The 288,358-nt window shown below is 38.4% G+C and overlaps 6 protein-coding genes and 1 non-coding gene across 14 annotated transcripts; all 7 read right to left on the reverse strand.

Moving 5' to 3' along the window:
* Positions 1 to 30,928: 30,928 nt before the first annotated feature.
* On the reverse strand, positions 30,929 to 44,236 carry Bcas2 (BCAS2 pre-mRNA processing factor). Of its 2 annotated transcripts, XR_011708911.1 has the most exons (8): positions 44,081 to 44,236; positions 43,887 to 43,979; positions 38,433 to 38,503; positions 37,236 to 37,397; positions 33,947 to 33,997; positions 33,425 to 33,528; positions 32,815 to 32,895; positions 31,171 to 31,261 (listed from the first exon to the last, which is right to left on the reverse strand). XR_011708911.1 is itself a non-coding variant. In XM_027940287.2 (7 exons), the coding sequence occupies exons 1-7, from the start codon at positions 44,171 to 44,173 to the stop codon at positions 31,135 to 31,137; spliced, it is 678 nt and encodes a 225-aa protein (XP_027796088.1). In that variant the 5' UTR covers positions 44,174 to 44,230; the 3' UTR covers positions 30,929 to 31,134. The 2 variants fall into 2 exon arrangements, 1 of the variants encoding a protein (XP_027796088.1); XM_027940287.2 differs by lacking the exon at positions 33,425 to 33,528 and having other exon boundaries at positions 30,929 to 31,261; positions 44,081 to 44,230.
* A 1,013-nt stretch (positions 44,237 to 45,249) lies between these two features.
* On the reverse strand, positions 45,250 to 124,879 carry Dennd2c (DENN domain containing 2C). Of its 3 annotated transcripts, XM_071618220.1 has the most exons (20): positions 124,797 to 124,879; positions 96,814 to 96,930; positions 84,340 to 85,353; positions 83,404 to 83,540; positions 82,260 to 82,372; positions 81,264 to 81,431; positions 77,147 to 77,243; positions 71,481 to 71,525; positions 69,151 to 69,338; positions 65,005 to 65,114; positions 62,716 to 62,785; positions 61,808 to 61,885; positions 61,151 to 61,291; positions 60,531 to 60,679; positions 59,659 to 59,836; positions 57,785 to 57,826; positions 56,438 to 56,543; positions 49,096 to 49,335; positions 48,778 to 48,864; positions 45,250 to 47,137 (listed from the first exon to the last, which is right to left on the reverse strand). In XM_071618220.1, the coding sequence occupies exons 3-20, from the start codon at positions 85,164 to 85,166 to the stop codon at positions 47,106 to 47,108; spliced, it is 2,808 nt and encodes a 935-aa protein (XP_071474321.1). In that variant the 5' UTR covers positions 85,167 to 85,353; positions 96,814 to 96,930; positions 124,797 to 124,879; the 3' UTR covers positions 45,250 to 47,105. The 3 variants fall into 3 exon arrangements, with proteins under 3 accessions (XP_071474321.1, XP_027796124.1, XP_027796123.1); XM_027940323.2 differs by lacking the exon at positions 96,814 to 96,930 and having other exon boundaries at positions 49,096 to 49,332; XM_027940322.2 differs by lacking the exon at positions 96,814 to 96,930.
* Trnaa-ugc (transfer RNA alanine (anticodon UGC)) lies at positions 72,506 to 72,578 on the reverse strand. The gene has a single exon. It is a non-coding gene; the product is annotated as a tRNA-Ala (tRNA).
* A 3,140-nt stretch (positions 124,880 to 128,019) lies between the features above and the next one.
* Ampd1 (adenosine monophosphate deaminase 1) lies at positions 128,020 to 151,202 on the reverse strand. Of its 2 annotated transcripts, XM_027940268.2 has the most exons (16): positions 151,166 to 151,202; positions 149,641 to 149,652; positions 145,642 to 145,822; positions 144,080 to 144,245; positions 141,417 to 141,582; positions 137,153 to 137,372; positions 136,116 to 136,245; positions 134,522 to 134,716; positions 134,129 to 134,260; positions 133,219 to 133,382; positions 131,202 to 131,328; positions 130,856 to 131,019; positions 129,879 to 129,999; positions 129,043 to 129,216; positions 128,750 to 128,860; positions 128,020 to 128,178 (listed from the first exon to the last, which is right to left on the reverse strand). In XM_027940268.2, exons 1-16 carry the CDS (start codon positions 151,185 to 151,187, stop codon positions 128,020 to 128,022), a joined length of 2,244 nt encoding a protein of 747 aa, XP_027796069.1. In that variant the 5' UTR covers positions 151,188 to 151,202. The 2 variants fall into 2 exon arrangements, with proteins under 2 accessions (XP_027796069.1, XP_027796070.1); XM_027940269.2 differs by lacking the exon at positions 149,641 to 149,652 and having other exon boundaries at positions 151,166 to 151,187.
* A 14,337-nt stretch (positions 151,203 to 165,539) lies between these two features.
* Positions 165,540 to 176,652, reverse strand: Nras (NRAS proto-oncogene, GTPase). Of its 2 annotated transcripts, XM_027940256.2 has the most exons (7): positions 176,540 to 176,652; positions 175,925 to 176,052; positions 173,660 to 173,838; positions 170,619 to 170,778; positions 169,816 to 169,939; positions 169,187 to 169,229; positions 165,540 to 169,085 (listed from the first exon to the last, which is right to left on the reverse strand). In XM_027940256.2, exons 2-5 carry the CDS (start codon positions 176,033 to 176,035, stop codon positions 169,820 to 169,822), a joined length of 570 nt encoding a protein of 189 aa, XP_027796057.1. In that variant the 5' UTR covers positions 176,036 to 176,052; positions 176,540 to 176,652; the 3' UTR covers positions 165,540 to 169,085; positions 169,187 to 169,229; positions 169,816 to 169,819. The 2 variants fall into 2 exon arrangements, with proteins under 2 accessions (XP_027796057.1, XP_027796058.1); XM_027940257.2 differs by lacking the exon at positions 169,187 to 169,229.
* Positions 176,653 to 176,803: 151 nt separating this feature from the next.
* Positions 176,804 to 217,247, reverse strand: Csde1 (cold shock domain containing E1). 2 transcript variants are annotated; one of them, XM_027940254.2, is made up of 20 exons: positions 217,140 to 217,247; positions 207,603 to 207,989; positions 198,934 to 199,132; positions 198,008 to 198,117; positions 197,515 to 197,607; positions 196,800 to 196,897; positions 193,692 to 193,773; positions 193,247 to 193,375; positions 193,002 to 193,127; positions 192,174 to 192,386; positions 189,816 to 189,956; positions 189,564 to 189,728; positions 186,637 to 186,744; positions 185,765 to 185,937; positions 185,081 to 185,193; positions 183,748 to 183,867; positions 180,489 to 180,667; positions 179,359 to 179,522; positions 178,459 to 178,591; positions 176,804 to 178,104 (listed from the first exon to the last, which is right to left on the reverse strand). In XM_027940254.2, exons 3-20 carry the CDS (start codon positions 199,130 to 199,132, stop codon positions 178,057 to 178,059), a joined length of 2,394 nt encoding a protein of 797 aa, XP_027796055.1. In that variant the 5' UTR covers positions 207,603 to 207,989; positions 217,140 to 217,247; the 3' UTR covers positions 176,804 to 178,056. The 2 variants fall into 2 exon arrangements, with proteins under 2 accessions (XP_027796055.1, XP_027796056.1); XM_027940255.2 differs by lacking the exon at positions 197,515 to 197,607.
* Positions 217,248 to 228,332: 11,085 nt separating this feature from the next.
* On the reverse strand, positions 228,333 to 239,742 carry Sike1 (suppressor of IKBKE 1). Of its 2 annotated transcripts, XR_011708912.1 has the most exons (6): positions 239,483 to 239,742; positions 239,150 to 239,255; positions 237,973 to 238,115; positions 236,444 to 236,557; positions 232,790 to 234,741; positions 228,333 to 230,176 (listed from the first exon to the last, which is right to left on the reverse strand). XR_011708912.1 is itself a non-coding variant. In XM_027940264.2 (5 exons), exons 1-5 carry the CDS (start codon positions 239,639 to 239,641, stop codon positions 234,640 to 234,642), a joined length of 624 nt encoding a protein of 207 aa, XP_027796065.1. In that variant the 5' UTR covers positions 239,642 to 239,742; the 3' UTR covers positions 228,333 to 234,639. The 2 variants fall into 2 exon arrangements, 1 of the variants encoding a protein (XP_027796065.1); XM_027940264.2 differs by having other exon boundaries at positions 228,333 to 234,741.
* Positions 239,743 to 288,358: the final 48,616 nt, after the last annotated feature.

Raw genomic sequence — 288,358 nt, forward strand, 5'->3', positions numbered from 1 at the left:
AGAAGAGAAAAGAAACACCAAATTTCCTTCAAAGAAAAACTGCAGAATACACACCACAGAACCGCCTAGCATCTCAGCTACCGTCTTCCAAATGCCACCACACCCGGTACAACCTCTGTCTTTAATTCAATTGTTATATTTAAATCATTGAGAAGTGAAAGAATTATTGATGTAGTAGGGTTTGTATCTACCATGTCATTACCGCTTTCTATTCATTGCTTGGGTTATTTGTTCCTATTTTTTTTCCACTCTTTTTTTTTTTTTTTACTTTTTGTTGTTTTAATTGAGTCTTTTATGCGATTCCATTTTCTCCCCCCCTTTTTTTAGCATATCAATTATATCACTTGCTTTCTGTTTTTTTTTTTTTTTTTTTTTTTGTACTGGGGCTTGATCCCAGGAGCACTTAGCTATATCCCCAGTCCTTTGTGTTTTGTTTTTTTTTTTTTTTTATTTTGAGACAGGGTCTCTCCAATTTGCTTAGGGTCTAGTTAAGTTGTGAGGCCAGCCTCCAATTTGTGATCCTTCTGCCTCAGCCTCCTGATTTGTTGGTATTACAGCCCTGAGCTACTTGCCCAGTTTCTTTTTCTTTTTTCTTTACTTTTATTTTTAGTGTATTTATTTAGTTTGTGGGGTTAGGGGTTATTAGAATAGGGCTTTGTTTAAGCTATGCAAACATTGTAGTACTGAGCTACACCTCTAGCCCCTAGAATTTTGTTGGTATTGAGTCTTCTGCTTTTCGTCAGTTTCGTCTAGTTTCCCTAAACGAATACTTTTTCTCATGGAGATTTGAGCTCTAGTTGATTGTGATTCTCTGTATCCACCTGTCTGTCCAGTTTGGGGGACAGTTATTTGCCCTGTATCTTCAATTCTCTGACAGACCTAAGAAGGTGTTGGTGCCAGGGGCGGTGGCCCACGCCTGCAATCCCAGTGCCTGGAGAGCCTGAGGCAGAGGAGGATCGGAAGTTCCAAGCCAACCTCAGCAATTTAGCAAGGCCCTAAGCGACTTAGTGTGACCCCGTCTCAAAATAAAAAAGGACTGGGGATGTGGCTCAGTGTTTAAGCAATCCCCAGTAACAAAAAAAAAAAAAAAGTTGATATTCTGGGTTTTTCCCCCAGCTGTTTCCTTGTTAAAAAAGATAACTTGTGGCTCATTACACGCCATACTCTAAACCAGAAAGTGCAAAGCCATTGTTTTTTAACCTTCTCTCTTTCTTTCTATTTGTTTATGCTGTGGAGATCGAGCCCCATGCTAAAGTGAGCATGCTAAACACACACCCTTTACCATGGAGCATACCCCCAACCCCCCTGCAAAGACATTTTAAAGAAACTTTTTAAGTTGCAGATGGACACAACACCTTTGTTTTATTCATTTACTTCCATGTGGTGCTCAGAATCCAACCCAGGGCCTCACACATGCTGGGCCAGCGCTCTACCACTGAGCCACACCCCAGCCCCCAAACCCAGTTTTGATATAAGTTGGTGCCCTCTTCCTGCACGTTCTTAGAACCACCGTTTTACTGGTACCTGGGAGTGTAGCTTTGTTCCCATGAGATTTCAAAAGATTTTTCTCTATATGCCCCTAATGGTTTCTTTTAACAAAGGTTGGGACTGTGTTGGGCTGGTTCCAAGAGCTTTCTACACCAGCCCCAACACAAAGCTACTTTTCTTTTCTTTCCATTTTTGCAGTGCTGGAGTTCCTACTTAGGGTCTTAAGCATCCTCTGCAGGCGCACTACCAAAGCAACATTCCCAGTTCACAAAGCTTCCTTCTTTCCTTTTTTTTTTTTTTTTTGTGCATGTGTGTTTGAGATAGGGTTTCATTATGTTGCTTAGCCTGGCCTCAAACTCTGGACTGAAAAGATCCTCCTGCCTCAGCCTCCCACTTAGATAGGACTGCAGATGTATACCAGCATGCCTGTTTCCTTGCTTTCTTTTTAAATTTGTTTTTGCAGTGCTGGGGACTGAACCTAGGACCTTGCACATGCCAGGCAAGCACTCTACCATTGAGCCACATCCTAGCCCCTTGCTTTTTTATATAAACACATGAAGTAAAGAATTCAAAGGGGTCAGGGCTGTGGCTCAGTGATAGAGTACTTGCCTGGCATGTGTAAGGCCCTGGGTTCCATCCTCTGCACCACATAAAAATAAATAAAATAAAGGAATTGTGTCCATCTACAACTATAAATAAATAAATACAAGAATTTAAGCCAGACCAGGCACAGTGGCACACACCTGAGATCCCAGCTACTTAGGAGGCTAAGGAAGGAGGATCTTAAGTTCCAGGCCAGGTCAAGCAACTTAGTAAGACCCTGACTCAAAAAAGAAAAAGGCTTAGTGGTAGAGGCTTACCTACCATGTTTGAGGTTCAATCTCCAATACTACCAAAAAAAAAAAAAAAAAAAGAATTTGCCCAAAGAGAAGTTCTGGCCCTTGCCTTAGGCTTTGTGAAGATTCTCCTATCAAGCATTTGGAATGTTGCGCCTGATGGGAGAATCATTGTCTGGGGGCCTGTGTCTTACTGGATACTCTAACAGTGTGACTTAGGGCCCTAGACAATGTTACTTCACCACTAGTGGGGGCTTTGGGTGGTATCAGGTGACCTGGAGACTGAGATCAACCCATCAACAACTCCTCTTATCTATGTAATTAAGTCCCAATAAAATCTGAACACTGGGCCCTGAGTGAGCTCTCTGCCAATACTCCCTGTATACTATCACACACCAGTGCTAAGGGGAATGTGTCCTGGCTCATGAAGAGAGGACCAGAAAAATAGAAAGGAAAACCTTCAACAAAGGAAACCATCAACAGAGAAAACAGATAACTTGAGAAATGGAATGACATATTTTGAAACTAAACATCCAACAGGGATTAATTTCCAGAATATATTTAAGGAATTCGAGTAACTCAGCAGCAAAAAAAAAAAAAAAAAAAAAATCTGATTAAAAAATAGACAGGTGTGATCGTGCATACCTGTAATCCCAGCAACTTGGGAGGCTGAGGTAGGAGGATGGAAAGCTCGAGGCCAGCCTCAAAAATTCAGTGAGGCCCTAAGCAACTGAGAGCCTGTCTCAAAATAAAAAATAAAAGGTGGGGGAAAGGGCTGGAATTGTGGCTCAAGGGGTAGAGCCTTGCCTAGCACATGCAAGGCCCTGGGCTCGATCCTCAGCACCACATAAAAATAAATAAATAAAATAAAGGTATTGTGTCCAAATACAACTAAAACACTAAATACTGAGAGGAAAAAAAAAGGGAGGGGAAGGCTGGGGATGTGGCTCTGTGGTTAAGTGTCCCTGTGTTCAATCTCCAGTACCAAAAAAAAAAAGGTAGATAAATAAACATTTTAGAAAAAAAAAACCAAAACAAAACATAACTCAGTGGCAGAAGGTATGGTTAGCATGCTAGAGGCCCTGGGCTCAATCCTCAGCACCAAAAAACAAAAAGATAACTACACACAAAACAAGAGCATATGATAAATGCTCAACATCACTAATCATTAGGGAAATGTGAATCAAAACCACAGTGAGATATCATCTTATCCCAGACAGAAAAATGACTACATTAAAAAAAAAAACAAAAAGTAAATAAATGCTGGTGAGGAAGCAGAGAAAGGAGAAATCTGAATACACTGATGGTGAGAATGTAAATTAGTACAGCTATTATGAAAAACAGTATGGAGATTCCTCAAAATAGCTGGGTATGGTGGCACGCACCTGTACTCCCCACGACTGGGGAGGCTGAGGAGGGAGGATCACCTGAGCCCAGGAGTTGGAGACCAGCTTGGGAAACATAAACAAGACTGTCTCAAAAACAGAAAAGATATACGGTGGTGCAGGCCTGTAATCCCAGCTACTTAATGATATTCTGTCCCCAAAATAAAAAAAATAAAAAGGACTGGGGGATGGGGCTCAGTAGTAGAACTCCTCAGCCCCACAAAACAACAACAAAGGGAAAATAAAATCCCCAAACAACCAAAAATAGAACTACCATAGGATTTGAGCTATCCCACCACTAGGTCTAAGTCCCCAAAACTGAAATAATGTCCAAGAGACACCTGCACGCCCATGTTTACTACAGCACTATTTATTTATTTATTTTAATATTTATTTTTTAGTTTTTTTAGGTGGGCACATATCTTTATTTTGTTTTTATGTGGTGCTGAGAATCGAACCCAGTGCCTCACGCATGCCAGGTGAGCATGCTACCACTTGAGCCACATCCCCAGCCCTGCAGCACTATTTAGAATAGCTAAGGTATGGAATCGATCAAGGCGTCCATCAGCAGATGAGTGGAAATGTGGTCCCTACACATCACGGAATACTCTTAGCCATAGAAATGAATGAAATCCTGTTATTTATGGCAACATGGATTGAACAGGACATCCTGTTAAGCGAAGTAAGTCAGGCACAGAACGACAGATACTCATGTTCTCACTTGTTTGTGAAAGCTTAAAAAGTTGACCTCATGGAAGTAGAGAGTAGAGGCTAGGAAGGGGCCAGGGGAGAGGGCTTAGGGAGAGGTTAATTCTTTCGAGTGTTCTCCAGCACAGTAGGTTGGCTGTAACTTACAGTTCATTGTGTATTTCAAATAACTAAAAGGGAAAAGTCCAAAGCTCCCCAATACATAGGAACAATTAGTGCTTGAAGAGGCAGAAATGCTAATCACCCTGATTTGATCATTACACACTTCGTGTACAAATATTGAATTATCAAACTATACCCCACAAATATGCACAAATATTATGTGTCAATTAAAAAAAACAGTATGCATCTGTGAAGAACATAAACCAGAGGGGGCGAAGTGTTGGGGAGCTGATATTAACCAAATTACATTGTTTTGTTGTGCACAGGTATGAATATGTAATAACAAATCCCATTCACCATCAGGTGCAGCTAGGATGAACCAACAAAAAAAATGTGGGGGAAAAAAAGATAATGTGATAATGTGGTAATAAACCCCATTACCCTTACCTGGTCTACATAATCAAACATTGATACGATAATATTTATGTGACTCTATAGCCCCCGAGTGTTCTAAAGGGTCCTATTACTGTTCTCATTTAACATTTTTCACTTCTCTATAATTTGCCTCACTTTCCTTCTTCCTTTGTCTTCTCCACCATGTCATTGAAAGCCCCACCAATGACAGTTAAAGCACACACTTCAGCCACCCTCGTCCTCTCTCAATTCTACCACCTCAGCAGTTCACGGGGTCTGCTTGGGAAGTTGCTCAGGGTAGTGGTGGCATGGTTTGAATGGATCCTCAATTCTTCCGCTGACACCAGTATCTAACCCAGCTATGTGTCCCAGACCTTAGGGTTCACTGGTTTAAATTTCTCCCATTGACAAGCCCAGTTAACTTGTCAAGGAGACATTAGGGACCTCAGGAACCCAGGCTCCTCTGGCAAGAGCTGATTTAAAACACCCAGACTAAACCAGGTTTGGAGGTGCACATCTGTAATCCCAGTGACTGAGAAGGTTGAGGCTGGGGGATCACAAATTCAAGGCAGCCTCAGCAACTTAGAGGGACCCTGTCTCAAAAAAAAAAAAATATATAGAAAGGGCTGAAAGTGTTGCTCGGTGGTAGAGCTCCCCAGGTTCAATTTTTTAGTACCATAATAAAATGAAATTTTAAAATCAACTGAAATGTCCAGGAGAGAGTGTTTTGGACCTCGTTCAATGTGACCATTTTTCCAAACTATGGTGCCAAACCACCTGAAGTCAAGGTCTGAGGGACACTAGCATTGAATTGGTACCTTTGCACTTTAAGCTACAATATTCTTGTGATCTTCCTCTGAGGGTGTTCTGGGCACCTAAGAATCTTGCACTATCTCTCTGCTCGAATTTTAGAAAAACTTCTTCCAAATTACTTCAGAAGCCAGGAGCTTCCAGCCAATTTCACTTCTTTTTTTATTAAAATTTGTTAACTTAATTTTTTCATCTTATATATAAAAACATGAAAATCATATATCATTTATGGGGTACTATGTGATACTTTGATACCTGAATACCTTGTGCAATGTTTAACTCAGGTTAATCTTACAAACATCAATACTTTATGATGAAAAACCTTCCAACTCCTTTCTTGTCGCTTTTTGAAATGCATTTCTGTTATCTAAGGCCATCTTGCTATGCAATAACAGAACTGTAATTCTTGCTCCAGTCTACCTATAACTTAGTACCCACTGACCAACCTGGCCCCATCTCTGCCTCTCCACAGTTTCTCTTCTCATACCAGTCTGTGTAGTTATAAAAGGGTGATGAGGTTGTAATTAATCCAAAGACACCAACAGCCCAACACGGTGGCGCACACCTATAATCCCAGAGGCTCAGGAGACTGAAGCAGGAGGATCACAAGTTCAAAGTTAACCTCAGCAACATAGTGAGGCCCTGACTCAAAAAGTAAAAAGGGCTGGGGATGTGACTCCGTGGTTAAGCACCCCTGGGTTAAATCCCTAGAACCCAAAATTAAAATAAAAAATAAAAGGCACCAACAAAGTCAAGCAAGTAACACGAGTCCCTTTAATGCAGGTAGATACACAAGAATTTTAATGACTTGAAGAAAGTTGCCCGGAGCTGAGGACAGGATGCGGCAGCATACACAGGTACAGGGGACAGCTTCCCTGCCTCCGGGTTCCCCCCTGAGGACATCTGGCTTTTGCTGGATTTACCTGATTAGAGTAGATACCATCAGATCTTTCAAGAAGCTCTCTTGCCATTCTCTTAGGGTTATAAAAATTTCTGGTCCCTTCCTGCTCTAGACGTTGCAGCTATGTGCAAGTAATTGGCCATGACTCCAGCCTCTTCCTCAGTGTTCAATGTGAGTTAAGAAAGGAAGGTTGGTTTTTTTCAGGCATAACATCCTTCTTAAAAGCCCAAGCTTCAAGTTGACCTGAGGATTGTTTTTGCCATGGAGATAATGGAATTTGTGCAAAGAGGGCAAATAGCATCTTTTAAAAATTATCTTTTTTTTTTTGAGACAGGGTCTCGCTATGTTGCCCAGGCTGGTCTCAAACTCTTGGGCTCAAATGTCTCCCCTCAGCCTCCTGAGTACTGGGGATACAGGGGCATGTCTCCATGTCCAGCCGCATCTTTTTTTTTTTCCTTTTCTGTGTTGGAGATTGAACTGAGGGCTTTGCACATGGTAAGCAAGCATTCCACCACTGAGCCACTCACACCCTGTTCTTCTGTGTGTGTGTGTGATGGGGGTGAGGGGTGGGTTACTGGGGATTGAACCCAGGGATGCTTTACCACTGAGCTACATTCCCAGAACTTTTAAATTTTCACTTTAAGACAGGGTCTTGCTAAGTTGCTTAAAGCCCTGCTAAGTTGCCCAGGCTGGCTTCGAACTTGTGATCCTCCTGCCTTAGCTCTTGAGTGGCTGGGATTACGGCGGGTATGCCTTCATGCATGGCATGTGCTCATTTTTCAAACAAGGGAAAACAGACACAGAGAAGTAAATAAATTTGCCTGAGGTCACATACCACTCACATAACACTCAAAATTTACCTCCTGGTAGTTAGTATAACTTAACCACTGGCTTCACTATTGGCCTTTCTCTTACAAGCTTTGCATGCCAGACTAAGAAATACGTTTATTTTGTGGTACTGGGGATAAAATCCAGGGCCTCACACAAGCGAGGCAAGCACTCTACAATTGAACTACACCTCTAGCCTCAGAAGTTTCAGATTTTATTGTAGGTGTCAAAGGGCCTTATTAATTTTTCAGGGAAATAACTTAGGTAGCACCTCTGAGGGTGAATTAACAGGAAAAGAAAGATTATAAGGAGAAGGTAAGAAGCTCTTCCTTCCATTAAGGGATGAGGAGGACTGAACTCATGGCAAATGGCAGTGAATACAGGGATCAGAGTTAATGTAGCATTTCCATAGTAAATGAATAGAATTTGGCCATCTGCTGGATACAAGGATTAGGGAGGAGTACATTCCCACAGAGCTGACACTTGAGATACTGTTGGACTAAAGATGAATGCATCATCCACTTTATTGGGGGTCACTGAAGTCTATGGGGATGGATGGCTCAGATTAGCTGACCCAAGACAGAGCCGTAGGGAAGACCAGCCAGCATTCAAGCAAAGGGCAAATGAGTAGTAGCTCATAAAAGTACAGAGAAAGACCGGTACAACAGGTAGAAAGATAATTAAAACACAAACAGAAAGCAATAAATACCATAAAAGAGGTACAAACGGAGTAATGTGGGAGTTCAGAGGAAGATTACAACTTATTCTTTCTGAGCCTCTGTTAACTCATCTGTAAAATGAAATTGAAGTCCCTTTTGTTTCTAAATCTCCGAATCTATTCTAAGCCCACCATGTGCCCATTAACGGGGCAGATGCTAAGGGAAGGTTCAAGGTACAATCTCTGCTCTAGAGGAGCTTCCCATCTACTGAGGATCAGCGTCTGTACTCGAAGGACCCTGGAGAGATGGAGATAATGTGTAACTAAGAGGCGAGTTTTGTGGCACAGCCTGTGGTCTGCAGATCCAGAGAAGGCAGAGAGTAGAATCATATGTTTACAGACGTCTCCTGGAGGAGGAGAATAGAGAGGGGCCAATTTAAGTAGAAGGCTAGTATGGGCAGAAATGAGGGTCTGAGTTTATTTACCTGGTTGAAATTGAAAATCTTAGATGGGAATTCATGGGAAGTAAGGTTCTACTAATTTTTTTAAAGCCAAATTTATTTTATTTTTTTAAAATATTTATTTTTTAGGGATAGATGGACACAACACAATGCCTTTATTTTTATGTGATGCTGAGGATCGAACCCCGGTCTCACCCGTGCTAGGCAAGTGCTCTACTGCTGAGTCACAATCCCAGCCCAGGTTCTACTATTTTTAAAAAAATTTTGTGTTACTAGGGATTGAACCCAGGGGTGTTCTATCAATAAGTTACATCCCCATTACTTTTATTCTTTTTTTTTTTTTTTTTTTTGGTATGGGTGATTGAACCCAGGAATCCTTAACCATTGAGTTACATCCCCAGTCCTTTTTGGATTTTATTCTTTAATTTATTTATTTTGTGGTGCTGGGGATTGAACCCAGGTCCTCCTACATGTGAGGCAAGCACTCTACCGACTGAGGTATATCCCCAGCCCCTTGCCCCTTGTTTTTTATTTTGAAACAGGGTCTCACTAAATTTCCCAGGCTGGACTTGAACTTGTGATTCTCCTGTCTCTTTGGGATTATAGGTGTGCACCACCAGTAGGGTATAAGGACTAGTTTAGTAACCAACTCAAACCTATCTTCTTTTTCTTTTCTTCTGTATTGGGGATCAAACCCAGGGCCTTATCCATGCTAGGCAAGTACTCTATACTGAGCTGTATCCCAAGCCCATATCCATCTTATAAACCAGAGAAATAAGGTATAGAATTGGCATAGACACAGTTGAGAGCTATTGTAGAATCTTCTTTTTTTTAAGTTGTTGATGACCTTTATTTTACTTATTTATTTATATGTGGTGCTGAGAATCGAACCCAGTGCCTCACATATGCCAGCAAGCACTCTACCGCTGAACCACATCCCAGCCCACAACTGTAGATTGTGATATATTTATGGAACAATATATAGTTTTTTATTATGATTTTGGGGGTGATGCTGGGAATTGAACCTAGCGGCACTTAACCGTTGAGCCACATTCCTAGTCTTTTTTATTTTCTATTTTGAGATAGCATCTTGCTAAGTTGTTTAGGGCCTCACTAAGTTGCTGAGGCTGACCTTGAACTTCTGATCTTCCTGCCTCAGCCTCCCAAACTGCTGGGATTGTAAGTGTGCACCACTATACCTGGTTTATTATGTACTGGGGATTGAATAGGGCTTCACACATGGTAAACATGACCTCTACCATGGAGCTACATCCCCAGCAAAGAATACAGTATTTTATTTTTGTGCTTAAACAAGGGTTTTTTTTTTTTTTTAAATAGGGACAGTTATTCAATTTTTATACAAAATGACAGATACTGTCCCCAACATATTTATCAGCATTTATTTGTATTCTCAATGGCTGCAATTCTAACTAAAGATGTTGAACACACACACACACACACACACACACACACACAAGCGTGCACGTTTTCCTTTGATAAGTGTCTGTTTAGTTCATTTGTCCATTTATTGATTTGAGTTATTTCTTCTTTTTTGGTGTTAAGTTTTTTGAGTTCCAAATATGTTCTTTTTGTTGTTGTTCTAATTAGTTATACATGATACTATTCTATTTTGACACATCACACATAAATGGAGTATAACTTCTCATTCTTCTGGTTGTGCTTGATGTAGGTCACACTGGTCATGTATTCACATATGCACATAGGGTAATAAGGTCTGATTGATTTTACTATCCTTCCTCCCTCCTATCCCCTTCCTGAGTTCCTTGTATGTTCTTGATATTGATCCACTGTCAGAGGAGGAGTAGCTGGCAAAGATTTTTTTCCCATTCCTTAGGCTCTGTGGTTTCCTTCACTGTGCAGAAGCTCTCCAATGCAATGCCATCCCATTTATTAATTTTTGGTATTATTCTCTGAGCTGTAGGAGTCCTATCGAGGAAGTTGCTGTTTGAACCTATATTTTTTTTTCTTTTCTTTTTTTTTAAAGAGAGAGAGAGAATTTTTTAATATTTATTTTTTTAGTTTTCGGCGGACACAACATCTTTGTTTGTATGTGGTGCTGAGGATCGAACCCCGGGCCGCACGCATGCCAGGCGAGCGCGCTACCGCTTGAGCCACATCCCCAGCCCCTGAACCTATATTTTGGAATGTTGGCCCTATGTTTTCTTCTAGCAGTTGCAAAGTTTCTGATACATTTTTGTGTGTTTTCAATAGATTTAGCTTTATTATTATTATTATTACTGTTGTTATTGTGCTGGATCTGGAATCCAGGACCTGGTACATGCCAAGCAAGCTCTTGACCACTGAGCTATATCCCCAGCCATGGCTATTTTTTTATATAACTTTATTTTATTTAATTTTATGTGGTGCTGAGGATCGAGCCCAGGACCTTGCAGATGTGAGGTAAGCACTGTACTGCTGAGCCTAACCCCCACCCCCATGGCTATTTTTAATGTACAAAATGTCTACTATTTTAATTTCTTTTCCATTGCCAATTTCACACTGTAATGGCTGTGGTAGGTGCTGCCCAGATCACTCACCTGAACGTCCAAAACATTTATGTCCTCAGCTTCTGGGAAGGTAGCCAGCTGGCACCTCTCAGCCAAGTCCCTCTCTGGGATTTGCCCTCAGCTGAGGAGAACCACTTTGCCCATCATCCAGCCTCAGTACTAGAAGCAGCCCACATTCAATGATTGATTGATGGGTTTTACAATGGCCCTGGTTTCCCACCCCAGTTCAAACTTTAAAGTGCCACTCCAGCTCTAAGGCTAGCTATAGGCTTGGCGGAGGCCTCTCTTGCAAAAGTGGCACAGTTCAACATCTCCTGGTCAATCATGCTTCCTTGGTTCTCCCACAAGTATTCATTCCAACGTGCTCCCTAATAAACTTCTTTAAAAAAATCTATATGTGTGTGTGTTCACACATATATATGTTAGAGGTCAGGTTGGGAAATTTAATGAGATCCTTTCTCAAAATAATAATACATATATAATATAAATATAATATGTATATTAAATATATATACATATATATATGTGTATATATATATGCACTTTACCAACCGAGCTATATCCCCAGCCCATATATATGTATATATGCACACACATACATATAGATTTTTTTTTTAGTTGTAGGTAGACACAATACTTTTATTTTTATGTGGTGCTGAGGATTGAACCTAGTGCTTCATGCATGCTAGGCAAGTGCCCTAACACTGAGCCACAGACCCAGCCTCCTAATAAACTTCTTGAATGCCAATTTCCATCTCAGAGTTTGTTTCTTGGGGAACCAAATGCAACCAAAATTTGTTGAGTCCTAGTTTTTGGTTTGAGCAATGTTCTTCAACAATTTTGACATCTGTAATTTAGGACACCAAGATCTACCTTCTTCTTCTGTTTGTTTTGTAGTACTGGGGATAAAACCCAGGGCCTTATGCATGCTAGGCAAATGTTCTACCAGTAGGTCTACCTTTTATAACACCTGTAATGTCTAAGATTACCCCTTTTTGGCAAGATGCATCATTAAATTTGTTTGAAGAAAGTAGTAGCATAGCATTCATAATGAATACTAATCAAAAGGAAATAACTCGTTGGTAGAAACTATATCTTAGCAGGATATACCCTTGGCTAATGGAGCGCATTGCTGAGTACCTTGTATAGAATCGCTTGAAGACTACAGTTACTTACTCTACAGAGGTTGTTCATAGCTGGAAATTTTACTGAGTGCTGCTTGGGGTCACAAAGAATTTGTGACACCATTTCATTTTTTTTTTTGCATTTTCCCAAAATATCTTAATTATATATGCTTTGCATCTAGTGCCACTTAAAAAAAATTACATATTGGGCTGGGGGAGTGGCTCAGCAGTAGAGTGCTCACCTAGTACATGCGAGGCCCTGGGTTCGATCCTCAACACCACATAAAAGTAAATAAAATAAAGGTATTGTGTCCAACCACAACTAAAAAATAAATATTTTTTTAAAAAATCACATACTATTTTTTAAAATCACATATTATAATAACACTATAATACTCTCACCTAAGTCCCTTACTTTTAGTTTCAAAGTTCAGAAATTAAAACTTCAAATAAAAATGGACAACAAAACATTGTCATTCTGAATTTGGTGGTAGTAATGTGATCAGCAGTGTTGAAATGGGTACCTTCAAGTGTCTGTAGTATCATCAGTTTCTATGCAAAATATCTTAATAATACCATTGTCTGGTGTCTTTTCAGAGGGAAAGAAGTAGAGATTGAAAGGAGAAATAGGCCATCAACTGGGTGTGGTGGCTCATGCCTATAATCCCAGGGACTCAGGAGGTTGAGGCAGGAGGATCACAAGTTTGAGGCCAGTCTCAGCAACTTAGTGAGGCCCCAAGAAATGAGTGAGACCTTTTCTCAAAATAAAAAATAAAGTGGACTGGGGATGTGGCTTAGTAGTTAAGTGCTCCTGGGTTCAATCCTGTTACCAAAAATAAATAAATAAAAGAAAAGAAAAAAAGAAAAAGAAAGAAAGAAAGAAAAGCCATCTATATTGCCAGTGGCCTATGTCACTTCCTTCTGCCTTATTTTTTAAAAATGTCCTTTCCTCAACAAGATGAGCAGATGCAACTGTAGAGACAAACAGCCTTCAGCCTTCACTAAAATTATCAAGTTTATAACATCGAAGAGATGGGTTTACATCGCATTCTTTATATTACATACAAATTCTATAAAGGGAAACATGTATTGAAAATGTTGGGTCTATAATTGACATATTGCCAAAGAATAAATTATATCCTGTGCTGTAATTATGTATTCAGCAATAATGAATACTAGGAGAAAATGGCAAAGTAGTAATTATACCAATTACAATTGATTAGTTGGTATTAACATAAAAAGATGTGCTTAATATATTTTGCTGGATGATACCACAGGAAGGCTCTGATGGATTAAGATATTTGATTCCTCTTTAAAAGTTCTTTTGTGTTTGTGTCGGGCACGGTGTACACACCTGTTTTCCTGGTTACTTGGGAAACTGAGGCAGGAGGATCACAAGTTCGAGGTCAGGTTGGGAAATTTCGTGAGATCTTTTCTCAACGTAAAATTTTAAAAAGGGCTGGGGATGTAGCTCAATGCTCGCCCATCATGTGCAAGGCCTAGGTTCAGCCCCAGTACTGAAAAAAAGAAAGAAAGAAAGAAAAGAAATCCCTTTATGTAATTTATTAAATTCAGTGAGTTTGGAAGGCTACCAGGAATTTGTATAATTATGCATGATAAAGTTTTATTTAATTATGCTACAGTTTTCTTTTTAAAATTATTTTTTTCAGCACTAGAGATGGAAATCGGGTGTACTCTACCACTGAGCTACATTCCCAGCCTTTTATTTTATTTTATTTTCTGGTACTAGGGATTGAACCCATGTTCCTTTTACCACTGGGCTACATTCCCAGCCATTTTTATTTTTTATTTTGAGACAGGGTCTCACTAAGTTGCTTAGGGCCTCACTAAGTTGCTGAGGCTGACCTTCAACTTGTAATCTTCATACCTCAGCCTCAGAGTTCCTGGAATTACTGGAATGTGCTACCATGCTCCATTTATGCTGTTTTCTTTGTTTAAAGCTACTGTCATTTCTAATTTTCTAATCTATTTTCTCTAAATATTGAAATATTACCACTACATTTAAAAAACAGAACAAAGTAACCCAGATGAACTATAGTAACTAGAGGATATCAATATCCAATGTTGTTTACTTTTTGTTAGAAATTTAAACGTAATTTAATTCAAGGTAATTGGCATTCAATATAAAGCAGAGTTCTGTTTCTCTGCAGATCTTCAAAGTGTGAATTTGATAATTTAATACAAGAAGTTGATAATCTTAGACTTTTTTTTTTCTTTTGGTACTGGGGATCTAACCCATTGATGCTTTACCATTGAGTTACATCCCCAGTCTTTTTTTTTTTTTTTTTATCCTGAGATAGCGTCTCACTAAATTGCTGAGGCTGGTCTCAAACTTATGATCCTCCTGTCTTAACCTCCCAATTCACTGAGATTATAGGAGCATGCCATGGTACCCAGCTTAATCTTGGATTCTTCTGGTGAGTTGGACCCTCTTTAATACTTTTGGGGGTACCAGGGATTGAACTCAGGGGCACTCAGCCACTGAGCCACATCCCCAGTCCTATTTTGTATTTTATTTAGAGACAGGGTCTCACTGAGTTGCTTAGCTCCTCGCAGTTGCTGAGGCTGGCTTTGAACTCTCTATCCTCCTGTCTCAACCTCCAGAGCTGCTGGGATTACAGGCATGTGCCACAGCACCTAGCTCCTCTTTATATTTTTAATAGAAAATGTAGTTCATGTGAGATTAAGTTTAAACTGAAAAAAAAGTTGAATCCTCTAATATGTAAACAACAGAGTAAATTTAATTATTTCCATTTCCTCAAGTCATGAAATGGAGAGCAGATGGGTCTTATGAATTGCTGCCAAAGTAATTTAATTTTTTTCCCCTCTGTTCTGGGGATTGAACCCAGGGCCTTGCACATGTTTAGCGAGTGTTGTACCACGGAGCTATATCCTCAAGACCCAGTTTTATTTTGTTTTTAATTTTAATTTTTTAATGAGTTCTTTGTTATGTTGCTGAGGCAGTCCCCAAATTCCTGGGCTCCTAGAGTCTTCTTATCTCAGCCTCCCAAGTAGCTGGGACACAGGTGCACCACCGTGTTGGCTATTTAACTTTTTTAATGACCTTCTGCCCTCTAGGGTCAAACAAGAATACTACAAGAAATAAGCAGTCCTCTTAAAAATTAGAGCCTAACAATGTAGATCTGGAAGGGAGACCTTCAAATGTAAAAAGTACAGGATATAAAATAAGCCAAAGAGACAGGTATGGGGTACATGTCTGTAATTCCAGCTACTTGGGAGACTGAGGCAGGAGGATCTCAAGTTTGAGGCCAGCTTCTGCAATTTAGTGAGGCCCTCCCTCCCCAATCTACAAATGAAAAATGAAAGAACTGGAAATGTAGTCCTGAGATCAATCCCCAGCACCATAACAAAATAAAAAAAGCCAAAGGACTTTGAAGTGTGACTAAGTAGATGCTCTTTGGACCAGTTTTAGTGAGTGGTTATGATTCAATCATAATTATAAGAAGAAACCTCTCATTTATGGTCATGAACTGAAATCGGTCTAAGACTAAGCATTAGGTACATCAACAGTGTATTCCTTTGAAAGAATGTGCTTGTATGATGTGGTGAAAGAAGGGAACACTAAGGTAAAAAGAAGCCGAGCTTTTTACTGCCTGAATTATGTCCAATTAAAGCCAATAATCAAATTATGTAACCAATTTTTTTTTGATCCATGTTAGGGTACTATGTTAATATTTCTCCTTCTCCTATTATACTTAAAGGATTTCTTTTCACTTGTTGAAATACAGTGAGACTTTTAGGGTGCCTTCCATTTCACTTCTAAGTTCTGCAAAGTGAAATTATGCATCCATGGGAACAAAATTCGATTATAACAAAATGTTGCTCTCCCTTTTAAAGGTATTCCTATTTCTTTTTTTTTTTTTAAAGAGAGAGAGAGAGAGAATTTTAATATTTATTTATTTATTTTAGTTTTCTGCGGACACAACATCTTTGTTTGTATGTGGTGCTGAGGATCGAACCCGGGACGCACGCATGCCAGGCGAGTGTGCTACCACTTGAGCCACATCCCCAGCCCGGTATTCCTATTTCTAATAAATTGCATATAAATTAATACCACTAGTGTATTTTTTTCTATTTTCTTCAACTGATTAGACATCCTCTTATAATAAATTATTTTGTTTAAGCTAGTGCAAAATCAGCTTTGAGAAAATCAAAGTTTAACTGCAGGTAACTCAAAATGTTAGTGTAAGCCAGGTATGGAGGTGAGCCTGTAGTCCCAGCTACTTAAGAGGCTGAGGCAAAAGGATCCCCTGAGCTCAGGGGTTCAAAATCAGCCTGGACAACATAGCAAGACCACATCTCTTTTAAAAAAAAATGCTGGCTAAATTAGTGGATTTTGCAGTACAGTAAAATCTCATTTTAATAAATTTGGCTTTTTATTTTCATGTTTGCTTTGCAGTACTGGGGATTGACTCCAGGGGAGCTGTACCACTGAGCGATATCCCCTGCCCTTTTTTGGTTTGTTTTGCTTTGTTTTGTTTTGTTTTGTCTTGTTTTGAGACAGAGTCTTGCTAAATTGCTGAGGCTGGCCTCTAACTTGTTATCCTTGTGTCTCAGCCTCCCTAATCATTGAGATTACAGGTATGAATCTCCATGCTTGGTTCACTGTAATGATTTTGAAATGCCGTGCAAATTCAGTATCGAAATCTCACCAAAATGGAAATTTGCTGCTCTTGTGCATAGATAGAATATTTTATCTTTTGAGTAAAACAATATAAGCACAATGTTCCATCACTATCAGCACCGTATTCCTCCTTTTTTTCTTATCTGTACTCTTTCTTCTAATGTTGACTTGGTGGTAATTTGTAGATGACATGGGTAAGTCATCACTACCCAGGCATAAAAGATTCATGGTTAGGGCTGGAGTTGTGGCTCAGTGGCAGAGTGCTTGCCTAGCATGTGTGAAGCACTGGTTCGCGTCTCTGCACCGCATATAAATAAATAAAATAAAGGTCCATCAACAGCAAATAAAAATATTTTAAAAAAAAAGATTCATGGTTGATAAAATGTGGAAATTAAGGGTATAACCTCTGCTTCCTAGCTCACTGGACACAACCTAGTCACATGCCATAAGTAAGTAGTTAGATAGGAAACTGGAAAATTCATTTTTAGCTGTTTATTTATGATCCCAATTAAAACTTCCATTATAGAAGGAAATAACAGCAGGCCATAGTGGGGTGGGCTTGTTATCCAGTCACTTGGGAGGCTGAAGCAGGAGGATTCAAAGTTTGAGACTAGCCTTGGCAATTTAGACCCTGTGTTAAAATAAAAGAAATTTTTAAGAAGAGGTGGAGATGTAACTCAGTGGTAAAACCCTTGCCTAGCATGCAGGAGGCCCTGGGTTCAATCTCCAGTACGGGCGGAACACAAAACAAACAGAAAGAGATAATGTATTAGATCATAACCAAGTAAGATAGACATTATAGGAATAACCTTGAACCTATGTATTTTTAAAAATAAAGTTATTAAAAACTGCAGATTTGGGGCTGTAGCTTAATGGTAGAACATTTTCTTGGCATGTGTGAGGGCCTGGGTTTGATCCCCAGTACTGGGGGATGGGCAGAGAGGTGTAAGACCCCAACTGCAGATCTCAACTAACTCCAGTGAATTACTTAGCCAGGTATGGCGGTGCATGCCTATAATCCCAGCAGCTCAGGAGGTGGAAGCAGGAAGATAGCAATCTTGAGGCCAGCCTCAGCAATTTAGTGAGGCTCTAAGCAACTTGGTGAGACTCTGTCTCAAAATAAAAAAATTAAAGGACTGGGAATGTGGCTCAGTGAATCCAGTGCCCTGGATTCAATCCCTAGTACCAAAAAAAAAAAAAAAAAGGTGGGGTGGTGGAGAATTATTTAACTCATTTTTTTTTCAACATATCATGACAACAAAATTTAGAGTTTTTGACTTTTATGGTTGTTTTCCAGGGTAAACCACATAATAGACAAGTAAATGATTCCAACTCTTCACCATTATAATTAGACCATAATAAATAAAACACGTCTATTAAATTTTCCCCCAAACAAAACAAAATATAGGGAATAGATGGGCAAACTGCTTATCTTACTGGGCCAACTAAGTGAAAGGTCCAGGGTAGCCAGTAATGGTGGCTCACACCTGTAATCCCAGTGCCTCGGGAGGCTGAGGCAACAGGATTGCGAGTTCAAAGCCAGACTCAGCAAAAGCAAGGTGCTTAGCAACTCAGTGAGACTCTGTCTCTAAATAAAATACAAAAGCGGGCTGGGGATAGGCTCAGTTGTTAAGCAACTGATGTTTAACATGTTTAACAACTCTGATGTTGCTCAATCCCAGGTAGCAAAAAAGTAAAAGAAAAGAAAAAGAAATGTCACCAGGGACTGAACTCGGGAGTACTCGACCACTGAGTCATCCCTAGCGGTTTTTTGTATTTTATTTAGAGACAGGGTCTCACTGAGTTGCTTAGCGCCTTGCTTTTTGCTGAGACTGGCTTTGAACTCACGATCAAGGACATATTATCTTTATCTGCCTAACTTCTTTTCCACCTGCTTCTTATAGAAGCACAATCTCCATCTTACTCTGGAGAAATAGAACTCCCATTCAATCAACTACCAACTGTAGTACTCTACCTCAAAGACCTAAAAATCTTCTGAACAAAAAATTTCTTAGATATTAATGGATTTTTATGTTATTCATTTACTTATATGTGATGCTGAGAATCGCATCCAGTGCCTCACACATGTTAGGCAAGCACTCTACCACCGAGCCACAACTCCAGCCCAAATTTTCTGAAATTTCACAAATCATATGTTTTGGAGTTGGTCTTCTTTCATTCATTGTGTTGGGACGTTTTGAATCTGCAAATTCTTGTTCTTGAGTTCTGGAGAATTCTGAACTATTTTGTTCACAGGTAGGTGTGTGACGCATACATAGAATCCAGACCAGGTCAATCAGAACCATTCTCTGGAAATATGTATACTGGTAACACTTGCCTTCCTCTAAAATTGCTAACCTGGGATGGTGTAAGCCTGGAACCAGCTGTGATTTGGCTCTTATTGTATACAGAAAACCTACAAGTGGGTGGAGGAAAAAAGGCCAGAAAAGGAGAAACAGAGGAAGAGGAAGATAAAAAACAGGATGCCAGAACCCCTGAATTTATTTTATCCTGCAGGCAGTCTCACCTTTGTTATCACCAGTTAAATAAACCAATAAATCACATTTTTTTTTGTTTAAGGTAATTTAATAATTTTTCTGTCTCTGCAAATAGGAATTTTTAAAAATTTGTTCTTTTTAGTGCAAACAGAAGTTCTACCAGCAGAATTACATTCTAAGGATAGAGGGGATAAAGAGGATATAATGTAATAAATGCTTTCACTTAAAATACAAAGCAAGGAAAACAAATATAAACTTTCATACATAAATAAGGGTACGGAGTGTCCCATTAGTCCATCTTATTTATTTTTGCAGTACTGGGATTAAATGGAGGACCTTGTACATGCTAGGCAAGTCTCTACATTGAGCCACGCCCTAGTCCTTTTTTAAATTTTAAGATACTGCCTCACCAAAATGCTGAGGCTGGCCTTGAATTTGTGATCCTCTTGCCTCCAGCTCCAGAGTAGCTGGATTACAGGTGTGCAATACCATTCTTGACTAAAACTGTCTTTATTCTACCCTCATGCTTGGCAAATAATTGGTCACATATAGAACCCTAGGTTGGAAATAAATTTTCCTAAGAATTCTGAAGGCACCTCTCCATTGTCTTCTTTCTAGTTTTCGGAGTTGCTGTTGAGACATCTGAGGACATTTTTTCTTTCCACATTATTATCATTTTAAAAAAAAATTATTTATTTATTTTTTAGTTGACACAACACCTTTATTTCACTTGTTTATTTTTGTATGTGGTGCTGAGAATCGAACCCAGGGTCTCGCACGTGCGAGGCAAGCGCTCTACCGCTGAGCCACAACCTCAGCCCTCCATATTATTTTTTAATTGGTGCATTATAATTGTACATAGTGATGGAATTTGTTACATGTTCATGTATGCACACAGTGTAACAATATGTTTGGCCAATATTACTCCCCAGCACTTCCCCCCCCTTCCTTCAACATTCTGATTCTTGATCCTTTATATGCAACAGGCTTCCCATTCCCTGGAAGCCTACAGAATCTTCTTTTTGTTTGGTTTTCTGAAATTTCACAAATAATATGTTTTGGAGTTGGTCTTCTTTCATTCATTGTGTTGGAACATTTTGAATCTGAAAATTCTTATTCTTGAGTTCTGAAAAATTTTAAACTCTTTGTTAATGATTTCCTCCCTTCTGTTTTCACTATTCTCTTTTTATGGATCTCAAATTACATTTGGATATTGACATACCAGGCTGATCTTTTTTTTTTTTTTACTATACATTTTTATTTTTATTTTTTTTTAGTCATACATGACAGCAGAATGTATTTTGACATATAATACATACATGGAATGTACATACATCAATCATATTGTCTATTCTATTCTACTGCCCTTCCTATCCTCCCTACTCCTCCCCTCCTCTCCCATCCTTTCTCTCTATCCAATCTAATGTGACACACTTCTCTTTTTTTTTTCTTTTTCTCATCACAACATCATATATGTCTTCTGTATAAAAATGAGGTTCTCCTTCCATCTTCCGTGCAACTCCCCTTCTCCCTCTTTTTCCCTCCCACCTCTATTCCCTATTTAGTGGTAATCTTCTTCTCATGCTCTTCCTCCCTATCCCATTTTGAGTCACCCCCCCTTATATCAGAGAAGACATTCGGCATTTGTTTTTTAGGGATTGGCTAACTTCACTTAGCATAATCTGCTCTAATGCCATCCATTTGCCTGCAAATGCCATGATCTTGTTATTTTTTTAGTGCTGAGTAATATTCCATAGTGTATAAATGCCACATTTTTTTAATTCATTCATTTATTGAAGGGCATCTAGGTTGGTTCCACATTCTAGCTATTGTGAATTGTGCTGCTATAAACATTGATGTGGCTGTGCAGGCTGATCTTATTTTCCTATCTTTTCTCTGTTTTCCATATTTGTCTTTACTTTCTGGGAGAGCTTGTTTTGAACCTTTGTTTTATTTATTTATACGTGATGCTAAGGATCGAACCCAGTGCCTCACACATGCTAGGCAAGTGCTCTACCACTGAGCTACAGCCCTAGCCCTTCTGAGAGATTTTTTTGTTTGCCATTTTATTTTTATGCTTTATTTTTTTCTTCAAGTGAGGAAAAAAGAAAGGCCCATAGGTAATTAGCCAGCTGAGGCTATTTATAAAATGTGCACATTGACCTGAGTAGGGAGAGATCCTTTCTCAAAAAACAAAAACAAATACACAAACACACGTACATATATATACGCACACACATACACACATATTATCTGGGCTGGCTTTCAACTTCTGTTCTCAAGCAATTCTTCTGCCTCAGCCTCTTCAATAGCTGGTATTACAGGCATGTACCGCCATGCCTAGTTGTCAACTTTAATTCCAACTCTTCTATTACATTTTGGTAAATGCCTGTAATCCCAGCTACTCAGGAGGCTGAGGCTGGAGGACCTCAAGTTTGAGACTAGTCTGACCCTGTCTCAAAATTTAAATTAAAAAATAAAATTAAAAAAAAAAAAACAGGCTAGAGATATAGCTCAGTGACAGGTCATTGGTGCATGATAATTGTACATAATGAGTTCAATCCCCAGTATTAGAAAAAAAAAAGTTTCTTTCTCTTGCACCATCTGCTGTTTTCTCTATGGCTCCTCCTGGCCCCGACACCCCCGTTGTTTGTTTTGTTTTGTTTTGTCTTTCAGGATGGAGGCTTGTCTCAGCTATCTATCTGGCAATCCTCAATCTTCTGTTAAGATTTAAAAATGGAGAACTAAAATGAAGCTTTTTGTGTGTGTAGGTGGAATCTGTTGAGCCTCATCGCTGGGTCATTTTTGGAAGACTCTCAATTTCAACAACTCTAGACCTTTTCTCTCAGGCTAGTCGGGTTGGCCAAAGGACTCTGACAAGTTTCCATCTGAGAGCGGGCAGAGGGTGGAGGATGAAAAAAGGGATCACAATATACCTTCACTGACATAATCCCGATTTCAATTCTGAAACATGGCTCTCCCTAATGTACCTGTTAGTTTTAAGGGCTGCTGTAACAAAATACCACGAACTAGGTATGCTAGTCAGCTTTGCATTCTTGTGACAAATACTAGAGTAAAACAACTTTAATGAAGGAAAGATTCATTTTACTGTTTCAGAGTTTTCAGTCCATGGTCCCCTGGCTCAAGGGAGACACATCCTGGTAGAAGGGCATGGTGGAGGAAAGCTGTTCAGCTCACAGCAGCTAGGAAGCAGAGAGAGCGAGGAAGGGCCAGGGACAAGATAATCCCGCCCAGGGCTTCCCCATGACCTACTTCCTCCAACCTCCCAATAATCCATTCAGATTAGTAATCCATCAAATGGATTAATTCATTCATTAATGAGGTTAGAGCCCACATGATCCAGTCACTTCCAAAAGACTTACCTCAGGACATTGCTGCATTGGGGACCAAGCCTTTAATTGCAAGAGCCTTCCAGGGACACTACAGATTCAAACCATAATCCTAGGTGACTTAAAACAATCAAATTTATTGTCTCACAGTTTGGTAGGCTCGGAGTCTGAAGTCAAGGTGTCTGCAGGGCCACGCTCTCTCTGAAGGTCATAGGAAGAATCTTCTATGCCTCTCTTCCAGGTGCTGGTGGTTGCCAACAATTCCTTTTTTTTTTTTTTTTAAATAAATATTTTAGTTGTAGATGGACACAATACCTCTATTTTACTTGTTTATTTTTATGTGGTGCCGGGGATCGAACCCAGTGCCTCACGCATGCTAGGCTAGTGCTCCACCACTGAGCCACAACCCTGGCCTGCCAACTATTCTTGGCATTCCTTGGCCTAGACTCACCACTCCACTGTGTCTCCATGAGGTGTTCTTTCCCTGGTGTGTGTCTTCACATTGTCTTCCCTCTGGTGTGTGCCTACCCCACCTAAGAACTTTAGGATTCATCATTGGAAAGGGAGTAGGAGGGGTATTAAAATATGAACAAGTTAAACAAAAATAAAAAATAAATCTACAGATTCTTCCTATATAAGGTGGAGTCTAATTCATTTCCCTTTGTATATGGGCTGGCCTTACCACCTTGTTTCTAAAAAATATAATGGAGAATTTAGCCATGTGCTCCCCAGGCCAAGACATAGAAGGTGGCATATCCTCTGCTGGACTCTTGACCTGTGCCTCTGAAACCTTGAGCTGTCATGTAAGTCTGACTACCCTGAAGTCACCATGCCAGAGAGAGCATGCAGTCAGAAGTGTCCCAGCATTCCTAACTGTTTCAGCCCCATTTTTATTCCCAGCTCAGGGGCAGATGAGTGGGGGATCTTTCAAGGATTCAAATCCCAAACACCACCTGATCACACTACAGGAGAAACCTTGAGTGAGTGCTGTCCTCCTGAGCCCAGCAAGCCCCAGATCTGTGAAAGATAATAACAAATCATTTACTTTTCTATACCACTAAGTTTGAAATGGCAATAACAGATGTTAGGGACAGAAGAGTAGGAGAAGTGGAGACAGAAGGGAAACGGGGCAGGTGAGGAGAAAGGCAAATGCTTTGTGTGTGTGTGCTGGGTGTCAGGGCCCCACACATATTGGGAAGTACGTGTCTTTGATAAAAATTAAAAACCAATTTAAGCTTGGCGTGGTAGGTAGACAGAGGCAGGAGGATCTCAAGTTCGAGGCCAGTCTGGAAAAGTTAGTGAGACCCTGTCTCAAAATGAAAAATGAAAAGGGCTGGGGATGTGGCTCAGTGGTAAAGCCTGAGTTCAATCCCCAGTACAAAAATAAATAAACAAACAAACAAATAAATAAATTTAAAATATTTAAGACAAATTACAAAACAATCCAGTGAATGTGGTTCTTTTCATGAGGGCGGGACAGCTTCATTTCTCTTGAAGTTGACAGATAAGGGTGACCACTTCACTCTTATCTCTTCCCAATATTTTCTCTTATGGATGTTCAGATCAAAGACCCCAAACTTGGGCTTGGTTGTAGCTCAGTGTTACAGTAGTTATCTAATGTGACTGAGGCCCTGAGTTCGATCCCTGACACTGCAAAAAGAAAGCGATGAAAAAAAAAAAAAAAAGATACCCACAAATGTATCTTCTGTGCGAAACACCTGGGTGTTTTATCTTGAGAATGTTAGAATGGTTTATGTTGCAAGTGAGAGAACATCCAACTTCAAAGTGACTTAAACAGAACTGGCAATTTATTGGCCACATATTGAAGATCCAATGGTCGGGCTGGCTAACCTGTGGCAACAAACCATCCAATGTCACTGGATATGGTGACACACAAATAAAATTCCAGCTACTTGGGAGGCTGAGGCAGGAGGATTGCAAGTTGAGGCCAGTCTCTGCAATTTAGTGAGACCCTGTCTCAAAATAAAAAATAAAAAGGGCTGGCGATGTACCTCAGTGGTAGAGCACCCTGGTTTCAATCCGAAGTACTGCAAAAACAAACAAACAAAAGAACAAAATTCCACAAACTGTACAATTTTGCATAGGCTTATTTTTCTAAAGGCTTGTTGGGTTCACGTGCAAATCCATGTAGTTATTATGAACAAGAGAGACATCTTGATCAATATGACAAAATTTACAAACATGATCTGTTTAAAGAAACTGAACTACTGGCTTTAGTGATATCATTTACTGGAACTTCCTGTGGAAAGCCTGAACTTAGTATACAAAAGTCTCCTAGGCTAAGAAAATATGCAGCTTTGCAAAGTTCTTATATTATGCTACACTAGACTGGAGCTTACTGGCAAAACGGTATAACAGAGTCAGGAGTACTTGAAGGAATCTTGTCGAGAAACAGAGGGATTTGGTAAGAGATGAGGACTACTTAAGTTCAGTCCCTCAGGAGGGGAAGAGCTGGTAGAGAAATATCTTGGGTTGAGCAGAAAGAGGGGACAATTGGACTAGATAATAATGAAATGAATCTTCCCATGGAGCAATAACATAACTTAAGAAATAAAAATCAAAAGAAAAAGAAAGAAGAGAGAAGAAAAAGAAAATAATCAAAAGATTGCAACAGGTCCTTGTGGCAGGTCACTTCAGGTTAGGGTTATGATCCTAAACCAGCAACTCTCTATTCACAAGGCAGTATTCTCCCCTCCATTAAAAACTTGAGAGCTGGGGCTGGGCATGTGGCTCAAGAGGTAGCGTGCTCCCCTGGCATGGGTGCGGCCCGGGTTCGATCCTCAGCACCACATACAAACAAAGATGTTGTGTCCGCCGAAAACTAAAATGTAAATAAAATATTTAAAAAAAAAAGATTACAGCTCAGGGATGAGAATATAGCCTAGTCAGTAGGGTGCTTATTTTTAAAACAAAAAACAAACAAAAAAAACAACTTGAGAGCTTGGTGTGGTGGTCAATCCTGTAATCCCAGTGGCTCGGGAGGCTGAGGCAGGAGGATTTCGAGTTCAAAGCCAGCCTCAGCAACAGCAAGGCGCTAAGCAACTCAATGAGACCCTGTCTCTAAATAAAATACAAAATAGGGTCAGGGATATGGCTCAGTGCCTGAGTGTCCCTGAGTTGAATCCCTGATACAAAAAAAAAATTGAGAAGCATTATTTTAATTCCATCTTATTTCCTCTTCCAAGAATGAGTTTTTAATCAAGAAAGACAGGGTTCAGTTAAGGCTGAATCTGGTGGAGGAAAAGAACAAGGGGTCACATGGTAGAACCTGATATGATGGAAGTCTGATCTATAAAGGGAGGGACATTCTTAGATTATACTATTTTGAGAACCTGATAAAAATAATATTTTGTTAAAAATGCACACACAGACATTTTTATACACTTCTCAAAATAGTTCACATTCAAGCCAATTAGGAATATTTAGTGTAAAAGCTTCCAGGTACAGTCCATGAGGGAAAGTTACTTCCTTCTTTAAGTAAATCCCTAAATAAGCTTAGAGGGCTGGGGATGTGGCTCAGTGGTGGATTGCTCACCTACTTGGGTGAGATGCTGGGTCTGATCACCAGCATTAAAAACAAACAAAAGAACACCTAAACAAATTCAGAAGAGTCAGAAGGAAAAATGTGGAGACAAGGATGGTTCTTTCTAGAAAGCTAGAACTTAAACAATCCTAAATTATAACCTTTTCCCCCCCACGGTTGAAGATTGAATCCAGAGCATTGCTAGGTAAGTGCTCTACCACTGAGCTACACCTCCAGCCCCTGTAATTTTTCCCTCTGTTATATATTCATTTCCTAGTCATTTGTATTTAAAAAGGGAAATACACAAAAATATTCAATATATATTTTTGTACAAAAGATGGGCAAAACTGAACTCCTGGGTATGAACCCCACTTTATATCATGTGAGGTATTTGACAGCTCAAGAATAAAACTCCATACTAAATGTGTACAGAAGGTATGGGAATATAAGTATGCAATGCTTAAAAAAGATGACTTTAAAAAAAAATCCTAAATGGGGGTCACATTATACAAATTGCTTTGCAATTGAAATGTAACTTAAAAAGCACTGGCTGTTATCAATACCACAGGTCAAAAAGTCCTAGATTTATTTTGTAATATGAATGCTAAACATCTTTTTTGATTTTCTGATAGGGTGTTCATCTCTCAGTACCAGGCCTTTGTACATCGATAGCCTTTGGCTGGGCATGGTGATGCACACCAGCTACTCAGGAGGCTTAGGCAGGAGGATGACAAGTTCAAGCTCCACCAGGGTACATTAGCAAGACCCTGTCTCAAAATAAAATTTAAGGCTGGGCGTGGTGGCACATGCCTGTAATCCTAGCGGTTTGGGAGGCTAAGATAGGAGGATAGTGAGTTCAAAGCCAGCCTCAGCAATTTAGAGAGGTGCTAAGCAACTCAGTGAGACCCTGTCTCCAAAGAAAAATACAAAATAGGGCTGAGGATATAGTTTGGTGGTAGAGTGCTTGCCTAGTATGCATGAAGCCCTGGTTAAAACACACACACACACCTAGGTCTTTGCTATGCTGCAAATATTTTTTCTGTATTGGATAAAAAGAAGTAAAAACACCAATCAATTTTGGAGATGCACTACTGGATAAAAAAACATGGCTGACATGTTTTTCTTTTCTTTTGAAGTGCTGGGGATTGAACCCAGGGTCTTGTGTGTGATAGGTTGAGAGCTAAATCCCCAGCCCCAGCCCCCTGATACTTTCTAGTCATAAAATAATTGAGGGAAATTACTTAACTGGTGTCTATTAAACATCTGTATATGGGAACAACAATACCAACCTCTTGAGGTTTTTATGAGGATCAAATGATTTTCTTTCTTTCTTTTTTTTTTTTGAGATGGGTCTTGTTATGCTGCCCAGGCTGAGTGAACTTATCCTGTCCTCCTGCCTCAGCCTCCCAAGCGCTGGGACCATAGGCACATGTCACAATGCCCAGCTCAAATAATTTTTTTTTTTTTTGTACCAGGGATTGAACTCAGGGGCACTTGATCATTGAGCCAAATCCCCAGCCCTTTTTTGTATTTATTTAGAGACAGGGTCTCACTGAATAGCTTAGCACCTTGCTAAATTGCCGGGGCTGGCTTTGAACTCATCCTCCTGCCTCAGTCTCCTGAGCTGCTGGGATTATGGACATGTGCCACTGCACTCAGGTTTGTTTTAGTTGTAGATGGACAAATAACTTTATTTTTAGGTGGTGCTGAGGATCAAACCCAAGGCCCCGCACATGCTAGGCAAGCACTCTACTGCTGAGTCACAACCTCAGCACTCTGTATTATTATTTGGGGTAGGTAATGGGGATTGAACCCAGGGGCCCTCAACCACTGAGTCACATCTCCAGCCCCTTTTATATTTTATTTAGAGACAGAATCTGAGTCGCTTAGTGCCTCACTTATGCTGAGGCTGGCTTTGAACTCGCAATTCTCCTGTCTCAGCCTCCAATCCAGCTCATCTCCCTAACAAGTTCAGAACAATGTTCAGCACATATGAAGCCTGATGTAACTGTTACCTTTAATGACAATATCATATATGCATTCACTTATTTCTGGTCATAGTCAGCTTTTGGTGTTAGTCAGCTTTCTGTTGCTGTGGCAAATACGAGGTAAACTACCTATCAACAAGAAGAGAAAGGCTTATTTTGGCTCACAGTTTCCAAGGCTTCAGTACATGGCTGGCCCGGTTTTCTTTGGGCCTGTGGTGAGACACTTCATCATGACAGTGGGAGTGTGTGGTGGAAGAGGCTACCCACATCATGGTGCCCAGGAAGCAAGAGAGAGGGGTCAGCTGAGGTGCCAGGATCTCCTTTAAGGGCATACCTCCAGTGACCTCACTTTCTTACAGTAGGCTCCACCTCCTTAAGATTCTGTTACCTCTCAACAGCATCACAGGTTGGGGACCAATTTGTCAATATGTGGGCCTTTGAGGGAGGGTGTTGAAGGTCCATATTATAGAGTTCTGTACCTGGCCCCCAAAAGTTCAGGTCAATTTCACAATGCAAAAAAAGTCTCCAAAGTCTTAATTATTCCAACCTTGCTCAATAATCCAAAGTCTCCTCTGAGACTCAAAGCAAACTCTTAGCTTTGAACCTTTAAAACAAAAATCCTTTGCTTTAATTTTTTTTTTTTTTTTTTTAGTCATAGAGAAACACAAGACCTTTATTTATTTTTATGTGGTGCTGGGGATTGAACACATGTGCTAGGTAAGTGCTCTGCCACTAAGCACAACCCCAGCTCTTAAAAAAAAAAAAAAAAAAAAAATCCTAAAAACAAGTTACATACTCCCAAGATACAATGACATAGAGTAAACATTCCCATTCCCAAGAGAAGGAGTAAGGGCATGGACAGCATCAGACCAAGACTGAAACTTAGCACTGAGCAAACATTAAGTGCTATAGCTTCGTGCCCAGCATCCAGGGCACATGGTGGTGATGTGACTACCGAAGGGCTTGGAGAGTACCACCCCTACAACTTGCTGGCTGCAGCCACCACGGCCACTCTCTTCAGTTAGTTCTGCTTGCTGCTTCTGGATTTCCTCAGCAGGCATTCCTCATTCTGGCATCTTCGGCTTCCTGGGGTATCCACTGTAGCTTCGGCTTCACTCTGTGTTCTGCAGTAGGGGCTGCTTGCAGAAACTGACCCTGCCACACACTGCCTAGCCTCCCATGCTCTCCTTTGAAATCTCAGTGGAAGCTTCCAAGACCCCATGAGTCTTGCATTCTAGATGCCTGTAAAACCAGCATCCTGTGGATTATGTCAAGGCCTGCTTCCAGCATGAGCTACACCAGGGCCCACTTCAACCAGGCTGCAGGGCCTTGAGGGTTCAACACAGGCAAATCCCAGGGAAACCATTCCCTAAATTGTTCTGTGCACCCTGGGCTCTCCTCAAAAGAACATAAGATTATACTCTGTAACTTTTGAAAAGCCTGTGATAGGTGGAGTCTTGGAAGATTCTGAGATGCTCTCAAGGCATCTTTTTTATTGTTCTGGTGCAAAGAATCTGCTTTTAAAAAAAACAGCCCTACCTGGCAACACCTTTAAACATGTTCCTTTTCTAAGGGGAATCGCAATTTTTTGGGGGGTGGGTGTGTACCAGGGATTGAACTCAGGAGCACTTGACCACTGAGCTACCTCCCCAGCCCTATTTTATTTAGAGACAGTGTCTCCCTGAGTTGCTTAGCACCTCACTTTTGCTGAAGCTGGCTTTGAACTTGCAATCCTTCTGTCTCAGCCTCCTGAGTCACTTGGATTTTAGGCATGTGCCACCATGCCTGGTGAATCACAAGTTTTTTTTAAAAAAATTCTAACTGTAACTCTGGCTAAAAGCTGCCAGAAATATCCTGAATGTTCTGCTGCCTTAAAATTTACTGTCATGTTAGTCAGTTGGTTACCTTTAAACTCAGCCTTTCACAAAGCCTCAGGCATGGACAAAATGCATTCAAATCCCTTGCCACAGTGTAAAGTGAGTGGGTGGCCTTTAGTCCCAATATTGCTTATTTCCATCTAAAACCTGAGCTTAACCTTTAGTATTCACATTTCTATCTATCAGCATTCTGATCTTCTAAGCCCTCACCAGAATCACCCATTAAGATCTGCTTACAACATTCTAAGCTTTAGGTAGTGTGCTTCTACAAACTTTTCCAAATTCCGACTGCAAACCAATTTTGAAAGCTTCTGAACTATATCATTAGTACAGTCACAGCAATGACCTCACTTCTTGGCACCAATTTTCTAGGAATTTCTCAATGTAATCAAGCTGACAACCAAGATTAACCACATTTGGTAGTAAAAATTGAGTTTAGTACTACCCCCCACCCCCACCCCGTACTGGGGATCAGACCCCAGAGGAACTCTATCACTGTGCTACATCCCAGCCTTTTTTATTTTGAGACAGGGTCTAAGTTATCCAGGTTAGCCTTCAATTTGCAATCCTCCTACCTTGGCCTCTTGTGTAACTACTTCTTTATTGACAAAATCATACCCCCCAAAAGCTCCCAGCTTCTTGTACCAGTTGAAAGCCTTGGTTACAAACATGGTCCAAGTAGCTCAAAATTAGTTCTATGAAACAATACTATTCTAAGGCCATACTTATTTTGAAAGCCTGAAGTTTTTTCCCACAACTATAAAAGTACTACCAAGTTGAAAATCTTTATTTCATTAAGATATACAAATAGAGTTAATACAAAAGTCCACATCTTTTGTGGTTTCTAAACATTTGACCATCAATGGTTTCCACGAGAGGCTGTTCTTCATATTTCAGAGAAAGTTCAGATGTCTGACATTCTGTGAAAGCCCAACTTTTCTTCCTTTCTACCCATCAAATTAGTCTTTTCAGAAATCTTGCCGGATGTTTTCTTTGTTTGCCTCTCCATTTTGCTGCTTAATTTGAAAGATTTCATTTTCTAGTTGCACAATAGTCCGTTCAATTTCATAATTCTTACTGACCAGGGATACCCAACTAAAAAATGAAAGAAAAGAAAATGAAAATATTACTCAATATAAGATTTCTCTTAGAAGATTTAATTTTAAATGTATGTACAATTTCATTGAGGGTTGTAACACTTAACTTTTCATTTAAAAAAACGGAGACACAATTGTAAAAAAAATAGGTGAAAGGTACAGAGACTTTCTCTGTATTATTTATTTTTTTGCAGTACTGGGGCCAAACCCAGAGTTCTGCATATGCCAGCCAAGCACTCCACCACTGGCCAGATCCTTAGGCCTTTTTATTTTGAGACAGCGTCTCACCTCATCCAGGCTGCCTTTGAACTTCCAATCCTCCTGCTTCAACCTCCTGAGTACCTCTGTATTATTTTTTTAAATTGGCACTTTATAATAGTGAAATTCATTATGCCGTATTTGTATATGCACATAATTTGATCAATCTCATTTCCCCATCCTGCTTGCTATACTCTACTGATCTCCCTTCTATTACTACTACTACTATTGTTTTAATTAGCATGTTATATTTGTAAGTGGGATTCACTGTGGTATATTCATACATGGACATAACATATTTGGTTGATTTCATTCCTCATTTATTATTACTTACAATTTCAAGTGAATCTACAATTATTTCAAATTAAGAAGTATAATTAATAAAAAAGTAAGTAGAAACAAATAGCAAATCAATAAGACAGAAAAGACAAGAAAGAGTATTGAAAGACAGTATTGGGTTAGTAGAAGAGAAAATAGGGCAGAAGCAACAATTATAGAAAAATGGTGGAAACAATTCTAGAACTGATAAAAAATAAACTGCAGATTTAAGGAAGGCTCCCTTTCCCCTAAAACAATCTCAAGGAGGCTATAATCTCAGCTACTTGGGAAGCTGAGGCAGGAGGATCACAAGTTTGAGGCCAGTGTGTGCAACTCAGCAAGACCTTGTCTCAAAATAAAATATAAGGTCTGGGAGTGTAGCACTTGTCTAGAATGTGCAAGGGCCTGGATTTAACCCCCAGTACCACACACACACACACAAAGGGGGGTGGGGTGGGGCTAGTCATGGTACAGAGTGCCAGATTAGTATATGGGAGGCCTAGGGTTTAATTCTCAATGCTGACAAAAAGTAAACAATAAAACAATTAGAATACAAGTAGGTCTTATAAAGAGCCAGAAATACTAGACTAAAAACATGACAGGTACTCTAAGACCAGATCATTAGCTGTGGTCCAATTCTTATCTATTTATTTATTAATTATTTTTAGGTGGACACAATATCTTTATTTTGTTTTTATGTGATACTGAGAATCCAACCCAGTGCTTCATGCATGCTAGGCGAGTGCGGTACCATTTGAACCACATCCCCAGCCCCATGTGGTCCAATTCTTGTTTGTAACTCTTTTTTGCTTTCTACACTCAGAAAGGTGCAGATTTTGAAATAGTGAAGGGCAGATTTAGAAAACAGCATCTGACACCCGTGGAATTCCATGTGAATACTGTTTGATTCTTACTGAATCCTGATCACAGAAAGGGATAAGCAGTTTGAAACATGATGGAATTATTGACACTCACTTTGACTCCATTTCTCTTAATTTAGATCCAGCTGTAAGTTGCATGTTCTTTCGCTGCCAGTTTAAGTCCTGAATATGTTTCCTGCAAAAAGTTATTTACACAACCCAACTACATTTTAACGTTAAGAGTAAAATAAACAGAAAAAGTAACAGTCAATGTGAAAATGTCTTTAATCTCTTTAAAATAGACACATACACAAATAGTCAACATGAGAATACCTTTAATGTCCTGAGAACAGATACATACACAATCATGGACTAGTTTTAGAAGTGAGCTTTCTTCTAGTTAAAATAAAAAGTACACCCAAACATGTACACATAAATTACAAATCAGAAGTCCCTCCTCCCCTGCATTTCTCCCACTTCCTAGTGAATGCTGTTGAGTTTTTGGTGGGGGCAATAATTTAAATATGGACTGTCCCCTCCAAAATTCATGTTGAAGTTTAACCTCCACTGTGCATTATCAACAGTCAAAAGTTAATTGAACTATGGTGGTTGGGGTGGGCCTTTGCAATGTGAGAGATGATTAGGATTAGACAGTAACAGTGTGGAGCCCCAAATACTGAATACACCAGGTTTTTTAACAGTGAGAAAGGGACCTGAACACACACCTGCGCCACTTCCCCGTCTCTTGCCATGTGATGTCCTGCACCACGCTGGGACTCTGCCAGCAAGGTTATAACCAGATGTACCCCTTGACCTTGGATTTCCAGAACTGTAAGCCAAAATAAACCTCTTTTGTTTAAAACTTACCCAGTGTGAGGTATTATGCTGTTTGCAACAGGAAACAAAAAGACAGTGGGTGTCCTAGATTCTTTCCTCTGTGCACACATATGCAAAGACCGGTTTTTATATAAATCAGGTTACACATGTTATTCTACAATGTTCCCCCTCTTTTAAAGTCCCTTTTCTATGCTTGCAGACTTGCAAGTTGTATGACCTGGTAGAAATGTTTTCAGATTTTAAGCCTATTTCCCTTCCTCTCAGGAAGGACAAATCCAGTGCTAGATGCTGGACAGACTGTCCAGTGTTTACTGTCATATGGCTATAGTCTTATTGCTTTCTTTTTTCTTCCACTGTCTATTAAGGGTTTGCTTAAACTTTATTCTAAAACAACAGGAAGAACAATTTACCTTAACTTCTGAAGCTCTTTCTGTGCGTGTTCAATCATATGGACTAGATTTCTAAAGAAGGAGAAAAGGAAAATCAGATTAAGGAACATTAAGACCTCATGATACCAGCTAAACTACCTAGGTTCACACAAAGTTACATTTTCCTACTAAAAAAATAAACAATGAGATCTCTGTGCTCAATACATTAGATACTCCATTAACATTAACTAATTTTATTCTCACAGGAATTGAGATAGGGTATGATTTATTATTCCAGTTACACATGTGAATAAAACAGGCTTACAAGGATCAAGTAACTTGATCAAGATAATACAGGTGTTAGACATTTCAGGTTGGTTATTTTATTTTTTTCATAATAGGGACTGAGCCTAGGGGCATTTCACTGAATTAAATCCCAGCCAGCCTTTTCTGTTTTATGTTGAGACAGGGTCTCATTAAGTTGCAGAGGCTAGCCTTGAACTTGTAATCCTCCTGTCTCAGCCTCCCAAGTTGCTGGGATTATAGGCGTGCACTACCGTGCCTGGTTGGATTTCAGGTCTTTTACATTCTAGAGCTAAGCAGCTTACAGATACTTTCATTTTGAGTACCTATGTCATTTCTTAAACTGTTATATGACTTTTTTTTCTTGGAGACAGGTCGACTATGCTTTCCAGGCTGGCCTTGAACTCCAGGGCTCAAATAATCCTCGTGTCTTCAGCCTCCTTGGACTACAGGCACTTAACACTCCTGGCTTATCATAACTTTTTTTCATCAATCAAGAAGATGAAAAATATCTGATAGACCTATTTTTTAATATGGAGCTTCTTGAGGATGGGAATCATGTTGTTCTCCTTGTGAAACAAGTTTTCTTAACTGACCTGTCTCTTAAATTTCTTCATCATCCAGATCTCATTCTCAATATTCTTTTATATCTCGATTTTCATATCTACATTAATCTTGTCTTATTCAACTCTGGTTTTTACTAAAAACTGAAAAAGAAGCTGTAGTAGGAGGCTAGAGATTCAGGTATCAGTCTAAATCACTTCTAACTAACATAGGGGAAAAGTTCAATAGAGAGTACCATGTGATCATTATCACTGGAAGTGATTTGATGGTAGACTTCAATAAACTTAAACAACAGCTTTACTGAGACATAATTCACAAGCCACTTGAACAACTCTGGCCTGACGGTACTGTTGCTTCAGACTAATACTGTTTCCTAGTTGTGCTGCAGGGCTGGGCTTCTCACATGTGTTTCCTGATTTTCTAACTCAAATTTTCTGCTGTTGCCCTGAGTCAACTTCCTACCTCTACCGACTGGTTTTCTTGCACTAAATGCAATTCTCTAATGATTTGGTCTTCAAACATCCTCTCCCTGAAAGGTTATTTGTTGTCTTCTTCCTGTTCCATCCTCCTTCTTAAATTTATTTTGACAATATATACTATTTTTGCATAGTATTCTTCCTCCGGAAAAGCTTCTATTGAGTTTGGAGGAGACAAAAAAAAAAAAGCTTAGGACAATGTTCAACAGTGAAGAATACTATGTGATTAAAGGAAAAGCAAGTAACGTCCACCATAGTTACCAAGAAGAGGCACAGAGTACGATAGGCAGAATTTCAATCAGGGAAGACAGGCAGACCGGAATCAATGTTCTCTTGAATTTAATGGTTCCTCCCCGTACCTATGTTCTTCATTTTTGGACACCCAAATCGCCGATTACTGGTTCCTTGGCCTAGAATTTGTTTCCTTAACAATATGTAGAGCTTCTTGAGGATAGGAATCATGCTGTTCTCCTTGTGAAACAAGTTTTCTTAACTGATCTCTCTCTTAAATTTCTTCATCATCCAGATCCTATTCTTTCTTTTGACCCTTCCTTTCTTTTGTATATTCATAAAAGAAGCTGAAATGTTTGTCTTGTAGTTTCCCAAATTCTGGGTTTTGTCCGTTGGATCACGATTTGGCAATAGAAACTTATAATTCTGAAGATCATACAAAAGCTATCTATTGTGGTTTTATTTTATACAATTGTTTAAGGAAACAGTCTAACAGAGTTTTACATATACTCATGAGGCTCAAAGGAACCACAGAGATAATTTTTTTTTTCTTGTAGTATTGGGGATCAAACCTAGGACCGTATGCTTACGAGGCAAGCACTCTACCAGCTGAGTTATATCCTCAGCCCCTCACAGAGATAATCTAACTACTGAATTTTACAGACAAGAAAACTGAAGTCTAGATAGAGAATAAATACTAAAGCTAAAGCTTTGGAACAGAAATGAGAGCTCAATGGGTTGTTTTGCCAGCAAAATCCTTTCTGATATTAGTTCTCTATTTATAGTTTGATTGTTATTATTCACAAACTCCATATTTTGAGAGTCTGTGTACCTACTTTATTTATATCCCCCAAATTACTATTTGCAATGTTTTGTAGTCATTCATGAATATCTGTACACCAGTGAAAACTCTTGAGATCCTAGGTATGCACATTCCCAGTTGAGGCTAAGCAAGGAGACGCTCTGACTTTTTATTTTTGCTCGCATAAAGAGAAGCCCAGAGGACAGAGTTTAAGTTTCAAGTTTGGCATCTATTAGCAAAGTGTCTTAAGTGTGATACTTTATACTTCTTAAGTTCATTTTCTCTCTTTTTTTTGGATACTGGGGAATAAACTCAGGGGCCTCAACCACTGAACCACATCCCCAGCCCAATTTTTGTATTTTATTTAGAGATAGGGCCTGAGTTGCTAAGTGCCTCGCCATTGCTGAGGCTGGCTTTGAACTCATGATACACCTGCTAGGTGTGCACCACTGTGCCCAGTTTGTTTTTTCTTTTTCTTTTTTTAAATTTGTTTTAATTAGTTACAATTAATTAATTAGTTTTTTATTAAAAAAACCTACTAGAATTAGTTGTTTCTAAAATAACTTATGTGAGATGTATGTGTGTATACATATACATACTTCTAGAGATATGGTATGGTATTTAATTCAGTGTTTACTGGGACTAATGAGAATCAACTAATGAGAATCCCTAACATTAAGGATTACAGTCTATCAGGTGATTTGTATACTGGCCCTCACAACCCATTTTCTTACATCATTCTACAGTAAATGTGGTAGTTTAAAGTCAGGCCTCATTAGCACTCTTAAATTTTGAGATGGGTCTCAAAGTACTGGCTTTTCATAGGGGTTAGATCTAGGACACGATCCCAAGTCAAATCTAGCTTTATTATTTTTTATCCCTTGTCTGTTACCCAGTCTCCCATATTTTTAAAAAATATTAAAGCTTTGGGTAGGATGGGTGAAAAGCAGCTTACTCATTATATACTTTCCAGGCATTACATCCATGCTGAGACATTAGTTCCAGATTCTCAATTCGAACTGCCTGATGCTCTAACTGGGCCATAGAATTGTTTACACATTCTTGCCATGCGGTAATGTCATTTTTCTGACCAGAGGAAGGGGCTGGAAGTTCATATCTGAAATTAAACAACAAAATAAAATAAACCCACATATACTGCCAAGTTTTTATGCTTCTTCCCAATAAAATGCCCCATGCATTTATGCACGCTATATAAAACTACAGAAGACTGAAGATGCAGACCTTACAAAAAAAGAAACCTATTAATCTTAAGACACAATCAATTTACAAATGAGATTTATTTAAAAAATATATATTTTATGTGATGCTGAGGATCGAACCCAGGGCCTCGCACATGCCAGGTGAGTGCTCTACCACTGAGCCACAATCTCAGCTCCTACAAATGAGATTTAGCACCATTGTATATAGTAACAAACAAACAAAAAGAGTTTACATCAATGTAAATCAGTTAAGTAAACTATATCATATTCACATAAAGAACTACCATATTAGCTATTAAATGTGACTGGAAGTTCAGTCCAATCTCTCTTCATACTTGCAAGACCCTGTGCAGTAGTAGCTCAGGGGCACTGGACCACTGAGGCACATACCCAGCCCTATTTTGCATTTTATTTATTTAGATAGGGTCTCATTGAGTTGCTTAGTGCCTAGCTGTTACTGAGGCTGGCTTTGAACTTGTGATCCTTCTGCCTCAGCCTCCTGAGCTGCTGGGATTACAAGCATGAGCCACCATACCTAGCTTCTGCCTTATCATTATCACCTTTTCTTTTTAAATTTTGTGGTGCTGGGGATTGAACCCAGGGCCTTGTGCATGCAAGGCAAGCACTGTACCAACTGAGCTACCTCCCCATGCCTTATCATCTTTAAAAAGAAAAATGTTTCTGAAAAAATCTTAATATATAAAAGAAAAACCTAGGCTCCAAAAAAATTTGCTACCAGTTTTTGTAAATGATATCTGTTCTAGAGAAAAAAATTGGTAAGGAACATAATACTTGTTTGCCTTTAGAGCCTACTCTGTTCTCAGTATCTTTACACTGTCAATACAGCCAGCAAATACACTCTTCATAAATTTCAACTCATTATTAATGAGTTACTACAAATAACTTCTAAATTTCCATTTTAACATTCTTACCGTTTCATACTGAGCAATTCAATTGGTTGTCGGGCAGCCAGTCTTTCAAATTCATTTCTCATTATGTCAGTCTAATATATAAATCAGAGAAAAAATTATTTCCAAGTTCATACTGAAATTAATAATCAAACTGAAATTAATAATCACCAAATAATGAATTTAATCTACTCAGGTATTTATATTACCCATTATAATGGATCATTTTCCTTCTCCCAATTCTTCTTTTAGGTGCTGGGGACTGAACCCAGGGCCTAGCGCATGCTGAGTACATGCTCTCCCACTAAGTTACACCCCAGCCATCCCTAAATCCTTCTCTGGATTAAATGCTTTCCAGGCTGGGCATGGTGGCACACACCTATAGTTCCAGTGACCTGGAGGCTGAGGTAGGAAGATTTCAAGTTTGGTTTGACAGCAGCCTGGGCAACTTAAGGAGATCCTGCCTCAAATAAAAAAAATAAATAAAAAAGGCTGGGGGTACAGCTCAGTGGTAGAGCACCCCTGGATTCAATCCCCAGTACTGGGGAGAAATTCTTTTTAGGATCTGAACATACACATGCTTTAATTCATACTCAGGCAGGAAAGGTGGTATATATAAAGAAGCCCACAAAAGAAAGGAATAATTCTTCTTCTTTTTTTTTTTTTTTTTTTTTAAATAATTAAAGCTTTATCATTGTACATAGTAGCTGGGTTCATCCTGACAAACTCATAATAACATGCATGGAAATTAATTTCAGTTCACGATCCCCCCTTTTTCCCTCCCAACCTCCCTCATCTCTCCCATTCTTTTTCCTCTACTCTACTAGACTTCCCAAGAAAGGATTAATTTTAAAAAAATAGTGTTTCTGGGACTCTGCAAATAATTTTAATCCCATTAATATCTCACCCCTGGACTGGGGATATAGCTCAGTAGGTACAGTGCTTGCCTCGCATGTACGAGGCCCTGGGTTCAATCCTCAGCACCACAAAACAAAAACAAAAAACCCCCAAACTCACCCCTCTCTCTCTTATTCCCATTTAATTGGTGTCAGGTGGAGCCTAGACATGATCCTACTTTTTTTTGGTTCAGTACAGGGGACTGAACCCAGGGCCTTGTGCATGCTAGGCAAATGCTCTACTACTGAGCTACATCCCAGATCTTTCTTAAGTTTTGAGAGAGGGTCTTGCTAAATTGCTGAGGCTGGCCTCAAACTTGGAATCTCCTGCCTCAGCATCCCAAGTAGCTGGGATTAAAGGCGTGCACCACTGAGCTCAGTTGTATTATTTTTGGGGGGGTACTGGGGATTAAATTCAGGCACACTTGACCACTGAGCCACATCCCCAGCCCTATTTTGTATTTTATTTAGAGACTGGGTCTCTCTGAGTTGCTTAGTGCTTCATGTTTGCTGAAGCTGGTTTTGAACTCACAATCCCCCTGCCTCAGCCTCCTGAGCCACTGGGATGACAGGTGTGTGCCACCAGGCCTGGTCTTATTTTTGTTTTTAACATTAGTTGATTGTCAAGTGAAGCTGGGTTAAGAACTATCAACCTGAGCACTTTTTGACAGTGGACGAAGAAGGGAGAGGACTTCAGGCATAAAATACTTTGCTTTAAGATTATGAGCCCAACTCTATACTTTCTTCCTTTTTTTAAAGAAATATATTTTTTAGTTGTAGGTGGACACAATACCTTTATTTGTTTAATGTGGTGCTAAAGATCAAACCCAGTACCTCATGCCTACTAGGTGAGCGCTCTACTACTGAGCCACAACCCCAGCCCCCAACTCTATACTTTCTATTTTGTCCTGGTTGCTATTTTCACACCTAATTCTTTGCAAAGAATGGAGGAAAAAGGAGGAAGGAGAAAATGTAATTTATTCTGCAATCTGCTTTAGCAATTTCACTATGGTAAAGATGTGCTATGGCCATGCCTCTTGTAAGTCCAACGTTCTGCTCAATATATCCTAATCCCATTTCTTTTTTTTTTTTTTTTAAATTTTTTATTGTTGGCTGTTCAAAACATTACATAGTTCTTGATATATCATATTTCACAATTTGATTCAAGTGGGTTATGAGCTCCCATTTTTACCCCATATACAGATTGCAGAATCACATCAGTTACACATCCATTGATTTACATATTGCCATATTAGTGTCTGTTGTATTCTGCTGCCTTTCCTATCCTCTACTATCACCCCTCCCCTCCCTCAATCCCATTTCTATTCTGCATATTTTCTACCCTGAGTGTAAAGAACTGCTTAAATAAAATACTTATTTATAGTAATACTTAGGTCACTTCACACAATTTCAGTTGTCTGAGGGCTTCAACTATCCCAACAATCTCAGTAGAACAAGTTAAAGAAGGCCTTCCAGAAACCCACATTTCTTTTGACAAATTTTACATTTAGCATTTCTTGTTGGAGAAAGCTGTTTTGGGGTTTGCTGAACTATACACAATTCTTAAGAAAAAAACATACGGTTATCTTGTTTTTTGCACAAAACTAGGGCTTTTTAGCTACAAGATTATACACAACGACAAAGAATAACAACTAACAATTAGCTAAGAGAGAACCTACAAAAATGCAGGCAAGTTACAAAGGAGCCCTTTTCTAACTTACATGGACAGTAAGCAAAAGATTTAGAAATTTAGCTCAATGCTCCAAAGACTGAGCCAGGTTCATGAAGCTAAGTTATCAAAACACAGAACAAAACAAAGCAGAAAACTCTAGGCATGTTGAACACATGGTAAGCATTCATGATATAAAACTGCCTTGGAAGCTGTTTACACATCCACTGATCATCATCTGGACCTACTGTGTGCCAGGCAATGAAGATGACAAAAAGGTTCTTGTTCAGGGAGTTGTCACATTGCAGCTTAAAATTAAGGCCTCCCTCAACCACCCAATCTAGAGTAGTCAATCAGTCACTATCACATTACTATTTTAATTTTCTGTATAGCATTTATCAAGAATCTGGTATTTTCTGATTTGTCTGTCTCAATACTCTAGAATACAAGCTCTGTGAGGGTATGGGCCTTGCCTATTCTGTTCCCTAATACTCAGCACAGATATTAAAAAATAATTGTGAAATTAATTAAAGGGAGAGTAGTTTTCAAAGGCAGTTTGAAAAGCAATCAATGTCTTGGTGAATTAAGTTAGTTTTTCTAAACTTCAGTTTTACTATCTAAAAAATGGGATATAAATAGCTATCAGCCTGGAAGAGTAGTTTGTGCCTCTAGTCTAGCTATGTGAGAGGATGAATCAGGAGGAATCTGAGCCTAGGGGTTTGCAGCCAACCTGGGCAACAGAGCAAGACCCTGTTTCACTGAAAATGGTAAATAAAGAGTTATATAGTTCACAGGGCCATTCTGTAGACTAAGTGAGATAGTGAGTCCAGTATACTATTACCAAGTATAATTGAGAAAGGGTTAAATAATCATTATGCTAGTTACAAACGCAGGAAGTATGTTATATTTAAGAGAGGGAGAGAAAATGATTAAACAAATTAAAGTATTAAAAAGTTTGTGATTGAGGGCTGGGGTTGTGGCTCAGTGGCAGACCGCTTGCCCAGCATGTGTGAGGCCCTGGGTTTGATCCTCAGCATCACATAAAAAATAAACAGACAAAGGTATTGTGTCCAACTACAACTAAAAAATAAATATTAAAAAAAGATTGTGATTGAATGTTATTATCTGAAACCTCCAGAAATCAGAACAATAAGGAAGCAATGGTGGTATGATGGGGCATGATTGTACATGGCTACAATCACAGCTACACAGGAGAATGAGGCAGGAGGATCAAAAGTTCAAGTCTAGACAGGTGCAGTGGTGCATGTCTGTAATCCCAGCAGCTAAGGAGGCTCAGGCAGGAGGATTGAAATTCAAAGCCAGCCTCAGCATGTTCGTGAGGAACTAAGCAACTCAAGAGGATGCTGTTTCTAAATAAAATATCAGAAAAGGGCTAGGGATGTGGCTCAGTGGTTAAATAGCCCTGGGAGAAAAGGAAGGAAGGAAGGAAGGAAGGCCGGCCTTGGAAGTTGCCCAGGGGTAGAGCACTTCACTACCATGCATGAGGACTTGGGTTTGATCCTTGGTACCACCAAAACAAACAACAACAAGTAATAATAATAATAGACAACTTAAAGAAAGCATGGGAAAATAGCAATGATGGGCCACATATTTGAAGGTGACACCAAACGATTACAATGGAGCTGAAAAATATCTATGTCTAGTGTCATATTAATGTCATAGTGCAATACATGTGTTTGTGGAGATGCTGTGCAAACCTATGACACTGTCAGTCATTATTTAAGAATGACAGTATACAACTATGTTACTAGTTGAATGTATTTACTATGCTTTTTTTTTTTTTAAATGGTACTGGGGATTTAACCCAGGGCCTCCCACATGCTAGGTAAGCATTCTACTACTGAGCTGCACCCCTAACTTCTTTAACTTTTTATTTTAAGACAGAGTCTTGCTCATTTATTGCCCAGGCTGGCCTTAAACTTGTTATTCTTAGCCTCTGGAATAGCTGGGACTACAGGCATGTGCCACCATGCCAAGGTATACTATGCTATTGTGTGTACTCCTATTTACTAAAGACTTTATACCCCCTTATGCCAGCAGCACCCTCATATATATGTTTCCTTCTCTACTGACTGCATCACCAGGTCATCTGAAGTGACTGACCTGTATGGTATCTAGGATAGGATACTTGGTGCAACACGAAACAGACCAGCAAATAACTGGTACCTTGGGTGTTTGTGTGCTTGTGTGTGGTGATGGCCATTGGACCCCCCAACTTTGCCGTGTTCCACAAGTGCTCTGTTATTAAGCTACAGCCCTAGCTCTGTACTACCTTTTAATAACACAATCCTTTCATAAATAAATGGTCACATATTTGGGGAAAATAAAACCTCTAAATATGTTGAAATGTTATCCAATAGTCCAGAAATGACATTTTACATTTTGGCTAGCTGATTAGATCCTAACTAGTATCTTGGGTGCACTTCTAGGTTAAACATTTAAAATGGTATATACTTAGACGTGGTTTGTCCACTCATTCACACACATTTGGTAAATATCTAGGCTTTGATAAAAATGTCGCCCTCCAGTGGTTCTAAAGAGCATTGGTAATTAAGCCTACATATATTAAAAACCCTAGATTACTTGCTGCACAGTGGATCTGGAGGGTAGAGGATCCCTTTGAGAATTTATCCACACAGACTTTTGCAATAGGAGCGTTCAAGGAGAGTTTCTGCATTAGGAGAGTTCCTTCTCCGGTTCTCAGAGTAAGAATCTCGGACAAGGATCTGCTGTTTTCAGATAAACATAACTAAACGACATGTAAGTAGCAGCTAAGAAAACAACAATTAAGCTGGAATTTAAAATTCACATTTACGTAGCTAAAACTCTCAATCCAAAATAAAGATCCACGGGAATCCTCGTTCGTACGCAGGGCTGAAGCCTCACACTTACTTCAAATGCAGAATAATCCGGGGCTGTGAGGTAGCTCAAGTAGTTCTTGGTAGGTCGGTATCTGCGAGTTTCCTCCTCCACCAACGCTGCAGCCTAAAAAAAGCAGGGGCCAGGTTACAAGCGACAAATTATAACGCGCCTCCTCAGCCACCGGCCAGTGAGCGCTGTCAGCCACACGGGCAGCCCGCACTCACCGCTTCTCGCACGCCAGGCGCTTCATAACCTTGATCAAAATACGGAAGCGCGTCCACCACAACCTCGCCGGCCACTAGCCCCGTGCCCGCCATTCCAGAGACTTCAGGTTCTCCTGTGTTTTCTGAGTCTGCGCAGGCTCAGTCCCGTTTGATTACGCCTGCGCCCTGCGCTGATGTAATCCACGTCGCCCGCGCAACGACTTTTAGCGCATGCCCAATTGCTAAATCTGAAGGCAAGCTAGCTCTGCAGCTAGAAATCGCAGGGCTCTGACGTTTGGGTCGGAAGTGACGTCACGCGCCGTCGTCTCCGCGGAAGGACTCAATGTTCAGTCTTCGGTTTGCTGCGTTTTTTTGTGTGTGAATGGCAGCAGTCTAGTGGAGTTAGGACTTTTGTTACCTCCAGGAGGTCGATTCCTGGCAGGAGAGCCCCTTCAGATTTCTGGAGGAACTGGTTGCAGGATTTGGCAGGAAATGAGAAAGTGGTTTCCCAGCTCAGCTCGATTTACTCTAACCTCCACCTTCTCCCAAGCTTTTCACTCGTGTGCTGGGATTTTCGTGCACTTTGTTGCCCACTTTTAAAAGCCCTGCTATTTTGCCTTTAGAGCACACAAAAAACCCAGTCATTTTGCCTTTAAGACTGGGCGCAGTGCAGCATCCCTGTAATTCCAGTTACTCAGGAGGGAGGCTGAGGCAGAAGGATCACAATTTCCAGGCCAGCCTCAACAAATTAGCTAGACCTGTCTCAAAAAGTAAAAAAAGCTGAGGATGTAGCTCTGTGGTAAAGGGCCCCCTGGGTTCAATCCCCAATACCAACTGGGAAGGAAGACCTAGGGTAATAGAAAAGCACTCATTGCCTCCTAACCATTCAAGCTGCTGCCAAAGCCATATTCTTTGCTACTGGCCCCCCAGACTAAGCTGCCTCCCTTTAACTAAGCAGGTAAAGGCCAACGAAGATTCTTCGACTACATACCCTATCCATTGTGTAATCGACCCAGTCTTGTTTGCGAAGATCTTTGTAAATGTTGGCCACGGTATTTAAGCCTGGTTAGTCTATGGTGGATTCGGATTATTTTTCTAATTTACCATTAAGTAAATGTGCTACCTGTAGATTTAAGTGAAGTAAAAACATCTTTACATCTTAAAACAATTTTGTTTAAAATTCTTCGAGATTTGTGCGTTTTTTAAATGTTTTTATTCATTAAAAGAACATTTTATACAAATCTTGAGCAATTCTTTTACAAACGTATCCAGAATTCACAATACATTACGAAAACAAAATGCAACAGACCAAGGAAAGGAAGTGACTTTCAGATTGCAAGGATAACATAAGACTCATCCCTGAAGGAGAGTAAGACTCTCATCCCTGAAGCAAAGTCTCCCTGCAGAGGGATAACCAGGATCCACCACAGTAAACCTTTCTACCCCCATGGCATAAACACTCAATGACTAATTGTTCCCTCAGGCTTAAGAGTATAAGAAGAGATTAAATGGGGAGGAGTATGGTAAGTGAAAGCTGCTTAATCAAGATTTTAGAAGACACAGGCTAAGTTCTATTCCTGGACCCACATCTGTAGGAACTATACACAGCACCAGCCTTAAATGGCATCTACTCCAGATTCATTCAAGCACACCTGAATGGGTTATAATGACAATACTGTACAAGGATTTTAAAAGTATGAATAAATATTTTCTATGGCAGTTAAAACCATGAGCAAAAGTTAAAAAAAAAAAAAACCTGATATTTTCTATAATATTATCAATGAAAATTGCACCATCACTGACAAATTCCTCTTTCCAATCACTTCTACTTTTGATATTAAAGATCTGGGTGACTAAGTGGTTATGCTCAGGAAATGTTCATATTCAGAGTCAAATTTAATTAGAGTTAAAAGCCCAATGATGTTAAGAGAATCAAAGAAGAGTCTTATGGTGGGGGTGTAGCCCAATGGTAGAGCCGCTGTGAGGGGCCCTGAGTTCTATCCCCAGCACCACAAAAACAAACCCTCTCTTGGCCCATGTAATTTAAAATCCCTTATCCTCAGAGCTGAAAGTTCACTCTAGTATGTTTAATGGAAAACTGTTTAAATAGCTATAATCCTAGAGAGTTCAAATTTCCATCTGTAGGACTAACAAATTTCTCTGTGTTCATAAAATAAAAGTTCTAGCATCAGCTCTGAATTGCATAACTTTGGCCAAATTATTATGCCTCTTTGAATTCCAGTTTCTTCATTAGCAAAATGGAGACACAAAATCAAAAATTTAAGACTTGCATAAGATGACATACATACATATACTACAATGCATGGCAAATGGTGAACACACAAATATGTCCTTGCAAGGACATTTCCATATTAGCTATAATTCCTCAAAATTTAATGCTGACACGTGAGGGATAAGTTATTCAAGTGTCACACATTGTGGAGGAGAAGCTGCAAAATATTTACTTTTATAAAGAACTCAATTAACAGTACTGAAAAAGTAGGGTTTCCACATAAAGTGAGGTTACCCTCGGAAGGCATTAAACAAAAAAGCCTGGAGACAAATGATGAGTATATTCCAGTTTGTAAGCTCCAACATCCCATGGGTTTCAAGCTGCCATGATATTTCAGAGATGAGAATTACATGTATAAAGCTAATGTTTTCCATTTCAATCAGGCCTCTCTAGTACTTAAAACTCACCCTTTCTCTCATTACACTCATCTTTGAGCTATTGGATAAATGCAATACCAACAAGCCTTTCCCTTGCCTTCACAGACTAAGCACAAAACACAGAGAATGAGCCCATAAAAGGCCACAATAGAAAAGCTGGAGGCAGAGTAACGAGCATCAGTTCCAGATCACTCCCAACAGTTCTCCAGTAATTACTCAGCAGCAACAGGAGAGTCTTCTTCAGAGCCTGACTTGCTCCTTAACCTTTTAAAATTTCAAGGATTTCGTAGAATATTTCAATGCATCCTGCCCTTAGAAAAAATATTTTTTTGGCACTTTCTGTTCTATTTAGGATGGAGACATTCAAGTAAAGATTTCATTTCTTCTGTAGAAATTTCATTTTGCTTCCTAAAAGTCAAAAAAAAAAAAAAAAGTGAACTCTCAATTTATTTTCACTTAAAGTAAATTATTTGAGGCACGGGATTAATAATTCAACTATTCAAAACATCCCAAAAATTGAGCTTTCATCTCAAGTCCTATGGTTTGAATAAGCGTACCCCAAGGCTGAAGTAGTAAAGGTTTGTTCCCCAGCTTGTGGCACTATTGGGAAGTGGCAGAACTTTTAAGAAGAAAGCCAGTCATGGGGGGGCATGTCCTTGAGGGGATATTAGGACCCTGGCCCCTTTCTGTCTCTCTTTGCTTCTTCCATGAAGTAAGCGGCTTCCTCTGCCCTGCATTCCCACCATGCCCCAGGCCCCAAAGGAGTGGAGCCAACTGACCATGGATTGGAGCCAACCTCTAAATCTATGAGTCAAAATTAACCTTTCCTTTTTTTTTTTTAATTTATTTTTTAGTTTTCGGTGGACACAACATCTTTATTTTATTTTTATGTGGTGCTGAGGATCGAACCCAGCACCTCGCGCATGACAGGCGAGTGCACTACCGCTTGAGCCACATCCCCAGCCCAACCTTTCCTTTTTTAAAGTTGATTTTTTTAGGTATTTTGTTATGATAATGAAAAGCTGACACACCAAGATATCAGCTGATGTGTTTAACCATCAGAACATCCCTGTTTCTAATTGCAGAGAGAGAAAAAAACTCAGACATAATCCAATTCAGTGATTTAGATTTAAAATCACCTAGCATACTCCCCAGAGATTTCATAGACCCTGAGGAAATTTCTTAGGCTCTCTGGAGATTAGTCTTTAGTGCATCTGAGAACCATTGATCTAATCTAATCCCATGGTATAAAGATGAAACAACAGCCCAAGGCATTATTTGTCTATGGTCTCTCAGCTAGTTAGGTACAAGATTAAATGAGGGACATACATTTTAAAGACCAGTATAAATATTATGCAATACAGGTTCTTCACTGTTTTAGGGTAGCCCACCAATGTTCTTATACCATACTGGGTAACTATTTGAAAAATCATAAATGTTTCTTTATGAAGTGCATAATCTTTTGCCTCAGAGTTCCTCTAAATCAGGTGTTTTTATTTTATTTTATTTTATTTTAAATATTTATTTATTTTTTTTAGTTTTCGGCGGACACAACATCTTTGTTTGTATGTGGTGCTGAGGATCGAACCCGGGCCGCACGCATGCCAGGCGAGCGCGCTACCGTTTGAGCCACATCCCCAGCCCCAAATCAGGTGTTTTTAATCTGAAGTCTATGGATAGGCTTGGGGGGGTCCACAAACACCCTAAAATTATATGCACAATTTATTTGCACGGGAAAAGGGGCCACAGTTTTTATAAGATTATCCAAGAGACACAGCCTAAAAATAATTAATAATCATGGTATGGAAACTTATATCATAAAGGGACAGTTCAGGGAGCTTCATCAGAACAGGCTACTCTGATGAGGGTTCCAACCTCTGAGAGTTTTTCTCCCAAACACTTTGGAACTAGGGTCATGCATTTTGCTCAAGTCTACTTGAGGTTACACTAATCTGATTATAAAGTCTTTGGGATGAGCTTTGCTTACTGGAGAGCATTTTTCCCCCCCTTCAGCAACATTTCTCTTACAGTAAATCACGGCAACTCACCAAGACTCCGCAAAATTCTATTCACCCCACTGGGCTCAGACTCAGGAATTGTTTCCAAGTACTGGAGCGCCCGGACCTCAAACAAACCTATAAAGAAAACTCATGTTGGTAAACCTGTTCAATGCTCTGGAAATTAGTTAAATAAAAATTTATTCTTATTACCAGTATATTATTTCAATATTACAAAATAAATAATTCTCAAACTGAACAATTCCAAGTTTGAGCCCTTATAGCTTTACATTGTTTTTGGATTAAATTATTATATTCATGCTATTTAAGCCATCACTAAATAAAGAGAACTCTAGGATTAAAACTGACCTTTAACTCCACTTTTCCGAAGCTCTCGGTCCTGGATGAATCCTGCAAACATCTGAGTCTCCATGAAAAGATCAAGAAAGTGGCGTACACTTCGGGATGTGTGAGATTTACGGAATGGTTCCCTTTGGAATACTCGCTCCCCACGCTCAGTGACAGTCATGTTCAAAGAATAATGTCCAACCAACTCCACAAAAAACCTGACAAATGCTTCAGACACCAGAGAATTGAGTGTCACATCTGCTGCAAAATGAAAGAAAAAAAGAAAAGAGAAAAATCTCCTAAATGTTGAGTATCTGGGAACACGGGCTCTCAGGATGGAAGTCATACATTAAGAGATGGAGAATAAATTGAGGAATGCTCATTCTTAGCTTTCTTGCGTGGTCCATGACCAGCAAAAAGCAAATAGCTCATATTCTGACTTCATTTTCCTCCCACACATACTCTTATTACATTTTTTTTTCCGCGGGGTAGGGGGGGGTAGGGGATAACCCGGGATTGAACCCAGGGGTACTCGGCCACATCCCCAGCCCTATTTGTATTATTTTGAGACAGAGTCTTGGTCTTGATGAGTTGCTTAGCACCTTGCCATTGCTGAGGCTGGCTCTGAACTCATGATCCTCCTGTCTCAGCCTCCTGAGCTGCTGGGATTACAGGCATGTGCCACCATGCCCAGCTCTTATTACATCTTGCTTTGGACATCTATGATTTCATGGGTAACTGCTCTTTCAAAGGTTACCAGCGAGAACCAACCAAATCTAATCGACTTTTCTATTTTTACCCTTCTTTAAACTCTGTGCTTCATTCCTGCCCAGCACCATGTTTCTCTTCTCTCAACTTTATACTCTTCTGATTCCCTGATTCTTGTCTTGCCTTTAAGACCAAACATTTATTTTTCTTTACCTCTTCATCTTCTAAGTATGATCCTCAGAACACTTCTCTTCAACATTCCCTTTCTTAAAAAGCAAATTGGCACACAGAAAGAACTGGTTATTTTGGTGATACTCAGTCTTAAATCTCCAGCCTGTTTGTTTTTTTTTTTAAATGTTTTTATTTTTTGATTTTTATTATTATTTTTTTTATTGGTTGTTCAAAACATTACAAAGCTCATGATATATCATCTTTCATACATTTGACTCAATTGGGTTATGAACTCCCATTTTTACCCCAAATACAAATTGCAGAATCACATCGGTTACATAATGGCATATTAGTGACTGTTGTATTCTGCTACCTTTCCTATCCCCTACTATCCCCCCTCCCCTCCCCTCCCGTCTTCGCTCTCTACCTCATCTGCTGTTGTTCAGTTCTCTCCCTTGTTCCCCCCCCCCCTTTCCCCTCACAACCTCTTATACGTAATTTTGTGTAACATTGAGGGTCTCCTACCATTTCCATATGCTTTCCCTTCTCTCTCCCTTTCTCTCCCCCCACTCGTCTTTGTTTAATGTTAATCTTTTCCTCATGCTCTTCCTCCCTGTTCTGTTCTTAGTTGCTCTCTTTATATCAAAGAAGACATTTGGCATTTGTTTTTTAAGGATTGGCTAGCTTCACTTAGCATAATCTGCTCTAATGCCATCCATTTCCCTGCAAATTCTATGATTTTGTCATTTTTTAGTGCTGCGTAATACTCCATTGTGTATAGATGCCACATTTTTTTTTATCCATTCATCTATTGAAGGGCATCTAGGTTGGTTCCACAGTCTAGCTATTGTGAATTGTGCCGCTATGATCATTGATGTGGCAGTATCCCTATAGTGAGCTCTTTAAGATCCTCAGGGAATAGTCCGAGAAGGGCGATAGCTGGGTCAAATGGTGGATCCATTCCCAGCTTTCCCAGGAATCTCCATACTGCTTTCCAAATTGGCCTCACCAATTTGCAGGCCCACCAGTAGTGTACAAGTGTACCCTTTTCCCCACATCCTCGCCAACACTTATTGTTGTTTGACTTCATAATGGCTGCCAATCTTACTGGAGTGAGATGGTACCTTCCAGCCTGGTTTTCAACCTGTGCATTTTCTGGCTATCTATGGGTGATCATTGTTTGGATGTCCCATTAGCACACATAAATTCCATTTATTTAAAAATCACCATATCAGGTTCCTTTTGGAAACTGGCAGATTATGAATCAATTAAATAAAACACATTTAAACAAATAAAACACATTTAAAGCCAAATTTACTATATTTCCCACCAAATGTTTCCCTTTCAACTTTTCACCTCATATTTCACCATGATTATTCCATAAAAATAATTTACTGATGCTAACACACAATAAAGGGCAGGGCTGAGGGAAAACTAGAAGTTTATTGCATTAGACAAAGAACAATGAAGGGAAGGGAGGGTGAATAGGAATAGGAAAGACAGTAGGATGAATTGGACATAACTTTCCTGTGTTTATTTATGAATACACCACCAGTGAAACTCCACATCATGTATAACTGCAAGAATGATATCCTAATTAGAATAAGTTATACTCCATGTATGTATAATATGTCAAAATACACTCTACTGTCCAGTATATCTAAAATGAGCAAACAAAAAAGTAAAAAAAATAATTTGTTAAGAGCTTAAGAAACACCAGGCATTATATTAAATGCTTTTAACAAACACAATAATGAGGTAGGTATTACTATATATCTTTCATAGTTGAGGAAAATAAAGCTCCAATGGTCAAAGGAATTCTTCAGGGTCATGCTATCCAGGTAAGCAAAGATACTGGACTCTCAAGTACCATGATTTTTTTTTTTTTGTATTGAAGATTAAACCTAGGGTACTCTACCCCCACTGAGCCACACCCCAGCTCTTTTTATTTTGAGACAGGGTCTCAGTTGCTGAGGCTGGCCTTGAACTTGTGATCCTCCTGCCTCAACCTCCTGAGTAGCTAGGATTACAGGTATGCGTCACTGTGCCTGGCCAAATCAGGCGATTCTTTTAATTTTTTTTAGTTGTAGATGGACACAATACCCTTATTTTGCTTATTTATTTTTTTTAATGTGGTGCTGAGGATCGGACCCAGTGCCTCACACATGCAAGGCAAACGCTCTACCACTGAGCCACAACCCCAGCCCCTGATTCTTTACTATAATATACAGTTGCAATCTGTAGTATACTCTGCCTCCAGATCCCAGGCTGAGATTCCATATTCATCTTAGACTCCTCACTTTTCTTCCATCTGAATAGTCCTCCCACCCCCACCTTCATAATGTCTCCTTTATCTGGGTTTCACCCTGGACTGGGAATCAGGAACCTATGTATAGTCAGTTCTATCATATCATAGCTGTAAAATAGTGGGTACCCTCACTTTATCTCTCATGGCCTGCCCATACCTGTATAGTGACAGGGTGCTGATTAGGTGACTTCATTTGTTCTTTCTTCCTTCCTTTCTTTTTGCAATACTGGAATTTGAACCCAGGGTCTCATGCATTCTAGGCAAGTGCTCTATCACTGAGATATACCCCAGTCCTTTAAATTACATTAATTAATTGATTTTTGAGGGGCAGTGCTAGGAAATGAACCGAAGGCCTCAATCACACTAGGCAAGTGCACCACCAGTGAGCTGCATCTCCAGCCCCTTTTATTTTATTTTGAGACAGGACTCCCTAAGTTGCCAAGGCTGGCCACAACCTTGCTATCCTCCTCCCTTAGCATACTGAGTTGCTTGGATTACAGGCATGTGCCACCATGCCTGGCTAGGTGATTTCTAATGTCTCTTTCTGCATTACACAGTTTGATTCTAATCTAGGTTTTTATTTTGTCCAATAGACTTTCTTCTTATATCTCTTCTTCTGTGGTTGAGAATCCACGGGCCATTATTGCATTTATTGTCAACGTTTTGCCCCACTTTCCCATTCCTTCCAGTGACTGCCCCATTTCTCTTCCACTTCACAACAATGTTTCTTAGAAGAGTTGTCTGTACATGTTGCTTCTGCCTTCTTATATCCAATTCCTTTTTTAAAATCTTATGTTGTTCTTTCTATAACTTTTATTCCATTCCCTTCTACTCTTTAAAAAAATCTATTAGTGTATTATAGTTAGATTTAATATTAAGGTTGATTTTTACATAATTATATAAGCATAAACCATAATTTGTTCCAATTTAGTCCACAGTACTTTGTTTATATTTTAAGGTATCTACTTTATACATTTTTTGCATGTATGAATATTTCATAAGATCAGCAGTGGAATGAACACTCAAGAACTTACTACAAAGCTTAGAAAAAAAGACATAACATGTCTCCAAAGCTCCCGGGGTGACTCCCCTACTCTAATAGAGGATGACCATCATTTGTAATTTTGTATTTGTTATTCTCTTGCTTAACATGAGAGTTTCATTCCACATGTATACACTTCAACAACATGCTGTTAGGTTTTTTTTAACGTCTTTGAACACTATATAAGACTATGTTCCTCTTCAACTTACTGTTTTATTCAATGTGTGTTTTAAACATTCATTTTTAATATTATATTTTTCTGTCAATGTGCATTTAGATTGTTTTTAGTTTTTACTATCACATACAGTTTCACTATAAACAATTATTGTATTTGTTTCCTAGAGATCACATGTAATAGGTTCTCTAGGGTATGTATCTAAAAACTAATTTGTTAGCTTGTGGAATATGTATACCTTTAATTTTACTTTTAACTGTATTAAGTTAGGCCAATTTGTTTTTCCAAAGTGATTGAACTAGTTTACACAATCTCACCAATACTTGAGATTGTCAGACTTTAACATTTTTGCCACTGTAGTGAGTATAAATATGGTATTGCATTGCATTTGTTTTATTTTTTGGTACTGAGGATTGAACTCAGGAACACTCTACCACTGAGCTATATGCTCAGCCATTTTATTTTTTACTTTGAGACAGGGGCTCACTAAATTTCGAAGGCCGGCCTTGAACTTGAGATATTCCTGCCTCCCAAATTGCTGGGATTACAGGCAAGTTGCTGGAATGGCAATCAAGTGCCACCATGCCTGGGTGCACTGTGGTTTTAATTTATATTTTCCTGATCTTGATGAAGCTGCACACCTTTCCACATGTTTTTGGACCTTTCATATTTCCTTCTTTTCTTCTCTCTCTCTCTCTCTTTTTTTTTGGTGCTGGGGATTGAACTCAGGATTTCACATATGCTAAGCATGTGCTCTTCCACTGAGCCACATCCCTAGCCCATGTTTCCTCTTCTACAAATGTTAGTTGGTACATTTCCCTCATTTTAACATAGGATTGTTTATCCTTTTTTTTTAATATTTATTTTTTAGTTTTCGGTGGACACAACATCTTTATTTTATTTTTATGTGGTGCTGAGGATCAAACCCAGTTCCGCGTGCATGCCAGGCGAGCGCGTTACCGCTTGAGCCACATCCCCAGCCCTGTTTATCCTTTTCTTGCGGACTTATGGGAGTTTTTTTAAAAAATAAATTCTAGACACACAATTCTTTTGTTAAACTTGTTGAAAATGTCTTCAGCTTTTTTTTTTAATTTCTTTTTCATGGTGTCCCTTGATGTTATTTCTGCGCCAAAACCAAACCATCTGAATTTCTATAACTTTATAATAGATTCTGATGCCTATTAGTACAAGCCCTTCAATTATGATCTTTTTCAAGAGTGTCTTAACTATTTCTGGCTTAAGAATGATTGTACTTTCATTTTACATTTTTTTTTTTTTTTTTTTTTTGTGGAGCTGGAGATTGAACCCAGGGCCTTGTGCATGTGAGGCAAGCACTCTACCAACTGAGCTATAGCCTCAGCCCTTCATTTTAAATTTACATATACTTCATATATGTATAACATGTTAGAATACACTCTGTCATATATATCTAAAAAGAACAAATAAAAATAAATTTAAAAAAATGTCTTTTCCCTACACGTGGTTTTTTACACGTATATGCTCCTAGTTTTTCTATAGTTGCTCCTCTAAGTTTCCTTTGCTGGATCTTCCTCTTCTTTCCAACCTCCAAATATCAGAACTCTAACATTATTGTCCATCAACCCAGGGCTCAAATCTTAAACCTCATCTGGTGCCATAGCTTTAAAATAACAATTTATTTTTTAAAAAATATATATTTATAGTTATCAATGGACCTTTATTTTATTTATTTATATGTGGTGCTGAGAAATGAACCCAGGGCCTCACATATGCTAGTCAAGCACTCTACCACTGAGTCACAACCCCAACCCCTAAAATAGCAATTTCTTTCTTTCTTTTTTTGGTACCAGGGACTGAACTCAGGGGCACTCAACCACTGAGTCACATCCCCGGCCCTATTTTGTATTTTACTTAGAGACAGGGTCTCACTGAGTTGCTTAGCACCTTGCTGCTGCTGAGGCTGGCTTTGAATTTGAGATCCTCCTGCCTCAGCCTCCTGAGCTGCTGGGATTACAGGTGTGCACCACTGCCCCAGGCTAAAACAGCATTTTTTTTCCTTTTTTAATTGTAGATGACACAATACCTTTTATCTATCTATCTATCTATCTATTTATATGTGGTGCTGAGGCTTGAACCCAGTTCCTCATACTTTCGAGGCAAGTGCTCTGATGCTGAGCTACAGCCCAAGCCCCATAAAATAGCAATTTCTTAATGCATGTCTCTAGCCCAAATTTTTTTCCTCTGAATCCCAAATTCACATATATGTGCATATATATATATAAATGCCTACCTAACATATATAAATGCCTATGTAATATCTCTAGTTGGATATCTGCAAGGTATTAGATGTCCAAATTAATACCTAAAACTTAAAAAAAAACCTAGATTTTTTACTCCTCTAAATCTGTTTCTTCCTTAGTGTTCTCCATCAGTAAATAGCCTTAGCTTTCTCATCTGTGAAATAGGGATTACATGATGATACTTGCTTCTTAAGTGTATTAAAAAAATGAAATAAAATATATGCTAAATGCTTAGTATAATGCCTGGTACAGAGTAAGCACCCAGTAAATACTATTTGCCCATTTATTCAACAAGTACTTATTAGATGGTGAAAAGAACCAATGGGGGGAAAAAGAGGCAAGGAAAAGGCTAATGAGCTCTAGGAAAGTGGGTGAGAATTTTAAGCAGGATGTTCAGGAAGAACTCAGAGAGATAATGACATGAGCATGGACCTACAAGAAGAAACGGTAGGGGTCAGGTAGACATCTGGGGGAATAGCATTCTATAAATATAATGGAGCAAGTGCAAAGGCCCTGCAGTAGAAGGAGGCCTGGCATACACAGAATTAGCAAGGAAACTGATAAGAAGGCTTTCAAGGTTCAGGGAATCTAACAGAACTTTTGTACAACCTTTAATAAGAGTGTTGAACTTTAGTATTTACTGCCTTAACTTTTAAGACTTTGGCCCATATATCTCCTACCTTGTGAAAAATTCTTCTCCTGAGCCAAGATTTCATTTCGATCTTCCAAAATCTGCATCAAGGCAGCTTGAAGTTTAGATGGTAGAATTTCATCCTCATCAGATACCTGAGGGGAAAAAAATGGAATTTCGTATGAGCTTTAAGGGAGGTCTCAAACAAGCACTAGTTAAGTCCCCAAAATTCCACAAGTGATTTTGTATAATCTTAGCTGAAGAATCAGCCTGAAGTTTCCTTCCTTCTATGGTGTAGAATCCATGATGTTCATGGTATATATATTTAAATTTTATTTTTAAAAAGCAAATAAATCTTATAAATTTTTCTGGCATGTTTCCATCAAATATCGTTCACATACTAGTCTTATCTTATATCTCTAAGACTGTCCCCAGTTGAGTGTAGTAGTGCATGCCTGTAATCCCAGTGATTTGGGAGATTGAGACATCAATCACAAGTTTGAGGTCAGCCTCAACAACTTAATGAGATCTTGTCTCAAACAACAGCAACAACAACAACAAAAAACCAAAAAGATTTAAAATAATTCTCAGATAAGTGATGTTTCAAATGTGATGAGCTAATTTTTTTTTGGCGGGGGGTGGGGGGGGGTGGGGGCAGTTACTAGGGATTGAACCCAGGGGCACGCTACCATTGAGCTACATCCCAAACCCTTTCTATTTTTTATTTTAACACAGGATCTAACTATGTTGCCCAGGCTGGTCTTGAACTTGTGATCCTCCTGCCTCAGCCTCCCAAACAATCGGGGTTATTGGTGTGTGCCACTACACCCAGCTGGAATTTTTATTTACATTTCTAAAACTTTACATATATGTATCCCCGCTTAGTCTATAAGACCTGAGGACTCAAACTTGTCTTAGATATCTTTATATTCAAACTGCTTAACAGAGTATCTAGAAATAATCAGTGCTTAACAAAGGCTCTCTCTCTCTCTCTTTCATTTTTTGTGGTGCTGTTGAACCCAGGCCTCATGAATATTAGTCAAGCACTCTAACGCCAAACTACATTCCCAGCCTAAAAGGTGCTTTTTAAATTTAATTAAATTAGAGCTTTTTGTCAACTCATCTGGAGTTGAAGGATGATTACTTCTTTTGAGAATGGCATTTATTATTTATTCTGTTTCCTCCTTCCTTCTTTGGGATAGATAGCTATAAACCTACGCCAAAAATTTTCAGGTCAATCTTGTCTGAGTGGCCACAATGTCAATTCAAGTGTGGGTAGGAACTAAAACTTTTGGCTGAGTCATGTTCTCTAAGTACTTTCACATATTTTCTGTCTAATTATCTACAGAGAATTCTATATCCCAAACATGTATGTAATCACCTCCTTGTCACTCACCTCCTGTAAGAACTTGTCTGCACAGAGATCAACTATCAGCACCTATGGAATAAAGGAGTCAGGCAAGTTTAACCAGAGACACATTCACAGGCAAATACATTAGGCACTGCTAGATCAGGAGGGGTGAGAACAATTTCAAACAGAATTGTCTTGAAGTTGTAGCCCATTTAAATTAATCCATCAAAACAACAGATTGCAAAACTACTAATAATAATGGCATGCATATTTATAGACTAAAAGAGACTTAAAAAGGGTTAAGGCAACAGATTAGTAGGGTAAGAATAGTCTTTTCAATAAATGGTACTGGCACAGGTGGTTATCCATACCAAGAGGGGGAAAAATGAAATGACCCTACCTTACATTGTATACAAAAAAGTAAAGATACCCGGTGGATTAGATGGGCACAGTGGCACACACCTGTAATCCCAGCAACTCAGAGGCCAAGGTAGGAGGATCACCAAGTTTGAGGCCAACCTCAGCAATTTAGCAGGACCCTAAGCAAATTAGCAAGACCCTGTCTCAAAATGAAAACTAAAAAGGGCTGGGGATGTAGCTCAGTGGTAAAGCATTCCTGGGTTCAATCCCCAGTATGGGAACAGGGGCGAGGGATAAAAACAAAACAAAAAAGAAAACAAACAAAAAAGACACATCATTTTGGAAAGTGAAAAGGCAAGCCTCAAAGATACTGGTTTCCAGAATATAAAAACGCATCAAGGCTGGGGGTGTAGCTCACTGGTGGAGTGCCACTTAGTGTGTGTGTGGCCCTGGGTTCCATCCCCAGCACCACACATACAGACACCTTACAAAGCAGTAAGAAGATAAGTAATCCAGTGGAAAGACAGACAATACGTTTTATAAAAGTTGATATTCAGATAGCCAGTAAACATATCCCGACAATAATCAAGGAATGTAAATTGAACTAAAATGAGAAGAATATTACCCACCTACCAGATAACATTAAATTACACAAACTGATGATAGTGTTGACAAGGACATGGAGCAATAGGAACTCTCATACACTATTGGAGGGAGTTTAAATTGGCACATCTATTTTGGTAAACAGTTTTACTTTATTTATTGAAGCTGAAGATATGCTTACCATATCTTCAATTTCCAAGTAATTGAATTTACAAGCATATACCCATATGACTGAATGCATGTGTGTGCCAAGGGTCGTGTGTAAAAATGTCTATAGTAGGATTATTCATAATAATGTCAAGTTGAAAACAATTCAAATGTTCATCAACTATAGAATGGATAAGAAAATTGTGGTCAATTCACACAATAGAATACTATACACAATCTGAATGACCCAACTAATGTTAAACTCATTAATATGAATGAATGTGATACATAAAATATTGAGCAAAAGAAGCCAGACAAAAACTATACTATATGAATCCATTTATATCAAGATTAAAAATAAGCAAAGCTGTATTATACTGTTTAAGGATGCATGCCTATGAAAAAATCCAAGTAAATGAATACTATAAAAGTCAAGATCGTGGTGACCTTTTGTGTGGAATGGGGAAGGGATCAGAGATTAGAAGAAGGCATGCTGGAGACTTCTAGGGTGCTGACACTAACTCCATTACTATAATGTGACATTCCATTCCAATGCCATGTTATGGAAGTGTTCATTCACTCTGTGACAATTCACTGTGCTGTTTATTTTGTTTAGGGCACTTATAGATACATATATAATCAATCTTATTATATTTGAAACAATTTTTAAAGTTAACCAAGGGTAGTTTTTGAATTTGACTTAAATATGACAGCATAATATATTAATAATTCTACCATTCTTCAAGAGCACTTAGTTTCATTTGTCAGTGCTCTCAGATTTTTCACAGGTGCCACTTATTCCATCTTACCTCTTCAATGGGTAGATCCTGGAGCTGTGGTAAGGAGCAAGACAAGATTCCAATGAGGAATGGAGTGGGCGAGCATACAATGTCAATCATAGATGCTGGCAGGACCGGGATGTAGGTGTGCTGCCAGGTGAATGGATACAGTGTAGCAACCACAGCATGGCCACATTTCGACAGGGTGCTAGACAGAGGAGAAAGCAAATGTTGTTACACTCAGAGCAACCCAGGGAAGGTGTTCCAGACATTATGTTCAAGAATTACAAACAGAGGCTGGTTACAACTTGGTGAATACTCATTAATTTTTGCCATTCTATTTAAAATTTTAATTTACTGAAAATATTTAATATCAACCTATTATGTTGATATTATATATATATTGATATTTTATTATATAAATGTTCCCCCCAAATTATCAAGCTAAAAATTAGTGTGCAAATAGAAAAGCAATACTAATTTTTTAAAATTTTTGTAGTTGGTGTTTGAGAGTTGAGTCTTGCTATGTTGTTGTCAAGGCTGGCCTTGAAGTCCTGGGCTCAAGTGATCCTCCTGCCTTACTTTCTCAAATAGATAACCACAGGCAAGAACCAGACTAGTAATACAAATCTTTAACGACAGTTTAAGCAAAAATTCATTTTGAAAGGAAATCTATTAACCCCAAAATATCATTGTTATAGACTAATGTAAATGGCTATCTAGTTAGCATTTGGAATTATTCATGTCTCTACAGCATTAGGTAACTGAGAGGCTTATTTTAGATTTTTTTAAATATGCCCAAGTTTTAAAATAGAAAGAACAACAACAGCAAAAAATGAAGAAATGTAAAAAACAAAAGAACAAGCACCAAGGTAAACTAACATTTTTCATTTATTTCTTACCTTAGGCTGTTAGCGACAAATATTACCCTCCGCTCTAAGAGGAGAGAAGCACAGACCCGGATGAGATGACACACGCTCAGGCACTTAAAAAGGCATTCAAAGTCCACATGTTCCAATCTTGAATCTAGTGGTCGGCAGAGTTCAATTGACTGAAATGCAAGAATTTGAATCAGGAAAGCTGATGTTGGAAAACAACCCATAATGGCAACACTAATAGATACTCTCATTCTTTTACAAGTTAAGTTCCAGAAAGAGGGTCTGCTACAAAGTGTTTGTGAAATTGTCTACACTAATCCTAAGATCCTATAGCTTTTTTTTTTTTGCTATAAATTTCTGGTCAAAACTTTATTCCATCTGAAAATAACATGGATAATCATCATTATCGCACTGAAATTGTCACTACAGAGGGATCTAATCTAATCTAGGATTACTTTGGGTCTTGGGTTGAGGTTCAACTATTTCAGAACAATGGATATTTTCCAGTGCTTTATGGGAATAAAAATATCATTTACAGTTTATGAAAAAGGGAAACTATTTCTTTAAGTTCCCGGAAATTCTCCCTATAGTACAAGGCCTGCTCTCTGGTAGCTATGAAATCTTTTCAAAATGAGCTAACTTACCCCATCTCCAGCCCCAGGGAGGTAGCTCTTAACTGTGATGGTACGTCCAGGAGCTGGGAAAGGAGCTTCCATGACACTTCGCATGAATGGATAAACAAGGGCAGGAGACATTTCTCTTCTCTTCTCTACTTCATCCAGAATCTACACACGCAATGTATGTTATTTTATTTTGAGCTCAGTTCAAAGATAAAAGAATCCTTCCTATTGTCGGAACTGTCAAACTTGGTGTATATATCTGAATTTACGATAGATAAGCTTCTGAAAGCAATAAAATTTCATTATAGCATCATGTCTGTTGAGGGTTTCTTTACAATCCTAAGAAAAGTTACTAACAAATCAGATTATTTTTAGAAGATGAGTCCCTTTTCATTTCACTAAGGAAAGGGCAAAGAAGGTAACACTGAAAATGATATCCTGCAATTTGGGGTCTAGGAAAAACATGAGAGAAGAAAGGAGATGCTTCAGGCCACAGTCTTTAAAAATTGAGTTTTAGCAAACCAAAATGAGAATAATACAGCTACACCCACAGCCCCTGTGGGGAACCTTTCTAAAATAATTTGTCAAAGTCTTAGTGTTTCTCAATGAAGTCATCAGCAACAAAACTTTCTTGGAGAGAAGAAAGGATATCAATTTTCAGAGAGTCCATTCTTCACTCACCTTTGAAAAAAGATTGAAGCAGCCTAGGCGACTAACCATGCAGTAGACCTCCGGGAGTCGCTTTCCTTTGCCTTCTGGCTAAAAGAAAAAGCAACAAAGACAACAAAAATCAAGCAGCACAAGTCTTTACTAATTCTGACTATTAATATTCTTTTAATATTCTTTTTGTGACATGAGTCTTACTATGTCACCTAGGCTGGCCTCAAACTTCTAGGCTCAAGCATGCTCCTGCCTCGGCCTCTCAAGCAGCTAGCCTACAGGCATGCACCACTGTGTCCAGCTTCTTTTAACATAAGTTCATACAGAGAAGGATCTAAGGGTCTTATCTTTAGTGAACACTGAAAGATAGGAAAAATGCCAAAAATGATAGCTTGATGTATTCTAAAAATGACAGCATAATTTACTCTAAGTTAAGTGTAAGCACTTACAAGAAGAAAGCCCTCAAATGGCTGGTGAGTAACTCAAAGCTCCATTGATTGGCTCCTTGTACTCCATTCCTCAAATATATCCACACTGATATTCAGCCACTATGTTAGAAGTTACTTTATTATAAACAAATAAATTTTTTTAATATCTTTATTTCTATTTATTTATTTTATGCTGAGGATCGAACCCAGGGCCTCATGTGTGCAAGGCAAGCACTCTACCACTGAGCTACAACCCCAGCCCAACAAATAAATTTTTAAAAAAATCCATACCCTTTCTATTCTATTCTTTCTATTCTAGAACTAACTAAACACATAAATTTTATTCATGGCTAATCTCCATCTTGCTGTTGTTATGTAAACTTAATATAATTTCTTTTAAATACAGATCACTGAGTAGTCCTCAGACGCATCTAGAGATAGTGTTTCTGAAGTCTATCTATGATTCCTTGACCAACTCACTAACACAAATCTGGTACTTACCAACAGCTTCTTACAGTAACCAAACCACCGACTTCCATCTTCACCAGTCAAGACAAAGGAAAATGTTTCACTGAAAAAATAGCCAATAGTTATTCTGAGATAAAAACAACTGCTTATGACATTCCTCATGGAACAAACAATTGAAAATTAGGGTTCAACAGCAGTCATTTGTGATATTAAAGGAAGCATTAATATTACATTTATTTCAAGTCACACTCCTCCTGAGGAATGTCCAGGCCTTGAGAATATCTTGCCTTGTACTGGAGTAAGCAAACAGGTGTAGGATATGCTATTGGTGCTGTTGTCCCTTCTAATTTTTTATTTATGCAATCTAGCTATGAATCAATCCATTTTTATTTTATTAAATGTCCAATTTAGTCAAATATACAGGTAAGTGATAAAGGATTTCAATATGCCATTTCTCTCTTGCAAATTCTTCTATTTAGCTGTGAGAGGCTACATGGAACAGTAATAGAAGAAAAAAATCCTTAATCCGTACAAATTAATAGGAGAGTCTGGGGCTATAGCTCAGTGGCAGAGAGCTTGCCTAGCATATGTGAGGCACTGGGTTTGATCCTTAACACCACATAAAAATAAAAAAACACATAAATAAAATAATTATTAAAAAATTAATAGGAAAAATATCAATTCCTCATTAGAAACATGGGCAAAAGACATACATAGATAATTTACAAAAAAAAAGGACCCAAAGATGCCTAAGAAAGAAACTCAGTAATAATAAAGAGGTCCACATTTAAATAATGAATATAGATTTACATATGGCCCAAAATAAAGATTAGAAAAGAATATGCCAAAGTATTATAGTGATTATTTCTCAGTAACCAGATTGACAGTGATTTCTAATTTCTTCTTTTTATTTACTCTTCCATATTTTCCAAACATTCTGGAATAAACATCTTAACCTAGGGGGAAAAGCCAGACCAATTTGAAAGAAGCTGCTGTGTGGCTAGTGCTGCCACGGACAGCACTAGAGTACCGCAGCTTATGGCTGAGATAGAGAGCATAATCAGGCTAAACTGGCTATGACAGCCCTGCCAAGTCTGGAGGCAGGGCAGGGCCACTTAGGTAACAGCTGAGACTATCATATAGAAGGCCACTGGCATGTGACATGGCTCACTTAAGTATTTTCAACCTAAAAAGCACTGTTAATAGTTACAGGGTTCTTTTGTGTGTTTTGGGTTTTTTTGATATGAGGTATCACTACATTGCCCAGGCCAGTCTCAAAATCCAGGGTTCAAGCAATTCTGCCTCAGCCTCCCAAGTATCTGGGACTATAGTTGCAGTTCCACCTGGCTTAATAATTAAAATTCTGAATAAGGCAGTTATATCTATTTATAAGCAGAATTCAGAAATGATAATGGTTTATTAATTAAAAATGATAATTTCTACCAGGCACAGTGCACATGCCAATCCTAGTGATGATGCAGGAGGCTGAGGCAGGAGAATAGGAAGTTCAAGGCCAGTCTTGGCTGTCTAGTGAGACCCTATCTCAAATAATAATAATAATAATAATAATAATAATAATTGGGATGTAGCTCAGTGATAACAGCACACCTGAGTTCAACCCCAGTACCACCAAACAAACCAACAAAAACATGCAATTTCCTCTTTAATTCTTCCCTTCTCAAATACACCCACACCTCACAAACTGTAGCCTCCCTCAATACAAGTTCCACAGGGGGAATGGTATAATCTAGGCTGTGGCTTTTTTATCCACTTGAAAAAGAAACAAGATGAGAACACTGTTCTTTTTTATTTTTGTTTCTAGGACTAGAGTCCCAAAGACCAAGTCTTTTTTCATTTCCTGTGCTCTCTGGGCCATTCCTTATTGTATGTAAGGTAGAACTATTTTCTTCATCAAAACCAACAAACCAAAGAGACCTTCAAACTTGTTTTCTCTTTGACCCTGAAATTACTGTCTTCTTTTTTTTTTTTTAAACTTCTTTTTAAAAATATTTTCAGTTGTATAAGAACACAATACCTTTATTTTATTTATTTATTTTGATGTACTGCAGAGGATCAAACCCAGTGCCTCACATGTGCTGGGCAAGCACTCTACCACTGGGCTACACACCCAGCTCCTTTTTTTTCCTTTTCAAGTCCCATATAGGAAATGTTCTGATTCTGTTTCTTCCTTTCCTCCCACTGTATCCTTGGTCTGCCACAATGTTCACAAAGCTTTATCCCTAGTTCTACCCATTTCTCAAATACTCTGGTTCTGTTTTGGCAGTCCCAACAAATAGAAATCAGATAAAGTAGCCCATTCACCTCTTTAGTTCTGAGGTTGGTGCCCAGTCCTTCGAATCAGGAAAACAAAATTTTGGGATAACTTTGAGCCTCTCTTCAGTGTCTTTGGATTGCTTAAAGCCATGATCACCCTGAAAAAGATAACAACATAGGTGACATTATTCTATGAAAGTAGAGACTAGAAATAAAAACTCAGCCTGGTCTCAGGAAAAGAGATGTCTGATAAGCCTGAGCAAATGTCTCAGTGTGGTTTTGTGCTTAACAAAACAGGAAGGCCAAGACCGAGAATCACGGAAGATGCACTGAGAACAGTTACTAAGAATAAAGAATCCTATTTTTACACAGAAATGGTGCTTGTGGAGATCCTATAATCTAGTGTAAAAAAGGTAGTTACAAATAGTTTCTTATCTAGAGGCAGACTCTTAATTCAGGATTCACACACTAGTAGAAACCCAGTATTTTTATGAGTCAGAGACTCATTCTATAATATTACTAATAGCAAAAACCTAGTCATCTCAAGACATCCTCTAATCAATCATCAAGGGTGCTTTGAGAAGGCAGATGAATGTTATTTAGAAAAATGCTATTTTTAGAATTCATCCCATATATAATCATTTCTCTTAGCATATAATCTTTGTTACCTAATTACTGGTTTGCAACTTCCTGTAAAATTTTACCAAGGAAGAATCTTGTGTAAAAGTGGCATTGCATTTTAAAAGACAGTCTAAATTTAGTTAAACCAAAAGACATTTAGAAACTACTACTACCTGTCCTCTATAAAAATAAGCACATTAAGTCCAATTATCACATTACTTTTAGATTATTAATATCAAGCTCTTAAAAAAAGAAAAACATCAGGGCTGGGGATGGAGTTCAGTGAGACAGCACTTGCCCAGTTTGTTCAAGACCCTGAGTTCTATTCCCAGCACCACAAAAAGGAAGGAAGGAAAGAAGGAACTAATAAAAATATAGTTGTATCATAACCTTTAATTTTTACATTGTTAAAATATAAAAATACCTTCCACAGTCATTATCATCCAAGGTTTCCACAACAAAATCCAAAAGGATCAGGTCTTATAACTGGGAATGCCTACAGCACAAAGATGGTAAGTGACTTACTTAGAGATGTTCCTGAATCACTGCCAGAATTAACTGTGTCCTTATCTGGTTGAGTCTCTTAATTCAGACTTAGCTTTCCCTTTCCAATTGTAAGACTAACTGAAACCAGGAAAAATAATTAAGCTCCTCTTAGTGGCAAACTTGATATCAAGCTATCTAGATAACCTTATTTTAGCCTATGTATTATAGTGCATTTTACTAAACAATGCTATGACTTTGTGCTTTCAGGCTAAGTGAAGGAATTTTATGAGAAATTAAACTTATGAGAAATTATGGATTTATTCACTGTAGGGATATTGTTGAGGCATTTAAAAAATAAGAATCCATGTAGAAAAATAGTTCTTAGATTCCAGTACAGTTGTGTTTCACTAATTTTTTTAGTGAAACACGTAACTCAGGGTTATAAATCCAAAGTCTCAAAGAGGATCAGCAGATAAATGAGAAGTGGTGCAAGTAATAAGCTAGAAAGTCAGTAAATGTCCTTTTTAAAAGGATAACTTATTCTTTTTTTTTTTTGGTACTGGGAATTTAACCCATGGTTGCTTAACCACTGAGCCACATCCCCAACCCTTTCCTGCTTTTTATTTTGAGACCCTCTGCTGGGTTTCCTCCTTCGCCAGCAGCAGACCATGGGGCCACCATTTTAACCAAAAGCAGTTGGGCAACCCCCAGGGGTTACAGTCTCCATACTGGGATGTGCTTGGTACTTGGATACTTGGTACTTTCCACACTTGGAAAAGGCTTGCTTCCACTGAAGACATGTGGCGCTACCAGCCCACGGCAAGGCAGGAAAAACTGCCCCCATGCTTTGCATAGAGATGCTGCAGAGGAATGCTTGCCTGAGCCCACCCTCCCCCATGCCTATGCTCAAGTCCCTGCCAGGGACAGAAGAGGGCAGCAGTCACTCTACTGGGATGTAAAGGAAGTCAGACAGGATCCAGTAAACCAGGACAATCAGTAAACTCACCCCAGGAGGGCAACAGGAGGTGAGACCAAAGAACTGAAGCTTTGAGACCCTGGTACAAGCTGGGAACAGTGGCACACACCAGTAATTGAGGCTACTCAGGAGGCTGAGGTAAGCGGATCACAAGTTTGAGGCCAGCCTGGGATTCTTAGTAAAAAACTATCTCAAAAAATAAATAAATATATATATATATGTAAAGAGCTGAAGATGTAACTCAGTGGTAAAGGGACCTTGGGTTCAATCCCCAGTAACTCAAAACAACAACAACAACAACAACAACAAAAACAAAACAAAATGTCCTTGGCACAAGTCCAACTGTCCTATCGGACTTCAATTAATAATAAACACAAATTCAAAGATAAAATTATTAAGCAATTCAAGATGGTGACTACAGAGCACTAAATCCCCCTCAGAGGGCCCTCCTGAGTGAGGGGCCTTATAGACTACACTGGCCCATGAAGTCTTGCTCTTTACTCGGTTTCAGTCAATTCCTGCCACTTTGGAATGCAGGCTTAGTGTTGCTACTTTTTCCAGTTTACATGACAAGGCAGAAATATAGATTTGTATGTGAAATTTGATTTGGGTAGAGGCTGAGGTACATCTCTAGCCCCTGAAATTTGATTTTTTTTTTTTTTTTTGAGCTACTAGAGATTAAACCCAGGGTCTCTCACATGCTAGGCAAGTGCTCTACCACTGAGCTATGCCCCCAGTCCTTTTTTTAAAAAAACTTTTAAAATATTTAATTTTTAGTTTTAGGTGGACACAAATGTCTTTATTTTATTTTTATGTGGCGCTAAGAATCGAACCCAGTGGCTCACACATGCTAGGTGAGCGCACTACCACTTAAGCCACATCCCCAGCCTGCCCCCAGTCCTTTTTATTTTATTTTGAGGCAGTTTCTTACTAAGTTTCCAAGATGGCCTCAAACTTGCCATCCTCCTACCTCAGCCTCCTGAGTGGCTGGGCCACTGCATCCAACTGGAATATTTTTAAACACCTGCAACAAAAGTTGTTTGGTTTTTCTTTGTTGTTATTGGGGATCAAATCCAGGGGTGCTTTACCACTGAGCTACAACCCCAGCCCTTTCTATTTTGAGACAGGGTCTCACTAAGTTGCTTAGGGCCTTGCTTAGTTGTTGAGGCTGGCTTTGAACTTGTGATCTCCCGCCTCAGCCTCTGAAGTCACTGGGATTACAAGCATGCACCACTGTGCTCAGCCACAAAAGTTATTGATATTATTTTTATAAAAATACTAAAAGAACCAGAAAGAAAGAAAAAAAAATGAAGGAAGGAAACACATGTGCTTGGGTTAATTTTCTCACAGGCTCAAAAGGCTCTCTGAGAGCACAGACTAAGAAAACCTTTTTCAGTTGCACTCCCATCATCTAATCCTGGCAAACAGCAGGCACAATATTTAATTAAATGAATGAATTTTTTTTTTTTATAAAGTAGAGTGAACCAAATAATAGTTTTAATAACAGCTATCATCTATTAAGTACATTCTTTGTGTCAGGAACTGCACTAAGCACTTTACTTATATTATCTCATTAAATTCTTACTAATAATGGGTAACATTATATAGAGTTCACTGCATGTCAGACACTGTTCTAAGTGCCTTATATAAATCAGCTCATTTAAACTTACTATATCTCAAAGGGGTAAATACCATTATGATTATGCCTACTTTACAAATGAAGAAACCAAGGCATGGAAAGGTTAAGAAACTGCTCAAAGGCACTGTGCTAATAGATGGCAAATACAGTGTTGGCTCAGAGTCCAAGCTATCAAGCAACACACTATTCTGCCTCTTATTAGGGATCAGAAAATTGAAGCTTTGTAACCTGCTAAAGATTACTAAATGGTGAAGCTAAAAATAAAAAATCTAACTTGGAGAAAGAACTAATTCTCCCCCAATTTCCATTTGCTTATAGTTTATGCCTGGTGAAAGATGTCATCAAAGTCGCTTACCAGATCCTATAAGTATGATAAAAGCTGGTCGAGATAACAATAAACAAAAAGAAAGGAAATAAACATACATGGCATGCAGGAACCTTCCTGAATGCTTCTTGGCCTCCTTGTACCTACCTTGCTAGGGAACTGCTGTATGACTTGGGGAATGTAGCTTATTCCTGATGCCTTCTTCTGTAGAGACACCACTACAAACAGTTCAAACAGCTGCTGTTCCTGCAATTCAATAAGATCCCGCTCCAAGGTCTGGTAGTGAGGATTCCTCTTGGAAGACTGCTGCAATTGTGCTAAGCGTTTGTGGCGATCTGTAATAAAATCACAGAGCAAGGGTTTTCCCCTGAGACCCTCTAGTCCCAAGGTCATGACCCACACAGGACCAATCTTCACAGGTTCACTGCTGAATGCACACTGACTAAACAATATGTGCCACACACAAACACATACACACCTACACCTATTAGGATTGACACACTCAGGGAAAAAGTGCAGACCCTTACAAGTGCCTAGGGACCCCACTCCACTTCCTGCAGAGAATGACACTGCATATCCCAACTGATATGCTATGTATGTCCAACACACACTATGCTATCGTACGGCAGCACACCAGAATACATGGAAAACAATAGACGCCACTGCTGGGAATGCCCGGAAATCAAGTGGGAGGGGAATACCTGATGAAAGAACCAAATCTTACAGAGCACAAGTACGAGGGATTAGTTTGATAAAATTGAAACAAGTTATTTTTCACATTGAAGAAATGTCCTTTTCCCTTCTTTCCTTGGTACATGTTACTAATAATGGATATATTTTTATATCAATAAATGGTGTTAAATTCAAGAGGAAAATAATGAAGTGGAAGAAGACATCCATATTAAAAAGCTATTCCTCAAAAGAATGAAATTTTGGAGGCAGACTATTTAAATAGTACATGGCAAATAAATAGTATATACCACCCCAACTGGATAGAATCTATTTTCTATTCTCATTTATCTCTGAATTTTTAATAATTTGGGTGGTGCGTTTGCAGGACAAAGAATCTGCACACTCCAGAAATTTGTTTCTGTGTCATTCTGAGCGACTGACCAAAGGACTTAGCCTCTAACTTGTCTTTTTGAGATATGATGCATTCTTCCCTAAAAGAAGTTACACTGCACAATCACAAAAAACCAAAGGCCCAATGTTCTCCCTGATATAGAGATGCTAACACAATGGGGGCGGAGGGAAGAACAGAAGTTCATTGGATTAGACAAAGAGGAATGAAGGGTGGTGGTGGATGGGAACAGGAAAGAAAGTAACTTTTCTATGTTCACATATGAATACATGACCAGTGTAACTCCATATCATGAACAACTACAAGAATGGGAAGTTATACTCCATGTATATATAATGTGTCAAAAAATACTCTATTGTCATGTACATCTAAAAAGAACAAAATAAAAATAAATTTAAAAAAGATAAAAAAGAAGTTACACTGTAGATTAAAATACTAAAGACATTTAAAAAGTACCACTAGAAATGGCTCCTTAGAACTAATTATCCAATACATTTAGTGTTCTAGGCAAAGCTTTATGTACTCCAAAGGTTTGAGTTCAAGTTAAGGCCAATTTTAGGTCCTGTTTCTCATTAGCAATAGCACTAAATTAGTCATCCTTACACATCAAGGTTGAATCTGATGATGCTTTAAGTTTCATCTTCAGTCAGGCTTCAGAATGAAATACCTGAAGCAATTCAGGATAGTAGAAGGAACATAAGACTATTAATCATAAGATTAGAGTATCAGACTTGGAACTACCCTGTACTCAGCTTTAATAATTTACATCTCTTATTCTTCTAAGCCCAAGTTTCAGGCAGTTAAACAGGAAGTAAAGAGCTTGCTTTGACAGTGCATTAAATGAAGACACAGAGTACCATGAAGTGCTTGGACAAACAGTGCCAGAAATGCATCGTGCATTCTGTACTCTAACATAAAGTAAACAGCATAATAATTTGGAATATAAGTGCCTATGAAAATAGATAAATGTGTCTTTTCTCAATGTCAGAGGTATTAGAGTCACTTAATAAGTATACTTGAGTTACTATGAAAAAAAGCAGATATTTGACACTAGGTATTTGTCTCAGCAGGTGACTCACATACTCTGTTTTGGCTGCCACGAAACTACTGTAGATATGTCTAGACATGCAGCTCTCTGCTGCTCCCCTAAGAATATTCCATCCTAAGAGCCATGTTGGTCTACTTCACTCCACTATGGGAGATTTCTAACGCTGTAAATGACTGATGGTGTGCTGTTCAGTTCTCCAAATTGCAACAGGTTCTAAAAATGAAGAAATCACCTACAAAATAAAACTTCATGTGGGGAAAATCATGCTTAATTACAAAGGCAGGTGGTGCCACTCCACCCACAACCAGAATCATCACAAGAAAGGGAGCACCCCATTGACTCACTCACTCTTTGGCAGATATTCAGCATCACTTTCGTTCCCACTGGTTTCACCTGAAAAGAGAGGAAGCGATTCCATTTGTATTGTACAATAGTAGGAAGTACATGAGAATGAGAATATAAAACCTCCAGAAACCTGGGGACTTGAATTTTAGGAATAAGATGCTAAGCCTTTCTTTAAACCACTTAGTTATGTCACGTTAGGACAGTTGTCAAAAGAGAAACAGTAAAGCTGGGTTTAGTGGTGCCTGCCTATTATCTCAGTCACTGGGAAGGCTGAGGTGGGAGGATCACAAGTTTGAGGCCAGCCTCGGCAACTTAGAGACCCTGTCTCAAAATTAAAAATTTAACAAAGGACTGGGGATGTACCTCTGTGGCAAAGTGTCTGGGTTCAAATCTCAGTATCAAAAGAGAGAGAGAGAGAGAGAATATGCAGTGGAGAATATAGTGGCTCCCCTTTATTTGCAGGGGATATGTTCCAAGACACCCCAGTGGATGTCTGAAACTGTGGACAGACTGAATCCTATATATATGTATTTTTTCCTGTTCATACATCCTAAGAGAAAACTTAATCTATAAATTAGGCATAGTAAGAAATTAACAATATACTATAATAAAAATGTGAATATACTATAATAGCAATATATTATAATACATTGTAAGATGTAAGATGACACAATGTCTATGTGATGAGATGAAGTGAGGAGAATGAGGTAGGCGCTGTGATGTATCATTAGGCTACTACGTAAGAATGACTTAACATAAGCACTGTGATCCAAGGACAGTTGATCTCATAACCCAGAGGCTACTGATTGACTAACAGATGGGTAGTGTACCCAGAGGAGAGGGCTGGACAAACAGATGATTCACCTTGTGGGCAGGAAGGAGAGGGACAGCTTGAGATTTCACTACCTGCTTGGAATGGTGCTCAGTTTAAAACTTGTGAATTTTTTTTTTCCTAGAATTTTCCACTTAATATTTTCCAACCTCAGTTGGTCAGTGGTTAAGTGAAGGGAATATCTTTTTTGTTTTTTTGGTGGTGCTGGGGTTTGAACCCAGGGCCTTGTGCATGCAAGGCAAGCACTCTACCAACTGAGCTACATCCCCAGCCCTATGAAGGGGATATCTTAAAAGGCTCAGAGAAGAAACTGCTGTATTACATCTTCCCTTTGTTTCACTCCTCTGTTCCCCTCCTATCTCTAATTCTGGGCATTGACCACCTTTCCGATTAGTTTTGTTGCGGTACTTTTTTGGTGGTAGGGATTAAACCTAGATGTGCTTTATCACTGAGATCCATCCTCCGCTCTTTTATTTTTTATTTTGAGACAGGGTTTCACTAAGTTGTTTAGGGCCTTGCTAAGTTGCTGGGGCTGGCCTCAAACTTGTGATCCTCCTGCCTCAGCCTCCTGAGTTGCTGGGATTACAGGTTTTTGTTACCTCACCTGGCCTTTCTGACTAGTTTTAATAAGTTTAGTTCAGAGTGGATTCTAATTTTACATTCAACTCTTTATTTGTATATTCCAAATAAAGTATCAAAGGGAGAATAATACTGAGCTGTCTAAACAAAAATCTCAACACTAATCAATTATGAATTTAGAATAACAAAAAACGTGGGAGAGTTTTGAGAGAGAGATTACCAAGCTTAAGAAGTAACAGTCTACCTCTTTTATGAAGCCTCAACAACCTCTAGCCCATACAGATTTTCCCTTCTCTGAATTCTTATGGTCCTCGAGCTGCTTTGAACTGTTCTTATTTTTCCCAATCATATTTTATGTATCTTGAGGATAAGGAGCTATGTTGCTTTCACAAGAAGTGTTGGTTGGGTTTTTTTTGTTTGTTTGTTTTATTTTTTGTTAATTTTTGAGACAGGGTCTCCCTAAGTTGCTTAGGGCCTTGTTAAATTGCTGAGGCTGGCTTGGAATTTGAGATCCTCCTGCCTCAGGTTCCTGAGACACTGGGATTATAGGTGTAGGCCACTGAGCCCAGCTTTTGTTTTTTGTTTTCTGTTATTTTTTTTTTCCTCTCTTGGTGCTGAGATTGAATGCAAGACTTCACACATGCTAAGCACGTGTTCTACCACTGAGCTACATCCTCAGCCAACAAGGCAGTGTTTTGTACCATAATTCAGGGCACACAGACAATTTATCAAAGGGAGGAGGGAAAAAAAGTTTAAAAGGGATGGGCATGTAGCTCAGTGATAAAGCACTTGCTTAGTGTATGTGAGGTCCTGGGTTTGATCCCAAAACTTGCAAAGAGGTGGGGCAGGGGGAATAAACAAAATTCTAGATTAGGTGTAAAAAGCTAAAGCAAAATAAGAAAAATGCAAAGAAAAGGAAAACCTTTAAATGTATCAGGAAAAACAATGCTTAGGAATCAAAGATGAAAATATATGCAAGTTTGAGTATATACAATTGTAACATTTCTATCTAATCAAAAACCCATTAGTATACTAAAAAAAGAATAATAAACTGGAAAAATATTTATCAACATTGCAGATACAAAGCCAAGTTGTTACAAATTGAGAAGAAAAATACAGGATAAGAATGGATAATTTGTAGAAGATTTATAAACAATTGAGAAACAAGAAAACTGCCCAAATTTGAAATGAAGAAAGTAAATTAAAATGATAAATAAAACACAAAACTTCAAACATCTTATTAACAACAACAAAAAAAATGAAATCTTAAACAACTTAATCAGTATTGGTGAAGATTATGGGAAAAGAGGCATATTCAAATGCTATTCACAAAAATAGAAGCTGTTACAATCTGTTTGTGTGACAATATGGCAGCAGCTATAGAAATTTTAGATCCATATTTTCTTTGAACAAGTAAGTCCACTACTTACCAGGGATTGAACCAGGGGCACTTAACCACTGCTACACATTCCTAGTCCAGGAACTTATTTTAAGATATATTCTTACAAATATACAAAAATATAAGCAAAAGGATGCACGTTGCAAATAGTGTTTGAAAACACACTCATATTAAGTATTTATATTAATTAAAATGTTAGGAACAACCAAAATATATACAGGTTAAATAAATATTTTTTCTTGTTTTCATGGTACTGGATATCAAACTGAGGGTCTCACTGAGTTATATCCCCAGCCCCAATAAAATTATTTTATACCTATATAGGAAAATACAGTACAACTATGATGATCTCTGTGTAGATGCTGAAAGATCTCTGGAATATACTAATTTTTTTTTTTTAAGAAAGGCATATAAAGTCAGAACACTATAAGACTATTTGTGTAGAAAAGACATTTGTATCCTTAGCACCAGGTACCTCTTAGGAACTTATAAAGCTTCTCAAAAGAAAGAAAAGAGGAAAGGAAGAAAAGGCAACATAGCTGGAAAAAGATCTTACAAAAGATCATTTAAGTGGGTCTAATATACTGATGTCTATGGGCTTTGCTGACATCATTTCAAAACAGTGAGTGAAGGTTAAGGGGATTATGAACCGAAAGGGAAATTTATAGGGATCAAAAAGTACCAGATTGTCACTTTTTATCTGTGACTTCAACAAACAAAATTACAATGACAGAATTGAAGAAGGACAATAAGTCATTTTGTAACACTAGAAAATTGAATGTTAAGAAATGTTTAGGTTGGAATGTATTGAGTAAACCATAGCTTGTACTGACAGAGTTGGCATATATAATTAGCCAGTTCTATAGACATTGTTCATATGCAGACAAAAGATTAAGGAGGAAAATGAAAATTTGAGAACTGTGACCTTGGAGCCAGGAGATCCTCAGGCATGAGAGAAACTCCTCCAATCCCCTGAAGAAACTGGAGTTAGTCACAGATTCTGGGTAAATGCCCTTTTTTGTTGAGCTGCACAAAGGCAAAACAACCTTTTAGGGAAGAATTATAATGTAGGGACTGCTCCTTTTTATTTTTTGGTGCTAGAATTTGGAAATTCAGGCGGTTGAATAATTTTTTTCTTCTTTTCAACAATGAAATAGTTTTTGGGGTTTTTTTTTTGTTTTGTTTTTTTAAGGATTTGACTCTTCAAATTTTTCTTAAGCTAGGTGTGGTGGCACACATTTGTAGTCCCAGTTACTTGGGAGGCTGAGATAGGAAGATGGCTTGAGCCCAGAAGTTTGAGGTCAACCTGGGCAACAAAACAAGATCCAGATCTCAAAACAAAACTTGTCTTAGAGTAAATTTACTAAACTTCTCATCCACAAGGGATAAAACACACATATAAAATAAAGGAAAATGATAATGTTTTACAAACACTTGGGTTGGCCCCTAGGATCTTGATATTTTTGCATAATTTATAATTTATAATTTCTTTCTTTATCCATTAAACAAAAATATGTATGACACAGGGTCAGAAAACTAATAACACATGGGAAGGGATTCAAAATAATATCTGGCAAGAGTTTCCATTTTGTGTATCTAGTTCTGAATTACATGGAGAAGAGGTAGTTATTGAACTGCTAAAAATCAAGGTTTATAACAAAAATTGAGAGTAACTAAGTTTGGTAAGAAAAGAGGATCAGAGTTTGTAGAGCCATAGTTCTTGACTTAAATCTATGTTTCCTCTTCTGGCTCTGCTTCTCTGTACATTTGGATGGATCATCCCCAACTCCTAGTCCTAATGTTACAAAAGAGGGTAAAGTCTGTAAATAAACCATTACCTCATCCCATAAATGGTAACTATTATTAAAAAGCAACCAAAAGTATTTCTTCTCCAAAGAGGACTCAAAAATGTTTTAATAAATGCTGCTGAAAATATGAAAACTCACACTAAAAACGGTAACCAGCTGATTTTGTTGTTGTTGCTGTTGTTTTATGTGCTGGGATATTTTTTCTTAATGTGCTGGGATTGAACCTAATCATTACAGAGTAAGAATAGAGTCTTCAGTTGTAACACAGAGGATTTTATCTCCAGAGAATTAGTTGTTGGAATGTAGAATAGTTTTTTAAGAACAATTTTTAAATTTCTATTTTTAAATGCCTACAAAAATAATCAACATTCTCCTCTGGTGTGACTTGGCTGCTATTTCTCACTTATGAATATTATAAACAAAATTACTAAATTCTACATATTTCTTGCCAGGCAACCAAGTTAAGAAACTCACATGAATTTTTCTTTATTGTGGTGCTAGGGATAAAACCCAAGACCTGTACATGCTAGGCAAGTGCTCTACCACTACTTAGCCCTCATATGAGTTTTTATGAAAATTCTAATAACTCATCATAGATGTTCAAAGTTTTTTAATGAAAGCAATATAAGTGTTACTTAGGCTTCTGTTGGAAAAAACTACTGAATTTATGCAAAGACTACAAATTGAGTACCACATACCTTCAATCTATATGTACATAATGTTTTCATTTCTCTACTTGTTCTATATTGATAAATAACTATAAATCAAAGGTCTACAAAATAATTATTTCAAATTGCCTATGAAAGTTAATCACATTGTTTTATGATTTTTTTCATTTACTTATTCACCCAATACTTATTACTTGGTGCAGAATTAAATAAAAGGGATTTTTTTAAAAAAATCCTCATTCTAAAGAAGTTTATAATTAAATTGTATATAAAGGAAAGTAAATCAAAAATCATGATACACATCAAATATTAAGTCATACAATGATTCTTCCTTCTTACATTGACAGCTATGGACAGCTGAAACAAATATAAATAATTCTTACCTTTTGAGGGAGGTACATCCTTTGCATTGTAAGGATGTAACTTTACCTTCTTCTTCCCTCTCTTAGATTCAAAAATGTCTTCTATTTTCAATACAAGCTAAGGAAAAAAAAAAGATTAGAAAAACACAAGTTAAAACTAACATCTTGGGGGGTTAAGGCTCAGTGGTAGAGCGCTTGTCTGGTTTGTGAGAGGCACTGGGTTCAATCCTCAGCACCAAATAAAATCAATCAATCAATCAATCAATAAAGGTATTGGGTTCATGTATAACTAAAAAGTATTAAAAAAACCTAACACTTGTGAGGTATACATATTAATAATTAGTGATTCTCATTTAGAGAAAGATCCATTTTATAAATAAAAACCCTCTTCATATTTTCCAATTTTGAATCTAAAAAATGATCTTCAATTAGATGATACACTGTTCTAATACCAAGTCCATATATCAAAGTAAGGGAAAGGTTATCTCCTTTCCAGATGAGCCCAGCTCAGTCCTCTTAAGGAATATTACTTGAAATCAAACCTAGAGAGCTTCTGTCAAAGATACTCTTTGCTACTGGGAGTACTAACATCACAATTTATTTTGGAATTGTGTCATAAAAATTGGGAGACTCTCAAATATGTGTTTGAATAAAAACTTCCCCCCATCATTCATTAATATACATCTCAAGCAAGTCCAATTCACATGTTTTTAAACTGTTATATAACTATTTCATATGCATTAGTAAGCTTTTTAAAAGTTGTAGATGGACAGCATGCCTTTATTTATTTATATTAATTTATTTACTTCAATTAGGTATATATGACAGCAGAATGCACTTTGATTCATTGTACACAAGTGCAGTACAACTTTTCATTTCTCTGGTTGTATACTATATAGTGTCACACAGTATGTGCAGTCATACATGTACCTAGGGTAATGATGTCCATCTCATTCCAACATCTTTCCTGCCCCATGCACCCTCCACTCTCCTCCTTCCCCTTTGCCCAGTCAAAGTTCCTCCATTTTTACCATGCCCCCTCCCCACTTTATGGATCAGCATCTACTTTTCAGAGAGAACATTCACCTTCTGGTTTTTTGGGATTGGCTTACTTTGCTTAGCATGATATTCTCCAACTCCATCCATTTATCTGCAAATGCCATAATTTTATTTTCTTTTAATGCTGAGTAATATTCCATTGTGTATATATACCACAATTTCTTTATCCACTCATTTATTGAAGGGCATAGAGGTTGCTTCCACAGTTTAGTTATTGTGAATTGAGCTGCTATAAACATTGATGTGGCTACGTCACTGTAGGATGTTGATTTAAGTCCTTTGGGTATAGACTGAGGAGTGGGATACCTGGGTCAAATGATGGTTCCATTCCAAGTTTTCTAAGGAATCTCCACACTGCTTTCCAGATTGGTTGCACCAATTTGCAGTCCCACTAGCAATGTATGAATGTGCCTTTCCCCCCACATTCTTGCCAACACCTATTGTTGTTTGTATTCTCGATAGTTGCCATTATTTTATCTATTTTTTTATGTGGTGCTAACCGAGTGCCTCACATGTGTTAGGCCAGTGTTCTGCCACTGAGCTGCAGCCCCAGCCCAAGAATTCTTTTTTTTTAAAATACTTTTATTAGTTTTTGATGGACCTTTATTTATTTGTTTGTTTATATGTGGTGCTGAGAATCGAACCCAGTGCCTCACACATGCTAGGCAAGTGCTCTACCACTGAGCCACAACCCCAGACCCCAAGAATTCTTTTGTGTGTGTGTGTGTGTGTGTGTGTGTGGCGCTAGAGATTGAACCAAGGGCCTGTGCAAGCTAGGTATGTGGTCTATCACTAAGCTACATCACCAGCCTAATAATAACTCCTTTGCTGCTGGAAAAGGGTGTGAGAGTGTGCGTGTGCGTGTGTGTGTGTGTGTGTAAGAGAGAGGGAGAGGTAGAGAGATTTGGATTAAAAAAAAAAAGAATAAAAGATGATCAACAGACACTTAAACTGAGGAACTGATTAGTTTCCAAACTGGTTAGATTCTAAATGTCTAAATATTAATCCTGATTGAACATATTTAATGCCCAGAATTATAATTGTTAAGGACATTATATAATAGTCACAAAGTTGCTGGAGAAAAATGCTCTATTTTCTCTTTGTTTTTCCAGCAGTTCTGGCAATTAAAAAGCAATGAATCAGACCAGTGCAAGAAAAAAACATATGAGAAACATATGCTTCCAATGTGCAGATTATTCCCACATTTCTGGGTGAGTTGCTTCTCTTAAGATTTTTATTGTTGCCATTCAAGTAAAAAATTGCCTGTTTTTAAATAATACCATTATAAAAAAATAAGAGAAGCCAAAATAAAAAGATATCATTACAGGCTTCAGTAAAGATATATGGGAGTAAACATATTTTGGGGACATAGAAACCAAAAATTACATAATTATTAGTGTGCATGTGAAAAGTGTAATCTAAAGTATACTCAAATATTACAAAGGAAAGGAAGCTAGTGTCTAGAAATATGAGGTAAAGTAACAAAAATTAAATTTTGGTTATGAGATAGGGACAGGCACCTATATTTACCTTCCGGTTGGAGGAAATACTGAAGAATATTCTAAGAAATGACAGAATCTATACACACTTAATACAAACAATATCTAACAAACAGTCCCACAAAGACTCCCACAGCAGGGAAAGAAAGGAAGGGTGGGGAAAAGGCATATGGACTAGATCAGTGATTTTCAAACTGTAAAAGCAGTTTCCTTTCCAGGGACAGCGGGAGTCATCAGAGGGGAAATAAATGAAAACTGCTTTTCTTATGGAATGTTGTTCCTGAAGATATTCCCCAAACAAACTGCCTGTGTGACATCCTGAAAGGATTTAATCCAAGGCAGGCCACAGGTAGAATACAAATAGTCTGTTTTGGCATGATAGTCAAGAATTCATCACCATTTTCTCTCTTCTTATTTCCCAAAAACCTCAGGAAATTCTAGTGAAGGAAGAGCTGGATCCTATCACCCATCATCAGACAGAGAATAGGCTTTGAGTATTTGAGATTAATAGTACCTAAAAAGCTGAGGAATGAAATTGAAAACAATGTAAAATCTCCTGTGGTGTCATTTAACTCTATACTACACAATTACTACCAAGATTTAGGAATCGTAACTACAGTCCCTTAGGTTTTTGTATATTTCCCCTTATGAACCATGATCTGTTGTTTCTGGGCCATGCGGGAGGCTGCTTTGTTGTTCCAGCATGATCTACCAGGGGAGAGAGCTACTGCAGGACTTCTGGCAGTTCTTTAAACTTCTGATTTTTAAAGAGGAAAGGCAGGAAACAGATCAGAAGAATTAAAGTAATTGTGGAACAGAATATTTCCCAAGGAACCAATCTGAGTCACTAAGCCAAAAAACAGCTGTGACTTTTGTTTAAAATCAGGTACAAAAATTGTGTGCTAAATGAATACACGCAGCTAATTCAGACTGGATTAAGGAAAGGAATAATATTTAAAAGATCTGATTCTTCATTACTGAATATTTTCTGCATAGAATTTTGTCAATCTTGAAAACACCTTGAATGAATGAATGAAGTAACACAGAGAATTTAAAAATATATTCCTGTAATCTCTTATGTGTCTCTCCTAAAAGAAAATATGTCTACAAGTAACCTCAATTTCATTTGCCTTTTCTCCTTTAAAGAAGTAAGTCATTTCAGTCAGTATGGCTGCTGATACTTTTCAGTCCCAGGTAACCATTCATTTTTTTTCTCCTATGAATGGAAATTTTTGTCCCAAATGAAAGGCATATCTTTATCATTACTCAAAAATTTGTAAATTCAGGCACAAAACTGAACTTACTTTGCATATGAGTGAGAACAACACTGAAACCAGCTTGATAGAATGTCCTTTTGTATGAGAGTCTGGTGCTTTCCTGAAACAGGCAGCTTTAACTAGAGCTAAAGCAACTGAAGAAAGCGCTCCATGTAATTTGGGTTTTCCAAATCCATAGGGAAACCCTGGTAAAAGCCACTCACGTACTTTTCTTGCATGAGCAAAAAAGTTTATAACTTGTTTATTTTCATTTATGGAAATGTCAAAGTGAGATATGAAGAATGGAAATACTGGAGTGCTCACCCTTGGAAGATTTCTCCTTTTCCTGTTAGCAACTTCTCCAGCTCGGAAAAGTTTCCATTCAGTTAAAGTGACAGGCAAAGTGGTATCCTTTGTGAGCTTTGATCGTAAATAAGCTTGGGAGGTTTTCAGTTCCATAGTCTTCCGAAGGAACTGTGGTTTGGGAGGAAGCTAAAAAAGGAGAAGATGTACTGGTAAAGATAAAGATAAAGATCATCTAGGTAATGCCTGTGTTTTTCATGCAAAGGCAAAGCTATCCCAAAAACATATTTATCTTTCCTTTAAAATGAGGACAACATAATTTCTTCTGCATTACGGCAAAATGGCTCCTGGGGTTTCTAATCCGACATTTCTCCTATTCCATTGTAATCAAAAACCCAGAGAACAAAGCTCTTAGTTTTCACTACAAGTCATGGGTCTCAAATGCTTTCAGGCATCACACAGTTAATTTACGACACAGGCCGATGTGAGACTAATAGGGAGCTGTAGGAACAATAGTGAGCTGAAAAGTTTGTGGCCCATCTAAAGGCACTCATATTCTTGTTGGGTTTTGCTTTTTGGGTTTTTGTTGTTGTTGTTGTTTGTTTGTTTTTTCCTTTAATACTAGGGATTGAACCCAGAGGTGTTCAACTCCTGAGCTATATCCCTAGTTGTTGTTAATTTTTTATTTTGAGACAGGGTCTCGCTAAATTGCTGAGGCTGGCCTAAAACTTGGAATCCTCCTGCCTCAGCCTCCTGAGTAGCTGGGAATACAGGTATGCAACACCACAATGGCATATTCATTTTTTTTTTTAGAAGTGCTAACATAATAACAACCAAACCAAGAAGGCAAAGGAAAAAAAATAAACCTGTATACTTCAAAAAAAAAAAAAAAAAATACCACCATCACCAACAAAACCTGTCAGTGTCTCTTAGTTTTGACCTCAAATAAACCATTTTAACTTTTCTGTAGAAATTCTAAGTGAGAGTCTAATGTTTTCTGTGATTCTCTGGTTGTACCTTGGGTGCTCTGAAAGCACTTTTAGGGGGTGGTAGCTTCCATGCTGAAGGCGATCTCCACATGGGTAAAGGCTGCACTGGTATATCTTCATATGGGTTTTCTTTGGTGGGATCTTGAAAAATAACGAAAAAAATTGCTTAGAGGAACATAATTAAGTGGAAACAAAGGGACTGCAGCTAGCAAAAGAAATAAAAATAAAAGGGATACAGTCTCAAGATCAATGGCCCTTTAGTTTATAAACCCCTTGGGTGTTCAACCAATCTAAACAACTTCTCAAAATATTATACTGTAAACATTACTTCTGAACTGAGCAGTCTATTACACTAGATATAAAAATCATTCAAGAATAAAACAATTTATACACTAAAGGCTCCATATTACAAAGACAAACCTAGAAGGAGATATGTTTGATTATAAAAGAAAATACCATCCTACAGTTAAGGACATCACCAAATACATGCTTATTAAATTTAATTGCAATAGACGAATGGATAAAAAAAATGTGGCACTTATGCACAATGGAGTATTACTCTGCATTAAAAAATGACAAAATCATAGAATTTGCAGGGAAATGGATGGCATTAGAGCAGATTATGCTAAGTGAAGCTAGCCAATCCCTAAAAAACAAATGCCAAATGTCTTCTTTGTTATAAGGAGAGTAACTAAGAACAGAGTAGGGACAAAGAGCATGAGAAGAAGATTAACATTAAACAGGGATGAGAGGTGGGAGGGAAAGGGAGAGAGAAGGGAAATTGCATGGAAATGGAAGGAGACCCTCAGGGTTATACAAAATTACATAAAAGAGGAAGTGAGGGGAAAGGGAAAAAAAAAAAAACAAGGGGGAGAAATGAATTACAGTAGATGGGGTAGAGAGAGAAGAGGGGAGGGGAGAGGAGGGAAGGGGGGATAGTAGAGGATAGGAAAGGCAGCAGAATACAACAGACACTAGTATGGCAATATGTAAATCAGTGGATGTGTAACCGATGTGATTCTGCAATCTGTATACGGGGTAAAAATGGGAGTTCATAACCCACTTGAATCAAAGTGTGAAATATGATATGTCAAGAACTATGTAATGTTTTGAACAACCAACAATAAAAATTAAAAAAAAATAAATTTAATTGCAAAGCTGTGGACACCTACATAAGATATCCTCATAGATATTATCCTCAGACTGCGTGTAATAAAGTGCTGAACCAGAATTTCTTCCAAGTTCTTCATGGATCTTCTGTGAGTTCCGATTTCGAAAGTGCTGAATATCCTCAAATTCAAAGGATTTCCTTAAGGAAGGAGATACATTTTATTTAAAGTCATATCTTTCAAAACTCTTATCTTCTTTAAATTGGTATGGGTAGACAGAAATTGGTAAGTAAAGGACTTGTGTGCAAAATTACAAAGGTGTTTTTATCAGAGATCTAAGAATAATAAACTAGCCTGGTGCCCTCTGCACATGAGAAAATTGGAGGATTTAACCAATCATATTCATGTTCTCTTTTAGGTTCTCTTATTAAGTTCACTCCCTAATTAAAAGTGGGGCTAAGGCCAGCATGCCCTAAATGAAGTACAAAAACATACTTGCTTTCCTACAATTCTTTTGCTTTCCTTTTTTTTCTTTTTGGTGTACTAGGAATTAAATCAAGCACTTTACCACTGAGTTCTACCTACTATCCCCCTACAGGGCCTCACACATGCTAGACAAATGCTCTACAACTGAGCTACACCCTTGGTGCTTTTTAATTTTATTGTCTTGCTAAATTGTCCAGGCTGGCTTCTAACTATGTGATCCTCCTGTCTCAGCCTCCTGAGTAGCTGGGATTACAGGCATATGCCACCCTACAAATTCTTAAAGATACAAATTGGAAGGTTTTCTGATGCTCTTATGTCAGCAGATTGTCTTAGATATTACCTATCCTTCTACTTTGCCTTCTTATTTTCCTTTCATGTTAATCAATATTGGTACACTGAAATCAGTGACATAACCTAAGCTGGAAAATGGAAATTGGTTTAAAATGGGGAAAAAGCTCAATAATTCTGTAAGGAAAATATTTACAAATCATTATCTATAGGCTAAATACATACCTTTTAGATCTACCTCTGATTTTTCCACCATATTTCTTTGGTTCAGGTTCCTGAGAAGAAGCCAAAGAAGATTCTGCACAAGAATTATTTTCACAGTATTTTTTGTCACAGTTTCTTTCTTTACATGGCATAACACCAGATTCAGATAAATATCTGAATGTCCTACGAGGTTTTGGCAAAGGATTTATAGAAGGTCCACATTCTTGCCCCTCAGGTTCAGAGTAAATATTTTCTAAGCTCTTGGTTATTCCATATGAACTATCCAGAACTCTGAAATTCAATTCTTTTTCTGAAGAGTCACAATGTTCTAAAGTCAAATTTAAGACTTTATCTGGGGGAATTGCTTCTATTTTTTTCCACAATATCTGTGAGGTATAGAAATTTCCTGGAGGTAATGAAGTCTCCGGATCCAAAACAAGTTCTTTCCAGTTTTCAATCTGTTTGACCCTAGAACATACCCAGTTGGATTCCGATTCATTTTTAAAGCAGCGTGTGTCATCATATTCCTGATTCTCACTTTCATCCTCATTTTGATGGTGGCTTTTGGCATTTTCATTCATATCTAAACCTACATTTTGAAAGTTGGTTAGACCCAACTTTTTGCTTTGACCTTCAGGAACACAATTTTTCTTAGGAAGAATCTGTTGGTGACAATTATTATATCTCACTCCAAAGTCTTTAGGACGCCACTTGGCTGGATTAGATATACCATTAGTCCTTCCTTCCCACTGAGAAATTTTTTGTTTTATGTTTTTGCAGTGGCTTCTTGACAGTGTCTGAACAGCGGAACGAGAAAAACCAACATCCATGTTCCCAGTTGGGTGCATGACAAGTGATGAATCTTACAAAGCTTCCATTACAAATAACCATGAAATACTATATTCCTTATACTGTCAAAGTCAAAGTGATTCCAATGTTTTTCTTTCATGTTGCACTTGAAAACGTCTCTTTAAAAAGAACAATTTTGATCACTGATCTTCATTGAAAATGGCTACAATTCTATCTTGAATATTCCTATTAAAATGAGACAAGAATATGTTAACACAGTTTTATAATTTCCTGATTTAAATCCCACTAAAACATTGCCCACCTTATCACTAAATAATTCATTTACATAACAAATGTAAAATGTGCTTATAATTCAACTTCATAAAGGTATTCCAGATATGGTGACCTAATACTGAGAAAGCATTACTTGTGGTATTTCTCAAGTTGTCAGTTTTTATAATCAGGCATATTTAATTTCCTGAAATTAAACAAAATGAGGTTTTATAAGAGATTTTACACACACACACACACACAGGGTTGGGGTTGTAGCTCAGTGGTAGAGCGCTTGCCTCGCATGTGTGAGGCACTGGGTTCGATCCTCATAAAAATAAATGAAGATATAAAAAAAAGAGGTTACACAGAGGTATACAATATTATTTTACAATAAGTCAATTCATTATGAACCCTCTCTTAATGAAACAAGGACAACTGGACTATTATAAAAAGGACACATATACAAAGATACATCAAGGAACAAAAAAGTTTATGTATACATCCAAAGCAAGAGCCAATTAGTTTATAAACACACCAAATAATTAATTTATTCTTACTTCCTTACGTTGATAGATAATATCAGTCAATCATATATGCTTATTTCAACTTTACTATTAGCAGCACAGGATTCCATACAGACAATGCGAAAGAGAATCCAAGGTGCCACGAACTATCATTGTTTTAAAATATAATAACCTATTTTGTCACTGACTGAACTTCCCACCTCTGCCACCACACCCTTGAATGAAATCAGCAAAAATACTTACAGTCACTGTCATGTTCCTTCCTTCTGTAAAGAGGTTTCACTCAGTCAGGCCCATAAACTGTTTCCTCAAATGTAAAACTTGGCAGAAAACTTTTCCTACCAACTGCACAAAGACCTGCTCTCAAATTCTACTGTATGCTAGTTATATATAGCAATTGACTCAAAACTTCCTGAGGTAGGAGTCATCCTTCCTTGAGCTCTGTCTGTGTGGCCTTGATTAACAGGCAGGAAAATATCTTCCCCCAGCTCTGTCGGTCCAGCTGACCAAAACTGATACAAACACAACACACACACACACACACACACACACACACACACAATTTTATTCTTGGCACAACAGCTGCTCTTCAGGACCTCAATCAACTTTCACTTAAACCATTCCCACAGTTGGTAGGAAAACCAGCCTTGCCAGCAAATAAACTTTGGGGATGACCTATACAAAGAAAATCATTCTCAAAAACCTTAAATTAGTCACTGGGCTGTGGCTCAGCGGCACAGCGCTTGCCTAGCATGTGTGAGGCACTGCGTTCGGTTCTCAGCACCACACATCAAAAAATAAATAAAATTAAGGTCTATTAACAACTAAAATATTTCTTTAAAAAACCCTTAAACTCATGCAGACAAGGAAAACCATAACAAACAATATGAAACCCCACAGAACTCCTAATAAAAGTAATGCATAGAATGTGAAAATCCTATCTATTAAAACTCCCAAAATCCTTTTCTTGTTTCTAATGCTTATAGGGGATTCCTAAGGATTTCAAGGTATCTTTAAGACTCATGTTTTCTTCACTATTGACCAGATAGGAGTTGTTATCTCTGGCTCCTGTAAGCCTTGAGGTTCCTATCCTTGTTAACCTTTTCTTTATTTTTCCATGGTCAACATGCTGTAAGTGTCAATAGGTCAAACTGAGGGGGGGGGGGGAACCATGAAAATTGTCAGGGCTATACAACATTTTTTTTTTTAACTTGAAAATTGATGGTAACAAATGGCTAAATCTATGGAATTCAAACACAAGTATAAATGCTGTGTATGGACTGATAATGTTTTAGTGGCAACAGAGTAGCACAGCAGCATAAGCCACTCCTTTCATCTGTAGGTATTACAGAGAAGGCCTACTTACACTTAATGTATGTACTAACGCCTTGCAACTTTCAAAAAATGAATAAACTATTTCAAATATAAAAAAGTGTTAATGCATGTTAACTACATCTATGACTGTATTTAAACATGGAAAATCTGTCTTTATAACTGATTTTATAGTTCTAATTTTTGCCAAATTAAATTTATTCCCTTTGTAATACAACACACAAGTCCTCACACACAAGTTGTGATATGGTCCCACCAAAAAAAATAAATAAATAAAACCCACTTGTTAAATAAAAGTTGCTTCAGACCTCTCATGTTCTGAGCCACCTTGCTTCCTAGCACCTCTTCCCCGGGCCCTGCCAGTTTTTTGTCTTGACAGCCACTATTGATAGACTTTCTACCCCTAAGTGTTGGCCTAATTTTCAAGTGCTACCTCTCTCCCAAGTTTCATCATTTGAAAACTTCCTAAATTTAGCTAACTTATTCATATGCACATGTGTCCCTGCAGATTGCTTTTTCAACCTTGCTTCAATAGTGCTAACTGAAACAGAGGTTGCAAAAATCAACACTTTTAAGAAACGTTTTGTTTATTTTCTTAATAGCACAAAATGAGTCAAAGACTTCTCCAGACTACTAAATCAAGCAGGACACAAAAAAGAGCACAGGTAACTACAATGGATAATCTCCATTGTAGAAGAGCAGGTAGAAGTCATTCAGTTCCTCAAGAGAACAGAAGAAGTATAAATAAGAAAAATCAAGTGCAACAAGTTTCTTGTTTGTTTGCATGATAGGCAAGCACTCTAAAGCTGAGCTACATCCTCAACCCAAGCATGCTTTTTAAAAGTATAATAAAACAAAATGCTTGAAGGTGATCCCCCACAGTCCTAGGGATTGAACCCAGGGGTACTCTACCACTGAGCGACATCCCCAGACCTTTGTATTTTTTATTTTGAGACAGGGTCTCACTAAGTTGCCCAGCAGGTCTTGAATTTGTGATCCTCCCGCCTAGCCTCCCAAGTAGCTGGGATTATAGGTGTACACCACCACGCCCAGGTGGTGATTCTAAATCATGTTCCTTTGTTTTTATTTTCTATTGCTCTTCTGGGTATTTACTAAGAAATACATCAAGTGTTTGCCAGTTTAAAATATAATCTATAACAACCCATCACATTTAGGATTCTGTTTTTAGTATAGTAAAAGTAACCAATCTAAATCCATTCACATAAATGAAGTTCTCTTGGAGAACATTTCACTGACTCAAGTCAAGATTCTCCAAACCTTTCAAAATACTTTATTTGATTAGACATAAGTACCTGATATAAGAATTGAGAAGAATTTGGAACATTCTCAAAGCTGATTTACAAAATGAAGGAGCAAAATGGTTAATTTCACAGTATGTAAATTTTAACCTCAAGTAAAAGAAAACTAATGAAAGGGACCAGAAAGACACTCATTTCTGGCCAAAACTGAATAACTGAACTAGAAACTAGACTAGACTTCCCCACATAAATAACTACAAAACTGGACAAATATATATAACAAATGTTTTCCTATCCTACATAACCAACATCACAGAGCTGTAGTCCCTGAAAGAAGGGAGACAAATGAGACAGACCCTAGCTTTCTCCTTGGAAAATCCACAAAGCAGGATTGAGAGGGGAACCCAAACAGTACACAGCAACCTTGCTGAATTGAGGATGAAGAGATTTGAGTTTGGAGAGACTGAAAGAGATAGAATTTTCATTTTCGAGGCAGAGTATCAGAAAGGAAGGATTAGCACAGAGAAAAAGTTCCAGAAATTTACACAGGATCCCCTGAAACCTGGGGCCAAACACTAAGGTGCTATGCATAGGGTACTACTACTTAAGACCAAACAATAAACAACAGATGGGAAAAGAATTACGTGGGAACCAATACCCAGAGTTCCCACAGTTGTGGGAAATATTCAAATTTCAACAGCAGAGCAATGACCTCAAACATACAGATAACTCAGTAGAGATGCCAGGAAGTTATGACTTACAAGTAGGACTAAACCAGAAAAAGCCTAATTCAGAGCCACCCTAAGCTGACTCATAAGTAAGTTCTCACAAAATCCAAACTCAATAATTTTTATATGAAGAGAGCAACATTCAGACATGCAGCAAAGTAACATTTATAAAACCAGCATTCAATCAAAATTACTAAACATGCTAAGAAAATGAGACCCAAACCAGCAGAAAAATCAGTCAACAGAAATACAATAAAAAATGAAAGACAAGAGGGACTCAGCAGAAAAGAACTTCAAGTTGGCTGTTATAAATATATTCATAAATTTAAAAAGAAAGCATGGCATAGTGAAGAGAAAAATGGAAGTCTTTTTTTTTAAGGGTGAGTTCAGCCCTCTCTTTTTTTTAGAGAGAGAGAATTTTAATATTTATTTTTTAGTTTTCGGCGGATACAACATCTTTGTTTGTATGTGGTGCTGAGGATCGAACCCGTGCCGCACGCATGCCAGGCGAGCAAGCTACCGCTTGAGCCACATCCCCAGCCCATGGAAGTCATTTTTAAAAGACAATAAATGAAAAATTCATTACATGGGTTGAATGATCAATTTTTTAGATATTTCAGAAGAAATGACCAGTGAAATTGAACAAGTAACAACAGCAACTATTAAAAAAAAAAAAAAAAAAAAAAACCTTCTGAAACACAGAAAGGCTAAAACAAAACAAAAACAAACAAACAACAACAAAAAAAACCCAAACCTCATTGAAACAATATCCAGTGATTTACCTTACATATAACTGGAGTCCCAGAAATGAAGAGGAGGGAATAAAAACTAAATATTTTGGGGCTGGGGTTGTGGTTCAGAGGTGGAGTGCTTGCCTAGCATGTGTGAGAGAGCACTGGGTTCAATCCTCAACACCACATAAAAATAAATTTTAAAAAATAAAGGTATTGTGTCCACCTACAACTGAAAAATAAATGTTAATTAAAAACCTAAATATTTCAAGTAATAATGCATGAAATTGTTCTAATTTGATGAAAACTCTAAACTCTTGAGATTCAAGAGACTCAACAAACCCCAAATGAGATAACCACAAAGAGAGCCACAAGGCAAATCATAAACAAAGTGCTAAAAAACAGTGATAGAAAGAAATATTTTTAGAAGTGGCCAGAGGATACTCAGAAGTCTGAAGAAGGGGGCTGGGGATGTGGCTCAAGTGGTAGCGCGCTCGCACGGCATGCGTGCGGCCCGGGTTTGATCCTCAGCACCACATACGAACAAAGATGTTGTGTCCGCCGAAAACTAAAAAATAAATATTAAAAAAAAAAAATTCTCTTCTCTCTGTCTCTCTTTAAAAAAAAAAAAAAAGGATCTGGGGATATAGCTTAGTGCTTGTCTAACATGTACAAGACCCTGAGTTCATTTCCTAGCGCGCACACACACACACAATTAAATAAACAGTAACCAGTGTAAAATATGCATAATTTCAGGGCTGGGATATAGCTCAGTTGGTAGAGTGCCTGCATCACATGCACAAGGCCCTGGGTTCAATCGCCAGCACCACCCACACACATACACACCCACACACACAAAATATACATATACACACTCACATAATTTCCCATAAGGAAAACAAAGTAAGCCAGATAACTAAGTAAACATTTTAAGGTGCTGATGGAAAACCATTGAATCTAGAATTCTAAACATATTCTTCAAAATGAAGGTAAAATAAACACACTTTTTATAAATTTTCATCAGTTTTTTCAGTCAAACAAAAGTTGTGAGAAACTGTCAATAGCAGACCTGCACTTAGGACAGTGACAATTCACAGGTCCAAGTGCAAATTACTAGTGTGAGGCTTCTTTTGAAAAGGCAGGGAAAGTGTCTCTATTTTTTCTTTCTTTTTTTTTTTTTTCTCCTTCTGCAACCTGTCTTTCAACTTATTGTGTATATTTTATTTGATATTTAATGTTGTAAAAAAATATTATTAGCCTGAACTTTACAATTTATATATATATATATATATATATATATATATATATATATATATATATATATCACAATGCCCATTTTAAATGCAACTATCAGTGCATTTAACTTGTATGAAGAATCAGTGAAAGTAAGTAATTAATATTTGGCTTGTCCTGATGGTTGCCTCCAGTTGCCAGATGAAACAAACAAAAGCCATATTCACAGAGAGACAAAGTATCCCCAGGCATGGAGCCAACCAAGAGAAGGTTCCCAGGCCTCAGGATAATTATGGGGTGAGAGCAATTCTTTATATGAACATGGGAGCCCAGCCCTATGCTGGGTCTAATGGCTACTGAAGTCCCCCTTCTGCCAGCTGCCAAATCAATATGCCATTGTGCTGGCTGGGGCAGAGTCCAAGGAAGTTCAATCAGGTGTCTGTCTCCCCATCCCATGGACCTGCTGCTCCAACCTATGATGAACAAAAGCCCTCCAAGATCTGTGAACCTCTGCCCAAGTGACGCTCAGTGTCTGGATGTCTAGAAAAGGGATGGATGAGAGGTTTGCCTCTGTAAAGCCAAAGTCCCCACCTGGTTGACCCCAGGATACACCTTGGTGCTGCCATCATGGGGCCAGACAGACACTGTCATGCCCTACCTGAGACATTAAGGGGCATGTGTGACCAACTTCAACCCTCTTACCCCAGGCTGCATGGTACAGTGACTGCAGGTTGGAGACAGAGAAGGCGAAATCCGGTAAGTACAGGTTTGCCAGGAGGCTGGAGAAGGTAGCGGATAACCCACAAAGAGGAAGTGACAGGAGGTAGAACCATGCATGAATTGAGGCTCCATGGCCCTGGTGCATGCTCTATTGCCTCAACAAATTTCACTGTAAACAGAAACTCCCAGTGCCAATCCTGCATAAAATCTACTATTGTTTTCAATATTATATTCTTCTATATATAGCCTACAAGGAAATTTGAGTGCCATCATTCCATCTAAAAATAACTGAATTTAAAAAAAAAAGTCAATGGTTTAATTCTCTTTTAAACTGGGAGCGGTGGTACCTGCCTGCCTGTAATCCCAGTGACTTGGGAGGTTGAGGAGAAATATTGTAAGTTTGAGACCAGCCTCAGCAATTTAGTGAGGCCCTAAGAAATTTAGTGAGACCCTGTCTCAAAAATAAAAAGTTAAAAGGGCTAGGGATGTGGCTCAGTGGTAAATCATCCCTGGGTTAAATCCCCAGTGCCAAAACCAAACAAACCCTACATGATTATCTTAGTGGATGCAGAAAAAGGATTTGAAAAAATCATACTCATTTGTGATGGGGGGGGGGGAGGATAGAAAAACCTCTAGAGCAAATTAGAAATAGAAGAGAATTTCCACTGTCTGACAAAGGATGTTTAAGAAACCACTGCTAATATATTACGTGATTTCATTTAAAAACGGGAAAGAAGACAAGGACATCACAAGGACATCTTCTCTCACTATTTTTTTTTAAATATTTATTTTTAAATATTTATTTCATTGTAGATGAATACATGGTATCTTTATTTATTTTTATGTGGTGTTGAGGACTGAACCCAGTGCCTCACACATACGAGGCAAGCACTTTACCACTGAGTTACATCCTCAGCCTCACTATTTTTTTTAACATTATATAAGACAATGCAATGCAATATGGCAAGGGAAATTAAGGATCAGAAAAGAAGTAAAACTTTCCTTTTTTGCAAACAATGATTGGACATGTAGAAATACCAGCAATTACAAACTACCAGACTCCATAAGAGAATTTAGCAAGTTCTCAGGTTACATAGTTAACATACAAGATTTAAATGTACTTCTACACACTAAGAATAATTAGAATACAAAATCTGAAATAACATGTAGCATAAAAACCATGAAATATTTAGGAGTAAAGATCTGTACAATGAATGCTGAGAAAAAAAATCAAAGAATAACTAAACAGAGAGATATTGTACATAAATGAACTAGAAGATTTCATTCTGTTAAGATATCAAATTCTGGGATGGGAATGTGGCTCAAGAGGTAACTTGCTCGCCTGGCATGCGTGGGGCACTGGGTTCGATCCTCAGCACCACATAAAAATAAAAGTAAAGATGTTGTGTCCACCGAAAACTGAAAAATAAATACTAAAAAAAAAAAAAAGATATCAAATTCTCTCAAAATTGATCTATAGATGCAACATAATCCCAATGAAAATCACAGCAGGCTTTATTGTAGAAATTAATAAGTTGATTTTAAAATTTAAATGAAAATATAAAGGATTCTTCAAAAAGAATAAAGTTAGAGGGCATATACTACCTGACTACAACACATAAAGCTACAGTAATCACAACATATTTTTGTGATAGAATAGACAAATGGATCAGTAGAAGAGCACTGAGTTCAGAAACAGACCCACAGTTATACAGTCAACTGATTCCCACAAAGCTGGGAAAAGAATAATCTTTTCAATATGGCACTGGAACAAATGGATATCCATATGAAAAAAATGAAGTCCACCATTACCCACACCATTTACAAAAATTAACTTAATGTAGATCATAATCCTAAATATTAAGAACTAAAACTACAGATTTTCTGGGAGAAAAAATAGGAAAAAAAATCTTTATTACTTTGAGGAAGAAAAAGACTTCTGGTATTGGGGACACACACACACAAACTGGTACCAGCAATTGAATCCAGGGGCGCTTAACCAGGGAGCCACACCCCCAGCCCTTTTTATATTTTATTTTGAGACAGTGTCTCACTAAGTTGCTTAGGGCCTTGCTAATTTGATGAGGCTGGCCTTGAACTTGCAATCCTCCTACCTCAGCCTCCTGCAACACTGTGCCACCACACCCAGCTATAAAATAAAACATGTCTGATCATAAAGAAAAAATAATTGATAAACTGTACTTCATCAAAATTAAAACCCATTTTGCATCTAAAGATGTTGGTTTAAAAATGAAATGGAAAGTCAAAGACTGGGAGAAAATATTTTGTATATATATATAATGTATACATATATATAGCTACTATATAGCTATATATATGTAGACATATATTTGACAATGACTTATCTAGAAATATATTAATATATCCAGATATATTAATATTAAATCCAGATTGTATTAATTATTATGACTGCATAAGTCAAACACCACAATTAAAATATGAGTAAGGTGTGAGTGGGATACTTTACAAAAGAATTATGAGTAGCCAATAAGCATGATAAAACACATGAAAAGATGAACACCATACCTACCAGGATGGCTAAGACAGAAAGATAATGATAAGTGTTAATGAGCAGGTGGAGAAATGAGAACCATGATTCACTGCTGACAGGAATGTCAAATTGGACAGTCACTACCATGGGGCCCAGGCTTTCAAATTTCTTTTGGGGATAATAAAACTATTTTAAGGGCTGGGGATACAGCTCATTTGGTAGAATGAATGCTTACCTCCCATGCATAAGGCCCTGGGTTCAATCTCCAGCACCACCAAAAAAAAAGGCAGAAAGAAAGAAAGAAATTATTTAAAAGTACATGGTAGTGGTGGTTAGAGAGCTCTCTGAATACACTACACCTACAGTCAAAGCCTAGTTTGCCAAAATATGAGAAGTTATAAAACAAAGCAAATTGTCAAATTAAAACCTGTTCCTACCAAAGTCCAAAAGACACTTGTTAGTCTGTTGTATGCTACTTTAAAACTTTATCAATAAGAAAAAGAATGCAGAGAAGACTAGTTTTACATATCCCATTAACATTTCTTTGTGTAGCACAAAGTGATTTGACATCAGGATAAAATGTAAATATCTTCAAAGTCCACTTTGATATAGAATTCCATGACAACTTCTACATCATTAAAAAAATCATCTTTTTTAAAAAAACATGCACACCATTATTAGTCACCAAATAAATTAACATTAAAACATGAGATATCACTACACACCCACTAGAATGGCTAAAACTTAAAAGAATGGTAATACAAAGTACTGAAGCACCTGGAATTCAAACATCACTGGATGCAATATGGTACCCAACTACTTTATTTTTTTTTCATTTTTTAATTTTAATTTGTTATATATGCAGCAGAATGCATTATAATTCATAATACTCATCAAGAGCACAATTTTTCATGTCTCTGGTTGTACACAAAGTAGAGTCACACCATTCATGTCTTCATACATGTACTAAGGTAATGATGTCCATCTCATTCCACCATCTTTCCTACCACTGTGCTCTCTCCCTTCCCCTCCCGCCCTCCCCTTTCCCCCTTTGCCTGATCTAGAGTTCATCTAATCCTCCCAAGCTCCCCTTCCCATTATGAATCGGCTGTCTTAAATCATAGCCCAACTACTTTAGAAAATAGTTTGTCAGGGTGTTTTTGGTTTTGGTTTTTTTTGTTTTGTAGGACTAGGGATGAAACCCAGGTCCTCACACATGGTAGACAAGTGCTTCTCCCATTAAGCTACTTTTCCTGACCTTTTATTATTTTTTTCTTTGATACAGGGTTTCACTAAGTTGTCCAGGTAGACCTGAACTTGTGATCCTCCTGCCTCAGCCTCCCAAGTAGCTGGGATTACAGACTTGCAATGCCACATCCACCCAGTAGTTTCTTTTAAAAGTAAACATGACTGCCATATAACACAGCAATTTCATTAATATTATATATGAAAGGAAAACATGTTCTTATAAATACCTTTACATGAATATTCATAGCTTTATTCATATTTGTAAACTAGAAATAACCCAAAGGTCATCAACAGATGTATGCATAAACAAACCATGATATATTTATACAATGGAATATTACTCAGCAATAAAAAGGAATAAATTAATGATATATGCATGATAACATGGATATGTTTTAAAAACATGGAGAAACAAAAGAGTGCATATTTCATGATCCAGCTTATATGAAACTCTAGATGACATTAAATCATATTTAATGAAAGAAAGTTTGACCAGTTGCACAGGGCCAGCAGGTGAGAATTAACTACAAAAGAGTATGAGGAAACTTTCTAAGGTGATGAAATGTAAGCTGTAGAAGTGGTAGTTATGTAAGTAAACACAATTGCCAAAATTCATTGACAATACTCTTCAAATGGATGCACTTCATTGTATGAAATTATATCACAAAAGTGCTAATTTCAAAAGTGAAAAAAAATGATGAAGGATAAAATAAGTATTGTCTTGAAATTTTTACTTTTAATATGAATGAGAAAAATCATCCTGATTCCCCCCCCCCCCCAATACTGGGGGTTGAACCCAGGGATGCTCTACCACTGAGCTCTATCCCTACCCCTTTTTTAAATTTTTATTTTGAGACAGAGTCTCACTAAATTGCCTGGGCTGTTCTGGAACTTGGAATCTTTCTGCCTCTGCCTCCCGAGCCACTGGGGTTACTATCGGGCATCAACAAGCCTGAGGCTTTCATTCTGACTTTTAAAAATATTTAAAATATGTTATTTACTTCATGCTTAATTTGCACAGTATTGTCAGTTATAAAGCAGTTTCAGTTAATATGCCTCTTTTCCTCTTCATAACAACTTCAATATATATTTTTATGCACATATTTATAGGTGAACATACTTAAGCTCAAAGATAAATGTTATTACCCAGGTTAAAAATCCCAAGGTTTTTCTTTTACTTCAAAGCTGGTATTAAAAATGACAGTAACTATGGTTTGTTCTTCCTCTGCCAGAGTCAGAGCCATTGAGTTCTCTGATTGTTTCCTAGGCAAAAAAAAAAAAAAAAAAACAGCAATAGGATTTAATTTCTTGAATATGAAGAACTAAGGGAAAACATTGCCAGTATCAAATTTAAAAACAAATGGCCCAGTTTTCTTTTTCTTGTTTATTTTTGGTGGTGCCCGTGGCCTTGTGCATGCGAGGCAAGCACTCTACCAACTGAACTATATCCCCAGCCCAACCAAATGGCCACTTTTGTTGAAGTTACTGTACCTCAAAGTAATCAGTACTGGTCTTCTGTATCCTTAATAATAAAATGGGAATCACTGAATTGAACAGTATTAATAAATGCATTACTGCAATAAGCAAAATCCAAATATGGTGAATTTCACTTTGGAGAGAATTTGACTAACTTTCATAAAAAGAAGTGAATGTATGCTGAATAAAGTTTGCTAATTACTCTAAACAAAAATCACTATATTCAAGCAAAGATTCTATAGAACCAGTATTAGCTTCCTCTGAACAGATTTTGATGAAGAAATCCAAAATACTTCTAAAATAAATTGTCATACAACCATATTATTTCATTTTCTTTTCTTTTCTTTTTTGGTGCTGGGGGTTAAACCTAGGGCTTCTCACATGCTAAGCCCAAACTCTACCACTGAGCTATATCCTACCAAAACTATATTCTTAAACATCTGAATAATCAAAAATTTCTTTCTTAGTAATACATTCAGCCCCGAAGGAATCTTATGTATGCTATTCATTGCAGTTTTACCCTGAGATTTCAGCTCTTTTTGTCCTGGGAAAGAGGGAAATTAGGTGTAAATCCCTATTTCTACAATACCAGTTTCATGTTTAGTGCCCAAATGATTGTTCATTTGAGAAACAAATAATAGTTGCCAAAAGGATTCCAATCTACTTAGTTACTAGAAGGAACATAGTCCAATGGAAACAGAATTATTCTTGGTGTCATAAGGATGACTGATTTCAGGAAAGAGATGAGATACCCTTCTCTGGGAAAAATGACCCTTCCAAAAAATTCTCCACTGATTAAAAAAGAGGAGGGCAGCATAATACAGTAGACATAGGAGAAGAGAACTTCTCTATAATACGCAAGGTGTACTTTAACAAAAAGTACAATCCTCCCTCAACCACATAAAGTAGGTAATAATCTCTTTTTGACACATTTTTCATCTGAAAGATGGAGATAAATGACTTTCCCAAATAGTTCAAGGTCCCAATAGCTAGTGGAGCTGGGATTCAGATCTGAATATGACTACTCCATTTGCTTTTTCCACTCAATATGCTACACGGTTCCCCAAAGAGTAGTGGCCTAAAAATCAGAGGAACAAGAGTTTAGTCATAATCTTGCAACTCATTAGCTGTGTGACCTAAGAAAGTCACCTCTTCTTTCTGGATTTCAGTTTTCTTGTCTGTAAATCTTGATTATTCACTTATTAATGATGATATTTAACATATTTATAATCATCTTAAAGTCCTAGTTGTTTAACTTCATGTTTCCTTATAATGACTCCATTTCCTCTTTTTTTTATGGTTCACATTTTTCAGTTTCTTCTTTTGTCTTGTGATTTTATTTTATTTGGTGATAGGGATTGAATCCAAGGCTTGGCACACATTCTACCACAGAGCTACACTACTAGCCCTAATGTCTTGTAATTTTAAACTATATTCTTAACACTGTCCAAAAAAGACCAATAGAGTACAAGGTGCACTTTTCATTTGTTTGTTTGTTTTACTTATTCCTAAGACTTCAAGCCTTTCCTCTGGCAATTAGATTGAAGGGCTGATCATTCAGCTTTCTCCTTAGTCAAGTGGAGCTAAGTTTGGGTGACAGGACTTATTACAAGGAATTTTCCTGGAATTAGTCAAATTTCTAACCTCTTGAGTGGCTGCTTTTAAATCTTGTCAGTGTTTGAGCAGGAAAGAGCTCAGCTACAGTTTCAAATATTTATGATTGACCCTATTCAACTCTGACGAGGCACCACTGCACAAACACATGGGTCTATGGAATCTCTTCATGTCCTCCTGCAATGCTGCTTTCTTAGCAAAAACTGAGAGAAGGGTGACTCAGAAGATAATTCTTGGGCCAGTTGGTTTTATACTTGGAATTTTTCCAGATTTCAATCCACATTCCGATTCCCACAGTTGACACTGTTAATTAAGGCTTTACTGAACTTCCCGAATATGTCAGGGCTATTTGTATCCAGACCATGTATAAGTCTCCAGGTATAAGAGTTTTTGTGGCTCTCTGCCCGCTTTTGAGGGGCTCATTTTACTTTGGAATTGTGTCCACTGCTATTCACTGGCTCCAGAGAAATATATTATTTTTATTTTGTCTATGTTTTTGTTACTATGGGAGCAAAAGTCTTTCAAATCTTTCTATATTCTAACTGAAAGTTTTTAAAATGTTTTCAATGAAATGAAATAGTGTAGAACAAAAAAAGTGGAGTATGCTGCATGTGAGTAAGAGTAATAAGTATAAGCCCAGGAATATTGGTTTCAGGTGTGTGTGCATCCATTCCATTGAAAATGTGTTTATTTTGAGGTGTGTTCAAAAAAATCTGGGAAGTCTCTGTTCTAGAAACATTAAAGTTCACTTCAGTGCTAAGCAAGAAGGTTAGAGAATAGATAGTAGGACACCAATCCTTAAAGAAAATAATAGTCTGTTGCTAGATCCAACACCTGTACTCAAGTTGTTTGGAAACCTAAAGGTAAATTTTACATATCAACATAGAACAAAATAAGTTCTTGGAAAGTATACAAAAACATAAATTGGGTTTGGGGATGTAGCTCAATAGGACAGTGCTTACCCAGAGCCCACGAGGCCCTGGATTCAGTCTGCAGCACTACAAAAACTAAAAACAAACAAAAACCCCATAAATTATCACAATAAGCAATGCTGTTAAGAGAAGAGTATAATGCATCCAGATATTGTAATGACAAATAGCCTTTGGGTTTTTATTAAAGTTTTGGTGTTTATTACTATAATTCAATTCGTTACTTACTAATTGCTATTATTAGGTTGACAATACAAAGATTCTGAGGAGAAAATATGCTCCTTTTATGTTTGGACTCCTTACTAAAAATCTTTTTTAAGTTTTTTTTTTTTTTTTTAAGAGAGTGGGAAAGAGACAAGAAGATTCTCTGAATGTAAGAAATCTGTTCCTAGAGGAACAGAATCACTCAACTCAGCAGTTAGTGAGACCAACCACAGAAACAGGTACACTATAAAACTTAGGCAGAGGCAATGGTATTGAGTTTATAAGGGAGGTATCATGATATATAGTACAGGCTTTGGAGCTAGACACCTGAATTTAAATCTTCTGGATCTCACTTAGCCATATGGCTTTGTACTCAACCTCTCCAAAGCCTTAAAATCCTCATTTATAATAATGTAATATGACTCACCAGTGGAATTATTAGGAGGATAAATGAAACAATATGTAAAGTGTTTTGTACAAAGTAAGTGGTTATTAATGGTTATGACATTATTATCAAGTTTATTTAAATATTACCCATATATGGATATCAGTACATATTCTGATCAATTTAACTTCCTGGATGTCTTTTCACTTCTATCCCCATTACGATGATGTTAGTGCTCCATAATCTGCAGAGGTGGTTAACAAAATATACTGCCAAGGGACCGCAGACTTTCAAGAACTTGACCAAGTTTTTGCTGTCAAAACATTATACTATTACCAGTTTGCAGAAAAAAATCAATCCAATGGACATAATTTCCTCAATATAGTTAGTTCTCTGCATCTAGAAGTTTTGCATTTGTGGATTTAACTAAATGAAGATTGAAAATCATCTGTCCTGAACATGCAGGGACTGTTTTCTTGTCATCATTTCCTAAACAACAAAATATGACAACTATGTGCACAGCAGTTACACTGTATTAGAAACTATAAGTAATCTACAGATGATTTAAAGCATATACAAGGATGTCTATAGGTTATATGCAAATATGATACTATTTCATATAAGGGAGCTGAGCATCTACATATTTTGGTATCCACAAGGGGCCGTGGAACAAATCCCATGGACATGAAGAGATGAATGTATTAAGTTTTTTCTACACAAATTTATCTTAATCATTTGACACTACTATTTAGGATGCAAATCAATATTAACATACTGGTAAAACAAGCAAATGTACAAATATTAATGAAAAAAAACTGAGAAAAGAAAATCACACAGACTTTTAAATCTTTTAAAAATGTCATGGGGGCAGGAAGGTATAGCTCAGCAGTGTAGCACTTGACTAGCAGGTGTAAGATCCTGGGTTTGACCTCTAACATCACAAAAAATAAAAACAACAACAACAAAAAAAATTCACCTGTATTTTTATAGTGCATACACAAAATATGATCAGAGTTTTACTACTTTTTAAAATGGTTTCTGGTTTAAAAGATAAAATCAAATATGCAAATATTTCATGGTATACAAGAGATAAGATAAAGTCCAAATTCCTTAAGATGACATAAGAGTCTTTCATCTTCTGGGGCTGGGATTGTAGCTCAGTGGTAGAGTGCTTGCCTAGCATGTGTGTGAGGCACTGGGTTCAATCTTCATCACCACATAAAAAAAAATCAATAAAATAAAGGTATTGTGTTCATCTACAATTAAAAAAAAAGTCAGGGCTGGGGCTGGAGCTCAGTGGTGAAGCACTTGTCTTGTACATGTGAGGTACTGGGTTCAATCCTCAGCACCACGTAAGAATAAATAAAATAAAAGTATTGTGTCCATTTACAACTAAAAAATATATATTTTTAAAGTCTTTCATCTTCTGATTCCAGCTTTGACTCCTGCCATTTGCCTTGCTGACCTTCTACATATATTTCAATATTACCAAATAATTTGCAATTTCTAACAGTCCAGAGATAGAACACTGGAATCACACAGAATTCAAATACCAGCAAATTTGATGCTTGGATATGAAACTTAGTCAAATTACTTAATTATTCTAAGCCTGATTCCTTATCTGTAGAATAATAATAATGATTATACTATAGATAATACTATGCAGCACTTACTATTAGGCATACATAATTCCCACTTTATCAATATTAACTCATCTTATTCTTATAACAGTTCCATGAGCTAGATTCTACTAAAAACAGTTGAGGAAATGAGATATAAAGAGATTAAGTCTTAGCATCCCAATATCTGTCATATCAGACACAGATATTTATTTTAAAAGGTGGTTTTCAGATTTAAATATGAGATATAAATACAGTATTTAAGGTAGTTTCTAGAATATAAAAACTACTGAATAAATGACAAGCAACTATTAATTTCTCTCTGAATGTACCATAAGACCAGTCGAAAGTGTTTCTGTGAAACCATCCTTAGCCCTTTCCCTTGAATCTGCATAATTCTATTATATCTGTTAGTATATTGCAATACCTTTCAAATACCCTTAAAACAAATACTTCTGTACACCTTTGCCATGACCTCAAGCCTTAAGACTCTGAAAAGAAAGGTGTGTGTGTGTGTGTGTGTGTGTACCATGAAAATCAAAGGGAGATCAGTAGAGGAAAGAACCTGGAGGATAGAAGGAGTGAAGGGAGAGGGGAAGTGCTGGGAGTAATACTGGCCAAATTATATCGTTATATTGTGTGCATGTACAAATATGTGACAGCAAATCTCTCATTATGTACAACTATAATGCACCAATAAAAAATGAGGAAAGAAGCCAGAAACTCAGGAGGCTAAGCAGGAAGATCATGAGTTCAAAGCCAGCCACTGCAACTTAGCGAGGCCCTAAGTAACTTAGTGAGATCCTGTCTCTAAATAAAATTACACACACACACACACACATACACACACACACATACACCCACAGGGCTAGGGATGTGGCTCAGTGGTTAAGTGCCCCTGGGTTCAATTCCCGCTACAAAAAAAAAAAGTGGAAAGAGAAATAAAAGAATCTTAATGATTCTGGAGTCATTCTTACTGGGGATACTTAGAAAAAGAGAAAACTTCAAGGATGAGACTGAAAGGGGGTTAGCATAATTTGTCAGAATTGAGTAAACTCTTCAATGCTATCTGAGAAGACTGAAGTAAACCTAAACCTCAGAATGTCACTCCTGTACTAGTTATAGCAGAAGTAAGTTATGTCTCAGAGAAAAAGTAAACATAATAAAATCTGCTCAAGTATGGGTGTGAAGCCGGATGTGGTGGCACATATCTGTAATCCCAGTGGTTCAGAGGCTGAGGCAGGAGGATCACAAGTTTGTGGCCAGCCTCATCAACTCAGCAAAGCCCTAAGCAACTTAACGAGACCCTGTCTCTAAATCAAAAAATATAAAAAAGGCTGGGGATGTGGCTCAGTGGCATCCCTGGGTTCAACCTCCAATACAAAAAAAAAAAGAATGTGGGAATTTCAATTGTTTGCTTCTCTGAATTTTCTATTAAGTATATTTATATTAAAATATTAATATATTATTTAAGTTGTAAAGCCTATGGGCAAAATTTTTAATAAAAGCTATAGGAAAAATTTTTCCAGGAAATACTTAATTGACTTTAACTAAAAATATTTTAAGGCAAATGAGAAAGGACCAAACCAATGGAGAAAAAAAACAAGTGTCAAACTGGTTTCTACTTTTCGACCTTAATCATCTTGTTGACTGTTCCTTGAATAACAAATCTTCAAAGCAAGCACATACAGGATATCAGCCTTTTATCTCACTACTATCAGAGGAAACAGCCTTATTAAGTAAGTAAAAATGGTTCCCAAAATAGCAAAGAAAAATTTAAAAATCCTAATACTCGTAATATACAATATAAATTTCTCCAGCAGTTATTGTGCCTAATTGCAAAGCAAGAAACATGAAAGATTCTTCAAAAATAAATCTTTCACAGATCTATCAATCCTGTTGTGACATGTCATGGGATTTTTTTGAATTTTTTAAAAGAAAGAATAAAAAATGATAGTTGATATCATGCAAATTATATTTAGAAGTTGGAGGCACATGCCAAGGACTTACAATAATGCTAACTTTGTTACTATGTTACATAGTTGGCTGTCCACATTACTCACAAAACTTTCCAAGTGACCACAATCCTCCTCCTTTGCTGCGCACTTACTTTAACAAGTACTACTGGAGGTTTTATAGCCACAGCCATGTGACCCCCCAGGACTTATCCCCAAAACTAACCAATGGTAATTAATACCTGGGGGCTCTACCTTTAAAATATAACTCTTGGCTGGGCATGGAGCATGCCTGTAATCCCTGCGGCTCGGGGAGCTGAGGCAGGAGTATAGTGAGTTCAAAGCCACCCTCAGCAATTTAGCGAGGCTTTAAGCAACAGTGAGACAGTATCTCAACATAAAAATTTTTAAAAAGGGCTGGGGATGTGGCTCAGTGGTTTAGTCACCCTGTATTCCATTCCCAGTTCCAAAACAAATAAAACTCTCAAGCTGAATATTTTTTTATCTTCACTGGTAACATACTAATCTAAGCTACCATCATGTCTCCTTTTCTGACTTCAATTTTACTCAATTTTCACCTTTCCTATCTATCCTGTCTAACCTAAATCTCCTTGCCAGCCGTGGTGACGCATGCCTGTAATCCCAGTGGCTTGGAAGGCTGAGGCAGGAGAATTGTGAGTTCATATACCAGCCTCAGCAATTTAGGGAGGTCCTAAGCAACTTAGACCCTATCTCAAAATAAAAAATAAAAAGGGCTGAGGACTTAGCTCAATGGTAAAGCACCGTTGGGTTCAATCCCCAGGATCAAAAATAAATAAAGCGGGCTCAGTGGCTCACGCCTGTAATCCCAGCAGCTCGGAGGCTAAAACAGGAGAATGGCGAATTCAAAGCCAGCTTCAGCATAGGAGAGGTGCTAAGCACCTCGGTGAGGCCCTGTCTCTAAATAAAATATAAAATAGGGCTGGGGATGAGGCTCAGTGGTCGAGTGCCCCTGAGTTCAATCCCGGGTACCAAAAATATAAACAAACAAACAAACAAAGAATCCTTTCCCAACATGATTTTTAAAGTCTGTCTCCATAAGAGTCTTTTTATTTTTTTAAGTTGTAGATGGACACAATCTTTATTTTTATTGTCTATTTTTTTTGTGTGGTGCGGGGAATCGAACTCAGGGCCTCATGCATGTGAGGCAAACACTCTACCACTGAGCCACAACCCCAGCCCTCCACAAGACTTTTTATTATCTGAAATTCTATGACTATATTTGTTTACTTTTTTGCCCCCTCTCCATGTCTATTTTACCTATTATATTCCCAGCACCCAGAAGAGTATGAACAGTATAGCAATCCCTCAGTAAATACTTGTTGATCAAATTAACAACATCCTGAATTACAGGAATATTTAAAAAGAGTTTCATGAAAATTCTGTGATATCTATTACTTTAAGTATCTCTAAAGTTGCCTCATTTATAGAATTGAAAAACATCTGAAATATTTTAGGTATAAAATTAATAATGCTAACATACTTATTTAAATATTTAGCATCACAATAATAAAAATGTTTTTGTATATTTACTATTTGCCAGGCATTATATGCATGACCTCATTTGAGCCTCCCAACAATACTTACAGAAGGCATCTCCATTTTCTAGAAGAGGAACTGAGGCTAAACAAGATTAGATGACTCTCAAAGGTCATATACACATACAATCAGGAAAGTCAGAGATTTCCCGCCCCCCTATTGCTGGGGATTGAACCCAGGCCTCAAGTATACAAAGAATTCCCCACCAACACCTTAAACTTGGACTTGTTGTCAGAATATCAATTTCTATTGTTGAAGCCACCAGCCTATGGTATTTTGTTTATGGCATCCCTAAAAACTAACACAAGAAACCACAGTAAGTAAACTACATAGAACCAGAATACATAGAGCCAGTGAAAGAACTTCACTGAGGGGCCGGGTGCAGCTCAGTGGTAGAGCGCTTGCCGGGCACGCACAAGGCCCTGGGTTCAGTCTCTGGCACCAAAAGAAAATAAAAGAACTTCACCGACTGAATCAAAATACTCATTTGTCAATTCTATTCACCTTAAGTTAAGTAAGTTGCTACATTTGACTAGTAAATTACATCTTCTGTAATGTTTATCAACTATAATTGGGTACCTGGTTATTTTACCGGTTTTTTGAAAACCTATCTCAAAATTAAATAAAAAGGGCTGGGAATGTAGTTCAATGTTAAAGCATTGCTGGGTTAAATACCCAGTACCCAGTATTGGCAAGGGGTGGGGGTCGGTGTCAGTAGGTATGAATCCCCCTACCCAACTGGACACATACAGATGGCTCTATGTTGCAATAAGCTAAAAGTGAATAAACAGGTGAGGATGATATCACTGTCAACTCCTTTTTACTGGGAAATGCCCGCTCTTCCCTTGAGATTTACTTCTTATGAGTATGACTCAGGGTGAAAGCACCAAGGTAAATCTGAATATTAAAAATTCAGTAATGCTTAATTCATTTTCAGATGCAAATTAATTTAAACAGCAATTCTTTTTTTCACACCCTAATGTACCATCCTGTGCACCCTTGGGAGATCACAGGTACAGCATAAGATATTCCAATACCAGATGGATTAGCCAGGCACAGTGACACACACCTGCAATTTCAGCAGCTCAGAAGGCTGAGGAAACATTGCAAATTCAAGGCCAGTCTCAGCAATTTAGCAAGGCCCTAAGCAACTTAGTGAGAACTTGTCTCAAAAAAAAAAAAAAAAAAAAAAACAAGGATTGGGTACATGGTTCAGTGGTTAAGCACCCCTGGGTTCAATCCCTTGTACAACAAACAAACAAAAAACCTGGAGGAACAGAAGAGATGTTTGTATATTAATGATATTAAATGATAATAATTATTATTTGTTTCATCTTAAATGTGCCAGGCATTATGCTAAGCACCTACTTTCATTACTGCATGTAATTCTCTTGACAACCTTGACAGGTAGTTATTATGACCTTAAATAGTAGATAATTTTATTATACTGTGAACAAGGAAGCTGAGGCTGAACTGGGTAAGAAACAGCTTTACTCCAAGGCTGTTTACTTAACCAGTATGTATTACTTGTTCATGGGTAGACATAACAATAATATCAGCCAATATAACAGGATGTCAAATGCAACTTTTCCTGTCTTCTCTTGAGTTTTGGTAGGGTCCTCAAAGGCCAAAAATCAAAACAACAGGCATCAAATACTCCACATCTAAGAGCTGTGCAAGTGTTCAAAGTGGGGTGGCCAAAAACCGGCTTTGCTGACATCAGTTCATTACCCTTCTCAAGGCTATAAAGACAAGAATTGGTATTAGTTAATTGTGAGGATTATAAGGGACAATAGAGAGGACTTATTTAAAGAAACTAGGTGGGGGTGGGGGAGGTGTTTTCTTGCCTCCTAAGGGGAAAAGGCAAGATAGGTCCTGCCCACCTGAAGCCAAGGGACTACCTCAAGGAAACCAACCAGAGTGTTTAGTGGGGATCCCCAGACGTATGGAAGTTTGAGGGACACAGGGACTGGTATCACACGCTCAACTCAATTAGCTCATAGCTAGGTCTTAAAAATAACTTAGGTGAAACAGTCAAATGAAAATTCTGAATAGAAGGGGAAGTTTTTCAAACTGTCACAATATGGAATATTACATATACAACTAACATGAATAAAACAAGCTTAAAATTTCATTATATTAATTCAATGATAGGAAAAAAATTGATCTAATTATTATTTTTAAAAAACTTTCTCTAAGGTAAGTAATAATTGTCCCAAACTAAAACTTTTCACTTATACAAATTATTTCAATTTTCACCTAATCTAGTTTCTAAATCACAAATTCATATTCAACTAGGTTTTTCTAAGAAAGCCACTGGAAAATAAAAGGCAGAAAAATCCTTAATTCCTAAAAAGTGTTCAAGGTTGGGAAAGTCTTCCCAGACACTAGAAAAAAGCTTTACTCTTTTAAAAACTTCCAAAAGTCATAAAGTAATACTACTTTTATTTTTAGAAATTTTGAAATAGAGAAAATAGGAAAAAATGCCTGTCTACCACCTCTAGCATAATCACTGGTATACTTTGGTATATTTCCTCCATGTCGTTTTCATGAGCATATTTTTATATCATCACAATTATAGTATATTTATAATTATAGCCTACTTTTTTCATTTATAGGTATATACAATTTTCAAGGAGCTGAAACTATGGGCACAACAGCTCTCATAAAAACATAAGTTCATATTGAGTGTAAAATGTAACTTTCTCATTCTACAACTAAAAAATCTAGAAGATGAAATTTTCAAATTTTCAAATCACATTCCCAAATATACATTCTTTGTGTATTTCATTTCACTTGACAATATAAAAAGAACACTACTAAAACTGCATTCATATGGTTATTAAACACATGTTTCAGTCCACAAAGTACCATTTAAAATACAGGGAGACTTTTGTATTCTCAGCTGCTCAGGAGGCTGAGGCAGGAGGATCTCCAGTTCAAAGCCAGCCTCAGCAATTAGTGATTCAGTGAGACCCTGTCTCTAAATAAAATACAAAAATGGGTTGGTTCCCCTGTCTGGGCACAAAATAACCGAGCCGCCACAAAGCCTTGTAGGTTCAAACAGCAACTCTTTATTCCTGAACTCTCACTGGCAATCTACACACACTTCCCGGGAATACACTCCCTCCACCGGGCTGCGCAAGCCAAGGGAATTCCAAAGTAGCGGGCGCCCAAGGCAGCAGGAGCCGCCCTATTCCCAGAGCAGGGTCACCTTTCAACCATTCCCTCTAGCAAAATGCCAGGCATCATTCCGACTAAACTGTGACTCTCAACAGGTTGGTGTGGCTGGTTGAGTGCCCGTGAGTTCAATCCCTGGTACCCACCCACCAAAATAAAATAAAAAATGAAAAACAACTCTTCCTCTTTCTAAACCATGCCTGATGCTAAGGAAGAAGGTAGGGAGAGCCTGTGTGGAGGAGGGTTTCCCTTATGAGCTGTCAAGGCCCAGAGAGAGGAGATGAGGTCCCCCCCCCCAACAGGAGCAGCCCAGAGTAGGGTGTTGGAGTGTGAGCGGGGAGGAAAATCTCATTAGATGCCACAGTATAGGTTATCAGAGGCAGAGCAGGGTAAGAATAGCTTCCTTCTAGGAGGCGTACCCTAACACAGAGTACTGACAATACTCTGTACCAGTCTATGATTATTAAAAAAGATAAGGTTGAGATCTGTGTGCAGATACGCAAAGGTGTGTAAAACAGAAGTGGGGGGAAAGCCAGGCATAGTGGTGCATGCCCGTAATTCCAGCATCTAGGAGGCGAAGGCAGAAGGATACCAAATTTGAGGCCATCCTGGATAACTTAATGAGACCCTGTCTCAAAAGAAAAACTAAAAAGAGCTGGGGGTATAGCTCAGGGGTAAGGCACACTTGGGTTCAATCCCAGAATCAATTAAAAAAAAAAAGAAAAGGAGGGAAAACTTTTTCTTTAATATGATTCCCTTTTCTATAGACTTTTAAAAAAGCATATACATGCATCTATATTCTTACCCCCCCCCCCATGCACACACACTCATTGCCATAACATGATCTTGGACTTTACACACTGACTCCTATCCTCTCTCCAGTCCCTCTTCTCAAAGAAGTTGGTGTGGGCTAGTTCTCATTTTCCTCAAAGCAGAGGAAAGGAATACATAGGAAATGGTCATCTTGTGATCATCTGGACCTTCTCAGTTATGCTATGGTCAGTTATGCTGTTTTATTATCTTCACATTGGTACTTTTTATCTTATTTTTATTAAATTTTTTTTTCAAATGTAGGTGGTAATGGAATTAGGGTTATATTTTTATCTTTTATATCTTATTTTTACACCATATTTTAAAAATACCATTTTTCATTATCCTTGTAACAATATGACTCAATGTTTTTATAAGATTGAATTTTAGAGGCCCACTTACTGATTTATGGTGAGTGGCTACAAAAGAAATTGTCAACAATATGGTACCAGTGAAAAGGATCTATTGTTAGGGGACTAAGTTTTCTATCTCCCATTTTATGACTTTTTATAATGGTTGAAAATTTTTACCAAGGTTATATATTTTTTCTTGTTTTTCAGTGTTATAAAATGATCTATCTGGATGGAGAAATAATAAGACTTTAAAAACTGTATTTGTTTTTCTATAGTAAATACACCCTAATAAATTATTTTTATATTAATATATAATAATGCAGAAATACCACTTCTAATAACTTATTCTAAGGAAATAATCAAATTCACAAAGATGTATGTACAAGAATAGATTCAGAATATTATAAAATTGAAAATAAACTTCTAAACAGGAATTTAAATATACCATTGTAAATCCATACACTGAAATATTAGAAAGTTATAACATGCTCAAGTTCTCTTAAGTAAAAGAAGAACGGTACAAAGACTGAGTAGTATAAGGTGATTTAAAAATCTATATGGGCTCTTTGTTGAGTGGGCTCCACCAGGCCGAAGTTTAGGCAACCAGGTAAGTCCTGCAGGTTGCCATTTGAAAATCTGGATCCTAAACTTCCTCTGTATGTTCTAGATTGAGGGCTGTCCCTTACACAAGGCAGAAAGACGGTGGCGGCAAAGATAATGAAAAAGTCACTGGATTTGATTAACTCTAGGCTCCTGCTGGGGTAGTACAAGGGGACTCTGCAGATGATCAGACAAGGCAAAGTGAAACTGGTCATCTTCACCAACAACTGCCCAGCTTTGAGCAAATCTGAAACAGAGTACTGTGCCATGATGGCCAAAACAGATGTCCAGCCATCACTGCAGTGACAATAATATTGAATTGAGCTTACTGTGCAAAAAGTACTAGAGTGTACACACTGGCGTCATTGAACCAAGCGATTCTAATATCATTATAAGCATGTCAGAACAGACAGGTGAAAAGTAAACCATGTGAATCTTTTCTTTAATAAAGCTTGCCAGAGTTTGTTTGACTTCTTACATCTGTATACATAAATGCATAAAATCTGTAGTTAATATAGACATATACCAAAATGCTATTATAATGCTATCTGATCTCCAGATGATAGAAGTGTAGTGGAGTTTTCTTTTAGTTTATCTATATTTTTTAATTTTAAAAAACAAACTCAGATTGTTTGCATCATGCTTGCTTCAAAAAAAGATTACTTTTTAAAAGATTTATCAAATACATTCTCAATACCCACTTCATCCATAGCACACTGAGAATAAAAACAGAAATAACAGCAGTTAAGCTTTATTAAATACTATGTGCCGGTCATTTCAATCATAGTATCTCAATGAATATTCATAGCACTCTTTGGAGTAGTATACCATTTAGGATTAGGTTTGGGTACATGTAATTGAAAGTGAAAATAGCAGGTGGATTAACCAATACAGAGTCTATGTTCAAGACTCTTCATTGTCCACACTAGCTACAGAACATCAGTTATTATACCCACATTCCTGGAAGCAGAAAGGAAAAAAAGACAGCTATATTTATTCAGCCTTCCTGGAAGTCCCCTATAACACTGTGTTTATGGCTAACTGACCAGAGCTTAGTCATATAGACTAAATGGAAGCAAGGCCAGGAAGTATAATCTTTTATCCTGTAATGTGCTCAGCTAAAAAAACCTGGGCTCTGTTACTTAGAAGAATGGATATCAGAGTAGCCCTCCCCACAAAGAAAGTCTCTGCCACAAATAGGTATGATCATCATCATTTGCACACTAGAAACAGAGGTGCAGACTCAAATGGTTGAATTTTAAAGCAGTCTATGTACTTTTCACTATATATTCTGTGTCCCATTAGAAAAACATTTGCACAAAAATAAAATACAAGCCCACTCACAGCGTATTCACATATATGTTTACAAGGTAGTTTATTATTAAATGAGACTATTGATAGATGAGAAGGCACCTACTGAAGAGGCATTCCTGGCAAATTGAACACTAGTAATAAGTATTTAAGAAACATCTAAGATGTACCAAAGATAACCTAAAGCCTGTAAAATTTTTAATGTAACTTAATAAAGCATATAAAGTCCACTAATACGTATAATTCAGAGACTAAGTGTATATATAAAATCTTGTTTAACCATCACATAGCACCCCAAAAGGTTCTTTCATCTCCTTCCCAATCAATAAACACACCTCCAGGGGCTGGGGTTGTAGCTCAGTGGTAAAATGTTTGCCTAGCACGTGTGAGGCACTGGGTTTAATGCTCGGCACCACATAAAAATAAATACATAAAATAAAGGTACTGTGCCCATCTACAACTAAAAAAATTAAAAATAAATAAATAAATAAAAATAAAAACAGCCCTGGAGGGAATCACCATTCTATCTTCTATCCAAGAATTATTTTTTCCTGTTCTTGAATTTTACTTAAACAAAAATAATATAGTATATATGTATGTGTACAGCTCATTTTGTATAAAATCTTTATGATTGATTCATTTTACTATGTAATAACAACTTTACTTTTTATTGCTCTATAGTATTCCATTTAATGAAAATACTAATATTTAGCCTGGCATGGTGGCACACGCCTGTCATCCTACCAGCTTGGAGGATTTTTCAGTTCAAAGCCAGCCTCAGCAACTTGGGGCCCTAAGTAACTCAGCGAGACACTGTTTCTAAATAAAATATATAAAAGGACTGGGGATGTGGCTCAGTGGTTAAACACCCCTGGTTCAATCCCCAGTACCAAAAAAAAAAAAGAAAGAAAAGATAATATTTATCCCATTCTTCCATTGATATATTTGTTGATTGTTTCAACATTTTGGCTATTGTGAATAAAGCTGTTATAAACATTTAGGTTGGGTATTACCTAGGAATAGAACTGCTGGAGTACAGACTAGGTATATTTTTAACTTTAGTGGACATTGTCAAAGAGTTTTTCCATAACAATTGTAGTAATTTACACTCTCACCAGCAATATATCAATTCTAGTTACTCCTCAGTCTTGCTACCACTTGGAATTGTTAGTCTTTTTAATATTAGCCATTCTGGTATGTAGTGAAATCTCATTGCTGTTTCCATGTAAACTTTTCAAATTCATTTATTTCATACCATAATACCATATCTGCTTTATTATTAAATAATCATAATTTATTTCTTTAAATTACTTTGCCCCCCAGTATTGGGGACTAAATCCAGAGACACTCTACCACTGAGCTATGTGCCCAGCCCTTTTTCTTATTCTGAGATAGGGTATCACTAAACTGCCCAAGCTGGCCTTGAACTTGTAATACTCCAGCCTCAGCCTCCCATGTATCTGGGATTATAGGAGTGTGACACCATGCCCAGCTTTAAAAATGACGTTTATACATCAGCATGTTCTGATGAAATTAACTTACACATCAGCATGCTCTGATGAAATTACCGCTCATCTAGAACTGGTCAGTTCTCAGGCATTCTAGATCAAATGATAATTTAAGTCATAAAGGTAGACAAAAGATGGGAAAAATGCCAAAAATGTGTAGAACAATGGAAGCCAAAGCAAGAAGGTCTTTTAAGAAGAAAAGAGTGAGGGGGAGGGGCTGGGGGTTTAGCTCAGTGGTAAAGTACTTGCCTACCATGAGAGGGTTCAATCCCCAGAACAATAACAACAAAAGAGAGAAAAAATTATATATATATATATATATATATATATATATATATATATATATATATTACAAATATAATGAAGTATACAATAAATGCAGACAAAAAGGAGAAGAAAGTTGTCTCAAGTACGAAAGAGATGCTAGGATTCCATGGGGATCTGAGAAGGATAGCAGTTCTTGTAGAAATAGAAGAAAGGTGAGAAGATATGTGCATAATGAGGACCAAGATCAAGTCAAGTGAACTTGCTCATACCTTGGGACCTTAATCTATTAAAATAAAAATAACCATGAATTAGAGAAAAAGTTTGGCAACTTGAGGATATAATCTTTAAGATCTGCTCAACAAAAAGCTGGAGTTAATAGGAAACAAGAGAAGAATATTCAATTGAAGGTGAATAGCATGATTCATAGAGTCTGGTGTCCCTGTTGTCTTTCTTTCTTTCTCTCTCTCTCCTTCCCTTTTTCTCTATTTCTGGAGATTGAGCTCAAAGGCACTCTACTACTGAGCTACATCCCCGGCATTTTTTATCTTTTAATTTGAGATAGGGTCTTGCTTAATTGCCCAGGTTCACCTTGAACTTGTGATCCTCCCTCCTCAGTCTCCCAAGTAGCTGGAATTACAGGCATATGCTACCACACCTGGCCTTGCCTATGAGATTCTTGGGCCAAAGATAGTAAAATTAGTGATTATCCTCACTGGGGAAATGCCTTGATTCTCAATGTGCATACAGAAGGTTAACAGAGCCAAGTAACCCAGTGATATCAGGACAAAACTGAAGTTTGGGGCATTGGGGATAGAAGGGGGTATTAGTGGGGAGAAACTCAATTTGAGGGAAGCAATAAGGAAGGAGGAACACATAATATTAAAAGGGCAAGAGACAGAGTGAGCAGTCACAATTTTTGAGGAGGTGGGATGAAAAATAAAAATTTTTCTAAGGACAGTAATAGCAGAATACATTAGTATGGTTTTATACAGTGCGCGCGCATGCACACACACACACAAAAAAAAAAAATTCTAAGGATCTGGGTCACCTATTGAATAAAATCCTCCTTCTCTTGAACTACAGATCAGTGTTTCATGAACCTTTTTGATCAAAATTCATGGTAAGAAATACATTTGGAACCTACAGAATGGGAGAAAATCTTTGCTAGCTACTTTTCTGACAGAGGATTAATATCTAGAATATATAAAGAACTCAAAAAACTTTACACTAAAATAACCCAATTAATAAATAGGCAAAACAGACATTTCTCAAAAGAAGAAATACAAATGGCCAACAAATATATAAAAAAATGTTCAATATCATTAGTAATTAGGGAAATGCAAATCCTACACTGAAATTTCATCTTACACCAGTCAGAAGAATGGCAGTTACAAAGATACAAATAATTATAAATTCGGACTGGGGATGTGGCTCAAGCGATAGCGTGCTCGCCTGGCATGCGTGCGGCCTGGGTTCGATCCTCAGCACCACATACAAACAAAGATGTTGTGTCCATGGTGGCATGGAACCATGATATGACCCAGCCGTGCCACCACTTCGTATTTATTCGGAAGAATTAAAGTCCTTTTACTACAGTGATACATGCATATCTATGTTAACAGCAGCACAAGTCACAATAGCCAAACTATGGAACCAGCCTAGGAGTCCATCAATGGATGAATGAATAAAGAAAATGTGGTGTATATACACAATGGAGTTTTATTCAACCATAAAGAAAAATGAAATTATGTTATTTGCAGGAAAATAGATGGAACTAGAGATCATTATGTTGTCAAACTCAGAAAGGTTGTATATCTTCTTTCCTATGTGGAAGTGAGTGAGCTAAAAAGGAAAAGAAAGGTGGGCGTGGATCTCATAAAAATCAAAGGGAGATAGGTAGAGGAAGGAACCAGGGAGTGGAAGGCTGGGAGGGAGGGAGAGATGCTGAGCAGTAATACTGGCCAAATTATATTGTTATATTATGTGCATATGCAAATATGTAATAACAAATCCCATCATTATGTACAACTACAATAGACCAATAAAAAATGTGGGGGGAAGAAATACATTTGGTATCAGAACACACAAACACAAAACTGAAACAGAAGTTTCATTAAAAAAAAAAATTACCCTTATCACATGACAATGTACAACATAAAGTTAAGATCAAATATTATTTTATCATTATTTAAATAAATTTCAAATTCTAAGATAAATAATATTAAAATAAAATAAAAGATTCAACTTCATTAAATAGTCTTTCCTGTTCATAAATTAAATCGCAGTCTGGAACACACAGGACAATGCCATATGCTTATCAGCTTCACTTAGGAGTCTGTTTTATTCTTTTCCTTTTAATTAGGTCAGGGTTGAAAATCCTAAATGGAACAATAAGCTGTTGTGGATGGTAAAAATAACAGTGCACTCTACTTAGCAATGGAAATTCTTCAGCCTTAAAACAAAAATGATAATTGGCAATGTCACATAATCATTCTTGAGAATAAATGAAGAAAAGCTGCAAGATTAATTTTCCTTTTAGAATATACATTATTTCAATTACTGATGTGATGAGAGAGGCAAGACTAGTGGATCTTTTAGCCAAATCTTCTTGAAAATTTCAGTTTCTTTTCAGGAAAATAAAATGAAAAGACACAGAAATGAGATATAATGATATCTACACATTTTTTTTTCAAACTTTCTTTAATAAAAATGCTGTCTTGGAGATGTAGAAATAATTTTGAAAGTTATAATGGCTAGATATTGACATAGTGGCAAGTCTGTCATGTCCAAACAGTAGGCTTCAACAATATAGCTTCAAAGTTAGTTAACCAGATTTTCAAAAATATTACTTAAATGTGGAAATTTTGTTAGTCAAAAACATTAGAGCCAGGTGTGGTGGCGCACACCTGTAATCCCAGCAGCTTGGAGGCTGAGGCAAGAGGACTATCCGTTCAAAGCCAGCCTCAGCAAAAAAGCGAGGCACCAAGCAATTCAGTAAGACCCTGTCTCAAAATAAAATAGGGTTGGGGATGTGACTCAGTGGTCTAGTGCCCCTGAGTTCAATCCCTGGTATAAAAAAAAAAAAGAAAACGATTGCCAAATGAACCTTTCAACTAGAAAAATTCTGGATTCTAACTACCTACTTAGCTCCCTCTCTCAACAGCTATTAAACTTTGATCCACGATGGTAAATAGGTATGATTAGCTCTGAATAAAATATTCAAAATGTCCATGAAATTCAGAGGTTTTCTGTGTGTACTAAAGCTTTGCAATATATAAAACAACAATTTCAAACAGCACTCTAAGCCCTTAAAACAAATGGGATGGAAAGAACCCAGCAATGACTTGCTGGGTAGTGCATTGACCTATGTCCAGACTATAGTTTTTGCTGGAGAAAGCTCCAAATAGTCCAGTGGTCCTGCTGTCCTAGACATTCAGCAGAGAGCAAGAAGATGTCTATACTGTCAGCTGTATTGCTTTAACCATCCACTGTACCTCTGTTCCCCTCACTGTAACTCCTTGCCTCTCCCTAGGCACTGGTAGGTGCTTTGAGGAGATAGTCATTAAAATGTAAGCACGAGCCTTGGGGAAAAAAACCAAATCTGTTATCAGCAGCTTCAAACAATGCTTAAAATATCTGCCTTAATTTTCTGATCATATTTGCTATTCTATTAACTATGCTGATTTAAAAACTTTTTCTGCAGGGGCTGGGGATGTAGCTCCCTGGGATGTAGCACTTGCCAAGCATGTGCAAGGCCAGTTCCATCCCCAGCAATGAAAAACAAAACAACTTCCCGCACCCTGGTTAATTTATGAAGATCAACAACTCACTTTTAAGATTCTGTAAATATCCCCATACACGAAGTTAAACATGTAGTTAACAAGATGTAGTCAACAACACAAGAAAATCCTCCTTATTAATTATCTTCACCAACTAAAATCATAATGCAGTTTCTGATTTCAGTGATCCCAACAATGTAGACTGTAAAATCTGCCCAGACTGTAGCTGCCCCACAAGTAATGCTGAAATGTTCCATAATGGCACAGAATAAAGGTATGCCATCATTAAGAAGGATTTTTTGTTTTGCTTTCTTTTCTTTTTGCAGAGCTGGGGATCAAACCCAGGGCCTCACACATAATAGCCAAGTGGTCTACCACTGAGCTATACCCTAAGTCCAGAAGGCCAATTTTTAATTTTCGCCTGATTTATCATCAAAAATCATAAAAACAAAATTCATGCATTCTAAATGAACACTTCTCTGTACAAAAAAGAAACATTGCCATTTTCTTTTCTGCCAGTGATATGCAACTAAATAGGACATACAGAATCTTTCTCAAGAATGGTGTTTGAATAAATAGGAAATTGTGGTAAACTTATTTTTTGTTTTTCTTTGAAAGTATCTAAAAAGTCTTATTTAAAAAGTTTAAGGGTTTGGTGTGTCGCTCAGTGTAGAGTGCATGAAGTCCTGGATTTGATCTCCAATGTACCGACAGCCCCCTCCCAAAAAAGAGAAAAGAAAAAAGAAGGAAGGAAAGAGTCCAGTATGCTGTATTTCCAATAATCCTTATCATTTTAAAGATTTTTAGTTTTGTTTGCAACATTATTACAAATTCAGGGAGGCTGTCATTTTAGTCAAGTTTTGCCATTTGATAAAACTGGATTTTAAATAATCTTCACTAAAAGTCTTACACTTGTTTCTCAAGTCATCCATTTCCTCAACATTTTTTTTACTTCCAAAATCCAGCTACTGAACATGGTTCGCCTCTGTATTTTTTAACTCATGCCCTTTTTCTTCTAATAATAAAATAATACATTTTAAAGGCAAATTGATCAAATTTGCTTTTAAAATTACAGTTAGTGTCAAACTCTTGAAAAATGCATTAAAAATAGAAAAATGTCATTAAAGTTCAAAAATAAAACTTGTTTGAACACATCACCATTTTTACTAACAGTAGATAAAATTCTCCCACATTCTGCTTGACCTTGAACTATGTTAATATAAATTAAATTTGTAATGATAACCATGGAATTACAGTGGTGATCAAGTTAACCATTACTCTAATACTCATAATTATTTTGTTCCATATTATCTTTATAGTTTAAATAGGAACCAGAGAAAAGGTGATTTTCAGTAAATACTGTTGTGGAACAGGCTGTGTCATTTCCTCCCAGCAGGCCCCATTATTACAGTCTAAACAGACCCTTATTTAATAAGAACATCAAAAAGTACAGATAAATATTTAAATAACAAAATTAAGCCTCAGATTGCTAAGTAACCAATTCAAACATATCCCACACAGCTTGAGGGTTTTGTTTTTTTATTCTAATGGAGAAAAAAGAAAAGAGAGGAAGAAAAAGAGAATAGCTTTTAAGATGCAGCAAAAAATAATGCACACACATATATTCACCAAACTGCCCAAAATTTTAACTTTCATACAGGAAAAATTCATAAATATATAATTTCTAGGAATTCAAACTTCAGAGGAAATTAATAAATTCCCTCCATGTCACCTGATGTAAACATTTATTTCTGCTTTGAAAATTATGAAAAGTCAGAAAATTTAACTTTAAAAAAACGGAGCACAAATAATAATCTTTAATATAAATGGATTAATAAGGTCTGAACTGGATGTTAAATTTTTTTTTCAAGCTGCTAACCAGGAGTCTAAGATATACATAAGGAAAAAAAAAAATCTTGAATTTCTTCCTTGAAAACCTTGAAACAACTAGGATAGCTAGATGTAAAAATAAATAAATAAATAAATAATAGGTCCTTTAAATTTTTGAAGAATCATGATTTTTTTTAAGTGAATTTAAAAATCCAAATATTTTGAAGAACATTCCTTAAGACAGGGTCAGTATGGCCTGCCTGTGGATTAATTCTGGCTGCCTTTGTAAGGCCTCTGAGTTAAAAGTGGTTTTTATGTTTTTAAAAGGCTGGAGGAAAAAAAGTAAAAGTATAACATTTGTGATATGAATACTGTATAAAATTGAGGTTTTAGTGTCCGCAAAGTTTTATAAAAATGCAGACCATGCTTATTTATTTAAGTGTTGTCTTTTCAGCTGTTTGTTTTTATTTATTTTTGTTTTGTTTCATATTGGTTTGGTTTTGGTAGTTGTGAAAGAGGCTAAAATGTTTACTATCTAGTCCTTTGTAGAAAAAGTTTGCTTCCTCTGCCTTGAAGACTACATGCTTATTCTAATGATACTACAATTGAGAAAAATATTCTGAAACACTGCTTCTGAAAATGCCTTCAAAATAGTAATATTCTTTTGGTCACCTCAGTGGTAGCAAACCTTCATTCATTGAAGATGAATAGGACTTCTAGAAATGGCTAAGCCATTTGGAGCCAAGACTTAGTAAATCTGGTTATCAAGATGGATCAACAGCAAACATTCATTGACAATCTAAATTTACAGGAGAAGAAGGTTTTTTAAAGCTGTCTTTCTGACTTTTAAGGGCTAATAATCAAGTGATCAGATAGAGAATTGAAAGTACAGACAAGGAAAAATATTTTTGTAATAAACTAGAAGATCTACTTTCCCATGGGACTGTGAATTTGCTAAAAATTTTTTTTCCAAAGCAGGACTCCAAAGACACTTCATATAATACACTTCTGGAATAAATGAATGTATCCCTAATTACATTCTAAAAGAACAGGAACCACATGGGTGCAAAAGTTGTTTAACTTTCAATGAAAACTCATTTCATTGCTTTATAACAAGTTTTAAGACAAAATTAGCATAAACAAATAAATAATCAATTAATTCCATTTACATAAAGCAAATCACTGATCCTTGGTACTCTTCTCTTCTAATTCTGTATGTTTTCTTCCTGAGTAACTTAGTCTGCTGTTCCTGCTTCAATCATACTTGTGAAAATAACTGTGAAATCTGAATCACCACTCTCAGCCTTGCTTCTAGACCTAAATACTTCCTTGACATCTCTACCTGAATATTCCACAGACATTTCAAACCCAACATGTTCAAAACTGAAAAAAATATCTTTCCTCACATTAAAATAAAACAAGATCTTTTAACCATATATTTTCTCCCCCCTTTCTCTATCCATGTATTTTCTAAGCTAAGAAACAGTCACTTTTCTGTTTCTTCAGAGCCAATTGATTTTTAAGCCCTGCCAATTCCACATCTTCATCTCCCCTATTCTCTCTACCATTACTAGTTTCCTACTCCAGTCCCTTATCTATTCTTATCTGAACTATTTCATTGGCAATAGTCTTATCTCCCTACCTTTTGTCTCTTTTTTTCCAACCCAGCATCCACACTATATCATCACCATGTTATCTTTTCTAATCACTTAATATATTCTTCTCTGGCTCACCATTGTCTTTAGAATCAAGTCCAAAGTCCTTAGCATGATGCATAGGCTTTTCAATACCTGGTACCCCCTTCTTTTGAAGTCATAATGTTTTATTTACCTCACAGACATTATTTTATAATATATTCCTTATTTAAAAGTATTAAAAGTGCCAGGTGCAGTGTCTCAGGCCTGTAATCCCAGTGGTTCTGGAGGCTGAGGCAGGAGGATCATGAATTCAAAGCCAGCCTTAGCAAAAGCGAGGTGCTAAGCAACTCAATGAGACCCTGTCTCTAAATAAACTACAAAATAGGGCTGGAGATGTGGCTCAGTTGTCAAGTGCCTCTAAATTCAATCCCTGGTACCCTACCCCCCCCCAAAAGTATTAAAAGTGCCAATAACCCTATATTCTATAATAAAAGATTTTGCCCACCTGGACTAATCACTCACTTCATTATTCCAAATGAGGGGAACTGAACTCCACACCTTAACTATCAATTGCAGTGATCCTAAAGTGATCAGCAACCAAGCTCAGCAATTTTCTCTTTCCTGCTTATTTCCAAGCATTGTCCCCTTTAGTCCAAGCACCTGACTTTATAGAAAACCATATGACTCTATACACTCTGACCTTTAGTGATAACAAACCACAACACTTTCCTCAAACACACCATGTACTTTCACATTTATCCCTGGTTTTCATTCATATCTTCTGTTTCTTTCCCCAACTCAGCATACTCCTATTCATCCTTCAAAGCCAAATTCAAACACAGAATCTCTTCTAGAATCTTCCTCCCTACCACAGGTAGAATAATTTTCCCTCATCAGTGTTTCCAATTAAACTCCATCTGTACCTCCAGTATCACACTGAAATTGTAATAAACTGGACTTGTGCACATCTGGTTATAAGCTTCTGTCAGACAGGGAAGCATTTTCCTTTCTTGAATCTAACATTTAACACATGGGTTTGAGAACATATATATTAAACTTCTTACTAAAAAATAAACACTTGCTTATATTGCTAAAATAATGCCATAATTGTAGCTACTGAGTGAAAATTTGGAAAAAAAGTAAGGATCCAATATCACTCACCAGCCCCCTCCCCCAAAAAAGTTTTTACATACAAAGTATAATTATATTGTAGCTTGGACCTGCCTTTATCTATATCTTGCAATACCAGTTTGTTCCCTTCTCTCTCTCTCCTTTTTTAAGTGTGTGTGTGTGTGTGTTTATTGCTGGGGATTGAACTCAGGCCTCAATTCATGCTAAGCAAGCACTCCACCACTGGGAGCTACCTCTCCAGCCCCCTCCTCCCTTTTGAAGAAGTTCCTCATAGAACTCTCTTTTAACTACCCATTGGATTTCATTTGATCTCATTCACAGATTTGAAACTCAGAATAGTGCAGAAGTTTAAAATCAGGGTGTTTGGAGCCTGCCTGTCTGATGTGATCCCAGCTCTGCTACTTAGGCTATCTGATCCCAGGCAAGTTACTCAACCTCTTCTATGTGACTCCCAAGGAGGAGATCATAATAATGGCACCCCTCATGGTGCTCTAATACATATAAATAAGCTAATACATGCAAAGCATATAAAACACTGCCTGGCACAGTGTAGGTCCCAATAACTGTGAGTTGACGTTCTTACAATCAGCCTTTTCAGTACTTATTTTAGCCTACATGGCAGAGTGTAATCTCCTAGATGGAAAGAATTATATCATATGTGAATACAACATTAAGTGCTAAAACTTCACCTTGGGATAAGTGCTCAATAATGAATGTAAATATAAGGCTTCAGATCTGTAATATCAACAAATTATAAATTCACAGCAAAACTTATTATAGAGGGCACGGTTAAAATTGGTGTATTAAAGTAGTTTCAAAACACCCAGCCAGCACATTAGTGCATGCTTGTTATACTAGTGGCTGGGAAGGCTGAGGCAAGAGGATCCCAAGGTGAAAGCCAGTCTCAGCAACTCAGCGAGGGCCTAAGCAACTTAGTAAGATTCAGTTTTTCAAAATTAAAAATAAAAAGGGCTAGGGATGTGACTCACTGATTAAGCGCCCCTGGGTTCAATCCCCAGTATAAAAAAAAAAGATCCGCTGAATTTTTGAAATATGTTCAATAAAACCTCTACTCCATTTAATTTTAGACAGTGGTCTAAAATTCTTTTTATAAGACTCACTATAGATCATTTAAAGGTAATATAACTTGCAGTTTTAGAAAACTGTCTATTTTTTTAAAACTGCCTATTATTAACCAGAAAAACATTGATATTCCTTTAATATTTCTGCATTTAAAAAATTTATTGCCTTCAGCTCACGGTGGCCCACATCTGTAATCCCAGCTACTTTGGAAGAGTGTATAGTTCAGTAGCAGAGCATTTGCCTAGCATCTGCAAGGGCTGGAGTTCAATCCCCAGTGTGGTGCAAAAATAAATAAATAAAAATCTATTGCCACATTCAAAATACACACACACACAAATCCAATGAAAGACCAAGAGATACAACTACTACATTTCCTGGTTTCTGCCTGGGAAACTACTCACAAACACTCCTGTAAGTATTCCCAGAAGAAGACTGCAGGTTAATAACTACTATTCCCTTTCGTATTTCCCATCTCACCCCTAAAATTCTGGACACATAGAACCATAGTAAAGAACACAAACGTCTGTAATAAAGGCTGCACAAGCCAGGCACAGTGGCACACACCTGTAATCCCAGCAGCTAGGGAGGCTGAGGGAGGCTGAGGCAGGAGGCTGAGGCAGGAAGATGGGGAGTTCAAAGCTAGCCTCAGCACAAGCAACTCAGTGAGACCCTGTCTCTAAATAAAATACAAAAAAAGGGCTGGAGGCTGGGGATGTGGCTCATGTGGTCCAGCGCTCCTGAGTTCAATCCCCAGTACCAAAAAAAAAAAAAAAGGCTGCACAAAAAATACAACTATATATTAACTATTAATTTGACTTTAGATAACATAAATCTTCCCAAAAGCAGCCCATCAATTTACAAAAACAAATGAAAGTCTTAGTCTGAAACAATTCTCCCATTTCACTTTATCAGATATCAAACTACAACTATTTACCCTTTAAGGCAAAGAAGTAAATTATTTGATTGCTACCGAACTTCATGGTGAATCAGCCACAGTAGAAACGTGCAATTCTTGAAAACTTCAGGAGAATCAATTAAAAATAGGCCACAATTCCAACAATAACAATTTTGAGGAACAACAGCTTGAACAACTTATTTACCCTGTAAACACATTTAGCATTTTATCTAAAGCACTGTAGGTGAATCATTAGCTTTAGGGTAAAGGTTTACATAGTGCCTGCTGTATGCCAGGAACTTAGTTGCTTTATGAACTATGCATGCTCCAGGTGCGTGGTCAAACAATAATACCTGACATTTGTGGAATACTCTCACTCATCTCATGTGACCCTGAGAATACCCACAGTCGTGTTTTACAGTTAGGGAAACGGAGGCCCAGAAAAGTTAATCTGGCGGAGGCGTGACATCTGGTTTGCAAATCGGGCTCAGACTCAAGTCTTTTGACTCATAATCTAATCATCTGCTATGTGAAGTTACTCAAATGCTCTTGAGCGTTCCAATGAGAGATTTTGAAATTAAAATCCTACTTGACGGCTTTCACTATTGTGCTTGTCAGATTCTATTAAGAACCAAAACATTTTTAAAAATGTAAAGTCCGTCGTCTTTGCGCGTCGAAGTTCAAGCTCGCTGGCTAAGCCTGAAGAAAACCGGCGTTTCCTCCCGGCTTCAGGGCGCTCCCGGTCCCCTCGGGACGGCCTAGCGCCACTCAGCCGTGGGGTCCCGAGCGACCGAGAGGACCAAGAAGCGAGGAATCCCCAAGCCCCGCTCCGCCGCCACAGCCCTCGGCGCCCGGCGTCCGCCCGACCTCCCTCTGGCGGACTCTGCCAGACAGGCTCCCGACCGACCGCAGCCCGCGCGGGAAAGCCGGGAGTGGTCGAAGCCCCGGCGGCCTCAGACTCCACCCCGGATCAAGACGCGCTTACCTGCTTGGGCCTCGAAACTGCCTCCTTGGCCGGCCTGCGACGTTCCGGGCCTCCCGCGAGGCGCGAGTCTCCGAGTGCCACTCGGGTCTACTCCGCCCGGCCCCCAGCAGGCTCGCCCGGGCCCAGCCAGACCGAGAGCCCCGCCCCTCCCACCAAAGCCCGTTTCCTATTGGGTCCCGTTCCCACCCTCGTGCTCGGCCCGCCCGCGGCCCGCCCGCGGCCCCGCCCCGCACCCCCTGTGGGGACTCTCCCGCCTTGAGTCCGCGCACCAGCCAAAACCTTGCCCAGCGCCTCGATCGCCGCGACGCTAGGGCCCCAATAGGCAGGCAATCGGCGCCACCCGCGTCCGGCGGAGGCCTCCAGCCAAAGCTCCCTCGCCCACGCCGGGCCTGCGGTCAGACAGGCCCCACGCGACGGACCTGAACTCTACGTGACGCTTGAGTCAACTACCAGCGAGATTAAGCCCGGTTTAAGAGCGGCATCATCTCACTCAAGGAAACTATAGAAATTGTCGCCTGCCCAGTGCTCAGGAGGCTTGCAAGTCTCTAGGAAAACTATAGCACCGGTTTTTTTGTTTATTTGTTTTTTGCTTTTTATGGTTGTTGTTTCTGGCCGAACTCAAAGAGCAAATATTTCTCAGGCAATTGCAAGACAGCGCCGACTTGAAACGTAGGGAGATGCAAATGGCGCTCCGAGCACCTGAGACTTGAAGTCCCAGATCAGGGCTGCTTTTGGTATTCACTCCCAGAGAGCAGCCGCCACGCCCTGTTGAGACACACATGCAGAAGCCTCGCCTGCAACACTCTCTTGTTCAGGTATGTGCATGGCACTGTGCCTGCTGCAAGCGTAGCCCAGTTTCACTTAGGCTGCGAGACTTGGATGAGTGTAGCTGTTTCCCAGGCCCTCGCTCAACGCCCAGCCCCACCTCGCCCCGCCCCATTCCACCCACCCCGCCCCACCCAACCAGACCTTCTTGAGTCTAGAGACCAAACTCTTCCCACATTTGTTCACATAGAGGTACCAAAATAGAAGATTGCCAGAAAGAGAGGTGTTTGGTTACACTTCACAGATGACTGTCACAAGCCAACTTAGCAAAGCAATAAAGGCAGCAGATCCCAAGCTGTTGTGAAGCTATGAGCTGTGGACAATAATACACACACACACACACACACACACACAAATCCAATGAAAGACCAAGAGATACAACTACTACATGGAATAACATTTTATAATGGAGGAAGGGAGTGACAACATTTTTTTAAAAGTCATGTCCCAGTGAGGAAAGAAATGTGAATGTTGTTTGTAATAAATTTTGAACACTGATCTTTATGAATTGCTCATCCCTTATCTAATATATTTAGAAAGCACCCAAGGTAGTCGTCCAAGATGAGATTTTGAACTTAAAATAGTATGGTTTTGAAATTTATTTTTTGAACTTTGCACTTAGGAAGATAACTGGGCAAAATGAGGCAGATTGAATTCCAAGTACCAGATATGAAACCAAATGCGGGTTGTGTGGATGTAATAAATTAATTCACATGCATGTATTCTACTGCCCTCTTAAGGATAAGAAGAAGGTAACCCTGTAAGTCTGAGAATTGAGTGTTTAATTTAGCAGTTTGTATTATTTTGATGAGTAGGAGGCCAATTAAAATAAAACCAGGTTCTTGAAGGGACTTACAAATACTCAGTACAGACCTTCAACTTCAGAAACCAGGAAGAAGAGTCTTCTTAAACCAGAGCTAGTACAAACATGCCGTCAGGGTCACACCTATGCTTTTGGCTACCTGTACAGAATGTGGAAATAATGCAGGAATTTGCTTTCATTTTTTTTGCACTTGAAACATCATTGTTTTCTGAAATGTTTCACACAACTCTATCACATTTGTAGTCCTACTCTCCATAGTTTAGTGCTGTGAACCATTTGAGGATAGAAATGAAATCTTATTATTTATAACATTAGTGTCTAAAATAGTATCTGATACTTTAGATGTTGGACCAATAATTGCTTATTGAATAAGCTGAATGAAATATCAGCCCAGCCACCAGATGGCAACAAGGTTGTGTGTATAGAAAACATGTGGTATTCATCTGGCTAACCGAAATTCTACCTGACCTTGAGTAACATGCATGTTTCTGAAAGGTTAAATGTATATCTTACCTTGGTAAGCTAAGAATCCTCTTGTAAGATAAATTATCCCAGAGTATAATAACTTATATAAGTACTAATTTTTTATATTAGAGCATATCTGCTCTGGTTTTGTCTAAGAAAGCCACTGTTTACTTGAATGCTATCAAAGGACTTTTTTTAATATTTATTTTTGGGGTAGAGATGGACACAACACAATACCTTTATTTTTATGTGGTGCTGAGGATCAAACCCGGACCCCACCAGGTGGTGCTAGGCAAGCTCTCTACCGCAGAGCCACAATCCCAGCCCCTCAAAGGACTTTTTAAAAAAAATGTTCTAATTAGTTATACATGACAGAAGAATTCATTTTGACACATTGTACACAAATGGAGCACAACTCTTCATTTTTCTGGCTGTACATGGTACAAAGTCACAGGGGTAGTGTACATGTACACAGGGTAGTAATGTCTGTGTCATTTCAAAGGACTTTTTAAGGGTTCTAAAAGCCTTAATCAGGCTTAATTCTATAAAAGCAAAAGTCTATATTCTCCCAATATCAAGTCATTTGCTTGTTTTTTTGTTTTGTTTTATTGTGTAGCTTTGGTAACTGTTTTGCCTGAAACTCATGAAAACTCTGGAGTAAGACAAATCTAGGTCCCCACTGCTATACCTCACTAGGTGTATCCTTGGCAGATTATTAATCTTTTTAGTTGCTGTTGTTCTAATTAGTTATACATAACAACAGAATGCATTTCAGTTCATTGTACACAGACAGAGCACAGCTTTTTATCTCTCTCTCTCGTAGTATACGATGTAGAGTTGCACCATATGTACAGTCATACATGTACCTAGGGTAATAATGTTCGGCTCATTCCGCCATCTTTCCTACCCCCATGTCGGTTATTAATTTTATTAACATTCCCCAAATGTAGATAATATCTGCCTTTTGAAGTTGTGAAAAAGATTAAATGAAATAAAACCAGTGGAACATCTGATACAGTCTTTCATATAGTAGGAACTCAATAACTGGTACTATTATTATTTAAACTCTACAACAAAAATCTCACTCATATTAGTATTGGTTTATTTATTTTATTCTGTTGATTTAAGACCCTCAGCAATTAAATTGAGCTCATAACACCAGGTTTCATAACGATAGGCCATGCGGATTTGGGCTACATTTGTCTTCCGGATATCATTTCCACTAGGGCCTTCCTCAAGGTAATTGTTGCCCAGAAACTTTGCTTTCTCCTATAAAAGAAAAGGAAGCAGAATGTTGTCTCTTCCCCTCGCCACCACCTCTGTTATAAACAATAACAGAATCTCCCACAAAAATTTATTCCTTTATGTTGGCCACAGGCAAAAGAAAAAAAAAAAAAGTAAACCATTACAAGCACTCACTAGTGCTTCAATGTGCATAATCTATTAAGAAATTGTGAGCAGTTTTGTTTCCCTTACCCAAGGTATGGCCAAAGAGATAGAATAATCTTTTCTAGTCCCTGTTTCTATCCACAGCAAATGCATATGGTTTGTAGAGGGAAAAAATTTGGGGGGTGGGGGATGCAAGGGATTTAACCCAGGGTTGCTTTACCACTGAGCCACATTCTCAGCCCTTTTTATTTTTATTTATTTATTTATTTATTTATTTTTGAGACAGTGTCTTGCTAAGTTACTGAGGCTGGCCTCCTACCATAGCCTCCCAAGTCACCACATCACTACTTCTGGCTTGGAAAATTTTTTCTACATGTGTTTCTCTAATATTTCAACATTCAAGTTACCAGACCCTTTACTCAGAAGGGTAGCCAATCAAAGACAGTTCTACCTCATGAGAAATTCCACACTGCAGAACACTGTTTCTTGCTACTTCACACATATCACAAGTACTCAGCTTGAAGACTTGTGCAGCAATGGCATATTCTTCCATCAGGGGCTCCTGCAGTTTATTTACATGAAGTAAAAGAAAATGAGAGAGAGAGAAGAATACATTAATAAAAGAAATAATATGCATCTTGCACGAAGAGAATAACAAGGCACCTTGATTGACTTTCAAGTTTTGGGTGGGAAATAACCATTGAGGAAAATGTTCTTGTATTGCTCAACATTCCACTTGTGTACCTTGGTGAAGTGGAATTGCATCGGGTCATCCGTAGATAGTGAGATCATTAGCCCTTTCTGGAGGAAATCTAAAAAAGGATTTTTTGCATACTCGAGAAATAGGCTGTTGTTACTTAGTGGTGACATAGCAATGGGAATCTGGGCTAAGAAAAACAAGTACTGTAACACAGGACTCTGAAAAAAAAAAGATAAAAAACAAGTTTAAGGAGAGTGAAAGAGGAATAGAAACTAGAAACTTTAAAATCTCTTGTTCTATGTGGAACTTCAGCTTCCAACAGAATTATCACCTGCTCTTTAAACTCTTAGTAAAAGAAGGATTCTAGTGTTTCAATGTAAGTACTATCCAACATAAATATATTTTGGATTGTACATTTTCAGAAGCATTGAGTCAAACCAAGTTGTTTATTTGAACTTTAATTGCTTAAGTAAGATGGTCTTAGGCAATTAAAGCTCAAAAGACTTCGCCCTGAAACCTACTTTTCCCCAGCCACATGGAAGTTCTGACTCTCACAAGAGACATTTTAAAGCATGCTACAACAAGAAATCTGGCAAAAAGTAACTCAAGGTAAGCCAAACCACCCCTGAATTATCCCTTTTCAGTGTTGTAAACCAGAAGTCAGGAGATCTGCATTAACTCATCTCTGATGGCAACTAGGTAGGTAATCATGTGAGTGCCTTTGCTTCTCTCTATAGAATAAATCACACTCAATAATCTCAAAAATCTTTTATGCTCTCTTGAATTTGATTCCAGTGCTGGAATCAAATACGGTAGGGAGAAAAAAAGACACCTCTGTATCCATGATAAAAATTAATATTAAGAACAGTCTCCAACTTACCTTTTTTAAATTCAGGCCATGAGAGATATTGTCTGCTATCATGAATGCTGTCATGAGGTGGGTGATAGCTCCAGCTTCCCCACAGTGGGGACGGAACAGAAATGTATTCATGCCTCGTTCCCTATAGAAATAAAATTGCCAAAGGAGTTGTAGGTTCCAGGCAGACTGGTTTACAAGAAAATTCAGTAGAAATGCTCTGGAAGAGAGCAGCCATCCAAAGGATTCAGCAAAACTGGCAATCCCAATTCAACTTCTTAATTCTTCCTAAATACAAACTTTTTAAAAAAGAGGTAGCAAAGGATATGGAAGTCAGGAGGTAACTAATAGTTGAACTGAAACATCTTCAGTCTCAACAGGAGATGTACCAGCACCACCATCTCAGCATTTCTGTGCTTACACTTTAGGGGAAATGGTTCCAAAGAACTCCATTAGGGACTGGGACTATAACTCAGTGGTAGAGCACATACATGCTTAGCATGTGTAAGGTCCTGGGTTCAATCCCCAGCACCATACACAATCCATTATAGTCCTCCTCTACTCCTTATCCAGAGACAACAGGAAAGGTAAAAACAAGGAGTTTTATAATAAGTTGCACAATGATAAACATAAATTCCTAAACTTCTAATGAAAAGGAACTGTGAAAGTTAACTGAAGTCACCAAAAATGTCTAATTTTGTCCCTAAATAAATAAAGAAATGGAAGAACCAGTTAAAGAAAAGAAACTCTGATTTGGGTCAATGGGACACACTGGAGTTGGAATCTGGAGGACCTTGGAGGGCTGATGCATGAGGACAGAGCTGTGACAGACAGGCCCTTTCTTCAGCAGTTTTATTTCCCTCCCTCCTCCCCTACCCCTTGCTCTCTCTTTCTTTCTTTTGGGGTGCTGGGGATCAAACCCAGGGCTTCACTGCATGCAGGGCAGGCACTCTGCCACTGAACCACACCCCCAGCCCCAGTCCTGGCTCTCTGGTACTTACTTTCTCAGGCTGTTGAGCACCATGATGTTTGCATACATGTAATAAGAATAATAAGTGTAAGATGGATTCTTTTCCATCGTCCACTCCTGAGGTTTGGGACTCTTGAAGGAAAACATGTGACCACTGTGTTTGGACTCATCATCCACACTGTCGAAGCCAGTAATCTGTCAGGAAAAGTGAGCCATGCAGTGGGTTCAGTCCAACTGCAGAGTCCCTGTGTTCAGATAAACTTTCAGTTCCAAAGACAAGGACCAAACGTAAAGAGATAAGCACCAAGAATTATTCTTGGCCAGGCCGGGGACTGGTTTATGAACAGCAGTATGAAGGCCTGAAAGGTCATGCTTACGTGCTTGAGGAAGACACTGAGGTCTGGGTGAGCCTGGGGGTTGATGGTGGCCTCAAACACCGGCAGGAAAATATTCTCCAGCATCTTTCCAAAGTGTGGGAGGAAATTCTTAGATCGGAACACATCACTGGAGGCAAGAATAAAGAGAAATTAGAAGGAAAGGAGAAGGTTTTTTTTAGAATTGATGGCCCCCATATGAGAGAACCAGAGGATCAAATGCCATGTACAGAAAAAAAGAACTGGAATGTTCACCCCACATCCACTCCCATATATTTTTCTTGCTTATCCATAAAGAGGGGTTCAGTTTGGGATAGGCAGAGGAAGTATTTCTAGACTATGTGCCATCTCTTCTAGACCTTCTCTTCTACAAACCCTCTATGGTAAGAAAACTAAGCCTTCACAGTTACATCCAGATAGAGAATGAGCAAAGTTTCAGTTATTTATACAAGTACAAGGTATACAAGTTGGTGAGCATGAAACGGTGATCAAGAATATCTCTGATCTGGGCTGGGGTTGTGACTCAGTGGTAGAGCATTTGCCTATCATGTGTGAGGCACTGGGTTCGATCCTCAGCACCACATATAAATAAATGAATAAAATAAAGGTCCATCAACAACTACAAAATAAATTTTTAAAAAAGAATATCTCTGATCTGTGGTACTACACAATGTAATATTACTCAGCCACAAAGAAGAATAAAATTATGGCATTTGGAAGTGGACACTAGTATGCTAAGTGAAATAAGCCAATCCCCCCAAAACCAAAGGCCAAATGTTTTCTTTGATATGCCGATGCTGACTCACAATGGGGGGTAATGGAGTTTCCCTGGATAGAACAAGAGGAAATAGGGGGAAGGGAGGAGAGATGGGAATGGGAAAGATAGTAGAATGAATTGGACATAAATTTCCTTCATTCATGTATGAATACACAACCAGTGTAACTCCACATTACGTGCAACCACAAGAATGGGAAGTTATACTCCGTGTATGTATGACATTCTACTGTCATATATAACTAAAAAGAACAAATTAAAAAAAAAATTAAAAAAGAATCTCTCTGATCCATGGTAACAACAGACAATTATATATGCCAGCCGCTGTTCTAAGAAGTGGCCAGAAATATCAGTTAATTCAATCTTCATAAAAATGATAGGTGCTATTTTTACTCCTTTTGAGAGATAATGAAACAAAGGCACAGAGAAGTCATGTAACTTGCCTAAGTAACACAGCTAGTAAGTGGTAGAACCAGCATTCAAGCACAGCCAGTCTGGAGCCAGAGTGCGTACTCCTCATCACCATACTCTACTGCCTTGCTACCTTAATGGTATTAGATGGAAAGTGCTACCCCTGTCAAAAAATCTACTTTTTTTGGCCTAAGAGACAGGATAAAACTCTTGCAGTGCCACAGGGCACACAGAACACCTGGGAGGTTGCCAGAGAACACATAAACAAGTAAGTTAGATAAAACATCAATGATACTGAACCTATTGAAAGAGAAACTATCCCTGAAGGCAGTGAGTGATGATGTGTGGCCTGAAAGGGAGCCTACTTCCTCACTTCCTCCGCAATACCAGTTTGGGACTCTTGAAGGAAAACGTGATCATGGAGAACTTGAGCACGTTCACATGTGGGTGGGACAATCAGCAGACCGTGGTCACAATACTGATACAAGACAGCTACATCCCAGTACAGATGAATGTGGGAAAGAATGAACTGGACACAGAGGAGACCAGGAGAAAGAAAGTATCCACTGAAATGTACACAGTTCTTCTTTTGGTTTGGTGCTTATTTAGATTCTGGTTCCAATATTGAACTTGAAATGCTCTTTCTAATTCCTGTATGTGGTCAACAGTGCTGTACCCAGAGTGGACAGAACCAAGCATCCAGGACCCTGTACTGAGGTGCTACTTCAACAAAGCTGATTTCTGTCTACATGGTCTGCATGTTGCTTGTTCAAGCAGGGCCGCTGAGGCAGGTCATGGGAACAGGCTATAGGCTTCCCATGGACAGGTACATACTAGATCCTAGGGACCTGGATCATCCATGTCATGTTGGGGCAGTAGATGCGGTTGCTGACAAACCAGGAGGAGAGTTTGTTCCACTCTTCAGGGCTGCGGCCATAGATGGACAGGCGGGGCTCTGCATGCTGGTACTTGGCCTCCACCAGGTCTGCACCTACCTCCTGCAAAGCCAAAACAGGAATCCAAAGCCAGAGATTCCCACCAGCCCCTCAGGGGCCTAAGCCCATGGGATCTAGGGAGAGGAGATGGTTACTAAGAAGAATGGAGGGAATGTTAAAAACAAATAAACAAACATAAAAGGAAAAATATTTTGGAAAATATTTCTCAGTGAAGACTAATGGCTCTCAGAATTCAGGAGGAGAATTCAGTGAGGATAAAAGACTCGTAGAACCTGACAGAGACCTGAGAGAAAAAAGTCAGACTGAAGGTGATGAGGTATCTGAGGTGCCCGCAAAAGAAATGCAGCTCTTCATATTTCCTCTCCCCGCAAAACACACTGCTCCCAACTCCACGTGCTCCCTAAGACACAGGCATCGTGAGGATGAGTGTGGATTCCCACCCAGCTCTTCCTGAATTTGCACCCCAGCACCCAGCTCTTCCTAAATTTGCACCCAAAGCCTGGAAAGGCCAGGTCCTTAATCCCTAAGCCACACCCTTAACTTTAATAGAGGTCTATTAAAATTATTAGAGTGGCTGCTTCAGAAGAAATACTTGCATTCATTTGGGTAGGACTCGACTCCAGAGATAAGGAACCACATCTTCCCTTCCCTCCTTCCTCAAGAGCCATGCCAGTTTCCATAGATCCAGTTGGTTCATCCCCTACCCCCCATTGTCCCCCAAAGATCCAGTTGGTTCATCCCCTACACCCCTTCCTTCCCCCCAAAAGATCCAGTTGGTTCTTCCTCACCTTGATGATAGTGGCAAAATATTCTCCGTTAATGTAGTTATCTGTCTTCAGGTAGAGGTCCCTTAGCTCGCTGGCTCCCACAGGATTGTATTTGTCATTGAATTTATCAAAACGCTGGAATGTCTGGCGCCCCTGGATCAAGAGACAGGAGTAGAACCGTAAGATTATCAGCTGTCTGGACACAGAGTGCTAGGGAATGGCCAAGAGGAACAGGGAGCTGATAACAGGGGAAGGGGTTGGGCTCTGAGAATGAAATCTGAGACAAATGACAGACAGTGAGTGAACTTCAAAAGTGGCTTTCTGTAAGGGTGGTAAATCAACATAATTGAGAGGACAGTGAGAAGCAGAGTCATAGGAGAAAGATATGTGGGGTTTTGAGATATGTTCACCTACAGCGTGAACATCCAGAGAATCAACAGTCAGGTCGTATGGGTGCATTTTTAATTTAGTAAAGAGTTCCTTCAGTGTCAGAGTCTTCTCTTGGGTGCTGTAGACCACTCTGTCAGCATCAATGTGGTAAGATTTCTTAATAAAACGCAGCAGATGTTTCTGGTTCATGCAGGCAGCTGCATGGATGTGGGTGTCCACCTGTGTGCATATTCAGAGAAAGAAAAACCAGCAATCAGCTTTAGTTATACTATTACTCTGTTAGAGGCTATGGTGCCTGCAAATCCCACTGTGGCAGAAGAATGGAATAAATATTGGTGGTAGGAGCTGACAGCTGGTGGAGGTGACCCAGCAATAAAGAACCCGTTTTCACCCTTTCTGTGCCTGTGCAAGGATGTATAAGATTTGACTAGATGCAGTCATAGTGCTTGCTTCTCCTGTGCATGCCTACATCCAGTATACTTCCACATTTGACCCACACAGAGTTCTTGGGGACCATTCTCCACCCCAGAAATACAGTTAGAAGTAATGTAGCTATCATAGCTTTCCTCTCCAAAGACGATAGGGTTGAAATGATGAGGCTATGGCACAGTGATGATGTTTATGAGATAGATATTTTTATAAGTACGATTTTATAAGATGAAATGTTTGGGGTTTGTTTTATTTTGTTGGTATTGGGAATTGAATCCAGAGGTGATTTAACACTGAGATACATCCCCAACTCTTTTATTTTTTTCTGTTTTGAGACAGGGTCTCAGTTACTGAGGGTCTTGCTAGTTGCTGAGGCTGATTTAGAACTTGGCAATCCTCCTGCCTCAGTTTCCCAAGTCACTGGGATTACAGAATTATAAACTAGGCCACTGTACCCAGTTTATAAAATGATGTTTTGACAGATTATTTATTTGTCCAAAATTAGACATAAAGCTGAGCTAAGATTTGGGCCTAAATTTTTGTTCAGATGTTTCCTATTCCTACTTTCTGCCAATCATTTAACTTGCCAGAACACATACTAGAAGTGTTTCTAATTGATTGATTTTCATAGTCATTAGCTCATTGGGTATTCACAATTTCACAGAAGCTGTTTTGAGCAGATATATTTCCCAATTTTACAAATGAGGACACTGGAACTCAAAAACTATTATTTAATTACTTCCCCCAAAGTTTTAACTCAGGAAGCAGAAGAAAAATAACTAGAAGGAAGATCTTGTAAATCCTAGAATTTTAATTCGTGAAGTTTTGTTTGTTTTTCTTATTTTTGTTTTTGATGATAAGTGCGGTGCTAAGGATCAAACCCAGGGTCCTGCCCATGTTAAGTAGAATGCTTCCCTCAAGTGTGTGAAGCCCTGAGTTTGACTCCCAGCACTACACACACACACATACACACACACACACACACTTATAATTTTTTATGCTAAGAGTTTGGTATATCTTTCTCTGGAACAAATAGTAATTTAGACATAGTCTCTCTGCTTTCACTAAAAATCACAAAACCTGAGAAAATTTTGATTAATTAGAAAATAGTGTTCTTCTTGCCCTTTTCAACAAATCATTGGATTAATGTTTTTGCCAGGAATTATCTCTGAGTATCTAAACTTTTTACCTTCCTGCAGTTATAAAAATCTCGGTGGGGGTTGTTTTTCAACTCCTTAAGCTCATCCATCTCATTGAGCATCTGATGGACTTGGAACTTGGAAGAGAGGAACTTCAGGCGACGGTGGGTATAGGTCTTACTGTGAAAAGTAAAGATCACGTAATTCTAAAACAGTCCGAATATTAAAGGAAAAGAAAACAATCACAATTTCAAAATCATCAGAACCCTTATCAACCAAAGGAAACAAATATTAGAACAAATGTTTCAGGCTTCTGTACAGTTAATCTCACTGAAAAGTACTGAGTTCCAAGTGGGGCGTTTGGCATATGCCTGTAATCCCAGCTACTTGGGAGGCTGAGTCAGGAGGATCACAAGTTCAAGGCCATCCTGGAGAACTTCAGCAGACCCTGACTCAAAATGAAGTTTTAAAAAGGGCTGGGGATGTAGCTCAGTGGCAGAGTATTTGCCAAGCTTGTATAAGACCCTGGGTTCAATTCCCAGTACTACCAAGAAAAAAAAAAAAGCATTGAGCTCCAGTTTTTCATCAAAGTTGGACATAATCACAAGGGAGGACTTGGGAAGGCATTTTAATATCAGTGGTGACAGTGTTGTCCAAAGTTAATGGTCCCAGCTGAGCATAGGGCAGACACTTGTAATACCAGCCTCAGCAATTAAGTGAGACTCTGTCTCAAAGTAAAAAGGTCTGGGGATGTAGTTCAGGGATAAACTCAGGGAATGTAAACCCTGGGTTTGATCCCCAGTATCATGAAAAAAAAAATGTTGAGAGCCCTGGCTTTGCAGTCAGCAGATTTGGGCTCAGATCCCTTTTCAGCCATCTGCCTGACTTTGGATAAGTTACTTAACTCTACAAAGTTTCAGCATATAAAACTATAAAAATGCCTCAGAGCATTTGTGAAAAATCAAAGAAATAAGGTAACCAAAAGTTTAATATAGTATTTGAACAGAGTGAGCATTTGATAAAAATGTATTCTTATTATTAATAATAGTAGCACTGGTTGTTAGTCAGGTCTCTCTAAAAAACTTACACAGGTCCTTGGGCAATTAAAGCAAGCAGAAAGTTCATATCATCTAAGAAGTCAGCCAGATTTGGGTAAGGATATGGCTTGGGTTCATCCTTGCTGGCTGCTGCCTCGTTAGGATAGATGTAAACCACACCGTCTTTCATTTTGAGGTGGTAGCCCAGGTTTGCTGGAAGGTCATCTGCTCGGAAGGGGTCTTCTCCCTTCTTCGGAGGAGGGGTAAAGACTTTTTCAATAAAACAGAGTAATATATCAGCACATAGGATGAATGACCATGTAAAAGTAACCAAAATATGAAAAACTACAATATATCATTAGTTTGGCATCCCATACTTCATAAGTTATAATTATCCAACTGTATTTAATTTATCCAGTAAATAATTTTTTTTCACATTATGTGTTCAAAGATGATTAAGTTCATAGTATAAAATGACTATAATAATAATGTTTCATCTAGTATAAGAATAATTTTTGAATTATTTAGAAGTTCACATAAAGTAACTGATATACAACTTAAATAATTTTAATTTTTTACTGAAGTTGGTCATTATAGGCTTCCTGTTTAGAGCATTTTGTTGGGGGGGAGGTACCAGGGATTGAACTCAGGGGCACTTGACCACTGAGCCACATCCCCAGGACTATTTTGTATTTTATTTAGAGACAGGGTCTCACTGAGTTGCTTATTGCTTTGCTTTTGCTGAGGCTGGCTTTGGACTTGTGATCCTCCTGCTTCAGCCTCCCGAGCTGCTGGGATTACAGGCATGTGCCACCGCACCTGGCCTGTTTAGAGCATTTTATTATCCTGTTAAATAATTGCAAAGAGCTGGACACGGTGATATATGCCTGTAGTCCCAACTGCTTAGGAGGCTGAAGCAGGAGGATTGCTTGAGCCCAGGAGTTCAAGACCAGTCTGGTTAATACAATGAGTGAGACTCCATCTCAAATAAATAAATAAATGATAAAATAAAAGAATTTCATAAAAGCAAAGGTAAAACCACAGTTAAGAAAGAGTTTGGATGGTTACCCTTGAACCCAGGGGTACTCTACCACTGAGCTACAACCAAGCCCTTTTTTGTTTGTTTGTTTGGTACTGGTGATTGAACTCAGGGGCACTGGACCACTGAACCACATCCCCAATCCTATTTTGTATTTTTTATTTAGAGACAGGGTCTTACTGAGTTGTCTAGTGCCTCACTAAGTTGCTGAGGCTGGCTTTGAAATTGTAAACCTCCTGCCTCAGCCTCCCAAGCCACTGGGATTACAGGCATGCCCCACCACGCCCGGCATTCCTAGCCCTTTGGAATTTTTATTTAGAGACAGGGTCTTGCTAAATTGCTGAAGCTGGCCTTTAACTTGTGATCCTCCTATTTCAGCCTCCTGAGTTCCTGGGATTCCAGGCATGTGCTACCATGTCTGATTTAGATTGTATTTTTTATTTAATAATTTTTTTAGAAGCAGATTTAGGTAAGCAGAAAAATTAAATGGAAAGTACAGTTTTCATATATCCCCAACCCTCATCCCACATGGCCAGCCTCCTCCACTATTGGCATCCTGCAGTAGAGATTATGTAACAAGTGTTATAATTGACAGGCCTACATTGACTTGTCATTATGACTGAAAGTCCACAGTTTTCATTAGGATTTATTCTTGGTTTGGTACACCCCATGAATTTTGACAAATGTACAATGATATGTATCAATCTTTATAGTATCATACAGAATAGTTTTCTAAAGTGGTTTTAATATAAAGGGAGAAATAAAATCAATTTTTATTATAGGAATTATAATTTTAATTATGTTTACCACCTTTTAAAGCACATATAATTTCTGCTAAAGGAACTTAGAAAAGAGGAAATGGGTAGGGGCTGGGGATGTGGCTCAAGCGGTAGTGCGCTCGCCTGGCATGTGTGGGACCCAGGTTCGATCCTCAGCACCACATACAAACAAAGATGTTGTGTCTGCCTAAAAAAAAAAAAAAAAAAAATTAAAATTCTCTCTCTCTCTCTCCCTTTAAAAAAAAAAAAAAGAGGAAGTGGGTAAATGTTGCCTTCTTTCCACTGCTGACAATTTCAGCCTAAGAAGGCCCGGGATACATTCCACACTGGCACAATTTTTAAGCACTCACTCCTTTATTTTCAACAATATGGTCATTCATGCTTGTGTAATGCTGTGCCCAAGGAAGGCATCACAAAATCTCCTCTTTGCAAATGATGCCTAAAGTAGTCGGAGTGACAAAAATAATAAAGCCTATCATGATTGGCCAGGCATGGTAGCACTTGCCTGTAATCCCACTGATTGAGGAGGTTGAGGCAAATTTGAGGTCAGCTTCAGCAATTTAGCAAGACCCTGGTGACTTAGCAGGACCCGGTCTCAAAATAAAATATAAAAAAGGCTAGGGATACAGCTCAGTGGTAAAGTACCAGGTTCAATGGGAGGAGGGGGAGGGGAGGAGGGGGGAGAGGGAGGGGAGGGGAGGGGAGGGGAGGGGAGGGGAGGGGAGGGGAGGTGGGGAGGTGGGGAGAAGGGAGCTAGGGGCGGGGTGGAGGAGGAAGAAGTTTGAATATTTCCTATTCAAAACTGGGAGATAGGACTGGGATTGTGGCTCAGCAAATGCTCCCCTAGCACGGGCGGGGCCTGGGTTTGATCCTCAGCACCACGTAGAAATAAATAAATTACTAAAGGTATAAAAAAATGTTTAAAAAAAGAAAAAAAAAAAAACTGGGATATAAGAAACACCAAAGAAGGGAAACAATATGTGGCCATATTAAATAACAATTTTATAGTTTTTATATTTAAGTATATTAGAGAAATTACACAGGCAAGATAACCATTCTAAAGGTCAATATTGTAGAGGATAGGCAAACCAATATTATGAGTCACCAAAGTGGACAAATGTTTAACACGATTACAGAGATGAGCTCATAGAACTTGAGATCTTTGATAATATGACGATTTGAAAGGTCAAAAAAATCCAACATACTTGCCTCTCTAGAAATTTCATTTCTAGAGTATAATCCTAAAGACAGTTTCTCAAAGATATTCATTGTAGCCTTGTTGGAAATAAGTTTTTAAAAATCAGAAATACAAATGCCTGAACGTAGAAATTGGTTAAATCAAGTATGGTACAGGTAGTAACACAATAGAAATCTAAAATTATCAAAGGCTGGCTATTAAAAAAAAATCTGCATTTAACTTACATAAAAGGTAGGAAGTTAAAACTGAGATACGCAAATAAAATGCTATAGAAATTCAGAACACAGAGTTCACTTCTATCCAAAGGTCAGAGACAGGTAAGAAATGAAGTATTTGGGCTGTGTCTTGAAAGATGAGGTTGGAGCTACACACTGGGACACAGGGTCAGTTAGCAAGGGGAAGGGCCATCTGAAGACAGGGAACAGCCCAGCTGTCCAGGAGCAAGAAAGTCTTGAGCTACACGAAGATCAGGCAATACTTCCAACTATAACGAAGAGTGCTAGGGTAGAGTAGGACAAGAAGTTTAGAGATAGGTTGAGCAGGCAAGTCCAAAAAGAAACAAATAAAATGCAGTTAGGAGGCCAGATGGCCACAGGCCTGGAGTGCCAGGCTCAAGACTGGACTTACTTTGAAGTTAACAAGAGCAGCTGAAGGTTTCCGGCAGGAAGAGGAAGTGCTCACATCTGTGTATGGTTCCCCCCACCAGCAGTAATGGGATTGGACCCAGGGATGCTCTACCACTAAGCCTCACCCCCAGCCCGTTTTATTTTTTTATTTTGAGACAGAGTTTCAAAAGTGAGGATGAACTGAAAGAATGTGAGATTAAAATGTATCGGAGTAATTTGGAAGGTACCACAATAAACAAGGAGAAATATAGACCTAAATTAGGTAAGAAAGAACAGGTTTAAAGAGATGCTGTACAAACTGAATCCAGTGATTTTGGACATGTGGGGAGCAGGCAGAATGGAGCCAGAGAGGACTATGATATTTTTAGACTGGATTACTTGCAATCTAGGGGCATAGTTTAAATGTACTATTTAGTAGTTAAATCAAAGAATATATCCTTATTCATTTTATTTATTTATTTATTTTTGGTCCAGAGGACTGAACTCAGGGGTGCTTAACCACTGAGCCACATCCCCAGCCCTCTTTTATATTTTATTTAGAGTCTTGCTGAGTTGCTTAGGGCCTCTCTAAGTTGCTAAGATTGCTCCTGTCTCAGCCTCCCAAGCCACTGAGATTACAGGCATGCACCACTGTGCCCGGCTTCCTTTTCATTTTATAAGAAAATAAGTTACCTGGATAGAAGCTTTCATTGGCTACCCAAGCTTCACCATCAATGTTCCTCAAGTACTTGGAAGGGGTTTTCGGGAACCGCTGAAATGACTTCTGCATGTATTTCTCCCGTATACACAATGCCCGATACAGACCCTTACAAACCACTTCAAAATCTTCAACTGTTACCTGCCAAGAAAATGTCAGAGCATCAGAGTCCTGTAAAAATCTAAATGGTGGGTGGAGCTTATCTCTGGCACCTCCCAGCTCACCTGTGTATTGGAGGCCATGATGAGCCTCACCTTCCTTCCCCCTGTTTTTGAATAGATTTGGATTCTGGGTCCACTCCAGGAGCAGGTCTGGGAGTTTTTCTAACTTGTCTCCACCAAAACATACCAGTCCTGTGAGTCTTTCCCTTATAGTCTTATATTTGTTTTTTGTTTTTTTTTGGGGGGGGCATGATGGGAATCAAATCCAGGGCCTTGCCGTGCTAGACAAATGCTCTACCATGAGAATGTTCTAATTTCTTTCTCAACCCCAGATCCCCTGTTTTGGTTTTTGACTTTTGCTACATCACAATGCTTATCCTACAAATATGATTAAAAGAACTCATTCTAACATGGTATATATTTATTTCCTTCCATGGTATATACTTTTTCCTTCAGATTGACTTCTGAAGACAATCTCTCAACTGAAAGACAATGCAATTCTAATCGTGAGAATTTGAACCACTTGTTCAGTCAGGGAAATATTTTGGGATAAATACAGTGTCTTAAATCTCTCAGATCCTATCACTCAAGTACTGCCTTCTGCAACGACGGATGGATCAGAACATCATCCTGTAACAAGTTATTCCTGTGGATAATTTGAAAGAGAACCTTACCTCTGGCTGAAACTAGACAACTTCCAAAGTAAAGCTTTGTTAGAGCCACTGGAAATTTCCTAACCTGGTCCATTTTCCTTCCCCACCCCTAACCCATGGCTGGGCCAGCCCTGCGCAGGCAGTATAATTGGAAATCATTGAATGATCATAATTGGAGTCCAAAGACTTTTTCTCCTGGGACAAACAAAAGCTTGTTCCCTATGGTTTGAGATATAGGAATCAGTTCAAGTATTTTTAAAGATGTCCTGAAGAATCTGGCCCAGTTGCTAGGTCTGGGGGTCTGCTCCCAATGATATACTTGTTCCATTGCCACCGAAGAGCCCGCCAGACTATCAGGTCCTCGGGGACAGAGCTGGTTCTTATTCACCTTTCTGTCCTCACTTATCATACAATGCCCAGCACTGAGAGGCTGCTGAATGAGGACAAATTAAATTGAATCAATCAAAATAAATGGATAAATAAATAAATTGAATCAATTGTTTATCAGGGATTAAGGCCTTAGGTCTTTAACCCTGATTCCCCCTTTACCTCTCTGCATTCCAAGGATGAAGACTGGTGTGGGTACAGCCCACAGCCAGGGGGAGTTGTTCAGTGGCTTAGCTATATTCAGCCACCAAGTAGAACGTGTCCTACAAGACTGCAAGCCAAGTTTCAGGTGCCCTCTAGCTTTCAAAGGAGGAGCAGTTACTCCCTGATATCTGTGTGCCTTGTCCTTCCTTCCATCTTTCTTTTAATCTTCCCATCTTTCTTTTTATTTCTGCTTTCATTTCTGCTAAACTCATGGGTATCAAGTTTGTCTTGTAATTTGAGAACTCTGGAGTTCTCAAACTGTGTTTCACATGTACTTACCACTATTAAATGTTTCACTTAAGTTCTTTAGTGTCCCAAACCCTGCCATTTGCAGATCATCTTATGTTATACAAAAAAATAAATAAATAAATAAAAATAAACAAGAACGGTTTGCATTTCATTGCTGCGTCACTTCTTAGTATCTTAGGACTTAGCCTGTCTGGGTCAGTTACATGAGAAGGGGGCTCAGGACTGGTCATTAAAGCTATATTTGGAGCACAGACCCATGGCTAAATAACAGTTTTGCCAATATGACACTTATACTGCAAGTCTGTGCAGCAGAGATTTATTAATTGACCAACTGTTCTGGATAGGACAAACAGGTCAAGTTGTTATTAACATGCACTTACTATTCCTGTTTCAAGCGTAATCTACTGCGTAAGCATTTGCCATGAAACTGGAGAATTTAGTTGGTCCAAAAAAAAAAACCAGTCCCTTAGAATGTTCTAATTTCTTTCTCATCTTTCTTTCTTTTTTTTTTTTCCTGACCTCTCCTTCATTTGTCCCTTTCTCCTGATCTTTTTCCTTTGTTGGTTTATGCTTATGCTGCCTGCTCCATTCTGGGTTTCCCTTGGGTCCGTCTTTCCCCTAGAGCTCCCTGTGCCTCCCTGAGGTTCCCTTTCCTGTTTTAGGGAGTCATCAGCGAGACTTGACCATCTCTCCTTGCTGCTCTTTGGTCCTGCTGTCAAAATCTGTCCAGTGTATTCTGGGGCACATGCACTGCCCATGTTCTCCACACAAGCAAAGGACACAGGGGAGAAAAACCATGTGGGATGATAAAAGTATTACAGGAATAGAAAACATATCACATTAGTACGGAAGTGCTACCCCGAAGTAGAACAAAGGACAGATGAGAGGACACCTTCTTTAACAGGAAGTGGGAGAAGGTGAGAAACTAAGAGCCCAGCGGAGCGGCTTCCCAGTAGCTTTGTCTGAGTGGCAAGGACAACTCACCCCAGAGGCATAGTCACCCGTGATTTGCACTCTCTGAAAATCGGGCACGTTCTCGTAGGTTGGAGATGAAGAAATGCATTCGTCAATGTGGGACAGTTTGGTGGAAGATGTCTCACTTATTGGAATTGACAAATTAACGGTCTTCCGTCCTTGGAAACGTTTTTTCCTGGGTTCAAAAATTTAAAAATAAGAGGACTTAAAGTGAAGTCTTCATCAGGATTTTTCATTGTAATAGATGAATGTTTCATTATGCTATTTCATTTTGAGGACAAAAATGAAAATTAGAAATTGGATTAGGTGTCAGAAATAGAATACAAGTATAGAGGGAGAAGATGTCACTGAAGACACCTGACAAGGGCTCCTTTTGGTGTTTCTCAGAACAGTGGCCCTTAGGGAACATGACACCATTCCTCCCAGGTAGTCCACTCCCAGCAGAAGAGGGAGTCTAAGTGCTCCGATGAGCACAGGCTAACAGTAACGAATTGTGTCACTTTGCTCATGTTTCTTAAATTCTGCAAGCTTCCATCTCCCCAGGGGGGGGGGGGAAAAGTGGTGCAGTAATAGCTACCTTAGAGAATTTCTGTGAGATTGATTTCCTATTTAAAATTTTTTTTTCGTAGTTGTATATGGACAAAATGCCTTTGTTTTATTTGTATGTGGTGGTAAGGATTGAACCCAGTGCCTCACACATGGTAGGCAAATGCTCTGTCACTGAGCTACAGCCCCAGCCCCTCTGTGAGATGTATGTATATAAAATCCCTAGCACAGTACCTGGATTGATATTATTTCCTCAAATCAACAAATACTTATTGAGTTTCTAATTTAACACAAGTCTTGTGTGAGGTTCTTTGGGTGATGCCAGAGGAGGTGGTTTGTTGTTTTTTTCCTAAGAGACATAAGACCACAGGATAGGGCTGTGGGATGAGGGAAGGGCTGAACAGTGGGAATTCCAGCTAAGTGGTCAGTGTAGGTTTGAGGACTAAAGTGTGGCAGGTCGTCACAGTGAATCCTAGGGTAGTTCAAGTAAAAGAAAATAAGACTTTGTCAAGAGGGATCTCTGAAGACTACTCGGGAGAGGCAATAAATATGCATTTGAACACAGAATGGGCAGGGCAGAGGGCAGGAATGGAGAGCGGCATCCCTAAGGCCAAGAAGCTGTCAGACTGGCTGGAAGCAAGACTCAGGTCAGGAAACACAACACTTAGGTTGGCTAGGGACACAGCTAGAAGATGTAGCCTCGTGAGTTCCAGTTTATGTGACAGTTGCATATAGGCCAAGTAAATTCAGGACAGCTGTTGGCCCACTTTGGTTTGGAACAACTGCATAGGTAGCTTGAGGCTTCGACTCAGGGAGATGTGGGTGAGGGTCTGGGGCTCACTGCTTTCTTCTTTCTCTGTCATTGGTTCTCACCCTAAAATACAGTGAATGGGGTCAGGAGAGAGTTTCTAATTCTGGCAGAGTTCTTTCTCTGAGTTGAACCATTGTTCAGACTGAACTATATCTGCCCCATCAACTCCAATTCCTTGTGCTCAGGTACTAAGCAGTCCCCCCACGCCACTTACCTCCTGCCCTCTGTAGAGGTGGCCAGAGTCTCCATGTGGAATATGTGTGCTTGCATCTCGTGAAAAGAAATTGGACAAATCTCATCCACGTCAAAGGGAGAGATCTCATGACGGCCTCCCTCATCTTTGACTTCAGAGGCAAACACTTTTTCAGCAAAACTACGCATCGCGTCATCGATTTCTAAAAGAGGTTTTTTTAATATATGAGGGTTCAAGTTTCTTTTCTCAAAAAAATCTGAGAGTTTCTGCTAGGTGCGAGGCACAAGACTGTACTGAGTGCATGGCTTCCCTGCTCTCCAACCTGGGTTGCTGAAACACAGCAGAGTTTGGGCCTCACTCTCCATTAGTGCATCTCTCTGTGCGTGCAGCTTAGAAATCTGCTTTCAGATACATGGGTCAGATTCTCACAGCACATTTCTGGAGGGTCCTAAAGATGGGACTGTGCTCTCGTAGCTCCAACCCTTAATGGAAAATTGCCTGTTGCTGTCAGGGCTAAATTGGATTTCATAGTGACCAAGTGGCAGTTGTTCCCATGAGGCTAGTGGTCTTACAGATGGTTTTGAAGATGTGGATATGGTTGTTGGTCCTTTAGGGATTTTCCTAAGAAGAATCAATGACCCCAGCAATCACTGGGAAATCTGTTAGTCCTAAGAAATAAATGTCATCTTCTTCGTTTTGGTGCTGGGCATTAAACTCAGGACCTCACTCGTGCTAGGCAAGTGCTCTATCGGTGAGCTACATTCCCAGCAGAATTTTCATCTTCTTAAGACAGAGATTGTGTTTCTCTCACACATCAAATCTCGTTTTTGTCCCCCAAATCCTAACAATTTGGTGACATGCTGCTATGTGGGAGAGGGGAGCCACCAAAATTTATTACCATATGTTCGGACTTCCCTTCCTTGTGGCCATGGCCTTCCATAATGAATGACCTTTGGAAAACCAATTTGCTTTTACATGCCTTACTTTTCCCTTTCTTAAAATCAGGGGAGAGGGTGGCTCTCAGCCTGGCACTGGATGACTCTAAAACCTTTAGAATATAAGAGAACCAGCTTCGTCATTCAGAGTAGTGAGGATCATCAAGTATCTGCTTCACTGTTAAATTCCACTGTTAAATTCTCTCCAGATACCCAGTTGTTTACATTTGACTTGTCATCAGTTGTAATGCTTGTAAAAGCCTCTTGGTATTTCCAAAAAGAGCTGGTAAGGAGTCATGAGAATGGTAAACCATTAACTATTTGAGGCAATAGTAGAAGACAGAAACATTACTCATCCGATGGCAAGAGAAAGATCTCTCCAGGCCACCAATGTCTACGCAGGCCTCCAAAAGGCAACATTTCCAATTCTGACTTAAGTAAATGTAATCAATTCAAGGCTCTGCTCTGCACTTACCAACTCCTCTGCCTTCCTCTGTTTCAGTTTTCTTATCTGTCAAGTGGGGACACTAATACCGACTGAACCTCCCTTGCACAGCTGTTGTGACACCAAGTAAGTTAATGAATGTGGAAATACTTTAAGGAAAATAAAGCACCTGATTAAATTGAATGATGTAATTTGGTGACATTGGTCAAACACACATTCAGTATTTAGGGTTAGCTTTGGGCTATTAAGGAAATGGCAAATGATATGACTTTGTTTAGAATGAAGCCTTCTTTAGAAACGATGGTAACTCACTCATAACTTCAGCACCACTGTCAGGTTAGCGAGTTTTAAAATACTGATTTGTCACAGCAGAGTTAACAGAGAAGCTCACTCTGTTGGCTGAACTTCCTGCATCTCTCTGCCTCACTAAACTCAAACACTTCCTGAAACTGAAAAGCATCTTTGGAAGCTGTTAGTAGTTCTTTGGCAAGCATCATGATCCACGAAGAAACAAATGGTGCCCTAAGAAAGTATATCTGATGGCTAAGAATGCCTCACTGCCAGTTGATCCCCAGAAATAGCATCATTCTTTCCTAAGCATCACAAGTAGGCATGTGCACCTCACAGATGAGTGGCAAGCAGGAGTTAGAAGAGGCTTCATGCACCATGAAGGGCAAATGGAAACAGACCAGTCAGTTATGATGATGAGGATGAGGATGATGATGCAAACAGCTTGTCATGCAGGGTCTGTGGTGATGCTGCTAACAACCTACGGAAGGACGGTATGGAACCAATGCCCGGAGACCAGATCCAATTTGCTGATGTCTGGCTCTTCCAGAACAAGTATTCATTATCTGAGACGGCACATACATATCTTTTTTATAGCAGGGATTGAACCCAGGGGCACTTCACCACTGAACTACATTTCTAGCCCTTCTTATTTTTTTATTTTGAGACAGAATATCATTAAGTTGTTTAGGCCCTCACTAAATTGCTGAGGCTGGCCTTGAACCCACAATCCTCCTGCCTCAGCCTCCCAAGTCATTGCGAATATAGGTGTGCACCACATACCCGACAGTTTTAGATCTTTAAATATTATTGTTTTTACTAAGATTATGGCTCCCTAAACCACTACAAGCAGTTGAAAAGTAGAAATTCTATTCTCGAGTAGTTTATATGATGACCCAAAATTATATGGTCGCTATTTCCTTCCACTGAATCAACTAGTTGTTTTGATGACTTCACACAACCACAGCTGAAATTTAATCCCTAACTCAAGAGCTCTCCCATCAAAAATACTTCTGGGAGTGGTGGCAGTTGTGGGAAGGAAAGAGTGAAACTGGTATTTCAAAATATAAGCAGATAAGATTTAATGACAACTTGAATTCAGGAAGTAAAGGAGAAATAATCCCCTCAGGTTTGTATGGATAATTACTGACTTCTTTTTGAGCAAGTTGTTAGAGATAATAGAACATCCAAGTAGCAATGTCTTTTTTTTTTTTTTTTTGGTACTGGTGCTTAACCACTGAATCACACCCTGAGCCCTTTTGATTTTTGATTTTGCTACAGAATCTCATTAAGTTACTTAGGCCTTCACTAAGTTGCTGAGTCTGGCCTTGACTTTGCAATCCTCCTGCCCCAGCCTCCCTAGTCTTTGGGATTTCAGGCTTGCATCACCACACCCAGACCGAGTGACAATGTCTTGACAGATACATCTGGATTGAGAACAGACAAGAGAATAAGAAAAAAAAAAAAATAGTACAATGGTGAAGCAGAAAGAATACTGGATTAGGAATAAGAAAAATTGACTGTGACAGCTGGGTGGCCTTGGGCAAACCAAAAGATCACTGGGAGCCTCAGTGTTCATCATCATAAAAGGAGAATGTTAATAACAATAATATCCACTTCAGAGAGTTGTTGTCAAGATTAAACAAGAAATACTTTAAAAGCTACACAGTACCATCCAGAAATTGGAGATCATTATTATTAACACAGGGAGTGCAAGACTCTTGAGAAAAGGAATGTCATGCTTGCTCTCCACCCACCAGGTTCAGAAAAACATGTATATTTCTCAGCAGTGCCTTATTCACGTGTGGGAGATGAGGTAGTAGATCTTTCATCTGCTACATGTTATCTCACAGAGGAACCCAGAGGCAGACCTACTATCCAGTCAGCAAAAGGACAAGATAGGAGATGGAGGGCAACATCCAATGAGGTTATGATTTTATCTAAAATGAGTTTGTATTTTAATTAATCACAAAAATTCACAAAAAATTTTTTCTGCATTGGGGTTGACTCAATAGGTCCCTTTGGCTAATCTATGTCTTTTATTTACTTATTTATTTTAAATTTTTTAAATTGGTTGTGTCTTTTATTTTAAAATATCAAATAAGTGCCCAGTGAAGTTTTCTTTGAAAAATATCAGAGTTTTTGTTTTGTTTTTGGAATCCAGAAAATCCAAGAGTTCATTTGCTACTTTTTGGGGATATCTGTGGTCATTATTTATCTTTATTGACTTTCGAGGGAATCATTTAATAAACACTGCTGAAAAATAACCATGTTTATGAATTAAGAAATAGTATCACATTTTTAAATTGATACTCTGGCAAAATAGCAGGAGAAACCGTCCAAGATACTCACGTTTTCCTTCCGCTGTATGAAATAAAATAAAACAAGATTCATTATATGAACAACTGACAGAAATCATAGTAGCTATTAACTAGTACTTTGGAAAACACTGGTTGGCACAGGAACAAGGTGGTAGGAGTTATGCCAGCTCAGTCTTTTAGCCTACTTGAAGTTTGCTGTCTTAGGAAATGCTGGGAAGATTGTTATCATATAGCTCTTCATTTCCTTTTCTTCTCTCTCTCTCTCTCTCTCTCTCTCTCTCTCTCTCTCTCGTGGTACTGGGGATAGAACCAAGGGACTTGCACATACTAGGCAAGTCACCTGGAACTTGTGATCCTCCTGCCTCAGCCTCCTGAATTGCTGGGATTACAGGTGTGCACCACCACGCCTGGCTTCTAATATGTCTTTAAATACTTGTGTATAATCTTAAAAAGGCTTTTTGTTTGTTTGTTTGGTGGTGATGTGGATTGAATCCAGGGTCTCATGCATTTAATGCTCCACCAATGAGTCACATCTCCAGCCCAAAAAAGTACTTCTTGTAAAATGTGAATTAAAAAATATTCTCATATGATGCTGGTAGAAGGTAAACTAAAACAGTTCTTTTGGGAAACAATTTAGTAACACCTACCAAATAGTCATTTCTGAGAAGCAATCCAGTGAAAATTCTCATTTAACACAGGAAAAACTTTAGGTACAATTATTGTCAGAGCACATTTATACTTACCCAAAACTATAAAGAATCTAAGAGATTAGCTAAGAAAATTAGAATATTATACAGCCATGTAAAATGGTGTTAAGGAAGAGTTTGAAACACCATAATAAAAGTGGTTAAGTTATAACAGTACGCCAAAGCATTATCCTGCCAAACAAAGGACTAAAAAAATTACATACATAATATAAAGATCACTGTGTTTTTAAAAAGGTTCTTTAATTTTGCATGGGAAATAGATTGAAAAGAAAAACACTAAAATGTTAAGAGCATATTTTTGGGGTAATGGGACTGTGGTGATATTTTTCTTGTTACTACTTTCTAATTTTTGTAAATGAGTGTTTATGACTTTCATTTATCCATATAATTTTATCTTTATTTCCTATGAAACATTCATTGCTTTTATAATGAAATACTTATAACATTATTAGTTTTTAAATTACTCTGTGTACAAACCCGGAATGTGAACCATCAGAATACCCAGATTGGGTTAAAATTCACATTGTGCTCATGATTTTTAGCTAGAAATATTGTGTAGGACCCTTCTCAGAACTGGACTGTACAAATTTTGTTTAGACTAGCAGAGTAGATATCAACTATCTCACAGTTTTCTAAGGGATCATCAAAGATGCCATTTTAGAAAATTACCCTCCTCCCCAAACTAAAAACAAACAAAGCTTGAGAACGTCTTGCCTCTTTCTAACATGTATTGTTAAAGCTATTGGGAATCTTAAATAAAGGATCATCAAAGCTGATGTAACAGTTAAAGGAAGGGTTGCAAATGAATTAAAAAAAAAATGAGTTCTCCAAACACTTTTGTACACCTACCTGGAAGTTTGAACAGAGGCATTGTTGCTGGAATCCTCGATTCTAGGATAGCACAGTAGAAAGGAAGAGATGTGGGGATGGCTGGCTGACACTTTAAAACACCCTGACACACACTTTATTATTTTGCTTTACCCCCTGTAACCTGACCTTCTCTGCTAAAAGGAGAGAGATGAGCTTCAGACCTATTTATAACTTTAGGCAATTGACAGTGAAAAACAGGTGAAGCCTTCAGTCTTTATGTGGGGATTTTAGAAAAGATATCTGCAGGGGGATTGCTTTGGAATTCACTTCCGAATCTTCCTGCAGATTGGATTTTCATCAAGTGTATTCCCCTCCCCTCCCGAAGCTCATTCTTTTATTTTTTGGAGTGTAGTTTTCTTAGATGATGTGACCATGGATGGTTATTTTCTATTGAAACACAATGAAGTCTTCCAGGTTTCCGAAAAGTCAAGATCCCCAGGATTTCCCATAAAGAGGACAGTTTTCTGTGGTTGGTGAATATGCCGCAATGTTCATCAAGTCCTTGGAACTGACACACACAAGCATGTTCACACAACTTTTGAAAACCTAACCTAGGATAATTTCAGGTGACGATGTACAGACTTTCTTGTGTCATTATTTCCTAAACAATATAGAATAGGGACTATTTGAATAGCATTTACATCATATTAAGTATTGTGAAGAATACAAAACAAGGTGATTTCTAGTGATCGAAGAGGATGTTCAGCTTTCGGTAACTGAGCACAGGAGTGGCTCTAAGAACTGTTTAGCAGCAGCTGGGTGTGGTGGCGCATGCCTGTAATCCCACTGCTGAGAAGCATCCTCAGCAATTTATCCTGGTACCAAACAAAACAGAACTGTTTTAGGAGTATAGATTTCAGAGTGAAGAAAACAGTTCTGGAGTGAACCTAACTACTCCATGTTTTTAATCCTCCAAAACACACAAACCCATCCATTTCAGGTTCTAAACCTTACCTTTTATTTTTTGGTGGTGCTAGGGATTGAACCCAGGACTCTGTGAAGGGTAGGCAGGGACTCTACCAACTGACCTATATTCCCAGACCCTCTCAAACCTAACCTCTTAATGAGATTAGCTCAGGTTGTTGTGCTGAAGGACAGAGTTTGAGAAGGTGCATGCCAAGACACAGGGAAGAAAGGCAGAAATCAGACTATGCAAAGGATTTTTGAATTTAATCATTATAGCATTATAATTATCATCAGGGACCTACTGAAGTGCTTTAGTTTTTTGTTTCTTTGTTTTTCTTCGCCCAGTGCTGAGGATCCAAACCAAGGGCCTCATGCATGCTAGACAAGTGCTCTACCCCTGTGTTACATCCCTAGCTGCCCCACTGATTTTTTAAAAAAATGGAATAACAATAATAATACAGTTGGCTCTCCATATCCATGAGTTCTGCCCCCATAGCTCGACAAACCACGATGGAAAATATTTTTTAAAAATTGTCTCTGGCCAGGCATCATGCTCATCCCTGTAATCCCAGTGATTAGAAGGCTGAAAATAGGAGGATTGCATATTTGGGGCCAACCTCAATAATTTAGCGAGGCCCTCAGCCACTTAGCAAGACCTCGTCTCAAAATAAAAATTAATCAAAGTCTGGGATGTAGCACAGTAGTTAAGCATTCCTGGGTTCAATCCCCAGTACCAAAAAAAAAAAAAAAAAAAAGTGAACATACTGAACATGTACAGACTTTCTTGCCATTGTTTCCTAAACAATATAGAATAACAACTATTTGAATAGCATTTACATCATATAAGTAATCTAGAAATTCAAGTACGGGAAGACATACCAGGGTTATATAAGAGACTTATGCATCTTCTGTTTTGGAATCTGCAAAGGTACCCGGAACCAACCCCCTGCAGATATCAAAGGACAGTTGTATTAATAATAAAAAAACCCCACATTTTAGCTATACAATTTGTACCAAGCACCTTTCATTTATTATTATCATTATTAGGTACTGGGGATTGAACTCAGGGGCACTTGACCACTGAGCCATATCCTCAGTCCTATTTTGTATTTTATTTAGAGACAGGGTCTCACCAAGTTGCTTAGCGCCTCACTTTTGCTGAGGCTGGCTTTGAACTTGAAATACTCCTGTCTCAGCCTCCCAAGCTGCTGGGATTACAGGTGTGTACCAGCTTCATTTATTACTTAGTCTCACAACAATTCCATATTGGCAGATACTATCTTCCTTTTATTTTTTGCAGGGCTGGGGATTGAACCTAGGGGATTGAACCCTAAGTGCATGGTCTCTACCACTGAGCTACATCCCAGCCCCTATTTATATTCATTTTCTCAAATGAGGTATCTGAGGCTCAAAAATATTAAGTGACTGGCCACACTCATGCAACAGTCAGGATTTGAACCTAAATTCATTTTAAGCTAAAGCCTGTGTTCTTTACTTCTGCATGACACTGCCTGTAACGTGCTTCATTTGCATCTTAGGAAGACCCCTTTGGTCATAATAAGTTAGGAAGGGAGGAAGGCAGACCACTTAGGAGATTATTTTTTAAAGTTTTTTTTTTTATGAGGAATTAAACCCAGGGGCACTTTACCATTGAGCTACATCTTATTTTTCTTATTTTGAAACAGCGCCTCACTAAATTGCTGAGTGCTCACCCAATTGCTGGTGGAGTGCTTGCCTAGCATGTTTGAGGCACTGGGTTCAATTCTCAGCACCACATATAAATAAAATAAAATAAAGTTTGGATTCTCCTGCCTCAGACTCCCAAATCACTGGGATTACAGGTGTGTGCCATTACACCCAGCTTATTTTGACCTTATGAAAGATGATGAAGGCTTAAACTGAGGCTATTGCTTATGGATTTGGAGTGGAAGTGATAGATGCCATATATTTTTAAATATCTTTGTTTATTAATTTATTTTTATGGGGTACTGAGGATCGAACGAACCCAGTGCCTCACACGTTCAAGGCAAGTGCTCTACCTCTGAGCTACAGCCCCAGTGCCAGAAGCTATATATTTTGAAGACAGGATCACAAATGAAAAATGAGATAAGGCATGTAATGGAAAAGGAGTTTTGAGGTGAAGTCCCAAATTTCCTTGTGGGTGGTCTATAGGAGAGTGGTGCCAGTCACTTAAGACAGAGGAACTTTATAAGACTAAGGCAAAAACCAATGCATTTGGCTCTAATTCATCAAAGTGGAAATTTTCAGCAGGCAACTATACTGCTCTGAAGCTCTAGGATGAATCCTGAGCTGGAGATAGATTTGAGAGTTATCAGCAATGATGCTGGTTAAAACACTGATCATCAGTTACATCCCTTTGAGAGAATGAATAGAGAGAAAAGAATAAAGAGCCACAGGTAGATTCTAAAAGATAACCAATATCTAAGTGTTGGTTATAGAAGGAAAAACCCATTTAAAGGAAAAAAAAAAAAGATAAAATGAAGAGGGAGGAAGGAGACGAACTGGGAAATATTGGATCATGGAGACTATCGTGGGAAAAAGTCTGAAACAGATGGTTTAAATGTCACAAAGCTTCATGAGATGACAGAAAACAATGTCTAAGCTTTGACAATAGAAAGGTTGGTGATCATTGTTGGCTCAGTTCAGATCCTCCAAGAAGATGCCCACACAAGACATGTAAGAGATTTATTGCTTGTGAAGGATAAAAGGGAAGAGAGCAAGAGTAGGCAGAGAGGACCTTCAGATAGGCTGCGATTCAGGTCTGACACTTGTGAGAGGAGAGAAGGAAGGAAAGAAGACTAAGTAAAAAGAGCCCAGGGGCTGGGGTTGTAGCTCAGTGGTGGAGTGCTTGCATGTGTGAGGCACTGGGTTCAATTCTCAGCACCACATAGAAATAAAATGAAGCTCCATCCACAATTAAAAAAAAAAAAAAAAAAAAGTGCCTCAGACTGTAGTCTGAGGTTCCCAGCGAGGCCAATGAGGAATTCTCCAGCAAAGATTGCCCACGAAAGGAGTCCTGCATAGAGCAGACTTGGTCCGACTCTAACGTCTCTCCATGTTCATCGTTTGCTGTGGGGTGGGGAGGGCCAGGACTGTGCATGGGTTCAAGATCACAGATGAAGCCTGGCGTGATGGCGCTTGCCTGTAATCCCAGTGGCTGGGGAGAATGAGGCAGGAGGATCATGAGTTCAAAGCCAGCCTCAGCAACAGTGAGGCACTAAGCAATTCAGTGAGACCCTGTCTCTAAATAAAATACAAAATAGGGCTGGGGATGTGGCTCAGTGGTCGAGTGCCCCTGAGTTCAATCCCCAGTACACCACTACCACCTGACCCCCGCCAAAAAAAAAAAAAAAAATCAACAGATCAAAAGAAAGGTGAGGCAACTGGAAGCTGTCAGCCAGCTACGCTCCTCAAAACAATCTAAGGGCATCTTCTCCCACCTTTGTGGCTACCGCCATTGAAGAAATTCTGGAGATCTTATGTGAGTGGAGGTTTGGTGGTGGTTAGCTAAAGAGTGGAAAGAGAATGGGGAAGTGCAAACTCTTCTTTGATAATGATATTGTCAGAAAATGGAAGGAGAAAAAGAGAGTGATAGAGAAGTAAGATCGAGGGAGCATATTTATAGGATTTGAGGGGCAGAGATAAGTAGATAGGGGACATAGACGCATAAAGAGTGTAGAAACTAGTGGAGAGAACCCGTTTCCAGTCCTAGAGGATACAGGAGGAGGAGGAGGAGGAGGAGCAAGACCCAGGTGAAGAGAGGGGAGGCCTCTTCCCTCTGAGTCTGGAGTGGAGGAGGGGAGAAGGATGCAGAAGCACCTGGGAACGTGGGGGTAGTAAACTGGGGGTGTTCAAGCCCTGTATTGCTGAGAGCCACTGCCGAGTCTGTATGGCCCCTGGCATTTTGCCAACAGTATTGATTGACAGGCGAGGCATTACTATCCGCCTCTGCCGCAACTTTTGAGTTCTCGCACTATTTTGGAGTTCTCCTGGGGATTTCCGGGGATTCCCCGAGAGTTCCCATTGGTTGGGGAAGTGCAGGAGGAGGGATTTCGGGAGAGATTTTCCCGCTGGGGGTTCCTGGACAAGCCTCGTGGTGTTAGGGGAGGATTCCCCGGGAGCTGTGTGAAGTGTTTTCCTGCAGTTTAAAAATAAAGTTTGTTCCTGCTTCAGTGGTTCGTGATTTGTGCCCAGCCAGACTGCGGCACTGTATCATTTTTTAAAATTTTGGATTCATTGATTAAATATATTAATGAATATAAAGTTGTTAGCATGCAGAGATACCCAGAAAAAAAAAAAGTTGATAGTTTTAAACAACAAGGGAAAGTACACAACAAAGTTTAAGTCCTTACTATCAAATTAAGAATGAGAAGATCTCAAGAGACTGACCGTCTCTTTTTGTGAATTCTACCTGAGGCAGGTTGAAAAAAAGTGATCATAGTACAAAAAGTTGCTAAAACTTTATATATTCCAATACCTGTTTTTTTTTTTTTTTTTAATTCTTTTTGTTTTGGGTACTGGGGATTGAATCCAGGGGTGCTTTACTATTGCTCTCTATCCTTGGTCCTTTTTGTTTTTTATTTCAAGACAGGATCTTGGGCTGGGGTTGTGGCTCCGTGGTAGAGCACTTGCTTAGCATGGATATGATCCTCAGAACCGCGTAAAGATAAATAGATAAAATAAAGGTATTGTGTCCATCTACAACTAAAATAATAAAATTTAAAAAAAAAAAGACAGGATCTTGCTAAGTTGTTGAGAATCTTGCAAATTTGCTGAGGCTGGTCTTGAACTCATTATGATCCTCCTGTCTCAGCCTGAGATTATAGGCATGTGACACTATGCTCTGCTCTCTTAGTGTTTTTATTTTTATTTTTTAAAGAGAGAGAGAGAGAGAGAGAGAGAGAGAGAGAGAATTTTTTTTTAAATTTTTTATTGTTGGTTTGTTTTTTTTTTTGAGAGAGAATTTTTTTTAATATTTATTTCTTTTTTAGTTCTCGGCAGACACAACAGCTTTGTTTGTATGTGGTGCTGAGGATTGAACCCGGGCCGCACGCATGCCAGGCGAGCGCGCTACTGCTTGAGCCACATCCCCAGCCCCCTCTTAGTGTTTTTATTTATTTATTTATTTATTTATTTTTTGTAGTTGACATAGTGCCTTTTTTTTTTTTTTTTTTTAAAGAGAGAGGTGAGAGAGAGAGATAGGGAGAGAATTTTTGATATTTATTTTTTAGCTTTTGGCAGACACAACATCTTTGTTTGTATGTGGTGCTGAGGATCGAACCCGGGCCGCACGCATGCCAGGAGAGCGCGCTACCGCTTGAGCCACATCCCCAGCCCCCACTCTTAGTGTTTTTAAATGATTCAGTTTATCTACTTTTATTTTCCCATGTAATTAGAAGCGAACTTGATTATTAAGAAAAATTTCTTAGTGTTTAGCATATAGAGAGTCACTTTTATATGTGGTTGGTGTAAGATTTTAGCTTTTCTGGAAGGAAATTTGGCAATGTATTTATCAAAAACCTTAAAGAATGTGCATATTCATTGATCTACTAATTTCATTGTATTACCTTTATTTTATTTTATTTGTACTGGGGCACTCTACCACTGAGCTCTATCCCCAGAGCTTTATTTATTTATGTATTTATTTAATTTGAGACAGGTTTTCACTAAATTGCTTTTGGGCCTTGCTAGGTTGCTGAGTCTGGCCTCAAACTTGCCTCAGACTCCAGAGTTGCTGGTAATATAGGCCTGAACCATGATATCTGCTATACTTTTTTTTTTTTTTAATTTTAGCTTATTAGCATTTTTGAGTATGCTTTCTTTTATGGGGTTGGGGGAACCAAAAAAACAATCACCCTGTATTTAAAGCAAACAAGACAGATCCCAGTCCTACCATCATCTATAGTCTTTAAGAGAAAATACCCAGAAATTCCCTTCAACGGGACAGGTCTATATCTAATCATCCATTTTCTTTAATTAAACCTGCTTTTCTTCAAGCACCAGTATATAAGATAAACTCATCTTCTTTAATTTTATTTTTGCTTTAACTTTGTTGTTCTTCTTTGCTTATTTGTTTTTGTGGTGCTGGGAATGAAGCCCAGGGCCCTGCATAACTAGGTAAGTGTTCTACTACAGAGCACTGCTTTAGCTTTGGGCCAAAGTATTATTTTCTATGTCTTTAAAAACTTGCTGGTGTGCAATATTTCAGCTACATTATGGACTAACTACATTGGCTGAGCTAATTTGGGAACCTAACCATCATTTACAACATTATTCCAGTGGAAAACAGATTCTGAGATCCAAATAATAAATTCATGAACATCTTTTCTAAATAGATTCCTTGTGTGTTCATTAAGTTAGAGATGACTGTATGTAACCTGAGGCTCCAGGTGAAGTAGATGACACATTACAGGTACAGACTGTGCACAGGTTACTACTACCTCTTTTCTGTTCAGAAAGTCCTTCTGTCTAGTCTGCTGCAGTAGGTCTTCCTCCCGCTGTGGAAGTTAATGGGGTTCCTTCATCTTTCCTACCTGCCTTGATTCCCACAGTGATTCATGGTTCAGACAGTAACACACCAAAGGGCACTCTGGGGCTCAGTCTTACTTCTATGATTTATACCCCAAAAGTTTATGTGCTGCAAGCTTGGCCCCCAATATAGTGATATTGAGAGATAGTGGAACCCTTGAGAGGTAAGGCCTAATGGGAGATATGTAGGTCATGGGGATACCATCCTGTAGGGCTTAATGCCCATCTTGAGTGAGCTGGTTAGTTCTCAAGGGACTGGATTAGTTACTTCAGGAGTGGGTTGTTTGGGTCTGGGACTATAGCTCAGTGACAGAGCACTTGCCTTGCATGTGTAAGGCACTGGGTTGGATCCTTAGAACCACATAAAAACAAACAAACAAAAAATAAAGGCATCCTACCCATCTACAACTACAAAATAATAATAATAATAATAATAATAATAATAATAATAATAATAGTGTGGGTTGTTGGGGCTGGGGTTGGGGCTCAGTATTAAAGTGCTTGCCTAGCACGTGTGAGACACTGGGTTCCATACTCAGCACCACATAAAAATAAATAAAATAAAGGTGTTTTTTTTTGTTGCTGTTGTTTTTTTAAAGAGTGGGTTGTTATAATGAGAGTTCACCTCATATCTTTGGCCTCTTCTGCCATGTGATGCCAACCTCCATGTTTAGATACATAAGGCCCTCACCAAAATGCCTGATTTTGGAGTTTTCAGACTCCAAAACTATGAGTCGAAAGAAACTTCTTTATAAATTACCCAGTAAGAGATATTTTGTTGCAGCAACAGAAAACAGACTAAGGCAGTTACCTTCAGTTAAGTTTCCAGACCAGTTTAACCCTTCGTTACATTGCTTTAGCGGGAACAGTTCTGAGTTTGTTACCCCTTCTGCCATCAGAAACCATGAACCTTCTTTGTCACTCTGTTAGAGGTAAAGACAATGACATTATTCCTAAGGAATGTGTGTTGGTTTGGAGCACAACAAACCAACCTAGGTAAGCATTCTACTACAGAGCTTCTTCTCAGCAAAAGAAACAATCAGTGAGGTGAATAGAGAGCCTACAGAATGGGAGCAAATTTCTACCACATGCACATCAGGTACAGCACTATCTCTAGGGTATATAAAGAACTAAAAAAACTTAACATCAAAAACCAAACAACCCAATCAAACCTGTGTGACAGTGAGGTATTTTATGGTATTTTACTACATTTATTCTCATTTTCCTGTCAGTAATAATTCCCATACATGTCTAAAAATAAAGAAATCAAATTTATAAGACTCATCTTTTTTCCAGAAACAAACTGACTTTATTTCCTGTCTCTTGAGTGGAACTGAAATTCAGCAACTTGCTTTTAACAAAATAATCTGAACTTCAACATAAAGGACCAAGGAGGCAGGCTAGGGGGTCCATGTGATAGTACCAATGGGAGGCCCTGTTAGAATTGTTTTGTTTTATACATAATAACTCATTTAATTTTCAAAATAATCTTTCGAGGAACTACTTTACCTTCATTTTCAGTTGAAATTCAGGTACAGAGAGGTTGACTTGCCCAAGGTCACACAGCTCATAGGAGGTGACGTTGGGATTTAAGCCATTATTCTGTCTCAAGTGGATATTCTTCAAAATCGTGTTGTATTTGGTCTCACTATTGCTTGGTTGTGCAATAAGCATGACAGATCTAGAGAATACTAGGTCCTGGGCTAGACATAAGGATGTGATCTACTATATTCCCAGATAAATGTTGGTAGGAGTTGATTTGTGAAATCAAATGGCTTTATGATTTTACTTGTGAAATCTTCAAATTAAATCTTGAATGGAAGCCTAAAACAAAAGATAGATGAAAGTAGAACTGCTCCTTTTGAGGTGAGGTGATAAGGGAAGAACAAGGCCTCACCCAGCCAGTCTGTCTGAAGTCTCCCTCATGATGGTCCAAGAGCTTTGAGCAGCATATTTTGTTTTTTTTTTTTTGGGGGGGGGGCACCAGGGGTTGAATTCAGGGGCACTTGATCACTGAGCAACATCCCCAGCCCTTTTTAATATTTTACTTATAAACAGGGTCTCACTGAGTTGCCCAGCACCTCGCTGTTGCTGAGGCTGGCTTTGAACTTGCCATCCTCCAGCCTCAGCCTCCTGAGCTGCTGGGATTACAGGTGTGCTGTTTTGTTTTTGTTTTTGTTTTTTGGTTCTGGGATGCTTTACCACAAAGCCATGTCCCCAGTCTCCCCCTTACTCCCATCCCCGTTTTTTACTTTGAAACTGAGTTTTGCTAAGTCGCTGAGGCTGGCCTCTGAGTTGTGGTCCTACTGCCTCAGCCTCCTAAGTCACTGGCATTACAGGTATGTGCCACTGTGCCCAGCTGAACAGCATGGTTTGAAAACGACTAGTAAATAAATAAATAAACAAATAAAGCAGATTCTAGAATGAGGAGAGATACCTAGGTTAACTTTTAGGAAAAAAATACATCCATTTTTAGGGTTTCGGGATTCCTTATCAGTAAAATGGAGATCATTCCTGTTTTACGTGGTTGTGGATGATCAGAGGAGATGAGGGATGCAAGAGCACTTGAGATTTTGAAGCCATAGATAAACAGAAGTCTCTCTTCCTATACAGCCTGGATTTGAAAAGTGATAATGAGTTATGAGTCAATATTTGGTGCATCTTGAATAGTCTTAAATGTTCTCAGGAAAATCAGGGAAGGGAGGAGAGGGCTGTGGGGGGGGGGGCAGTATCCAAAGCATGGTGGCTAGGTAATTTGTGTCCTTTGCCTTTGAAACAATAACCAACTTGCAATCAAGAAATTTTGCTTTAGAGATTTATTCCCAGTAAAGTATTAACAAGGAGCCAATATATACCCAGAGCAGCATAGGCCTAGGCATATAATAGGTGATCAATAAAAACCTACTAAATGAAAGTTGTAAAGAAAATGTACAGCCAGGCATGGTAGGTGCATACCTGTAATCCCAGCAGTTTGGGAGACTGAGGCAGGAGGATTGTGAGTTCAAAGCCAGCCTCAGCAAAAGCAAGGCTCTAAGCAACTCATTGAGGCCCTGTCTCTAAATAAAATACAAAATAGGGCTGAGAATGTGGCTCAGTGGTAGAGTGCCCCTGAGAGTTCAATCCCCAATACCAAAAAAAAAAAAAAAAAAAGAAAAAAGAAATTCAGGACTATCCTCAGCAACTTAGTGAGACCCTGTCTCAAAGTTAAAAAAATAAAAATTAGAAGGGCTGTGTGGGAATGTAGCTCAGTAGTAAAACTCTTGGTTCAATCCCCAGAACCTAAATAAATAAATAAAGGGAGGAAGAAAGAAAGGAAAAGGAAAAGAAAAGAAAATGATCATGCCAGGTTAGGCCCTGACTTCCTTAATAAGACTCCTATAGCTCAAGAAATAAAATCAAGAATCAATAATGGGATAGATTCAAACTAAAAAGCTTCTTCTCAGCAAAAGAAACAATCAGTGAGGTGAACAGACAGCCTACAGAATGGGAGCAAGTTTTTATCACATGCACATCAGGTACAGCACTAAACTCTAGGATATATAAAGAACTAAAAAAACTTAATACCAAAAAACAAACAACCCAATCAATAAATGGTCTAAGAAGCTGAATAGACTCTTCTCAGAAGATATACATTCGATCAAATATATGAAAAAATGTTCAACTTCTCTTGCAATTAGAGAAATGCAAATCAAAACTATTCTAAGACTTCATCTCACTCCAGTCAGAATGGCAGCTATTAAAAAGATACACTCATACACTGCTGGTGGGACTGCAAATTGGTGCAACCAATATGGAAAGAAATCTGGAGATTCTTTGGAAAACTTGGAATGGAACCACCATTTGCCTCAGCTATCCTACTCCTCAGTCTATCCCCAAAGGACTTAAAAACAGAACATACAGGGATCCAGCCACATCAATGTTTATAGCAGCACAATTCACAATAGCTAAACTGTGGAACCAACCTAGATGCCCTTCAGTAGATGAACGGACAAGGAAAATGTGATATTTATACACAATGGAATATTAATAATAATTAATAATAAACAATATTATTCAGCATTAAAAGAGAATAAAAATCATGAATCATGGCATTTGCAGGTAAATGGATGGAACTGGAGAATATAATGCTAAGTGAAATTAGCCAGTCCTCCAAAACCAAACGCTAAATGAGTTCTCTGGTTTAAGAATGCTGATTCATAATATGCTGCTGGGGGGTGGGGGGTGGGGATGGGAGGAATGGAGGAACTTTAGATAGGGGAAAGGAGAGGGAGGGAACAGATGGTGGAAGGAGATGGACTTCATTACCCCAAGTACATGTATGAAGACACGAATGGTGTGCTCTACTTTGTGTACAACCAGAGACATGAAATGTTGTGCTCTATATGTGTACTATGAATTGAAATGCATTCTGCTGTCATGTATAACAAATTAGAATAAATGAGTAAAAAGAAAAAAAAAACCAATGCAACAAAAACATTTTGATAGGGCTTGTGGCTACAACCAGGGGATATCAAACATGCTAGAATTGCATTTGGGGCTTTAATATTAAATGTCAAACACTTCAAATTTTACAGGCAAAACAAGCATCAATGTATAAGATCTCTTGATTTAATTTTCAAAATGTCTTTCTTAAACTACATACTAGTGGTTTAATGAAACATTCATATCAGGCATGTTTGGCCACAGATGTAAACATGGAGAACTGATTTATACAAAGATATTTAAAATTATGTGTAAGGTTTCTTTCAGACTTAAATAGTATACATAATTCATGCATCTCAAGCTCCTACAATATCAATAGAACCAATTTTATCACTTCCACAGCAGCCATTCTAGAAGATTGCTTTTCCTAACCTGGATAATATTTCAGGCTCCTGCATTTAAAAGCTCTGGTAGGCAACTGCAAGTTTCCAACCTTGTCCTCCCTCATCAGACATGTGGCAGCTTCTATCTTTAGAAACATTTAATAGCACTTTAACTTCCAACATTGCAGGTGCTACCCATTTTTACTTTATATGATTCCTATAAATTGATGACAATCAGAATTCATGCTAATTAAGAGACTGAGTTTATTCTCTTAGGCTGGAAAATAACCCCTTCTCCCTCACCACACACCAGTAGTTAATAAATGATTTTGGTGCAAATGTGAAGTAAATCATGTGTAGGATATAGTCTCCAAAGAAGAATGATCAATTCACTAGTTTCTGAATCTGAACCATTTTAAGCTCCTATCAGCACTAGAAAGAGCATTTGTTATTTCTATTTTGTGTGTCCCTATAATTCCAGTTTTATTTTATTAAGGAAAAAAACTCACATTCAGGGGGATATGGTAAGGCATAACTATAATCTGTGACTTGTGAAGTGGAGGCAGGAAGATGACAAGTTAAAGGCCAGCCTGGACAACTTAGACCCTATCTCAAAACAAAAAATTCAAAAAGTGCTGGAGATGTAGCTCAGTGGTGGAGCACCCGCCTAGCAATGAGCAAGTTCAATAGTACTACAAACTAACAAATGAAACCTCACCACCAAAACCAAAACAAAACAATAACAAACAAAAAACAAACTACCACATTTCATCGCCCAGTTATTTTAAAGCATTGCAAAATATTCTCAGTTTGCAAAATGATCACTAGCAAAGCCTCTTGGCCCCCTTTTCATGTATTTATGGATATCAAATAACTTATGCAACTATGTTGGCCTTTTAATGACCTTGAATATTGCTTGTTAGGAGAAATGAAAGCTAAATAGCAATGATGCATAGGAGGTCCCCTCAGGGTCCAAATAAGCTTCTTCAGGTATTTTTCAGTGTTTTCTACTATCTAGAAAACAATATTTTGCCACTTAAATTTACTTTTCTCAAGCTGAATTCAAATATTTAATAACCCCTCTCCATATCTACTTTAAGGAAAGAGAATTATGTCCTTGGTAGAAGAAACCAAATTTCCATAATCACCACATTCCAGAATTTATGCTAATGGAAGGTTAGGTTTGAAATCATTCTTTCATATCTTCTTAGGACTGGAAAATCTGAGATATCCTAACTGACCCCTCCCACTTTTGTAAATGAAGAAAGTATGAGTTGTAGTAGTAAAATTATAGTTGGAACCCAGGTTCTGTAGTTCCTAGACCAAAGCTTTTCCAACTATGCCAAGACTGCTAGATGAAGCAGTAATGCAAAGATACATTAAATATTTCAATGATAGTTTTAAAGTGCTTTATGTTTCTCTGAGAATCTGACAAACAGCTATGAATCATCCCCAAGGTAATAGTTTAAAACAAGCCTTGACATATTTTATATAGTCCCCTTGTGGGATACATTCTCAGGTCCCCAGTGGATGCCTAAAAACTGCAGATAGTACTATACAAGCACTATATTTCTACCTTATGTATATTTTCCTATACATACACATCTGTGGTAATTTATTAATTAGGCACAGTAAGAGATTTAAATGAATAATCACTAACAATACATAAGCATCACTACTCTTGTACTTTGGGACCAATAGCAGATAAAGGGTTACTTGAATTAACTACTGTGATATCTTTATAGATGATCTGATAACAGAGACAGATAATAATTGACTATAGAACAGGTAGTATATAGAGTGTGGAAACACTGGACAAAGGAATGATTCACATCCTGGTTGGGATGGATTGGGTAGTGTGAGATTTCACTGTGTACTCAGAAGAGGGTGTCATTTAAAACTTAGGAATTGTTTCTGGAATTTTCCATTTGATATTTTAGGACTCTGGAGTAACTAAAACCACAGAAAGTGAAATAAAATGAGGAATTCAACTCTTCTAATACTGTCCAAATGTCACATCCAAAAGTCTAAAATTAATATTAGCTTTCTATAAAGACACTTCAGTAGGAAAAAAGAAATAATGACAAAGCAAAGAACTTCCAGTTTTTATTTTTTAAACATTATTTAACAAGAAAAATATTCAACCAAATTTAAAAAAATTAGGATGGATTAATTTACAATAAAATAATCAACTTAAAGTAGCCCTTTTATTTAGGGCCAAAGAGGCCAATAGTTCCCATTTAAACAGCAGAATTGCACAACTGATATTGTTACCTATATTTGATGGCACAGAAATAAAAAGTCACACAAATTTCATTGGTACCCACCCTACACTCCAGAGTGGAGTTCAAATACTTGCTTGTCAGGTCAATACTCAGACTTAAAAATCAGTAATATTTTGACATATATCTACAACTAATCTGATGAGAACACTTTAAAAATAATTCTTATAGAAAAAAGAACCTTAAAATAATTTCATGGCACATTAGACTGCTTAAAGAAACAGCAAAGATGAAAAAAAAATACAAGAAATTTTAGTCCCTTTTTTACAGAAACTACCCAAATAAAAATATTTTCCCTAATTAGTTATCCTTGCTTCTTATAATTTACTAGCAGAGATGAATTATAAGAAGTAGAATGCACCAGTTTGGGGTTCTTGGTTGTAGCTGCCAGCTTAAGAGTGCATGACTGTGAATATAAAGCAAAATATGATTATGATCACGAATTCTAGATTGGGAAAAACTCAAAATCTCTTAAAGTTTTCCTTTATCCTTGCTTTCAAGTCATGAAAAAATTCACAGCAGTTTAAAGGATGATGAAAGACTAAACAGGGGGCCCACCAAAAAAAAAAAAAAAAAAAGAGAGATTAATTTTATCTATTACATCCCTAAAGAATAACTAAGTGTACTGTATTACCAAGTTAACATTCTATAGTAAGCTCCTGGAGCAGATACAGCATTTAACAGATTCATTTACAGATTAGGTATGGTAGCTTTAGGCAGAACATCTTATTTTCACACTCTCCAATGTGCAATCTTTAAAAACAAAACCAAACCATAATGGAATATGTAATTTATGACAGCTGGCCAGGCACTTAAATTGGGGAAAGTGACCTTGAGAATTTGAGGTAAAACAATTATTTTCAACAATTACATATTCTAAAAACTGTTTTATACTACACTAACTGAACTTTTCAGCTTTTAACTCTTAAGCATGTCATTCTGTCGCGCCAAAATTCACACTGAAGTGCAACTTCTTAAGAAGCTATTAAAGAACATTTTCAAGTCTGAATTTTGGCCCCATTTCTGTACTTCTGTGCTTACAACATATCTAAGAAAACTATAGATACATACATACAAGGGCTAAGGCCACTACAGCCCAAAAGGAGTAACTATTTTTCTCCCTAATTTGACATTAAATTTAAAAAACTCTTTAGATTCACATTGCTATCACATACACATACACATAAGAGTTCAAGTGAGGTGGTAAGTCTCAATCTAGCCTCAGGAAAATGACAGAGCAAAAGGGGCAGACACAAAGCAGCACAGTTTCATTTGTAGGTGACAACCCTACTGTGAATGCTCCCAGCATTAGCAGTAAGGAGCACAACTCTTGAATTTATTATAATCTGGGCATAGTATATGTTTCTTCTACTGTTCTTGAACTCATTTCCGGATAATGTGGAGTTTGCTTAATAAATGAAAATTCATATTAGAAAACAAAAACCTCAGTAAATGTTCAGACATTAGAACAGTAAGTGTTCATTCTGGAATTAGGCCTTTATCAAAAGTTATCCAAATCTACTTTTCATTAGAATTCCTGGGGCTGGCTATGTAGCTCATGGTTAGCACATGTAAGGCCCTGGGTCTGATCCCCGTGCCACCAAAAAAGAAAGGAAAATTACCCAAGGCATTACCTATAAATGGAAATATCATTCCTCTGCATACTCCTAATAATTAATTACATTTCTATTCTTTCCTCAGCAATCTCAACCCAAAGGCTATTTTATGTTTTGAACAAATTCATCAGCTTTTTTTTTTGTCTACTATGCAGACTGATATATCATCATCTATTTAAAACCCCTCAGAGAATATTATAAATTAAAAACAATTTTTTGAGGCACCCTCATTTTCAAAAAATGAGAAAAAAATATTGGCTTAGTTTCCAAGTTGTTAAAGAAAGAGGGGGAGGTTGAAATATAAAAACTTCTAAGCTGAATTCTCCTTAGAATACCAAACTTTTCTAGTCATGGTAGAGGATTCATGCTTATTAACCTCTTCTTTCCTTACAGGGTTAACAGCAGGCATCCAACAGAACTACTGGCTGGAGTTACTGGTGCAGGGAGCAAATGTGGAATTTTTCTCTGTGTGATGCTACCTGGCTTGTTCAAGTTTTGAAACTGTGACCCCGGTCCATTAGCACCATGCTTTACTCAACTGAAATAATTAATCAAGCCCCTATTGCTGTGGGGTGAGGGGCAGAGAGTAGAGTGAGAAGGGGATTGAGGGCAGTTACATACATCACTAAGAGACTATGATATGCAGTGAAAATGTAATCTGTTAACATACTATATTTGAGGTTTGAAAATCACTGATTACAGCTATAAAATAACATCACACCAAATTGTTATAATATTTGAATAACTGCAAATGTAGAACTTTCTGGTATGACCCAAATATGAATATAAATGGAAGTTCATTGAACATGATATTATCACTAAGCTAAAAGAAACAAATTACATACATTTATAGGTAGTAACCTACCAAAAAAGTGGAGACAAGATAAAAATTAAGTGAAATTATCCATAATTGCTTCCAGTTTCATTTTTCCCCAGGGAAAGCTCCAAAATAGGCTTCTGGAAAACCATCTTCACATACATAAACAATGGCATCTGCTATTGTATATCTTTTCCTTAAAGGTAGATGGGTCATAGATATTCATTTTCAGGTATAATGGTTTTTGACACATCTATTCCAGTGAAGTATTATAAAGAAAGTCTACAAATCACTTCTAGGAAAAAGGCACTTTGTTGTGAAAAGTGGATTTAATTTCATGAAAGTTGAGAAGACTAGGATCGACTCAAAAGTTAGCATTCACTTTTGTATTTTTATGAATACAGTGCAGATGCCAGTTTATAGACTACAGTTGATAACGTTACAAATAAACCAATCTGCAACATTAATTATATTCTTGGTAAAACATTAATTCATGACATTTCTCCAAAAGCTAAAATACGTCCAAGTTCAACAGTAAAAAGAAATAAGAAAAAAAAAAAAAAAAAAAAATCACCAGCAGTTGCTACTTTAGCGCTCAAGGAACTGTTTTCAACAGAATTTCATGTCTAGTTTGGTTCTCTGTTTCAGAGCATGAATTGGCTTTCGATGAAAAACATGGGTGGTGGAGGTGTGTTTGTTTCTATAGGGGAGAACCCAGGGTGGAAAACTATTAGGGAATAAAGAGAGATGCATTTCTCTGGTCAGACAACCAAGTGAGGAGGTAGTTATTCTGAGAAATTCTCAAGCAGAGACTGTTGTGTTCATCTACTGAGAGTTGGGGAAGTAGCAGGAGCTTCTCTGAGATGAAGAGAGCAACAGGGATACTTCTCCTCCAGGGAAGTCAGGACCAGGGTATCAGTGCAGCTGAAATAAAAATGGAATGGGGGTAAGTGGCACACACAGTACGAGAAAAACCAGTTTAGGACCTCAATATGAATGAAAATACATTTCCAAACTTGTCCTACCTTGAAAGTGGCTCTTTTTTTGATGACAGAACTTTGTAAATAACTATTAAAAAAAAGAACACACACCATGTCATTATCACTGAGTTTCTATACAGTGATTCTTCAAACTCCTGGCTTAAGAACATGGTATATGTTTCTTCTAATTTCTAATATTATCAAAAATAGAAAGCTATCTGTATGATAATTACATGTTTTAAAAACAGGTTAAACTTCAGTCCTCTCAGAAGGGGTACCATCAGGAAAATATTTGATAGTTATAATTACACAGAAATTCTCAGTTAAATAACAACAGAGTCAGCCAGGCACTGTGGCGCATGCCTGTAAATCCAGTGACTTGGGACGCTGAGGCAGGAGGATTGTAAGTTCAAAGCCAGCCTCAGCAACTTAGTGAGTGAGGCCCTAAACAACTTAGCGAGATGCTGTCACAAGATAAAAAAATAAAATAAAATAAAGGGCTGGGGATGTAGCTCATGGTAAAAGCACCACTGGGTTAAATTCTTAGTAACAAAAACAAAAGAATACCAAATAATAGAATCAGTGACACTAACACTCCTCCAAACTGCCTAATGCTAAAAAATAACATTTACAATTATGTCAAAGTTATATGTCAAATCAGATCACACACTCACCTTGTTACATCACCACACATGGCAACCCCATACAACCTTGAGTTCCATCATCACTGCTGTTGAGTTTTTTCATTCGGTACTGGCGTATTTCTCTTACCAGTGTGTAAAAAGCATCTTCAACACCCTATGGAAAGAAAGAAGAAAGAAAATCTAAGGACAGCTCAACTAACACAATGCAACTTATAAGTTTTCTCATTTATACTTCTTTAAGAGGGATGTAAATTCCAATTACTGGGCTGAGGTTGTGACTCAGCAGTATAGCACTCGCCTAGCACATGCGAGATGCTGGGTTCGATCCTCAGCACCACATAAAAATAGATAAATAAAATAAAGATATTGTGTCCAACTACAACTAAAAAACATTTTAAAAAATTCCAATTACCAATTCACAGGTGATAAAATAGGGTGATTTAGAGGACACCAAGTTTAGTACATTCACAGGCTGATATACAAATAGCATATTTTGTAAAAACAGATTCCAGCAAAGGAAAAAGGATAACATTGAGACACACAGAAAACTACCAGATCTAATGATTCCATTCAGGAGGGCTTAAGCCCTAACAGTGATTGGAGCTGATGGGAAAAGGGCTAATGTTCATAAATATTTTAAATCAAGTCTTCACTAGAAATATGTGTGCTTGTTAATGCAGGAATAAAAATGCCGTACTAGAACATTAGATAAATTCATTTTGGGTTTAAACTGAAAATTAACAACAACAAAAGGATATAATTAGAACTTAAAACAAGGAATGTGAATCTCATCTTAACAAATTCTTGCAAAGATGCTCAAAGCCCTACCATACCTGTCTGGTCTTGGCTGAGGTTTCTATGAACGGAATTCCATAACTCTTGGCCAATTCATGGGCTTGTTTTGTGTCAACTGTTCTTGTTGGCAAATCACACTTGTTTCCTACCAGCACCATAGGTACATCGTCTGAGTCTTTTACGCGCTTAATCTGCTCCCTAAAACAGGGAATATGTCATAACGTAAGAAAAACAAACTTTCAAGAAGGAATAGAATGGTAAGGCAAAAGAGAAATTGGCAAGTTCTATATGGCCCTATTAGCTTCTAGTATTGAATTTCACATTTTTTTGACCACTTATACAAGACCTTGTATATCAAGGAGATTGGTTTAGACTTGGTGCGGTAGCCATAGGGAAGTTGTAAATCTAGTTCATATTCTAATAGAAATGGATGGCTATTCTATGTGTATACTGATGTACATCTAGTTCGGCTCATGGATTCTCCAAAGACACTGACTGGATTAATTGTCACTAGAAATCATACTCTAGATTAAGGTTTGAAGTATAAAAAAATAAAGCCACTAAATTTTTTGACATTCCCTGGGGAATAACAAGACTTAACGAATAGATAATCCACTTTCAAGACAGGAGGCAACCAAATCATTTTCCCAAACAAATTTGTAGATATGAAGAGAAAACACCAGACTGATCCTAATAAAGGGATTGGGGGACTGAAGAAATCTGGAACTCCCAAAGATAGCAAGCACTCTCTTCAATGACAATGCTAAGACCTACCACATAGCAGTTTGGAAGTTGTTGCTCCAGATTCTCTCCACCAACACTGCCCAATAAAACTTTTTTGCGCTGTTGGAAATGGTCTATTTATACTGTTAAACATGGTAGTCACCAGTCATATGTAGCTATTGAGCACTTTATTTCATTTTCTAATGCAACCAAGCAGCTAATTTTCAAATTTTACTTCATTTTAATTTGAATATAAACTGCCACATTTTGCTGTGGCTACCATACTGCACCACTGCTCTAAACTCTAGCTTGGATTACAAAATTTTGTACCTAAACTGCATTCCCCTGGCTGTCTGGAGAACTATTTATAGGTGTGATGGTAGTAGCTTATGTTAAGAGATATCACAGGACAACCTAAAGTACCTAGAACATGTCACTGTGTCAGGTTATTACTCTTCTTTACATTAAACCACACTCTTTGAAGATCAGAGCAATTTCTTTTTCTGGTGTCAGTATAATTTTGCTTCTTCTGAGCAACTGATTTGTTTTCAGCAGATCCTGCATCTTTTAGCTTCTCTTTTCACAACAGCTGTCAAATTTGTAGTCTAACTCTTCAAGGTCACTTCAAATACAGTTCCAAAATAAGCTCATCCCTAACTCCTCTTTATTTTCTCTTTGCCTCACTTAAGCCCGTTTCATTAGTTTATCTTGCTATACAGGCATTTTTACAAGATGCTTTAAATACTCTTTTGTCTAGGGCAGGGCACAGATAGAAAAATGTAAGGTAGAAGAAAATTCTAAGGAAAAAGAAAATGACTTCTAGAAATTCAATGAATATTTATTAGATGCTTGCCAAAAGTTGGGCATTTTTAAGTGCAGTCATCCCTTGATATTCATGGGAAACTAGTTCCAGGATACACCCACAATTTATACCAAAATCTCATGATGCTCATCTCTTATATAAAATGGTATAGTATTTGCATACAATCTATGTACATCTTTCATCTATACTTAAGTCATCTCTAAACTACTGATAAAAATACAATATAAATGCTATTTAAAATATTTGTTTATATTGTTTAGGAATGATAATATGAAAACAAGTCTATAGATGTTCTGTACAGAAGCTATTTTTTCCAAGGTTGGTTGAATCTGAGGATGTGGAACATTCAGATACAGAGAGCTGAGGATACTAAGAGTACTTCCAGAGAAAAGGAAATCGGGAAGTAAAGAAGGTCTAGGAAAAAACAAAACAAAACATTGAATTTAGTTGTGGATCAGTTTCCTTCTGAGAGCAAATATTTTCACAAATTGGGGGAAAAAAGCCAGGACTCAAGGAAGACCATTTACAAAGTATTTACTATGGGCCAAGTACTCTTCTGAGTGATTTACATACTTTTTTTGTGGGGGGTGGTGGGTACTGGGGATTGAACTCAGGGGCACTTTACCACTGAGCCACATCCCCAGCCCTATTTTGTATTTTATTTAGAGACAGGGTCTCACTGAGTCACTTAGCACCTTGCTTTTGCTGAGACTGGCTTTGAACTTGCGATCCCCTACCTCAGCCTCCCAAGCCGCTTGGATTACAGGCATACACCACGGTGCCCAGTGATTTACATACTTTTTAATTTGTTTAATCTTCACAACTTTAACAGGTAGATACCATTATCTCATTATAGTTAAGAAAACAGGACACACAGATTCAGTAGTATGCCCCAAAGTCACATACTTAATAAATGATGAAGCTCGATTTCAACCTATTCGGAGTCCATATTCTTAACCACTATATTTTCTGCCTAAATACTGAGCTAAGAAAAAGGAGCCCTGGATTTTTGGGCCTGGGTCTACTAACAGTGCAACTCCAAAAACCCAATAAACCACTTTCTGAATTCTTTAATTTTGTAAAATAAGAATGTTGCACTAGAAATTTTTATAATCCAATTTAGCTTTGAAATTTTATGGTTCTAGGAGAAAGTCCATCTTTATGCTCCTTTGCCTTTCTTCCATTTTTGATCTATACCCTATTTGTTTCTTCCTATCATTTTGTCTATTTCTTCCAAAAAGACACTTCTCTGAAATTCCTTTATGATCTCTAGTTGAACTGTCTCATTTATGTATTGTCAAACAGTAGAAAGTCTCATTTATGTATTACCAAACACTACAGTAACAGTATACTATACAGAATTCCAGTATTTCAGTAAAAACCCCAGAATCTTAATGTCAAACAACCTAAAACCAACTCTTCCCATAATTAAAAAGCTGTATCTTCCCTAAGTAAGGTATCCTCATTCTCCCACAAAACTTCAGAAGAACACACTTAAGATCATCCTTTCAGAAAAAATAATGTTCCTAGTACCTGTAGAGGTTAATATCTGCAAATGATTTGCTATTATTGATGGCAAATACACAGAGGAAGCCTTCGCCTGTCCTCATGTATTGGTCTCTCATGGCACTGTACTCCTCTTGTCCAGCTGTATCCAGTATGTCCAATAGACAGGTTTCACCATCTATTACCACCTGTTTTCGGTAAGAATCCTGGGAGTATGGAGGGTTGGGGGGCAGGGAGAGAGGGAAATTCAATTTTTATTAAAAACCACAGGGCATGCAATGTTACTGTCAAGGATAAATAAGCCAACTATTCAAAACCAATTCTGTTTATCTGAATTGTCCCTCAAACTGTTAATATATAATCACAAATGTATTAATGTCACCTTAGGAAAAAGCTCCAAATCTTAAACAGAAAACGAGGCCAGTCTGTTTCTAGAAAAGATAGAGAAGAAAGTGTGTGTGTGTGTATATATATATATGTATATATATATATATAAAATCTGTGTGTATGTATATATGTACATATATAGTTTATAATTTATTACATATATTTACTTATATTACATCTATACATATGTATGATGAAATATATAATACATCTATATATGTACACAGATGTAATATATAAGTATATGTACATAGATATATAAATAAGTTCAAATGACAGCTCTATTGCAATTAGGAAAACTACAGAGATTAAGTTCATTCATACTGTATTTTACTAAACTATGAACTAGATGGTTTTACTTGAGCTGTTTATTTTGCTTTTAAGATTCTAAACATAACTAACCTAGCCCTGGATAATGAATCATTTGTGTTATGACTAAATATACAAATACCTTTTGTTGCAGGGAGATTACAATACCACAAATGTTTTTCTCATCATAACAAATGATAAAAAAAATATATAAAAAAATACTTCTAGTGGGGTGTGGTAGTGCACACCTGTGATCCCAGCTACTAGGGAGGTTGAGACAGGAGGACTGCAAATTTAAGGTCAGCCTCAGCAACTTAGTGAGACCCTGTCTCAAAATGAAGGGCTGGAGTATAGCTCAGTGGTAGAGCACTTGCCTAGCATGCACCAGGCTCTGGGTTCAGTCCCCATTACTGAAAAAGCAAAATGTTAAAAACTTCCAATTTGGCTTTATGGCAATATTTTGTGCTTCAATAGTCACACTTGGAAGAACTATTCTATGGTACTGGGAACATTCTATATTGTTATTTGAGTGGAGGTTACATGGGTGTATACAAATATAACCTGAGCTGCACACACATGAGATTTATGTATTTTATTTAAGTAAATTACCCCTCAATAAATAAAACTCTGGAAAACATTTCAACCAATTTTTAATAGTGAATATATCAGAATTAGTTTGCATTAAACATTCAGTAGCCAGCTGGCAGGTGGGGCCACGGCAGGATCATTTAGACATTTCTAAGTTGCACAACTACAAAATCTTTCATTTAAAGAGTCTTAAATGTCACTTATTGAAGCCAATCTGTAACATGAACTCCCAAGATAACAAAAGAATCCTGAAGTACATACTAATAAGCGATGCTTTACCATTCACAAATAATTTAAACATTTATTTGATTTTTCACAATATTCCTGTGTGTTAGGCAGGACAAAGTTCATGGCACTTTAATACATGCAGAAAATTAGGTTAAGAGATTTCCTCAATATCACAAAACTAAATAACCTTTAAACGGGGACTGCAATCCTAGGCACAGTGACTCAAAATCTCAAGTTGTTTCTACTCCAATTCAAATCTGACTTTCAGGAGCCTCTCCTAGCAAAGAAATGAGAATTGAAAAATATCCAGATCTGTGAATTCTTTATCTCCATCCTCTTTCTTCTACAAAATCAATCTATTTACCTGTGGTAAGCATTTCTATTTAATCCCCGGGACCCCCTCACCCCTATCACACACACTGTGAGACAAGGTCTTGCTATGTAGCCCGCACTGGCTGAGAGCCTGTGATACTCCTGTTTCAGCCTCCCAAGTGGCTGGGGCGGGCTATCATGCCTGGCTCCATGCGTTTCTATTTAACAGAGCTGCCATATATAAAGAAACTGAATAAATTCAACACTGAGAACTGATGTAAACTAAATTTTTAAAGAAAACCTTCAGCAGCTAATAAACTCAACAAAGTTTTACTTTATTGCATCACTGAATGCAGTATCTAAAATTACTTTTTGTTCTGATTTACTTACAAAGGATAAAGGAAATGGGTAAGGGGAAAACTGATTATGAGAGCTAGAGTCACTTGGTAGACTACCACTGGGCCTCACCTCTATGGTGGGATCATATTCATCCACAAAATGGTTCTGGATTAGCTGAATTGTCAGTGCGCTTTTCCCAACACCACCTGCTCCAACCACCACCAGTTTGTACTCGGTCATTTCACACCAGCAAGAACCTGTGGGAAACCGGCAACTGAGATTAAGTGGCAAGCCAAATCTACAGTACTTCAAAGCTTCCAAAATCAACAGTAACTAAAACAAGAGTTTGAAGTGTATTAGTTCCATACATGTTCCCTTCCACTTAACTTCACAAAGTGATTCAGGGACACAAAAATACTGGCAGATTAGTGTGGGCTTCGGATTTCTGGCTTCTTGCTACTCCCACCCGAGTCTAGTTTTCCACTGTGCTTGGGTTCCGCCCTTACCTTAAGGTAAAGGAACCCCCCCCTCCTTTCTACTGCTTGTGTACTTCTTCTCAGCCCTGGGGCGGTCTCCGGCCGCGACCCCTTCCCATCGTTTCCACAGAACGCCCCACGTAAGGCCCCAAAGGAGGAACCCCCGCCCAAGGCCTTTGTCTCCGGTTCCTTGATTCCGCTCCATACCGGGCATGAACGGGAAGCCTGTATGCTCCAAAGCCCAACGCCCTAAACGTCAGAGGCCTACCTCAAGCTCCGCTGCCCCCGCTTCAGACGGATTTAGGACGTCCACCGGGAAAAATGCTAGAGACCCCGGAACCGCCATGAACAGCCCCCACCAGGGAGCGGCACTTCCGGCCCCGCCCGCTACGCAATCAGTATGCGCCTCGGGCGCCCAAGCCCCGCCCCAGCCACGTGGGCATGCGACCCAGGAGTCACGCGGCAGGCCGCACCCAGACCCGCCCCTCCCACGCAGGACGTTTCAATAATGAAAGCGCTAGGTGCTAGTGTCTCAAAAATCAGTAAAACTTTATTCGCTTCCATTCTTTCGCCATTAACAGAAAACTGGAGAAAGCAAAATGTTTTGTGTTTACAAAGATAAATGGCCTCTTTACCCAGAGATCAAAACCTCAAACGACAACGGGGAAGATAAAAGCGCCCTCCCCCACATCCCCTGAGCTGACCCTTGTCATCTTAGACATAGCCTTCAGTCCACTGGCCAGGGACCCTGAATATGGCCAATTTAAGATGAGGGCCAAGAAATCAGACCAATCCATTCCCGTGATATAAAGTTGAACAGAAGCTACACCAAGGGTCAAGTGCCTGTATACTACAGGACACAGGAACCAGGCTGCTACTTATAAAAAAAACAAGATTCATTTCAGGCACAACTTTTTTATTTTTTTTTTCTCGTTTTGTTTTTAAATCAGTAAAAGAAACTGGGTCCTAGAAGCTGCAGTGATCTAAGCAGCAGCAAGTTTGTGCATTCGTCCTTTTTTTTTTGTTTGTTTAAATATGTTCAAATTATCACACTGCTGGCACACTTCATTTGCACGAAATTCTGCACCATATATACCAATTGTAGTAAAGTTATTTGCCCCCCATCCCAGGAAAAAAAACTACTCTGGAAGATAATTTTCACTGATATCTAACCAAATTTTGTTAAGTGGATTGTGACAAGATTATAAATGATATGAAAAATAACATTTTAACATTTGGCCATCAACTTAAGAAAATGGTTTGCCTATACAAATTTTTGTAATTTTTAAAAGGTAATATATCCTACCCTCATATGGTCCTCAGAATTAAAGCATAATGAACAGGAAAGAAAAGGAAAAGAATGCCACTGAGTGCTAAGGCAGAACATCTTGCCAGAAGTAATGAAGGTAGAGTATATACTAAATATCAAGTGCAGAATTTCATAGGGCCAACAAGATAACAGTCTGTATTTTTCACTTACACAGGCGAAGTGGATTTTGCAATTACCAGTTGCGTTAAATGCACCAAATAAAGCTCCTAAAATTGATACTATAAGGCGCCACCTTAAGTTTTCCAGGCTGCAACTGTGCATAATTTTAAAATGGTTTCTTAAATTTATTTATTTTTTTAAACATAACACGAGGAAGGTGTTAAAACTGGTGTAATAGCTCAATAGAATAAGTATTCCAGATTTTGGGAGGGATGAAGAGGGAGATATTCAGAACCCTTCACCAGAATCCCCCCAACTTGATCATAGTGGGTTAATGATGTGCTTTATGGATGTGGTTAGTCAATGACACCAGCTTGACGAATCTTTCTTTCTGCACCAAATCCCTGTGAACAAAATAAAAATTGCCATTAATAACTTTGGTGCACCAAAATAAGTACATTCACAACTCGCGCTACTTAAGTATTATTTTTAATCACTTTAACCATTACCAATTCTTTATTAGAGGAGGAAAATCCATTTTTAAGTGCTCTTGACCATTATCCAAGCTATGTAGAAAGTATTAAGAAAAGCAAGAACTGTGCTTCTTGATTAGGGGCTAAACCAACATGTAGAGAATCCAAACTAGTTATAAGCAATACTGAAGCTTCTTGCTTCATTAAGTTCTCTAATCTATGTTGAAATAAGACTTCAAATAGTATGTTGGTCTGTCAGTTGTCCTCCCTTTTGTGGAACCATACCATTGAGTTATCTGGTCCCCTTGGCTGACGAAGAACCATTAGGCGAGGAGCACTAGCATCATCCAGGGTGATGTTCTTCAAGCGATTGACCAACCGATCAGGTCGAGGAGCTGCAACGGCCTTGGGGCCCTCACTGTAAGGTGAGAACAATCAACACTTGGTAGGAAGAAAGTATTTGGAGAGGAGTGTGTTTCCTACTTAATTGCTTAAATGACTCACTTTTAATGGGGACTGTTGCCTCATCTAGAATGCTGGCAATACAAGACAGACCAGTTTGTGTGTGTGCACCCCCCCCATTCAAGTAGTTCCAACTATGTATGATCTGGAAGAATCATTTCAGTGACGGTCAATCCTACACTTGTTAGTTCCATAGATGCATAAAACAAACTAGTTGATGTAGAAAACCTTAGAAAAGTGAGATATGAACAAAGAGTTTTAGAGAATCCCAGTTCCTACAATGGTGAAAACATTGAGATTTAAAAGAAAAGAAAAAAAAAAAAGGAGAATCAGGATGAGAAAGATTTGAAAATTAGAATTTCAAGCACCATATATCCTGGAAATGTCCTGATGGAAGAAATAAGCAAATAAGCAGAATTCTTTAAGAACAAGGACTACATAAACTTTTTATATTTAACATCTACCATATATAATGCTAGCATAGCATATATAAGTGTTTCAACTGGCCCAGGTTTATGAATGTTAAGTCCAGGCAATAAAAACTAGAGGAAAAGAAGATAATACTACAGGTAAAAAGCATGAATACATAACCAAAAATGGCAAAAGGGCAGGGAATAAAACCAGAATGGCAAAGTTAAAAAAAAAAAGTGATAAAAGGACAGACAACAGAAATTATGAGAACCCTAGGTGATTACTAATCCAACTACAATCAAAAAAACTCACCAGACTCGCCAAACATTACAGGCACTGCACTTGCCAGTACGCTGATTAAGAATCACTGAGAACTCCACTTCATCTCCTGCCTGTAGCTCAATGCCATCTTGAACTTCTTTCACATGGAAAAAGAGCTTCTTGCTATCTCCTACTTCGTAGTTAATGAAGCCAAACTGGGGAGGAGGGGTGGGGGAGGGGGATAGGAAGGGAAAAAAAACCTCACAATCACTGCCATTCTGAAATAAATCTTTGTCTGAAACAAAGATTGCCTTGTTTCTTCATATATTATTATCAACTAATTTTCTGAATTAGTAATCACTAGGGAGCCCCTTACTTAAACCTATAACTCATTTTGATCCCTTCTAGATTTAATCAGTTAGGTTTATGGATATTAGCCATGAAAACTGTTATATTCACTGTACTGATGTTGAAAAATGTTTCCTCTAAGAATTCTAAGGGATGAACCAAAGGTATCAGTAATAGGACTAGTTTTGTTTCTCCTAAGCTTATTTATTTTTTGGTACTGGGGATTGAATCCACAGGTGCTTAACTGCTGAGCCACATTCAGAGCCCTTTTAATTTTTTGAGATAGGTTTAAGTTGCTTAGGGCCTAGTAAGGCCCTAAATTATTGAGGCTGGCCTCAAACTTGTGATCCTCCTGCCTCATCTTCACAAGGTGCCAGGATTATAGGTGTGTATCACACCCAACTCCCCTAAGCTTATTTCATAAATACTCTAAACACAATTTCTTTGGGTGGTCTGCAAAAGAAGCTCAGAGCATTAAGTGTACAAAAATCTCATAATTCTGGGGGATGAACTTGATTAACTTTATGTGCATGTATGAATATAGATATTGAACCCTATTATTATATATAAAATACTAAGAAGAAATAAATTTCAAAAACTCTTATAGCTCCTTTACTCTGGAACTCTTCAAGTTTACTTTCTGCAATATACAGTATTAGTTATGAATAATCACTCTTATTTTCTCTTTACTAATACAGTCACTTTCTTTTGATTTTCCTTCCTATTTTTATAAGCTACCCCGAATTAGTAAAAATAAAATAAAAATCAAATCAAATAAATGTCAAGGTTTTAGTTCAGAGGTTCAAATTCATATCCAGAGATGCTGTACTTACCTGATCTTTCACACACTCTACTGTGGCCCTGCGCAGGGGCGTGATGTTATAGGCCATAGTCTGTGCATTTTGGCCCAGGACACACAATTGGAACTTGACACTCTCCCCTTTCTGCAGGCAATCCCCTTTATTGGCCATTCCGACTATGCCAAATGGATACACCTCACCTTTCATATCCCCTGTAGAGAAACAGGCACAAAGTCTAAAAGCTAATATTTTACAATAGTACTCTGCATCTATTCTAAATATAGGTGTTGGAAAATGTGTCATGAGAAAGTTTACTTTTAAGCTTAAAAGGAACTCCAAATGTTAAATACTAAACGAAAACAAATGAGAACTTGATCACTTAATTAGTACTTTACTAGCTAACAAACACTTTTAAAATGCATTCATGAACTTAAAAATATAACAAACTTGAAATCTTATTAGCTGGATTTAAGCATTATTCTCTTCCAGTGTACAATATGAACCAAATAGACAAAATATTGCTGACCCATACCTAATCAGAAAGTAAACCAGTTAGACACAGGCAAACAATGCAGAACAGAAAACCCTTCTTTGACATTCCACCTCCTAAGCTTATAAGACATCCTGTCTATCACAACTACTCAACAGTGCCGCTGTAGTGATATAGCAATCAAAGAAAATATGTAAACAAACGAATGCTATTTTTTTCAAGAAAACTACAAAAACATGCCATCTTTTTTTCCCTCCTTGAGTTCTGCCCTACAACAGTAAAAAATTTTCTAGAGGTTAGTGCAGGATACAGATAATAAATGAACCAATGAGTTTGGGTGCATATCAATTTAGCACCCAGATAAATCCAATGAACTAATAAAAGAGAAGAGAAAAATAGGCAAGAAATGGAAGCTTTGGAACTGAAAACACTTTTTGGCGGGGGGAGTGTTTGCTGGGGACTGAACTCAGTGGCATTCAACCACTGAGCTACATCCCCAGCCCTATTTTATATTTTACTTAGAGACAGGGTTCTCACTGAGTTGCTTAGCACCTCACTTTTGATGAGGCTGGCTTGGAACTTGAGATCCTCCTGCCTCAGCCTCCTGAGATGCTGGGATGGAAACGTTTTTATCATCCTGTTAACACACAGAAGTAAAGATTTAAAAAACAAATATATGGGCTGGGGTTGTGGCTCAGTGGTAGAGCGCTCACCTAGAATGTGTGAGGCACTGGGTTTGATCCTGAGCACCCCATAAAGAAATACACAAAATAAAGATATTGTGTCCATCTACAACTAAAAAAGAAATCTTAAAACAAACAAACTAAAACACCCCAAAAACATGCAGGAACCCAAAATGTGAAGATAATTCTAGCAAATCAAGTCATACATAACAGTGATTACAGATATAATTACCATTTTATTAAGCACTCATTTCTTTTTTGCAGTATTGAAGATCAAACCTAAGAACTCAATGGGGCTGGGGCTATGGCTCAGTGGTAGAGCGCGCTCACCTGCACGCATGAGGTATGATCCTCAGCACATAAAAATAAAAGTACTGTGTCTACCTACAACTAAAAAAAATACATTAAAAAAAAAAAAAGCTGGGGCTGTGAGACTCAGTGGCAAAGCGCTTGCCTTGCACATGTGAAGCACTAGGTTCGATCCTTAGCACCACATTTTTAAATAAAATTAAAAAACCAAAACCAAAAACAAACACTTAAGGCCTCAAACATGCTAGGCAAGCACCCTACACTGAGTAACATCCCTCTCCCCACAAGTATTCATACTGATTCACACCTAATCTTTATAAAATATTTTGAAGTTGAATATCCTAATTTTAAAGATGAAGAAACTGAATAAAGGAAGATTTAAGTGATTTGTTTAAGGTTATAAAACTAGGACATGGTGTTCAATGTTGCCCAACTCCAAAGTCTTATATTGTGTGAGCTTTAGTTGTGTTCCTGAATAAAAAAGAGCTGTCCTTACAAGTAAATGGGAAAATATGATCTGTCTAGCCCTAGAAAATTCTAGGCTTAGAGATGTCCCATAATATCCTTGAACAGTTAGTGATGAAGAATAAATGGACTGGGAGATAAGCAGCTTTTAATTTCTTTTGCATCTCTTATGTAGGGGCAGGGGGGAGAAGGGCAATTCAATATTTTTCCCAAGTTAAAATTAGAGAGTAGCCCATACTCCCATGGTCTTTTTAGAGTATTGTGTCATCATAGCATTAGTTTAAAAGACTTTCTATAAAGTCAACTCATGTTTGGGGTGGGGAGTGTTCATGAGGGGAGGGGGAGGAAGGAAGAGAAAGAGGGTTTTATGTAAAATAAAAATTCCTCAGGACTTCATGTGATAAAAAGTAACAGGTTATCAAGGGGTCATTTCTTTCTCCCAAAGACTTTTTCTTCCCCACTTTGGTTCTGACTTATAGATGATAAAAGGATTTATTTTTGGTTAAAATATCAAAACCAATTCATCCACTCTAACCACTATGTATGTCTGCTGTCCTAGTCATCCAGTTTCCTCCTATTTCTATTGCATTTATTTAATGCATGCAGACCATACAAAGTTGGTCTTACAGGTGGTGACAAAAGGCGATTATCAGAACTCAAGGAGTTCTTGAAAACGGAGAGAAAAAATGTAAAGGTAGAAAATGGTGAGAATCTTGGCCTAGAGATAAAAAGCAGAATTGTCATGGAACTCTAGCTATTAAGGCCTTGACAGATGGATAAACTTTTGCAGGATATAAAAATACTTATAAAAGGTGAATAACAAGTAACTAGAGTGTTTGATCACCATTCAACATTAAATAATCTTTTTTTTTTTTTACTGTGAAAATTTGTTCTCAGTCTCAAATAAGTCAGTTATTTAATCACAAATTGACCATGTGCTAACTTAGTAATCATTTGTTCATAATTTAAATCCAGGATGATCTAACTTCCAAGAGTATAAAATAAAAATCAAGCATGGGGTGAGGGAATGAGGAAGAGTCCCTTCTCCTGAATTCATATTTTAAGAAAATTAAAAACAACTACAACAAATCCCATCTATTTTAAAATCCTGAAAACGTCCACCAGGACCCACGAGGTTGATGTAGGAGAATTCTAGGTTCAAGGCCAGCTTGTGCAATTTATCAAGACCCTGTCTCACAATTCAAAAATAATAAAAAGGGGATGTAGTTCAGTGATAGAGCACCTTAGGTTCAATCTCCAACACACACACACATACCAAAATTTAAAAATAAGTGTTCACCAGAAGGTATGAAAATTTCATTCCATCTGATAACAATGTGCTTACCCTCATCCACGATCTCAATCATTCCTTGATACTCAATCTGTGTTGGATCAACACCTCTGAGGGGGCGAATGACTTTACCAGAATAGATAGTTGGATCAGCTTCTTCAGTAATACCATTCACTACAAAATAAAAACAAATGCATGTACATGTTTCACTTGACAATTTTAATTATTCCACTCAAAAGTGGGGCCAAAAAAAAAAAAGGCAGAAACCAACCTAAATGTTAATGCAGGTGGACTGTGTGCCTGCTATTCTTTAAGTGGTATGGCACACCTAAAAGCCAAGCTCTATTTCTAGAATAGATGCTTGACCTTCAATATTTCTAATCTGACTTTGCTAAATAAACTCAATTTAAGGAATTAACAAGTAATGGCATTTAAAATTTGGCTCGCTCCCCTTTTCAGATGACTAATATCACCTTTTTAGTGAGGGCTTTCCTGGTCTCTAATATGGGATACTACTTATATACTTTCTGATTTATCTTTAAATATGTTTTATTATCTTTCTAAACATATTATATACAAATATTTAACTCCTTGTCTGTCCGTGGTTTCCACAAAAAAATAAGCTCAATGAAGGCTGGGATTTGTCTGGTTTTCCCCTTCAGTATCCCCAGTGTCTAAAACATTATATACTTAACATATTTATGGCATTGAAATTAATGGTCTCGGGCTGGGGATGTGGCTCAAGTGGTAGCACGCTCCCTGGCTCAAGTGGTAGCGCGCTCGCCTGGCATGCGTGCGGCCCAGGGTTCGATCCTCAGCACCACATACAAACAAAGATGTTGTGTCTGCCGAGAACTAAAAAATAAATATTAAAAAAAATTCTCTCTCTCTCTCAAAAAAAAAAAAAAAAAAAGAAAAAAAGAAATTAATGGTCTGAGTTATCATTTTGGGGAGTTTAGATGGAAAGCCAAAACTTAGTTTGCAGGTCTTTTCATAATTTCCCATTATTTTTCACATTTAGACTTTTTCTTCAAAAATAAGTCTTCTAAAAAGTTCACCTCTCTGGGCTTGTGGGTTTTTAAAAAGAGATTTAATACAAATTACTGAAATATCTAGAACATTGCTTCTCAAGCTTTGGTGTATACCAGAGTCACTTGAAAAACTTAATAAAAACAGATTGCCTATCCCCAGAATTACAGCAGGCCTGAAGTGAGGTCAGAAAATTTGCATTTCTAATGAGGAGCCAAATTATATTACTGATCTGGGGACCACATGTGAGAATGACAGAGGTAGAACAACTAACTGGGTCATGTCTTCCTTTCCCACCCTATCCCTTATCTTCCACCCAAAGCACATGCTGAAAACAGTATATGTCACAATTCATTACCTGAGTGAGTTTTGTTTACTTTTTCAGCACTGACTTTGTTGCCTTTGCCTTTGGACAAGCTGTATTCGACCATGTCCCCCAGCTCCAGGCTATCGACATCACCAGAGAACTCACTAAAGGAAAAAAAAAAATGACATTTAAATAAGCCATTACCAGAAACATCAACAGTAGCAAGTAGACTTTCTTCTATAAAACATTCATGGCATACTTACTTATGTTGAATACTTTTAAATACTATGAAGTGGGTACCATTAATCCCACCTTCCAGATAATAAAATACCAAGAAGTTAATTCATTTGATAAAAGTTACATATATGGTTAAGTGACAGAGCCTGGATCCATATATGAATTCTCTGGTGCTGGTTCTAAGAGCCCACATTCTTAAACATTATGCTATACTATATGTCAGATGTACAACTCTCTGCTACCAATATGTAAAACAAAATATTCTGTCACTGGAGTAGAAAGGCTCTCCACTGTTCAAGAAGACACAGGTTTGTCCATATCTTTTGGTCATATGTTCTCTATGTAGAAGTTAGTATATATCTTAAAAATATTGTGCCAAAATGGAATCTTGAGATTCAAGAAATATAACCAACAATAAAAACAGCAGTCAATATTTAATGTTTTATGGCTAAAGCAAGATAACAAATAAGCTGTAAGTTCCTAAAAGACATTCCTTACCTGTAATGGAAAAAGATTTCCTTATCATGATTGGCTGTTTCAATAAACCCAAAATTATCTTTCAGAGTTGCCACATAACCCAAGAGCCTCTTGTTGGAATTACGACCTAAAAGCCGCACACAAGTTGCAATCTGCTGTCCAGGCCTCTGTTTGTCACTAATACTAAATTCAACCTGTGAAAAATGAGCATGATCATTAATACTGTTCAATGTCAAGTTTCTTAACTCTGAAAATGAGACCTAAAAATCCTCCAGATCATGCTCCCCACTCCAGATATTCTTTGTAATTACTTGGATGAAATGAGTTTTCACAAACACTTCTATGTCTCATATCATTTTTCACCAAGGATTAAGTTTTACTGATCTTCAGTTATGTATTTCTTAGTCTTATTTTCTCTATGGGACTGCTATCCAAAACCCAGAGATAGGTATGAGAAAAAGATAAATGACATTGTAACATACTTGATATTTTATTTTGGTAATATTTCAAATGGATTTATGTGTACCTTCCCTAATGCTTAAAGAGAGAATTCTCAAAAAGACTGAACAAAGAGCTTTCTAGACTGGGTATATTAATTGAATGAGCTGCTTTTACATATGAAGATAATCATATGTAACTCAAGTGGTTATAGTCAAGTGGTACAGTGCCTACCTAGGCACTGCGTGTGAGGCACTGAAAATAAATTAAAAAAAAAAAAAAGTCCATCAACAACTAAAAAATATTTTTAAAAAGATAATCACATATTTAACTTTTTAAGTACAAAAAATATTTTGGCAAAATTTTAAAGAAAAAAAATTTAAAGAAACCATCCTTTAGGATCTATGATCAAGATGACAACCTTAAACCCTTCTCTCAAATAAAGATTATCTTGCCTTATCTCCTATTTGAGGAGAAGTAGATCCTTCCACATCCTTGGCTTGAAAAGCAATGGTCAGTTTCACCCCACAATCATCGTAAGCAATAATGCCATCCTCAGCCTCCTAAAAAGGAACAGGGTCAGAATACAATGAAAATAGCCCCAAGAAAAAAACACGAAGTAGGTATTGCTTGGTAGCCTTAATCCTAGCTATTTGGTAGGCTAAGGTAAGCCAATCCCAAGTTCAAGGCCAGCCTCAGCAACTCAGCAAGACCTTAACCCAAAATAAAAAGAGTTCTTGTTATAGCTCCGTAGTACAAGGTCCCTGGGTTTAATCCCCAGTCCAGGAAACCAACCAACCAACCAACAATGTAAGCAACTATAGTTGTTAAGAGATCCTTGAGCTAAAAGAATTGGCAGAGCCATAGAAACTTGTAATTGTACTGTTTTCTTTCTTTCTTTTTTTTTTTTTTTTTTGGTATTGAGGATTTAACCCAGGGGTGGTTTACCACTGAGCTACATCCCCATTCTCTTTAATTTTGAGACAGAGTCTTGTTAAGTTACTGAGGCTGGCCTTGAACTTGTGATCCTCCTGCCTCAGTCTCCCAAGTCAATGGGCTTATTCTAATGTTTTCTAACAGTAACAGATTACTTCTGTGAATAAAAAGGTGGTCTTGCCGAAATCTAAGACAGGACCAACCTGCTGCCATTGGGTGTTTCAGTCTTAAGAACCTAATTTGTATTGTTGAAGAGGGAAAATTTTTGAAAATCTTGAACATGCTTTTATTCTCTACCACTCACAGCCAACCAGGAAACAAACTGGGCATGTTATTTCTAACCAAGTGAAAATTCTAAACAGCAAGAAGCTTTAGTATCCTATAAAGAGAAATCATTATTACCTCCTAATGAAGCTCAAGTATCCTTTGTTATCTAATAGTACACCACAGTGTTTTGGATACATTGTCAATCAGTACATTTATCAATGAAGGAGAATTTAATTTGATATAATGCACAGTTCACACCATTTGATATGAAGTAGGTGATTAAGTTATGATATACCAATATTTCTACAATAAAAATTTTAAAATTTCAGGTATGTCATACAGAATCACACAGGAAGTAATCACATTGTATCAGCAATTACATAAATTATACCATTGTATGGTTTCAACATCATTTCTATGGGAATAAAGCTCACATCACTAATCTTGCTGTTCTCCTTCGTAAGTCTTATAACCTCATTACCAACTATTACATATTCAACACCAATTAATATCTACCTTCTACCTTTTATATTTTCCTATAACTGCTTATTTTTATGACAATTTTTAAATTACCATATATTTATAACATACCAGGCATTTTCTACCTTCAAATTTGTTATGACAAAACCATCTCCATATAGTTAACTCTTCGCCACACTTTGCAAATTGGAAAAGTCTTGGGAAAATAAACTTGACCAAGTACAAAGCCAGTACAATGGCTCGTTGGTGGTATTTTTAAATTCCTTGGCATATCTTTCTTTTTTCCTTCCAATTTTGAAAAATGTTATTTTTTTTTATATACATGAGAGTAGAGTGTATTTTGACATACATATATGAAAAAGCTTATTCTAGGGGCTGGGGATATAACCTGGCATGCCCAAGGCCCTGGGTTCAATCCCCAGAACCACACACACACACAAACAACCACTTATTCTAATTAGGATCTCATTCTGTGGTTGTATATGATGTGGAGTTTCACTGGTGTTGTATCCATATATGAACATAGAAAAGTTTTATCCAGTATCTTTTTCATGTACCTTCTCTTGTGTATATTAATAAATTATATTAGCTATAATTTCCTGTACCTAATCTTCTTCCTTTTTTGACTTTCTCCACCTGCACCTGCACCTTTGACTAATGCCATTATCTGCCCCAAGCACACACCTGATACTACTTTCTAACAAAGATTTTTCTTGAAATGCAGCACATTGCTATTCTTAAGTAGCAACCAACACCCTCCCAATCTAGCTGTGTCCTTATTTTCACCCTTATTTATCCTATCTTCCCTCATCCAAAACAAAACACAAACCACATCTTCCTGTCAAACATCTTACTCACTGATTAAGAAACCCTGAAATTTTATTATCTGCACCTCTTTTGAGAAATTCTCTTTCCTATCTCTACCCTTTAAATATCAATACTTTAGTGTGACCACCCCACATTTTGCCAGTTACAATTCATTTTTGCCAGAACACTCTTATGGAATGTTAATAGTAATATTTTGGATTCTGTATGAATTACTTATTTTGACTAACGCCACTCAATTCGTTATTTAGTTGTGAGTGAAGCTAACTTACATTTTCTTTTTATTTACTACTCAATGGATTTTTCAATAATTTGAGTCCAAATGCATGAATAGAAATCTACCTATGAGTTTTAAACTGCTTAAAAGGCAAGTATTAGTATTTTTGATAGGTGGATCCCAACTGGGGATGATTTTGCCTCTCAAAGGATGTCTGGAAATTTATAGTGAAATTTCTTGCTGTCACAAGAGATCGTATTCCCCACAGCAACAATTATCCTTCCCAAAATGTTAATAATGGTGATGCTAAGAAATCTTGCTGTGATTATATCACTATTAATATTCACCAGAATTCTTGCTAGGCGTGGTGATGTTATGCCTACAATCCCAGTTGACTTGGGGGAGCAGGAGGATCTCAAATTCAGGGCTAACCTCAGCATCTTAGACCCTGTCTCACAAACAAAAAGGAACGAGAATGCCACTCGGTGGTAAAGTGCCCTTGAGTTCAATCCCTAGTACCCCAAAAGGTACAGATGTAGATCAGTGGTACAGAGCCCTGGGATCTCCCATCTAAAGAAATAATACTCCATTATTATGTGCCTGTAACAGAAGAGGAACAAAGAGCTATACAAACCATTCTGATTATATAAAACTTACCTTCTCTTTGCCTTTATTTGGGCTAGTGGTTTTAGGATTAGAAAAAGTGGCTTCTTTCTCTACAGTGCCCAGAAAACGATGATCTGAATGGGAATGGAATGAAACCGTGCCCTTGGGAAGTTTTTTAATCCTAATAGCATGATTTCTTTGGGCAGAGAGCATATCCTATAAATGATAAAACAAAATTAACTTTAAACCGACAAAGGAGGCATTAGAAACCCCACGCCCATACCTTTCTCAAACACTACTCACAGGAACCACAGTAAACTCTACTTCATCTGCAATATGGAGCTGGTTCCCATCCAGAATTTCACTGAAGTGGAAGAACATACGAGCATCACGATCCACACACTTGATGAAACCAAAACCATCTCTCATGGCAGCAATCACACCCTGAAACCCAAGTACAGTTTCACTGGTTGTGAAGCTTTTCAAGTAAGGTAACATTCAAGCCTGCAACATCATCAAGTTAAATTCACTAGGAATATTTACTATTAATAACCTGAATACTGTTGTCCCCATTTTTCCCTCTTTAATATAAACTCATACCTCTTTTTAGTTTTCATATTAAGACAGGGTCTCACCAAGTCACTGAGGCTGACTGTGAACTTTTGATCCTCCTTCTTAGCATCCCAAGTTGCTGGGATTACAAAGTTATACCACTGCATCCAGCAAACTCATTGTTTTCAAACAAGTAATTTAAAATCAGCAATTCTGAGATCTCTGAATGTGACTTCTTAGCAAATATTTATTTATTTACCTGCCAGGGATTAAACCCAGGGGTGCTTTACCACTAAGCCCTTTTATTTTGATACAGGGTCTAAGTTGTGGAGGCTGGCTTCAAACTTGCCATCCTCCTGCCTCAGCTTCCAAGTCTGGGATTACAGGCATAAACCACTGTACTTAGCTTCTTGGCAAATACTAGAAAAAGTGATATATCCTATTTGAATGTAAACATACATAACTCATTTCATAAAAGCCTAAACCTAATAACAATATAACCTCCAAAAATTTCAAAACTTTACCAATTGGCACTTCAAAAGTTGACAAAAAAGGCAATTCTTTAAACTCTACCTCAAATTTTTTTTTGGTGAGTTTACACAAAGGAAGAATTTAAGCTTAAGTCTGAAAAATAAAATGCAAAAAATCCTTTCCATATTTTTTCTTCTTCTTACTAAATTATCAGCTTTTTGGGGGTAATGTATCTTGAACTTGAAACATGGTAGTAATCAAATGTTTACCAAAACAACATGAATTATCACCAAATTGCCAATGAATTACATACTGCATGTTTATTAATGCAGAGGTAATTATTCTATAACATAAATATGATCTACATAATATTCTGGCATTTAATTGTTGCTAAGCTACATACTCTATACTGTAAAGCAAAACAGATCCTGAGAAATTTTTCTTAAAAATCTCACATTCAGGCCATGCATGGTGGTACATGTCCGTAATCCCAGGGACTTGGAAGGCTGAGGCAGGATACCAAGTTCCAAGCCAGCCTCAGCAACTGGGTGAGACCCTGTCTCAAAATAAATAAAAAGGGCTGGAGATATATGGCTCAGCATTAAGCTCCTATGGGTTCAATTTCTGGTACATAAAAAGAGGGGTGTTTGAGGGCTGCAAATGTAACTCAGTGGGAAAGCACCCCTGGGTTCAATCCCCAGTACTAGTACCAAAATAAAAAAATTAATAAATCACAAGCTCAGAACGCCAAATTAAAAAAATATATAACATATATAATATGTATGTACATATTATATAAGATCAGTTCTCCAAATGTATATAAAATCAGTTCTCCAAAATCAAAGGTTAAAAATGGGTCAAGAAAGTTAAAACTTCACTGACAACACTAACATACTATAAATAAAATGATCCTAACAAATATAAATTCTATCTGAGAAAGCTCACAAAAACCAAGTTTGTAAAACATTTGGGAAACAATTCTGGTTCACACCACTTCTGGACATTTACCCATTTAAAAGAATTTTCAAAAAATGGGAGCTCATAACCCACTTGAATCAAAGTGTGAAATATGATATATCAAGAACTATGTAATGTTTTGAACAGCCAACAATAAAAAATTAAAAAACAAAACAAAAAACCATACAGTGCACAAAGCAAGCCCTCCAAAATGAAGAATTAGCCAATGCAAAAAAAAAAAAAAAAGAATTTTCAATGTTCTGCCAAAAAAAAAAAAGTAAGGAAAAGAAAACTAAAGAAAAAAAGACCTATTTGACTTTACTTAATCTAATACTTACCAAATTTCTTGGGCGACAGTTTGGGAAAAAAAGCAACTCTACAACTACGAGCTTGAATCTTTCTGCTCTTCATATTTAAGGGTCAAAGAATTAATGGCCCTCAAAATACAATAATCCTGTCCAGATTTCTGTTCTAGAACTTTTTCACATATACTTTCAGGGTAACTGGCAGAGATAAACTTTGACTAACTCAAACGTATGTGATTGTTAATTACCTTAAAAAAAGGTAACTCCCCAGTGTGGTAAAAAAAACTTACAAGAACTTTTAATTTAGTAGTACAAACTTTAAGATAATGTTGGCCGTTCCATGTTAGATACAGATCCAATAATATTCAATACTTACCATTTCTCTGGCTTCATTAGTGAACTGAAATGTATTTGATAGAACTTCTATGTTAGTTGCTCGTTCTAATTTGTCACGTCGGTCTGTTGAAATATTAAACCTAACATGGTCACCTTCCAATAGGGTCACCTTGGATTTTGTATCTTTGTCTCCAAAGGGAAGTTCTTTAGGAATCACAAAGTCAACTTTGATTCGTCCTGGCAATGGGTCATTCTGATGAGAAGGAAAAACGATTTTAGCTGGAGATTTCTCATCCTTCCTAGTTCTAAGTCAAACAAGAAGAACACACAGCAAACCCATGTTATTTATAATATAGTTCCCTAAAGGGGAAAAAAGGTGTTGACAACATAGGTCCTATTTGAAAGCTTCATATTCTACAGTCACATGGCATAACCATAAATCACAACATTGTAGTTAAGACTCTGTACTCTGATATCAAGAGATTTTACTTAAGAATTTTTAGTCCTTAATAATTCACATTTCTTACACAATGACATCATTTATTTCCTTGCCACTCCCCATTAAAAAAAAAAAAGGGGGGGGGAGGGAGTGATTGGAGAGCAGGAAACAAATGCACATCCAAATTGCAGACCAGGCCAGTAAGAATTTTTCCCAATTAACCTCTTACCAGTGAAAAAAATACATATTCACAGACATATCAGAAGTTTCTCATTTGGTTTAATTACATATATATGAAAAGATACTTGTGTTATACCCTAAACACAATTACATTAATCAAATGAAATAAAAATTTCAGTATATGACACCCTATTATTTATTCAATTATTAATGGGGCAAAAGAGAACTCTCCCCCAAAAGATAACTTGCCTGGTTTTTACTGGGTACTTTTGGGATAACTTTGGTTACAGTTCCTTCAAAATGTTCAATGCTGATGTCTTCAAAAATGACTGTTCCTTGAGGCAAAAGTCTGACATCTGTTGCAACTTCTTTACCCTAAATCAAAAGGGGTTGGGGAAGAAGCAAGGGAAATCATATAATTTTAAGTGTTTCCTAAAGATGTAATCCACTACTAATCTTAAAAGATCAAAGATCAAGTCAGGCAACTATCTTACATTTCTGTCCTTGATTGTGAATTCCACATCATCTCCAGGCTGTAAGGTTTCTAGGTCACCTTTAAATTCACTATAGTGAAAGAATATCTCTTTTACAACATCACCTCTTTCGATAAAGCCAAACGCCTCCTAAAGTAAAAATAAAAAAAAACCCAAGAACATTTACAAATGTGTGATTATGACTTAAAACTCAATATGCCTCTTCACAATATTATTATAGTCAAAACAATATGGATTGATACAAACTCTAATATGAGCAATGAAAGACCCATTTTGAAGGACATAATTGAATCAGCAACCAAGGAATTTTAAGAGATTAGTTTTAGGTTAACAGTTAAGATATTTTCTTTAAAACAGAAGCTGGGGGGAGGGGGTTGGGTTTGCAATATGAGAATTATGATAGTCGAAGAAAAAATTCAAATTTTTCAAATTTGTTCACACTTACCTTCATGGCACAAACTACTCCCTGACAGCGGGCTTGTTTCTTTTTCAACAGCATAATGTTACGAGCACTTACAGCACCAGTACTAAAAAGGAATAGTGAAGAATTAAAGAGGGGTTAAAAATGAATTGGTTTGGTTAGATATGATGAGTCTAGAAAAACAAATTAGTTTTCTGGGCTTCAAAAATTCTGTTATCAGAAAGAACAAATGTTATGACATCTGATCCTTTTTATATGGCTTCAAAGGCACAGGATTTTTGCATAAACTCCTTATGCTTCTAAATTTGGCATATATGTGGATTATTTTTCTCTAAAAGATTTGTGCTTTAACTTGGGTGCATAATGTTCTACTCTGCTTTACTATTCCAACAACAGATCTGAAATAAAGACAAATCGAATTTCAAAGTTGGGGAACACTAACATTTTAAAAATTAGGAACAAATATTTAAACATATTATGTGTTGCCAACTTAGGTACTATTGATGGTGATCAATAAGAGCAATTTATGATTAATGAGTAGTAAATGTAATAGCCATTCATTCATTTTTTCAGTTCTGGATGGAGACTGAAACCAGGAGTGCTCTGAGTTTGTTTGATTTTTTTAAAACTCCAGCCCTTTTTAAATTTAATTTTGAGATACGGTCTTGCTAAGTTGCCCAGGCTGCTGCTGTTATTATTATTATTATTGTATTGAGGCTTGAACCCAAGGACTCTCTACTACAAAGTTACATCCCCAGCCTTTTTTTACTTTTTATTTTGAGACAGAGTCAGTTGCCAAGGCTGACCTCAAACTTGTGATCCTCCTGCCTCAGTTTCCCCAGTAGCTGGAATTATAGCCACACACCACAATGCCCAGATTAATTATTTTTGACTCCAGAGCCATAAAAGAAAGTTGAATAAATGCACTGATTTTAGGAGAATTTGCCTTGGTTTTAAAAGTGACATTAATGGGCTACAGATGTAGCTAGTGGTGGAGAACTTAGCCTCATATGCACAAAGCCCTTGGTTCCATCCCCAGTAATGGAGTTGGGGGAAGGAATTCTTGCGGGGCATAGTGGTGCATGTATACCTGTAAACCCAGAGACTCGGGAAGCTGAGGCAGGAGATTCCAAGTTCAAGGCCAGCCTAGGCAACTTAATGAGACCCTGTCTTAAAAAAAAAAGAAAAGGGGTTGTGGATGTGACTAGTGGTAGAGCACCCCTGGGTACAACTGCCAATACTGGGGGGCAGAGGAGGCGGGGAAGGCATTCTGGCATTCTCCCCATTGGAGAACTGAAACCAGTCAGTCACAGACACCCCATGTTACTACATACTGCACCCACCTTTAAACACCAGCAATGTAAATTCAATTTTGTTTTAAAGATAATAGACTGCTGGGTGTGGTGGTGCATGCCTATAACCCCAGGATCTCAGGAGGCTGAGGCAGGAGGATTGCAAGTTCGATAGCAGACTTGGCAATTTAATAAGATCCTGTCCCAAAATAAAAAACCAAAAAGGGCTGGGCTGGGGATGTGATCCAGTGCCCCTGGGTTCAATCCCCAGTAAAAAACAAACAAAAAAGCAGCCCATAAAATACAGTGGTATTGTTAGTATGGCTGTTTTAAGAGAGGAACAACAGCTGTGCACCACTTGTGCATGCCTGTAATCCTAATAGCTCGGAAAGCTGAGGCCCTAAGCAACTCAGTGAGATCCTGTCTCCAAATAAAATACAAAAAAGGACTGGGGGTGTGGCTCAGTAGTTAAGCTCAATCCCTGTAACAAAAAAAAAAAAAGAGGAATAATAAACCAAGCAATTATTTTCTCCTTAATTCTTCATGGACAACTGTCCTTTTAATTTAAAGAAATTTCATAACCCACTTGAATCAAATGTATGAAATATGATATGTCAAGAGCTTTGTAATGTTTTGAACAACCAATTTAAAAAAAAAAAAAAAAAGAAATTTGACCAAAGACACCAGAAAAATCTGTGACTTATTGCAGATTTAAATGTTTGCTACTTAAAAGATGTGAATTTAGACTACTAATTTTGCAAGAATATATCCCTCATTTTACAGATGAAAAGCTCATCAGAAAAGTCTATAGTGATGGGCTGGGGATGTGGCTCAAGTGGTAGTGCGCTCGCCTGGCATGTGTGCGGCCCGGGTTCTATCCTCAGCTCCACATACAAACAAAGATGTTGTGTCCGCAAAAACTAAAAAATAAATATTAAAAAATTCTCCCTCCCTCTCTTAAAAAAAAAAAAAGTTTATAGTGAGGATAAAAGAACTATTATATAAAGTATACAGTACAAGTGCTTGGCTCCTTCAGTGTCTCCTTCCTCAAACTTCTTAAGCCTTTCTCCCGATTTCCTATTTCAGATTAAACTGTGGCCCTCAGATTGGAACTAAGAATATCTGTACCCACAAGTCAATCTGATTCCTTCCAGCTTTGCAAGAGATAGGATTCAAGGCAAATGATTCTGCACACTTTTGAACTTTTCCTTTCACATGGTGTTAAAAAGTGCATTCCTTGTATTTTCCAATTTCTTATTTTTAACTTCCTTCCCTGCGTGCATGTCTTGTCTTTTTTTCACCCTAACGAACTCTACAGTTACATTTCCTGCGCATTACTAGCTTCTAAGTCTCAGGGCTATACATGCAACTGTATATTTGATATCCACCTAGATATACCACAGATATTTTAAATTCTAACTGCCAAAATAAGTATACTTCTTTTTCCATCATTTTGATTTTATCTTCCCAATGTGAAATTTTTTCCTGAATGTGATTTTACTTCAACTCTACCATCCCAGGCCTATCTGTATTATGTCCTCAATAGTTCTTTTTAACTCCTGACATAGCTAACTCTAGTCTAGAGCATTTCTAGTCTCCAAAAGTTCACCATCTCTACCACTTCCAAAGATCTAAACCATCATCTCCTTGAAAACCTGACCATGTTTTCAGCATTTCCTATTGTCACCTTGATAGTGCCTGCCATAGAATATTCAGCTGATAAGTAAAAAAATTAAGGTCAAAACTATCTAGATTTGTTATGTTTTTAACTTGCTTCAAATTTCTTAATGTAAAACCAACAAAGAATCATGAACATGGGGAAATTCTGAAAATAACTTACTGTTTATTGTTATCAATTACAAAATTTATTTTATCTCCGGTTTCCAGCTGAACATTCCCTTCAACATCTTCAGGGGTGTATGTCAGATAAAACACTTCCTGTGAAGTGATAAATTATTATTACTATCTTGGCAGGGCATATATTCACTCACTGTATACTATAATTTACTTAAATACTTCTTATACTGGCATTTTCAAGCCAAATTTCTTAAAAATTATGCTTTATGACAAGTTGTTTTATTCATATAAACACACATTGTCCCCCTCCATGGTGCTGATGACTTCTGCGAGTGCACAGCTGAGCAGCAATCCAACTTCAAAAAGTTTACACACGTGGAAGCATTTGCCCAGAGACTAGTTACATTTCAAAAAGACAATTTTTATGTAAGGCATTCCAAACAAAAAAGCTGGAGTTAGTGCTTAAAAGGAACCAGAAAAAGTACCCCCCCATACCACCCCCCAAAAAAGCGTTTAAAGGAGCATTTTACCTTAAGATTCTAACTAAGGTCATACTTGGGCAAGCTAAGACACTTGGAAGTCCTATGGATTTTTTCTTTTTAAATTTTTTTTGATTATGCTGCACTTGAAGCCTCTTAGAAATCAAATTTAAAACTGATTTTAGCAACTAGCTTACGTTTTCTACTTTGAATTTTAAAGTACGCTTATAGATCACATGGTGGATCAGGCAAAGGTTTAAGAAAAATACACAAGTTTACCCCATTACGTTCGTAGCATACACTCCCTGTTGGACTCTGACCCGGGGCAGCTGGAGATTTACTCTCTAAGTTGTGAGGAACAGCGCACACAACCTACCAGTCAAAAAAAAAAAAATTTCCATTGCTAATCATTTCAGGAGCAGCACTGTGCAATATAAACTGAATTTTAATATCCTCTATACTATACACAAGGATGCATTTTAATATGATCCACAAGAGGATGTCATGCTGCCAAATTTCAAACTTACAGTATATAAGTTGACTGTAAGTACAGACTTAGGGTTATATATAAAACCCAAATTGAGTCTTGACCATGTTTTTATGTCAGGTCAAGATATGCCAGTGCTTCTGATATAATTTTAAAATAGTAATCTTTATATACTATAGCTCTCTTTCGTGCAAACTGAGGAGATGGGGAGTATCTTCCTTTTCTAATGTGAAAGATATGCAAATGCAGGGCCCTAAGAAAATACAAAGCATCAAAGTCACTAACTTGTCCATTCATTCGTTCTTCAGGATGGATTTCTGGTTTAATCTTCACCAATTTAATAGCAATGGGTTTCCCAGTCCGCCGGTCAGATGATACTTCAAATTCAACATCATCTAAAATAAAGAATGTGTTATGTTTGTTGGACTAATGATTGCAAAATGGTGTCTCACCTCTGAGTTCTACTTAAGGTAGCATTTGAGCCACCTTAAGCCAGTGGTTCTCAAAGTGTGGTCCCTGGACCAGCAGCATCAACATTACCTGGGAGTTCAGTACAAATGCAAATTCTTGGGCCTCACTCCAGACCTATGCAAAGACAAACTCTGGGATCAAGTACAACAATTGCTTTAACAAGCCTTCCAGGTAATTCTGATACACACTAATGTTTCAGAACCACTGCCTTAGACTAAGCCACATACTAAGTCTTAGTTTTCACAGCATTTACACATATTACAAAAGAGGCGATACACAAATCATCACCTTTGACAAGGTTTTCTTTTAACCTCTCTGTACTTCAGATTCCTTATTGCAAAATGAGAATAATTTCTAAAAAATCAGATTATTGTGAGGATTAACCAAAACAATGCTTAATAGCATGTACCTAGAGCATTTGGTATACCAAATACTCGTGTTACCCATTGTTCTGATTTTCTCAGAACAAAGGCACAGAACCTCATAACTTCAGTCCTTTATGTCCTCTAAGCATTTACCATAAAAATACTCAAAAGTATCTCTGAGTCAACTAGTCTTTTATCCCTCATAGACACAACTACAACAGATTATGATTCTGCTACATATGTCAGTAATTTGGTACCAAACAAACAAAAAAAGTCAAAACATTTAAAACAAATGTTTTAAACTTAAAACATTTTTAAAAAGCACTCTTATGAATAAGCTGACACTCAAGAGAAATGTAAAAATTGGCAGATTACCTCCTACTTTTAAATCCTGCAGGTTGCCATTATATTGTGAACAGTGGAAGAAAAGTCTAGCTTGACGTTCTGAACACTGAATAAATCCATAAGAGGTTAACAGTTTTTCAATAACCCCAGTTTCACGCAGTGCTGCTGAAGTACCATTGGGGTACCCATTGTGTCCATTGTTGTGGAGAAGGTTTGGATCAAAGCTCATCTGTTTTGAAAAAGAAAAAGAACTCAATACATACAGATCTGTATATAATCTCCATAGCATACTAAATAACTAAATTTTCTATACAAAAAGGCAAAGAAAATAAAGGTAAAAAACATAAAGGGAGGATTATGGACTTTTATTACTGAAATAATTTAGCTAACAAGACATTTCAGAAGAAATATTTAAGGGAACTACCCTCATTTATGGGTGAATTTTCACTAACCATACAAAATACAATTTCTGGAATTTGATATTGAAGTAAAACAACTACATTAGCAAAAGCTACCTTTACATTAAATTACTACAATAACAATTTAAGAACAAAGGATCCAAAACTATGAAGACTTTAAGAGATTGTTTACACATTTGCAAACTTAAATAGACATCTTAGTACAACTTTGTAAGCCATGCATCTTGAAGGCATATTTAAAGTTAGTAGAGATTAACACAATAGGGCTGGGGATATGGCTCAAGCGGTAGTACGCTCGCCTGGCAAGCGCGAGGTACTGGGTTCGATCCTCAACACCACATAAAAATGAAAAATAAAGATATTGTGTCCACCTAAAACTAAAAAATAAATATTAAAAAAAGAGATTAACACAATAAAACAAACTTTCTATGCAATACTTTATCTAAAAGAGAATATTTTGGAGTAATGCATGCTTAGGCCCTTTAAAAAACACACCAAAATAATGAGTTAGAAAACTTAAGACAAGATGACAAAAATTCTTTTATTCTAATGTTGTTCGATCAATTCTTGCGTAAATTTAAAGAAATCTTTTCACCTGCATGAACCTTTCACTTTAGACACTAATGAAATCTCTAGTGGCCTTTTGTTTTTATGATTAAAGAAAGAAAAAGAAAATATTCTTTATTGAAAAAGGAGCTACTTAAATGCAATATAATGGAATCTGTTCAGGTCATTAAATACTATCACTTTGTATATTTCATTGGCTATTTTAATTTACTTTTAGTAAACCTGTATAAATTTCTAAATGAGATGTAAAACAGCAAACTCTTTAACACGGCTAAATGTAAAATTTACTATAGCAGCAACATCTTTAAGTCTTTAATTATTTTTAGATCCTTGCATTAAAATTTGATTCATAAGAACTTTAAGCGAAATGTTGGGTATTATTAATAAAATGGATACACTTTCACTAGGAAAAAGAGGATGATTAAAATTCTAGAAAGCAATTAAACAGTATGTGGGTTGGTCAAATTAAATCAAAGCCACCATACTTGTAAGCTGTTAAGTTCTTCCATGCTAGCCACTTTTCTGTTTGACATGTATTAACTTGATTTTGACAAAAGTCCATGAGAAAGTAATATTATATTATCTCTACTTTACCAGTGAGGAAACAGATGCAGAGAACTTAAACGACTTGCCAAAATCAAATGGTAAATGTTTCAAACTAAGAAGGTCTACCTTCACAGCATGGGTTCTAAACAAGGCTTCGCAATCTTGTTAAAATACAAAAATAGATTCAGTAGGGATTTGAGGTATTCTATTTCTAACAAAATCCAAGGTGATACCAATGCTTCTGAATCTTGGACATGCAGCAGTTATCTTTCCAGATTCCAGGTGAAGATATTTAGGGAAGTTAGTGAGTTTAAGGCCATTACAACCATACTGAGTGGCCCACCTGAGTCATGCTCTTAACAAAAAGCAGACAAGCTGCAACTGCTTCTTTCCTGACTTACAGATCTCTGATACACGGGGGTCCTCTTTTGTTTTTTAGTTCCAGATGAGGTAGAAGATGAAGATAAAGGTAAAGAAAGTAAAGGAGGAGCTGCAGGAGGGGGATGAGGATCTGATGACATAGTAAATACATTCTCCATCTCAAATGCTGTGGTGACATAAGATAATGTTTATAACTATGATTAATAACAATAATACACATTTGACATTCAATTTTTTTACACTTGGGCTAGCTCAGTAAAATATAGTATACTTATTCATATTGTAATAAACAACATTAAAAGATCAAATTAAAATGTACTTTCAAAGCCCCTAAAACAATCTCTATCTCATGTTATCTACAATTTTTAAATATCATTAAGAATTTTGTAGCTGGGCATGGTGGCTCTCCTCTAATCCCAGCAATTCAGGAGGCTGTGGCCAACCTCAGCAATTTAATGAGACCCTGTCTCAAAAAATGAAAAGGGCTGTGGCTCAGTGGTTAAGTGCCTCTGCGTTTAATACTCAGTACAAAACCAAAAACAAACCCATTTTCTAGCCAGGCACCAGGCGCACACCGGTAAACACTATGACTAGGGAGACTGAAACAGGATGATTTCAAGTTCAATACCAATTAGTGGACCCTGTCTCAAAATAAAAGATAAAAAAGACTGGGGATGTAGTTCAGATTGAGCTTTAAAGCTCAGTCTCTGGAAAACAACAAAAAAACCCAGAACAGAACTTTCTGGTGATTGCTGGAGACTATTCAATCCAATTTAACATCCAGTAACTTTGTTATTATTGTTGTTAATTTGAAGTACTGGGGATTGAACCCAGGGGTGCTCTTATCACTGCACTACATTCTCCGGCCCTAGTTATTCTGAGGAAAAAGCTTTTAGAAGAGTCCATAACAGGTTGACAATGAAGTTCTCATTCATTTGTTCTTGGCACATTACAGTTTCAATATGCCAAAAGGAGTGAGCATAGAAATTTAGTTACCAAGCTTGCAAATGGAAAAATAGCTGAAAAATATTTGAAATATAGCTGAAAAAAAGATAAGGCAAGCACAGGCAAAGAGCATAGGAGTTGACAGCTCTATTTCTTATACTAGTTATTCAACCTTCATGTGATGGAAGAAATAACTTTATTATGATACTGGGGATTAAAACCAGGGCACTTCACCACTGGGGTATATCTCTAACCCCTTTTAAGATAGGGTCTTACGAAGGTGCCCATGTGGGCCTTGAACTTGTGATCCTCTTGCCTAAGTCTGAGTAGTTAGGATTATAGGATGCATCACCATGCCAGGATAGGGGGGGAAAAAAAAAAAGACTTTCTAAATAATATATGACAAGTGTGCCAAAAAGTTAAAATCAAGACTGCTATGGAGTTGGGGTTGTAGCTCTGTGGTAGAGCACTAGCCTAGCACATGTGAGGCACTGAGTTCAATCCTCAGCACCACATAAAAATAAAAAAGGTATTGTTGTGTCCATCTACAACTAAAAATATTTTCTAAAAAAGATTATGCTATGGGCTGGGGCTGTGACTCAGCAGTAGAGTGCTCGCCTAGCACGTGCAAGGCCCTGGGTTCAATCCTCAGTACCACATATAAATAAATAAAATAAAGGTATTGTGTGCAACTACAAGAAAATAAATATTTTTAAAAAGACTATGCTAAACACATCAATTGTAATAAAACATAACACATGTAGATGGTCCCCAAGATATAAATTCAGGAGAGGATAGTTCTTTTAAAACTAAATATTTAAAAACCTAAGCATCTGGAACATGGCACACCTAGTGAATATGAAATATTTCTGCACTCTTAACAGGCAAACTACTTTCAGAATACTGCTTATTTCTTATTTATGCTCTTTATTTGGACCACTATGTTTTACAATACAAACATAGTTATACAACTTACAAATATAGACAATACATGTTTTTAACAAACAATATAAAAGTAATTCAAGAATCATTTTTCTCCATCACTGATTGAGATCATGACTTTCAAACAGTGCTTCTTTCATGTTTAAACTATAGTTCTTTTATACAAATAGGAAAATATTGGTAAGCTCTGTAACATCAAAATCAGAAAGTTGGCAAAAAACACATTCTCAGGTCCTCTTATAGGTAAGAGAGAGTAATCCTGTTTTTCTCAACAGGGAAAAATCAACCAGAGTAAGAAAAGATCAGGGCTAGCATTTCCTTCTAAAGACTTGTTTCCCAAAAAGGCATTAGAATCTAGGATGTAATCTTATCCCTCAATGTACCAAAATACAGTTGAAAAAGAATTTCCCCCTTCTCCTAGAGTCTTTTGTTAACTCAAACCGTCTTTCCCTAGTCTTTGTCCATTTGGAAGTTTCTATTTTTCTTTCAAAGGGAAAGACTATACAACTCAAAACAATTTTAGATACAACATCTTTTCAAAGAATACCTAGTAATTTGGCTGAACTATATTTTTATGGCATTATAAACTATTTCTTCACCAGGACCACCACCAAAAGCCTTTTAAGAAGTACTATTACACAAAATGAAAGTTACTACAAAAACATATACATCAAAGTAGAAGGCCAATGGACAAAGTAGACAGCTTAGTAACAGATCCTTATTTATAAAATATTAAGATAAAGGCACTCAGCTGGGTGTGGTGGTACACACCTATAATCCCAGCAACTTGGTAGGCTGAGGCAGGAGAACTGTAAATATGAGGCCAGCTTCAGCAACTAAGCAAGATCCTGTCTCAAAATAAATAAATAAAAATAAAAGGGCTGGGTATGCGGCTCAGTGGGAAACTGCCCCTGGTTTCAATGCCTAGTACAATAATTAATGATAAAGACACTCAAAAAAGGGGGTTGGTACCATCTGCAGTGGCACATGCCAGTAATCTCAGTGACTAAACAGGCTGAGGCAGGAGGATTTAAGTTTGAGGCCAGCCTCAGCAATTTACTGAGGCCCTATGCAACTTAATGAGACCCTGTCTCAAAAAAGGAGGGGGAGAGGCAGAGTTTGGGATGTAACTCAATGGCAAGGCATCCCTGGGTTCAAACATACCAGTACCCAAACATACACACATACACACATAAAGGGCTAGAAATTCAACTCAGTGGTAAAGTGTCACTGGGTTTAATCCCCAGTATTTCTTTCTTTCTCTTTTTTCTTTTTTTTTAATTCAGTGGCTCCTGGATTTGTGCTAGGAATAGATAGCAAGCTCCATAGTTCTGTTAACTGAAAAATCAGGACATTTATAGCTTCTGGTCACGGGCTCTATTAACTATTATCATATCCCTAGCAACTAGCTAAAAATTACTCTGTTCTCATTCATCTGAAGCTTCAGTGTTGAAGAAACTAGTTTCTCTGCAGAAGAAAGCTAGAAGCATAACAGTATTTCCTCGTTTTGCTTTCCTTTGGTCAACTTTAGACTATTTTGATCAAATCCCTCACCAATTCATGCCTATATTCATATACCAAACAAACTTCAATAAGTCTATTATTCTTTCTTGCCAGTTAGGGCTAATTCCACTCACATATTCATTCCTTCCTAATTATGTACTACTTTTAATAATTTTACAAAAATACCCTTTAAAATCTGGGGTTCTAGGGGCTGGGGATGTGGCTCAAGCGGTAGCGCACATGCCTGGCATGCGTGCGGCCCAGGTTTGATCCTCAGCACCACATACAAACAAAGATGTTGTGTCCGCTGATAACTAAAAAAATAAATATTAAAAAAAAAATTTCTCTCTCAAAAAAAAAAAAAAAAAAAAAAAAAAATCTGGGGTTCTATTACATTATCAAATCTGTTTCCTCAGCCACATTCATTTCAACTGGAATATTTCACAACTGTACAGAGTATGTTTTGGGGTCAGTCCCCTACCTTGATTGCAGTGATGGGTGCATATGGTGTATTTATACATTAAACATGTTCATGTGCCAAACTAATATTTAGAATACAAAGACTAGGCTAAACAAAAATCATTTCTAACTATGGGAGCCTTAGTTTCTAGTTTCAATTTGCACTATCTTCCTCACCTAACCCAACAGATTCAACAGAAATCACTTTTTTCGGGGACGGGGTACTGGGGATTAAACTCAGGGTGCTTAGCCACTGAGCCACATCCTTAGCCCCTTTTAAATTTTTATTTAGAGACAAAGTCTCACTGAGCTCTATGGCCTTGTTAAATTGTTGAGGCTGGCTTTGAACATGTGATCCTCCTGCCTTAGTCTACTGAGTCATTGGGACTACAGGCATGCACCACTGTGCCCAGCATATCTTAAATATTATTTTTTAAAAATCAGATGAGATAGAAACGAACAAAAACTAAATAATGTTAAGAATTCTCTCAAAATGCGTTGTCTATTTATGGAAATAATTTCAATTAATTGCTACTATTGGTTGTTTTCAGTTGTTTGTTAAAGGAGTAATTCTGGTCCACAATAAGATCTTTAATACTATCACACAACCTTTGGACATAAATTAGACATAAAGGCCTGAGCACCTCTTGAAAATTTAACTTTTATGAGAACAATCTTTACAGTTTTCATTCATTGACCTCTGCAGCATTTTTATCAAGAACTTCTCCTTGAAATTATATTCTTTGGTGTTTCTCTCTTCACTACTATTTTTAATGTTCTCTTCATGGTACTCCTTCCTTTACCACTGATGACTCCTTTCTGAATTCCAAGCCTTTATTTCTACCCATTTCAGAAAATCTATAAACTTGATTAAAAAAAAAATTGCTCTCCACAAGCCTACCCTTTAAAGATAATCATTCTTTAACATTTAGGCCTTACATATTTTCTTCAACTTCAGATAACAATCTAATGAAAACAATAGATTTTCACAATATATTTATTTATTTTTTGATACTTGTGACTGAACCTGCTAGGCTAGTGCTCTATCATTGAAGTACATCCCTATTCCATTTTATTTTTAAACGGGGCCTTGCTAAGTTGCTCAGGCTGACTTCAAACTTGCCATTCTCCTACCTCAGCCTCTTAAGTCACTACGATTACAGGCATGTGCCACCATCTAATTTCAAAAAGGTCCCAACTAAATGTTCCTATTCCTATGAACAACAACGTGTGGCCAACAGGATTCTCTATAGGCTTATCTTCACATTTAAATGGTACCAAATGTTTACTTTTACCATTAAAAACATCTAATGTTTATTTCTCCATTTATACACCAGCTTTTATCTTTTGTAGTCTTCTCAATCTTTAACCTATCCCTCAAGTGAATACATTATTTTCAAATCTAAAGTAATAAAGCTATCTCACTTCTGAAAAACAAAATCCATTAAGCCCTTGTGATGCCTCTCCTACAGAAGAATGTCACATACCCTGAACCCTTCAGAACCTGACTCCAAGAAGGCTCCTCTTCCAGTTACTCTCTCCATGCCATAAAACTGCATTTTCTACTCTGTTCATTACTGGACTATTCAATATACACTATGTGCTTTCAGATCTCCCTGAATCTATTAATTTTGTTACCTCTATAAGACACCCTATTAATAAAGTGTTACTCATCTTCAAATGTCTTTCCCTCTTGAGAAAACTGCTCCAGTTATTCTCTCTTTAGCCTACATTAACTGACATTTTGTAATAAATTGCTCTAAATCATAAGTCCATTATTGTCTTGTTCATTCATTGTATTTTGGTGGTACTGGGGATTGAACCTAGAGCTCCATGCCTGCTAGATAAGTGCTCTACCACTAAGTTGCATCCCCAGTCTCTATTCATTATCATATTCCAGCATCAGCAATACCTAACAATATAGTAAGCATGATAATCATTCATTCATAAATATGTACTAAATATGTAGCTAATGGCAGCATTAAGTATTGGATGCAAAACAAGTTTCCTTCTTCACGAAGCTAACAACATTTTAAAGGATGGGGAGAAGGAAATGGAGATGCTAATACCAAGTATCACCTAAGTTCCAAAGACCCCTATATAAAGAATACAATGGACATTGCTACTTGAAGCCTTCTGGGTATCATTTAAACATAAAGATAAGCCTATAGATAATGGACTTAGTCTATCCAGTTGACCAATCTTTGTTGTTCACAAGAATAGGAACATTTAGTTGGGACCTTTTTGAAATTAGAAATGTATTGTGAAAACAGGGGTAACCAGGTATTGAACCCAAGGGCGCTTAACCACTGAACCACATCCCCAGCACTTCTTTGGAGACAGGGTCTCACTAGGCTGCTTATAGCCTAGCTTAGTTTTTGAGGCTGGCTTTGAACCTGTGAGCCTCCTGAGGCCTCAGCCTCCCAAGCCACTGGGATTACAGGTGTGCACCACCATGACTGATGAAAAGTTTTAAAGTAGTACATGTGGAACTTCTCTATGAGACCAATAAGTCAAGAGTTGAGCATGTATCAATATAATCTTTTGTACCAAATCAGTTTTGGTCATAAATACTGTCCTGGCCTAATAAGAGACCATAAATAAATGTTACTATTTTCATACTAGATAATTTAGAAAATATTAAATTCTAAAAATACTCACAAAATAAGTTTTACAAAGAAATTAAGATTTTATATTTGGGCTGGACACATTGGCACATGCCTATAATCCCAGTGATTTGGGAGCCTGAGGCAAGAGGATCTCAAGTTCAAGTCCAACTGGGCAACTGAGCAAGACCCTGTGTCAAAATAATAAATAAAAAGGGTGGCGGCTATAGCTCAGTACTGGGGTGTCCCTGGATTCAATCCACAATACTATAAAAAGACACATGTACTGTTTTGAACAATAATTACAGAATCCAGAATTACAGAAACCTACCTCGCAGTGATAATCAAATATTGCACTTTCAGTAGTATTTGCTGATTCTTCTTTTTCAGCACACGTTTCAAAGGATGAAAGTTGCTAGTATTAAAAAAAAGAGCGAGAGAAAATGATCTACCAAGCTAATAAAGAATACAACTGCTGCTGCACCGGGCAATCTCACAGTACAGCACTGAAGAAAACAAAGACTACTAGCAGCGTTGGGAAGTGCTCTTTCAAAGCTGTTGAGTAGGCACAAACTTCTTGTTTCAGATCAAGTGTTGTGTCTTCAACTTAAGTGTACTCTTCTTTGGTGTTGTTGGTTGTTACGAGGTTTGTTCCTTGCCTGATCTGAACTTGAAGCAGCAGTTTCAGGTGGTAAAGTCTGTTCTGTTACACTTCATACTAGAGGCAAAAAAAATGAAGACTTTAAGTATAATATACACAAAAGGATCAGTAACAGAACAGGAAGCAAGGCAAACCTCATTAACATAGAATCACTGGTCAAGCAAATAATTTAGGAAACTTGGAATTGTTCAAATAATGATTACTTCCTTCTCTGGCATCACATACCCAAGATGTCAAGTTATTCCACAGTCTGTCCTTAACTTCCCACTTGCATGTAAGCTGGAAGTTACATAGCATAATATTTAATTTAATACAGATCACTTTATAAGCAACTAGCACTGTATTAGGTTTTCTGAAAATACAAAAGAACTTCCTCCCATTAGAGCCTACAATCTTGCTGAGAAGAGCCAGAATACAGGATTAAAATACCCAAAATTATTTTGCTTATCTAATATTTGGGTACCTACATTTCATATACTATACTAAAAATAGTTTGTTCACAACTGTGTGAGCATCAAAACAACATGGTGAGCATAAAGAAGGCATAAAATTTGAACTCAACTTGGAAAACCAAGCAGAATTCTAGGAGAGAATAAATAGCTGAGTATTCTAGGGACAAAATACCACATATGCCAATCCAGAATATGCCACTAAATTCTAAGTTCCTTGAGAGCAGGGGCAATGTGTTAAATAATAATATTTATTATTATTAAGACTGGTACTAAGTAAAGTTTTCTTTTGAATGACTACAGCAACAAGTATGGCTTGTTTCAGAGGAAATCAATAGACTAGCTGGGCTAGAACAGTGGATTGGGTCAAAGTGAAATAGATATGTTGTGTGACAGGTGTAGTCAAGTCAGAATATAAAACATTTCAACTTGATGTTAACAAGAAACCGCCTTAGTTCTTTGTAAAAGTGGTAATAAGTCTTGAACTCCTACTGCAGATGACTTATTGAAGGAAGCAAATCTCAGATCTAAGTTGTTGCAGTAAGTAGATGAGAAATGTTCACAAAAAATATAATTGTAAGTAAAAATCACCAAATTCTGCTTTGTGATATTTATAAAATTATGATTATTTTGCATCGACTCAGTGTTAACAGTTCCGTTAACTGGAAAAAAGTTTTTTTTTTTGGTTTGGGGATTAGACCCAGGGGCACTTAACCACTGAGCCATATCCCCAACTCTTTTTATTTTGAGACAGGATCTTGCTAAGTTGCTGAGGCTGGTCTTGAACTTGCAATCCTCCTGCCTCAGCTTCTCAAATTGCTGGGATTACAGGCATGGGCCAAAAGAGTTCGGAAAAAAATTTGTTTTAAACGTTGCCAGGCTGGACTAAAACTCCTAAATTCAAATGATCCTCCAGCCACTTGAGCCTCCCAAGTAGCTGGGATTACAGGAGTGGGCCACCAAGCCCAGCAACTAAGTTGATTTACACAGGAAGAAGAAAAAGGTGGACATGCTGAGAGATGGATATCATATTCGTTTTAAAAACCAGAAATAAGAATGGCTATTAGGAGGCTGGGTATGGTGGCTCACACCAAGGTGTGTCTTATACCTTTCCCTTTTTCTTTGAGACAGGGCCTGAGTAGCTAAGGCTGACCTGGAACTTGGGATCCTCTTGCCTTAGCCTCCTGAGTTGCGGAGATTACAGGCATGTGCCATAATAACCAGCTTCCATTTTAACTTTCTGCTGTTTTCCAGTTCTCCTAGATAGGTTTACTTTTTCCCCCAATCCTTAAACACAACTCTTGAAATATTCCTGAACTTTTTCTTTACTCAAATGTATCTTTCCATAAAGAACATAATTTTGCCATCTTCAAGATGACAAGACCTTTCTTGACCATTCCAGCACAGACTCATTACCTTTTTCTTAACTCCCACTAAGAGAGACAGCAATATGCAGTGCCTACATCAATTTTTTGGTACCAAATCATTCTACACTTTACTTCAAGTTTATGTACCTTGTTCTGATTACTGGGCTCGAACTTACTAGGCATGTGTTCTAGTACTCAACATCTCTAACTCCTATATTTCAAATTTCTGAGAGGCAAACCAAAGCTTATTTCTCTATCACTGATTCTTTTAGCGTATAACCCACTGCTACACAACAGAAACTAATAAAGTAAAAAGGCAATTAACCCATAATAGGACAAAGGACACCACAATTTAATGTAAATAGTTCTATCAGTGTTAAATGAAGTCTTAATTATCCAATCAAGAAATAATCTCAGGGCTGGGGTTGCGGCTCAGTGGTAGAACACTTGCCTACCATGTGTGAGGCACTGGGCTGGATCCTCAGCACCACGTTAAAAAGTAAACTATTAAAAAAAAAAAAAAAAGAAAGAAAGAAAGAAAGCAAAAGCATCTCAGCCGGATGTGGTGGTACATTCCAGCAACTAAGGAGGCTGAGAAAGGAGGAAGGCAAGTTTCAGGTTAATTCTCAGCAACTTAACCAGAACCTGTCTCTTAAAAAACAAACGAAACAAAACAAACCAAACCATAAGGCTGGGGACATAGCTCAGTGATGGAGTGCCCTAGATTCAATCCCCAATACCAAACAAAACAAATAATCTCTTCTTTTAAAAATGTAGGCCTGATATAGAGATTTTATCTTAATACCTTAGTTTCCAAGGAACTATTTAAGACAAGACTGGGTGTATTACAGGAAAAAAATGTCAAAAGAAATAATTTGTCAGGCATGGTAGCACAAGCCTATAAATCCAGCAAGTCAGAAGACCATTGCAGGAGGAACACAATTTGAGGCCAGCCTAGTAATTTGGCAAAACCATAAGTAACCTAATGAGACTCTCTCAGATAAAAAACATAAAAATAAAATAAAAAGGGCTGGGCGCCATGGTGCATGCTTGTATTCCTAGTGACTCAGGAGGCTACAGCAAGAGGATTGGCAATTCAAGGCTGGCCCCAGTAATTTAGCAAGAACCTCAGCTACTTAGTGAGACTGTCTGAAAATTAAAAACAAACAACAAAAAAAGTGCTGGGAGTGTAGTTAGTGGTAAAGCACCCTGGATTCAACTAATACAAAGGGGGGGGGATCATTTAAGACTTGAACTGAGGTTGGGGATATAGCTCAGTGGTAGAGTGCTTGCCTCGAAAGCAAGGTCCTGAGTTCAATTTTCAGCACCCGCCCACCCCCCAAAAAACCCTTGAACTGCATTAACCCAATCTAGAGTGTTGTATATTAAACTATCAAGCTTGTCATCTAGTAACACAAATAAGAAACTTGTTGAGCCTAAAATGTGCAGGGCCAATCACCAATAATTGAGTGCTAAATTAATATCTTTACAGCCATAAGATTTCTTTATGGGGAAGATACAATATTAGGAATGGAACCCAGTGATGTTTATCTCTGAGCTATAGCTCCTGCTCATTTTATTTTGAGACAGGTTTCACTAAATTGCTTAGGCTGGCTGAGAACTTGCAACCTCCTATCCTAGTCTCTGGAGTAGCTGGGATTATAGGCGCGTGTCATCACATGGGGAATAGCTATGAGATTTTTATAGTTAACTAAATGTTCTTCAATCAAATTAACATTGAAGAACTTCAAGGTATTGGTAAAGGCCTTTAAATAAAATTGGTAACCACTCATATCAAATTATTAACTTTTAGCAGGGTGTGGTGGTAGACACCTGTAATCCCAGCGGCCTGGGAGGCTGAAGCAGGAGGTTCATGAAGTGAGTTCAAAGCCAGCCTCAGCAAAGGCAAGGCACCAAGCAACTCAGTGAGACTGTGTCTCTAAATAAAATACAAAATAGGGCTGGGGATATGGCTCAGTGGTCAAGTGCCCCCGAGTTCAATCCCCAATATGAAACAAACAAACAAAACCCTTCTATCAGCGGTATACCGACAACTTCCTTTGCCTTCATACTCTCAACATAAATGGATTGCCCTTCATCCCCTCCAAAGTTAGACATTGAAGAGTAGGGAATAATCTTACATAGTGGCCAAGTAGCCTGTAATTCCAGCTATGTGGGAGGCCGAGGCATAAGATTTCAAGTTTGAAGTCAGCCTGGGAAAAACACTGAGACCCTGCCTCAAAACAAACACCACCAAACAAAAACCAGAAAGCACACAGAAATAGCAGGGAACAACTGAAGAGTCTTCCTGATTGCTAAGCAGTTAACTCCTTTTCACTTTGCTCAACATGGAAATAGCATCATTATTATCAATGTCACATTGTTTCAGGAGGTAAAGCCAATTTCTTAATCTTAATCCAAATGATTATTTGGTATGGCACCTGGCTTAAAATTATCACCACCTTTTTATTTACCAGCTTCCTTAGCTGGTTTATTTCAAAGGCCTAGCAGAAACTAGGGATTATAGCAGGCACGAATACATGATGAGTGAATATATTCATGGATCAGGAAATCCATCTAAAATATATTACACAGGTGCGGTGATGCACACCAGTAATCCATTGACTCTGGAGGCTGAGGCAGAAGCATAAGTTCAAGGACAACCTCAGCACCCTAGGGAGACCTGGTCTCAAAATAATAAAAAGCGGTGGAGATGCAGTGGTAAAGAATCCGAGTTCCACCCTCAATACCAGGGGTCAGAGGGAAGTATTACACTATCACATATATTATTTTAGCAAATTATTCTAAAGACATGACAGTACTCACTTGTGGGGACTGTTAATGAAAGGCTGAACTAGACTACAAATCTCCCCACCTAACCCATTTGAGTATCTTCTTCTTTTGTAGAAATGCAAAGGCCCAAGTAGGTCAAGTTCTCCCTTGACTGGCATTTCAGATGGACACAGAGATATATGCCTCTAATTACCAGCAACTCAGGAGGCTGAGGCAGAAGGATCAAAAGTTCAAGGCCAGCCTAAACAGATTAGTGAGAACCTGTCTCAAAAAAAAAAAAAAAGGGGGGGGGGTGCTGGGGATGCATCACATAAAAATGAATAAGTGAAATAAAGGTATTGTGTCCAACTACAAAAACAACAAAATAAATATATATATAAAAAAATCTAAGTTGTCATCCACTGAGTGAAAATATACGAATCAAATCAATGCAGAGCTAGCCTTTTGTATACATTTAGTAGTAACGACCATAGTGAATTATTACCTGAAGAGAGATTAAGATTTAAAATAATGTGTCTATCACTTAACTACTGCTATATTCAGTATGCCTGAAGTAGGACAAATGCCAGTGGAGTTCTTGAAGCTTAAGAAATGCTCCACATTAGAAAACAATGTGTTGGCCAAGCACAGTGGTGCATGTCTGTAATCCCAGCAACTCAGAAGGCTGAGGCAGGAGGATTCCAAGTTTGAGTCCAACCTCAGCAACTTAGTGAGGCCCTAGGGAGACCCTGTCTTTAAAAGGTCTAGGGATGTGGCTCAGTGGTTAAGCACCCCTGGGTTCAATCCAGGTACAAAAAACAAAAACAAACAAACAAACCAATGTGTTGTCTAACAAAAATTTATTGCAAGTTACACTCAACTTTTAAAATTTTTCTGGTAGCCATATTAAAGTCAAAATAAACAGATGAAATTAATTTTAAGTGAGACGCAGTGGTGTACACCTGTAATCTCAGCAACTTGTAAGACTGGGGAAGAAGGACCACAGTTAGAGGCCAGCTTAGCAACTTAAGGAGATCCTGTCTTAAAAATAAATAAATAAATAAATAAAAATCGGGGGTGGGGGGACGCAGAGCCGCTGGAGATGTAGCTCAGATGTATCCTCTGGATTCAATTCTCAAAACAATAATCATAAATAATTATAATTAAATGTCTTATTTAACCAATTATATCCAAAGTGCTATCACTGTCCATGTGTACTCAATTTAAGAAACATTTTCATTCCTTGAAATCTGTTATTTTAAACTACAGCATACTTCCATTCTGACAAATCATATTTTAAGTGATTGATATGCGCTAACCTGAGGATTATTAAAAAAAAGCATGCTGCATTAGCAAAAGTAAGGCTATGAGGCAAAGATTTTCTGTAGTAAAAGGAGACATATTGGTCACAGGAGCTAGTAGTTAACTAAATTGGGGAAGCAGAAATGCAAATAACTGGTTATGTACTGGCTACAGGTGAAAATAAAAGGATAGCATATCTGTGCAAAGTGAAAATGAAAAACTGCTGATCAATTTATTTTCAACTTCCCGTTAACATTTTACCTCAGCATAAAGTCATATTTTTAATTTTTTGTATTGTTTTATTTTTAACCAGGTATTCACATGCAAGTAGAAAACATTCTGGTGCATGCCTATAATCCCAGGGGCTCAAAAGGTTGAGTGTCCCTACTTTCAATCCCTGGAACCCCATCCCCAATGAGAAAACATTCTAATTATTAAGATAAAGGAATTACTTAAATCCTGATTGGACAAAAAGGAATTTAACATCAATGATGGGATTCAAGAAAAAACAAAAACTTCCACAAGTTTCATTTCCACATTCCACACTTGAGACATTCTAGTTAGGAAATCTTACGAAAGTTTTTCTAGCTGTAGTAATTTTTTTTTTTTGGGGGGGGGGGGGCTTAGAGTTTACCCAGGATTGAACTCAGGGGCACTCACCACTCAGCCACATCCCCAGCCCTATTTTTTTTAATGATTTATTTTATATCTTTATTTTATTTATTTATTTTTATGTGGTGCTGAGGATTGAACCCAGGGCCTCACATGTGCTAGAGAGCACTCTACGGCTGAGCCACAATCCCATCCCATCCCAGCCCAGCCCTATTTTTAAAGACAGGGTCTCACTGAGTTGCTTAGCCCTTCTCTTGTGCTAAGGCTGACTTTGAACTCCTGATCCTCCTGCCTCAGCCTCCAGAACTGCTGGGATTACTAGTGAGGGCAGCCTCCACTAGCAGCTGTGTTAATTCTTTAACATAACATTCTAAATGTTTTTATGAACTTTCCTTAAGACAGTTTGAGTTAAAAATCTCAAAAGTGGTTCTCCCCCTTGTTTTTGGAAGACAAAGCTAAGAAGGCACATCAAATCTTTGTATATTTAATAAGATCAAGGTTTTTAAAAATTTTCATTTGTCAATATAGTCCCCAAACTCCAACTCCTCAAAAATTCATCATCAGGAGGCTGAGGTAGAATTGCCATGCAGCTCAGCAATTTAGGGAGCTTGCCTCAAAATGGAAAGAAAAAAAAAAAAAGGTCCCCAAAGTGCAGAGGATGTGGTTCAGGTAAATCTCCCCCTGGTTCAATACTCAGCACCAAAAAACAAAACAAAACAAAAAAACCTATCCAAAAGGAATTTCTGTGTTTCAACTACCTTGTTAAAAAGCATGGCCTTCACTGCCATGAGAATATACTCAATGCCACTGAACTGCGCACTTAAAAGTGATGAAAACAGTGAATGTATATCTAACCACAAATTAAACAGAAAAGGTATAATTCTGTGAGGTGTCTTTAGATGGGAGGAAGGGGAAATGGGTGGGATAAAACAAAAACATATCAGCTTTTACACAATTTTCATTCGCCAGGAAATTACCAGAATTTTCAACCACACTCTTTAAAGGTCACACTTGGTAAGTCAGACCTTATTTACAAAAGAAGAAAACCTATCTTCTGTGTCTCAAATACTTTACTTTTCAACTCAGCTGCTATAAATACTCATCTCCACGGTAAACATCCAGAGCAGCTGCAAAACCAAACTACTACCATCTCTTTCATTTCGGTTCTAGAACTAAGATTAGTTATCTATATTTTATAACTCTGGTGTATGTGTACAAGTATATAAATCCTCTACTTATCCACACCAGCGTATTAAATCACCACTCAATGTACTGAGGATGCACCTTCTTGTAATTCAAAATGAGAATCAGCATTTTGCAGAGTAGCTTGTATTAGTGGTTATAATTTGGAACCTACATTTTAAAAAAGTAGGTTGGTAGCCCTGCTGCAAACAGCCAGTTCACATCAGCCTAATAAAATTTTAGTTTCTCCAAAGAAACAGATTTAACAACCACAGAACCTTTGGACAATCTCCCTCCCTCTCTGCCTTCTCCAAGCTGTTTAAAAGACCACCACATTCTTTCAAACATTTTAGATACAAAAAAAGGAAATTAACTCGCCCAAAAACGTTTATTCTTTTTTTGCAGTGAGAAGTCTGTTTTAGGAAGCTTTACCTGTCTCACTTGTGAGTCAAACAAGACAGCAGCCATCTGGGTGTTTCTAAAGAAAACCTTTAAAGTAAAGCAAAACAAAACAAAAACCGCCCAACCAAGATTTCGTATTGATAAAACATCAGATGGCAAAAACTTCGCATGGGTCTCCAACTGCGGCTGTGAAAAAAACCAACTCTACATAGAATGACGAAGCCAAGCGGTTCATTGCACAATGTGGGCCAGCGCTTGCAACATATGAGCCAGAGGAGGTGGTAGTGAAAACACCACCAAACTTAGGGCCCATGCCGTTTCCCCAAACAGAGGGGTGAGAGCCACGAGCCTAAAAGAGTAGGGGCTGGTTCTCTTCCTCAAGAAGCCAAAGGGGAGCCGAATAGAGGAGGGCTGGATGTTGAGACCCATCTCTAGGTTGACTGAAGGAGGGATGTCAATTCTGCGGCGCTACAGTGTCAGCTGTGAGGGAAGATTTCCCTAAGCACTTCGCCTAGATAGAGTGGGGTCTCAGTCCACACACACAAAGAAGGCGCCACTGCCGCACTGCGCTCTGGTACTCGTAGTCAGATCCCCAAACAGGTGACGGGGAAAAAACCCCCACACAATCCACAGACAAGAGTAGGCCCCTCTCCACTGCCTTTGCTCTTACACCCTCACACAAAGGACCGCGCCACCACCCCCACGCCCCGCCCGCCGGGACTTGTAGTTCCCGTTTCCCCGGCCAAGCCGCAGAGGGAAGTGGACCGACTACAGCTCCCAACAGCCTCCGCGCCCGAGCCCCGCACCCTCTGCCTCCATCTTGGCTGCGGTCGGAGCCTCCATTTTCACTCCCTCCCCCCACTTTAGTCACCACCACCACTACCCCCCCCCTCAGGCCTCAACTCCTCGCTACGGCTCTGTGGCCTGACAAGAAGTCTAGACGGTTAGACGAGGGAAGAATTGAAAAGCCTGGGGTAGAAACTCAGGGTGAGATCTTCTCTACTCGGAGCTCTAGAGATGCCCACCTTGACTCAGAAGTCTCTCCCGTTAGTCTTCGTCTCCTCATCCGCCCTTAACCTGGCTTCCTGCTACCCCTAATTAGACCCTGAGGTCGTACTCACCCCAACAGCTCAGCGCCCCCTCTCCAGCGCCGCCATAAGCAGCACGGCCCGGTACGTAGGAATAAATCTCGCTTCTCTCGCGAGAGTTGCAGGCTCCGAGCGCGTGCACGGGAAGGTGGTGATGTTGGGGGAGCGTACTACAAGTACGCTTGCGCACAGGAGCCGAGTGACGCCAACCAGGGCGCTGAGTTTAGCCACAACCAAGATGGTAGCTACGTTCTCCTACATCCCCTCCCCTTGTACTGCGGGGAGCAATCTCGGTGTTTACTGACTCCGCTGGGACGCTAGGGGTAGAGGTAAGGTGGCAGGTGACTTTAGACGTCTCTAGCCTTTGCAAGGCTGAATATGTTCTAGGCAGCGAGACTGGCGTATACCTTAAGGGCGAACAATTTTTGAGGGTATATCCTGGAATGTCATAAAAAAGGATTTCTCTAACCAGCGATAATCCAGAAGTCCTCAAACGCGAGTTTGTCTTCACTCACTGGGGAAGCAAGCATTCCTTGTCTTCTACATTAGAGTAGAATTTGTTTCGTAGAGAGTCAGAATTATGGTAAAGTAATTTGGGAGTTTGAGATCTTTGTCTTCCAGAGATTACATTGCTTGCAACAGAGTGAGCAAGGCTGCATAATCACTTAAAAACAAAACAAAGAAACCCAAAACTCCTTCAACTGACCTTCCTAGCTACCGCAAGTTTTTCTTATATATCAGTTAATCAAAAGTAATTGAGGGGCTGGGGATGTGGCTCAAGCGGTAGCGCGCTCGCCTGGCATGCGTACGGCCGGGGTTCGACCCTCAGCACCACATACAAAGATGTTGTGTCCGCCGAAAACTAAAAAAAATAAATATTAAAAAAAGTTCTCTCTCTCTCTTTAAAAAAAAAAAAAGTAATTGAAAGATTTAAGTCAGAGCAAAGGAATTACTCATCCGGAGAAAGAGAAGGGAGATGGTTAACTCTGGTCACCGAAAAGTTCAATGGTTTATCAAACAATAAATCCTTCTCTGATGAGAGGAATGCTTTCACAGATCCACTGTCTCTCTGGATGGCCTGGGCGGTATTAAATAATGAGAGTCACTCCCCTGAAGAACTTTCCCACTCATTGCTTTTGTTTAAAGAGTAAAATACCCCGCGGCTAGATAACTTCCTAGGCATATTTGAAGTTTGTTATTTGGAGAAACTTCAGACTTCTGCAGGCAGGCATATCTCTGGAGGAAAAAATTGCATCAATCTACAAGTTGTAGAGTAAGCCACCAATGCAAACAGAGGTTTTCTTTCCTTATCTGATCAGGAAAGATCTTTTCTGAGGAAGAAGAGATAAGAGATCTGACACCTGGTCCAGGCAAAGATTACCACTGATCTTCTGAGGGCTGCTACCTGAGAAACTGCTTATAAGATAGCCTTTGATTGCCACGAAGGTCCTCTCTTGACTCTCCCATAGTTTATGTTGCTTCCTCTTCCCTCTAGATAAGAAGTCTAGACGGTTGGACGAGTGGGCCCCAGCCTACTACTCCTTTGTGTATTGCAAGATATTATATAAACATGGACAACTGTGTCTTTTATTATCTTATTAATCATCTGTCAATAGAGTAAAATTTCCAGAATTTCTGAGGGAAAGAGGAAATTTACAGCTTCCCTACACTTTTATCACATATATACAGCATTTGGTATGTGTAACTGCTAAGTATACAGTAGTAAAGAAAACTGAACATGATCCTGAAATAGGATAGAACAAATAAAAAATAGGTAAAAGGAAACTTAAAGGAAGTTTTAAGACCCACATGCTTTTCTAGGACTGTCACTCAGAAAATAAATCAGTTATTCTTCCAGGCTTGTTATTACCAAATTCTGTGAAATCAATCTTTTCTGTCTGGAAGATTGAACCCAGGGCACTCTATCACTGAGTTACATCTCCAGCCTCCTTTTATTTTTTGATATTGGAGATTGAACCCCAGGTTGCTTAATCTTTGAGCTACATACCCAACCCCTTTTTGTAATGTTTTTATTTTGAGACAGAGTCTTGCTAAGTCTTTAGGGCCTTTGCTGAAGGTGGTCTTGAATGTGCAATTGTCCTTCCTCAGCCTCCTGAGTCTCTGGGATTACAGGTGTGAGCCACCATGCTCACCTATCCCCTTTCTTATGTTTTATTTTGAGATAGGGTCTCGATAAATTGCTGGGACTTTCCTTGAACTTGTGATTCTCAGCCTCCTGAGTCACTGGGATTACAGTTTTGCACCATCAAACCTAGTTCTAAATTTCTGTGAAATCTGTAAATTTTAGAGGTGCCATAAATTCACTTGCTTGTGAAATACCTCATACTATAATTAACCCATCAGTAAATAGATAGATTAGGGAATCTGAGACAGGAGGCTAATGAGTTCAAAGCTAGCCTCAGCAACCTAGTGAGATCCTGTCTCAAAAAAAAAAAAAAAAAAAAAGGCTGGGCGTGTGGCTCAGTGGTTAAGTGCCCCTTGGCTCAATCCCTGGTACAAAGAAAAAAAAAAAAAAGAATATTTTAAGAAACCTATGATTTAGGGAACTTCCACACTTATTGATTGATCAGATAATTAATACCACGTCAGAATTATCAAACCACCACAAACTATCTTGTGATCACCAATCTGATGGCATTCTCACATGCATTCCCTTTCCCACCTCTCACCAAGTTTCCTTTAGAAGAGGATTCAGGAATCCCCAAAGCATGCTTTACTCTAAAGATGGCCTGCATTCTCACTTGAATGTGTATTCATTACTTTAACCCCAGCATATGTCTCTCTCGAGATAGCCCACATTCTCCCTTGAAAGTCTATCTGCTTTCTTCTTTTTTTTCTTTCCATACTTTTTTCCTTTGGTGCATAGTTGTACATAATAATGGGATTTATTTTTATATATTCATACATACACACAATATAATATAATTTGGCCAATTTCATTCCCCAGCACTTGCCCCCTGCCTCCCTACTGTGTATCTGCTTTCTTAAATAAATCTCTGACATGTGTAATATATGCCAAGGACCCCACCTGTCTGGAGTCGTTCCCCATCTCCAGGAACTCTTTAGAATTTTTTCCAGTATCAGTCCTTACTAAAGGAATTTTTAGTCTAGCCTCATTAACTGATCACAAAAATGAATTAAAACATGAATGTTGGAATAAGTGGAACAAAGGAAAGATGCATAGTATTAAGAGAGTACAAGATCCAGTTCTGAGCAAATCATCTTGAATTTTATAAAAGGCAGAATCCTATTTCTATTCAAAGATTTCTTCTCCATATTCAATCCCATGTTTAACATTTCAATTCTGCGTCTTCTCTCTTCCCATACTTTCCTAAGCACAGATATTGCTTTACTTTCAATGATGTCATAGCTTAACTTATTATTAGTACTAGATAGTGATACTTTTGGACAGAGCATCTGACATTCATTTTTGCATCCCTGGTTCCTGATAGTGACTGGCCAACTCTCAAAAGCTTCTTGAATGGATAGCACTAGATGATAGCATGAGAAAGTGTTGATACTGGAATGTTCTTTTGGGTATGGTGATGCATGCCTGTAATACCAGTGAACCAGGAAGCAGGAGGATCTCAAGTTCTAGGCCAACCACAGCAACTCAGATCCTGTCTGAAAATAAAAAATAAGCATGGAAAGCAAAATAAAAATAAAAAAGGCCTGGGCATGCCGCTCAGTGGTAGAGTACCCCTGGGTTCAATCCCCTGTACTGGAGGGCAGGGGGACTGGAATGTTCTGCTGGGAAACTACAAAATAGAAACATTTCAAATTAGTTGTTTTGTTTCCTTTGTTCATTTTATAAATATAGATCTCCCTTTCCTAGTAATAGATCGAATCTGAATATTCTAATCTAATGTTGCAGAAAATTTCCTTGGGCTCTTGTACTAGATACAAGGTCATGTGAAACTGGTCTAAACATAGAATTAGGTCCAGGAGGCACACACATGTTCAAATATCACAGCAAAGGGAAATGTAAAACATAACTCACCATATTCTTTTAGTACAATTCCTATTAATAAAAAAGGATAAAGACTTGATTTCCACTGTTTCACATAACTTCTTGTTTTGGCGCAGAGGATTAAACCCAGGAGTGCTTAACCACGGAGCCATATCCCCAGCCCTTTTTATTTTTTGAGACAGGGTCTCACTAAGTTGCCCAGACTGGCCTGGAACTTGGGATTCTCCTACCTCAGATTCCCTAGTCACTGCGATTACAGGTGTGTACCACTGCACCTGGCCCATTATACATAACTTTATAAAGACCTTAAACAGTATGTCCATTTCATCATCATTCTGAATATGGCCCAACTGTCTTTAGAGTTGATCCAAAATTAATATCAACTCATATTTAATACAAAATGTAAATACATATAAATCCAGAGATATAAATTTTAGCTTTTAATGCATTAAAGAAGGTAACATGTGGGAGAATTTGATTTAAATCAGTACTTAAAATTACTTCTAGGGCTGGGGATGTGGCTCAAGCGGTAGCACGCTCACCTGGCATGCGTGCGGCCCGGGTTCGATTCTCAGCACCACATACAAAGATGTTGTGTCCGCCGGAAACTAAAAAGTAAATATTAAAAAAAAAAAAAAAAAATTCTCTCTCTCTCCCCCTCTCTCTCTCAAAAAAAAAAAAAAAAAAAAAAAAAATTACTTCTACAGGGCTGGGGTTGTGGCTTAGCAGTAGAGGCCTAGCGCGTGCGAGGTCCTGGGTTCAATCCTCAGCACCACATAAAAATAAAACAAATAAAATGAAGATATTGTGTCCAACTACAACTAAAAAATAAAATGAAAAAAAAATATGACTACAGTTATAACCCATAAATAGAGGCAAATTTTGTATTTAGATCACTACATTTTCAGGTAATGATTTTTTATATGAATTTTCAAGTCAAAAAACTGAAAATTGTAGTTATCTTTTTTTTTTTAAAGTAGCAACACAACAGTGATGGTGCTTTCTCTCTCTCTCTTTTTTTTTTTGAGAGAGAATTTTTAATGTTTTTTTTTTTTTTTTAAGTTTTCGGCGGACACAACATCTTTGTTTGTATGTGGTGCTGAGGATAGAACCCGGGCCGCACACATGTCAGGTGAGCGCGCTACCACTTGAGCCACATTCCCAGCCCCAAGTTATCTTTTTAATTAATATTTTTTTCTTAAAAACAAAACAAAAGGTTCAGGTTGTGGCTTAGCAGTAGAGTATGTGCCGCGCCTAGCACGTGTGAGGCCCTGGGTTTGAGCCTCAGCATCACATAAAAATGAATAAGTAAAATAAAGGTATTATGTCCAACTACAACTAAAATAAAAAATATATATCTATATATATCGATATATATATATATATCGATATATATAGATATAGTTAAAGCTGAAATTTGTGAAAGTACTTGGAAAACCATCTCCTATTCAATAGGTCAGTCATGGATTTGGGAAGAGATATTTAGTTTATTAGGGAGAAACCATCAAAAAAATTAAATACTTATTTTTGGTGACTTATTTTTCTACTCTAAAATACTGAGACAATGAAATTGATTATGGCTGTTTGTTTTTTTTTCTACAGTTATCAATAAGCATATTATATCTGAAGCCATTCACACACACACACACACACACACACACACACACAAAAAAAAAAAAAAAAAAAAAAAAAGAATCCCTTACATGTTTATAAGGTTTTCTTGAGGAATGGTAAATGAGAAAAATTAGGTCAATGTAGAGGCTTTAAGAGGGCTAAATTTATTCGAGATTTGAAGGATTGCTTTTGTTCTTGACACTATGCCTTTCCTACTTAGGAGATTTAAAGGGGGATTTCTTTTATAAAATTATGTAATAGGGCATTATAAAGGGGTCTACATGCAAGATTTCAGAAGAGGAAAATACATCTGGAACAAAAACTTTCATTAAAAATAATTATTTCTGGGGGCTGGGGTTGTGGCTCAGTGGTAGAGCACTCACCTAGCATATGTGAGGCCCTGGGTTTGATCCTCAGCACCACATAAAAACAAATAAATAAAATAAAGGTATTGTGTCCAACTACATATTTTAAAAAAATAATTATTTCTGTATTCGTTGGTATAAATAATATTTGGTGCTAGTACCCTACATTCCAAAGCTTTTGGATTAGCCCCTGAGACAGTTACAATGCATTAATAAATACAAAAGAAAAACACTAATACAATTTAAATAATATTATATAACAAAAAATGTCAAAACTTTGCACAATGCTTCCCATTAAACTATCAATGTTGCACTTCATGGAAGACATGGCTGTGCTAAACTGTTTCACCTAAAGTAATCACTGTAACATTGTAGCTTTGGGAGTCTGTCAACCAGTTGGAATGGTAATGCAAAACAATTTATTTATTTATTTATTTATTGGTGCTGGAGATTGAATCCAGGGTCTTGTGCATGCTAATTAACCAAACCATACATTCTACCAGTGAGCTACACCTATAGCCCAAGAATTTTTTTCTTTTTTTGAGTTAGGTTCTTGCCATGTGGCCAAGGCTGGCCTTCCACACTTGGGCTTAAGTGATTCTTCTGCTTTAGCCTCCTGAGTAATTGGGACTATAGGATTTGCCCTGCCTTGCCTCTACCTCTGAGCTACAAACCGACTAAACCCCTTTTTAGAAACTTTGTTTTCAGTTGGGCAGTGCCACACCTATAATCCCCATGACTCAGGTGGTTGAAACTGAAGGATTGCAAATTCCTGACCAGCCTAGGCAATTTACACCCTCTCTCAAAAGATAAAAAGGACTGGTGCTGTAACTAAATGGTAGAGCACCCCAGGTTTAATTCCCATGACCAAAACAAAAAAAAAGCATTTTGAGACTAGCCCAGGCTGGTGGTCCTGAACTTGCAATCCTCAGTCTCTTAAGTAGCAGAGATTACAGCCATGGGCCACTGTGCCTAGCCAAGAATATTTTCAATTTAACTTAAATTAGATCCTGATGAAAACCATTTGTACTTGGTATTAGTTCAAACTCTTTTATTATGGTCTATAAGGCCCTAAATGATCTTGTCCTCGTCTAATTTTCTAGCCTCTGGTTCACTGCAATTCAGTTTCACTACCATTTTGGTTCCTCCAGCACTGCAAATTTGCTCCTACTTTGATATCCTTGAGGACTAGGGGTATAGCTCAGTGGCAGAGCATGTGCATAGTATGTATAGAGGCCCTGGGTTCCATCCCCAGCATTGAAAAACAAAACAAAAAACTCAACTAACAATAACAACAACAACAAAAAGACTTTGGGGCTGGGGCTGAGGCTCAGAGGTAAAGCACTTGCCTAGCACATGTGAGGCACTGGGTTCGATCCCTAGCACTACATAAATAAATAAAATAAAGGTAGTGTGTCCATCCACAGTTGTGTTTTTTTTTTTTTTCCCCCAATTGGAAAAAAAAAAAAAAAAAAGACCTTTGAAACTGGGTATGGTGGCACAAGCCTATAATCCCAGTGGCTCAGGAGGCTGAGGCAGGAGGATCTTGAGTTCAAAGCCATCCTCAGCAACTCAGTGAGACCCTGCCTCTAAATAAAATTCAAAAAGGGCTGGGGATATGACTCAGTGGTTAAGCGCCCCTGGATTCACTCCCCAGTACCAAAAAATAAATAAAAATAAAAAACTTTGAATTTACTGTTACCTCTGCCTGAAATGCCTTCTTCCTGAAATCACCACATAACTAGCACTTTCTCATCATTCAGGTTTCAGTTAGAATGTCACTGACTTATAAAGGCTTTTTCTGAAGTAAAAGCACCTACTAGCTCTATCACTTTCCATAATATTAGCTTTTTTATTGTCTCATTATATATATTGGTATTCAAGATTAACACATTATGAATAAATTGTTTATTTCCCAGTTCCCTGAACTATAAGACTTGATTTTCTATTTGGTTCATCATAGCTAGGCCCCCCCATAGATAGGTAATTACAGATGCAATAGATACTTAACAAATATACATTGAATGACCTTATTTATAGAATCTAAGGTAGCATTGATTATATAATACATCATTATTTATGGACTATCAACAAGAAAATATATTGCATTTTCATTTATTTTGGGACAGTGTCTTGCTTATATTGCTCAAGCTGGTCTCAAACTCTTGACCTCCAGCAATCTTCCTGCCCCAACCTCTTGTATAAATGGGACTACAGGCATATGCCACTTCACCTGTCTAGAATTTTTGTATTTATTAAAAATGCCTATTTTTAAACATGTGGACACAGATTTTTGTCACGTGTCACTAGTATATGTACATAAAGCAGAATAAATTGGTAAAGATATTCCTAAAACATCTTGCAAAGTCTAACTCTTCTGAATATTTCTTTTTGTTATTGAGTCAGGGGATTGAAGTCAGGGGACGCTTTACCACTGAACTATGTCCCCAGCCTGTTTTCTTTTAAATTTTGAGATAGGGTATAACTAATTTGCTTAGGGCATCGCTAAATTGCTGAGGCTAGTTTCAACCTTGTGATCCTCTTGCCTCGGCTTCATGAATCATTGGGATTACAGGCATGTGCCACCATGCCCAATGGAATCATTTTAGGAATATGTATGACCATATGTTTTAAATTCCAGCCATCCAAAGCAGCATAAGTTTCTAAAAATGAAGAGATTAGAATATGTATTTACACAAAACTATAAAAAAACTATATAAAATATATAAATAAATATATAAAACTGTATTAGATCATGAATACATAATAAATTAATCTATATTAATAGGAAAAAGCCAAACAAAAGCAAAATGGAGAAAAGACTTGAATGTTCATATTAAAGAAACAAACAACTAGGTAGGCAAATAAAACACCTGAGATTATGCTCAGCCTCATTTATCAGGAGAATGTATATTTGTCTTGAGAAAATTTTAGACATACAGAAGCATTAGAAAAATATACAGAAATTTCTTATCCACACTTCAACCAGTTTCCTCTGTGTTAACTTCTTTTTTTAAAAAAAAATATATATATTTTAGTCGTAATTAGACACAATACCTTTATTTTATTTATTTTTATTTTTAGGTGGTGCCAAGGATAGAACCTAGCACCTCACACATTTCATGCGAGCACTCTACTGCTGAGCCACAACCCCAGGTCCCCCACCTGTGTTAACTTTATATAACAAAGAACATTTTCAGAATGAGGAAATTGACATAACAATTGTACATAAACTATAAATTAATTTGAATTTCACCAGCTTTTCTTCCAAAGCCCATTTTCTTTCTAAGGATGAAATCTAGAATACCACACTGTGTTTACTTGTTATACCTCCTTAGTCTCTAGTCTTTGACAGTTCCTCAGTCTTTATCTTTCATGTGCTTAATACTTTGGAACAATGTTGGTCAATTATTTTATAAATGTACCTCAATTTAGTCTTTCTGATGTTTTCTCTTGATTAGATTGAGGTCATGCTACACAACCATGTGCTGCAAAATGATATTTCAGTCAGTATTTGGCTGCATAGATAAAAGTGGTCCTATATTATAATAGACCTGAAAAATTCCTATCATCTAGTGATGTTGTAGCCATAGTAAAGTTGTAGTACAGTGCATTACTCATGTGTTTATGGTGATGTGTAGACAAACCTACTCCACTATTACCAGTCCTATAAAAGTATAGCATTACAATTATGTACAGCACATAGTTGATAATATATGATTATGTTACTGGTTTTTGTATGTACTATTTTTGTGGTGGGGAGGCATTAAACCCAGGGGTACTCTAACCATGAGCCACACTCCCAGTGTTTCCTGGGCTGGCCTTGAATTTGTGATCCTTCAGCCTCAGCTTCCTGAGCTGCTGGGATTTCGGGCGTGGGCCATCACACCTGGCCATTTTTCTTTCTTTCTTTTTTGTACTGGATATTGAACCCAGAGAGTTTTGCCACTGAGCTGAGCTATACCCCCAGCCCTTTTTATTTTAGAGAGGATTTTGCTAAAAATTTCTTAGGGTCTTGCCAAATTGCTGAAGCTGGCCTCAAATTTGTGATTTTCCTGCCTCAGTCTCCTGAGTTGCTGGGATTACAAGTGTGTGTTACCATGCATTTTTGACTTGGCCCCAGCATTTTTTGACTTTTTGAGACAGGGTCTCACTTAGTTGCTGGGGCTGCCCTGGAACGTGGGATCCTCCCACCTCAGTTTCCTGAGTCCCTGTGATTATAAGCATGTGCCACTATGCCTGGACTACTAGGCACTATTCTAAAATGTAATCAAGCTTCCCATTGCTTGGTGTATATGCCTTATATTATACTCTCTCTCTTCTTTTTTAAAATTCAACACAAATTTATGAACCAGGGTTAAAAGGTTTTGATACTCAGAGCATGTTTTAGAATACACACACACACACACACACACACACAAAGGATGGCTTTTATCCATTGCTAGAAATAATCACTGCCTCCCCTGACACTAGTTCAAATGACTTACTATTCATGTTCTTCTGTGCTCAAGTTTAGGATGACACTTGGTCATCTAAAGATGAGGGAATGCAAAACTGAGGCTTTCCTATTTTTAGGATTTCCCTGTAATGTGGAATAACCTAATATAAGTAAGGACTATTTGTTCCATATTGAAGACTATTAAGGGCAATGTCACTCTATTGACAATATCAACCTTTGACAACCAAAAAGTCTTAGTTATATCTCACTATTCAAAATGTAGCCCAAACTGCCATTATATAAACTGGGTTTTATAACCTGTAACTGCTCATGGGAACAATGACATTGGAATAACTGATTCACTTGCGTTTTCATTCAACATACAGACTGTGTGCTTTTCATGTGCTTAACATTGTGCTGTTGCTTTATTCTTTTTGCAGTACTGGGGAATGAACCCAGGACCCAGGGGTGCTTTACATCCCCAGCCCTTATTTTAAACAGGGTCTAGCTAAATTCCTGAGACTGGCCCTGAACTTATGATCCTCCTGTCTCAGCCTCCAAAGTTGCTGGGATTACAGGCATGTGCCCAATAGGACCCAATCTGTTTAGCCTTCTTGGAGAGTGACAAAAGAAAAAGCAGTGGTCTTTTTTCCACTGCATTACTGGATAACATTCCTTCATTCATTCTGAAAGTTGCCATGACACAAACCAATGAAATAACTGCAAAATATGAAATATGACTGCTTCTCATTAAATGAGAGCAATATAAATGAGATAGTTCGAGGGGGAATTAAAAATAAGCCAGATATTAGTACAGATTTTGAAAAAAAATGTATTTTATTATTATTGTTTTTTTCCCCATTCTTTTTCTTTTCTTTTAAGTGCTGGGGATTGAACTCAGCGCCTTGTACATGCTAGGCATGCACTCTACCACTGAGCTGTACCTCCAGCCCATATATATGTATTTCTTAACAATACACTGCATAATCATACAATGAAATATACATCAATGAAAATGAATGATAGCAATATACAACAAAATGTGTGCATCTCAGAAACAATGAAAAAAATCCTTAGATTACATAGAGTATGATACAATTTCTGTAAAGTTCAAAAAGGAAGAAAACTAATAAGTCACTTCAGGGATGCATATATTTAAGACATTTTATTATTATTGTTTTTTTCCCCATTCTTTTTCTTTTCTTTTAAGTGCTGGGGATTGAACTCAGCGCCTTGTACATGCTAGGCATGCACTCTACCACTGAGCTGTACCTCCAGCCCATATATATGTATTTCTTAACAATACACTGCATAATCATACAATGAAATATACATCAATGAAAATGAATGATAGCAATATACAACAAAATGTGTGCATCTCAGAAACAATGAAAAAAATCCTTAGATTACATAGAGTATGATACAATTTCTGTAAAGTTCAAAAAGGAAGAAAACTAATAAGTCACTTCAGGGATGCATATATTTAAGACATTTTACCTGTGATTAAAATTATTAAAGAGACGGAGTACAGGATGGGGAGAGAGAAGAACTCAAACAGATAAATGCAAAGCACTGGTAATGTTTTATTTTCATTTTGTTTTGTGATGCTGGGGATGAAACCTACAGCCTCATGCACATTAGGCAAGCTCTCTACCACTTAGCTATGCCCTCAGCCCCAGCATTAGTAATGTTTTAATTTTTAATTTAGGCAGTGAATTCTTATGATTGATAAATTACTTTCATGCTTAATTTACCCTTTTATTGGAGGGGGTACTGAGATTGAACCCAAGGGCACTTTACCTGAGTCATATATCCCCAGCCCTTTTTATTTTGAAATAGGGTCTCATTAAATTGCTGAGGCTGGCCTAGAACTTTTGATCCTCCTGCCACAGCCTCTGAGGGATTACAGGTATGTGCCACCACTCCCAGCCTTTTTCTAAATTTTGAGACATGATCTCCATAAATTGCTAAGGACCTTGCCAAAATGCTGAGGCTGGTCTTGAACTTTCAAACCTCCTTCTTTTAAACTTCTAGAATCACTGGGATTATATGTATGCCACTGCAATTGGCTTACATTTACTTTTTTTTTTAATATTTATTTTTTAGTTGTAGATGGACACAATACCTGTATTTTATTTTTAGGTGGTGCTGAGGATTGAACCCAGTGTCTCACACATGCCAGGGGAGCGTTCTGCCTGAGTCACAACCCCAGACCCACATTTACTCTTTAATGTGTCAAATACATTAAAATATAAATGCAAGTGGGGAGTAGTATTACATGCCCATAATCCCACCAGCTCTGGAGGCTGAGGCAGGAGGATCGAATAGGGCTGGGGATGTGACTTAGTGGTAGAGTGCCCCTGAGTTCAATCTCCCGTGCTTGCCCCCTCAACAATATATATATATATATATATATATATATTATGTGAAATAATTTATGAAGTATCAATCAAAACCACATGTGCATAGTTGTTTTTAAAACTCTTCATTTTTTTATATCAGTCAGTATTCTTATTTATAGGCAAATTTGGGTCAATTTTAACAAAAAATAATTTTATTAAAAGTAATTCTTAAGATCTTTAGTCTGGGGTTAGAGATTTAGCTCAGTGGCAGAGCACTTGCTTGCCTAGCAAGCGCCAGGTCCTGAGTTCAGTCCTCGGCCCTGGGAGAGAGAAAAAAAGTGAGGAAGATCTCTAGGCCAATCGGGAAACCAGAATTGGAAGTTATAGTCTCCAGTGATATCTGAGAATTGCTTCAGTGAACTCTAGTCTCTACTGGCAGGCAGACACTGCAGATTACAGTACCAACCTGTTGACACTAGATATTGAGTTTTTGTCCCTGAAGAAAAACCGATCTTGCTGCTCTTCTGTGGAGCTAATGTAATAGCCATTGTTGTTGGTCAACATTTTCTGCCATCATTTCCTATTTCACTGTACCACTAACTTTAAAGTTTAAGGTAGATATTCCCTACCTGTAAAGTAGGCCGTGAAAACATATATCTGACACTTTCAAATTCTCTACCTCATTTGGTGAGGGATTCCCTCAACATATGAGTTAGGATATTAGGCAGCCAAGAAGGAAATGACAGATGTTTGCCACAGCCCATTCTTTTGGATATTTAACATCAATACATTCCTTTAACATATACTTGAAAGGACCTGACAATGTGAAAGGCATTATTTTCTCAGTATAATTTCTGTTAGTGGAATAGTCTCTTTTTTGAGGGGGGTACTGGAGATTGAATTCAAGAGCTCTTGACCACTGAGCCACATCCCTAATTTGTATTTTATTTAGAGACAGGGTCTCACTGAGTTGCTTAGTGCCTTGCTTTTGCTGAGGCTGGCTTTGAACTCACAATTGTCCTACTTCAGTCTCCCAAACCGCTGGGATTATAGGTTGGCGATGCTGGAATACTCATTTTACTTGGGCCAGCTACGTACCCATTCTCCTTTGCAGTTAGAAATAGCCACTTAACAGGCCAGGCAAATATGGCAATGGGAAATTCTTTGGAATTTCTGGAAGAGCTTTGTTTTTCTCATAAAAGGGGATGTATACATAGGTAATACCAGCCATTTCCTGTAGTTTTCTCCTGTCTTGAACATGGGCATGACATCTGCTACAGCAGCAACTTTCTAACAACTACAAGAAAATAGCACGAAGGATGAAAAGCAACAAAACAGAGGCAGATTGGAAAGACAGAGTTGCACCCTTCCTGTATGTGGTAAGAACCACCAATTAAGCATTGATCCTTTCAGTTACAAGCACAGGTACTCTCAACTATGCCATTCTGGAAAACAGATAATAGTTGTATCTCTTTAGTTGACTCCATTTATTGAATTAATGGTATTTTCTAATGTATAAGCAGTTGAGTTTCTTTTGCCCTATTAATAAAAATTGATTTTGCTAATCAAGAACCACAAATTGGGCAGGGGATGTGGCTCAGTGGTGGAGCGCTTGCCTAGCATGTGTGAGGCCCTGGGTTCAATCAATAATAAAACAAATAAAAAATAAAGGTATTGTATCCATCTACAACTAAAAAAAAAAAAGAGAGAGAACCACGACTGTACAATATTTGGCACTTAAAGGCATCTTAACTTGGTGGTTAAGAATGTATTTGAATAAAACAAAGAAATGTATTTAAGAGTAAGTGCCTAGGCTGCATCTTGGTTCCAGTCTAGATAAATAATAAGTTCCTTGTACCTGAGTAGCTGTAAAGTGGGGTACAGTTTACGTGGAGATTATATATCACTACCGGACACACAATAAAGCATTCAATAAATGGTAATCATTATTGGCAGTACCATCTATACTTTGCTTCTGTGACACCAAGGTTTTCTGGTTCTCCTCTTAGCCATTTGTTGTCTCAAGTTTAAATAGTCTTTCCTGTTTCCTATACATATTTATATGGATTTATCATGTTGCATTATATGACCCTTGCTTTTTTCCCCTTACCATTCATCAGAAAATGTCAAGGTCTTTTTCAACTCACAACTTCTAATGCTTTGCATACAGTCTACATATTCTTAAACTTGTATCCTTGCAGGTTACTCTGGATGATTATTAAAATACAAATTCCTGGATCCTATCCTCAAATTTTTATTTTAGCATGTTAGTGAACCACATGTTGAGGAATATTGAAATATACCTTCAATGTTTGAATATGCGTAAGGAACTGCTGTAATTAACACCTTATTAATATAAGATACTATTTGTAGAGTTACCTTGTTGAATATATTATGCTAATTATAGGACATTTATGGTCCCCCCCCCCCCCAATACTGGGGACTGAACCCAGTGGCCCCCTACCACTGAGCAACATCCCAAGCCCTTTTTATTTTTTGAGATAGAGTGTCACTAAGTTGCCCAGCATGACCTTAAACTTGTGATCCTCCTGCTTCAGGCTCCTGAGTCCCTGAGATTACAGGAGTACACCACCACTCCTGGCTAATTACAAACTATTAAAACCGGCTAATATTCTCAAATAGGTTTTCACTAGAAATAATAATTTTACACTGAAATTTTGCAAACCAGTCAAGTTCCTCCATCGACGGCAAGACATTAATATTCACTGAAAGTGAAGAAGAGCATTCCTTCTCCATTTAATTTTCTAACTATACATTACCTTTATAACATTACCACCAGCCAGAATTTATATGTAGGGCACTGAAAACTCTTCACTCATAAAACAAACTTTTTTTTTCCTTTTTTTGGGGGGTTGGGGCAGGAGGGTTGCTAGGGATTAAATCCAGGGGCATCTTACCACTGAGCTACATACCTAGTCCTTTTTATTTTGAGACAGGTTTTCGCTAAGTTACTTGGGGCCTCAAACTTGCAATCCTCCCACCTCAGCCTCCTGAGTCACTGGACATCAAGATTTTGATTTCCTAGGAGAAAAGGTTAACATATAGATTTACCCTGAAATCTGTGATGTAAAGAATTTCATAAACTGCTCTAAAAGAACAAAAGGCAAAGAATGCTATATTATATCTTAATGAATTACTTGATAACTTTATCATTTTCAAGAAAACTTGGGCATGGCAGCTGACAAAAGGTATAGGATACCTGCTTCCCAAATGGACTTGTGACACATACTTAGGGCTTACTTCAAGGCAAATAGCTGGACTAAAAGTTTACTTACTCTTGGAAAATGAAATAAAAATGCACACACTTGGGGGGTAGAAGTGTTTTCCATTTAAATTCTCTGCAGGACAGTGAAAAGAAATTTGACAAATTCTAAAATGACATATAACTGTTCATTAATACTCAGTAATCTAAGCAGTACATTGTCATTACTGGAATCAGATGCCTTTAAGACATTTTGGGGAGCTTTTGTTTGTTTTATCTGGAATTCTTCAGAGCAGTACAAAAGAAACTTTACATCACACAGAGCACTAGCAAATAACTCTTTAATATCATGTCTCTCCCATGCAGTACTAGGATGTCTAAGGATACTAGAAAATATTGACAGGTTTATTTGAACCATTATTGGAAAAACTTAAATGGCTAGTATAACAAAGTAATTTCGAGATCCGAAATGTGACTGAACTGAAATGGGAATGAGTTAATGAGTGAACCTGGCTGACTACCCAGAATTTGAATCTCAAAGTCGCTTTGTTGTTGCCTATATAGCATTATAAATGTAATGACTTTCCTTAAATAATAAAAATGCATTGATGTAAAAAAAATATGTCAAAAGAGCCAAATACCAGTGCTAATAATGACATCCAGTAGATGGTGGTTCTTAACTATAAAATAAAAGTTATATAAATTAAATATAGTATCTAGAACTATGATATGGATAAATACATGATATGCTCTTTACCCTAGGTAAACTACCTAAGTTGAAGGTTTCCTAGCAGGACAAAATCGAAAACTGACTACTTACACTTTATTAAATAAATAAATTACTTTTGGCATTTGAACAAAGTACTCATGTGAGTACACATACACAGGACAGATTCCTCAGCATTCGTTGAATGAAATGATGACTATACTACTACTGGGGGGAAATAGTTGGCTAAATGTTTCAAGTACATTTCCTGGGATTTAGCAATAAGTTCTCTCAAATTAAGAGTAAAGACACCCAACCACAAAGTGCCAACTCCTAGCACCAGAGAGAATCAAAACTTCACAGGTGAATGACATTACAAATCAGAGAATCTGCCAATCTAGTTCTGTGAAATCATGTTACTTCTGTCAAATGGAAAAAAAAAAAATTCAGGTTTATGCCAAAAAGATGTAAAAAGTTAAATCTCTTAAAAATCTTTAGCAGTGTATCTTATGATCCTCTATAAAATAAGAGAACTGGCTTATAATAAAATGCTCAAAGTTTCAGAGATATGAAAACAAAAAAGAACACAAAACAGTTTATATAAATCGAGGTCCCAGAAATGAAAATTAAAGGTAGTCTTACAGAGGAAGGAATGGTGAAACTCAGTGTATATTCTCACAATATATCCCAAAACTATTTTGTGGACACCAACATTGACTGGGAATTCTAAACTGCTGCCTGATATCTATAATCAACACTAAATCAAGTCTGAGGCAAGACACTGGATGGATAATACTTAGATGGAAAGATAAATTCCTTCCTAGATAATCTTCAGCCATCACTTGGAAGTTCAGTTATTTGATGGGTTGGGAAGCAGTGTCCACTGAATTTTCCTTTCTGACCTGAAGAGACTCACTGCTGATGGACAATAATTCTCGAAGTTCTTTATTTTCAAGCTGGGAAAAAAAAAAAAAGGCAGGTTTATCTTATTTCCTGTATTTTTATTGTCAAACTGTGTTAGAACACATTGTTTGGGGCCAGGAACAGAAAACATTTTAGTTTTAAGGAAACAAATCACTAGATAAGAATTTCCTAAATACTAGTTATTTACTCATTTAAAATTTGTGGAGTAATTTTTATATACCAAGTGTTAGGACTATATAGAAGGAACAACACAAGGTTCCTTTTCACTTGAGGAATTTACTGTTTGTCATACTCTTCTTGGTTCCCACAAGTTTTACTACTGTTTTTCAAATTCTTAATGATCTCTTCACTCTTGATTAATTTCCTTTCCTAGATATCCAATAGTTTTAGAAAATGGATACAAAGGGAGAGACGATAAACCACTTACTGAGCTGTACCTAGGTACCATGTCAGTGCATTATATATGTTATTTCCTAACAATCTTTAGTGTAGATATCATTGCCTACATGCATATTTTATTTAAGATGAAGATACTGGGGCTCACAAAGCTCCCAAAACGTGTCCACATTCAGACAACTTGGATGTAGTACTTTTGGGGCCATGTTTTTTCCACTGGAATTATTAAGTAAACTTGTCCCACATTTCCTTAGGGCTATTTCTTTAACTGAGACAAATCAGGGATAATAAAAAGAAGTTAGCTCTATTAACTAACTCCTAATTCCTACTTGGGACCTGTCATTCCCTTTGATTTCCAGATGGCGTTTCATCATTATTTTCTCTGCAGGAATTCTGGTAAACCATAGTATTTCCGGGTTCGCCAAAGAGGTCAGAGCCCATGGTCAATAAATCTTTGAGACCACATAAAGATACTTTGGTATGTTTCTTCTGGCACTTAAATAACATTTCATATTATGTAAATACTAGTCTTGTTCTTTCCATTGGACTTTGGACTTTTTTCTCTAGTATTTCTTTTTTGTTTGTTTTTTCAGACTTGATCTCTCTATGCTGCCCAGGCTGGCTTAGAACTCCAGATCCTTCTGCCTTAGCATCCTGGCTTTCTGCTATTTCTCAAAGGGCCCATGATAACTCCTTGCAGCAAGCACCAAACCATCTACTAATATGTTTTTTTGGGAACACTATTACACTAGGTATTTCTTTTGTAATATATTTCTATTTTAATCAAAATATTACATGGAAAAAGCTTTAAAAAGTTAAATCTATAAAATAAATAGAAGTTTCTTGGCTTTGTTCACCGTTAACTCTTTTTATCTATTTTGATTTTTATTTCCATAATTCTAAATAATATGGGTATACTGCCACTTCCCCTGCTCCCGCACCCCCCACCCCCCCATTAATGGTTCTGGGAAGTAAACCCAGGGACTTGTGGATGCTTAGCACGTGCGGTACCACTCAACTACATCCCCTGCCCTACCATTCCCTCAATTTTAGACATTATTTGACTTATTATAGTAAATGAGGGATTTTAGCTCATGTAACCTGTTCCTTCCACTCTCTACTCTCCCAATGTGATAATATCTCAACTTCCAGTTAATACATAGTTGATATTTTCATTGATTATAGTTTACTACATTTCCTTTCCTAAAAAGAGTATGAAGGAAGAATTTTAAATTGTGAGCACACACAGAAAACATAAATACATTGCCATGACAGGTTAATGTCTAGACTCTACAAAAACTGCGAAAAATTGTGAACCTAAAAAAGCAACAATCTTACCTCCAATTGTGCTAGTTTTTCTTGAATTTTACAAAACTGATCATCATCCACCTGAACTGCTTTCCTCATCACTTCTCCCATTTCACAGATTCTATCAATCTGACTTTCAATTTCCTGTGAAAATATTAAGGGAAAAAGTGAAAAAGTGATATTTCCTATACATATGAAGATCAGGATCGTATGAACTGATTTTTAAAAGTTAATTAAAAAAAAAAAAACAGTTCGGGCTGGCATTGTGGCTCAGTAGTAGAGCACTTGCCTAGCATGTGTGAGGCACTGGGTTCGATCCTTAGCACCACATAAAAATAAAAACAAATAAAAATATTTTGTCCATCTACAACTAAAAAAAAAAAAAGAAAAGAAAAGGAAAACCAAACCAGTTACCTTGAAATGTAAAAATGTGTTAATAGGAAAAACAAAAACCTTCATTCAATCTATGCCACAGAAGTTGCACCAGAATTAACCAATAATCTGAGCCATAATAAAGTGAGTTTGTGGTATTCACACTCAACAGATCAGTTGTAGTCTAACTACCCACTGGAAGTTGGACTTTAGGTAGCTATTTAACTCAAGTTTGAATACTTTTATTGGCAGGAAGTTTATCACAGTATGAGGTTCCTTTATCTTTGGCTATATCTCTTAGAAAGTATTTCCATATGAGCTAAATTCTTATCTTTTTAAACTTTTCTCTGGACCACAGAAAATAGTTTTTTTTTTCTTCCAGATGAAAGATACTCAAATATCTAAAATATCCCCGTTCCCTAAAACTTTGAAAATGCATTCAACGAACATCTTTCAGTACACTTCCCCTGAAGCAAATAGTGAGGTTCCAATCTATTAATCCAGGATTAAATGATATAGTACATGTGAATGTACAATGACAACTATGAAAACTGTACAAATAGAACAATAATACTGGGGGGGGGGGGCGCTGGAAAGTAGCTCAGTTGGTAGAGTGCCTGCCTTACATGCACAAGACCCTGGGTTCAATCCTCAGCACCACCAGGAAAAAAAAAAAAAAAAGCACAATACTGGGTCTCTCAAATTAAATCGGCACTGACTAATGTATAAAAACTGTCATTTAAGACAAAACAAAACATTTTTCTCAAGTAACATAGTATGATTAGTTTAACACAGCTTTACTGACTGCCTGATATGTGCCAGAAACTAGGTTAAGGAAAAAATATGAAAGTATGCTCCCCTAAACCATGAAGCTTACAATTCAGTCAAATGTACCAATTACAACCAACCAAGTGTTTACTGAGCACCTTCAACACCAACTTGCATTATAGTTCCTGGAAAAGCTAACATCTTGAAAAGAGATCTTGCTGAGGGCAGAGGGGAACATAGTCCCACTCAAAAGGACTTGAGCAGCCTCTTCTCCCCTTCTTTTTAGCCATATCTTTACAAAGCCACAACAAAATAAACAATGAATGTGTACTTTCTTTTCTCCAAAACAAGTATACAAAGTGAAACAGTCTCAAAATTTCAATTCAGTTCATTTATAATTTATTTATCAGATTTCTTACTGCAGAGTGAGACTGATGAGCTTTCAGAACTGGTTCAGCATCCACTGCCTTTTTTGCAACCATTAACTGTAACATCTGTTTCCGGTATTTGCTCATGATGAGTTCCAAAGCATCCTGATGTTCCTCCAAAGAAACCCACAGTTCTAACAAAAAAATAAAATACCTTGGTAGTGATGTCTGAGAGATAGATCCCAAGGTTAAACTCTTAACAGAATTTTACCATACTCCATGAGACATTATTAATTCAAAGTGAAAAAATTATATTTCCTACATATATGAAGAACATGATCACATGGATTATGATTTTTAAAAGTTCATTTTAAAAAGTTATCTTGAAAAACATAAGACATGTTAACGGGGAAAACAAAAGCTCATTCAATCTATGCACAGAAATTGCACTACAATGTGAACCATAATACAGTAAGATCGGATTTAGTGTTTAAGTCTACAAAATTGAACAGCTACAGTGTACATAAAAAATAACTTTCTAGGCTGAGTGTATAGCCCCACACCTGTAGTCTCAGTGACTTGGGAGGCTGAGGAAGGAGAATCAAAAATCTGAAGCCAACCTGAACAACTTAATGAGGCTCTGTTTCAAAATAAATAAAAAGGGTTGGGGATGTGGCTCAGTAGTAGAGTACCCCTGGAATCAATTGCAAAAAACTAAAAACAAAAACTTTGTAGGCATAGGCAGCATAGTATGGTAGAAATAACACGGGATGTGTAATCAGAAGACATGGTTTGATTTCTGTGACTTAGTTCCTTAGTACTCATAAGCCAATTGTTTAACATCTCTGAAGCTCTTTCTTAACTGCATTATGAATCTTAACTTCAGTGTTTATTCTAATGAATACGTAAGTATTAAATTTTAAGGCTCTGAGAATATAAACTCTTTTTAAATGCAAGTCTCCGTTTGGTATACCCTAAAGGAAAAAAAAAAAAAAAGGCGTCTAATAATTCAACTGTGTAAGCATCTCTTTGATAAGCTGCTAATACACATTCAAAGAAAAAAAAAATCAGTAGATGACCTTAAAAAGGGTAATCTGGAAAACTTTATTGTTAGTAATTAAACCTCCTAATAAGAGCACTGACCTGTAAATAAACATAGGATAATCACTTTTATTAACTTTTACTGGGTATGAGAAATATCTTAAATACACAAAAAGACCCTACTAACCTCTGTTTTCCTGCTGCAAGTCTCTAATCTGTGTGTTCTCTTGAGACAGCAGAATGTGAGGCTTGTATCTTGACATGTCCTTCACGTCGGACGCATCTTCTTGATACTGGACAAACAGACACACTAAGCGCATGATAAACAGTACAGTGGCAAATGCAACTGAAAGCAGTAGTCAGGGCTCCAGTGCAGGGATCCTGACCCCGATCCCGCAACAGTTCTCACCACAACCCTCTGGAATCGGGAATAAACTCCAAGCCGAGACCCCGTTTCACATCTCTCCTCCCTTCCAGTGCCTAGAACCCGAGGGCCCAGGACCTCTACCCTCTGCCTGACCTGGTCCGGAAGCGCTGTCCCCGCCTCCCGCATAGCGGCCACTCGTCGGTGCAGCGCGGCCGACTGATCCACCAGAGACTCGGCGGCCGCATCGTGCTCCCGCAGCCTCTCCAGCAGTGTCTTGGCGTCGGTCAGGATCTTCTCGATGGTGCAGTTCATAGCGGTAGGAATACCGCGGCCCCTGCCCTGCTCACCTAGGCGATACGCACTAGTAGTCCCCGGACCTGTCTCAGCGTTACAAGCGTCACTTCCGGGCACGATTCAAAGGCGCCTGGCAGCATGTATGTGCGCCTGCGCAGTGGCAGCCCAGCCCTTGGGGTGATCCGCTTTAACCTGCTGGCTTCCCTGTAGCCTCGCCCGGCCTCGGAGTTCCGCCCTTGCCCCGCCCTCAGTTCCCAGTTCCCACAGCCCGGTGGTTAATACGGTAGGGCTGACAGGTCTAAGGTTCTTCGTTCCCTGCTATTTTTGATTGACGTGGTTTGTTGTTCGGTCATAGGTGGTTGTTTTGTTTTTGCTTTGGTTTTTTATATTGTGGTGCACCTACTTACTCTCTCAACTTTTTTTCTGCGTTTCAGGTGCTGGGAATCTAACTCATACATGCTAGGCAAGCGCTCTACCACTTCGATAAATCTTCCAGCCAGTCAACCCTTCTTAAGTGTACATATAGTTCGGTAATTAGGTGTATTTAAATTGTGCAACCATCATCAACAGTCATCTCCTGAACGCTTCCATCTTGCAAAATTGGAACTCTATAGCTATTAAGCAATTCTCTTTCTTCTCTCTAAGCTCCTGTCAATTACTATTCTACTTTCTGTTTGTGTAAATCTGACTAATCTTAAGTACCTCAGGTAAGTGGAATTGTTGTGGTGTAAACTAATAAATAAAATCAGTAAGAGTGTAAGTTATAGGTTATAGATTAGTAAAAAATATAGATTATAGATATGATAAGTGAGATAAGACCATTATAAAGCAAGAACTGTCATAGACAGGCTTAAGACTCCATTTTATTGCCTTCTATACAAATCTGCTTCTGAGAAACCAAAATGAAACCTGTTTTCTTATAACAAATTGTATCACACTCAGGATGCAGCGGTGGTGTGGTGAGTTACATCCTGGGTTTGAGTGCACTTGTGGGTCTGTATGACTTTGAAATAGATTCTCGCCCCTGCCAACCCCTGCTCAAACTCAGGATACTCTTGCCTAGCACCTGCTTGAATCCAGGAATTGCAAAGCTAATTGCTTTTCTCTAGCTTCTGTATTTGCTTGCTTGCTAACTGGAAAATTAGCCACTGAGTTGTGGTTTTTGTCCATAAATTCTCAAAAAATGGACCAGGAAGCTGTTGTTCTCCTACAGAGCTTCAGTCTCTTTGGGTGGGTGACAGTCCCTGGCCAGGTAAATAAAGCTCTCATTGATTTGAATTCGGACTTAAGAGTGTTTTCTGAAGCAGCTTCCCATAACAGAACCATACAGTATTTGTGTTTTGGGGATTGACATTTACCTTAGTATAATATTCTCAAGGTTCATCCATATTTTAGTATGTGTCAGAATTTCTTTCCTTTCTAAAGGCTAATAATATTATATTGTATGTATATTTTACATTTTGTTGATCCTGTTGTTCCTCTGTGGACTCAGGTTGATTTCACTTTTGGGTGGAATATAAATAATGTGCCTATGAACATGGGTGTTCAAGTATCTCTTTCAGACCTTGCTTTCAGTTCTTTGGGTATAAAATGGGTAGAAGTGGAATTGCTGGGTCATATGGTAATTCTATTTAAATTTTTTTGAGGAACCATGATATTGTTTTCCATAGCAACTGTACTACTTTACATTTCCACCAACAGTGCACAAGTCTTCTGATTTCACCTCATCAACACTTCTTATTTTTTATTTTGCATTTGATAGTAGTCATCTTAAATGGGGTGAGGTGGAGTCAACATTATTTTCTGCTTGCTTCTTGTTTTTTTGTTTCATTAAGAAGTTGAAAATAAATCTAACTAGAACAGTAGTGATTTCTGTGCTGTTTATTATATTGGTTTATAAGAATTTACCAGTCAGCCTTGTATGTCAAACTTTGGACTTTTTTATTCATTAACATATGCTTTTGGAGATTCTTCTTTGTTTCATGCACTGTTTAATCCCTGTGAATACAGCAGAGAATAAGACACAAGGTCTCTGTTCTCAGGAAGCTTGTATTCTAAACAGGAGAATAAGTTTATACTGTAAAACATAATGGAAGGTAAGTAAGTAGAGGTCACAGAAGCAATAGAGAAGGCTTTTCACCATTGTTTTCCCAGCAGCTGGCACAGTGGAGACACTTGAATAACTTTTTTGTCGAGAGGAATATGGGAAACAGTTCCACAAAAAAACAAATCAGAACCATTAACCAACAGAAAAATACTAATACAGAGCACAGAGTTGTGCTATAGATGTAGCTCAGTGGCAGAGAGCTTGCCTAGCCATGTGTGAAGGGGGCCCTGAGTTCAATCACCGGTACTTGAGAGAGAGAGATAAAAATGCTACAGAGGTAATCTCTTTCATTAATTTGACTTTGACTTCCATCCAGGGATGATGGCTCTCAAATTCACCTGTGTAGTCCAAATTTCTTTCACGAACACAGGATATTTATATTTGGTTGCTTATAGGATGCTTTCATAGGGACAACCTATAGGAACCACAAATTTGATACAGTCTAAAACTGATCTCATTGTTTTTGCTTCTAAACCCATTCCTCCTGTTTTAGAAAAGAGCAGGTTGGTATACTCATCTGCCCAGTAAAAGTCAGCCTTCCATTGCTGTGCACGGCTGCACACGCCTGTAATCCCAGCGGCTCAGGAGGCTGAGGCAAGAGGAAAGAGGATCACAAGTACAGAGCCAGCCTCAGCAAAAAAGCGAGGTGCTATGCAACTCAGTGAGACCCTGTATCTAAATAAAATACAAAAGAGGGCTGGGGATGTGACTAAGTGGTCGAGTGCCCCTGAGTTCAATCCCTGGTACCAAAAAAAAAAAAAAAAGTCAGCCTTCCTTTGACTCCTCATTTCTAGAGACATCCATGGTTGTACCCTGGGTCATTCACCAATCATTATTTCTAATCAAAAAATTTAAGCCGTACACAGCGATGCATGCCTATAATCCCAGCAACTTGGGAGGCTAAGGCAGAAGGATCACAAGTTCAAAACCAGCCTCAGCAACTTATTGAGGCCCTAAGCAACTTAGAACTTGTCTCAAAGAAAAAGGACTGGGGGAGCTGGGGTTGTCACTCAGTGGTAAAGTGCTTGCTTGGCATGTGTGAGCCACTGGGTTTGCTTCTCAGCACCACCTAAAAATAAAGAAATAAAGGTATTGTGTCCAACAACAAAACCAAAAAAAAAAAAAAGGCCTGGGGATGTAGCTCAGTGGTAAAGTGCTCCTGGGTTCAATACCAAAAACCCCCACCCTAGGAATTTAAGCTTTATTACCTATGTTTTTGACTATAGCCTTTGTTTTATGAATGTCCCATTCTTTTTTTAAAATATTTTTTAGTTATAGATGGACACCATGCCTTTATTTTATTTATTTATTTTTATGTGATGCTAAAGATCAAACCCAGGGCCTCACATGTGCTAGGCAAGCGCTCTATTACTGAGCCACAGCCCCAGCTCTCAATCTGTCCCATTCTTGTAACTCTTTCTCCTACTACCATCTGTTTGACCTCATCCAGGTCTTCAATTGCTGAATATATTCATATTCTCCTGACTTTTCTTCTTTTTTTCTGTTACTGGGGATAAAATCCAAAGGTATTTTACCCCTGAGCTACATCTTCAGCCCTTTTTCACTTATTTTGAGACAGGATCTTGCTACATTGCTCAGGCTGACCTTGAACTTGTGATACTTCTGGGTCACTGGAATTAGTGTACACCACCACACCTGGCCCATATTGCATTTAGTAAGTACCCTATTTTACTCTTTCTTCTTTCCCCATATGGTAAGTTCTCAGATCTTTTATTTTAATTTTTGTTATTTGTTTGTTTTTTGCACTGGGGAATGTAACCAGGGGTGCTTTACCACTGAGCCTCATCCTTTTTGTTTTTTATTTTGAAACAGGTCTCCCTAAGTTACCTTGCTATGTTGATGAGACTGGCCTTGAACTTGCGATCCTCCTGCCTCAGCCTCCCAAGTTGCTTGGATTACAGGCAAGGATCCCTGTGTACAGTAGACATTATCTTTATTTTTTTAAATTAATTTTAATTTAGAAATATTTATTATTATATTATAATAAATAAATATTAAATAATATTTCTTTATTATTGTTATTATTTTGGTACCAGGGATGAACCCAAGGGTGCTTAACCACTGAGCCACATCCCCAGTCCTTTCTTTTTTTGCATTTTATTTAGAGACAGGGTTTCACTCTGTTGCTTAGTGCCTCACTAAGTTTCTGGGGCTGGCTTTGATCTTGCAATCCTTGTTCCTCAGCCTCCTGAATTGCTGGGATTACAGGTGTGCACCACTGCACCTGGTGATATTATTTTTAAAATGTGATATTGTTATGATATTATGGAGTGGTCAGCAAATACATTAAGATAAGTAGGACATGAATCCCTGCATGTACACAGTAAAATTTGAGTTAATTGAAATTCTTAGGAAGTAAAGTGAAATGCCAAACTGGCTTCAGAGTTATCTTCTTCTTTGTTTGTTTTGTTTTGAGACAAGGTCTTGGTAAGTTGCTTAGGGCCTCACTAAGTTGCTGAGACCAACTTCAAACTTGTGATCCTCTTCCCTCAGACTCTGGATTTGCTGGGATTACAGGTGTGGGTCATCACATCTGGCTTAAAGTCTTTTTAATATTCAATAAAGTGTGAATGTAAATGGTTCATTTTGTCACAAGAACCCACTTAAATGAATGGATACTAATTTTTAAAAATGTTTTGTTTGTTTTTTTAGATACGCATGACAGTAGAATGTATTTTAATATACATACATGCAATATAACTTCCCATTCTGTGGTTGTATATGATGTGGAGTTACATTGGTCGTGTATTCATATATGAATATAGGAAAGTTATGACTGATTAATTGTACTGTCTTTCCTATTCCCATCCCCCAATACTTTCCTTCATTCCCTCTTGTCTAATCCAGTGAACTTCTATTCTTCCCTCCCCACCCACTTATTGTGTGTTAGTTTATTAGAGAGAACATTAGGCCTTTGATTTTTGGGGATTGGTTTATTTCACTAGCATGATAGTCTCCGTGGATACTGAATTCTAAGATGCCCCCCAAATTTGTCACCTCTACCCTGATCCTGGCTAATCATAGTGATTCCACATTATGAAAACATACAGTCAACTTTCTGTACCCGTGGGTTCCACATCTATAGATTCAAATCATCACAGGTAGAAAATATCAATTAAAAAATTATGTTTAGCCAGGCGTGGTGGCACATGCCTGTAATCCAGCGGCTTGGGAGGCTGAGGCAGGTGGCTAGGGAGTTCAAAGCCAGCCTTGCTAAGCAACTCAGTGAGATCCTGTCTCTAAATAAAATTCAAAATAGGGCTGGGGATGTGCCTCAATGGTAGAGTGCCCCTGAGCTTGATCACTGGTTCCAAAAACAAAAAAAAGGATTATGTCTGTACAAAACACAAAGATGTTTCATCTATTATTTTCTAAACAATAAAACAACTCTTGTTGTTTTTACATTGCATTAGGTATTATAAATAATATGGAGATGATTCAAGTTTATCTATGGGAATATGTATGTAGGTTGTATGCAAATGCTATGCCATTTTGTGAAAGGGACTTGAGCACTCACAGATTTTTGTAGCTGCAGGGGGGTTCCGGAACCAATCCCCCATGAGGGATAATGGTATAACCTTCTATTATATGGAAAGCCACAGTATAGTAAATTTTTGGAATTTGAAGATTTAATGTTTATGATTATGGGTTCATGATGTGTAGTAATTTTTTGTATTGTTTTGTTGCTGGGGATTGAACCCAGCGTTGTGTTTTTTGTTTTAATTTTGACTCACTAAGTTCCTGAGGATCTTACTACATTGAGGCTGGCCTTGAGCTTGCAATCTTCATGCTTCAGGCTCTTGAGTTGGTGGGTATGCAGGTATGTGCCACCACATTAGGCTAATGTATGTAATTTGAAATTTTCCTGAGGCATCTACTAGCATGTAGGACTTCTGCTTAGTGAGTTTCCTTAAGCAACAGCCTAGCATCTGCATGGGCATCATTTTATTGTTCTCTGTGTGATTTTTGTTTTCACCCTGTAGGGGAAATTATATGCTCTAGTAGTTTTGTCAAATTTGGAATTTCATAGTCTCAGGATTTACCATGAAGAAATATTAAAGATTTACTCTGCAAGTCACCATCACATACCCTGACAATATATGAAGTCATATCTTCATCAGTAAACTAGTATTGGTTGAGGTAAACTGTGAGAATGAAAATGAAAAGATGGTTTTTACCATCATCGAGACTACTTAGATTCTCATTCTGAGATTCCAGTGAGGGGTTACTTTTACAGGGCTGGGGCTTTCCAGGAAACTGAGGTAGCATGAAGACCCTCTCCCGCATCAAATACTGATTCTTGGGATCAAAGCAGAAAGATTTCAGACATGTCACTCAAAGTAACAGGCAATGAGTTATTAGAAGGGATGGAAAATAGGAAAAGGGAACACTCTCAAGGGATAGAGTGGGTCCTCTCAGAAATGAAAGGGACAGCATGCCTCTCCTGCACTCCAGTTTGATTGGGGAATCCCAGAGAAGTTTCCTGGTATACCTCTTGACTTTTGATTGACAGCAGGATGACATCAGATGACTTTCAGTTCCCCACTTTGGTCCATGCTGATGGGTTCTAATTGGATTCTTAACTGTAAATTCTTACAGATTTTATGGTTAGGAGGAATTCCTTATTTCCTTGAATTTTGGAATCTGGTCTATAAAAGGAGTCACAAAATTTCCCCCTTCAGCGTAACTTGGGTTTCTCTTACCAACATTATTTTGGTTCTACATTTCTCCTGCAGATAACAGGTAGCTTGCTGGAGAATATAACATAACATGTCCATTTAAGCCAGGCAGGGCTGCAGATAAATTGCTTTTTGTAAAAGAAAGCATGTGAGGGTCAGAATAATGAGCCTATTTTATGGAATTATTCCCTTAACCACTCACATCTGTCTGTCCCCTAGCATTACTACCTTGGCTTAGAGCAACTCAGATAAAGATGAGAGTGCTTAGCTTGTACCACAAGAAATAGGCAGCTTTATCAGAGTTTTCACTTGCAGCTGGGTGCAGTGGCACTGTAATCCCAGTGGCTTGGGAGGCTGAGATAGGAGGATCACAAATTCAAAGCCAGTCTCAGCAAAGGCAAGGTGCTAAGCAACTCAGTGAGACCCTGTCTCTAAGTAAAATTCAAAATAGGGCTGGGGATATGGGTCAGTGGTTGAGTGCCCCTGAGCTCGATTCCCCTGTACCAAAAGAAAAAAAAAAGTTTTCACTTGCATGCCATGAATATAGCCAGAATTGGGGAATTAAATATGTCTGTGGGCTTGACAAAAGCACCCTAGGCTTTTTGAGAAAGGATCTTCCTTGGGCATTCTGTAGTTGTTCAGCCCTCATTGGAATGCATAATGGTCTGATTTTGTGTTCCCTTTGAATTTTTATAGTGGAAATGACTTTTCTCAAAAAGTGAATATTCCAAATCCCTGGTTGATGTAGTCATTCCATTTTTCAAAGAGGTATTCCCAGATATATCCCATCAACTTGCCTGTGATCATACTTTTTGTGACTCTGGTAATCATGTCAAAGCCCTGTATATAATAGTTTTTATGTTCAGTGCCTATCATCTGAAGACCATTTTGTCAGATTATATTAACCAAATTCTGGAAGAAAATATCCACTACCACACATTCTATAGATAAAACTGCTGGTCCATGTACCTACCTCACTATTAAAAAATTTGCAAACAGGGGCTGGGGTTGTGGCTCAGCAGTAGAGCACTCGCCTAGCACGTGTCCTCAGCACCACATAAAAATAAATAAATTAAAATAAAGGTATTGTGTCCAACTACAACTAAAAATATTTTTTAAAAAATGAAAATTAAAATTTGCACACAATATTTTAGTATGCTTTTTTAATTAAACCCCATCTATGCAATTAATGCTTCCCTACACTTTGCCACCCCTTGAACCATAAATTTACAGGACACTTTGTTATGCAAAGGAGATATGCTAAGTATGCACCACATGTAGGAGAAAATATCTGCAAGCAATTGCCTGTCTAGTCCTTTTCTTGGTACACTAGTGTTTTAGTCAGCTTTTTTTGCTGTTGTGACCAAAAGACCTGACAAGAATAATGTAGAGGAGGAAAAGTTTAATTTGGTCTCACAGTTTCTTCACCCATAGACTCCTGATTCCATTCAGGGGAGTGGTGGTGGTGAGGTGGGGTAGAATATCATGGTGGGAGGGTGTGATGAAGAAGAGCAGGCCAGGACATGGCCACTGAGGAGCAGAGAGAGAACTCTGTTAAACAAGGGCAATATACAAATCCCAAGGTACATCCCCAAAGATTCACCTCCTCTAGCCACAACCTACCTGCCCAGTTACCACTCAGTTAATCCCTATCAGGGGATTAATTTGCTGATTGAGTTAAAGCTCTCATAAACCAATCATTTCACCTCCAAACCTTCTTGCATTGTCTCACACATGAGCTTTGGGAGGACACCTTGTAATGCCAGATTCATGGAACTCCAATAGACCTCCAGGAGCCTAATCCGATGCAATCACACAAGAGTCTTTATTGCAAGCTCGAGCCTGGACTCACGATAGTTTCTGACACAGCGGTCCCGAGGAGTGAGTCCCAGTCCTATGTTCAGTGAGGATTTATAGTTTTTTTTTGGATACTCTATGCATCACAACATCACACAGCAAATCATTTCATACCGAGGGAAAGTCAAACAACAACTCTTAACATTGATTAGCACATTCACTGGTGGGAACAAGTTGGGTAGGGGTGATTGGTTAGTACAAGAGGGGGATTCATTTGAACTGATTGGTTTAAGCTGTGAGGGGTGTACATGCTGAACTATATGGTTTCCTAACATGTTATCAATCACCATAAACTACTGGGGGGTCATCTGGCATCCCAGGTATTTTCCCTGTCTCATGCTGATTGGTGGTTGCTAGGGGGTTGCTATGGGTCCTCACCTAGCCTGACTGAGTCAGGGACACCTGGCTCCGCAGACCTCTCCTGTTATTTGCAGAAAAACAACTCAGCAGGGTGGGTATGTGCCTAGGAGTGCTCTGCGGGTTTTTCCAAGGACAAGGGTCACACCCCCTTCCTTGGACAAGCTTTGCTCTGAGGTAGAGGCTGGTTTCTCAAAAATGGAGTCACATCAGTTTCTCAATCTCACATTTAAACTATTGGCATCAGATCAATATTGGCATCAATTTGTCATTTTAGATCAGGAGCCATTTTATCGAGAGGCTCCAAAATACCGATTCTGAGGCAATGCTGCTTAACTTCCCATAAGGACTTGTGCCTGTTAAATGATCAACCCCACCCCAGCTTATGGCAATGAAAAACCAGCCTCTACCTCAGAGCAAAGCCTGTCCAAGGAAGGGACATGACCTTTGTCCTTGGAAAGACCCACAGAGCACTCCTAGGTACATTCCCACCCTGCTAAGTTGTTTATCTACAAAAAACAAGAGACATCTGCTGCGCCAGGTGTCCCTGACTCAGTCAGGCTAGGTGGGGAACCATAGCAACCCCCTAGCAGCCACCAATCAGCATGAGACAGGGAAATACCTGGGATGCCAGATGACCCTCCCAGTAGTTTACAGTGGTTGATAACATGTTGGGAAACCAGTAATTCAGCATGAACACCCCTCTTGGCTTAAACCAATCAGTTCAAATGAATACTCCTTTTGTACTGACCAATCACCCCTACCCAACTTGTTCCCACCAGTGAATGTGCTAATCATGTTTTAGAGTTGTTATTTGATTTTCCCGTGGTGTGTGATGATTTGTTAAGAGATGCTATGATCTATGTGGGGGTCCCTGCCTTCTCCAAAGAATGTATAAAACTCCTGCAAACCCTGGGCTTGGGGCCTCTCAGCGTCACCAGTTGCTGTGTGTGCGCGCGGAGGACCGAGCTAGCTCGCAATAAACACCTCTTTGCTGTTTACATCGATCTTGGTCTCTGGTGGTCTTTTGGGGGTCCCGAATTCGAGCATAACAGCAACTCCTAAGCAGCTTATGAAATTCCCCTTGTGGGCTATACAGCTGCTCTCCTCAGAGGGACAGCCTTGTTGGTAAACCTTGTGTTACTGACAATAAATCTCTTGCCTGAGATTCAGGTGTGTGGCTTGGTCTTTGGACTTTGAGTGGACTCTGTGAGTGTCCTTTCAGATCCAATACAAGAATGCTCTGCTTTCCCCTATCAGATGAGGATGATGGAAACACAAGATTAAGAGAATAATTTTATTAAATGGGCCCACATGCTTTCTTTGCCAAAAAGCAATTTACCTGCAGCCCTGCCTGCCTAAATGGACAGGATATGCTACATTCCTCAGAAAACTACATGTTATCTGCAAGGAATGCAGGCAGGAAATATGTTGATAAGAAGAACCCAAGTTACTGTGAAGGGAGAGACTTTTGTGACCCTTTTCATAGACCAGATTATGGAAGATAAAAATAGTTCCTCCTGACCATAAAACCTGTAAAAATGATTAGGAATCCAATTAGAACTGCGTAGCATGAGTCAAGGGGACCTAAAGTTGTCATGGCAATAGGTAATTTAAAAATTTTTTTTTTATTTTTTTAAGAGAGAGAGAGAGAGAGAGAGAGAGAGAGAGAGAGAGAGAGAACTTTTTAATATTTATTTTTTAGTTTTCGGCGGACACAACATCTTTGTTTTTGTATGTGTTGCTGAGGACTGAACCTGGGCCGCACGCATGCCAGGCGAGCGTGCTACTGCTTGAGCCACATCCCCAGCCCCCCCCCTTTTTTTTTAAATATTTATTTTTTTATCTTTAATTTTCAGCGGACACAACATCTTTGTTTGTATGTGGTGCTGAGGATCGAACCCGGCCGCACGCATGCCAGGCGAGCGCGCTACCACTTGAGCCACATCCCCAGCCCCAGCAGTAGGTACTTGAAAGTCTGATGTTATTGAGATGGCGGATGGGGGTGGCAAAAGGATAGTCAGTGTAGGTAATAAATAATTGTGTCTGCTCAGAAAAATGGGGGCCGATTCAGGGGTAAAGAAATAAAACACTGATGCCCCAAGAGCTCTTTCCCCTCCTCCACCAGTTGCCAAGGTTACCTGCCCCCAGGGAATTGATCCTCCCTGCAAGAGGCTGTTAATGAATGCCTCTGGGTAGCCCTTAGATCTCTCCACCTTTTGGCTCACCTTTTGGTCACTAATCATGTAGTCTGGATGGGGGAGGAGAGAGAATGAGAATAAAGGAAATCTAAAATCATAAAAGGGGCAGGACACCCCCACTTCCTCGGACACCCAGCTCTGGGGCCCCTACTCTGAGGAGAAGTCTATCTCTGTTCTATCCTTTAAATAATTGCCTAGGCATTTCTTGGGTGTTCAGTCTTCAACATTCTGGAGAAATTGAAAGGATAAAAGAAACTGAAGTTAAAGACCAGGCATTGTAAAGCTTCTAAGCTGCAAAGCCTGAGTTAAAATGTAAAAGACCAGGTATTGTTAAGTTCCTATGCTACACTCAAAACCTGAAATTCCTGTAGCTGTTAGGACAATTCACGGGACTGCCCAGTAGATATTCCCCCTGACCATTTAGTTGTTAAATAACCTGGGCCCTGTGCAGTTTGGCACATAGGCATTCAGGGCCCAAACCAATCAGTTTAAATGTGTACCCCGCTTTAGGACTAACCTACCACCCCCGCCCGACCTGTTCCCGCCAATGAATGTACTAATCATGTTCGAGAGTTGTTGTTCGATTTTCCCGTGCCTCATGATGATTTGCTCTGATGTATGCAAAGCCCCCGCCCTCCCCAAAAAGTGTACTTAAGCACTGCTTAACCCCTGCTCGGGGCTCTTGGCCACTCTCCCTCCTTGAATGAGCACGGAGCCCCAGCATGCTGGATCCTCAATAAACCCCCTTTTGCGGTTGCATGAGTCGGTCTCTTGGTGGTCTCTTCCTCCGTCATTCGCCGGACCCTTACATTTGGTGCGTTGGCCGGGAAACGCGCAGCGCCGGACAAGGAGACCCTAACGGACTCCTCTAGGGGTATGTAAGGTGCCTTTTTCCTTTTTCTTGTGATCGCTCAGGTCAGGTTCGGTTTAAGGGTTGGCAGAGTGGCTGCTGGCGGAGAGTGTAAGCTCCCCCCGGCAGTGGTGGACAGACGTGTCCTGAAGCCACAGGCCACTTCCCCAAGGGACGCCTTGGAGGACTCAGTAAACAGAGGGACGGAGGTGCCCTCATCAGGTGTTCAGGTGTGATTCAGTGACTCTGCTGCCAACCCATCAGGTTCTGCCAGCTACTTTAGTCTTGTTTATTGTCTCGTGTTGAGTTTACTGTCTGCCTTTAGGGTACTCGTGTTAAACGTTTACTGTTTGTCCTTGTCTGTGTCACGTTTGTATTGTCCCTGTCTTTGCCTGAGTAACTCCTATTATGGGACAAAGCCATTCCACGCCTCTGTCCCTGACCCTTGATCATTGGATGGAGGTCCGCTCAAGGGCCCAGAATCTTTCTTTTTCAGTAAAACGCCGGATCTGGCAGACACTCTGCGCTTCAGAATGGCCTACCCTCAGAGTTGAATGGCCCCCAGGAGGGTCCTTCCACCTCCCTCTAATCTGCAAATTCAGAGATATTGTCTTTCAGCCGGGGCCGCATGGCCATCCAGATCAACAGCCATGTATTTTAACTTTTCTCAAAACCCTTTCCTCATTATTAAATTGGCATTAATTGGCTTTGGGGATGGGAACCGAACTTTCAGTCATAAATTCTGTCCCAGACCGAGATTCTACACCAAGGTAAGTGCACGCACCCCATGTCTGTTTGAGGTGCATCTTTCTCTCTCTTTCTTTCTGGAGGTAAGGTGGGCACCTGACGGCTACTTACACGCAATTAGTGCAGCCGCCACTCTTCAAGACTCGGGTGAGAGGTTTCCCGGCCTAGGCAGCTCTCAGTAACCTGTTCTATACAGAGCAGGCATGTTGGGTTCTGCTAAAGCCGCTTCCAACTTTTATGTCTGGGCCCGGAGAGCAATTGGTGTAAGTACACAGTGTCCCGAATCCCGATCTGCCTTGGATGCGTGGAGGTGGATGAAAGAGTTTGGAACAACTGTGGAATTCTGGTCTGGGCTACACTCAGATGTATTCCTAAGGTCCTTTCTCTTGAGCCCCCTCCCGACAGCCCTCAGGGGTATCTAGGGTGATCGGTAGATGAATGGCACTGAGGGAAAGCCCCAATCACATTTGCCTCCATATGGGCTACGCAACACTCCCAATCCCGCATCCATTCCTCCTGGATGCTCCCCTTCCTTCTCAGGTCAGAAATGTTAGCAATTCAGGTTGTAGGACTGAGAAAGACATAAGATAATTAGTAAAATCTGCCCAGGTTCTCTAAGGTGCATAGGTAACTTTCAATAGTCTGTTTTACCGCCCCAATGTTTAAAATGTGCTATGTTCCTTAAGCTGCTAAGAGAGGCATTTTTAGAAAAAGAAAGAATCAAGAGAAAAATTTGGGCCGATCAAAGTACATACCCCCTTCCCCCTTCCCCCTTCAAGACCTAAGGCAGATAAAAACTGACTCTACTGGAAAGTTAGGAGATATGCCAGATTGCCTGGGATTGGATCTATCCAAAGGGGCTAATCCTGTAAGTAAAAGGTGAGACTGAGGAATTTCCAGCAGCTGCCAAAGCCATTTTCACTCTGGGGAATTTCCTCATTCTTTCCCTGCACTGTAAGGATTACTCCACCTGAATGCAGTAAAATCAGTCACACTGAGACCCTTGATTTTACACCTATAGTTGCCCCTATGTGAGAACATCTGGTCCACTCATGGAAAAATCTATGGTGCCACTGATAGGAGTCATAATTAAATGGGAGTTAAAAACCTGGAGAGATTTTTCTCTTATCTGGTCTGTCTGTTTTGATTTTTATTGTAACAATTTGGTATCTAAATGAGTTTGAAGCACTGCATAATCTTGCAGTTAAAAATTGGGTTTAAGTAATTGTTTAGTTTGAGATTTCAGATAGTTCATGCTAGAAAACTTAAATACTTAGGATAAAAAAATTAAAAAACTCTACTTCCAAGTTGGAAAGTAACTCCCAATCATTTAGTTTTATTTTTTCATCAATTTTTGAACTGGGTAGCCTGAGAAGATTTCACTAGGTGTACCAGTGCATTAACTTGGGCAAGGATAATAAATTATGATATGGTATCTGTTCCCCTCAGTGTGTAAGATTTAGAAAAAAAAAGGTGTTAAATTAAAACGGTGGTCTGGTTTATTGAAATGACATTAATTAGCAACAGTCTTGGGAATTTTCAAAGCTTAATTTTGGATATACATGGTAGTGTGTGGTTCTCTTTTAAATTTTTTCAGGTGATTTAATGTAACTTAATACTACTTTAGGAACTTCAGAACAAAGGAAGCAGCTTAATGATCCTGAAGGAACTTCTTCTGATGGTGGCTTTTATATTACCAAGAAAGATCCTATTTTCAGTTTTGTGTGAGCAAATTTTTCTAGTGTAGAAAAATATAAAGATATAAAATTTTGAGAATTGCATCTTAAACTTGTATCATAATTTTCAACATCCAAACCTGAAAATTATGACTTATGGTTAAAGCGCCGTAGGCATGAGGTTTCTGCTCAGAGTTCCAGTCTTCCCAGTTCCTTCCAGACCTTAGCCAGTGTGGAGAGCCATTCTCACGTGTGACTGGGCGACTCCCGGTTTGGGTCTGAGGTGTTCTGGCTGTGTCGGAACTTTCCCGGCCCTCTCCTGATGAGAGAACCCATCCGTGTGGGGGTGTGAATGACCACTGACCCCGGGGGCCCAATCACTGACCCTGACCTTGGAGTGCGGCCCCCCCCCTCAACCTTCATTGGATGGAATTATCCCCTGAATTTCTTGTTCCCCAATAAAAGGCTTCTCCCTGGCGTGCTCACTCTCTCTCTCTCCTGCTAGCCCTGAGTAATCCTTGCTGCCCTACGGGTGGTTCGAGGTTGGAGCAAGAGAGGGGAGCTGTCTTGGACCTGGTCATAGAAAAAGGTAACTGAGTCTGTGTGTTTTATTTCGATCTCTGCTAGCTAACTTTTATGCCAAGAACCTCATTAATGAAACCAATGTGCAGGCCTCATGGTGGAATTGGCGCCCATGAGGGGGGCATTCTAGATTAGCTAGATTGAGTGGGAGCGCACTATAAAGATAAGATAAAGGAAGTGGTGACAATTTAGAGTCACAAAAGTACCTGAAGATATTGAAGGAAAGAGACGTTAAATTAATTAAAATGGGAAATTCAACTTCTACGGATAAGGAAATGTATCTGACTATTTTAGACAGTATAATTAATCAGAAAGGAAAACAGATAAAGAAAGCTCAGTTATTACAATTCTTAAAGATTGTAGGTGAATATTGTCCTTGGTTTTGTGAACAAGAGTCTCCAAATTTATCTACTTGGGAGAAATTAGGAAGAAAGTTACAAAAGGTTTATTTTTCTAATGAACTACCTGGAGGCATAGAAAGTATTCAGAAAACTTGGACGGCACTGGAAGTTTATCTTTTTGAGTATATGGGCCAAAGTTCGTGGCCCCCTGAAGACCTGTTAAAAGGCTTGCAGAGGGCTATTAAGTCTATTCAAATGGAAAATCCGCCTGAGGCAAAGTTAATTCCTTTTCCCTTAAGCTGTTTAAAAACAAAGACGCTAGGGGCCAAACCAAAGGTTAGGAATGTGACCTTAAACTTGCAAGACCAGGCTAGCCCGCAAGGAGATTCTAGGGATGAATATCATAGAGGACAAACGTCCGAAATCCTAGAAAGCCCTCCGGAAGAGGTAGAGGATCTTCCTGCAGAGGAAAATGTGGAAGAGATTCCTAGAAGGGCTCAGAGTTCTTCTCAGCCACGTGGCTTAGAAGCCCAAATTCAAAATGGCGATAGTGCAGAGTCTGACCATGGCTCACAATCTGAGGGAGAAGAATCAGACTTTGAAATTCAGGACTTACAGAGAAATCTTAACAGGCTGCGTTTAACACCGCTTGCCCAGGCTATTCGAATTCGGCCGGTACCTGCTAAAAGGACAAAATTTAACAGGTACGCTGGATTAACAATGACTTTTCTTACCCCGTTCCAGTGAGGTATTAAGAAAGCACAGGAAGATGGGGAGGATACTAGCAGTTTTCAACTTTTTCATGTTTTTGAGCAAGTTAATGAGCAAGATCAGAGAGTTAGAGTTCATGCTGTAATCCCATTTAAGACCATTAAGGAACTAAAAAATGCATGTGAGACATATGGTCCAAATTCGCCTTTCGTACAGAGCCTGATAGAAAATATTTGCTCACAGCCCCTTCCTCCTAGCAATTGGATTTCTTTAGCCAGATCCTGTCTGAGCGGGGGAGATTTCTTACTCTGGAGAACTTATTGGACTGATTTTTGTACTGAACAGGCAGAAAAGAACAAAAGACAGGATATAGAAACACCAATAGAGATGTTTCTAGGGACCGGTGATTTCGCTGATTTAGAAAGACAGTTAAATTATGATTTTGTAGTATACAATCAAATAACTGATTGTGCAAAACGTGCTTGGAGACAGATCGTCTCTAAGGACCAATCCAATTTAGTTCTTACCAAAATCAGGCAAGGTGCGAGTGAACCTTACTCAGATTTCGTAGCCCGATTGTACCAGGCTGCAAACAGGTCAATCGGGGACTCGGGAGCGAGTGAGTTCATTGTTAGGCAACTGGCATTCGAAAATGCAAATAAGTATTGTCAAAATGTTCTTAGACCGCACCGTAAAAAAGGGACAGTTTCCGAGTTTATTCGCTTATGTTCTGACCTGGACTCTACCCATTTACAGACAGTAGCCCTAGCCGCGGCACTAAAGGAAACTTTGAGTCCACAAGATTTAGTTCAAAAACCCTGTGGGAGATGTTACGTTTGTGGGAAAAATAATCATTTTGCGCGCGAGTGTCGCATGCGCGATTTTAAGTTCAGGGCTCCATAGTCTGGCGATAATAGATATTGCAGGGCTCAGCCCCATGTGGTAGATCCAGATGGCGCGGATGAGCCCTCCTTCTTGTCATCATTTCCGCCTGGCCGAAACACAAACTTCTGGTTGGCCCGCCCCCGGGCCGAGAATGAGGAAGTAGGTGATGGTTGCGCAATGTGACGTCATCGCGCCGACCATGGGGGCCGCCATCTTTGATTTTACCGGAGCGAAACAAGCAGTTTCCGTACAAACCCCTAATAATTTTCAAGGCTTTTAGGAGATATTAATTGGTTGAGGCCATCCCTAAAACTAACTACTTCTGAGTTAAGTCCTTTATTTCAGATATTACAAGGAAATCCCTCTCCAACCTCTCCATGCCAGCTGACCTTAGAGGCTAGAACGGCTTTAAGGAGAGTCGAACATGCAATTAAAAATACACAGCTTACTAGAGTTGATCCTAAAGAAATAGTGTATTTATTAATATTTCCAACTGAACATACCCCAGCAGGAGCCATATGGCAAAGATTAGGAGTTATTGAGTGGATTTATTTATCCCACTCTCCTCAAAAAACATTAATTCCTTTTCATGATTCTATAGCTCAATTAGTAATTAAAGGTAGAACTAGGATTTTACAATTAATTGGATCTGAGCCTGATATCATAATTATTCCATTTTCTGTTCAACAGACTAATTGGCTTTTTCAAACTTCTAGTTCATGGCAGATAGCCTTTGCTGATTTTCCTGGCCAGATAGATAGCCATTATCCTCGTGATAAGATTATACAATTTGCATCATTAACGTCACTTATTTTTCCAAAGATTGTACGTGCACATCCTATAGATGAAGCTTTATTGGTGTTCATGGATGGTTCTAACTCAGGTAAAGCAGGTTTTTATAGTCGTGTTCACACAGAGATAATACAAACTTCTTATACTTCTGCCCAAAGAGCAGAGCTTCAAGCTCTGATTTGTGCCTTAAATTACTTTTCTAATGAGCCTATTAATATTTATTCTGACAGCTTATATGCAGTCAGAGTTACTAAAAACATTGAAACTTCAGTTATTGGGTATACTTCATCACAGGAGTTATTTGAATTATTTCATAATTTACAAAAGGCAGTGCTAATGCGAAAATACCCATGTTTCATAGGGCACATATGGGCTCATACTAATCTTCCAGGACCCTTAGTTTCAGGTAATGACAAGATTGATAAATTAGTAACTTTTTGTCAACAGATGTCTTCATATGACTGTGCACTAGCTTCCCATTCCTTGCATCATCAAAATGCTCCAGCTTATGTAAGCTCTTCTTTTCAACAATTTTGCCAAGAGTTTAAAATTAATCATAAAACAAAAATTCCTTATAACCCCCAAGGTCAAGCCATTGTGAAACGAGCTCATTTATCTATTAAGCTTCAATTACAAAAATTAAAGGGGGGGGGGTAATAGGTTTATGACTCCCCAAAATAGGAGCCCCTATCCAGAAGGAAGAGATATCGGAAAAGGATGAAGAAAGACCAGATTGACCCAGCTGAAAAGCTGATTTCATGGGAAGACGTGAAGAAGCTAACAACCCAGGCTTCCCAAATACTTCGACACCTAGGAGAGAACAGGACCCCAGTGATGATGGTAACAACAGTAATTGCCCTGTTGGGCTGTCAGGTAAAGGGGGATCAAGTAGACACTTACTGGACATATTTCCCAGATCCACCCCTGGTACACCCAGCTGTGTGGACTGGAGAATCTATTCCAGTATTTACTAATGACTCATTCATGATGGGAGGATTTACAGATACTCATATTACTCCCAATCATGTGACTAGATTTAATTATTCTGGCTACAGTGCCCAATTACCTTTGTGTTGGTCCCACGATAAACATGCTGGCTGTCTGAAAGTATCATTTGAAGAAAAGACAGCGATTGGTAGACCTAGACTGACAAATAATTCTATTTATGGGGACTTAAGACCTATACTAGATCAGTAATTGAGATGGGACTTTCCCATAACAAGCCAGTCATTTCTGTAAAACCTCCACAGATACCCCACTGTCCAAATAGTTCTACAATTGAGATTGGCACCTTTCCTAGAAGGATGGATTGTGTGAATACCTTTCCTGTACAACATAAGGTGTCTAAAGATAGTGGGTATATTTTAGACTGGTCTCCAAAAATTGATAAGAGACAATTATGAAGAAATTCTGCTATGACACCTGCAGGATTTGTTAGTAATATTTTAACTTATAGTGAAGGTGGTGTTCAAAAGGATGTTTGGCGTTTAATTGCTGCCTCAGAATTCTTACATTTTACAGACAAACCTTTACCAAAATTTGTTGGCAAGAACTGTAAAGAGGGATCTTGCTATGGCTTACAAGCCTGTGTCCAATCTCCTTATGTTTTAATTATTGGAAATGTAAAGGTTAAATGGATAGATGACAGATATATTGTTACTTGTAATAAATGTAACCTAACCAATTGTATTACTAGGTATAATGGAGGAAAAGGAGTGCTGATACTACATCAGCCCTCTTTCGTTTTATTGCCTGCTAATATTTCAGAGCCATGGTATGCTGATACTGGTTTACAAGTCTTGCAGCAAATTCATGCCCAGTTAGCAAGACCTAAACGTGCTATTAGAGTTATAATTGTTGGTGTTTTGGCGCTAGTCTCCTTTATTGCCTCAACTGTCTCTGCGTCTCTGACATTGTCTCAAAATATTCAGCACGCAAAATTTCTTAATAATTTAGCTCAAAATACTTCCAAGGCTCTGCGTAATCAAGTAAATATTGATGAAAGGATTGAAACTAAATTAAACGCCTTAGAGGCGACTGTTATAGACATAGGTAATGAACTTTCAGCCTTAAAATTTAAGGAAAGGCTTAAATGCCATGCTAATTATAAGTATGTTTGTGTTACAGCTGCCAAGTACAATGCTTCTCTCTGGGATTGGGAGAAGGTTAAAAACCATTTGTTAGGTATTTGGCAAGATAGTAATAATAGCTTGGATATTCTGGAACTTCATCACCATATCCAAGACATTCAAAATAATAGAGCTGATTTTTCAGATCCTTCTTCTTTGGCTAACCAAATATTGAAGGAGTTGAATGGATTCAACCCTGGAAATATTCTTAAACACTCGGCCTGGTACATTATTGGATTATTCTCTTTGCTGTTAATTCTCCTTTGTGCTGTAATCATAGGATGGCGAGTCTTCGGGACAAGAATACAGAAACTCCAAAGAGTGAACCGCCGCCTCATTTTTAAGAAAAGAAAGGGGGAATATGTGGAGAGCCATTCTCACGCGTGACTGGGCGACTCCCGGTTTGGGTCTGAGGTGTTCTGGCTGTGTCGGAACTTTCCCGGCCCTCTCCTGATGAGAGAACCCGTCCGTGTGGGGGTGTGAATGACCACTGACCCCGGGGGCCCAATCCCTGACCCTGACCTTGGAGTGCGGCCCCCCCCCTCAACCTTCATTGGATGGAATTATCCCCTGAATTTCTTGTTCCCCAATAAAAGGCTACTCCCTGGCGTGCTCGCTCTCTCTCTCTCCTGCTAGCCCTGAGTAATCCTTGCTGCCCTACGGGTGGTTCGAGGTTGGAGCCAGAGAGGGGAGCCGTCTCGGACCTGGTCATAGAAAAAGGTAACTGAGTCTGTGTGTTTTATTTCGATCTCTGCTAGCTAACTTTTATGCCAAGAACCTCATTAATGAAACCAATGTGCAGGCCACATGGTGAAAGCCAGGACTTAAGTTGATATGCAAATAGAAGAAGCCTGGGGCTCAGTAGAGGACAGATCTGAGATCCAAAGGAAAAAAAAAAAAAGAAATAAAAGTGTCTTTTTACCTGAACTCAAACTAGACCAAACCAAAAAGTAAATTGTATGGTATTTACTAATTACTGGCCAGTCATCTTTTTTAGGACTCTTGCTTTTTCTTAGATTCTGTATTTTTTTTTTTTTTTTTTTTTTTTTTTTTTTTTGAGCTCATGATTTTGATCCTGCAGATGGGTTGGTGTTTTCTGATCAGTTCTATTTTTGATCAACTGTGGAGTTTTTAAACATTGCAATGGAGATTTCACCTGAAAAAAAAAAAAAAACAACAGCTACAAGGCCTTGTGTATATGTACACACTTGTGCTATGTGTTGTATGTCAGTATGTCTGTATGTCCATATATCATGCAGTTATATGACAACTGGCAGGTATATGAGGAGTGCTCATAAAAAATTTTAAAAAAAATGGACCCAAATATCTTTGATTCACGTGATTCAAATGGTTCACTTTAAATTGGGTAAACAGATAAAAGTAAAGATGTCTTTAAAATTAAGCTTATAAGTTTTTCTAGGTGTTCAAAAAGGCCCTAATAAAATGTTGATGTCTATGAAATAATCTGCCTAAATTCAAACATTTACAAGTATTGTTTCAAAAGGTGAACAGAAGGAGGTTAACAGATAGAAAAGAGAAACTAGAAGGTACTAGGTATGGATTTAATAGAGGGAAAATGTGTTTCTGGATAAGAGAGTCTATGTGATTAAGTAATTAAGAGTGTTTAAGTAAGTGATAAAGAAGGTTTGTGTAAGTTGGTTATATGTGTAAGTTTTTGAGCAAATAATCTTAAAGAAATTAAAGATTATACAACTATGGTTAAATAACAACTGTTATTTTTCAATATTGTAATGTTATTTCTTTAAAAGCTAACCTTGGTTAATATAAAATCATCAATGTAATTGTGGTGTTATTAATATGTTCATATCTTCCAGGTATACAAGTCTGTAAGGTAGAAGCTTCAAAAGAGCATTATATCAAGCTGGTGTTCTAAAGTTGTATGGTAATTTTAGGCTTAAAAGAAAAACATGTTGGAGATTTATTTGTCATTTGTGTTCTATAACTGGACTTGTTATCAATAAGATATGTAAAGTTCCATGTTACTTTTTACACTGAGATAAAATTTAAATGTATTTTTAAGTTAATAAGAGCCTAACCTGTGTGAAGGTTTTATTGTAAAACACAAAAATACTTTGCTACTTTTCTACAAAAGGTTAAAAGCTTTCAGCCTTTCTTTAATTCATGTTTTAGATGTGATATTATGTTGTGTTAGCTAATGTTCATGTAAACTTGAGCAACAATTTATGTAGACTTTGTAAAATGATGTCTAAAAAAACAAAGATCAGTTTCGGAACTACAATATTTAAGATTTATGAAGAGCCCTGCCTTACTTGAGATAAGGCTCTGTCCCATCTCACTACATGTGAAAGTGACTATGAAAGAAGTAGACCAGATTTCAGTACATTTAAAGTTGTGTCCAAAAGTTGGTTTTTGTCATGATTACCAGGATCTCAAACAGGGGATTATAATGTATAACTCTGCCAAAATTCAAGGTAGCTATTACATAAACTAAATATGTTTTTACCCTAGTTAATTTTATTCTGTAGTTTTCTTATAGATGGTCTAAGGATTGCCTGTTAATGCTTCAAAGAGGTACTGCTTTAAGAACACACAACCTAGGTTAATTTAAGATAAGGAGTTATCACCTACAGGATAGAGAGATAGACATTAAAGCCCAGTGATTTTAATGTAAGGCTGTTAACTTATTTGCTGGATGTTTAAGATTAAGTGTTAAAATTAAAGTTAAATTAAAAAGGGCCAAGAAAACCAATATTTGGCTCTTGCCCTCTGAGTCAGTCTGAATCAGGGAATTGGGGACTTCTCCAAAGAGCTTTGCAACTCTAGGCCACATAACCTCCTGATCAGGGAGATTAATGAGACCAGTAGAGGACAGAAAGCCAATCAGTGAATTTTCTGTGAAGAGGAGGGTCGTCAGAAAAGGGAAACATCCCTGATGCTTCTAAGGGAAGCCATATGGTCAAGAAAGGCCTGGACCCATCCTAGCGCAAATGGCACTAGCAGAACTGAGAAGCTGCTGTAAGTTCCCTGAGGACTCCCAAGGAAACTCAGCTGACTGTTAACAATAGATAGAAACAAAAGTCAGTTTGACTTGCTTCATCTTAAACACTTAGCAAAGATGGCTAAAGCCAAAACACAGCTATTCCTGGGCATTTTAAATGATAATAATAGTTATTCCATAAATAAGTAAACTGGAGGCTACAAAAGAGATTCTCAGACAGGAATGCCTGATAACTATCAAAAGAAACTGCCAGAGTAGTTTTTAGTTTATGGCCCACAGATATTCCTAACCTACACAGGTAGGCTTAATGTTTGCTAGTATGGTTATCCAGCCCTAAGTAACAGAATTAAAGATTTCTCTATTAGACACAGAGGTCATACTAGTAAAAGGATTTTGCAAGATCAGATGACATTAAATTATTAAACTATATCTTAAGGAAAAGGACATCTGTAACTCTAAAAGTTAAATGTTGTGTTTACATCCCTGACATTTCTGGCAATGTGACAAATGTCCTTAAAGATTTACATGCTCAGATAGAAGCCATGTCCTCAGCAACTTTGTCATGGAAACAATATCTCAGCTCCTGGTTCTTGGTATTTCCTGGTGGAAAACATTGTTAGTCTTTGTCTTTGCCATCATACTCATTGGCATATTCCTGTGCTATGGCATTTATTGGTGCATCAATATGGTTCCAGTACTAATGAATTCTTGTTTCTCTTATAGACCACCCATCACTCAAATGGCCCTCCAGCCTATTACTTCTCAATCAGACTTTTATCATGGACCACTCGATAGACCCGATTTTTAAAGGGGGACTCCAAACTGCTTGCCCCACACCGTCCCTTATCAGCCTGAAGAAGCCAGAAAGATTTTCTTCACCCCCCTTCCTTACAGCAGTAAGGAGTTCCCAAATTAGAGGAGGGGAATGAAGCCAGATTTAAAGTTAGGTAGTCAGTGTAGTTAGGTAAATCAGGGTCTAATACCGAGTGAAATCTAAAATGGAGGCCATGCTGAAAATGATTCCAGGAAACGCAGGACAACTCATGGTAATCAGACAGCAATATGCTCCACTGACAGAGCTGGAAAATGAGACTCCCCAATAATTGTGATTCATTACTTTTAAGATTAAAAGTAGTCAGAAAAAGGAGTGGGGAATGAAAGGGTAAAAGAAACTGAAGTTAAAGACCAGGCATTGTAAAGCTTCTAAGCTGCAAAGCCTGAGTTAAAATGTAAAAGACCAGGTATTGTTAAGTTCCTATGCTACACTCAAAACCTGAAATTCCTGTAGCTGTTAGGACAATTCATGGGACTGCCCAGTAGATATTCCCCCTGACCATTTAGTTGTTAAATAACCTGGGCCCTGTGCAGTTTGGCACGTAGGCATTCAGGGCCCAAACCAATCAGTTTAAATGTATACCCCACTTTAGGACTAACCTATCACCCCCGCCCGACCTGTTCCCGCCAATGAATGTACTAATCATGTTCGAGAGTTGTTGTTCGATTTTCCCGTGCCTCATGATGATTTGCTCTGATGTATGCAAAGCCCCTGCCCTCCCCAAAAAGTGTACTTAAGCACTGCTTAACCCCTGCTCGGGGCTCTTGGCCGCTCTCCCTCCTTGAATGAGCACGGAGCCCCAGCATGCTGGATCCTCAATAAACCCCCTTTTGCGGTTGCATGAGTCGGTCTCTTGGTGGTCTCCTCCTCCGTCGTTTGCCGGACCATTACAAAATGTAACTTGGCTGTGATTCTCATCACCAGGATCATTATCCTGTTGTCAGTTAAAAGTCAAGAGGTGGACCTGGGTGGAACTCTCTGGAAACTTCTATGGGATCCCCAATAAAACTGGGGTGCAAGAGAGGCACATTATCCACCTCCTCTTTGAGAGGACCCGTTCTCTCCCTTAAGAGTGTCCCCTTTCCCTTTTCCTATCTGTTTAATAAAACTCAATCCTTGTTACTCTAATAGACATGTTTGAAATCTTTCCACCTTGATCTCAAGGATTGGGGTTTGAAGGGCAGGTAGGTCTTCGCACTGCCTCAGTTTTCCAGAAGTCCCCAGTTCTGTAATTCTACCACTGAGTTACATTTCTAGCCTTTTTATTTTTTATTTTGAGACAGGGTCTCACTAAGTTGTTCAGGTTGGCCTTCAACTTGTGATTCTCCTTCTTTAGCCTCTTAAGTAACTGGGATTACTGGTGTGTACCACTGTGCCTGGGTTGTTTTGCTACTTTTGTTTTTTATTTTTTTTTTTAGTTGTAGATGGACACAATACCTTTACTTATTCATTTTTACATGGTGCTGAGGATCGAACCCAGTGCGTCACACATGCTAGACAAGTGCTCCACCACTGAGCCACAACCCCAGCCCCTGTTTTGCTACTTTTTAATATTACTCTATTGAGATATAATTCACAAACCATAAAAATCCACTTTTAAAAGTGGTTTTTAGTATAATTTCAAAATTGTGCACTAATTTTGATCACCACTAATTCGGAAACATTTCATTAACCAAGAATAAATTTTATACCCATTTGTAGCCACTATTTCCCCCCCCCCCCTTTTTTTAGTCATAGATGGACAAAATAACTTCATTTTATTCATTAATTTTTATGTGGTGCTGAGGACGAACACAGTGCCTCATACATGCAAGGCAAGCACTCCATCGCTGATCCACAAACCCAGCCCTCTCTCCCAGTCCTTGGCAGACCCTACTCTATTTTGTGTCTATGGATTTTCCTATTCTGCATATATCATATGAATGGAATCTTATAATATATGGCCTATTGTGTCTGATTTGTTTCACTTAGCATAATGTTTTCAAGGTTTGTCTGTAATGTAGAATACATCTAGGCCAGCATGGCTAAAGCAAAGTAAGCAAAATGACAAGATGAAGCTGGATGGCATAAAGGGGCCAGATTCTGTGCTTTGGAGTCAGATTCACTGACCCTGAAATTATAGCCTAGTCACTTATTAGCTGTGTGACTTGAAGTTACTTAACCTTCCTGTGTTACAGTCTTTATTACTCTTTATTTTTTATGACCTAATAATCATTGTGTTTATATATCACAATTTATTTATCTAATCATCAGTTAACAGACATATGGGTTGTTACCACTTTTTGGCTCTTATGAATAATACTGCCAAGAACATTTAGGTTTAAGTTTTTGTGTGAATGTATGTTTTTGGTTCTCTTGAATATATAAGCATTAGCATAGAATTACTTCATCCTATGGTAAATCTATATTTAACTTTTTTTCCATGTACCCATACAAAAAATATTTATTGAACAAATACTTTCGAAGAAGCAAACATAAAAAGAAAGAAGACTGATCCAGATAGTTGAAGTGCTGCTACAAAATAGGAAAATATGTGGGAGAATAATTTTTTTAAGATTTTATTTTTGAGACAGGTTCTTGCCAAGTTGCCCAGGCTAGCCTTGAATTTTGATACTCCTGCCTTAGCCTCCTGAGTAGCTGAGATTACAGGAATATGCCACCACACCTGCCGTGTGAGAGGTTTCAAAGTGGTCAGGAATACCTCTCTGAGAAGGCCTTTATATGAACTTAACTGATGAGCTGACTGGCCATGCAATGACCTAAAAGAATAGCATTCTAGCCATATACAGTGGTGCACGCCTATAATCCCAATGACTCAGGAGACTAAGGCAGGAGGAATGCAAGAGGCCAGCTTCAGCAACTAAGTGACACCCTGTCTCAAAATAAAAATAAATAAATAAAATGAGTGGGGATGTAACTCAGTGGTAAAGCACCCTTGGGTTCAATCCCTAGTATATGTAAATCAATAAATCAGCATTTTAGATAGAAGAAGAGCCTGTGGTGGAGGGGGGAATCCTATGGAGAGAACAGGCTTTATACACTCAAGGAATAAAAAGGCCAGTATGGCTAAAGCAAAGTAAGCAAAATGACAAGATGAAGCTGGATGGCATAAAAGGGCCAGATTCTGTGCTTTGGAGTCAGATTCACTGACCCTGAATTATTGCCCAGTCACTTATTAGCTGTGTGACTTGGAGAAGTTACTTAACCTTCCTGTGTTACAGTCTTGCTTTGTAAAAATGAGGTTAGCAATAGTTTCAACTTCCCAGGATAGTTGTGAAGACAACATCAGTTAATACATGCAAAGTATCTGGAGTAATAAGAACTTAATAAATGTGAGCATAGGCTATACAAAGGAGTTTGAATTGTAATTACAACAGGCAGTTATAAGGAGGCTTTCAGTCAGAAAAGACCTGAATTAACTGAAATTTAAACAAACAAACAAACTGCTGTATAACAATAGATGAGACATTAAGAGTAGGGAATATATATTAGAAAGTTAAGAAATGGTTTTATCTGCAACATACTTTGGAGGAAGAGCAAAGAGGATTTGCTAATAATGTAGATGTGAGAAGCGAAGGGAAAAACAACATCAAACAAGAGAATGAGTCCCATGCTTCTGACCTAACTGGATGGCAATGGTATTCTCTCATGTGGGGGAGACTTCTAGACTTAGAGAAGAGGTTTAGAGGGAAGAGTCAAGGTTTGTTTTTCACAGGCAGTACTTGAGCATACTAGTATAAACCTCAGGGGAGAAATTAAGTCTAGTTTTGGGATCATTGGCCTATTTCTAATTTTTCCCCCTATCTCTCCCAGAATATTGATATGATATGATACTCCCAGAGTATCACTATAGATCAAGTGATTTTTTTTGAAATTGCAAATAAAAAGTTCAATTTCAAAAACTGAATTTGTCATTTATATACAGTAAAGCATAGTCCACCCAAATTTAGGTTAAGTACAGGTACAGCATTTCAACAAAACAGCTTTCCTAAAAGGTCATAGGCAGATGAGTGATTCCTCTCACCCAGAACACTTATGATTTGAAATTTTTAAAAAATGAAACTTTTTTAGATGTTAAAGCAAAAACTTTGAAGACATATAGAACAAGTGCTTATACTCAATAAGTTGACTTGAAAATTCAAAATTTAGTATTAAAAAATTTGATGTACTTTCAGTATTTGTATCATTAAAGGAAAGAATTTTAGAAAATAAATGTTAAACTTCTACTATTGCATGCCTTACAATAAAGCAGAAAAAGAGGAAAACATTAAAAATTAAGAATCAAATTCATACCTATATCTTCTGTGTACAATTTATTGAAGAATGTTTAATGCCTCATTATACAAATGTCCCCCAACTATAAATGTGATTATATTTGACCTCTGACCTCAATGAATAATCTGTCCTGCTAGGAGATTGGGGAACTGTATTTTGCTCTCATAGTGATTAGTTTTTTTCATCTTGTTCTTGGTTTTAAATATTAAAGAGGGACTTTTTTTTATCTTTTACTTCTTCCTTTTCTTATATGTAGATGCTATTCAATGTAACTATCAAGAGGACACTACTGGAGAGTTTTAGATTGGTTTGTATCAAAAAAATTTTATTATTCTTTTATATAGTTCAAGTGATTAGAAAGCTTAATATGGTCTAAGTATGTGCTGTCCCTGGTATTATAACTAACAGATAAATTTGCCTTGAGTTTTAAAAGTAGGATATAAATTTTAAAAAAAGAATAATCCCAGCGACTCGGGACACTGAGGCAGGAAGATTGCAAGTTCAAAGCCAGCCTCAGCAATTTAGTAAGGTCCTGTCTCAAAACAAACAAACAAACAAACAAAAACCCAGAATAAGCAGATAGAGCTAAAACTCATCCAAGAAGAACACATGTCCTTATCTTTTAAAATGATGATGCAGAAAAGTGACATTCAGTATGTAAAATTATCAATATCTATTTTTATTCTATTGGCACTAGAGATTGAACCTAGGGCTGCTCTACCATGGAACTACATCCTCAGCCCTTTTTATTTTATATTTTGAGACAGAGTCTTGCTAAGTTGCTGAGGCTGGCCTTGAACACGTGATCCTCCTGCCTTAGCCTCTCCAGTTTCTGGGATTACAGACATGCACCAAATCATTAATTTCTATTTAAGCTGAATCAAGAGAAATAACTATTATTAAGGAAATAACAAAATACTAAGAGATGTTACAACAAAGAAAAAGAAATATAAACTAAAGAAAAAAATGTTGAAAGTGCAAGTGAATTTACATTACTGGCTTCCTAATAAAATTAAGGACATTCCTGGCTTTATTTTTTTTTTAAATAAATATCTGTCTTCTGACCTATATGATTTGTTTCAAAAATGATCTTAGGCACATGTAATGAACTTTTTCATATCTTTCCTAAAGCAGTGACTCTTATGATTAAGAAGATCCTCTTTAGGCTGGGGATATAGTTCAGTTGGCAGAGGGCTTGCCTCACATGTGCAAGGCTCTAGGTTCAATCCCCAGCACCACCAAAGAAAAAAGAAGTTCTTCCTCTGCAATGGTAATTTTACATCCTTACAAGTTCCATGAGAATAGGGGTCATGCTTAGGTTTCATTATATTTCCCTTGCAACATCCATCACACAGAATTATGCATACAAAAATGGACTCAGTATAATATATAAAATCTCATTACAGTCAGCATTAACTGGACATCTGTAATTGCTTTTTTTTGCAGTTGATTTTGATGTTTGGGGACATCAACCCTGAGTCCCAATTAAATGCATTGTTATACCACCCAAAGTAATGCCATTCTTCTCATTAGTAGACTTGTAAAAAAATGTACTCCATCATGTTATGTTTTGAATTACAACAAAAATTTGTAGACATTTGAGCTGGATACAATGGTACATACCTATAATCCCATGTACTTGGGAGATTGACACAGGAAGATCCAAAGTGTGAGACCAGCCTGGAAAACTCAGCAAAATAAAACATATAAGTGGTTGGGAATGTAGCCTAGTGGGATAGTGCCCCTGTGTTCAATCCTCAGTACTGGGGGGAAAAATAAACATTTGTTTTCTCTTGTTATATACGTATGTCAATCTGCAAAGCCTAAAATATTTACTATCTGGTCCTTTACAGGAAAAATGCTGACCCCATAACATGATTAAGTTATGGAAGGAGCACCCAACCCAGTCTTTCACAGGCCATAGGCAGAAATACCCAGAGAATGTCTCCTAGAAAAAGTGATGGTGGACTGGAGCCTAAAATATAAGAGAGTTGGCTGGGTAAAGTGGGTGAGGATCGAATACTAAGTCGTTTGATCAGAAGGAAATGTATCTGCTAAGGGCTAAAAGCAAAGAAGCCCAGCTTACAAAGAACAGAAAGGTGTTTGGGATGGCTGAGATCAAAAGAGGAGAGAAGGAAGGATCAGTGGGATTACGTGCTACTGTGAGGTCAAGCAAGATCAGGAATGAAAAAAAGCCTTGAATTTAGCAATAAGGTGATGTTTATTTCCACAGAGAAATTGGTGAGGGCTGTCTCAGTGGCCTGGCAAGAGTGGAAGCCAGGATGCAGTGGGTTAGGATAAAATGGAGGATCCAGAGACAGTAAGATAAAAAGAAGAGTAGCTAGTAAGGGGTATGAAGTAGAATTTTCTTAAAAGATGGGAAAGATTTGAACATGTGGTTAAATGCTAAGGGCGTGAAGCCCTGAGAAAAAAGAAGGGATTCAGAGTAAAATGTAGGATTTGTTTTGGAAGGGCATAGTGCACCTCCTCCACTGTTATGAAAGGAAGATAAAAATAGATTCAGGAACATTTTTAGTTATTGTAACCAACATCTGGGAAGTTCTATTAAGATGGCATCCACTTTGAAGTACAAAGAGAGATACAAAGTTTAAGAAAGAAAAAGAAGTTATTAAAAAGCCACAGTTACTGGCTGGGAATGTGGCTCAGTGGTAGAATCCTTGCTCAGCATGTACAAGGCTCTGGGTTCAATCTCCAGAAACACACATACCCCAGAGGTGCTAATGTGGGGAAGAAACCTAAGTGAAACCTGTGAGGATTCCTGGGCAGAGTTAAGGATACAGTTAGGGAAGATAGTATAATTTTTAGTATCATTATTCTATGGAGGTCTGAGGTTTCTCTCAGCAGCATTTGGCAGCCTACACCTAGGCTTACTGAGATAAACCTTTGTAGTGATCCAGGGCTAGGTTTCTTTTCTGCTGGATGGGTTTCACAGAATACTTAATGAAATAAGGAAATGGAAAGCACCAGCAAAAGTGGATGGGCCCTAGAGTCTAGGTGGATCAGGGACAAAAATAATTGAAGGGATAATCTAGAAACAGAGACTGGACAGCTCAATGAGGTAAAACAAAGATAAAAGACAAATGACATGGGAATAACTGAGTAAGGATAATGGGTGAATAAGGTGTTCCTGCTGAGAATGAGGTCTGAATTTAAGTTTCTGTAGGTAAGGATAGGGTCCAGAGTGTGACTATAAATGCAACTTCAATTAGTGGAGGTAAAAGTCACTGCATATCAGGAACTAGAGTTAGTGTCAAAATGGTGAAGACTTCACCTAGGTTTGCAGAGGAGCATCTGGAGCATGTGGATTGAATGTTAAGAAAAAGTTTGCACCCCTTTACTTTTACATGACATGATCTCAGGGGACATTTTCAAGCAGTCAATTTCCAGAATGATGTTTACTCATTCCATCACAGACCTAAGATCTCCTTCCCTCCTCTGAACTGGTCTCCCTCATCAGTGACTTTTTTCTAAGTTAGCTGAGTGTGAGGAACACAGGGCAGATATCAGACTGGGTTCAAGAATCCCCACTTGAAGGAAATTCTGATGTGTGGTATATGGATGAAACATGAAAACGTTTTGCTAAGTGAAATAAGACAGTACAAAACAACAACAACAATAGTAACAAATACTACTATTTGATTCCACTTATGAGATACTTATAACAGTCAATTTCATTAAAAAGAAAGAAAGTAGAATGATGATTGCCATGGATTTGGAGAGGGAGGAATGGGGAGTTTGTTTAATGATACAGTTTTCATTGTTGCAAAATAAAAAAAGTTCTAGAGATGAATGATGGTGATGGTTACACAACAATGTAAATGTACCTAATGCCATTGAGTGCTTAAAAGTGGTTAATATGGGCTGGGGTTGTGGCTCAGAGGTAGAGTGTTCCCCTAGCACATGCAAGGCTCTGGGTTCTATCCTCAGCACCACATAAAAATAAACAAGTAAAATAAATGTATTGTGTCCAACTACAATTAAAAAATAAATATTAAAAAATGGTTAATATGATATATATCAGATTACATATATTTTTCTAGAATATGAAAGAAAAAAACAACCTAGATTTACATATATTGGTCACCCTAAGGAAGGTGATGATATTGTAGTATGGCAGAGAAGGAATTGTTATTTTAATAAATGGGCCAGGCCAACTAGAGACCAGGGGAGAAAAAAAACTTCAGCCCTACCGTACACAAGCAAACATCAATTACAGATGTATTGTTAAAGTAAACATGGAAGCTGAAACAACAATTCTTTTTGAAGAACACATAGAATAACTTTATAACCTTGGAGTAGGCAAAGATTTCTTAAACAGAATATAGAAAGTCCTACTATAAAAAAGAAAAAAAAATTAAAATCAGAATGTTAAAAATTTCTGTTCATCAAAACATACCAATGAGAGAGTGAAAATAAAACTATAGAATCAAAGAGGCTATTTCTATCCACTCTAATGCATATATCTGAAAAGTGACATATCTAGATTATATAAAGAATTCTATAAATCTCAATAGAAAAAAAAATGAGCAAATGACTTGTACACATGTCCAAATGGTCAAAAAACAACCCCCCCCCAAAGAAAGGTTGTCAATTAAAACAACCATGAGATTCTTGCTAAAAAACATGAGATTAAAAAGACAAAAAAAAACTAAGTATTATGGAGAACATGAGATAACTAGAATTTTCATACATACTGAGAAGTTTGGTACACTGGTAGTACTTTGAAGCTGGAATTAACTTCCATAAGACATATATTACAATGCACAGCACAACTTTTTGTTCAGGCAAAAAAAATGGAGACCACTCAAAGTCCATCAATAATAAAATGAATAAATAAACTGCAGAACATTCACCCAGTGGAATTCATGTACATTTTTTCTTCAACTTTGCCGCAGTCTGGCTGGGCACAAAATCACGAGCCACCACACACCTTGTAGATTCAAACAGCAACTCTTTATTCCCGAACTCACACCGGCACTCTACAAACACGTTCTGGGCAAAATCCACACTCCCACTGGGCTCTGCATCCCAAAATACTCTCTGAATCCCGCGAGAACTCAACGGGAACTCAAGGAGCAGGCGGGCGGGCGCTTGAGGCAGTAGGATACGCCCTATTCCCAGCAGGGTCCACCTTAAACATGGAACTGCCCTAAACCCAAGGAGCGGGATACTCCCTATTCCCAGCAGGATACACCCTAAACATGGACCCACCCTAATCCAGCAGGATCCTCCCTAAACCCGGATCCACCCTGGTCCTTGAGCAGGGTCACCTTACTCAAGCATACATGCAATGTCACTGCAAATGACCTGGGTCCAAAGGCAAGCCCATTTCCACAATGGAGAGTCCTTCCTCTAAGCAACATGGAGTAGGCTGACAAAGAAATTGCCATGCGTCATTCCTACTTGGCAATGGCTCTCAGCACAACTTTCAACAAGGAAAAATCCCTGAGGATAAATGCTTGGAATAGTTGGGAAAGATTTCGCTGAAGTAACACTTAAATTGGGCCTTGAAGGATAGGTGGGAGATTGTCAGAGAGGTCTAGTAAGTTCAACCTGAGGCCGGAAGAAAGCACAGAGTTGAGGAAGTGTGCAACACTTGACGAGTGTGAGCACTGAGCTGTGTGCGTCGATGGAGTGACAGAATGAGAGGCTAAGCAGGCAGGTCTGGGCTAGAGGGTATAGGATCTTGTGCAAAGGTCTTGTACGTTAGAAAGCACTACTGGGAAGAAGCTCGGGGAGCAGCCTCGTTCTTTTGTAGGCTCCACCACCGACGAGCTGAGTGATCTGGGCATCTCTTGGCCTCGCTTGTTGGTGTCCCCACTTGTAACATGGGAATCATAGTTTTTTCCTTACATAGCAGCCAAGCGGATTGAACCACTGAACGTGTACTTATCAATTAGCACTGTGTCACGCACATGGAGCACCTAGTGGGAATGTATCCTCGTTCTGATTGTCAGACCAAAGCTCGGTTCCGGAGGGGCCTTCTCCCCACTGGTAGAGCTTGGGAAGGAGAGTAAGCTCGGGGCAGCTGGCACCCACTCCCCACTCCTCTGCCCTCTTGGGCCACAGACTTTTGCTCAAACAGCAGGGCGGGACCAGAGAGGGAGCCATGGGCCTGGCTGGCAGGGGACTTGTCGCCACTTACCCGGGCTTGGAAAAACCCACAGAGCACTCCTAAGCACATACCCACCTGCTGAATTGTTTGTCTGCAAATAACAGGAGAGATCTGTGGAGCCAGGTGTCCCTGACTCAGTTAGGCTAGGTGGGGATCCATAGTAACCCCCTAGCAACCATCAATCAGCATGAGACAGGGAAAATACCTGGGATGCCAGATGACCCCCCAGTAGTTTATGGTGGTTGATAACATGTTGGAAAACCATGTAGTTTAGCATGTACACCCCTCGTGGCCTAAACCAATCAGTTCAAAGGAATCCCCCTCTTGTACTAACCAATCACTCCTACCCAACTTGTTTCCGCCAGTGAATGTGCTAATCATGTTTTAGAGTTGTTTCATGATTTTCCCGCGGTGTGTGATGATTTGCTAAGAGATGTTATGATGTAAGTGAAGTCCCTACCTTCTCCAAAGAGTGTATAAAACTGCTGCAAACCCTGGGCTCGGGGCCTCTCAGCATCACCAGTTGCTGAGTGCGAGCGGAGGACTAAGCTAGCTTGCAATAAACACCTCTTTGCTGCTTACATCGATCTTGGTCTCTGGTGGTCTTTTGGGGGTCCCGAACTCGAGCATAACAATATCATCTGCAGAACATCCAGTGCTATTTGTACCCGATGTAATAAACCTCATTTCTTCCCCCACTTTTCTCAATCAGTTATACTCAACTCTGTTTCCATTTCTGTTTTTATGAAAAGGAACATGAGATCCAGCAAAGTCATATAATTTTCTCTAGGACTTCTGAATTATATATATGTGCCAGAGCCAAGATAAGAGCAGCTGGCTTCAAAATCAGTATTCTTTACCACTATGCTATAGTACAGTGGTAGGGAAGAATGGGGAGTTAAGTATGTCTGTTAAAATCAGGTGCAGGTAGTAGAGGAAGCTATCTAATGGTGCAAATGTTTGGAATAAAGTAATTACTGAAGTCAATCATTGATCTATTGTTGCCTAATAAAATACCCCCAAACTTTGTGGCTTAAAACTGTAATTTTTTTTTTCATGTACTTGCTGGATAGTTCTGGTCTAGGTTTGGCTGATTCTGGTTTGTAATTGGCTATTTGGCAGGACAGGATCCAGTTGGTTCTGGATGGATTTATTCACATGTATTACAAGATCACTAAAATAGTGATCTATACTGGATGTGTCTACCAGATGGGAAACCTGCCACCTCAGTTCTCTATCTTATCCACCAGTTATCCTATCCGTAGGTCCACTGCCATGTTCTTTTGTTTTGTTCATTTTGGATTTTACTTGATATTAGACCCAATTTACCTAACTACACTGACTACCTATCTTTAAGTCTGGCTTCATTCCCCCCTCTAATTTTGGGAACTCCTTACTGCTGTAAGGAAAGGGGGCAAAGATCGTTCTGGCTTCTTCAGGCTGAAAGGGGGTGATGTTGGGCAAGCAGTTTGGAGTCCCCCTTTTAAAAATCAGGTCTATCAAGTGGTCCATGATAGAAGTCCGATTGAGGAGTAATAGGCTGGAGGGCCATTTGAGTGATGGGTGGTCTATAAGAGAAACAAGAATTCATTAGTACTAGAACTAGATTGATGCAGCAATAAATGCCACAGCACAGGAATATGCCAATGAGTATGATGACAAAGACAGAGACTAACAATGTTTTCCACCAGGAAATACCAGAGAACCAGGAGCTAAGATATTATTCCCATGACAAGGTTGGCAAGGACAAGGCTTCTATCTGAGCATGTAAATCTTTAAGGATATTTGTCACATTTCCAGAATTGTCAGGGATGTAAATACAACATTCAGTTTTAATAATGGCACAAGTACCACTTTGAGCTGCAGTGAGGACCATCCGGTTTTATAAGATGGCTTTCCTCATAAGTGTTATTTCAGTGTTAAGGAGAGAGATACTTTTCTCGACATCATGGAGGGCAGTTGGAGTATAATTGTTTAAAATCTCTAGATGCCACATTACATCTTCTAAACCAATTTGTGGGATAAACAGAGAAGCTAAATGATCATATCAATGAAACACAGATCATCCCCATCTATGTTTGAGATTGGGGAGGTTTGCTGGCTGTGTTGTGTTTGGGGTCCATCTCCCCTGCATCCAGGGGTACCCAATAGTACATCTTCCTATCCAGCTTGGGGGAAGCCAGGGCCATAGGTTAGTTCCACATATCCATTGAGTCCTATTGGGTGCTGGCCAAATAATTTTAGATCTAGAGAGCCAATCTGTCCCAAACCAATCATTGGCTTGTAAAATTATAATTTGTTGGCATTGTGACTCCGGGGTCCATCCTAATTCTCGAGTAGCATTAGCCACGTGTCATAGGTATGGTTTCGTTGTTCCCAACAGATTGGGGCTTCTTGGTTTAAATGCCCAATAGTGGGAGTGAGCCATAAATCTCGGTCCCAAATTTGATAGTAACCATCTTTATATCTGTGACATTCCTTTTGAGACAGTAGAGATGTCTTATCTCTGAACTCTGTTAAATCCTTAGCTAGGGTTTGGCCAAACAAATGAGGGCTATCTCTAAACCCTTGGGGCAATACTGTCCACTTTAGTTGAGATCTGCTATCTGGTTCCTCAAAGGCAAACAGATACTATGACTGAGAGTCTAAGGGTATACAGAAAAAGGCATCTTTTAAATCTAACACAGTAAACCAAGCAGTGGCTGCTGGAATCTCAGATAACAGAGTGTATGGGTTGGGAACCATAGGGTGGAGAGGAACAACTGCTTCATTAATTACTCAGGTCCTGAACTAGTCACCATTCCCCATTGGGTTTTTGAATTACTAAAATGGGTGTGTTACATGGGCTGTTGCAGGGCACTAAAAGTTTCTGTCTTTTGAGGTTCTGAATGATCTTCAATAAGCCCTTTCTTGCCTCTGGGTATAGGGGATATTGTCTCTGATGTGGAAAGACAGAAGGATCTTTTAAGACTATTTTGATGGGAACTGCACTTTTTGCCCGTCCAATTTTGCCTTCAGTAGCCCACACTTCAGGGTTTATATTACATTCTAATAAAGGCAAACATAATGGTCCTCTGAGTCCTAAATTAATTGTAATGGATGTCTGAAGTTTTGAAAGTAAGTCCCTTCCCAATAAAGGGGTAGGATATTCTAGGACTATCAGAAATGCATGAGAAAACATCACCCCGTCCCACTCACAACTCAGTGGGGGAGTAAACTTTCTGGTGATAAGCTGTCCAGACACTCCTTATATGGTTACAGCATTAGAGGAAAGAGGTCCAGGGTAAGAGGTGAGCACAGAATAACTGGCATCTGTATGTAAGAGGAAGTTGACCTCTCGGATCCCTACAGAGAAGCATACCTGGGGCTCACATGCGGTGATAGGAGTTATGGGAGCCAGAGTTGAGCCTGGGGCCCCGTCAGGCCTGTGTGTAGGAGTCTGGATTTAAGGACCTATGCCCCTGAGGACAGTCACTCTTCCAGTGATTGCCTTGACATTTAGGGCAGGGCTTTTGAGGTGGTCGCTTGGTCTTGGGCAATCCCGTTTGAAATGTCCTTCCTCTCCGCAATAGAAACAAGTCTCTTTTATGGATTGAGGAGCAGTTCATCTTCCTCCTTCACCCTGGGAGCTTACTCCTCTAAGAGCAAATACCAGAGCTTCAGTTCTTTTTCTGTCTCTGAGTTCTTTCTCCTTTTTCCCCTCTATATCTCTATTATAAAAAACAGAAGTAGCAAGTCGGAGGATGTTATCTAAAGATTGATCAGGGCCATATGCCAATTTTTGTAACTTCCTCTGAATGTCTGGGGCTGACTGAGTGATAAATTTGTCCTTTAAAAGTAATTGGCCCTCTGTGGATTCAGGATCCATGGTGGTGTGTTTTCTCATTGCCTCTCTGAGTTTCTCCATGAAAATAGCAGGGCTTTCCTGGGGTCCCTGAATAATTTCTGAAATCTTAGAATAGTTAATGGGCTTTTTGCTTGATTCTCTTGAGGGCCTCAAGGATCAACACTTGGAAATGGCTAATTTTCCAAGCATCTTGCTCATCATTTGGGTCCCACTCAGGATCATTTCTGGGAACTGCCTGTGCTCCAGATGGGTAATTAGGTTTGCTCCTAGTCTGTTCTGATGGGGAAAGAGCAAGGTGTAGGTCATTCCCAAATTCCTTGGCTGCCTTTAGAGCTGCTTCCTTCTCATTGAAAGTCAAGGTCTGCTTGAGTAATAGCATAATATCTTTCCAGGTGAGGTCAAATATCTGGCCTAAGTTTTGAAATACCTCAATATATTTATCTGGGTTCTCCAAAAATCTCCCCAAGTCTGTTTTTATCTGCCTTAGGTCTTGAAGGGAGAAGGGGGTATGAACTTTAATTGGTCCAAAATCTCCTCCTGGCATCTCCTGGAGAGGTAATATATTTGATCTGTCTATTGGGGCAGATGCAGAGAGGTCAAGATACAGAGGACAGGAGGGCTGCTGTTGCACACCAAAGCAGATGGAGATTTTGTGGGTCCTCCTGATTCTTTCTCCTCCATAGGTGAATCCCCAAGATTTTCTCTCTTCATGGCAGATATCATAGCTAAGTCTACTTTACATTGTTGGCATAATTTAGGGTTTTCTCTTAGGGTAAAGAAAACCTGAACACACCTCACACCATTTCCCTTCCTTTTTGCAAAATTTATCAAGCTGTAAAATTGTATTAAAAATGATACTTCCCTTTGGTGGCCAGGTTTCTCCATCAGGGAGTTTGTATTGAGGCCAGGTGGCAGAAGAAAATGAGGCGCTTTTCCTTGAGCGTCTGAGGGTCAAATCTATCCCAATTTTTCAATATGCAGGTTAGTGGTGCACCTGGCATACTGGAGAGAGAAGCTCCCATCTGAGTGAGAAGAGAAAAAACAGGACTCAGGCGCCCGCACCGAAGAAAACTGTTTTCTATAGGGACGTCTCCCTAAGCTTGAGCTTCCTAAAAGGTCCAGAAAACCCGTCTCTCACGTTGCTTTGACAAGGGTGTTTCTGGTCCCCTTTGGCAAAGTGCTAGGGTCTCAGTGCCCTGTACCAGAGACCCTGGGAGGATTCAGACTTAAGGGCCTTACTGATGTCCTCCCTGCCACTAAAAACCCACAGCAAAAGAGAATCACGTGCTCTTCTTGTTGCCTTTGCTCTGTAGACTAAAGGAACCGCCTAAGGGTAAGGGATATCTATTGGTTGTAAGGTAGCGCTTTCTATGGAGAGAGTAAGAAGAGTTGATTCTAAAAATGCCTCCCCCTAGCAGCTTAAAGAGAACACAGCACATTTTAAACATCGGATCGGTAAAACAGACAAGTGAAAGTTACCTATGTACCTTAGGGAACCTGGGCAGCTTTTACTAATTATCCCATGTCCTTCTCAGTCCTACAACCTGAATTGTTAACATTTCTGACCGGCGAATGAAGGGAAGCATACAGGAGGGAATGGATGCGGGGTTGGGAGTGTTGCGTAGCCCACACGGAGGCAAATGTGATTGGGGCTTTCCCTCAGTGTCATTCATCTACTGATCACCCTAGATACCCCTAGGGCTGTCGGGAGGGGGCTCAAGAGAAAGGAACCTTAGGAATATGTCTGAGTGTAGTCCAGACCGGAATTCCGCAGTTGTTCCAAACTCCTTCCTCCACCTCCACGGATCGGAGGCAGATCGGGATTGGTGTACTCACGCCAACTGCTCTCCGGGCCCAGACAGAAAAGTTGGAAGAGGCTTTGGCAGAACCCAACATGCCTGCTCTGTATTGAACAGGTGATTGAGAGCTGCCTAGGCTGGGAAACCTCTCACCCGAGTCTTGAAGAGTGGCGGCTGCACTAATTGCGTCTAAATAGCCAATGGGTGCCCACCTTACCCTCCAGAAAGAAAGAAAGAGAAAGATGCACCTCAGACACACGTGGGGTGCGTGGAGAGGCACTTACCTCGGTGTAGATCTCGATAGGGAACTCCAATATGTTACCGTTGTTTACTGGTGAGGAGTCCTTGCTTCCCCAATGTTGAAGTATAACACCAGAGAAGCACGCTGAGGCAAGGTCAGAGTAGAAAGTAGAGGCTTTATTAAAGGACAGCAGAAAAGACTTCTCCCAGAGGAAGAAGGGGACCCAAGGGGTGGCCCAAGGGGTGGAATCTGTCGAAGGGGGGAGGTCTCCCTCTTTTTTTTTAATAAGTATTTTTTTTAAAGAGAGAGAATTTTAATATTTATTTTTTAGTTTTCGGCGAACACAACGTCTTTGTTTGTATGTGGTGCTGAGGCTCGAACCCGGGCCGCATGCATGCCAGGCGAGGGCACTACCGCTTGAGCCACATCCCCAGCCCAAGGTCTCCCTCTTTTATAGCTAAGGTCTTCTTTTAGCTTTCCTACATTCCTGTCCTCTGTTCTGTTATCTTTCAGTGATGAAATGTAGGTGGGAAGGCCCAAAGGGTGGGGCACCGGTGGGCCAAAGAAGTAATCTGGGCAGGAAGCACTTTTGGGTCAGCATCTTCAAGTTTGCTGGGAACTGTTTCATTAACATTTCTTTGGGATGGGCTCTGGGCCTTGGGGACATTAACATTCCAAGAGTTTTTCTGCTCCCCCCCCCACTTCATTCTCAACATGGCCTTCATTTTGGATCTTACTCGATATTAGACCTGATTTACCTAACTACACTGACTACCTATCTTTAAATCTGGCTTCACTTTTACTTGGTACATTAGTGTTTCCAAAGGTCTCACTCTCTTCTTTCTCTCTTTCTTTCTCTCTCTTTCTTTCCTTCCCTTCCTCCCTCCCTCCCTCCCTTCCTTCCTTCCTTCCCAGGGATACTCATTTTGATTGAGCCACATTCCCAACCCTTTTTAATTTGTAGACATGGTCTCCCTAAGTTACTTAGGGCCTTGCTAAATTGCTGAGGCCTGCCTTGAACTTGCTATCCTCCTGTCTCACTGGGATTATAGGCAAACGCTGCCGTGCCCAGCTGGTTTCAATTTCTTCTACTTCTAGTAATACAATCTGTCTCTAAAAAGCTGACCCAGGGTGTCAAGTGGGTGTTAGGGGTGACTGGCAGGCTGGTCCAGACTTATTCCCATGACATGGTTTAGAGGATCATTCTGAGCCCCAGTGTACAAGTGTTTTTCAAGTGTTTGCTTAGTAAGCTATGCTATAATGTCTCATTGACCAAAGCAAATCCTGTGGTCAACCCATATTCAAGGAATGGAGAAATAGACCCTATTTCTTTAAATGACAAAGAATGTGTGGTCATTTTTGTAATCTACCATAGAAGGAGAGGTTAATACTGGTTAAAGATTAGTGAGAGGTATTAGGGGTCTAACTAAAATTAAAAACTATACTTTTGTTGTGACACAATACCTATCTATGATTTCACAAATTTCTTTCACATGGTTTAGGGTTTTAAAAAAATTTTTAATTGATTTTTTAAAATTTTTTTATTGTTGGTTGTTCAAAACATTACAAATTTCTTGATATATCATATTTCACACTTTGATTCAAGTGGGTTTAATTGATTTTTTAAAAAAATAAATAACAGGAATACATTACAATTCTTATTGTACATATACAGCATGATTTTTCATATCTCTGGTTGTATATAAAATATGTTCACACCAATTCGTGTCTTCATGTACTTTGGATAATGATGTTCATCACATTCCTGGTTCATTATATATATAATGGAGTACTGACAGGGTCCTTTAGCTTTGCTATTCTCATATGGGTTAGTAGTGACTATGTAGTTGATTTCCTCCACTGGACTGATGCAATGTTTTTGCTTTTCTACTTACAAGGTCATATATATTTTAAATAAAATGTTAAGGACTGTAAAGCAATTTCTAAACAATGTGAACATTTTCGGGTATTACTAAACATCCTTTTTCTCCTTTAAAAAGTGCTGTAGGGATTCTTTGACAAATTCGATTTAATGGAACATCTTTGTTAAATAGAATAAAAGCAGCAACAAAACTTAAACTGAATATATTTACCCCAAAGCACAAAATATCTAAACAATAATAGTCACAACAATAGCAGACATTCATTGGCTGCTTTGTATGTTTTAAGCATGAGATAAGCATTTGAAAGCATTAGTTCATTTACTCTTCAAAAATGTATGTTTTATGTATAACTAATTAGAACAAATTTTTTAAAAATATATGAATTAAATGCTAGTAAAGGGTAATGATTGAGTTTTAAAACTTTCTAATACTGAGATGGATCACTTAAACTCACAGTTCCAGACTAGCCTTGGCAACATAATGAAGCCCTGCCTCCCCAAAACAAAGAAATAGCAACACTGAAAACTTTCTAGGGGATGCTAATGTATCTCAGTGGTAGAGCACTTACCTAGTATTATCCATTCAGACATTCTTTACAAGCTGTATATTAAAGATGTATAATAAAAATCTGTTATTTTGCCATTCTATCAATATTTTTGTTGTTTCCTTTTTACAGTAAATATCTTCCATTCAAATTCAAATTAACAGAAATTCTTCAAATTAAATTTTGTGTGTATGGTGGGGGGTTACTGGGAATAGAACCCAGGGATGATTTACCACAAAGCTACATTCCCAGCCCTTTTTATTTTCTAGTTTCAGACAGAGTCTCATTAAGTTGCCCAGGGGCTGGCCTTGAACCTGGAATCTTCTTGCCTCAACCTCCCATGTCAAAATCCTTAATTTTCTGCCAAAACATTTCATTGGAGTTTGTTTGTTTGTTGTTCTGTGATTCTGCAGAACACAACCCAGGGCCTTGTATACACTAGGCAAGTACTCTACCATTAAGATACACCCTCAGCCCTTTTTAAAAAATGTTCAGTTAGATTTTACTTTTAGAATATTTATGTAATTATTTTACATAATTTTTTAAAACTATCTCCTTCAGTAATATTATTATTTAGCATATTATTTGAAATTTAAATGACCATTGACATATAGGAACATATTTAATTTTTTAAAGCTATGTTAAATTGGCTCAATGAATGATATATAATGCCATCAGTTGAAGCATGGTGGAATTTCAGCTGAACTGTTTAACAACTATTCTGAATTATCTAGAAGAAAGAAATACAAAATACATTTAAGTTATGGATAACACGATTGAGGCCATTTGCTTAGATTATTTATATTAGTGTTCCCTTGAGACTTCAGTCTAATCTCTCTGTTTGATTATATCCTGAAGATCTTTTCTTCCTGTGTTTCAATTGTTAAGAAATGCTTTTTTTTTGGCCAGCAGCTGTGGTGGCACATGCCTTAATCCCAGCAGCTTGGGAGGCTGAAGCAGGAAGATTGTGAGTTCAAAACCAGTCTCAGCAAAAACAAGGAGTTAAGCAACTCAGTGAGACCTGTCTCTAAGTAAAATACAAAATAGGGCTGGGGATGTGGCTCAGTGGTTGAGTGCCCCTGAGTTCAATCCCTGGTACCATAAAAAAAAATGCTTTTTTCCCCCCAATGTATCTTGGATGATTAAATCATCTCTGGTGACTATTGGAGGGAAGATGGCGGTAAAGGGAGTGCATCAGCCCCATGTACTGCGTCACTGTGCGGGAGAATGACGAGTTAGAATGGCTAAAAGCTATCTTGTTAGGAATTTCCAGCAAAATTGGGGTGCTCCAAAACCTAGAGGAAGGATTTCCATTGCACGAGAATCAGCTACGGGGGCTCAAACGCAAGAGATTTGTCCGCACAGAGGGTCACGCTGCTTATTCAGCAAATCGTCCCGCGGCTAGAGTCTGCGGCGTGCACTGGGAAACGACAAGATAGCAACGCAAAGATACAGCGCTGCGGTGTCTGCGGGCTTCTGCCAGCTGTGCAATCACTGTGCTCAGGGCTGAATTCTGGGTTTGAGATGGGGGAAGAAAGCGGTCCAATTCAGTTCTCCACACCGGTCAGACCACAGAGGAAGCCAGCGGCCATCATCTTGGAGAGCTGACGTCACCATCCCTGTTTTCGACTGATCACAGCTCATTCAGCCATAGAACAGGTAATTTCAGGCTGCCATTCGCCTGCGTCTCGCAGACAAATTACTCAGGCTCAGTACTAAAGAACCTGTGGAAACTGCTTCTTGGAGCCTGCTCCTATCAGAACATACACCGAGCCCGGAGCGGCCGAATTCCGGCTCCCGGAACTGTTCTGGCCCAGGGCTAAAGAACCCGCAGAAACTGCGTCTCGGTCCGGGTCCTACTGAATACTGTGGAGGTAAATACCAACCGAGCCTTCACAGGCAGTGGCAACAGGATTGAGACGGGGCTTTTGAGGGAGGGTCAGGACTCACCCGTTGCTTTGGTCACCCGGAAAAGGGAACAAAATGCTGCCATTCGCATGGGATACCAACATGGCAGAGATCTGATGTCATCAGAAAGCGGCGGAGGAGAGAACTTCATTGATACCAGCGGCGACAGAAACAGTTGGTCTCCTGGTAAAGAAAGTGAGTCACAAACACCCGAGTCTCTCTCACTTTGTCATCAAGCCAGAGGGGTAGAGCAGAGCCGCCGCCCGTGCCCGGAACAGGCCCAGCGGCCCGCCGGCACGATAGTCACGTCACCCCAATTGGAGTAAGGGCAGAGCAGAGCCGCCACCCACGCCCGCAAGGTAGGCAGACCTGCGACCGACCGGCAGATCAGGCCCAGCGGCCTGCTGGCTTGGTATACACGTCACCCCAATTGGAGTAGGGGCAGAGCAGAGCCACCACCCATGCCCGGAACAGGCCCAGCGACCTGCCGGCGTGGTAGTCATGACACCCCAATTGGAGTATGGGCAGAGCAGAGCCGCCGCCCGTGCCCGCAAGGTAGGCAGACCTGTGACTGACTGGTGGAATAGGCCCAGCGGCCGGCTGGCGGGGTAGACACGTCACCCCAATTGGAGTAGGGGCAGAGCAGAGCCTTCGCCCGCGCCCGGAACAGGCCCAGCGGCCCGCTGGCGCGGTAGTCACATTACCCCAATTGGAGTAGGGGCAGAGCAGAGCCACTGCCCGTGCCCGGAACAGGCCCAGTGACCTGCCGGCGTGGTAGTCACGACTCCCCAATTGGAGTAGGGGCAGAGCAGAGCCGCCACCTACACCCGCAAGTTAGGCAGACCTGCGACCAACCGGCGGAACAGGCCTAGCGGCCTGCCGGAATGGTAGACACGTCACCCCAATTGGAGTAGGGGCAGAGCAGAGCTGCCGCCCGCGCCCGTAACAGGCCCAGCGGCCTGCCGGCGTGGTAGTCACGTCACCCCAATTGGAGTAGGGGCAGAGCAGAGCCGCCGCCCGTGCCTGCAAGGTAGGCAGACCTGCGACCGACTGGCAGAACAGGCCCAGGTGTCCGCGGGCCTGGTAGACACGTCACACCAATTGGAGGAGAGGCAGAGCAGAGCGGCCGCCCGCGCCTGCAAAGTAGGCAGACCTGCGACCGACTGGCAGAACAGGCCCAACGGCCTGCCGGCGTGGTACACATGTCTCCTCAATTGGAGGAGGAGCACAGCCACCGCCCGCCCCTGCAAGGGAGACTTTTCAACTATACAAGAGCAATATAAATATATAGGGGGAAAATTTCAAAAACACAACAGTTTCACCAAGCAGAAAGAAACGCGAGCAGTATGAAAAGACAAGGACCACAAGCAATGCAGGTCAACTCAACTTTAGAAGAGGTAATAGCTGCAGCAGATGGAATGTCAGATAAAGAATTCAGGATATACATGCTTCAGATGATCTGGAGTCTCAAGGAAGACATTAGACAGCAAAATCAGACAATGAAAGATCACTTTGACAATGAATTACATAAACAAATCCAAGAAGCAAAAGATCAACTATACAGGGAGATAGAGGTTATAAAAAACAAACAAACAGAAATCCTAGAAATGCAGGAAGCAATAAACCAACTTAAAAACTCAATTGAGAATACTACCAGCAGAGTAGAACACTTAGAAGATAGAACATCAGACAATGAAGACAAAGTATTTCAACTTGAAAAGAACATAGACAGCTCAGCAAGACTGTTAAGAAACCATGAGCAGAACATCCAAGAAATATGGGATAACATAAAGAGACCAAACTTAAGAGTCATTGGGATACAGGAAGGTATAGAGGTCCAAACCAAAGGAATTAGCAATCTATTCAATGAAATAATACAAGAAAACTTCCCAGACTTGAAGAATGAGACAGAATCCCAAATCCTAGAAGCCTACAGGACGCCGAATGTGCAAAATCATAAGAGATCCGCACCTAGACACATTATAATGAAGATGCCCAACATACAGAATAAGGAGAGAATTTTAAAAGCTACAAGAGAAAGGAAGCAGATTACATATAGGGGTAAACCAATCAGGATAACAGCTGATCTTTCAACACAGACTCTGAAAGCTAGAAGATCCTGGAATAACATATTTCAAACACTGAAAGAAAATGGGTTCCAACCAAGAATTGTGTATCCAGTGAAACTTAGCTTCAGGATGGAGATGAAATTAAAACCTTCCACGATAAACAAAAGTTAAAAGAATTTGCAGCTAGAAAACCCTCTCTTCAAAACATCCTCGGCAAAACATTACAGGAAGAGGAAATGGAAAATAACAATGAAAACCAACAGTGGGAGGTAGGACAGTAAAGGGGGGAAAATAATCAAAGAGGAAAACAAACCATGTTTAGTAACATAAATAAACAAATATGGCTGGAAGAACAACCCATATCTCAATAATAACCCTAAATGTTAATGGCTTAAACTCACCAATTAAGAGACACAGGCTAGTAGAATGGATCACAAACCAAGACCCAACAATATGCTGCCTACAGGAGATGCATTTGATAGGAAAAGACATACATAGACTGAAGGTGAAAGGTTGGGAAAAATCATATCACTCATATGGTCTTCGGAAGCAAGCAGGAGTGTCCATACTCATATCAAATAAAATAGATTTCAAGCCAAAGTTAATCGAAAGGGATAAAGAGGGACACTACATACTGCTCAAGAGAACCATACACCAATAAGACATAACAATCATAAATATATATGCCCCAAACAACAGTAGAGCTATGTTCATCAAACAAACTCTTCTCAAGTTCAAGAGTCTAATAGACCACCATACAATAATCATGGGAGACTTCAACACACCTCTCTCACCACTGGACAGATCTTCCAAACAAAAGTTGAATAAGGAAACTTTAGAACTCAATAACACAATTAATAACCTAGACTTAATTGACATATATAGAATATACCACCCAACATCAAGCAGTTACACTTTTTTCTCAGCAGCACATGGATCCTTCTCAAAAATAGATCATATATTATGTCACAGGGCAACTCTTAGACAATATAAAGGAGTAGAGATAATACCATGCATCTTATCTGATCATAATGGAATGAAACTGAAAATCAATGAAAAAGAAGGAAGGAAAAATCATGCATCACTTGGAGAATGAACAATAGGTTACTGAATGATCAATGGGTTATAGAAGACATCAAGGAGGAAATTAAAAAATTCTTAGAGATAAATGAAAACACAGACACAACATATCGGAATCTATGGGACACATTGAAAGCAGTTCTAAGAGGAAAATTCATTGCTTGGAGTTCATTCCTTAAAAAAAGAAAAAACCAACAAATAAATGATCTCATACTTCATCTCAAAATCCTAGAAAAAGAAGAGCAAAACAACAGCAAAAGAAGTAGAAGGCAAGAAATAATTAAAATCAGAGCTGAAATTAATGAAATCGAAACAAAAGAAACAATTGAAAAAATTGACAAAACTAAAAGTTGGTTCTTTGAAAAAATAAATAAAATCGACAGACCCTTAGCCATGCTAATGAAGAGAAGAAGAGAGAGAACTCAAATTACTAGCATACAGGATGAAAAAGGCAATATCACAACAGACACTTCAGAAATACAGAAGATAATCAGAAATTATTTTGAATCCTTATACTTCAATAAAATAGAAGATAGTGGAGGCATCGATAAATTTCTTAAGTCATATGATCTGCCCAGATTGAGTCAGGAGGATATAGACAACCTAAACAGACCAATATCAATTGAGGAAATAGAAGAAACCATCAAAAGACTACCAACTAAGAAAAGCCCAGGACCAGATGGGTATACAGCAGAGTTTTACAAAATCTTTAAAGAGGAACTAATACCAATACTTTTCAAGCTATTTCAGGAAACAGAAAAAGAGGGAGAACTTCCAAATTCATTCTACGAGGCCAACATCACCCTGATTCCTAAACCAGACAAAGACACTTCAAAGAAAGAAAACTACAGACCAATATCTCTAATGAACCTAGATGCAAAAATCCTCAATAAAATTCTGGCGAATCGGATACAAAAACATATCAAAAAAATTGTGCACTATGATCAAGTAGGATTCATCCCTGGGATGCAAGGCTGGTTCAATATACGGAAATCAATAAATGTTATTCACCACATCAATAGACTTAAAAATAAGAACCATATGATCATCTCGATAGATGCGGAAAAAGCATTCGACAAAGTACAGCATCCCTTTATGTTCAAAACTCTAGAAAAACTAGGGATAACAGGAACATACCTCAATATTGTAAAAGCAATCTATGCTAAGCCTCAGGCTAGCATCATTCTGAATGGAGAAAAATTG

Source organism: Marmota flaviventris, chromosome 10 (genome assembly GCF_047511675.1).
Source record: "Marmota flaviventris isolate mMarFla1 chromosome 10, mMarFla1.hap1, whole genome shotgun sequence".
NCBI classification, from domain to species: Eukaryota; Metazoa; Chordata; class Mammalia; order Rodentia; family Sciuridae; genus Marmota; species Marmota flaviventris.

Coding starts and splice junctions, on each gene's coding strand:
- Dennd2c (XM_027940322.2), bottom strand. CDS start 85,166: ATGCACCCAACTGGGAACATGGATGTTGGTTTTTCTCGTTCCGCTGTT. Junction 69,339..71,480: donor TGCTGAATATCTGCCAAAGA/GTGAGTGAGTCA, acceptor ATTTTATTACAG/ATCGCCACAAACGCTTAGCA. Junction 62,786..65,004: donor CCAACCTCAGAACTAAAGAG/GTGAATGGGCTA, acceptor CTATTTTTTCAG/TGAAACATTTTCCTTTGTCT.
- Nras (XM_027940257.2), bottom strand. CDS start 176,035: ATGACCGAGTACAAACTGGTGGTGGTTGGAGCAGGTGGTGTTGGGAAA. Junction 173,839..175,924: donor AATATGATCCCACCATAGAG/GTGAGGCCCAGT, acceptor CCATACTCCCAG/GATTCTTACCGAAAACAGGT. Junction 170,779..173,659: donor GCAGATATTAACCTCTACAG/GTACTAGGAACA, acceptor TCCCTGTTTTAG/GGAGCAGATTAAGCGCGTAA.
- Sike1 (XM_027940264.2), bottom strand. CDS start 239,641: ATGAACTGCACCATCGAGAAGATCCTGACCGACGCCAAGACACTGCTG. Junction 236,558..237,972: donor CTCATCAGTCTCACTCTGCA/GTAAGAAATCTG, acceptor ATATTTTCACAG/GAAATTGAAAGTCAGATTGA. Junction 234,742..236,443: donor AAAAACTAGCACAATTGGAG/GTAAGATTGTTG, acceptor TTTTTTTCCCAG/CTTGAAAATAAAGAACTTCG.
- Csde1 (XM_027940254.2), bottom strand. CDS start 199,132: ATGAGCTTTGATCCAAACCTTCTCCACAACAATGGACACAATGGGTAC. Junction 189,957..192,173: donor CTAATGAAGCCAGAGAAATG/GTAAGTATTGAA, acceptor CTTGGGTTTCAG/GGTGTGATTGCTGCCATGAG. Junction 178,592..179,358: donor TGTAATGTTTGGCGAGTCTG/GTGAGTTTTTTT, acceptor CTCACCTTACAG/TGAGGGCCCCAAGGCCGTTG.
- Bcas2 (XM_027940287.2), bottom strand. CDS start 44,173: ATGGCGGGCACGGGGCTAGTGGCCGGCGAGGTTGTGGTGGACGCGCTT. Junction 33,998..37,235: donor GCCTGGAAAGTATATAATGA/GTAAGCTGCTTT, acceptor CTCCTTCTTTAG/AAATCTAGTCCATATGATTG. Junction 32,896..33,946: donor AAAGAGCTTCAGAAGTTAAG/GTAAATTGTTCT, acceptor AACTTTTTGCAG/GAAACATATTCAGGACTTAA.
- Ampd1 (XM_027940268.2), bottom strand. CDS start 151,187: ATGCCTCTGTTCAAACTTCCAG. Junction 141,583..144,079: donor CGGGTGACTATGCCTCTGGG/GTGAGTTGTCCT, acceptor TTTTCTTGGCAG/GTAACAGTTGAAGATTTTGA. Junction 136,246..137,152: donor TTAATTGCCCAAGGACCTGT/GTAAGTTTTTTA, acceptor TACTTTTCACAG/TAAGACCTATACCCACCGTC.